This window comes from Balaenoptera musculus, chromosome 6 (genome assembly GCF_009873245.2).
Source record: "Balaenoptera musculus isolate JJ_BM4_2016_0621 chromosome 6, mBalMus1.pri.v3, whole genome shotgun sequence".
Classification (NCBI taxonomy): domain Eukaryota; kingdom Metazoa; phylum Chordata; class Mammalia; order Artiodactyla; family Balaenopteridae; genus Balaenoptera; species Balaenoptera musculus.
In genome coordinates, this window is record NC_045790.1 from 94,726,168 (window position 1) to 95,014,525 (window position 288,358).

At 39.4% G+C, this 288,358-nt stretch overlaps 2 protein-coding genes across 9 annotated transcripts; both read right to left on the reverse strand.

Annotated features, from left to right (window-relative positions):
- Positions 1–20,195: 20,195 nt before the first annotated feature.
- SUSD1 (sushi domain containing 1) lies at positions 20,196–162,546 on the reverse strand. Of its 3 annotated transcripts, XM_036856665.1 has the most exons (17): positions 161,401–162,545; positions 150,100–150,213; positions 147,279–147,434; positions 136,055–136,207; positions 135,227–135,406; positions 120,051–120,230; positions 110,258–110,355; positions 109,450–109,636; positions 101,918–102,027; positions 98,614–98,806; positions 73,340–73,431; positions 71,987–72,173; positions 61,470–61,566; positions 57,315–57,573; positions 50,211–50,250; positions 37,875–37,968; positions 32,977–37,550 (listed from the first exon to the last, which is right to left on the reverse strand). In XM_036856665.1, coding segments are annotated over exons 1-17 (2,247 nt in total). In that variant the 5' UTR covers positions 161,507–162,545; the 3' UTR covers positions 32,977–37,549. The 3 variants fall into 3 exon arrangements, 2 of the variants coding, with proteins under 2 accessions (XP_036712561.1, XP_036712560.1); XR_005020433.1 differs by lacking the exon at positions 50,211–50,250; XM_036856666.1 differs by lacking the exons at positions 32,977–37,550; positions 37,875–37,968; positions 50,211–50,250 and adding an exon at positions 20,196–20,250 and having other exon boundaries at positions 161,401–162,546.
- A 27,561-nt stretch (positions 162,547–190,107) lies between these two features.
- Positions 190,108–287,042, reverse strand: PTBP3 (polypyrimidine tract binding protein 3). 6 transcript variants are annotated; one of them, XM_036854634.1, is made up of 15 exons: positions 286,660–286,791; positions 283,740–283,773; positions 254,563–254,638; positions 239,158–239,327; positions 236,614–236,760; positions 229,599–229,763; positions 221,575–221,685; positions 219,914–220,082; positions 205,486–205,563; positions 202,902–203,047; positions 202,646–202,679; positions 199,903–199,995; positions 198,685–198,901; positions 195,503–195,580; positions 190,108–195,351 (listed from the first exon to the last, which is right to left on the reverse strand). In XM_036854634.1, exons 1-15 carry the CDS (start codon positions 286,665–286,667, stop codon positions 195,219–195,221), a joined length of 1,659 nt encoding a protein of 552 aa, XP_036710529.1. In that variant the 5' UTR covers positions 286,668–286,791; the 3' UTR covers positions 190,108–195,218. The 6 variants fall into 6 exon arrangements, with proteins under 6 accessions (XP_036710529.1, XP_036710528.1, XP_036710531.1 ...); XM_036854633.1 differs by having other exon boundaries at positions 254,554–254,638; XM_036854636.1 differs by lacking the exon at positions 283,740–283,773 and having other exon boundaries at positions 254,554–254,638; positions 286,660–287,042.
- Between the last annotated feature and the right edge of the window lie 1,316 nt (positions 287,043–288,358).

Below are 288,358 nucleotides of genomic sequence, written 5' to 3' on the forward strand. Positions count from 1 at the left end.
TATAGGGCTTGTTGTGAAAATTAAATAAAATACACTGTGCAAAGTGCTCAATAATCATGGACTAATATTGTATTCTTCTTTCAACCACATTGCATTATGCTTTCAAACTGACTTTCACTACCTTTGTGGCTAGAACTGACTTTTTTCTAATGATAGTGTTTCGTGTTTCAACATTCCTGCCCGTTAATCAGTCTCTTTTTCCAGTAAACAAAACAAGGATATGTGCTCAATCACAGTTATCTCAATGGGGAGAAATAACTTTGGAGCCCCCATCTTTGCTCGGGTCCATGTCATCACAGAGCCTGTGCTATAATGAGAGTTTGTAGGTTGCACAGGAATGTCACCAGAAGTGCTCTTGGCAGGCTGCCAGGCAGTAATAGCCAGAAGATGGGGGCAGCCATATTCAGGGAGTGCAGGTCCAGCCCAGCAGAATCCGGGACAGTGTGGGGAAAACAAAACAGTCATGCTCATCATTACCGCTACTTCACCTACACATGGGGACACCCAAAAGCGTTTGACTTCTCTCTCTACCTCTTATGGTTGAAACTAATTTTCCCCCCTCTGGGTTTTTTAAGTATCAACTAAGGGATTGGAATACATTCTTTACCTGGAAGAATATGTAAGTTTGAAACAGAAACTTTTTATGTAGTCTTTTTAATTTCTCTGTATATAGAGACTATGGTTTTGGGGCCACCTCCATCTGCTAGATAGGGGATGCTTTGAAGGTGTAAGTGGAACCCAGAGTAAGAAGGAAATTTTGTGGTTAAACTTTACTTTTTATTAGTAGAATAAATTTTAATATTTTATATAAAGATCCTAATTTTTATAACATCCTCAAAGATGTTAGGGCAAATTATATTTTCCAAAAATGGCTGCACCAATGTATATCTCAACATACATGCTCTGATTATAGAAATTTGCAAATAACAAGTTTCAGCCAAAAGATACTGATTGCATCCCAGTAACTATTGACCTTTGAGTCATGACCCAAATTTCAGACCTTAACACTAAAAGTCATGTTATATCCTATTCTGCAATAGCATGATGCTAAAAGCCCAAGAGGTAAGAGTTAAATTTCCAGGGTTTGATTCTTGGTTTACCACTAATTGTATGACCTTGGATGAGTGACTTGACCTTTCTGTGCCTCCATTTCTTTATTTGTAAAATGGGAATAATAATCATTCTTAATTCATAGAGTTGTTGCTAGTGAGTAAATACATGTAAATAAAAAACTTAGAATAGTTCTGAAAATATATCATATGCTTAATATATGATACCTGATATTATTATTCTGGGTGTTCTAATTTACGTGGCTGACATAGAAAGAAGGAAAGGAGGAAACAGAGAAATATTGTACCAATATGCAAGTACCAAGCTGACGTTCTTCATTGCTCTGCTGGGCATTTCTTGGGCAACCATGTTGTAATATGTTATGGCAGGACTGAGGCTGCCCTTGGAGGGACGTGGCCTGACCCGCATACCTTCTGGAAGCTGAGGTTTGGGATATATGTGGGTCGAGGGGAAGATGGAGAGGAGAGATAAGGACACTGTGAGGAAAGCTAACTTGAAGGAGAGAAAGGACCAAATTCAGGATATTAGCTGCACCAGAGACAAAGCACGTATTTTATCATTTCTCCCAAGCCTAGACCCCACCACTCTCAGTCGTGGTTCAAGAGGGGCAAGGCCTGCAGAGTAACTTGTGTCAATGGGGACCCAGGCTGAGGATGCTGGGCCAGGAGTGAGCTTTGGAAGAGAAGAGGGAAAAGGCAGAATGTCCTTCAGAATCTTGCAGCCTCCCTGCTTCCCTCACTGAGGGAGAGGCAGGGGCTGCCTCCCTGCTGTGTCCACCTGAATCCCACATTCTCAGTGACTTATCCCATCCTGTTCACTCTGAGCACCACAGCATGGAGACAGTGTCATGGTCAAAGACTTCATCTGGATTTAGTGCTAAAACTGAAACACTTGAGAGGGGGGTTGGAGAAGGGAAAGAAATAGAATTTATTGAGTGCCTACTAAAAGTCAGGAAAAGAGCTAGGTCCTTTTCCATTATTTCATGCAGCCCTCAAAAAGGATTCCGAAAAGGTATACGTATCCCCATGTTCATAGCAGCACAAGACATGGAAGCAACCTAAACGTCCATCGACAGATGAATGGATAAAGAAGATGCGGTACATGTATACAATGGAATACTACTCAGCCATAAAAAAGAATGAAATGATGCCATTTGCAACAACATGGATGGACCTAGAGATTATCATACTAAGTGAAGTAAGTCAGACAGATAAAGACAAATACCATATGATATCACTTATACGTGGAGTCTAAAATATGACAGAAATGAATCTATCTACAAAACAGAAACAGACTCACAGACACAGAGAACAGACTTGTGGTTGCCAAGGGGGAGAGAGGTGGGGGAGGGAAGGACTGGGAGTTTGGGATTAGCGGATGCAAACTATTATATAGAGAATGGACAAACAACAAGATCCTACTGTATACCACAGGGAACTATATTCAATATCCTCTGATAAACCATAATGGAAAAGAATATGAAAAAGAATGTATATATAATATATATATGTATAACTGAATCACTTTGCTGTTCAGCAGAAATTAACCCAACATGGTAAATCAACTATACTTCAATAAAAGAAATTTTAAAAATAAATAAATAGAAAGGATTCTGAGTTCAATATTTTTATTTATTTCCAGGTAAAGTGGGAAACTGAGGTTTAGTATTAGAATTGGAATTTGAATCCAGCACCAGTCCCAAGGCTCACAATCTTCCAAGTACACCATATTGATTCCCCCAGTGAAAAATATTAATGTCAATCTCTATAAATCCAATCACACTCCTAACTGCAGGCTAGAAAAAGGAGAGAAAAGAGGACAGTAGATGCCAAAGCAGGACTTGAGATTCACAATAACAGGATGTGCTGAGCACAGCAGAGTTATCTGGTTAGTGTACCCGGCAGTCACCTGCTCTCCTCCTGATTGTTTACAAGTCAGGAAATGAAGAGGGGATGGCAAGTATGAGGGGGAAATTGACAAGCAAGCAAGCTCTATAAGTTTCACTGAGCAGTGACGGTTCTCTCACATTTTGTTAGCAGAGTAGAGAAAAGTCAAGGTCACAGCCAAGACGAGTGTGTAGGCCATGTCTTCCGGTCTACACAGCCTGTAGGCACAGTAAGAGATATGCCATGATGGAAGCTGGCTCAGCAACCTTAGGCAGAACCACTGGGGCACCAGCAGCTCCCTCCCCCAGCCAATTCCTCATTTTCTGACTCAGGGACTCCAATAGGCTCACAGGCTCAGAAGGATTTAATAGATTCTGGAGGTAGATATACTTGGTTCAAATCTTGGGTCCACTGTGTCCCTTCATAGAGTTGTTGTGAGAAATACAATAAGACAGTATCAGTAAAGGACCAGCACAGGACAGTGTTCACTCACTTCACTTGTCAAGGGTATAATTCTAGACTTCTCCAAATGGTTACAGAGTCCTGCCAGCTCTTAAGGCCTTAAAAAGTTCAAACCAGCTTCCTTCCCCAACCTCAGATCAGGCTACCAGAATGCTCTCCACTGAACCATCAGATGTGACTTCATCATAGTCACAGAAATATAGACTTGAAAAAAAAAGTGTATCTTTCAACTTTAGACCTGTATTCTACTGTCACACTACACACCTGTGGTTCACTGTGAATTAATATGGTTAGAAATCCCCTAGCTGTCTTATAGAATAGCACATTCTGTACGCTATCTTAGGGCAAGTTGTCATTTTCAATCGTTTTGGTGGGAAGAATCAGTTCCAGTGTACAGTTCCTTACCTACTTGTCACAGCTGTGCTTGAATTCATCCCTGGTCTAGGTGGTTTGGTTCAGCTACAGTGGTTCTTCTTCTGGGGTCAATCCAAAATATATATTTTTTCTACTGTTAGTGACATTTAGTACATTCATACTGTTGTGCAACCATCACCATTGTCTAGTGGTAGAACACTTTTATCAACCCAAAAGGAAATCTCATACCCATTATGCCATCTCTCCCTGTCTCCCCTCCCCCTACACCCTGGCAGTCACTAATTTGCTTTCTGTCTCTACAGAATAGGATTTGCCTATTCTGGATATTTCATAGAAATGGAATCATACAGATAATATATCTTTAAGAGCTAAGGTCAACCCATCTGACTGAGAGCCCCCAGGCCAATCAAGGGTCCCCAGGCTCACCGGCCCCATCACAGTCTAGCCCACCTTGACTGCCCCCAGTGAGTGACTTTCTCAGGTGAGGAAAGATATTTCACTGGGTTGCTTCTTCACTGGTTCTATGGATTGAAACCCCAGTTTCTCTCTTCTCTGGGCCTCTCCTGACCCAACCTGACCTTCCACATCAAAGCCAACAGCTCCGATACTGCAGTGGGGCTGTTCTGCTGTAAGATGTGAGCTCTCTCATGGTATTTAAAGCCAAAGAAGTAGATGCAATTTCTTGAGAAATGAGTATAGGATGAGAAGAGGGTCTAAGACAGAACCCTGAGGAACTCCAACCAAAGAAACTGGATGGAGTAGTTGTTGATAAAGGAGACTAAGAAAAAATGGTCAGAGAAGTAAGAGAAAAATCCAGGACTGTGAGATGTCACAGAGGCCAAAGGAAAGCATGTTTCAAGGAGACGAAAGGGGTCAACAGAGATCAAATCAGCTGAGGACTGAATAAGCCAGCTTCACAAGAGCAGTTCTAATAGATGCCTCAGCTAGAAACCAGATCGCTGTGGGCTGCAGGTGGAACAGAGGTGAGGAGGTGGAGACAGCAAGGGTAATCAATATTCTCGAGAAGTCTGGCCGTAATGGAGAGAAGAGAAAGTGAGTTGCAGCTAAAGGGGGAGCATGGGGTCTAAGGAGGGTTGTTTCAGGGCTTTTGCTTGGTTTGGGGGCATGAAAGAAAGAGCATGTTTTCATGTTGATGGGAGTCTCCCAGAGAAGAGAAATTTAAGATGCAGTAGACAGGATAACCACATATTATGGCCCCTCAGAAGGCAAAGGACAGAGCCAGGACACAGAGCCTCCAAGAGTGGATGTGTCCCAGCCGTGAGAGTCTGGAGAGAAGACCCAGACACACAGTCTGTCAAACAGACCTAGAAGCAGGAAGACCCCTGGCCGTGACTATGGGGGAGCAGAAAACAGCAGGTGGAAGGCTCCTCCCAGGACTGGCCTGTCTTCCCATCAAAAGGACTTCCAAATGTGGTCTTAGACAAGTAATTGGTGCAGAGCCAGTCTGGTTACTGTCAACCACCCCCTCAGGGACTCTCTCACAGCTGTCCTACAGGCAGACAAAGCCCCTCTGTGAGAGGCTCGAATTGTGTAAAGAGATAGTGAAGAGTGGAAAAGATGGATTAGAGAAAAAGCCAGAAAGCAGGATTCCTGTCTCCCAAACTTGGATTCCCACCCCGTCTGACAGAGGGGACATCCCTCCAATGGAGTGGGCTCACAGAAGTGGACCATCTAAGCCTACAAAGGAGGCGATCAAAGGAAGTGTGTTGTCGAATCCAAGTTCATGTGCCCGACGCACAGTAAGGCCAAACAAACCTAGAGTCAGAGTTTGGAGCAGAGAAAAGTTTATTGCAGGTGCCAAGCAAGGAAAACCGGTGGCTCATGCTCAAAAAAAGCCTGAACTCTCCAATAGTTTTTGGGGAAGAGTTTTTATAGGCAAAATTTGGGGGGAGGTCTGCAGGCTGTGTGACCTTCCTCTGATTGGTTGGTGGGGAGGTAACAGAGTGGTGTTCCAATAATGTCAATCATCAGCCTTCTGGTTCCAGCCAGTCTGGGGTCCACGTGCTTGTGCTCAGCCTAAAGTGACCATCCTTCACTTGGGTGGGGGCCTTAGTTCTTACAGAAGAACTCAGAGATTTGTATCAGATTGTTACGTATATAGACCCCTTGAGGAGGAAATGGGACCCTGCTTCATGCTGCACTATTGTTTTTCTGTTTTGTTTTTTTTGTTTGTTTTTAAATAACATCTTTATTGGAGAATAATTGCTTTACATGGTGTGTTAGTTTCTGCTGTATAACAAAGTGAATCAGCTATACATATACATATATCCCCATATCCCCTCCTTCTTGTGTCTCCCTCCTACCCTCCCTATCCCACCCCTCTAGGTGGTCACAGAGCACCGAGCTGATCTCCCCGTGCGATGCAGCTGCTTCCCACTAGCTATCTATTTTACATTTGGTAGTGTACATATGTCAATGCCACGCTCTCACTTTGTCCCAGCTTACCCTTCCCCTTCCCCATGTCCTCAAGTCCATTCTCTACGTCTGTGTCTTTATTCCTGTCCTGCCCCTAGGTTCATCAGAACCTTTTTTTTTTTTAAGATTCCATATATATGTGTTAGCATACGGTTTTTGTTTTTCTGACTTACTTCACTCTGTATGACAGACTCTAGGTCCATCCACCTCACTACAAATAACTCAATTTTGTTTCTTTTTATGGCTGAGTAATATTCCATTGTATATATGTGCCACATCTTCTTTATCCATTCATCTGTCGATGGACACTTAGGTTGCTTCCATGTCCTGGCTATTGTAAATAGTGCCAACAAACACATGAAAGGATTCTCAACACCGCTAATTATTAGAGAAATGCAAATCAAAACCACAAAGAGGTATCACCTCACACCAGTCAGCATGGCCATCATCAAAATATCTACAAACAATAAATGCTGGAGAGGGTGTGGAGAAAAGGGAACCCTCTTGCACTGCTGGTAGGAATGTAAATTGATACAGCCGCTATGGAGAACAGTATGGAGGTTCCTTAAAAAACTAAAAATAGAACTACCATATGATCCAGCAATTGCACTATTGTTTCCTGACTGCCTTTCCTCTGTTTCTGCATTCCCTCACTCCTCTAATTAGTAGCTGTTTGAATCTGCCCTTTGGAACTCAGGGACAGTCTAGGAGGCTGAAAGCCTTTTCCCTACAAATAAGAAACGGGGGACACAGAAAGACTTTTGGACCCAGGAGGACCCTGAGGGGTCCTGCTCGATTTCAATCCTCCCCCTTTTTTGATACTCCTCAATCTTGAGGGGAACAGGTGTTGGACAAGAAAGGTAATAACTTTTTGGATAGAGAGGTTCTCATAAACTCAGCAGAGGATCTCGGTTTTAGGGGGGCTCGGGTTTAAATGCACAGAGCATGTTTCGCAGGAGGAAGTACATACAATATCTCAGTTATTTAAAATAAATAAATCTGGAGGATTTTGAATCATGAATTATCCTGTCTCTGAAGGATGTACATCCTGAGATTTGTTTGGCCTCTCCAAGAGAGTTGGCTCCATTCCTAACGAGATTACACAAAAGCCAGGGCCAAGCAGGAGCAGAGAGGGAATAATTGTTACATCTCCTCTGGTAAAGTCACCTTATCAGCTGTGGCCCTGGTGACTGGATGCCTGAGGCTGGAGCATTCAGAAAGGGTTGAGGGATGGCTGCAAATCTGCCCGTAGCATCTGCTGAAGCATTTGTCAGCTCTGCTCATCCGCCTCTGCTGGGAGCCCCTCCAGGCCTCCTTCTTACCCTGGCATTTACAGTCCCACCTGGTCCAGTTCAAACTCTCCCCTCCTCTCCTGTTGGGTGGTCCCACCACAGCTATGATCATGTGGTGGTGATGCAACTGTGAGGACCAAGGTGGGGGTCAAAGGGAATGCTGCTGGTTCTCAGGACTGGTCACAACCCTCAGGAGAAAGAGGAAATGCTGGGGCAAAGTGCTCGTTTCCAAAGCCAGGGTCTCATCTTGCCCCCAGTGTGACTGCCACAAACAGAGTTTCAGCAATTTTTGGGGCCTCCTGTGCTCTAGGCTCTGGGTTGGACTGCAAAGGGTACTGGGGCAACTGATTCCTAAAAAGCACTTTCAAGGCACTATCTCATTTAATTCTTACATCTCTAGGCACAGAGAGCATTAATGGAAGTTTTCAGATGATGAAACTGAGGCCTGTAGATGTTAATGATATGTTCGTGGTCATACAGCTAGTTTTGGAACCAGAATTTGAACTTGGTTGAGCCAGTTCTTGCCCAGGATGGCTTAGCAGGCGTAGACTCAGTTCCTGAACTGAGGAAACTCACAAGAAATGTATACAAATTACCAGAATGTGATCATGTGTATCAGAGTCCAATGAGGATTTACGGGATGGAGAAATCACAACAAAACTTTAATTTGGGAGAAATGGTCCAGCTGTCTGAGGAAAAGCAATCAGGATATTTGAAAGTATGTTTGTTCTGAAAAATGTTTTTAGGTGGACCTGCAAGCTGAATAAACAAAGTTAGACTTCCAGGGATGGAGAGGAAGGTGAACAGTTAAGTTACGATCTGATGGTAGGATTTGGATGTGCAGAGATGGAAGAGACCTATGAGTGTTACTTCCAAAACAGGATCTGTGAAACAAAAGCCAGGAAGGCCTATGAGATAAGAATGAATTTATAACACAAACCTGAACGTGCAAGAAAGATCATATTGTTTATCTACTTTACATAAAATTACTGTAGGGGTGACACTGAGCCCTATTGCATTCAGCTGTCGGGAAATTAAATTTCAGAGATTGAGAAGGTTCTCTTCCCTCCCCGCCTCCCAGTCCCATCCCCACTCCCAGAGCTAATGACCAGGAGTCATGATGTGAAGCAAAACATTCAGGAACATCTCTGGGCATAGGTGTGCCTCAGGGGCCAGCAACTTTTTCTGTAAAGGACCAGAGAGAAAATATTTCAGGTTTTGCAGGCCAGACAGGACTGTGTCACAACTACTCAACTTTGCCACTGTTGATTGAAAAGAGCCAGAGACAATAGGTAAATGAATGAGCTTTGTTGTGTTCCAATAAGACTTTAATTATGGACACTGAAATTTGAATTTCATATCGTTTTTATATGTCATAATATTCTTCTTTTAATAGTTTTCAAATATTTAAAAATATAAAAAATGTTGTTAGCTTATAGGTCATACAAAAACATGGCGGGCCAACTTTGACCTATGGTGCAACCCCTTCTCTACATGGTTTCCACCAAGATGCCTGTAGACCAAGCTTACACAGATCGTTAAAGTTGGGTGACCCAGTTGCCCCATGGAAATCTTTGCCAGGGCCGAGAGCCTTGGTAGCCAGAGTCCGGAAGACCTTCCTATACTTAACATGGAAATGTCATCTTCCTGGGGTTCTGTGGAGGACGGGCCACAGAGCCCATTACTTACAAAAACTGCAGACATCCATTTCTTCCCTTGGGGAAAAATCTTTGCTTTTTCACAGCCAGGAACTGTATCCTTCAAGCCATTCTACGGCTCCCTTCCCTAGCATTGTATGCTCAATCCTTCAGGACAAAGGAGAAAGTCAGAAAGGGAGGTGGCCTGCAGACAGCTTCTTCTTTAGGCCCTGCGGCAAGGGAGCACAGAGACTTGGTTACCTGCTGGAATGTTGAGTAAGGTACAAAGGAAACAAAGACGAATACCTAAATAAATGATTCTGTCTAGGCCCAGAGCTTTCTAGCCCAGGAGCAAGTTCAGGCCTCTACATTCCAAGCTTAAAAGATCAGGCTGTCCCTCCAGACCTCAGTGGGTACTGGTCTTGGGTGCCCTCAGAAAACCTCTGAAGGGAGGTCAGGATCCTGGTGATAAAGAGGAGAAGTATGTGATTTGGACTTCCCCAGGACACCAGACTCCACTGAAGATGACTCAAGGTCTTGGCTTGGAAGCAACTTAGCAATTACTTTGAACCAGCCACTGGTCCTACCAGCCGCCCACTTCAGGAAGTCTTAGGATATCTGTGGTACAAAGAACAAACACCATCCGATTTCCACTTTCCCCGCAAAAGTTTTTGTTTCTACTTTGGGTGAATTGCTTAAGGTCTGTGGGACTTTAGTCGTAATTCCAAGAAGGAGAGGTCACATGCCACTTTGGTTCTGAAATTGTCTCCAATCCCCCAGCCTAAAGTCGCCTCTTCCCTCCCGATTTCAAAGCACACATGTGTCCATGTCATCGTCATCCCCTTGGCCTATCTCAGACCCCTGTGGTAGCAGAACTGGCTTCAAGCATGGTTCCTGCAGCCACCTGCTCCCCAGTAAGACATCCAGACTTACTGGAAAAGAATGTTCTGTACACAAGGCAATTTGAGATAGGAAAAGTCATCCTCGGAGGGTAGGGATCCGGTAGACATCCAAGCCCAGGAAATGCAAGCAGTTTGCTGGGAAATCACTCTTGTAAAGAGTCCACAGGAGGCAGGGGTCTACTGCCCAGACTTGAATGTCATTGTGTCAAGTGCAAACCATCATCCAGGTTGATTTCTCGCTCCTTATCTGTACACCCATCAACCTTTGACGATAAGCTCATTTTTTATGCTCACATACATCAAACAGGAAGGACTCAACCAGGCCTTATTAAATGGACGAATTAATGAAACTCACTCTCAGGAGCTGAGCCAATATTTGCCTAATTTCCCCCACAGCTCTAGAGAAAGGACATTTTATAATATAGCCCTATTATAGAGCTGTATAAATTCCCCTGGCTTTACTTTTTTTTTTTTAACTTGACAAAATGATTCTTAAGTTCAAGATGGTTGCCACACAACTGCTTTCAAGACAGGAAGAGGCAGAAAGAAGAGGCAACAGCCCTCTTTGAACCCTTTATCAGTAAAATAAAAGCTTTCCCAGAAACTCCCCTCGTAGACCTCACTTCAGCCTAATTGGCTAGAACTGTATCCTCTGTCCAACTGGGGCGACAAAGGAGGTTGGGGGTGGAGGCCTTAAGTGTTCACTTCTCCAGCCTCTAACGAAGAGGCGATGGAGGATTTGGATGGGGATAGGAGGAGTCAACATGAAATTCTGCCACAAATCGCTAAACAATTTTGAAAAATTAAAGCACCGAAGGGGAAACTAGCTCTGTTGTCTACTAAAATATGTTATAAAACCACAGGAATAAAATAAGTGGTACATACAAGATTTAACAGAAATACATAGAAAAGAAGGCATTAGCCCAGATCTTAGTATATGTAACAATTCAATATATGATTGTTTTATTAAAAATTTTGTCACCCCCTGAGCTGGATGATGAAATATGCTTGATGCTGAGCAAACTTTTGAGACTGAATCGGCCATAGCTATCGTTGGAGGGAAAAGTAACCCAGAAGAGGAGAACTCACCATCTACTGCACTGATAGGCTAGACCCCCTCCTCCCTTTGAAACTGACAAAGCGTGAGAAGGGGATGCTGGCACTAGCATCCAGGTGATGTTTGAAGATCCCAGAGTCTACGGCTTCTATCTCCCCTGCAACGAGGTTGAGTTTTCCAAGAAAATTGAAGTGGGAACTAAGAACAGTGGGGACTTCAGAGGAAGTAGGAAGAAGAGCTAAAGAGAGTTTAAGGAAAAGAGGGCTCTGAGTGGAGAACTTTCTTTCTGAAGGTAGTAAGGACTTGCCCCTTAAGTTATGCTAGAGAAATGAGTCACCTGAAGAAAGTCTCAGTTACTGCTCCTGAGTAAAAGAGTAAATTTACTCTTCATTAATAGATCTGTGAGTATCCCATTACAGGCCAGCATGTGTTTGGTCCGTGCGAAAACTCTGAGCAGAAAATTCTAGGCGAAGAGAGAGCAACCATTATTATGCCACTTTGTCAAGCTCTGGTAGAAATGATCTTTAAAGTTCATCAATCCCCTTATCAATCCCCTTTTATGGATGATGATGATAAAAATAATAATAGCAGCTAACATTTCATGAGCATTTAGTATGTGCCAGCATTATGGATTATGTAATTTAATCCTCAAAACCACCCCATGGAATTCAGAATTCTGCTGTTGCCAGCCTTTTTTTTTTTTTTTTTTCCAGATTAGGAAGCTGAATGTGTTAAGTTAATCACCCAAGACCACCCAGCTAGTAAGTGATGAACTCAGGGTGCAAACCTTGGTGGAGAGACCCCAGACCTCATGCTCCTAACCCTCATTCTGCTTCCTTTGACAGAACCGCAGCTGGCAGTGAGAGATGAGATTGACAGCAGTAGAGATGGTTCCCCCTGGAATGAGAGATCATGAGGCCAAATATCCTAATTCCCTGCCTCCTTCCATCTCATAGGTTAATACAAAACACCCACTTGTATAAAAACAAGGTCCACTGCTGCATTCAGGATCCATCCAGATTTACAGTGTTTCAAGTGCTCTGGCAAGAACAGGGAGGAGCAGATGTTTTCTAAATTCCTCATATTCAATAAGGAAAGCACATTTCCCTCCTTAAACCCCATCGTTGACAAACAGGGAATTATAGCTTAATGACTGCTTCCAAAAATCTTAGAGGAAACCATAAGCAGAATTTAAAATGTGATCTATGACACCCAAAACCTAAAAGTGACACAGAATAGTAAAATGATAGACAAAGAAATCGGAAGCAAATGCAAACTAAATGCAAGTGGAGACTATAGTTTTTTTTTTTTAATTTATTTATTTTATTTGTTTATCTTTGGCTGTGTTGGGTCTTCAGTGCTGCGCGCGGGCTTTCTCTAGTTGCGGTGAGCGGGGGCTACTCTTCGTTGCGGTGCGTGGGCTTCTCACTGCGGTGGCTTCTCTTGTTGCAGAGCACGATCTCTAGGCACGCGGGCTTCAGTAGTTGTAGCTCACGGGCTCTAGAGTGCAGGCTCAGTACTTGTGACGCACGGGCTTAGTTGCTCCGCGGTATGTGGGATCTTCCCGGAACTGGGATCGAATCCGTGTCCCCTGCATTGGCAGGTGGATTCTTAACCACTGTGCCACCAGGAAAACATGACAAAAATATAATAAAAAGTAGTTATTATTTTAGATAAAGTAGAATTCAGAAAAAATAATCAAATTGTAAAAAGGTACATAATTTATAATAATTTATAATTAATATTTAGTAGTCATTATCTTTTATGTATCAAATAACATGACATCAGCAAGTATAAAATAAAAATTGCAGGAAACTTTTACTTAAAAAGTTTTTAAAGTATTTCTACTTAAATGACAAATGTGACAAATTTGTCTACTTAAATGTGACAAATCAAGCCTGCAATAACAGAAAAAGAAGCAAGGAAAGGAGGAACTGAATTATAAACAATAAGATGAAGATCAATTCAGAAGAGTATGTTGTCTGTAAGATTTGTTTCAGGGCCCTCTGACATTTAGCACAATTGAAGCTGCAGCAAAGATCCTTGTACGTATATAAATACTTACATACCAGTGTCCTTATTTCTTGGAGGTGGATTCCCAAATGTGAGATTTCAAAGCCAAAGATAAATATGTTTTTAGTTGTAATAGATAAAGCTGGATTCCATTCCTAAAGATTGCAGCAACTCACGTTCCTACCATATCATTGGTGCTTTAATGTTTTGCCAATCTAAGTGAAAAATGATATCTCATAATTGCCTTAATTTGTATTACTCTGCCTTCCACATTTATTGGTCATTTGCATTTGTTTTTCTATAAATTTCCTGTTCATGTCCTTACCCACTTAAAATTTGGCTTCTTGGAGTATTTTTCTATTAATTTGTAGGAGCTCTCTGTATATTAGGGCATTACATCTCTATTATATGTATTACTAATATTTTTTCCAACCTGTCATTTGTGACTTTGATTTTGACTTTGGTTTTGGTGTTTTTCAGTATATGAAACAAAATTTTTAATGTAGCCAAGCACATCTGTGTTTTCTTTTATAAATTCTGGGCTTTCTGATTTGCTTAAGAATTCTCCCCTTTTCTAAGTTCATGTATGAGGTCTTCAAATTTTCTTCTTTTTTTTCACATTTAAAGCTTATATAAATCAGAGATATACTTACCGTATGTGATGTGTCAGGAAGAGGTCCAATTTCATTTTCCTCATGATGCACAGCCAGTAAATAAATAGATGGGCGCTTTTCTCACTTAATTAATTAATTAATTGATTTTTAATAAATTTATTTATTTTATGTATTTATTTTTGGCTGCATTGGGTCTCCGTTGCTGTGCGCGGGTTTTCTCTAGTTGCGGTGAGCATGGGCTACTCTTTGTTGCTGTGCACGGACTTCTCACTGCAGTGGCTTCTCTTGTTGCGGAGCATGGGCTCTAGGCGCACGGGCTTCAGTAGTTGTGGCTCGCGGCCTCAGTAGTTGTGGCTTGCAGGCTCTCGAGTGCAGGCTCAGTAGTTGTGGTGCACAGGCTTAGTTGCCCTGCGGCACGTGGGATCTTCCCGGACCAGGGCTCGAACCCGTGTCCCCTGCATTGGCAGGCAGATTCTTAACCACTGCGCCACCAGGGAAGCCCCCACTTAATTTAAAGGCCACCTTTGTCCTATGTTAATTACTCACAAGTACTCAAGGTTATTTCTGGACTCAATTATGCTTCTAGGATCTATGTATAGATTCTAATGTCGAGTACATATTGTTTTTATTACCATTGCTTCAGAGAATTTTAAATGGTGTTAAATAACAGGTTAGGCAAAATGAAGAGTGAGAAGCTACTGGATTTGGATTTTGGTCCCAAAACCATTGATCACCTTTGTGAGTGCAGTTTCCACGGAGATATGGAGATTGAAGTTAGCTATGGTGGTGTCCAGGAAAGAATGGAAAGTATAGATAGTACTCTTGAAGAATTTAGCAGTGGGAGGATGGAAGAAGGTGGTATGGTGGGTTGAGTGGAAAGCAGGAAAAAGGAAAATGTTTTAAAGCCCAGGGAAGATTTGTACGTTTGTGGCCCAGAATAAAGGAATCAGTGGAAAGAGCCTAACGGATGACTGAGGATCCACATCTACCAAAGAGTTATAAACATCCCTAAACTTCTTCCCAAAAGAACTAAAATAATGTGATTATCAGAAAATGGTGTTACTTAGTTTCAGGCTCCGTATAATGTGTATTGCCATTAAGGTTTGCCATGTCTCAATTCAACATTAAGCCCTACATTAAAAGAATAAATGAATGAATGAATGAATACATAAATACAATAAAATAAAATCAGCTATATCCTCCCTATTGGTGGAAACAATGACAAAGTTAAGTACGATTCTGAGGACCAACACTGGGGGAGGAAGCTGTTGGGAGGAGGCATCACAGGGACTCTGCTTCCTGATAACCAAGGTAGTAAGAATGGTTTTACCTAACATTTGCCTGTTCCCTTTTATTCTGTTCCAAACAGGATTAAACCTGCACCCTGGGGCTCTGGGCAGTGGTTTCCAAACTCAGCTGCACAGTAGAGTTACCTGAGGTCCTTAAAAAAAAAAATCTCAATGCCCAGGTGGCACTCCAGACCGATTAAATCAGAGTCACGTGAGACTTGTGTCAGTATTTTTTTAAAGCTTCCCAGATGACTCCAATGTGCACGAAAGCTTGTGAACCACTGATCTGGGGCCTTGGAATCAGCTGACAATGTAATGTTGTTTTCTGAAACTGGGACATGTGAGCTTTGGCAAGGTATAGTGTGAAGAAATATTAGAGACAGATGACCAAGACTGTGTCATGGGACAGAACATAGTCTCTGCAAGCCAGTTTACTTAGAATGTCCTTCAAAGAAAATGCTATTGATACTTTGAATGGGGGTGTTTTCCAAGGGGGGTTTAACATGAGCAGGAGTCAGAGTGTTTGCATAATGGGGTGCTTTGGTCACTGTGCAGGAAAAAAAAAAGTTTTAAATATCACAGGAAATGAAAGAGAAGCTACTTCTGATATGGAGTTGAATGTGAGAATTTAATTACCAAGAACAAGAAAGGAGTCATTCATTTTGTAGTTTCCTAGGAAGCAAACTCATTTATTTTTCAACTCACCCAGCAGCTAGCATGTTGTTTAAAACAGCTGCCAAGAGGCATTTAAAAATTAACTGTACAACAAATTGTTTTGACACACAAGCACCTAGAAAAAACACATGTTCACACCCACCTTAAAATCAGAGTTTCCAAAACTAAAATCATATTTACTGGGAAACAAAATGAGTCATACTGAAATTTGAAAAAACAGAGCACTAAGGTGTCACGCTGACAGCTGAGAAGCTAAAAGAAATATTTGCTAGTGTTTGAATGTTATTTCCAGGGGTCAGTCTTTTTGTGATCTCTTAACTAGAGAACAGGAAATTGAGTTTCTCACCCAGAGAATCCTCTAATAATGAGAGATTTTTGCTTTTACGTAATTGTGTGTACACAAAGAATTTCCAAGCTTAAGATTTTTTTTTTTTTAAATTTTGGCCGCACCCGAGGCATGCAGGATCTTAGTCGCCTGACCAGGGATGGAACCCATGCCCCCTGCAGTGGAAGCGCCGAGTCTTAACCACTGGACTGCCAGGGAAGTCCCCAGGCTTAAAAATTTGCAGTACAAAGATCTGGGTTAGAATTCCAACTCTGCTAGGTACTGGTAGGTGACCTTGGATAATGATTTAACTGCTTCTAAACCTCAGTTTTATCATCTTTAAAGTAGGGATAATGATAATTATGACGATGATACTTAGATACCCACAGCATATGTTGTTCACAAAATGCATAACTCCACGCCTAGCACAAGATAAGCATTTAATAGATGGTGATCATCCCTCTAGCCTTATCCTATTTATAAACTAAGAGACCCAGAGAAATGCCCTTATCTGTCACTATCTGTTATGTAAAGCTCATATAGACACAGATGAAATGTTTTGGCTTTAATAAAATACACGTGGTGGGGCCACTGGGGTAGACAGGGCAGGGGGCTGGAGTTGCCAGTTGCCTGTCCTTCTCTTTTTTTTTAAATTTTTTAAAAATTCATTTATTTATTGGTTGCATTTGGTCTTGGTTGCTGCGTGTGGGCTTTCTCTAGTTGCTGTGAGCAGGGGCTATTCTTCCTTGCGGTGCGCGGGTTTCTCATTGCGGTGGCTTCTCTTGTTGCGGAACACGGGCTCTAGGCATGCAGGCTTCAGTAGTTGTGGCACGTGGGCTCAGTAGTTGTGGCTCACGGGCTCTAGAGCGCATGCTCAGTAGTTGTGGTGCATGGGCTTCAGTAGTTGTGGCGCACAGGTTTCAGTAGCTGTGGCTCACGGGCTTAGTTGCTCTGCGGCATGTGGGATCTTCCCAGACCAGGGATCGAACCCATGTCCCTGCACTGGCAGGCAGATTTTTAACCACTGCACCACCAGGGAAGTCCCTGCCTGTCCTTTTTTTTTTTTTTTTTTTTTTTAATAAATTTATTTATTTTATTTTTATTTTTATTTTTGGCTGCGTTGGGTCTTCGTTGCTGTGCGTGGGCTTTCTCTAGTTGTGGCGAGTGGGGGCTACTCTTCATTGCGGTGTGCAGGCTTCTCATTGCAGTGGCTTCTCTTGTTGTGGAGCAGGGGCTCTAGGCACACTAACTCAGTAGTTGTGGCTCGCGGGCTCTAGAGCACAGGCTCAGTAGCTGTGGTGCACGGGCTTAGTTGCTCTGCGACATGTGGGATCTTCCCAGACCAGGGCTCGAACCTGTGTCCCCTGCATTGGCAGGCAATTCTTTACCACTGCTCCGCCAGGGAAGTCCCCTGCCTGTCCTTTTAATGGAAATTTAAAAAAATATTTGTAGGAAATATTTACTAAACTAATCCCAAGACTCCAGTCCCTTGGGTATTCTGGGATTTGGGGCCAAGCGCAGTCAGGTGCTCTCACGTGAGTAGACGGAGCAGCGAACTGGGCTCTGCCTTGGGGCTCATGGTCTGATATGAGAAATAACTCAGGTAAATTAATAAATAGGGTGATTTCAGGAAAAAAAAGACCTGTGGTTTCATTTAGACATGCAGTATTCTGAATCTTCACTCTGATTCCTCAGCTGGGACTACTCTCCTTCTGAAGTCCTGCTCCTCTGTCTTGGTTACCCTAGTGCCCTATATCCAGTGAAAAACTAAAAATACACTGAGTATAAACTATTGGTTTATTTTAAAATTTTCCAGATTCCCTTGGAGACATACCATCTCCCATCAGCATATCAGCTCATGCTTGCTTTCTCCTTAATCTCTGCTGCCACCACCATTTCCATAATCCAAACTCCTTTAAACCTCAAATGCCCCATCTTCAGTGCCACCAGGTACTGCCTTTTGGGACATTCATTATTTCAGTACTATTTTCACAGTCTTTCCTTCTGCCCCAGATTCCTCCATCAATTCATGGCTTTTCTAATAGTTTTTCACACTCCCAAATATGGGGACCCTCATCTTTACTTCATTTTATTATTTTTTTAATTTAATTTTCATTTTATATTGGAGTATAGTAGATTTACAACTTTATGTTAGATTCAGGTGTACAGCAAAGTGATTCAGTTATACCTAGGGCTTTATAAACACCTAAATCTCAAATTTTTCAAATATTGCTTCTCCTCCATTCTCTTTATTCTCTCTTCTGAAATTCTGATTATATGTATTTCAGACCTTCACATTCCACCTCCGTATCTCAATCCCTCTTTACATTTTACACATCCTTTTCTGTCTGTGCTTTAGATCTGTCTTCCTGGTTTGCTAATTTTCTCTTCAGCTGTATTTAATATTCTGTTTAACCCATCTACTAAGAAAGGTTTTTCTAAAAATATTTGTGTTACACCGCTAAAAATTATATTTGATTAAAAAAAATTTTTTTTTCAGCTGCTAAAAAAGCCATATGGGGGCTTCCCTGGTGGTGCAGTGGTTAAGAATCTGCCTGCCAATGCAAGGAACACAGGTTCGAGCCCTGGCCCGGGAAAACCCACATGCCACGGAGCAAGCCTGTGCGCCACAACTACCGAGCCTGCGCTCTAGATCCCATGCGCCACAACTACCGAGCCTGCGCTCTAGATCCCATGCGCCACAACTACCGAGCCTGAGCTCTAGAGCCCGTGCGTCACAACTACTGAGCCTGCGAGCCACAACTACCGAAGCCCGCGCGCCTAGAGCCCGTGCTCCGCAACAAGAGAAGCCACCACAATGAGAAGCCCACGCACCACAACGAAGAGTTGCCCCCACTCGCAGCAACCAGAGACAAGCCCGCATGCAGCAACGAAGACCCAATGGAGCCAAACATAAAATAAATTTATTTAAAAAAAAAAATGATGGCAGAAGTACATGTTAACCCCAAACCCTACGCCAACACAAGCAGGAACGAAAATGAACCAAAAGCAAGGAAAAGTATTAATACTTTAAGTAGGCTGTAGCTGGGAAAGGCCTCAACACTATACACCCTGAAGAACGCAGCCTTTATAATGCCGTTTGGAACAAACTGATTTGCATGACCTGACAGCAGTTTCTAGCTTGTGACCACAGTGCGGTGTTACTGACTGTAACTGGAGTCAGTTCTGAAGGTTCCCACCAGTATGAGTCCTGAGGGCATGGACTAGCTGCTGGAAGAATAAGAAACACTCCCACTGGGGCCCATTGACCCATCATTGATTGCTAAGGGACCCAGTGTTGCAAGAGATACTTGCCTGCCAAGCACATCATTTTTTCTCTGTCATCATTTCCTATCAGATTGGGGCAGTGTCTAGAGGCAAGGACTACTTCACAATCCCAGAGAACATTGAATAATCCTATGCTGACACATTTGGAAAACTAGATGGGAAGAGATGCATAATTACTATCTATCTACATAGCTGAAGTAGCATATTTTAAATGTCCTCGGCCAGAGAAAGAAGGAATTCTTGCCAATTAACAAATACCAATGTACTGCTGCTTTGAATAGGTAACGCAGGAGAGAAAACTAGAGATATCAAAATTGATTTTTAAAAAGTTCTCAAATAAAGTATTGGGTTGGCTAAAAGGTTCCTTCGGTTTTTTCTGTAAAATGGTCTAACAGCACTTAGTTGTCTTTAACTTCATTCGAAACAATTTTGTTAGATTGTATGTGACAGCTGTCATATCAGCGTGCATTTAAAAAAAGACATCGGAATTGGTGAATTTTTGTGTAGCCATTTTAATATTGAAGATGGAAGAAAAAAAGCAACATTCTTGGCATATTATGCTTTATTATTTCAAGAAAGGTAAAAACACAACCAAAACGCAAAAAAAGATTTGTGCAGTGTATGGAGAAGGTGCTGTGACTGATCAAATATGTCAAAAGTGGTTTGCGAAGTTTCGTGCTGGAGATTTCTCACTGGATGATGCTCCACGGTAGGGTAGACCAGTTGAAGTTGATAGCGATCAAATGAGATATTAATTGAGAACAATCAACATTATACCATGCGGGAGATAGCCGACATCCTCAAAATATCCAAATCAAGCGATGAAAACCATTTGCACCAGCTTGGTTATGTTCATCGCTTTGATGTTTGGGTGCCACATAAGCTAAGAGAAACAAACCTTCTTGACCTTATTTCCACATGCGATTCTCTACTGAAACGTAACAAAAATGTTCCATTTTAAAACAAATTGTGATGGGCAAAGAAAAGTGGATACTGTACAATAATGTGGAACAGAAGAGATCATGGGGCAAGAGAAATCAACCACCACCAGCCACACCAAAGGCCAGTCTTCATCCAAAGAAGGTGATGTTGTGTATATGGTGGGATTGGAAGGGAGTCCTCTATTATGAGCTCCTTCCGGAAAACCAAATGATTAATTCCAACAAGTACTGTTCGCAACTGAAAGCAGCACTTGACGAAAAGCGTCCGGAATTAGTCAACAGAAAACACATAGTCTTCCATCAGGATAATGCAAGACCCCATGTTTCTTTGATGACCAGGCAAAAACTGTTACAGCTTGGCTTGGAAGTTCTGATTCACATGCTGTATTCACCAGACATTGCACCTTCGGATTTCCATTTATTTTGGTCTTTACAAAATTCTCTTAATGGAAAAAATTTCAATTCCGTGGAAGACTGTAAAAGGCACGTGGAAGAGTTCTTTGCTCAAAAAGATAAAAAGTTTTGGGAAGATGGAATTATGAAGTTGCCTGAAAAATGGCAGAAGGTAGTGGAACAAAACGGTGAATACATTCAATAAAGTTCTTGGTGAAAATGAAAAATGTGTCTTTTATTTTTACTTAAAAACCAAAGGCATTTTTTTGCCAACCCAATATTAACAAATAGAATCTGGGAGCAGATTTAAATAATAATTTACCATGACTATGACTGTGTATTACAAGAATGCAAAGGTGGCTAAATGCTTGAAAATTTGTATTAATGTTGACCAAAGGGGGAAAATCATATAATCCCATGGTAGATTTCAATAAAACATTCATAAAATTTAATGTCCATTCTTGATAAATGTTCTTTGTAAAATGGGATTAGGTGAATAATTTCCTTACTATCAAAACATATCTTATACCAAAAGCCAATATCAAGCTTAGCAATTAAGCACTTATAATTTCTATAATATGACATTGCTTTTATGTGATAGACATTGCAATTAGACAAAAGAACAAAATAAGAGGTTTAACTATTGGAATGAAGAAGACAAAATTATCATCATTTGCAGATAATAGAAAGCATAAGATTCAGCAGAAAATTACTGAAAATTAAAAGAGTAAAAGAGAGTTGAGAAAGTTTTGATGATATAATATTAATATTCAAAAATCAAAAGTCTTATAATGTATAAGAAATATAACCCAAATTTAATCCATTTTAAAAGTACAAAACATAAAATTATACAAATAAATTTGAATTATGTGAAAAAAAGAGAAAATTACCAAGAAATAGAAGATAATATATGACTAAGTGAAAAGGCATCCCCTGTGAGTGCACAGAAATATTCTCATATAAATTCTTCCAAAATAATCGAGAAAATCCCTTTTCTGGTCAAAATCCCAACATGATATTTACAGAAAGAAGCATATTTCAAAGTATTGTATGAAAAAAATGTGGTATCTCAAATCAATGGTGATTGGGAAAAGATAATCACATAAATAATTGTGCTATTTTAACTGCAGTGAATAGTGTGAAAGAAAAATACAGGTTGGTGTGAAATGTTTTAAATAAAATGTGGGTTCTTGTTTCATTCATTACACAAAATAAATTCCAAATACAGCAAATGTTTTAAAGTAAAAACCAAAATTACATAAGAACTAGGAGAGAGACTGGACAAATATTTTTATAATCGTGGGTGGAAAGTCTATCTGAACATGTCATGACAGCCGGTGATCACAAACAAAAGATTAATAACCTCAACTATGTAACAGTGAAAACTTTCCAATGGCAAAAACAGACAAGAGCCCTATAAATAAAGTTGAAAGACAAAGGACAAATGTGGGAAAATATGTGCAATACAAATGACAGACAACTTGCTGCTACTCTGGTATGAAAAGAGTTGTGTAGTCATTGAGAAAACATCATTATTCCTCCCAAGGGAAAAAGTATCGGTTCTTTAGCTGATAGAATTTTTCTCCTGTCTCTACTGACCTGTTCCCACAGACTCTGAAGATGAAGGAAGAGGGATGACCAATGGCAGTTCCTATCACTCACTCCTGCCAGGATTGTTCCAGCGCCCTTCACACACACACACACACACACACACACACACACACACACACACCATGTGAACATACCATACACACATACACCACACAATACACACATGTGCACATACAACAGACAACACACACATGCAGCCATGTACCATACACACACCCCACATGAACATACCACATACACACGCACCACACAATACACACATGTGCACACACAACACATATGCACACATGTACCATACACACCCCATGTGAACATACCATACACACATGCATCACACAATAACACATGTGTGCACACACAACAGGCAACATAAATATGCACACATGTACAATACACACACACTCATGCCCTTTGGGCAATTTATTGAGGAATCACAACTGCCTGTTTGTGGTGTGTACCTTCCAGGAATACTGTTCAGCTGTTTCTAAGCTTTGCATTCTTTCTGGATCCAGACATTGCCCTGGGATGTGGTCGTGGACGGGACATGTCCTGTCTGCCCCAGAGTGGATTCAGTGCCTAGAGGAACACCGCAGCCTATTTCCCAATTCCAGTCACTGGAAAGGCTTTCCTCCCTCTGCAGAAGGGCTCTGCTTTTGTGAAACGAAGCCAGAATGAACAGTGAGCTGAAGCCCAGTCCTCCTCAGGTTCTGCCATTAGGTGGTCTTAGTCCCCGATGGTTTTAGGAAACCCCCTTCCCTTCCCAGGTTTGGCAAGGTCTTCACGGGGGACTTGGGGAAGGGGGCCTCCAATCATGAGTGACTGCAGAGGAAGCCAACATGGACCATAAACTGTCATATGACAACTTGTCCAGCCACGATGACAGAAATTCCCCAGAATGTATCTAATCGAGGGACAAGGTCCCTGTGGCAACAGTCACCTGTGGAGGTCACTTGTGGAGGTCCACATGACTTCAGTTCTGTGGAGGCCCAATACTGCTGGAATCCCCCTTTGAAGATTGCCGTCAGAGCCTGAAGCACATTTTTTGCGGGTGTTCTGAGTCCATAAGTGAAATGTTTTTCAGATTGTATTCAATTTTTGGAAATAGGTAAAAGCCATTTGCCACATGTTCTAGTGTTTTTGTTTTTGTTTTTTGGCCATGCCAGTGGCATGCGGGATCCCGACCAGAGATTGAACCCATGCCCCCTGGACCGCCAGGGAAATCCCCCCACATGTTCTAGCTTGTAAAAGAAATGTCCATAGAGAACGGATTTGTGGTTGCCAAGGGGGAGGGAGGGTGGAGGAGGGATGGAGTGGGAAGTTGGGGTTAGCAGATGCAAATTATTTTATATATACAATGGTAAACAACTAGGTCCTACTGTATAGCACAAGGAACTATATTCAACATACTGTGATGAACCTTAATGGAAAAGAATATTAAAAACGGATGTATAAGGCTTCCCTGGTGGCTCAGTGGTTAAGAATCCGCCTGCCAATGCAGGGGACACGGGTTCGAGCCCTGGTCCGGGAAGATCCCACATGCCGCGGAGCAACTAAGCCCATGCGCTACAACTACTGAGCCTGTGCTCTAGAGCCCGCGTGCCACAATTACTGAGCCCGCGAGCCACAACTACTGAAGCCCGCGCACCTAGAGCCCGTGCTCCGCAACAATAAAAGCCACTGCAATGAGAAGCCCGCGCACCGCAACGAAGAGTAGCCCCAGCTCGCTGCAACTAGAGAAAGCCCCCGCGCAGCAACGGAGACCCAACACAGCCAAAAATAAATAAAGTAAATTAATTTTTTTTAAAAAAAGAATGTATTTTTTAAAAAAAGAATGTATATGTAACTGAATCACTTTGCTGTACAGTAGAAATTAACACAACATTGCAAATCAACTATACTACAATAAAAAAAATTAAAGAAATGTCCAACTGGTTAAGTTTTAATGATACATGTTTTATATGCATATATAATGTTTTCACCATATGTAGAGAAACAGAGACAGAAAACCGTGAGGTAATAAAACTGCTTGATGTTCTTTGGTAGCTCATAAACAAATTCTGAAGGCAATTCCCAAAGGGGATTTCTAAAGATTTTTCAAACACTAATAGCATCACTGGAATAAGTGTTTATTTAGTTTTTCAAAGTACTTCGAAGAAGTATATTTAAATGAATATCTAGTATGTTTGGGGGAAAAAAGTCTCATTAGAGTCACAAATTGTGTAGCAGATGTTCTCTTCTTTCTAAACGTTATTTTCAAAGGCTTAATAAGCATATCTTCCCCTTCTTATATGTACCTCCCTGCATCCCTCCAGCACCCAGCCAATCCAATGCACCATCAACTCCTTCATTTTTACTTTGGTAATGTCTCTCTTACGTTGGTCCATCCCTCTATTGTGATCTTTAATGTCTCTTCGTGAAATTTCCTGCCTTTGTTCATATTCTTATACCCCTCCCCCCTTCCATTACTGGAATTTCCCTCCTAGTCTTCTCTGCCTGGTAAAACCCTCCTAATCCTTCAAGGTCCAGCTCAAACTCTACCTGAGTAACCTTTGCTACCCCCTTCCCTCTTCCTCTTCTTTGCACCCCTTCCCTCTTGTCTTTCTGCTTGCCATTCTGCTTGTAGTGTAGAAACTCCATCACTGAAGGCATTCAGTAAAATATTTGCTGGGTGTTGTGAAATGAAGGTTGGACTGATGTCTCAATCAGAGGGGAAATTCAGGGTCAAATGAAAGCAGATGACGTCAGCTTCTTTCAGCTGGGCAAGAGTCCAGTCTGCTCACAATGAATGCTAAACTAACAGGACGGGACTAGATTTCACACTTCCAGTCTCATTTCTTTGAAAGAGTACTGGGAAGTTTCCTGGCTATACTCCAGATAGAGGACACACATCAAATCCTCCTTAGGGTTTAAGAAACATGCCTCAGACAGATATGATCCATTGGAAGCTATCAATTAGAGAAGAGTAGTATTAGGCAAGAAAAGAAAAAAGCGTTACCTGGGAATAGAAAGGTCGAAGACACAGGCTGTGTGAGCTAGGATGGAAATCACACCTAGCCTTTGGACAGTGAACATTTTGATCAGCTGTCTGATGTCCACCTGGCTTCCTACTCCCATGTTATGTTCTTCATTTCTTGCTTCATTTTTGCTGGTGCAAGAAAAATTAAAATATAGGTGTGACTTCCAGAGAAAAATAACAGCAGAACTTGTGAATTGTCTGATCATTCTTTTCCCCTTGCAGGAGGATCTTACAGTTTTTGTTATTGATGTGTAAGACTATTATATAGTAAGCCTATTAACTCATTTTTTTAATTGATTTTAAACAGCTTTTATTCTTTTTTTAAACTAATTTTTATTGGAGTATGGTTGCTTTACAATATTGTGTTAGTTTCTACTGTACAGCAAAGTGAATCAGCTATACGTATACATATATCCCCTCTTTGTTGGATTTCCTTCCCATTTAGGTCACCACAGAGCACTGAGTAGAATTCCCTGAGCTATACAGTAGGTTCTCATTAGTTATCTGTTTTATACATAGCATCAATAGTGTATATATGTCAATCCCAATCTCCCAATTCATCCCACCTGCCCCTTTCCCCCTTAGTATTCATATGTTTGTCCTCTACGTCTGTGTCTCTATTTCTGCTTTGCAAATAAGATCACCTACACCATTTTTCTAGATTCCACATATATGTGATAATATACGATATTTGTTTTTATCTTTCTGACTTACTTCACTATATATGACAATCTCTACGCCCATCTACGTCTCTACAAATAACCCAGTTTCGTTCCTTTTTATGGCTGAGGAATATTCCATTGTATATAGGTACCACATGTTCTTTATCCATTCGTCTGTTGATAGACATTTAGGTTGCTTTCATGTCCTGGCTATTGTTAATAGTGCTGCAATGAATACTGGGGTGCATGTGTCTTTTTGAATTATGTTTTTCTCTGGGTATACGCCCAGTAGTGGGATTGCTGGGTCATATGGTAGTTCTATTTTTAGTTTTTTAAGGAACCTCCATACTGTTCTCCATAGTGGCTGTATCAACTTACATTCCCACCAACAGTGCAAGAGGTTTCCCTTCGTTGTTAATCATATTTATTGCAAACAAGTGTTCCCCAAATGGTTAGACATTGATTCCCACACTTCCCTAATAATCTACCATTCCCCACTAATTTGAAATCACTACCAAGCTCTATACTTAGCAGGAAGGACCACCAATAATGCACTTTGCCAAATGACAGGCTCAAAAGGTGGGCTCGAGGGTGGACCCAGAGCAACTCCAAGCCAAATGGACAGTGACATTCCGCAAACTGGTAGTTAAAAACCAAAAAGCCTGTGGTGATTCAGCAAGCTTACTCCTGAGAATAATAATAATAATAAAATCTATGTACTTTTGTCTTAGAGTACGTGGCATAAGTATTGAGTTCAGAGCATTTCCAAAACACAGTATAACTCAGGCTAACTTAAGCTATGATTTCTTTCATTGGGTGTCAAATCCCATCCCTGTGTGCTATGGATTTTTTTTTAAAGCTTTCTTTTCACTGTAAGTATTCATTATAAGTCTTATAAACATAGATTTAAATGATTCTAGTGGCCTATCACCACCCTCAGAGTGGGGTTCCTGGGGAATCTCTTCAGAATTAGATAGGAATTCACTAAGATCAGAGAATTTTGGAGCTTCTCGGTTGAAATGCTTAAAAGTTCAGCATAGCTACGCAGCCTCTCCTTCAGGCTCAAGTCTCAGGCTCTCATTCCACTCAGAAAGCATCGGTTCAAAATATGTGGTTTTCCCTGTTGCTCAGTTCTAACAATTTCTTTTTCTTTCAGTTTACCAGAATGCAGCATGGTGGTTGATGAAGCAAACAATTACCCAAAGCAGGAGTCATATAGCAAAAAAAAGGTATGCAAAGCAGGAGTCATATAGCAAAAGAAGGTATGCAAAGCAGGAGTCACATAGCAAAATAAGGTATGCAAAGCAGGAGTCATATAGCAAAAAAAGGTATGCAAAGCAGGCGTCATATAGCTAAAAAAGGTAAGTCAGTTTGGAAACTTTATCAGAGTTTCCAAAAATGCAGGCTAATACACAGCAGCAGACTAGAAGTAGTCCAAACAATTTATTCTTGGGAAACTGGTGAAGGCCCAGGAATTAAGGGCAACGACCTGGGTGACAAAGCTGACGAAAGCTGGATGGACAATAAAGGGCCAGTTGGCAACTCGCTTGCAGGCAGAGGCTGAGGATGATGAGCTGGCCAGCCAACCGTGGAAAGCTATGAGTGCAATACAATCGATACAGACCACAGTCCCAGGTCAAGTGTAGAATAAACACAAGTATCCCTCCAATGCACATAGGCAGCCCTCCGAGACACACAGGTAACTCCCCAAGTCTGTTGGGCACTGTGTGTCCCTCCAGGAAAGCAGACCGCCTCCTGCCGTCCAGAAGTAGGTCTCTGTTTCTTCTATCTCATCCAGTGACAAGCCTTGGTCTTTCCATGCCTGGCTCACAGTGAAACTCACGTGCCCTCCCAGCTGTATCTCCAGTGTAGGTTCCAGTTCTGTTCTAGCTCCACCCCGATTTGAGTGATCTCTTCACAGAGGTCTGCAGGGGTCTGCAGCAGCAGCCTGCATGGTGAGGGAGAGGAAGTCAGAGGAGTGGCTGCAGAGAGGAGGGGAAGTGGGGGAAAGGGGCTGACACCAGAGGTGTGTTACAGCTGGACACTGAGATGCAGTCTCACGAGGTCAGTATGGGGGCTGGTCCTTTTACCTTTGCGGAGTTCCTTCAGCTTCCATCTAATCCAGTGAGCTGTTCCAGATGCACAAACTCAGATTGATATTCAGACCAGATAGCTATGTGTTAATTTTCTACAAGAAATCCAGTAAAGATGCTCATGAATGCTGATCACAGGCAGTCAGGTCAGACTCAGCTGTTTTGCGTCCTTGGCGGCAAGCTGCAGACAGGCTGGAGTCTTTGAGTCTGGCAGCCCCGTGCACCATCGCCCTTACAGGGCCACACACAGTATGGACGTGTATAATCTCTGCCCAGGACCAAGACACTGTCTTCCTTGTTCGGTGCAAGAGATGCACTGCCCAGCTGCTGCCCCTTCCTAGGTCTTGTGATAACAATTCCCCTTTCCTGGGCTCTGCCCCTCTTTGGCCAGAAAGCAGCATGGCGGAAAGCCTCATGGTTGTCCCTGACCATCCCAGCACAGCAAAGCGTCAGTGTCTGCATCATCTGGTGTTCATCTCTGTGAGATCTCAATTCACAGTGATCATCCCAAGACAACCCAAATTCCCTCTGGTTCTTGGAGCTGAGCCCTCTTTCAGGTTCTAAGGTTCACTCTTCACTGGAAGGCCCCTTGGACAGAAGGAATCACAGCTTGTGGCAAGAGCTGTACGTGCTTTGCCCTTTGTCTCAGCCATTCTCGGCTGCACACAGCTACTGCCAAGTTCTTGGTTATGGAGGGTCTTGGGGCTGGGAAGGACCTTTGTGCTCTCCAGCGCTGGTCCCTGGAGCTCTCACCACCCTCTGAAAGCCTTGAACCTGGTCAATGTTGCCTTACCCTGCCCAGCCCACCAAGACGCAGGATGGCCCTTTACAGGGACTATAGGACAACTAACCCTACAGGCCATACACTAGGCTCACTAGAGTTTGGCGGAAATAGACTTTTGCAGGCCAAGTTCACAAATCCTGAATCCTGCTAACCCAAAGGCTAGGAGATGGGACACATGCCCATGGACCCAGGGAAATGGTGTTCTTTCCCTTCCCCAAATCTCTGTGCCTTGCTCAAGGGAACGCAACCAGTCCAAGGGGAGATGGCAGTCTTCCAGACCCAGTTACCTTCCTGAAACCTCTGGCCATTGGTCACTTCCACCCCTGGCAGCCTTGGTACCTCTCCATAGAGAAAATAGAAGTATTCCTAGGCTTTTGCTATAAAGTTAAGTAGCCCTGTCAGAAGAACCTAGGAAAAATTGTGGTAGAATTTAAAGTCTATAACTGATTTTTTCTTTAGTAACTTATGGTAAGCAAAATTCTATGAGATGACCCTCATAATCTCTGCCACTTGGTGTCCACAGCCTGTGTAATTTTTTCCCCTTGAGTGTGACTTAGTTCTAACCAACAGAATATGGAAAAAGTGAAGGGCTTTTGCAGATGTAATTAAGGTTCCAAATTAGTTGCTTTTTGGTTAATTAAAGGTAGATTATCCTGGGTGGGCCTGACTTAGTCAGATGAAAGCCCTTTAAAAGAGGAACTGGGCCCTCCCTGTACTCAGAGATTGTCCTTGCTGACTTGATGAATTGGGCAGTCTGTTTAGGAAACCCACCTGGCAAACAACTGCAAATGGCCCTCTAGGAACTATGACTGGCATCTAGGACCCGAGGACAGATTCCAGCTGACAGCCAGCAAAAAGTTGGGACCTTCAGCCATACGACCACAAGGAAATGGATTCTGCCAACAATATGAATAAGCATGGAAGGGGTATCTTCCCCTGTCAAGCCTCTTGATGAAGATGCAACCTAGCCAACACCTTCCTTGCAGACTTGTGATACGCTGAGCAGAGAAACCAACTAAACCAAACCTGGATTCCTGACCCATAAAAACTGGAGGATAATAAATGTGTAGTAGTTTAAGCCATTACGTTTGTGGTAAGTTGTTACACAGCAATAAAAAAATAAAAAAGCATATATAGTCTTTGCTGTAATTCTCTCTCAAATATTTCATCTTCTAGTTTCTAGTTGTCCCCCAAAATCACATTACCAAAGATTCATAAAAAAATTTTAAGAAATCTGAATCAGCACTGTGAAACAAGGAAGAATGCATTCAACATTCAGAAACTTTGGGAAATTTTCAGAAGTTTTTCAAAAATATAAAGTTTAAGTTAACAGCTGGCAACAGAATTCTTAAGGAGGAAACTATTCTTGTTTAAAAAATTACTTTGGTAAAGTACTTTGGTTAAAAAAAGGAAAGACATAGATGAGTTGTTCTGCATTTCAGGAATTTAGGGGATTTGATAAAGAATGAAGATGGGAAGGGATGGGAAAGGAAGGAAACTTCGAAGAACAAAGATAACTAACATCCTCTTTTAATTATTTGTGTATCTAAAATATAATACTCTCTTGTTATAGGCAGAAAAATGGTCACCAAAAATGTCCACGCACTAATCTCAGAGCCTGTGGATAAGTTATCTTCCATGGTAAAAGGAACTTTGTAAATGTGATTAAGTTAAGGATCTTGAGATGGGAGATTATCCTGGATTATCCAGGGAGGCCCGCTGTAATCTCCTATAAATGAAATGGGGGCAGGGGTGGACGGGAGAGTCAGAGTCAGAGAGAGATTCAAAGATGCCACACTGTTGGCTTTGAAGATGGAGGAAAGGCCACAGTCAAGAAATATAGGCAGCCTCTAAAAGCTAGAAGCAGCAAACAAATGGATTCTCCCTCAAGCTTCCAGAAGGAACACAGCTCAGCCAACACTTTGACTTTAGCCCAGTGAGACTCATGGCAGACTTCTGACTTCCAGAACTGTAAAATAATAAATTTGTGTGGTTGAAAGCCACCAAGTGTGTGGCAATTTGTTACAGCATCAGTAGGAAACTAATACACTCTCCATTCACGTTACCTAAATGCCCCAAGTCCTTAGTGAAACTTTGGGTGGAAATCATGAAAAGGAGCTGAGTTCCACAGGTGAGTCGATGCAGGGGGGAACAGGGACCCCACATAGGAGGATGAGATGATCCATCAGCTAAATTAATTCATAGGAAGCAGAAAGTAGGCCCTAGAGTTGATCATGGGAATATGACACATCCACCTTTACCCCCTCATGGAATTTTCAGAAATCTTAAAAGACAGCACTGGATGCCCCACCAATTTTGTGATGGAAAATTAAACCAAACTTATCCAAATCTAAGTGTCTTGGGTTTAGAAGGAGACTAAGCAGTACCCATCATATTTTTATTGACACATGTGTAATAGGATATTAAATGGAACACTTTCTTTTCCTTATGAAATTTTATTTTTATGTTTTTGAATAGTAATATACTTACATGTTTAAAAACAAAACAAAATAAGAAGATAAACACTTAAAAGACTCACTCTCACCCTGTCCACCTTCACCCCATTCTTCCTTGCTCCATTTGTAACCATTTACATCAATTCATTGCTATCATTCCTGTGTTTATGTAAAATTGAATAAATATTCTCATTCCCCCTCTTTCTTACATAAGAGATAGCGTATGATATACACTATTCTCCATCTTGTTTTCCTCATTAAAACAATACAGCTTAAAGATCTCCCCATATCAATGCGTAGAGTCCTTCCTCGTTCCTTTTTTACAACTCAGGGTATTACATTGTGTACACAGAAGTATCATAGTTCATGTAACTAGTTTCCTCCTGAGAGGCATTTGGGTTGTTTCTAAGCTTTTGTTATTATAAGCCACGTCATAATGAATAACCTTGCTCATGTGTCATTGGGAACATGTGCAGATGAATCCATGGGAGAGGTCCCAGAGGTGGGATTGCTGGGTTAAAGACAAAGGCAATGTAAATATTGCCGGATTTCCTTCCATAAAGGTTGTACCATTCTGTACTCTCACTAACAACGTTTGAGTTCCTATTTCCCCACAGCCTCAAAAGAGACTGTGTTGTTAAATCTCTGGCTTTCTCATTGACGGGTGAGAAATGATACCTCACTAACTTGCACTTTTCTTAAAAGTAAGGTTGAGCATCTTTTCTTACGTTTGGGAACCATTTACATTTCTTTTTCTGTGAACTGTATTTTCCTATCATTTGGCCTCAAATTGGACCCTTTTTGTTTCAACCAAAGTTCAAAAAAATTGAAAATAATAGGTTGCAAACACTCCCATATTCTAAAAGAAGGCTTTCCAAATGGTCTTGTGACCCTTAGTCCAATACCCAGGCTATAAAGGGGTTTAAAATTGAAAAGGCCAAAAGAAAGTAGTTCTTTAGGGAAAGCTGTTGGCATTCTCTGCATTTTCTATCCCCCACCATGACGGTAGGAGGTAAGGGGACCTTCCTCAGTGCAAGTCAGGAAAGAGGAGCTTCAAGGGGACCTCCACTCAGAGACTTTGTGTCCCCTAAAACTTCAGAGGACACAGAGGTCTGGTACCTGACTCCAAGGATAAGAAACCCAAGGATCAAGAAGCTGAGGCTGTCAGGCCAGCATCAGGGCAAAAAAGTGGGAACCACATTGGAATGTAGTAGAAGCTACACTTCCACTGATGGAGGCCAAAGGGTCTAATGGGTAAGAAAACTAAAGTCTGTGGCTGGAGTGATCTGTGATGGTGGGGCAATCCCTCATTTGGCATGGCAAGGGTCTGTGAGTTTCTGTGAGTCAAGTAGATACCCAGGAAAGTAACTGAGCTGGAGGAGCCATCTTTTTTTTTTTTTTTTTTTTTTTTTAGGAGGAGCCATCTTGATGTGACTTTTCCCAAAAAAGGCAGATTGCCAGGGCAAGAGAACTCTAACAGTGCCAGCAGTAAGAGGCTGTGGGATGCACTTTCAGGGGCAGGATCAGAGGTAGTGACATAAGAGTTCAGGATAACAAGATGTAAAATATCTAGACACACACAACCAAAAATAAGTATGAATAATCTTGTAAGTTGAAAATTAGAACACGCTAGACAGGAACACACACAAACATTAAATGGAGACACATATTGTGTTCTGGGATAAGAGCACTCTTTATTTAATATATCCCCAAGAAAAATATGAAGATTTTGGGGGGAACTTGACCAAATAATTCTTTAGTTTACATATAATAAATATGTATACATGAATAAATATATAATAAAACCTGAGAATACTCTGAGAATTAACAGAAAAAGGGTGGTAACTTCTTTTACTTCATACTAAAAAAAAAACCCCTATTTTAAACTTATAGCAGGTGGTATTGGCACAGAAATAAATCAGCAGAACAAAAGAGAAAGTTCAGAAACAGACTCTAGTATATGATTCAGTATACGAGTCAAATCACGAGGGGAAAAAAATAACAGTCAAGGAATATTCATAGAACAACTGGCTAAACCATTTAGCAAGAATAAAAAAAGACCCCTCCCGACCTCACTCCTTATACTAAAATGTTTCAGATGGATTAAAGATTTAAATGTTTTTTTTAACTGCTGAATTATAGTTATTACCTTGAGATTGGAAGGTCCTCCTAAGCATGGTACCAAAGGCAAAATACATAAGGAAAAAGACTGATACATTTGACTACACAAATTTAAAGTTTTTGTGTGGCAATGCATGACACAAACAGGTCAAAAGGGAAATAATAAAGTAGAAAATTTGTTTACAACACATGTGACAGCTAAAAGTGAAAATTACTATAATACAAAGAACTTTTTCAAATCAATATAAGACAAGCCAACTACTGAGAAAAAAGGCACATCACCACAACAGAATTACAAATGACCAATCAACATGCAAATTAGTCAGAGAAATGCAAACAAAACATTGAAAGGTCATTTTTCACCTACCAGATTAATCAAGATTAAGAATATCAACGATGCCCAGGTATGTTGAGGCTTCCTGCTGGTGAGAGCATAAACTGGTATAAACTTTCTGAGATTCCTCTGACAATATGTAGTAAATCTACAATATATAGTTTTCATTCCAACAACTTCAAGTCTAGGAATTTAGCATAACTGATAACTGAATACAATTATACAGACATATATAAGAATAGTAAACATCTGGAAACACTCTAAATGCACAATACTCAACAGAGTATTAGTTAAATAAATTATGGTACCAACTTTTAATGCCATCATGATTGACATGAAAAATGTGTCCAATGCATGTTACAAACCACATGCCTAGTTTGACCCCATTTTGGTAACCTTGAGTTATGCCAAAAAAGTATGGATATGGATACACACACGCACACACACAGAGACACACACACACATCACCAGAATGGCTCATTCATTCTCTCTCTTTCTGAAACAATGGATGTACACTTTTTAAGATTGATTTGCCTCACTGCATCACCTGCCCACAAATGGACACAGAAAAATCCACACCCACTTTCCTCTCCAAAATCAGGCACTTGAGATTAACCAACGATGGCTGTGGAAGGCAAATGGTCCTTAAAACACCATTTGATTGACGTCTACTACCCACTGGTTTTCTCTCTGATGAAGGGAATGGAAAAATTAAAGGGTTAGGAAATCGGAATATGAGATTAGCAAAAAAAGGGAGCCTTGAGAATTCTTTTATACCTCCTTTAAAATCAATTTAAATGCTAACTTTATTCCAATCCACTATGGAATTTCAAGGTAATGACTTTTGCTCTGGTCTTAATCTTAAGGGCCCAGCTGCAATTTTAGGTCTGGAGTCATGGATGGACTATTACCTATTTCCCCTAGTTAACCTCCATCTATTTTGGTTGCCTGTGGCTCCTTCTAGAAGTGATGGGGGAAGGTATATCACAGTGAAAAGATAAGTATAAAAAGACACAGTTGCTATAATAGTAAAAGTAACAATTGAAGTTACGTCTCTGTCTGAACCCATCTCTCCACTCTAAAATGGGAAAATGATAACTCCTAACCTTCCCACCGCACAGAACTGCTGTGAGGATGGAATGAAAGAACATGTATAAACAAAAACTATGGTGGAGATAAATAAAAACTATGGGCACAAAAAAAAAAAAAAAAAAAAAAAGAATTCAGCCAGGGAACAATCTGCTCCATATCTGGGCAACCCTCAGTTTTGATTCCTAGTCTAGAAGGGAGCTCAAGACTGGATCTTGGCACTCGCCTCTACACACTGTCCCCAAGACAGTTAATAAGGAAAAGATCCTTCTTCCATCACTATCTGAGGATCTAGCTTTATTTAGTGGCACTCATAACCCAATTCTGAATGCTACCTGATCAGTCCTTCAACAGAAGGACCCTGCATGCTTCTAGGAAGACCCACTATTGGTCTCCTGAGATGCTCTCCCCGCCTTAACCAGGAATCCACTGGGGAAAAAAAGGGACGGTATTGTGGTTAAGCTACCAGGAGAATTCAGAGAACTTAAGGCTGCCTTCATGTGCATGAGAAAATGATCAGAAAAGAACTGCAGGAAAATGGTGCATCGTTCTTGCAAATGCTCAGCACCTACTTCTGTTAAGTATTAACACTGAGCAACTCTGTGCTATAGTTTGGAACATTTAGAGGAAGGGACAAAATCTATGTTTTTGTTATTTCAGTATTCTTTCATGAACTGCTTTTACATTTCTGCACTGTACCCAGAAGTACATTTTACTTCATATTTAGTCAGTTTTCTTAACCAGAAACTTTTGATACCAAGCAAATAGGACTTCTTCCTTTCAATGACAATTATGCTAAGTTCCCATGTGGACAAATGTAGCTTCTTTGGCAGTTAATTCTAGAACTTGAAATTAGGGGGACTACAGAAACATATGGTATTTACAGAACTGGTAAAAAATAATAATGAGGGGGAGAAACTCAGATTCTCTCTTTGGTTAGAGGAGGCTTGGAGGAAAATCCTTACTCATCAGAGACCCTACCTCATACTAATCAAATAATTTGTAAAGATTCCAAATATAATTCAAGAGCTGTGAAAACTGTATGAGTTTGAATTGTTGCACATAAAAATTAAAAGTCGGAAGCTATTTGTATTAGTCTATTGAGAGTTCTACTCTACAGTTCACCTGAATGAGAGCAGAAAATGTTCTACATGTTGGTCCTAAGTTGTAGACTGAGATGGCACCTCAGAGGACAAAGGACAATTATTCCTAATACTGCCCAGTACTGGCTGGGGCCAGGGCTGACAGCTGGCCTTGAAAACTCAAGCATCAGGGTATCACTTCCCTCTCTCTGACTCTTCCCAGTTGAGAGGATATGCTTTGGGCCAGATCTTCCTGGGGGAGCAGCTTCATAGAGAGTTGCCACCTGTTCCTATCATTGCTCATGTCTCCTCATCTGCCTACAAGCCCAGGCTGCTCAGATGTGTCCCTCACCGGTGCCCAGTGAGCCGGTGGAGAACACACCAGCCCACCATGTGGGAAAGATTGTCCCTTTTCCTCAGGACTGTGGTGTTGCCCAATTCTAGGACCACGTTCATATATGCTGCACCCCGAGTTGGGCAATATCACTGCCCCCCCACCTCTCCCCATGCTTTCTATGCCCTAGGCCTGGAGAGGAGGGAGAAGGCGGAGGAGGACACCACCGTCACTTAGAGAAGCCACAAGCCTCCATCCTTCTTCTCCCTTCGTTTCTTGCTGAGCCTTGGAGTTACACTGTTGATTAGGGAGGAAAGTTCAAGAACACTGATTCGGGCTTTAAAAGTCAAATTGAATCCACTCCATCTGTAAATTCAGCATATTGACAGTAGGTCCGGGACATGTTTCATGATAAAGTAACACTCATAGTTACTGACGCTGTAGATAAAAGGGACGATCATGTCGCCCGCATTGTTCCCCTCCCCACACAGGACTCTGGCCGTGGGCTTCATAGTGTTGCAACCCATTGTTACCACACCACCCCCAAGTCTAAAAGGAGGCACAGAGCATTTTTAGGAAATGTTCAGTGAAAAAAAATTTGCCAAGGCTGTTATAAACATTCATGTGAAAGAGAACTGTCTAAGTTAACAGAATATTTTTACTGGAATGAAGACTTATGGCTTTTGAATACATATAAGACAAAAGGAACTGTATCAAAGCAACACTGCCTAACAGATATTGCAGGGAACTTACTGGAGTGGCCAGGCTAGCACACTTTCTAATTAGTGTGTCAACCAATTGTCGGAAAAGGGCTTCTAAAGTGTTTGCCGTGTTTGCCTGTCAGTGATCTCTAGCCTTTACAATGACCTCCTTCATAAAGTCAAATTCTAGCCGACACTTAAGTCTATCTCATTACTTACTGTAAAAGAATGGATTCTGAATTAATGACAGAGATGCTATAAAGGAAGAGGCAGACAGTCTCTTGCATTCAGTGCCTAGAGGAGCTGACTCTCCGGCGTCACTCAGAGGAGAACACAGGCCCAGCCCATGTGACCTGTAGCCTGTGGTCAATATTACATTGTACATCAAGGTTCTCAAGTTCAGAGACACAGAACTGGTCGTGCAGCAGGGAAGACATCAACAATTCCCGAGTGTCCTCCTTTTGGGGGATTCCAAAGAGATAGTCACCGTCTTGAATCCAGGAATGGGATTGCAGGCCCACGCACACACAGGGCCTCTGTGCAGACACCTGAGAAGCTGTCATAACATCTGCCCCAGCAGCAGTGCATCCTCTTCACGCAGCATCGGCAATCTAGACACGGCGGAGGAAAAGAGAGTTCACTGACACTTAGGTTTTCCTGCGGTGCATCCCTGTGTGCACGGGAAGCGGTACAGGAGATGAGCCACCACTCTGTGAGTGGTCAGGGCGCCATCACTGACCCTGCTCTCTTCCTGGGACTGGAGGGCACGCCCCTCCCTCCTGAGGTGCAGAGTTACCCACGCCTTTCACCTGCTGAGCCTGGGACAACCTCCCGCACTCCCCCTCTGACCCTCCTCAATCCCAGCTGTTCTTCCTGACTCCAGCCCCACCCTCCCTCCATTCCACTCATTCCTCAAAACTGACAGTCGCACATACCACACTGCTGAGAAGGAGAGGAATGCGAGGACAATCACCACAGCCAGGGAGCCTAGCCCGACGCCTACCATCTGCTGCAGCGTGAGCGATGAATCTGCGGGACAGAACCACACGCTGAACCCGCAGAGCACAGAATCACGGCCCTCCCCGGAGGTGCACACCCACCTGTGCTCGCTCTGTTTTAACCAGAGGTTGGCCCCATTTAACAAACCATCCCAAGAATGCCCAGAGTTCCTCTGTGCCCCCTCAGTTGGCCCTGAGAACAGGGCATCAGGAAAAACCGTTCCTCGGCATTTTTGAAAAGGAAGCGTAAAACCGGGCCACATTCAAGTTACAAGGGATAAAAGCTGATCTTGTTGGGCACACACATACAGCATCCTGTGTTGTGTGTGTTGGTCCTCTCTCAAGTCAATTACACTTGATCGATTTTTACCGGCAGTTTTCCTTTGCGTCGAGGAAGATGTCATTCTGACGTCATTTGGACTTTTGCTCCAAAAATGATAGCTCCAGTGATCAAATATAGCAAAAAGGGACTTCCCTGGTGCTCCAGTGGTAAAGAATCTGCCTTGCAATGCAGGGGACGCGGGTTTGATCCCTGGACAGGGAACTAAGATACCACATGCTGTGGGGCAGCTAAGCCTGCGCGCCAAAACTACTAAGGTTGCTCGTCTCCACTAGAGCCTGCATGCCGCAAACTACAGAGCCCATGCGCTCTGGAGCCTGTGCGCCACAACTAGAGAAGAGAAAACCCGCCGCCACAAATAGAGAGAAGCCCGAACACCACAATGAAGAGTCCGCGTGCCACGATGAAAGATCCCTCACGCCTCAACAAAGATCCCGTGTGCTGCAACTAAGACCCAATGCAGCCAAAAAAAAAATAATAAAAATATTAATAAAATAAATAAATAAATCTTTAAAAGAAAAACAAATATAGCAAACAAATCCTTTCTGTTGGGTAGAGTCATCTGTCATTTCCCCTACAGGAAGCAAGGGTAGTACCTCCCTGCTCTGTTCAGCAGGTTGCCGTGAAGATAAAATAAGAAAACTGATGTAAAAGCTCTTTGAAAGACATTCGTATGTTCTATTCAGAGGTGCATCGCATGTCAAATCCAGGGAGATCCCTGGCTGTTAACTGAAAAAAACACACATTTGAGTTGTACATTTGGGACAAGTGACTAAGTCAGGGCATCATGTTCTAAACTAAAGATCTCATTTTAACTTGCAAACACTTACTTAGCACTTACTATGTGCCAGACACTGTTCTAAAGCCTCTCCTAACCACCCACTGGGTACCATAATAATAGCACCAGGTATTATTACACTGGGTACTATTATTATTCCCATTTTATAGATGATGAATCCAGACATGGAGTGGTTAAGAAACTTGCCCAAGGTCACCCAGCTAGTAAATGACAGAGCCAGGATTCAAACCCAAGCTGCCTGGCTCCAGGGTCTTTGCTTTTGACCACAGCACCATGCTTTCCCAGTGCAGATCTGAATCCAGCTCTTTCTGCAGCAGAGTGGGTCATGTTCTCCCCCAGAAGTCAGGGGTGTTGGCCCAGATCTTTCCTCCACAGGCTGATGATTATGGGGCCTCAGGCTGTGGTTGCTCAAATTCCTCTTTGGAAGAACAAAAATCTGTACAATGGTGCCACCAGCCATTGAGAAGATCTTGGGGGGCTGACTTTGCATGTATAGAATTAAAAATAAAAATACCACCAAGTCATGGAATAAGTTTAAGGGAGTGCAACCAATTCCAATTTTTTCCAGATGATTTGTTGCAGTTGTCATTGTTGGAATATCAAATTACAGTCATCCCTTGGTATCCATGGGGGGTTGGTTCCAGGGCCCCCCTTGGATACCAAAATCCTCAGATGCTCGAGTCCCTGACATAAAATGGTGTAGTATTTTCTTATAACCTACTGTATACTTTAAATTGTCTCTAGATTATTTATAATACCTAATACAACATAAATGCTATGTATATAGCTGTAAATACAACATATTCAATAAATGCTAGGTAAATAGTTGCCAGTGTGTGGCAAATTCAAATTTTGCTTTTTGGAACTTTTTGGAATTATTTTTTCTGAACATTTTCAATCCACGGTTGGTTGAATCCATGAATGTGGAACCCGCAGATATGGAGGGCCAACTGTATTTCATTTGTCTGTACCCTCCTTTTACCGATGCACCAGGCATATGCTTAGTGCTCCTCCTGGGTAATCCAACACTGCCACTGAAGAGCTGAAAACAGCAAAAGCAAACATCTGTTACCGTAAGGGGAGAGGGGCTTAAGAGGAAAAATAGCCCCTGGACTTGAGACCCTCAAAATATAGATGACTTATTTCCCTGGCAGTGAATGTAGCACATTTGAGAACAGTTCAAGCTACTTAACTTTTTCATCATCAATTCTGTGCTGTCTAATACAGTAGCCGCTAGCCACAATGTGGTTATCTAAATCTAAATTAATTTAAATTAAATTAGATTTAAAATTCAGTTTCTCAGTCATACTATTTTAAGTGTACATTTCAAGTGCCCAGTAGCCACAGGTGGTGAGTGGCTACCATACTGGACAACACAGCTTTAAAATCTTTCCATCACTGCAGAGAGTTCTACCGATCGGCACTGCTCAGATCTCTACAACTAGGTTGACAGCAGTTTGATTCTACTGGAGACTCTACAGGGGAGCTGGCACCAGCAAAAGCAGCCATGGAACATATCTTTTGCTAAAGAGCCTGGTAAATCATTACCTCAGAAAATGTTGTCAAGAGACTTTCTAGAGGGACTTCCCTGGTGGCTCAGTGGTTAAGAATCCGCCTGCCAATGCAAGGGACACGGGTTCGATCCCTGGTCCAGGAAGATCCCACATGCCACAAAGCAACTAAGTCCATGTGCCACAACTACTGAGGCTGCGCTCTAGAGCCCATGAGCCACAACTACTGAGCTTGTGTGCCACAACTGCTGAAGCCCATGCGCCTAGAGCCCATGCTCCGCAACAAGAGAAGCCACCGCAATGAGAAGCCTGCGCACCACAACGAAGAGTAGCCCCTGCTCGCCACAACTACAGAAAGCCCATGTGCAGCAACGAAGACCCAACGCAACCAAAAATAAATAAATAAATAAAATTGATTCTTTAAAAAAAAAAGAGAGAGACTTTCTAGAAAAACATGGCATGTATTGTTTGGCTACTTTTGGTATTCAGAAGAAAAAAGCTTTGACATTTTTAAGAAGCCATATTATAAAACAGGAGGAGGAGTTCTGGTTAAATTAGAAATTAATAAAGAAAAAAAATTAAAGGAGTGACTTGAATTACTAGATATTAAAACAGCACAGTATCAGCAGAGGAATGAATACATTGGAACAAAATAGAAAGCCCAGAAACAACCCCAAGTATATAAAAGAATTTCAAAGCTTGAATCCTGGAGTCAGGTTGGCCAAGTCTATATTTGTACACCACCACTCCCCACTTGTGTGACTTTGGGCAAGTTATTCAGCCATTCTGTGCCTCAGTTTCCCCACAGAGGGATGATTTAATAACATGGGAATCATAACCATAATACCCACCTTATGAGGTTATTGTGATAAATAAATGTTATGACATGTTAGAACTGTGCCTGGTACACAGTAAGTAATTGGCAAATCTTAGCTATTATTAATTACTATTGTCGTTTTTTTGTTACTATTTCAAATCATTGGGGAAATGATACATTATTCATAACTAGTGTTGAGAAAATAGGCTAACCATTTAGAATAAAGTGATTTTGATCACTAGAGTTTACACTCTATACCAACACAAAATCTAGATGGATTAAAGACTTAAACTGAAATTTTAAAGAATTGGAACAAAATGTAAGTGAATACTTATCTAACATTAAAGCAGGCAAGAATTTTCTAAGCATATTTATTAATGCAGGAACCTTAAAATAAGAGAATGAGAGATTTGACCATATTAAAAAGCATACACTTCTGTATATCAAAAACGACTATAAGTAAGCTTAAAGGGAAAACGGAAAACTGGGTAAAATGATGAGAATAATTAATAAGCAGGGAGTTAACATATAGAGTGTTACAAATTAATAAGGAAAAAGGCAAGTACCTCAATAGCAAGATAAACAAATTCTATCAAAAGGTAAATCATGTATAAAACATGATTACAGATGATTGATAAACCTTTGATCAACTGTTCTCTCTTACAAGTAAAAATGCAAATTAAAACACTGAGAAGCCATTTTTGTGTACTAAATTCCCTAGGGTTTTTTTGTTTTTTGTTTTTAAGAGAAACTACAGTATTGGAGATGGTGGAAAGAATCTGGTGCTTTCCTCCACTGTTCGTTTCATGCAGTCTACCCAGTATTCCTCCCAACGTTGATCATCTACATCATCTCTATATTTTGTCCTGTATAGTTTCATCCTCTATAGATTTTTTTTTTCCTCTATAGATTTTGAGTCATTGATTCATGATGATGGTGAGCTGAAGATGACTGTGGACACTGACCCATGTTCTGTACCTGCCTGGATTTGACATCAACTCATTAATAAGCAACATTTGCATAGTCATCTCGCCATTTCTAAGCTCACACCCAGCTCTCATTTCCCCACACTGTCTACCGGGCATTGTTAAGTGTTGGCTGAAGTCAAAATCCATTGTGCTTGCCACAGTTCCCTGACCATTTAGTGACTCTGTGCCAGAAGAAAGAAGAGCAGTTTCATCCAATCTGCTCATAGCTCCCATACTGACTGCTGGGAACTACGGCTTCTTCTCCCAGGTGGACACAGAGCCATCTCTTAAAGACCATGCCTGGCCTTGACTTCAAGTTATCATGCACACTTTGCAAAATCTACCTCCCTTTCACAAAGTTCCATGCCCTTTGCTCATCCTCTGTCTTCCCACTTTTCACTTCTTCGTCAAGATTCCTCAAAATTACTTGCAGTGGTTTATCCATCTCATTTGCAAATTGTATGAGCCTGCTAGAATTTAGTGCTTCATCCATGGCAGAAGACTTTAATGTATGGAGAGCAGTTAGCTCTTCTCTAGTTTTCAAATATCAAAGAGGACATCTTTCACCCTTAGCAGGAAGCCCAACTATTCCTTACTCTTGAGGTATGTACTGGGAAGTCATCTTTATTCATTCTGTATAACATGACTTGGGTTGTAGCTCCAGGCACAATTCTTGCTGGTAGAACAGTTCCTGGTTATATGTCTTTTTTTCTACATTATATATGTACTCTGTGAACATGAGTCAATCCAATCATGGTATAACCACATGCTTCTTTAGGGATTTCCCACATTAATTCCTTACTGAGAAAATGTATAACTGGCCAATGTGAATTACATTTTTCAGAGTTTTGCCATCCCCTGGTTACCTTCCCTTCCATGGTCTCATGCCATGAAACCATACTTATTTTTCTTCTCAGTCACTTGTAGAATATTCTTTTAGAAACCCAAGTGAGTGAACCATGTGTTATATCCCAGATTCTCTGTGATTCATTCTTAAAGCGAGTAAATCCATTAGGCTTAAACTCCACCAGTCTCTGTAGGGTGGCTCCCCAAAGAGGTATAGTGCTAAGGAGGAGTGATAGGGATTCCCTGGGCTTATCTTGAACCTTTTCACTAATGGAAATATCACAGGTGTTGAAGAGCCAGTTAGAAAGGCCCTATTCCTACTCTCAGACTTCGTGACATCTTGAGGACTTCCTATGGCTGTGGACATTTTTTCATGAATTTACACCAGCAGGGTCATTTCCTGAAAGCAACAATTCTGTTCTCCAAAAGGCACAAATAATTAGCACTGTGACTTCTATTTAGTATGTTAAATTTCTCTCTGTTATTCTAGGGTTCCCTTGCTTGAATCCCCTGCAGAGTAGGAGATGGCAAAGGAGATCAAAGTAGAAAACTAATTTAGAGATAAGTAAAGCCTGATGAGTCAACAACATTATTGAATTCATTCTCTATTGCAGCTTAACAAATTACCATAAACTTAGCGTAGCAGCCATTTATTAACTCATAGTTCCATGGGTCAGAAGTTCAGGCACACTGTGACTGGGTCCTCAGCTCAGGGTCTTACAAGGCTGAAATAAAGATGTTGAGAGGGCTGCATTTCCCTCTGGAGGCTGTGGGGAAGAATATGCTTCCAAGCTCATGCAGGTTGTGGGCTAAATTCAGTTCCTTGCAGTTGTAGGACTGAGGTCCCCATATTCTTACGGGCCGTCAGCCAGGGGCCACTCAGCTCCTACAGGCTGCCCGCATCCCTGCCACGTGGTCCCCTCCATCTTCAAAGCCAGCAGGAGAAACCTTTATGTCAAATCCATCTCTCCCTTGGAATCTCCAATTTCCCCTGTCTTTGACTTCTAGACACAGATTTAAAGGGCTAATGTGATTAGGTCAGGTCCATCCGGATAATCTCCCTATTTGGGACTTTAATTACATCTTCAAATCCTTTCACAGCAACAACTAGAATGGCCTTTGAATGAATAACTGAGAGAAAGTGGGTGTACCCCAAGGACCAGGAATTTGTGAGGCCATATTAGAATTCTTCCTACCACTATTATGAAGGTTTAAAATGAGTGTGACTTCCTAACATCATATACAAAAATAAACTCAAAATGGATTAAAGGCCTAAATGTAAGGCCAGACACTATAAAACTCTAAGAGGAAAACACAGGAGGAACACTCTTTGACATAAATCACAGCAAGATCCACCTCCTAGAGAAATGAAAATAAAAATAAAAATAAACAAATGGGACCTAATGAAACTTAAAGTCTTTTGCACAGCAAAGAAAACCATAAACAAGATGAAAAGACAACGCTCTGAATGGCAGAAAATATTTGCAAATGAAGCAACTGACAAAGGACTAATCTCCAAAATATACAAGCAGCTCATGCAGCTCAATATCAAAAAAACAAACAACCCAATCCAAAAATGGGCAGAAGACCTAAATAGACATTTCTCCAAAGAAGATATACAGATTGCCAACAAACACATGAAAGGATGCTCAACATCACTAATCATTAGAGAAATGCAAATCAAAACTACAAAGAGGTAGCACCTCACACCAGTCAGAATGGCCATCATCAAAAAATCTACAAACAATAAATGCTGGAGAGGGTGTGGAGAAAAGGGAACCCTCTTGCACTGTTGGTAGGAATGTAAATTGATACAGTCACTATGGAGAACAGTATGGAGGTTCCTTAAAAAACTAAAAATAGAACTACCATATGACCCAGCAATCCCACTACTGGGCATATACCCTGAGGAAACCATAATTCAAAAAGAGTCATGTACCACAATGTTCATTGCAGCTCTATCTACAATAGCCAGGACATGGAAGCAACCTAAGTGTCCATGGACAGATGAATGGATAAAGAAGATGTGGCACATATATACAATGGAGTATTACTCAGCCATAAAAAGAAATGAAATTGAGTTATTTGTAGTGAGGTGGATGGACTTAGAGTATGTCATACAGAGTGAAGTAAGTCAGAAAGAGAAAAACAAATACCATATGCTAACACATATATATGGTATCTAAAAAAAAAAAAAAAAAAAGGATCTGAAGAACCTAGGTGCAGGACATGAATAAAGACGCAGACGTAGAGAATGGACTTGAGGACACGGGGAGGGGGAAGGGTAAGGTGGGACAAAGTGAGAGAGTAGCATTGACATATATACACTACCAAATGTAAAATAGCTAGCTAGTGGGAAGCAGCCACATAGCACAGGGAGATCAGCTCGGTGCTTGTGACCACCTAGAGTGCTGGGATAAGGAGGGTGGGAGGGAGACACAAGAGGGAGGGGATATGGGGATATATGTACACATATACCTGATTCACTTTGTTATACAGCAGAAACTAACACAACATTGTAAAGCAATTATACTCCAATAAAGATGTTAAAAAAATAAAATAAAATAAAATGAGTGTGAGTGTATATGTGTATACATGCATGCACATAGCATATTCATAGATAATGTCCACACTAGGCTTATACCTTGATGTTAATCTTCTCTGGCTTATTTGATAAGTATTGCACCCACTATGCTTCTTTTCTCACCAGACTGTACTGCTGGTTCCCCAGTAATCATTCAACTCAATTCAATAAATTCTGATTGAGCACCTACTGTGTGCCAGCACTGCTCCAGCACTTCAAATGCTCTCTCTCAAGGGTATGAAATCTAGTAAGAAAACACAAGTATACCAGTGACTCGAAAATATGGCAGAATGGCTAAAGAGAGGGAGGGAGAGAGATCCTGCCCTGTTGAGGAAATTTTAAAAAGTGTCAAGGAGGAGACGGCATTTGAATTTAATCTTGAAGAACAGGAGGGGTTGTAATAAACAGAAATTACAGGAAGGTTATAGGGCAATCCAGGTGGAAGTAAGTACATAATCGTATGAGCAAGACATTAAGGAGAGAAAGCAAGGGCCATATCCAGAGAAGAGCTGGCACATCGGTTTGAATGGAGAGGAATGAGAGATTCAATCAGACTGGTACATTGGTGTCAGAAAAAGAAAAAGAAATACTGGAGAACTGTGGAGGGAACATGTCAGGTGGTAGTGTAGGCTTGAGTGAAGAGGGAAACCTGAACACTGTGATGGGAGATGAGAAAGAGGCTTGGCCAGTCATCCAAAGGCCTCTGCTCAGGGAGTGAACACAGAAATGACAATCAGAGAGGTCTGCCCAAGTGCAAAATGTGGGCTAAATGAGAAAGAGGAGTAGTCACTAATGACTCAGAGCTTTCATGCCTATGACTAAAGGATGTTCCCTGGTTACAGTTTATCATCATCTCACATATATCAAATGACCTTGCTCTGTGACTCAAGAAAGCACAGAATCATAGTACTTTGTGGCTGGAAGGGATCGCAGAGATCTTGGAGGAAGGCAACAGAGAACCAGCCAAGTTAAATATAATTTCCAAGACACTCAGCTGATTAGTAGCAGGATTCGGGCAAAGAAGCCCAGGCCTCTGCATTTCCCATCAAACTGACTGCTGGCTCCCTGGTAGTCATCACAAAGCTCTTTTAGGGGCAATGTGCAAAAGGTAAACAGCATAATTCATCAGAGGGCAAAGGCAAGAATGGGGCTGTTGCTTGGCACGAGTGAACTGAAACAATTTGAGGACTTATTTGGATCCTAGTTCTCTCCAAATTACTTTCTGAAATGGCAGTCTCCAAAATTTTTGCAAAAAGAGACTGCCAGGTGAGCACACAACCCATTCTGTATGTAGATGTATATCTGCTAGAGCTGCCTTCAAAATTTCAACATAACTGGGTTTTCTATTATCTCAGCTCTTTCCAGTAGCTTGAATTTAAAGGTTCAGACTCTCTTTCAACATGAGGGGAAAAAAGCACTGCCAAAAGCCACTTAGATATTTCCAAAGCAAAATCCTTCCTGTTAACTTAATCACAGTAGAATGACTGTAGCCAGCTCTTTGGCCATTTCTTCTACCCAGTTTGAGTTTGTTAATCACACTGAACAGCTGCTGAAAGCAGCGGATTCTGGAAGCTATTGTATCTGTGCCTGTCCATGATGCTTGCACATCTCCATTCTTCTGGTAAAAGCACCTCTTTTCCTGTAGGAAGTCCATCCCACCCTTAAAGCTTCAGGGAGTGGATTGGCAGAAAAATTTCCAAATGTTGGAATGTGTGATTGTTTCTTGTGGCCATCATTCAATTCTAAGAAAGGGGGCTTAGTCTACCTGCACGCAGAAATGTAACAGCGCACATCTTTGTTAAGAGAGGCCCTCACTCATGGACATATATACACTACCAAATGTAAAATAGCTAGCTAGTGGGAAGCAGCCACATAGCACAGGGAGATCAGCTCGGTGCTTTGTGACCACCTAGAGGGGTGGGATAGCGAGGGTGGGAGGGAGACGCAAGAGGGAGGAGATATGGGGATATATGTATATGTATAGCTGATTCACTTTGTTATAAAGCAGAAACTAATACAACAATGTAAAGCAATTATACTCCAATAAAGATGTTAAAAATATATATATAGAAAATGCAAAAAAAAAAAAAAGGCCCTCACTTATGATGCTAAGTGAAATAAGTCAGACAGAGAAAGACAAATACGGAATGATCTCACTTATACATGGAATCTAAAAAAGCTGAATTCATAGAAATAGAGAACAGAACGGTGGTTGCCAGGGGCTAGGGGGTGGGGGAAATGGGGAGCTGATGGTCAAAGGGTACAAACTTCCAGTTGTAAGATAATTAAGTTCTGGGACATATTCTAACGTTACAGCATGTTGACTGTAGTTAACAGTACTGTATTGTACACTTGAAAGATGTTAGGAGAGTAGATCTTAAATATTCACACATACATATACACAAATTATATATATAAATATATACATATATATAAAAATTACATATATATATGGTGATTATGTGAGGTAATGGAGGTATTAACTAACATTACTGCGGTAATCATTTTGCAATAAGTACGTGAATCAAATCATCACATTGTACACCTTAAACTCACACAACGTTATATGTAAATTATTTTCTCAAGAAAATTGAAAAAAGAGAGCCCCTTGCTGCCTGGCAATCTGCCATCCAAGATGGCTGACAGTCAGGTACTGTGTCTTGCCCAGTTGAAAATCCATGCCCCTTACCCTTGTTGAAGTTGGTGTGAGTAGAGATAAAGACATGGGAAATGAGATTAGGGGATAAGCAGAAAACCGAAGGAAGCTTATTTCTCCAGGTTCCTCCCAAACATTTCCTGCTAGGTACCCTCTACAGACAGGGTAACAAATCCCCCAATTGTAAGGCACCATCCACTGGAACCCTCCTGGAAGCACCCCAGCCTATTGTTTTATGATGCTCTGAGGTGAGGGACAGGATGTAAGGAGTTAAACTGATACTCTGGGCTAAGAGCAGAATTCCTCAGGCTGTTGCTAGGATTCATGAACCACAAGGAAAAGTTCCAGACTCAAAAGGTCATAAACTTGACAAGATTTCTGGTATTAGCTACAAACTAATGGAATTCTTATGAATCAAATCCAGTGGCTGGCTGCCTGCTGGTTTAAAGAAATGTACTGCCAGGGAAATCCCAGCCTGGCAAACAAGGACCTGCGATTGCTCAATCCCTAAGGCAACTCCGCCACCCAGATAGCTGCCCCCATGAAGCAGAAGGTTTAAGTTGTAGGCACTCAGTGGGGCTCCTTCTCTCTGCATCTCTTAGGGAAGGCTCTGGAGGAAAGGGACAAGGCTGTTCTCCCATCAGGCAGAGCCCGAGGCAGCCAAACTAACTGACCAAGTGACCCATTCTGCTGCCAGGGCAGGAGATGCTTGCTTTTCCTGTCCAGCAGGATGTGGTCCTTGTTATGGGTCCCCTGGCCACTGCACGGTTCTTTATCTTTTCTTCCTTTCTAAATGAACGTACTTATTGTGATTATCCACCTTTCCCTTTCATATTATATACTGTGGTTTGAGAATGGTTACGTTTGCCATTTAATCATAGATTGCTAAGAGATCATGAGAAGCACATCTAGATTAATCAGATCAAGAGGGACGGATCATCCCCAGGAACCCTGGTCTTGGAGCTGAATTCAGTAAGAGACCCACCTTTGAGCTGTCTTCTACTTGGGTTCCATTTTTGGTTGTATGGAGGATAATTTCACTTTCTTAATGGAGGGTGTTTTTCTAAATAGTGTACGTGTATGTGTGTGCACATGCTAAGTAGCCAAATGGTTGAAAGTAGTGGACTGCTTGTGGCTCTTTGTTTTGGTCTGCCAACATGGTTTTCTGTGTCTCTTCCTGATGGGGATCATGTCCCCCTCTCAATGCAACCCTGCTGAGGTTGCTGATCACATTGATCTGCCCCCAACCAGCCATACCAGTAAGCCCCAAACCAAGGTAGGCTAATCATACTACCTTATCTCCTCTTAATAATGATTCATCCAATGGATAGTCACTTAGCTAGGAGAAGAGACTCCCTGAATTGAAAAACTGCCTGTTCCCACTGAAGTGGCTAAGCTGGGGCAGCTGGTCCGTCCCCCCCCCCCAACCCACCACCACATAACTTATAGTAGAAGAAAATGAGGCCAACTCACACTTAGAGAGGAGATAGAGACAGATAGAAAGGGACAGTCCTACTTATGGTGTTGAGTCCCAAGTCCCAGTTTCTGGAGGCCTGGTGATGCCACTCTGGTTCTAATTCCGTAAGTTCCCACCCCCCATCCTTTTCAGCTATGGCTTTTTGTAGGCTAGTCTGAGATGCATTTTTGTCACCTGTGACAATTTAAAAAGAAATCTTATTAACATACACTTGATGCTGCAGAGTGGACAGAGGAGAAATAAGGAGAGCAGTCTTAGGCAGAAAATGGTTTTACCTTTTACCTGAGCCCAAACTGCACAGGAGCTTCGTCTCACCTATAAAGGAAAACACAGCAACACATATAATTGGGTGGCATGTGATATCAGTTTAAATAACACACTTTAGCCCTACAAGTTGCAGGGTTTTATCTCTTATTTTGGACCACACGATCTTTAAAATCTCTTCTAGCTCTAACACCTTACAATTTAGACTTATGATCACCAAGTGTTCAAAGGGACTGGCGTGGGCAGCAGAGACAGAAGTGACCCTAGGAATGGATAACCCTAAAGCTTTCCAATGGATCTCAGGAAGCACATGCTATGAGGAAAGAGCAGGGATGGTGGTAAGTTCCATTCCCCTTGCCAGCTCTCAGCAACTGGCACTGACTGCCTAGAGAACTACAGTATGTTGAAAAGGATTCTGGGGTCACATCCAGGTTCAGCAAGAAGTAGTGATGCATGTTATGTGCAAGGCTATGAGACAGCCTGGTATATATGAATACTTCACTTCTCTAGATGATATTTACCAGGCAACCTCAGTTACCCAAAACATAGCCAAGAACCAGGAAGAAAGCTAAAGGAACATGTAAGAAAGCTCATCCATGGTAGAAGCAACCCACAAACTCATTGGAATGAAATACCTTCTCTTCTTCTCCCCTGCTGATATTATAGGCATATTTGTCTGTTAGGGATGCTCGGATTACTGTTGATCTATGATAAAAGTCAGCAAAAAATTCCCCAGAGGAAACCAAATAGTAGAGGTTAGAGAAAGATCCTTTCAACTTCATTAAGTAATTCTCTTTCAAGTGACAACCTTAGTCATTCTGGGTTAATTTTATTAAAAATTGAAAAACTATATTTACACTGATAATTTCTGGGAAAAGCTTAAAATGGCCACAAGGTTTTGAATGTGACTAAATTTTGACTTGATGCTTAGTGCATCAAGTGCATTTAATAAAAGATAATATGCAATTCCTATACACTAATGATAAAAAATCTGAACGAGAAATTAAGGAAACACTCCCATTTACCACTGCAACAAAAAGAATAAAATACCTAGGACTAAACCTCCCTAAGGAGACAAAAGACCTGTATGCAGAAAACTACAAGACACTGATGAAAGAAATTAAAGATGATACAAACAGATAGAGAGATATACCATGTTCTTGGATTGGAAGAATCAACACTGTGAAAATGACTATACTACCCAAAGCAATCTACAGATTCAATGCAATCCCCATCAAACTACCAATGGCATTTTTCACAGAACTAGAACAAAAAATTTCACAATTTGTATGGAAATACAAAAAACCCCCGAATAGCCAAAGCAATCTTGAAAAAGAAAAACGGAGCTGGAGGAATCAGGCTCCCTGACTTTAGACTATACTACAAAGCTACAATAATCAAGACAGTATGGTACTGGCACAAAAACAGAAATATAGATCAATGGAACAGGATAGAAAGCCCAGAGATAAACCCATGCACATATGGTCACCTTATTTTTGATAAAGGAGGCAAGAATATACAATGGAGAAAAGACAGCCTCTTCAATAAGTGGTGCTGGGAAAACTGGACAGCTACATGTAAGAGAATGAAATTAGAACACTTCCTAACACCATACACAAAAATAAACTCAAAATGGATTAAAGACCTAAATGTAAGGTCAGACACTATAAGACTCTTAGAGGAAAACATAGGCAGAACACTCTACAACATAAATCACAGCAAGATCCTTTTTGACCCACCTCCTAGAGAAATGGAAATAAAAACAAAAGTAAACAAATGGGACCTAATGAAACTTAAAAGCTTTTGCACAGCAAGAGAAAACATAAACAAGATGAAAAGACAACCCTCAGAATGGGAGAAAATATTTGCAAATGAAACAACTGACAAAGGATTAATCTCCAAAATATACAAGCAGCTCATGCAGCTCAATATCAAAAAAACAAACAACCCGATCCAAAAATGGGCAGAAGACCTAGATAGACATTTCTCCAAAGAAGATATACAGATTGCCAACAAACACATGAAAGGATGCTCAACATCACTAATCATTAGAGAAATGCAAATCAAAACTACAATGAGGTATCACCTCACACCAGTTAGAATGGCCACCATCAAAAAAGCTACAAACAATAAATGCTGCAGAGGGTGTAGAGAAAAGGGAACCCTCTTGCACTGTTGGTGGGAATGTAAATTGATACAGCCACTATGGGAACAGTATGGAGGTTCCTTAAAAAACTAAAAATAGAACTACCAATCCCACTACTGGGCATACACCCTGAGAAAACCATAATTCAAAAAGAGTCATGTACCACAATGTTCATTGCAGCTCTGTTTACAATAGCCAGGACATGGAAGCAACCTAAGTGTCCATCGACAGATGAATGGATAAAGAAGATGTGGCACATATATACAATGGAATATTACTCAGCCATAAAAAGAAACGAAATTGAGTTATTTGTAGTGAGGTGGATGGATCTGTCATACAGAGTGAAGTAAGTCAGAAAGAGAAAAACAAATACCGTATGCTAACACATATATATGGAATCTAAAAAAAAAAAAAAAGGTTCTGAAGAACATAGGTGCAGGACATGAATAAAGACGCAGACATAGAGAATGGACTTGAGGACACGGGGAGGGGGAAGGGTAAGCTGCGACAAAGTGAGAGAGTGGCATGGACATATATACACTACCAAATGTAAAATAGAGGTAGTGGGAAGCAGCCACATAGCACAGGGAGATCAGCTCGGTGCTTTGTGACCACCTAGAGGGGTGGAATAGGGAGGGTGGGATGGATATGCAAGAAGGAGGAGATATGGGGATATATGTATATGTATAATTGATTCACTTTGTTATAAACCAGAAACTAACACAACATTGTAAAGCAATTATACTCCAATAAAGATGTTAATTAAATAATTAATTAATTAAAATAAAAGATATATACAAGAGTAACCAGTGAAGGGTATAGTTCAAGACACTGAGGAAGAAAAAGGACCTCAAACAGCAAGGCAGTTACTAGGGAACTGAGTGTATTAAAAGAGAGAAATTGAAATGGCCAGGTGAAGAAGGGAGTTCACTAAAATGGAGTGCCTTGATCAGATGTGCATTTTATAAAACACATGATGGCAGTAGTATGGAGCAAGGAGATAGGTAGAATAAGAGACAAGAAAATGAGTTAGAAAATTGATGTTCAGACAAGAGATGTCAAAAGCTAAACAGTGGTAATGAAAGAGAGGAAAGGATGATCTTAAATGGCATTAATGTGATAGAATTGACACAATTTAATGATGGACTGCACAAGAAGATAAGAAAAAAGGGAGGAGACAAGAATTATTCCTAGATTTCTGTCTTGACAACTTGGAACATGGTAATGATGTTTATTGGGACAGATACACAGAAGGAAAAACAAAAAGGGGAACTGGAAAACTCACACTTCCTGATTTACAAAGCTACAGTAATCAAAACGGTGTGGTATTAAGAACCTAGTATATAGCACAGGGAACTCTACTCAATACTCTGTAATGACCTATATGGGAAAAGAACCTAAAAAAGGGTGGATATATGTATATGTGTAACTGATTCACTTTGCTGTACAGCAGAAACTAACACAACATTGTAAATCAACTATACTCCAATAAAAATTAATAATAATAAAAAAAAAACCAGTGTGGTACTGGCCTAAAGACAGACATATAAACCAATGGAATAGTATAGAGAGCCCAGAAATAAACTCTTGCATATATATCAAATGACTTTTTTTTTTGGCTGCGCCCCACAGCACACGGGATCTTAGTTCCCCGACCAGGGATTGAACCCATGCCCCCTGCAGTGGAAGCGTGGAGTCCTAATTACTGGACCGCCAAGGAATTCCCTCAAATGACTTTTGACAAGAGTCCCTAGACCATTCAATGGGCAAAGGAAATCTTCAACAAATGGTGCTGGGAAAACCGGATAACCACATGCAAAAGAATGAAGTAGGACCATTACCTAACACCGTATACAAAAATTAATTCAAAAATGGATCAAGCCTAAATATACGACTTAAAACTCTTAGAAGAAAACACAAAGGAAAAGCTTCGGGAAATTACATTTGGCAATGATTTCTTAGATATGACACCAAAAGCACAGGCGACAAAAGAAAAAATAGGCAAATTGGATTTCATCAAAATTAAGAACTTTTGTGCATCAAAGGACACTAGCAACATAGTAAAAAGGCAACTCACATAATGGAAAAAAATATTTGTAAATCACATATCCAGAATATATAGCAAGCTCCTAAAACTCAACAACAAAGAAATAAATCACTTCAAAGATGGGCAAAGGACTTGAATAACCATTTCTCCAAAGAAGATACACAAATTGTCAAAAGTACTTGAAAACATGCTCAACATCATAAATCATTATGGAAATGCAAACCAAAACCACAATGAGAAGCCACCTCACATCCATTAGGAAGGCCATCATTAAAACAGAAAACAGCAAGTGTTGGGGAGGATGTGGAGAAAATGGAACGCTTGTGCACTGTCGGTGGGAGTGTAAAATGGTGCAGTGGCTATGGAAAACTGTATGGGGGTCTTCAAAAAGAATTAAAAAATAAAATTACCAAACGATCCAACAATTCCACTTGAGGGTGTATATCCAAAAGAAGTGAAAGCAGAGACTCAAAGAGATATTTGAACACCCATGGTCACAGCAGCATTATTTGCAATAGCCAAAAGATGGAAGCAACCCAAGTGTCCATCTACAGATCATGGATAAACAAAATGTTTATCCATACATACAATGGAATATTATTCAGCCTTAAAAAGAAAGGAAATTCTGAAACATGCTACAGCATGAGTGACCCTTGAAGACATTATGCTAAATGAAATAAGACAATCACAAAAAGATAAATACTGCATGATTCTACTTATACAAGGTAACTAGTCAAATTCATAGAGACAGAAAGTAAAAGGGTAGTTGCCAGGAGTTGGGGAAGAAGAGGAGGAATGGGGAGTTGTTTAATGGGTACAGAGTTTCAGTCTTGCAAGATGAAAAGTTCTGAAGATTGGTTTCTTAACAGTGTAAGTGTACTTGACACCACCAAATTTAGTTTAAAAATTGTTAAGATGGTAAATTTTATGTGTATTTTACCACAATTAAAAATAAATATTAAAAATAATCACTGCTAAATGTCTGAGTATTAGATGGTGATCGTTGCATTACCACCATCTTGTAAATATATTAAAAACCACCGAATTGTACACTTTAGAATTATATGGATCGCATCTCAGTAAAGCTGTTTTAGAAAGAAAAATAAATAAATAAATCACTACTGATTTTAATATGACTGCAACACTAATATATTTGAAACCCACAGGGGAAGTAAAAGCAATTCAAATATGTGAGTCCAAATATAAATTATTTCAAAGAACAAGCACGTGTTCTGCTTAGCTGTATGAAAAAGAGGCATCAATGACATCACAGGAAAGTTCCCTATAAACTAGAATTCTTATCGTAACCTCCCACTTCATTCCCTCTGTGTCCCAAATTGATATTGATTCACATTGAAGCCCTAACCCCCAATGTGATGTTATTTGGAGGTAGGGCCTTTGGAATGTAATTAGGTTTAGATGAGGTCATGAGGGTAGGGCCCACATGATGGGATCAGGGTCCATAAGATGAGGAAGACTGATCAGAGCTCACTCAGTCCCCACCACATGAGGACACAGCAAGAAGGCAGCTGTCTGCAAGCCAGGAAGAGGGTCCTCCCCGGGGAACCAAAGCAGCCTGCACCTTAACCTTGGACTTCCCCGTCTCCAGAACTATGAGAAATAAATGTCTGTTGTTTAAGCCACGCAGTCTATGGTATTTTGAAATGGCAGCCCAAGATAACTAATACACCCTCCCAGACCAAAGTCTCAATCTGAGACAGCAGCTCTCTGAGCAATCTCTAAGTTGCACACATATGGTACTGCCAGTGTTGTCTATGGCTAGAAACACCAAGTCAGGATCTCCGGGTAATTTTCCAGCAAGGAGGCCTTGTCTAAGTCATAAACACCTTTGGAACAAATTCAGGGCAATATATTCTGGACTTTAGTCTTCCAATTCTTAATCCCTACATAACTGCCACAAAACACCACCAGAACTTTTTGCTACTTGGACATATTCTTAGTTTTATATCAAGCATGATAATGGCGCATTTGACTTGTGTCCTATACAGAATTTAATTGCATGTTTCAGTTTTAAATATGTGATGAACCTTACATGCAAGATGGCTCAAATTCATCAGTCGAGAGATGTTTCTATTAATATTAATATATTTTTTCTAGTTTCCATTACCAACCAATATGAATTGATACCAAACCTTGAGTCCTCCTAGGGCAACCATCACAATGTTTCTGCCAGATCTTCCACCCCTGACTGACCCATCCAGCTCTTGCTATTCTGCTTGTCCAGCTCATTATATTTATTCATTCTTTTTTCTTTTTTGGCCGCACCGCATGGTAGATGGGATCTCAGTTCCCTGACCAGGGATCAAACCCACGCTCCCCTGCATTGGAAGCACGGAGTCTTAACCACTGGACCACCAGGGAAGTCCCCATCTATTCATTCTGTAATGAATATATCGTTTTATGTCTCAAGAAAGAACCAGCACTGGAAAAACATAGCCTTTCTAAGGATGGAGAGAGGAGAGTGAGGTTTACGCAATAGCCAAGGAAATAACGGAAGCAGAAAATAGAGCCAGAAAATAGTGCTGAGCTTAATCTGCCCCTCCTGCTGGCTTCCTGGAGAATGAAGAGAGGCAGCAGTCTGGCAGGAGTACAGGGAAGTGACAGAAAGATCTAGATGCTCCTCTCCAACTCAGGCTTCAGCAGTGCAATAGGATGAGGGCATTCGTGAAGCTTAAGAACCCAAACTAGTTCAGTCCAAACAGGTCCCCCAGCAAGTTCAGAATATCAACCTCCAAAAAGGTTTCACCTGCCCATCCTTTATAAAGTGAAAAGATTCAACACGTTCTTATTGTTCTTACAAGCAGTGTTCATCTCAAATATTGGGAAAACAAATGTTCAAATATTTAAATTTCACATGAAGAGGAAAATATAGAATTCACAAGAGTTTTTAAAGAAATATACCTTATTCCATTCACTTGTGATTCGTAATATAATGCAGTAATCATTCCCTATTTTCAAGGGTGCATTATAATATTTCCCATAGTACAGCCTGTCTCCAATAGATATCTCCATGGCATCATCGGGAACATCCTTGGCCAGCAGTTCTGCCGTCACATATCCATCAGCACCAGAAGCATTGCTAAAGAATGAGGTAGCCTCTTCAGAATCACAAACAAATGTGCTTTGGAGGGCCAGGGGAAGCACTAACACCTGATATGAACTGGAATAGAAAAGAAAATGTCTATCAGATCCTTGCTTGGGGGATTCGTTCATTCATTTATTCGTATTTGTTGAGCACCTGCTATGAGATCAACACTTTTCTAGACACTGGAGATGCAACACTTCATAAAAGTCCTCGCCCGTGTGGGATTTATGGTCTGACAGATCCCACAGTCATGGAACTCCAGTTGGAACCAACAGTGTTAATGCCAGATGACACTGGGTGAGGGATCTCTCCAAGTTCTGGCTGCAGATGGCTATCCGGTAAATCCTCTTTAGCTGGGAGAAGTTGCTGCACGTATAACTGCCCGGAGCGTATGTGTCTTAAAGTTGATCTAATCAGTGTTTTTCACATGGGCAAATAAAGCCCAGCTGTGGAAAGAGTTTAGCAGTCACATGGAGGCCAAATGCCTACAAGAGTTAATGCACTAAGTCTGCAAAAAGGCTCCACGCAATCACATGGGGTACCTAAAACGGAACTCGTGTGATTTACATTCCCTCCAGTTCACGTACTGATACCAAAGTTCCTGTGAAATGAACGAGAAGCATGGAGTACAGATCACCATGAGTTCATCTAGTCTGACAATATCCTGAAAGAGCCGGAAAGGGAAAATCTCATATGTTCCCTAGATGTGGACAAAGAAACACGCTAGCAATCAGGTGTCATTTTTGTCATGTGTTTTAGTATTATTTATCCCACCAAATAGAAAATCTGTCAGTGAAAGGAAGTGTAAGAACAAAAACACTCTGAGAATGAATCACGCCTTTCTTTTTATTCACATCTATTCGGGACTCATCTTCTGCCTCTAGTATAGTAGGTGTTGGGATGTCTGCTTTTTCTATCAGGCTTGATAGCAGGGATTTGAATGATTTACTCTTTTTTTTTTTTTTTAAGTTCATAGGTGTGCTTTTTTTTTTTTTAACATCTTTATTGGAGTACAATTGCTTTACAATGGTGTGTTAGTTTCTGCTTTATAACAAAGTGAATCAGCTATACATATACATATATCCCCATATCTCCTCCCTCTTGTGTCTCCCTCCCACCCTCCTTATCCCAGCACTCTAGGTGGTCACAAAGCACCGAGCTGATCTCCCTGTGCTATGTGGCTGCTTCCCACTAGCTATCTATTTTACATTTGGTAGTGTATATATGTCCATGCCACTGTCTTCGTCCCAGCTTACCCTTCCCCTTCCCCATGTCCTCAAGTCCATTCTCTACGTCTGCGTCTTTATTGAATGATTTACTCTTGTATCCTTGCAAACCCTTGCACAGTTCTTTGGCTGTGACTGATTCCTCACTAATGTTTCTTGAGTTGAAATTTCAGTAAAGAAGAAAAACATGCATCAGCACCAAATACGATTAGGGTAATTTCCAAAACTCATTAGCACACATAATTCTATTTTACCAATAAGTATACGCTTCCTGCTCCACATTCGTAATGCCCCATCTCCTGCTTCCTAAGAGCTCATGAGTTACTAGGTTAAGAAAAGGGAGTCCTCCCCAACAGCAGGTGTTGGATTTGGAAACTATCCACCAACCAGGCTCCCCAAATTCCTAGGTGTCCTCAGGCCCCTGATTTCCACAAAGTTTCTGGGTTCACTTTCAGCATAGGGCTTTCTACAAAAGGGACAAAGTAAAGCCTGCAGGGCAATGAGTTGTCACTGCCATCACCAGTAAACATTTACTAAGCCTCCACTGCCAACAACGGAACACTTATAACAACAAACTTTCCTGGGGACTTGAAGACATCCCTATGAATCATGGCCGCAGGTAAGAAAGTAAATAGGCAGCAGACTCCATGCTGTCCGTAAGCACATCTTCAAGTCCCTCTCATCTTTCCAGGTAGGTGGTAATATTCAAGTGCAAGTTCAAGGCTCACCTGAACTCTTTTGGTTCTGAACGTTGCCCAGTAGAGGCACCATTCATGACGCGTAAAGCAGTCTCCCCAATTAGCATGATCATAATCACCCAAGTTGTTTGATAGTTGTACAAATTCCCAGCCCCCATCCCAGACCTACTGAATCAAAATCTCCAGTAGAGTCTGGGAATTCATACAGCTGATAAAGCACCCCAGGTACACTGGTAATCTGGCAAGTGTGGGAGACACTAGCATTAAGACAGCCCAGCCACAGGCTGCCTCATCCACCCAAGATCACCAAGCTAAGGAAGGGAGGTGTGGCCCCAGAGCCCCTGCTCCACCATGTGCCCAAGGCACTGTCCCCTGACAATGTACAAGGCAGACTCCGGCCTGTCACACACTGGCAGTGCTGTTACCCCCAGCTCAAACCAGGTAGTCGGGCCAAGAAAACTCCCCAATTGCCTGCTGGTAATTAGCCCCGATGACGTTGGGGAAGCAGTTGTGGCTGTTTAGAGCATGACTGCTCTAGAAGGACTTCTCCCCTCTTTCTCACCACCACCCTCCCTTGAATGACTCACAGCTCTCCACTTCCTGTTTTGGAGGCACTGGCCGGCACAGAGCCACAGGATAGACTGTCATTTGGCTTTTCTTTCTGCCTTACATAATCATCTGGTCTAAATATCACGTACGTCTTGCAAATTCTCTCAGGCAGTGAGATCACAACTTCTGTTCTCCTTATAGCAACAGAATTACAATGCCTTCCAGTAACTTGTCAGGAATCAAGAAACAGAACAACTTAGGCCATATCCATGCCTGGAAAGACTTTCGAGCACTTACTGAACTCAAACTAATAGACACAAAAAGCTCAAGTTTCATTACAAATGGACACACATAATATCGATAGACTTTCCTTTTTATAGTTTTGTGATACCTCACGAATTTTACCTTGATTGTACAGCAGGGTCATAGACTGAAGGGTCAGGAGAGACATAGGCAGTGTAAGTTAGGTCAAGGAAACAGGTTGTTGCCATCTCCTTGATTTGTTACTGTCAGTAAGTTACTCATCTCTCTAGGCAAACCTCAATTTTCCTCTCTAAAAAGGGAATACTTCTGCTTTCCTAATCCTGCCATGACCTTTGTAAATAAAAAGCTTAATTGCACACAAGGTAGTCCAGCAACTGAGGTCAATTAATTCCATCCTAATACCACCTGGAGTCCCAGAAGCAGTTGTTAACAATGCAGTGTCTTGCTCATATCTCAATACAAGAATGAATTAGAATTATCCAAATGACTCTTCCAGAAATCACTACACACATGGGAGTAGGGGAGGGAGAGGGATGGACTGGGAGTTTGGGGTTGGTAGATGCAAACTATTACTTTAGAATGGATAAACAACAAACTCTTAATGTATAGCTCAGGGAACTATATTCAATATCCTGTGATAAACCATAATGGAAAAGAATATTTAAAAAAAGAATGTCTATATGTGTATAACTGAGTCACTCTGCTATACAGCAGAGATTGTAACAACATAGTAAATCAACTATACTTCAATAAATAAATAAATAAATAAATAAATAAATAAATAAATAAAAAAGAAAGCACTACACACCCCCCAAGGTCATCCTTAAATAAAGGAAAATATATTCTGTCTTTGGTAAATGAAATGATGCTTCTGATCCACCATCACTAAAGGATGTACCTGGAGGCGTGAGTGCCAAGTGATAGCCTGACATGTCACTGGCACCCAACCAGTGCTCATCTAATGACCAAAGGAACGGATTTAATTTCTCGAGCTCAGCTGCCCAAATGCTTGTCTCTGGTCCTTTACAAGTCTCTCTGTTCATTAGGGAGGGTGCTAGTTGGAATTAAAGGCCCAGTCTGTACCCAAGGAAACAAAAAATGAGGCACTGACTGCACTGACTCAACTACTCCAGTGCAGCCACCTAAAGAGAAGTCTCGTCCTCACTCAAACCAAAGTTTTCAAAACACTCCATGGAGATCACTGGGCAGCCATGGAAAAGAGGCCTCTACTGACCTGATGGGTCCATTTTTCTCCTTGGCTTTCCTCAGTCTCAGGCGTGGTAAAGGCCCTCCGTGCACAGTGAAAAAGTCTACTTCCGGAAGGGGAGGCTCTGAAAACATGTTGAAAAGAAGAAGGGGGGTATGATCAGAACGAGCAGAAGCATGAAAAAAGTGGTCCTCATGGGGCATCAAGAGGAAAGTTTTCATGTAAGAAGAGATGAGCAAACTCAGACACATGCTCTGATGTGGATGAATCTTGAACACATTAGGCTAAATGAAATAAGCCAGACACAGAAGGACAACTATTGCATGATTCCACTTACGTGAAATATCTGGAACAGGTAAATCCATAGAGACAGAAATAGATTAGAGGTTGCCAAGGGTTGAGGGGGTGTGTAGGAAATGGGGAGTTATTGTTTAATGGTCAACAGAGTTTCTGTCTGGGGTGATGAAAACATTTTAGAAATAGATAATGGTGATGGTTTACAACATTGCGAATGTACTTAATGCCAATAAATTGTGTCCTGAAAAATAATTAAAATGGTACATTTTATGTTGTATATATTTTATTACAATTAAAAAAAAACGATGCCCCAGCACTGACAGACGGTGGATGCTGTGGGCATTTCAATTAACTTGGCAAATAGGTTCTTATTTGGTGGGGAGACCAGCTTATCAGACTTCTAGATCCTTTAGGAACAGTTTATTTATTATTATTATTATTATTATTATATATATATTTTTTGGCTGCGCCGTGCAGCTTGTGGGATCTTAGTTCCCCCACCAGGGATCGAACCTGTGCCCTCGGCAGTGAAAGCACGGAGTCCTAACCGCTGGACCACCGGGGAATTCCCTAGAATTCTAGATCCTTTATAATCACACAGCTGTCTGTCCTTATCTTGCTCTCCCCAGCAACCAGATTTCCCAAATAGATATTCCACAGGGAGGAGAATGTTGGTTGATTGGTTGACACCAGCGTTCTAGCATCTAACTGGGAGTTATATTCATGGTATAAATGTACCAGCTGCCACTCTGCCTTGTGAGTAACACAGCTTACATGTGTTGGGCACACAACACATACATAGATGTGTCCTGTATATGCCTCATCTCATTTAATCTTCTCCACAGTGCTATCAAGTGGATGAGATTTATAAAGGGAGGGAGGAAGAGAGAAAGAGAAAGAATAAAATATGACCCCCCCCCCCGAAATTCCTCTGAATCCTGCCACAGTGAAATTAGGACTAAGAGGCCAAAATAGACACTCAAGACTCTATTTACCCAATTAGAAAATAGCTTTGGGGCGAAAATTCTCAATTCAAATTATAATAAATAAAAACTTAGACCTTCCTAGATAATTTTTAAAGCTCTACTGAATATGTTATTCATACACTGCCTTTCAACAAATATTTATTAGCCACCTCTATGCACCTCTATGTGAGGCTGGGAGAAACAACTATGGAAGACGGTTTCTGCTTTCCAGGAGCTCAGAGTCTAATAGTGGAGAAAGTCTTATAAACAGGCAGTGCTTGGAACTACGATAAAGTTCCACGAGAGGGTGGTGGGAGTGCAGAGGAAGAACACCAAGGGCAGGGGGGTGAGCCTATCAAATACAGAAACAGACATACGCAGGGGCAGTAGGTGAGAGAGAGTGTGGGCAGAGACAGAACTGCAGGAGTTCAGTGTGCCCGAAAGGTTGAGTCCCAGCTGGGTAGAAGCGGGCAGTAAAGTGAGACGTGTGAGTATAGGTCAGATCTGAGGTCCTAGAAATAATGAGAAGCCATCTAACGATTCTTAGCAGATGTGTATTTTAGAAATACAATTTGGACCGCCTGTTGGAGGATGAATTGGAAAAGAGCAAAAGCACAGATTCTCCAAAATCTAGGTAAGAAGTGCCTGAGGTCTGAAGCGAGTGATGGCACTCGGAAGGGAGAAGAGGGGGCAGATGGAGGAGACACGTGGGGCAGAGACGGAACAGAAGATGGTGGAAGATAAGGAAGGGGAAGGAATCTGGGCTTTGGTTTTGGCCACGGAGTCAGTGGTGACGTCATTCATCAAGGTCTGCAGGGAAGGTTCAGATGCAGCTCACTTCTAGACCTGTTAAGTTTGAAGTGCTTGTGAAATCGTCCAGCAGGCAGTTAGAAATGTGGGTCTAGAGCTTAGGAGCAAACTGTGATGGTGATATGGAGTCAGTCATCAATAGAAGAGGCTATGGCTGCCCAGGGGGAAGGTATAAACGCATCTGAGAAGAGATGAGGGCCTAGGGCGACCACCAGGAAACCCAGGCATCTAAGACCAGGTGGACGAGTGAGAGTCCCCTATAGCTCTTATTAAACAGTGCTAAGTCTAGAATTTCTTCCAAAGTCACCCAGATACGCCACACAAATTATGTTTTCCATAAATCCGTGGGTTTGTTAGGGAACAATCCCCCACCTACAGTTAAGACCTCACACTACGGTGTTGAAGGTCTATGCTGTTTCCAAGAGGTGTCCAGAAAGAGATTCCATAACTGACACCCCTGAGGAAGACAACGGCCAGCTTCCTGCAGCGGTAATGGGGAGAGGGGAAAATGCAGTTTAAAAACCCCCACCAGGTTTCCCAGGGAAATGTGAGCATTTGAGTACAGTAAGTCCCCTGCATACAAACAAGTTCCGCTCCAAGAGTGAGTCTGTAAGTCCAATTTGTTCGTAAGTCCAACAAAGTTAGCCTAGGTACCCAACTAACACAATCGGCTATATAGTACTGTACTGTAATAGGTTTATAATACTTTTCACACAAATAATACATAAAAAACAAAGAAACCAAAAATAAAGAAAACATTTTTAATCTTACAGTACAGTACCTTGAAAAGTTCAGTAGTACAGTACAACAGCTGGCATACAGGGGCTGGCATTGAGTGAACAGGTAAGAAGAGTTGCTGACTGGAGGAGGGAGAGGAGGTGGGAGATGGCAGAGCTGAAGGATTGTCAGCAATAGGAGATGGAGGGCAAGCTGCAATTTTACTCACACCTGACGTTGATGGCACAGGTTCTGGTTCCTTGCTGGATTCAATTCTATTTACCCTCTTGAAAAAACGATCCAGTGATATCTGGGTATTAGCTCTTTTTTTTTCATCATAGATGACATTATAGCACTGGATTGAATCCTGAACGGCTGTTGCAACCTTCGTGTACCATTCTACGTGCAGGTGCTGTGCCTCAAAAACTAACAGTGCCTCCTCACATAAAGGAAATCCCCTTGCCATTTCCTGTGTTTTGAATCTCTTCAGTTCTTCAGTTACTTCTTCTTCCTCTTGTCTCTCTTCATCCTTTCTCTGGGCCTCCAATTCCTGGCGCTTCTTAGCAGTACCAGCTACATCACCGCGGCTTTTATTCTTGCTTCTGGTCATCCTGGGCTTGAAATAAAGATACCGTACTACTGTACTCTATACAGTTCTGTACAGTAAAGTACACAAAAGCACAACCACTTGTAGAGGATGCACGCATGTGACAATGTACGCCAGACACGTGAACTAACTTACATGATTGGACGTGCGAACGCACGTTCTCATCCTTGAAAGCTCACAACTTGAAGGTTCATATGTAGGGGACTTACTGTATCTCTGCACTCAGCCATTCAGGCTATCAATGAAATGCCCTTTCATTCATGATGTTTTGTCATCACGGTAAAGTAAGTGGTTTTTATCACGCATTTCCTGTTTTCAGCCCAGAGGCAGATTAACTGTTTACTCTTTTCTGTGTGAGAACTCTCCTTAGGCTCAAGTTATTCCTCTGTTTGCTCTTCTCTGAGATTAATAACTCCAGGTCCTCTAATCTCTTGGCTAACCTTTTAAAACCACCAGGTTTCTCACCCACCCCAGGAACAGCAGAACGAAGTGCTCGCCCAGCTTGGCGAAGGCGGGCCCACAGCGGGGGCAGGAAGGCCATCGCCTGCTTGTTCTGTGCCCCGCTGCCCCTTTTCAGCCCCAGCGTCATTCTTGCCATTCTAAATGTGCCACTGCCATGCAGCTGATTCCATCAACACGTGACTTCTAGGCTGCTTTCTGCTCTGCCTGCTCAAGGCCTTCCCCACCTTGAAAACAGTCTGCCTTTTCTCTCGAATGTGAAAGCCTGGACTTCATCAGGCTGGTTCTTCGCCACATTTTTGAGCTTAAATAACCTTAACTTCCAGCCATATTTTCCAAGGTGCTGTTTCCCATCCCCCAAACTGCTGTCTATGGCAGATCTGCTCTCCTTTCCATCGGCTTCATTACTGATTTAAACCAAATCAGACCCAAGGCAAGAAGTGGGTCGTGTCTAGGCTGGAGTTCTTTCACCCTGAGTATGTGAGATGAGGGGACATACTCATTACTACCCTTAGGTGTCAACAGTATCCATTCTCTACTAGAAGCAAGTGACAAAGGAAATTATGGAGGCTACCATCTGAGAAAACTTTGAAGAGTCAGGAAAAAAGCAATGAAGCAGGACTTGTCCTACAAAATATTAAATATACTATAAATTTACAATAACTGAAATAGGAAAGTACAAGCACAGGATAGGCAAAGCAATGGAAGAAGCTAGACAATCGAGAAAGAGACCCAAATAAATAAATGAGAATATAGTGTGTGGCCTGGACAGTCATTCCAAAGGTGATGGGGAAACTGGCTTATCATCTGGGGGAAAAAAATTACCATGTAAATTTAGCCTTATACACGCATTTAAACAAATTCCAAATGGGTCTAACCTTCAATGTGAAAAGCAAAACCATTAAGAAGCATTTGAAAATAGTAGAGAATAAAAATTATTGATCTGATTTTCAGGGTGGGGAAGGCTTTTCTTGGCATGACCAGAGGCAGAAACTATAAAAGAATCAATAGAATTGATTACATGAAAACTTAAAATGTCTAAATGTCAAAAAGAATATTGACAAGAAAATTAAAGAGTAAATAACCTGGGGGTGTAATACGTATAACAAAAGATTAAAACCATTAATGTAAGCAAACTATTAAAATCAATGAGAGGAAGGAGGTAACAGAAGTGCAAATGTGTTAAAATTCCTCTAAAACCCATTAAAATGAACCAAAAAAAAAAGTAAAAGAAAATTTTATCTGCACTAAATCTAAACAAAGGTCGCAACCTTATGCTATAAACTTCAAGTAAATGCAAGGAACTAATACATATAAATAAATGTATAAAAATAAAGACACCCAATGGTTCTTTTCTAATCCTCAGCATCTCCCCAACTGGACCACGGCCCCCACTCAAGGCATGATAAATTGAAATTGATGGCAATAGAGCAAATGGAGCTTACACCATAAGTCATCAGATATCACAAGGTGAGCTGCATCTCCCCCATCAATAAGGTTATGAGACTTGGCTTCCCAGGAAGAAGGAACAATCTTCTTTTTATCTTTATCTCCCCTTCAGCACTTGGCACCGGTCTTTGTACATAACCAATCAATAGGTATTCACTGAATTAAGTTGTTAAGTTGCAGCATACCCTTCCCCCACTTCTATAACACACAGAAACCCCGGTTTTTAGGCTTCTGATGTAAAGAAACTTTCCCATCCATATTTTGTAAAAAGCTAGCGTTAATATAGGAACATAACACATCCAGCCCATTTTCCTCTGTGGTGTACCATCTTGTCTCAGTGGGGCCTCAGCAGGGATGCAGATGCTTTCAGTGAGAAGAGTGGGGAGATATCCATCCCCATATAGCCATTTCCTTGAGAGGCTAGGTTTTGATTTGAAGCTGGAAAGTAGTTGGGAGATTTCTGGGGATGAGAGGAACAGGTGGCCCATGGAGGTATAGAAGGACATGTGTGCCTCCCTCCTGGCCTGACTTAACATTAGGTCCTCAGATGTCAAAGAACCTGTGTCCGTGAAAGACTTTGAGAGAGCCTGGACGAAGAAAAACAGTTGGGATGAAGGCCAACTCCTCTCCTAACCTCCGGGGCAGTTCCTACCCACTCGGAGCCAGGGGAAACAGCAGGAATAAGCGTGGTACCCTGGAACCAGCCTGAGGAGACAAAGTCCTCACTGAGGACACAGGAGTGCACAGTCCTTGGATGGTTTGTGGAAGAGAAGCTCACAGCAGAAGAACGTCAAGACACCTGGTCCTGCACGGTCCTTCCTGAGGACACTTAACAGTAAGAGAGGAGGGGTCAGAGGAGGGGGCAGTGGTCCCCAGCCCTGTAGGGGGAATTAGAGCTATCCTGACTGGACCTCTCTGTTAGAGGGATAGCCTGAGAACACTTGGGATATACCTGTGTTTTCAGTGGCTTTCCTGAACATCTGAAAAAGTACATTGTTTTTCTTATTACGAATGCAGGTAGAGATGGGAAAGTTCCCGTGTACATTGCCAGCCTTGGTATTGAAGGTGGACTTGGGAAGGAATGATTTCCTTTACATATTCGTTTCCCTTTTCTCTTCCAGCATTCTTGGTTCCATAATAAACATTCAACCTCAAATGATCACCACATTGTGTGGAATAAGTGGTTTATCTTTACATTCCTGCAGGCACTTGCTTTCTCTCTCTCTCTCTTTCTCTCCCTCCCTCCACTTCCTCCTCTCTGGTTCTCTCCCTCTCTCTATGAGAAAATTTTGCCTACAAGCTTTTTGACTTGGCTAGAAAATAGCATAACCAGTGTGGGGCAGCTCTTCTGACCCTTTGGGTCTACATCAAGAATGAAAGTTTGTTCTTACATAAGGGAGTATAAATGGTGGCACTATTCTGATGAATTCCCATCAATGGGCTGCCTGCGGAAGCACGTGGGCCATGAGTCAAAAGCACTGTGATAGCCTCTCCATCTTACCACCTTTCTCACCAGCACCCTCTTCCATTGCCACTACAACACTTGCCTCTGTCCTTCAACATTCCAAAAGCTTTCACTCTCCTCTGAGGTCAGCAATATATTTAAAGCACTCGTTTTCATCCTGTTCCCATCAGTAAGATTTAGCTTAATGTAAGACACTCAGAAGGGAAATTCCATTCACTTTTCTTCTGGGAAATCAGCTGCTGCGTATTCCACGTCCAAACCCCTTGCCTCACATTTCGGGTAAAATTCAAAAGTTCACAATTTTGCTGAAACAAAGCCACATCTTAGGCAAAAAGGCATACCTCTTCACATCAATATATGGTTCTCTTATTAAAGAGAGGGCTTGGGGTTTGTTCTTATTTTATTTGTTTAGTTACTCTTTCATAAGATCTTAACAACTTGAATTTTCACACTTTTTAAAAATTGCTAATTCTTTAAAGTAGACTGAAAAACATGCAGTCGTGGTTTCAGTGAACTTAAACAGCTCCACAGTGTCCCCTGGTGGCCATGAACACAGACACAGGGTGCTTGAGCTACGGGGCAATACTTAGCGTACAGAACAAGGTAGAAATAAGTGTCTCATCGAGATGAAACTCCCTCTCCCCAACTCAAAAAATATGAAATGCTAATGTGAATCAGCAACGCAAACCATCCAAACATGAGAAGGACCAAAGAGTAGGAGACTGAATAGCTATCCATTTTGATGTCACCATGGGAAAAAATGCCCAAATTGAACATCTCTTTCCAGCCCCAAAGCTGGTGAATTCTTTTTGGTCTAAAGCCTTTATTAACTATCCAGGCATTTCTTCAATGCCAATACCACCCGCTGGCCATTTGGGGGTTAGCCCTCGTATGCATTCATTACAAAAATATTCTTTTGTTGTGCTATCATTGTCCTTACGTGTGCTCACACTGTCCTTATGTGTTGGGTATTCAATGTAGAGCACACAGACAAAAACCTCTGTCTTCAAAGAGTTCCTATTTTCGTAGGGGAAAATAAACAAGTAAATTTTAAAATACAAGTCCTGAAAACGAGTTCTATGAAGAAATTCAAGCAGAGGAAATGGATAGAGTGATGGGGTGGCAATGGGAGATGATTTTTGAAAGGATGGGCAGGGAGAGGCTCTCTAGGTAATGGCACTTGAGCAGAAACCCGAGTGATTTATAAAGAAGCCATGTGGAGAGAGTGTCCCACGAAGATTAAGCAGCAAATGGAAATACCTGATTGCAAGAACAAGTTTGACCTGTTTGAGAAATAGCAAGGAAGGATGCTGCTCCTTCGTGAGAAAGGGAGAGGGCAGAGGGAGATGAGGTCAATGAGGTAGGCAGGAGCCAGACTCCATGTTCCATGGTAAGGAACGTGGATTCCGTTAGAACACTAATGCAAACTCATAGGACCGTTTTGAGCTGGGGATGACATGTTCTTATATGCATTTTTAAATTAATTTTTATTGGAGTATAGTTGATTTACAATGTTGTGTTAGTTTCAGTTGTACAGCAAAGTGAATCAGTTATACATATACATACGTCCACTCTTTTTTAGATTCTTTTCCCATATAGGTCATTAGAGTATTGAGTAGAGTTCCCTGTGCTATATAGTAGGTCCTTATTAGTTATCTATTTTATATATAGTAGTGTGTATATGTCAATCCCAATCTCCCAATTTATCCCTCCCTTCCTTTCCCCCTGGTAACCATGAGTTTGTTTTTTACATCTGTGACTCTGTTTTGTTAATAAGTGCATTTGTACCATTTTTTTAGATTCCTCATATAAGCAATATCATGATATTTGTCTTTCTCCGTCTGACTTAATTCATTCAGTATGACACTTTGAGTGATGTTTTTAAAGTTATGGTGAAGATTAAGACTTAGGGCAGCAGGTGATAGGCAACTGTGAAAACAGGGAGAAGAGTTAGAATGCTATTGCAGGAGTCCAAGCAAGAAGTTGCTGGCTTGGATTAGGTTGCTAGTGGTAAAGGCAAAGGCGGGGAGAAGTGGTTGGATTCAGAATGTTTATTTCAGAAACAAGCCAGCTTGTTGATGGACTAGAAATGGTGGGAGAGATAGAATCAATTATGATTCCTTTTTGGCCTGAGCAGTTGGTGAAAAGGAATGCCAATAACTGAGATAGAGAAGCCTGGGTGGAAGTGGATTTGGGGGTGAGGGAAGAGGTGAGAAATCAAAAGTTCTACTGGGTTTGCCTATTAGATGTTCAATAGGATATGTTTAGGAGACAGGTGGATACATGAGTCTGGAGCTCAGAGGAGAGATTGGGACTAGGATACATATTTGGGAATGCTCAGCACATAGGTAATGTTTATAGCCATGAAACTGGTAGAGATCGCCTAGGCAAAAAGAGTAAATAATGAAGAAAAAGGAATAGAAGAAAGCGAGGGGCGGGGCATCAATAAAAGTATTCGGTTGGCCAAAAAGTTCATTTGGGTTCTTTGGAAGCTCTTATGGCAAAACCCGAACGATATTTTTGGCCAACCCAATAGATGGACCCAGTGAAAAAAAACTGAGAAGGAGCAGCCAGCAAGGTAGAAGGATCCAAAAGCCAAGAGAAAAGGTGTTTCAAGGATGGACTGCCAAATGCTGTAGAGAAAATCATGTAAGAACAAAATCGGGCAGTGGGTTTTGCAAGATGGAGACACTTCCAGTAAAGCATTGAGGACAAGTGCCTCTGGCCTGGAACCAGTTACAGAAAGAAGAGGAGGTAAGGATGTGGAGCCTACACAACATTCTTTCAAGGAGTTTTACTGTAACGAGGGGCTGAGAGAAGGCAGACTAGCTGGAGGGAATATGGGATCAAAAGAAGTGTGCTTATCTTTTCTATGTTTTCATTTAAAAATGAGATATTACAACATGCTTGTGCAGGGTTGGGACTAATTCTTTACTGGAGGGAATTGAGGATGAGGCAAGAAGGGATGACGGGGTTGAGGGAGGATTCGCCTTAGGAGTGGGGACAAGAGAGAAGATAAAATATAGGTTCTGCATGAAGGCAACAATGGGAGATTTGGGAGTGGAAAGTCCTCACTTGATTACTTCTTTTTTTTTTTTTTAATTTTATTTATTTATTTATTTATTTTTATACAGCAGGTTCTTATTAGTTATCTATTTTATACATATTAGTGTATATATGTCAATCTCAGTCTCCCAATTCATCCCACCACCACCCCCTCACCTGATTACTTCTAATTCCTCAGTGAAGTAAGAAACAAGAAGCTAATAGTCTGAATATTAGCTCAGAGTGTGTGTGTTGGGGGATGGAGTGAGCATCACAGATTTGAGGAGACATGAGAAAATGAGTGAAAAGTGAATTTTCTAGGGGACTAGAGTGGGACTGCCAGTCATTTTTCCCTGAGAGTAACCTACTCTTAAGGTACTTGTAACAGAATAACAATTAAATATGTTATCGAGAAAGAAAGAGTAATAGGAAAAATTCTTTTTAAGTATGAAATATTTTAAATATCCAGAAGGAATTTAACCAACACTCATGTACACACTACCCAGATTTCTTCAATGCTCCTATTTTGTTTCAGGTACCTTTTTAAGAAATAAAACATTGCAGTTCAGGCTGCAGTCCCCTTAGTTCCCCTCTCCAATTTCACGTCCTTCTTCCTCTTTCTCTTAAAGCTCATTATATAAAGATAGAAAGTAATAGTGTGCCTCTTTATTTGAGCCTATACAGCTCTGCGGCGACTTCGTTCATCCAAATGCTGTTATTCAAGATTTACCTGCTATCTGCGTTGTCAGGGAGATGACCGCAGGAAGTTCAGAAGACAAAGCCTGGACGCTGACACTGTAGTTGGTACCTGGCCTCAGGTCCAAACAAGTCTCAGGAGCCTGGCTGCTGGCAGTGATATTAAAGACCATTTCCTGGGCAAATTCCTTCTGATACCATCTCTGGCCCCAAATGTGGAACTAAAACAGAAAAGTTCACCAGGTGAATTGCTAGCTTGAAAGGCTCTGAATGCCTGGATACCTACCCTTTCTCTCACACTCTCTTACTCTTGACTCTAAAGTTCCTTCAGAAAGTGAAATACGGCAGGAAGCAAATATTAGAGTTGTAATACCGTAAATATTGTAATTACAATATTATCAGTATCATAAACATATTTTTAAATCAAAATGCACGAAAACTCGAGGCCCCAACACCGACAACTTTCTCTTTCTTGTTCGCACACATATAACGGCACATGCCCAATGTGAAAGTCTGTTGGCAAAACCACAGGAGCAAGACCAAAGAACAATTTCCTAGAGAGAAAATTAAGAATCTGAACTAAGGCTTCTCCCAGAGCAGAACGTGCATTAGGATAGGGGTCCCCAATCCCCGGACCGCAGGCCGGTACCAGTCCACGGCCTGTGAGGAGCCAGGCCACACAGCACGAGGGGAGCGGTGGACCGAGCGAAGCTTTGTCTGCTTTACCATCGCTCGCATTACCGCCTGACCCATCCCCCCACCCCCTAGCGGTAGAAAAATTGTCTTCCACGAAACCGGTCCCTGGTGCCGAAAAGACTGGGGACTGCTGCATTAGAGTAATCCTAGTCGGTTTGGTAAAACCTGGGGAGAGTTTTTCTCCTCTGCCCACCCCCTTCTGACATTCCCTACACTTTACTGTAACATCCCAGCACCTGGGCCAATAGATGCACTTTTCTTCCTACTTAATTGCTTCTAGTTGCAGCTCATCCCATGGTCTTTACCTTTGTTACTCACAACCACATCTAGCTTTAGAAGTTCCCCTTGACTCTCCAGGCAACACATTCAGACCCTGATCAGAGGCACTGGTGTGGAGAGACACACCCATGCAAGAGCCACTGGCTTCCTTCCATGACACTGCCTGAACATCAGCTCTGCATCAGGCTATGTTGCACCAAGAACCTCTCATGATTTTCTCATCAATCCCCAAGGTCTCTGTCTTCAAATATGCAGCAGAAGTGCCCACTTTCTTGTTTCTTACTGCAATTGTCACTACAAATCTTCCACTGATAAGGGCAGCTATATAAGTAGTTTTTTTGGTTTGTTGATATTTTTTGAACCTCCCACACAAGACAAACACCTATAAACAGAGTAACTTTCAGTAACTTACTAAATACATCTCCTCTATATCAGCTGTCTTCATACTTCTCCATCTCAAGCAGGTTTCATTAAATATTGAAATGTTCCTGATGGTCTGTTTTACTGCAAGGGGAAAAGAATGAGAAATCAACTTACACCTTATACCAAAATACTACCTTTTAATGGAACAATATTCCAAGGATAAGCGTTTACAGAGGATGACTTCAGCAGTATTTTAATTTAGAAATCAGTGGTAGCAGTCCAAGAAACACCATTTTTATATTTATGTAAAAACACAGTCCTGATGAAAGATTTAAGATCAAAAGATACCCAGTCAGAGAATCCTTCTTAAAAAATTATTTAAGTCGATTCACTGCAAATTCCCTTGGTTTACTAAGCGAAAACAGCGACTCATTGTCCTGGCCTTGGACAACCTCATTTAGACAAACAAGCATCAGTTTGAAATTCTGAGCTGAGAGTAACATTTCGGCAGAGAACTGAGAATTACTCCTTGAGGAAATGAAAAAGTCTACCTCAAGCAGTCAGGCTTTTCATGATGAAAAGGGGGGAGTGGTCCCTCTCGGTTTGGGCTTCCTCACCTCTTATGATCAAAGAAGCATTCATTGGTCTCTGCTCAATTTCATGGTAATGAATCCAAAAGACAGTTCAGTACTGGTACCATATAATACAGAGGCACATCCCCCAAGCTTTTTAAAATAAAGACTAGTTATTCAAACAACACTGTAATTCAACTGTACTTCAATAAAAAAATAAATTTTTAAAAAGACTGGTTATTCAAAGCTCTGGTATCAAAGGTTATTTCCTTCAATGATGATCCCTGTCCTTAAACTGAAAATAATACATCAGACTTGCTAAGAAGTTTCATAGGAACACTGTGATGATTAATAAGTGATAAAGACAACTCCCAAAGCACGTGAAAAAAAGGAAAATCTCATGGGAGCCAAACCTTTATTGTGTAAGCCCCTGGACCAACAGGTTCCTATGAATGAAGCCTAGTTGATAGATGTGACCCCTCTTTATGGATGGGGCAGCTTTGCCCAGAGAAAACCTGTTCCACAGGTCACAAGCTATTCTTCAAATGTTGTAAGACAGAGTAAGGAATAAAGTATGGATGATTCAGGATAAAGCAACCTTTAAGGAAGGTAAGGAAGATGGTTAGAGATAAGTAGTAGTGGCCCAAGGAAACTAACATTTATGAAACTTTCAAAAAGCATATAACTTCAATAGTATTTAAACAGTTCCAGACTATACAAAAAGGTAGAAAGTTTCCCAATTCACTCAGTATGACTGGATAATCCACAATGCCCAAGGTGTACAAGGATGGCACAACCAATTACTAAACACACTATGCTAAATTCACGTATTAATATAAATACAAAAATAAAATATTAACAAATAGAAGTCAGCAGTACATTCAAAGAACAATACACTATAAACAAGGGAGATTTACTCCAGGAATACGGAGATGATCATTACTAGGAAAGCTATGAATAGATTGAAAGAGAAAAACCATATGGTCACTTTTATAATCATAATGGTTAATACATCTAATGTACATTCCTGCCTAAAAATCTTAGTAAACTAGGATTTAATTTGATAAAAACTCCTTGATTTAAAAGAATGTTTATTAGAAACCACAATACTCAGTGGTAAAACAATTTCTAATAAAGTTAAGAACAATCCAAGGATGCATGGTTTCACAGCTATTATTTAGCATTAGTCAGGAGATTCTAGACAATGCAGAACGAGGCAAGGAAAAAAATGAGCTATAAATACCAGAAAGAAAGGGAACAAATTATGCAACTGACAGTAAATTAAAAAAACAACTGAAAAACAAATATGCAATTGTTTGAAAACAACAGAAAAATAATAGGAATTTGGCAAAATGCACCCAAAGACAAGAACATAGAAAAACTAATCGTTTTCTACATATCTGTAAGCACAAGCATGGTAGGCTGAATAATGGTCCCTTCAAAGATGTTCACATCCTAGTCCCTGGAATCTGTAACCATGTTACCTTACATGGCATAAAGACTTTGCAAATGTGATTACAATAGGGAGATTATCCTGGATTATCCAGATGACAAGGGTCTTTAAAAGAGGGAGACAAGAAGATCAGGGCCAGAGAGAACTTAAGGTTGAACTGATGAGCTTTAAAGATGGAGGATGGGGCCACAAGCCAAGGAATGTAGGCAGGGTCTAGAAACTGGAAAGGGCAAGGAAATATATCCTCCCTTTGAGACCCCACAATGAACACAGGCCTGCTGACGCAAATAAACTAAAACCACAAATAAAATATAATAGAAAAATTAAAAGATTTCTATTCACAAGAGAAGAAACCATGAACAAACTTCAAATACCTAGCAATAAATGTAACTAGAAATGTCCAAGACTTACAAGAAGATTTTTTTCCCCCAGAAGGACATAAAATAAAACAATAAAGAGAAAATGCCACATCCTTGAATGGAAAGATTGAAAAGTGAAAAGATATCAATTCTCCACCAATTAATCTTTAAGTGGAATATACTTCCAATGGTGATTCCAATGGACCTTCTTGGAACGTGATAAGTTTACACATTATTCAGTGAATAGAAAGTTCTCACCATGTGCCAGGCATGCTTTGGGGCTAAGGATAAAGTGGTGAGAAAACAAAGTCCCTGCACCTAATGGAATTCATTCTAGTGAGAAAGGCAGAAAATAAACAAGTGAAAAAATAAATTTTAAAAATATAGGGCTTCCCTGGTGGCGCAGTGGTTAAGAATCCGCCTGCAAATGCAGGGGACACGGGTTCGAGCCCTGGTCTGGGAAGATCCAACATATGCCGTGGAGCAACTAAGCCCGTGCACCACAACTACTGAGCCTGTGCTCTAGAGCCCACGAGCCACAACTACTGAAGCCCACATGCCACAACTACTGAAGCCCGTGCAAGGCAACAAGAGAAGACAGCGCAATGAGAAGCCCGTGCACTGAAACAAAGAGTAGCCCTGCTCGCCGCAATCAGAGAAAGCCCACGCACAGCAATGAAGACGCAACACGGCCAAAAATAAACAAATAAAATAAATAAATTTATTTTTTTAAAGAATATATATATATATAATTTTGTGCACTGGTAAAGACTATGAAAAGCGTCATACAAGAATAGAAAGGATGGTTATGGAAGGTCCTCTGTGGAGGTGATATGTGAGCAGAGACCTGAAGGATGAGTGAGTGAGCATCAAGAGTGGAGGAAGAGGGGTCAGACAGAGGGGGCTCCAAGGTCAAAACCCCACATGCAGGAATCAGCTTGGCATGCTCAATGAACAAAAAAACAATTACTGCTAAATTTTGGGGGGAAGAGTAATGAGAATAACAAGAAAAAAATTGAAATAAAAATATTGAAACAGGACAAAACCAGGTTTCAGTAACTACTATAAAGTTATGACAGTATTTCTCAACCTTTTTTCATTATAGCCCTACACGGAGCCTTTTTAAACATTTTTTCCCTAATCTCTCACACTTTATAAAATGTTAATACCACAGGTATGTATATGTTTCTTATTTACTATATGTTTATCTATGATTCATATATATAAATATATATATATATATATATATTTTTTTTTTAGTGTTAATTTCCTGGGGTTTTTTGTTTTTTTTGTTTTTTTGGCTGTGTTGGGTCTTCATCACTGTGCCCAGGCTTTCTCTAGTTGCGGCGAGGGGGGGCTACTCTCAGTTGCGGTGCGCGGTCTTCACATTGTGGTGGTGTCTCTTGTAGCGGAGCACGGGCTCTAGGCATGCAGGCTTCAGTAGTTGTGGTTCGCCGGCTCTAGAGCACAGGCTCAGTAGTTGTGGCGCACGGGCTTAGTTGCTCCACAGCACGTGGGATCTTCCTGGACCAGGGCTCGAACCCGTGTCCCCTGCATTGGCAGGCGGATTCTTAACCACTGAGCCACCAGGGAAGTCCTATGATTCATATATTAAAAGAATAATATTTTTCCACCCCTCGAGAAGGAATTTTTGCCCGTTTAGCTGATTTTGCCAGGGGGTGAATTGAGAATGCTAGAGTAAATTGCTAGTTTGTTGCTAGCAAAGGAATAAACAAAGAGGTCAATGGAGCAGAGCAGAACTCAGAAACGAATCTATCTATGCATCGGAATTTGTATAAGATAGGGGTGGACTTTCAAATCAGTGGGAAATAAACTGAGTTGGGATATAGTTATCCATAGAAATAAACTAATATTAGATCCCCACCTTGACATACAGGCAAAAATGATTGCAACTGTAATAAATTTTTAGTTAAAAAATATAATAGAAAAGAAAATAGAAAAACAGTTCTATAATCTTGGTTAGGAAAGAAATAATAAGAAAACTAGGAAAAATTTTTTTTAATTTGACTAAATAAAATCTTAAATTTTCTTTATGGCAAACGATTCAACAACCTAAGTTTGAAAGACAAGCAACAAAGTGTGAAAAAAAATTGTAACATATTTGAAAAAGTTGATGGCCCTGATACCTAAAGAACACTTACCATGAAGAAAAATACCACCAACAACACAGGAAAAGGAGCAATAAATAGAAAAAGTGATTCATAGGAAAACTGTAATAGGACAATCAATAAGCAAAGAGGTACAAATTAAACCAAAATAAAATATGCTTTTCACTTATTAGGCCCTCAAACATTAAAAAACTGGAATATCCTGCATTGGTGAAGATGTTGGAAAACAGGTGTGTGTGTAAATTGATACAGTCTTTGTGGAGAGGAATTTATGAGGCTCTTTATCTTGGTAATTCCACTCTTAAGACTTAATTCTACGGAAATATCCTGCCCAATTATGCAAAGATACAGCACATTTCATCAAACCTAAGATACCATTCTTGTAAGATGCACTATTATTTTGTTTTATTAAGAAAGAAAAAATACTGCCAAGTAAATTCTGTCATGATTATATTCTTGTCTCAGAATTATTTTATACTGGTTCAAAGAGTTTTTTTCAGACCTATAGAAACATTAAAATTTTATAATATATAATAAAAGAAAAATCAAAAAAGTGATTGAGACACTCCTAAAATTTCTCCATATTCAGTATGTAACAATTATCAATCACTTTTCAATTAAGAGATATCAGTGTATATTTCCACAACCTATGTTCTATCCTGAGTCTTGGTGAAGCAGTATTTCTTTTAAATGTTCTATTTTCTTTTTCTTGCAAGCCATTCTGATGCTGACACCTGCTTTTATACATTGCTGATCTATTTCCATGGTTTTCTACCTACACAATAACTTTTTGTTTCAATGTCAAATCATTGGAAAAGTTCTGAAAAAGTTTTAGTAAGCAAAATGTTAATATGTCACTAATGTCCATAACTAAATAAAAGTAGCAACACTGCAAGTAGCTATGACCAATTTGATACATACATGAGTAATGACAATTATGTTCATGGCAGCCACCTGACTGTAAGAATTCATAGATATTAGAATGTGAAAAAATGTGCCTCTGAGTACCAGCAAAACATAATATATGTAAGTATATTAAAAGTAGTATTGTCTATAACAACAAAAATTTGAAGGGGAAAAAAAAACCCTAAATATCCTTCCATAGTGGACAAGTTAATAAATTAGTGAACCTCCACAGTGGAATACTATGCTTCCCTCAGAGAAGGAGATGGCACTATAGGAACTGATACAGAAGTATGTCCACAGAATATTGTAAAGCCAAAAATGTTTTAAATAAAATAAAAAAGCAAGATGAAAAATGGTACATATATGATTGTTTTTTCTTAAAGGACACACACACACACACACATGCAAATATACATGAACATGTAATGTTACAATAATGGTGGGTCTGCAATTCCTTCTGCTCACAGAAACATCGCACTGGTTAAGTTCAATTCCATCTTGGTCAGAGAGGGACTCTCACTCTAGGTCCCCTTCTCTCCATCCAAGGGTTCACAGTTTGAACCACAGGCAGGTTGAACCCATGCTGAGCTCACTGGGGAGAAAAGGATCCCCAGTAAGAATACAGCTCATCCTGAGTCCCTTCCTACCCCACTCTCTGATCCTTTGCTATGGAAAGTAAGTACATGCCCCTCATTCAAATATTCCTCCTTTGCTCCATTTTCAGTGGTCACTCTGCCTTCTCTCTCTCCTTTCCCCACCCACAGAGCTTCTAAGCTAGAAGCCTGAAGTTGAGAAACCAGACCTGCAAGAATGCCTCAGAGAAGAGAAAATTTGGCTCTTAGTTCATCAGATTTTTTTGAAACTTTGTTTCTGTTTCATTAATGTGGGCAAGCAACTCTGGGCAAAATCAGTCATTACTGTATTTCCTCAGGGCTCCCATAGTCCCCTGCAAATACCTCAAACTACATTTTATGCATTGTAATATTATGTATGTATTATTATGCATGTGTGTATCATGAGAGACCATGTCTTGTTCATCTTTGTACTCCTAGTGTCCAGGACAGTGGCGGGCACAGCATTCCTGGTTGTTTAAATGTAAACAATCAGCAATAAGGGGAAAGCTAAGCAACTGATATCATATTAACCAAATAGAATACAGGTACTCTGAATAAGACATGGTCTTAATATGTATTTAATCTAGGAGTTACACCCTATATCAATATAACAAAAATATGAGAGTATATAATAAATGTCATAAGGTAAACTTAAGTAACAGTTAACATTTGATAGATGCTTATTGTGTATCAGGTACTGTGCTGGTTCTCCATATGCATTAACCCATTTAGTCTCACAACAAATTCATGACATTATTCCCATTTTTACAGTTAAGGCAGCTTAGACACATAGAGGTTAAACAACTTGCCCAAAGGCACAGAGATGGTAAATAGCAGAACTGAGATTTGAATTTAGATAACCTGACCCCAGAGTAACTGTGCCAAACTCCTACCAATATTTCTTCCTGAAAGAGAGTATGGGAATTTAGAAAGAAGAAAACTTACCTTCAGTTGAGGGGATCATGAAAGAAGGGAATATAGAAACTGAAGAAAAGAAGAGGGGAGTGGGTTCCAGGTAGAAGAAATGGCATGAGCAGAGAGATGGAGGGGGAAAGTTAGCACTTAAGAGTTTATTACAGATTAGACTTCCAACTAGTTCAAGGATAACGGTGGCCCCTTAAATCCAAATCTCTCCACACATTCTCCAAAATATTCTTCAGATCAACTGGAAAAGCAAATAAAGCAACATAAAACCAATGCTGTCATCACCACTGGAAGACAGAGAATACTACAAACTTTAAATTACCCTTTAATGGAAAAATAAATACCAAATTCCAGCAAAGCTTTCTCTCAGTCTCCCACAAGTCATTCTAGAGACTGAGAGGGCTCTAGAAGAGCCCTGTGAAAGAGAAGAGGGAACAAAGGGCCCAATCGTGAGTTAGAGTCACTCCCAGAAAGAGAAATTCCACCTTAAGTATGAAAATACTGAAAAAGAGACCTGGTATATCAGAGTATTGACTACAAGCAAAGGATGAAAAGTCTGTGAGACTTCTATGAGACCTCTGGGAGGGAGCTGTGAAGGAGGAAAAGTTTCCACACACTAGGGAGCCCCTTCACTGCCAGGGGCGGGGGGTAGGGGGAGAGGGAAGCTTTGGAGCCACAAAGGAGAGTGCAGGTAGTAGTATGAGAAAGGCGTCGCTTCTGGGAAAGAAGAGGATAAAAAGGAAGGAATAGATGTTCTTTGGAAACTAAGTGCTGACAGGAAAAACAAGTGCAGGGGAAAGACAAGATCCTACAAGTCAAAAGAGAACCCAAAATAGAAGAATACAGAATTCATTCCCACTCTCACCAAAAAAACAAAAACAAAAATATCCTTTAAAAGAAACTGCCCTTCATTCAGTGACAGAAGAAGGCACTCTCTTAACCTAGAAATCTTCTTGACCCTCACAAATGACCAATTCTGTCTGTGGAATTAATAAACAAAGGAGTGTTCATTTAAAACCAGAAACAGAAAACTATAATCAAAACATTTCTGCTTGTGAAAAACTACACTTTAAAAAACAACACAAAATGGGGGGGGGGGGGAACCTGTAAGACAATAAACAAATAAATATCCTCAAACAAGCCTTTTGGAATACAAAGAAAACACCTTGAATTAGAAATTCAAACATAAGAACAGAATGAACAAAAAGCAGGAAGGAAATGAAACACAAGTGACTGAATTCAGGAAAAAAGCAAAGGAAGAGACAAAATCACATCAGAAATAAAGACTAAATTTCATGGTTCCCAAAGAAGGATAGATTAGAATATAAATGTATTGAACAAATACAAGAAAACCACCAAAAAGAATAAAAATGAGATTAAAAAGGAAGTAAAAAGGGTCAAAAATAAAGTGGTTGACATGGAATATAGGCAAAGATCCAACATATGTATAATTAAATTCTCTAAAGAAGAAAAACATGGAAATAGAATATTTAAAACTATAATCCAAGATAGCCTTACAAAAATAAAAAGACCTGAATATAAATACTGGAAGGACCCACCAGATACCTGAGAAAACTCACCCAGAACAATCAGCACTAAGATTTAGCTAAGTAAAACTATTAGACTTCAAAGATAAAGAAAAACTCCTCAGCATCTCCACTCAAAGAAATAAACAATTAAGATCCAAAGGCAAAAGAATTAGGCTGCACCAGACTTCTCAAAAGCTACATAAAAAAGCAACAAAAGAAGTTATTTTAAGGAAATTCAAACAAAGAAAGTGTAAATCAAGATTTTTATATCCAGCTATGCTATCTTTCAAGTATCAAGACCATACAGAAACAGTTTTAAACATCTAAGAACTCAGGGAATACTGTACTCTTGAGGAATCTACTAGAAAATGAGCTTCATCCAAGAGGTAACTGAAGAAACTTCAGTAAAAAGACTGATGGTGAGCATCTGATATATTAAACTGTAAATCTAAGACTAAAATAAAGGTGGGGCAAGATGGAAGGATAAAATATAAACAGTATATGTTCTGATAAAGTAGAAATAAGGCAACTGAAAAATTGAGAGGAGAAGGAATAAAGAAAAAGGGAAATAGAATAGACTAGTTTGAATGTTATATAGGCAATACATGGAAGTTACAGTATGCCATTTAAAAACTTACAAACCAGGAGAAGATGTTCAAGATGGCAGAGGAGTAAGACATGGAGATCACCTTCCTCCCCATAAATACAACAAAAATACATCTACATGTGGAACAACTCCTTCAGAACACCTACTGAATGCTGGCAGAAGACCTCAGACTTCCCAAAAGGCAAGAAAAGCCCCACGTACCTGGGTAGGGCAAAAGAAAAAACACAGACAAAAGAATAGGGATGGGACCCCTACCTCTGGGAAGGAGCTGTGAAGGAGGAAATGTTTCCACACACTAGGGAGCCCCTTCACTGGTGGGGAGGGGGGGTGGGGGGGGAGGGAAGCTTTGGAGCCACGAAGGAGAGTGCAGCAACAGGAGTGCAGAGGGCAAAGTGAAGAGATTCCCACACAGAGGATCGGTGTCGCCCAGCACTCACCAACCTGAGAGGCTTGTCTGCTCACCAGCCAGGGCGGGTGGGGGCTGGGAGCTGAGGCTCGGGCTTCAGAGGTCAGACCCCAGGGAGAGGGCTGGGGTTGGCTGCGTGAACACAGCCTGAAGGGAGCTAGTGAGCCACAGCTAGCCGGGAGGGAGTCCAGGAAAAAGTCTAGACCTGCCAGAGTGGCAAGAGACCATTGTTTCAGGGTGTGCGAAGAGAAGGGATTCCTTCCCAGAGTGCCCACAGAAGGCAGAGCACTGTCTAAACGAGCTCCAGAGACAGGCATGAGCCACAGACATCAGCTTGGACCCCAGAGATGGCATGAACTGCTAAGGCTGCTGTCGCCGCCACCAAGAATCCTGAGTGCAAGTGCAGGTCACTACCCACCCCACCCCCCCAGGATCCTGTGCAGCACGCCACTGCCAGGGTCCCGTGACCCAGGGACAATTTCCCCGGGAGAACACACGGCATGCCTCAGACTGTTGCAACATCACGCTGGCCTCTGCCACCTCAGGCTCACCCCACATTCCAATTATGACTACCATACCCCTCCCTCCCCCTGGCCTGAGTGAGCAAGAGAGCCCTAATCAGCTGCTGCTTTAACCCCCTCCTGTCTGAGTGGGTAACAGACTCCTGAGGGTGGCCTACATGCAGATGTGGGGCCAAAACCAAAGCTGAACCCCAGGAGCTGTGCGAACAAAGAAGAGAAAGGGAAATTTCTCTGTGCAGCCTCAGGAGCAGCAGATTAAATCCCCACAATCAACTTGATAAATCCTGCATCTGAAAAATACCTGAATAGACAATGAATGTTCCCAAAATTGAGGTGGTGGACATTGGGAGCAACTGTAGACTTGGGGTTTGCTTTCTGCATCTAATTTGTTTCTGGTTTTATGTTTATCTTAGTTTAGTATTTAGTACTTATTGGTGGATTTGTTTATTGGTTTGGTTGCTCTCTTCCTTTTTATATATATGTATATTTTTTAATCCTTTTTCTCTTTTTCTGAGTGTGTATGTGTATGCTTCTTTGTGTGATTTTGTCTGTATAGCTTTGCTTTTACCATTTGTCCTAGAGTTCTGTCTGTTTGTTTTTTTCTTCCTTTTCTTCTGAGCCATGGGGCTGGCAGGGTCTTGGTGCTCTGGCCAGGTGTCGGGCCTGAGCCTCCAAGGTGGGAGGGCTGAGTCCAGGATATTGGACCACAAGAAACCTCCCCACCCCATGTACTATCAATCAGCAAGAGCTCTGCCAGAGATCTTCATCTCAGCACTAAGACCCAGCCCCACCCAAAGGCCAGCAAGCTCCAGTGCTGGATACCCCATGCCAAACAACTAGCAAGACAGGAACACAACCCCACACATTAGCAGAGAGGCTGCCTAAAGTCATACTGAGTTCAAAGACACTCCAAAACACACCACCGGACGCAGCCCTGCCCACCAGAAGGACAAGATCCAGCCCCACCCAACAGAACACAGGCACCAGCCCCCTCCACCAGGAAGCCTGCACAAGCCACTGAACCAACCTCACCCACTGGGGGCAGACAACAAAAATAATGGGAACTACAAACCTGCAGCCTGCAAAAAGGAGAACCCAAACACAGTAAGTTAAACAAAATGAGAAAACGGAGAAATATGCAGCCGATGAAGGAGCAAGGTAAAAACCAACCAGACCAAACAAATGAAGAGGAAATAGGCAGTCTACTTGCAAAAGAATTTAGAGTAATGATAGTAAAGATGATCCAAAATCTTGGAAACAGAATGGAGAAAATACAAGAAACGTTTAAAAAGGACCTAGAAGAACTAAAGAGCAAACAAACAATGATGAACAACACAATAAATGAAATTTAAAATACTCTAGAAGGAATGAATAGCAGAATAACTGAGGCAGAAGAATGGATAAGTGACCTGGAAGATAAAATAGTGGAAAAAAACTGCTGCAGAGCAGAATAAAGAAAAAAGAATGAAAAGAATTGAGGACAGTCTCAGAGACCTCTGGGACAATATTAAATGGACCAACATTTGAATTATAGGGGTCCAAGAAGAAAAAGAGAAAAAGAAAGGGTCTGAGAAAATATTTGAAGAGACTGTAGTTGAAAACTTCCCTAACATGGGAAAGGAAATAGTCAATCAAGTCCAGGAAGCACAGAAAGTCCCATACAGGATAAATCCAAGGAGAAGCACACCAAGACACAAATTTATCAAACTATCAAAAATTAAATTCAAAGAAAAAATATTAAAAGCAGCAAGGGAAAAGCAACAAATTATATACAAGGGAAACCCCATAATGTTAACAGCTGATCTTTCAGCAGAAACTCTGTAAGCCAGAAGGGAGTGGCAGGACATATTTAAAGTGATGAAAGGGAAAAACCTACAACCAAGATTACTCTACCCAGCAAGGATCTCATTCAGATTTGACAGAGAAATTAAAACCTTTACAGACAAGCAAAAGTTAAGAGAATTCAGTATCACCAAACCATTTACAACAAATGTTAAAGGAACTTCCCTAGGTAGGAAACACAAGAGAAAGAAAAGACCTACAATAACAAACCCAAAACAATTAAGAAAACGTTGGTAGGAACATACATATCAATAATTACCTTAAATGTAAATAGATTAAATGCTGCAACCAAAAGACACAGACTGGCTAAATGGATACTAAAACAAGACCTGTATATATGTTGTCTACAAGAGACCCACTTCAGACCTAGGGACACACACAGACTGAAAGTGAGGGGATGGAAAAAGATATTCCATGCAAATGGAAATCAGAAGAAAGCTGGAGTAGCAATACTCATATCAGACACAATGAACTTTAAAATAAAGACTATTACAAGAGACAAAGAAGGACACTACATAATGATCAAGGGATCAATCCAAGAAGACAATATAACAATGGTAAATATTTATGCACCCAACACAGGAGCACCTCAATACATAAGGCAAATGCTAACAGCCATAAAAGGGGAAATCAACAGTAACAAAATAATAGTAGGGGACTTTATAACACCCCACTTTCACTAATGGACAGAGCACCCAAAATGAAAATAAATAAGGAAACACAAGCTTTAAAAGACACAGTAGACCAGATAGACTTAATTGATATTTTTGGACATTCCATCTAAAAACAACAGAATACACTTTCTTCTCAAGTGCTCACGGAACATTCTCCAGGATAGATCATATCTTGGGTAACAAATCAAGCCTTGTTAAATTTAAGAAAATTGAAATTGTATCAAGTATCTTTTCCACCCACAACACTATGAGACTAGATATCAATTACATGAAAAAAACTGTAAAAAATACAAACACATGGAGGCTAAACAATACGCTACTCAATAACCAAGATATCACTGAAGAAATCGAAGAGGAAATAAAAAAATACCTAGAAACAAATGACAATGAAAACACGACGACCCACAACCCTACCTCAAGAAACAAGAGAAATCTCAAATAAACAACCTAAACTTACACCTAAAGCAATTATAGAAAGAAGAAAAACAACAACAAAAAAACCCCCAAGTTAGCAGAAGGAAAGAAATTATAAAGATCAGATCAGAAATAAATGAAAAAGAAATGAAGGAAACAATACCAAAGATCAATAAAACTAAAAGCAAGTTCTTTGAGAAGATAAACAAAATTGATAAACCATTAGCCAGACTCATCACAAAAAAACAGGAGACGACTCAAATCAACAGAATTAGAAATGAAAAAGAAGTAACAACTGACACTACAGAAATACAAAGGATCATGAGAGACTACTACAATCAACCCTATGCCAATAAAATGGACAATTCGGAGGAAATTGACAAATTCTTAGAAAAGTACAATCTTCCAAGATGGAACCAGGAAGAAATAGACAATATGAACAGACCAATCACAAGCACTGAAATTGAAACTGTGATTAAAAATCTTCCAATAAACAAAAGTCCAGGACCAGATGGCTTCACAGGTGAATTCTATCAAAGATTTAGAGAAGAGCTAACACCTATATTTCTCAAACTCTTCCAAAATATAGCAGACGGAGGAACACTCCCAAACACATTCTACAAGGCCACCATCACCCTGATACCAAAACCAAACAAAGATGTCACAAAAAAAGAAAACTACAGACCAATATCGCTGATGAACATAGATGCAAAAATCCTCAACAAAATACTAGCAAACAGAATTCAACAGCACATTAAAAGGATCATACACCATGATCAAGTGGGGTTATCCCAGGAATGCAAGGATTCTCCAATATATGCAAATCAATCAATGTGATAAACCACATTAACAAACTGAAGGATTAAAAACTATATAATAATCTCAATAGATGCAGAAAAAGCTTTTGACAAAATTCAACACCCATTTATGATAAAAAATCTCCAGAAAGTGGACATAAGGGAACCTACCTCAGCATAATAAAGGCCAAATATGACCATCCCACAGCAAACATCATTCTCAATGATGAAAAACTGAAACACTTCCTCTAAGATCAGGAAGAAGACAAGGTTGCCCAATCTCACCGCTATTATTCAACATAGTTTTGAAAGTTTTAGCCACAGCAATCAGAGAAGAAAAAGAAATAAAAGGAATCCAAATTGGAAAAGATGAAGTAAAACTGTCACTGTTTGCAGATGACATGATACTATACATAGAGAATCCTAAACATGTTACCAGAAAACTACTAGAGCTAATCAATGAATTTGGTAAAGTAGCAGGATACAAAATTAATGCACAGAAATCTCTTGCATTCCTATACACTAACGATGAAAACTCTGAAAGAGAAATTAAGGAAACACTCCCATTTACCATTGCAACAAAAAGAATAAAATACCTAGGAATAAACCTACCTGAGGAGACAAAAGACCTGTATGCAGAAAACCATAAGACACTGATGAAAGAAATTAAAGACGATACAAACAGATGGAGAGATATACCATGTTCTTGGATTGGAAGACTCAACTGTGAAAATGACTATACTACCCAAAGCAGTCTACAGATTGAATGCAATCCCTATCAAGCTACCAATGGCATTTTTCACAGAACCAGAACAAAAAATTTTACAATTTGTATGGAGAAACAAAAGACCCCGAATAGCCCATCTTGAGAAAAAAAAACGGAGCTAGAGGAATCAGACTCCCTGACTTCAGACTATACTACAAAGCTATAGTAATCAAGACAATATGGTACTGGCACAAAAACAGAAATATAGATCAATGGAACAGGATAGAAAGCCCAGAGATAAACCCATGCACCTATGGTCACCTAATCTATGACAAAGGAGGCAAGGATATACAATGGAGAAAAGACAGCCTCTTCAATAAGTGGTGCTGGGAAAATTGGACAGGTACATGTAAAAGTATGAAATTAGAACACTCCCTGACACCATGCACAAAAATAAACTCAAAATGGGTTAAAGACCTAAATGTAAGACTGGACACTATAAAACTCTTAGAGGAAAACAGAGGAAGAACACTCTTTGACATAAATCACAGCAAGATCTTTTTTGACCCACCTCCTAGAGTAATGGAAATAAAAACAAAAATAAACAAATGGGACCTAATGAAACTTAAAAGCTTTTGCACAGCAAAGGAAACTATAAACAAGACAAAAAGACAACCCTCAGAATGGGAGAAAATATTTGCAAACAAATCAACGGACAAAGGATTTATCTCCAAAATATATTATCAGCTCATGCAGTTCAATATCAAAAAAACAAACAACCCGATCAAAAATTGGGCAGAAGACCTAAATAGACATTTCTCCAAAGAACACATACAGATGGCCAAGAGGCACATGAAAAGCTGCTCAACATCACTAATTATTAGAGAAATGCAAATCAAAACCACAATGAGGTATCACCTCACACTGGTTAGAATGGGCATCATCAGAAAATCTACAAACAATAAATTCTGGAGAGGGTGCGGGGAAGAGGGAACCCTCTTGCACTGTTGGTGGGAACGTAAATTGATACAGCCACTATGGAGAACAGTACGGAGGTTCCGTAAAAAACTAAAAATAGAATTACCATATGACCCAGCAATCCCACTACTGGGCATATACCCTGAGAAAACCATAATTCAAAAAGACACATGCACCCCAATGTTCACTGCAGCACTATTTACAACAGCTAGGTCATGGAAGCAACCTAAATGTCCATTGACAGACGAATGGATAAAGAAGATGTGGTACATATATACAATGGAATATTACTCAGCCATAAAAAGGAACGAAATTGGGTCATTTGTAGAGACATGGATGGACCTAGAGACTGTCACACAGAGTGAAGTAAGTCAGAAAGAGAAAAACAAATATCGTATATTAACACGTATATGTGGAATCTAGAGAAATGGTACAGATGAACTGGTTTGCAAGGCAGAAATAGAGACACAGATGTAGAGAACAAACGTATGGACCCAAGGGGGGAAAGCGGGGTGGGGGTTGTGGTGGTGGTGGGATGAACTGGGAGAGTGGGATTGACATATATACACTAATATGTATAAAATAGATAACTAATAGGAAGCTGCTGTATAGCACAGGGAACTGCACTTCGCTGTACAGTAGAAACTAACACAACATTGCAAAACAACTATACCCCAATAAAGATTTTTTTGAAAAAGAAATTATATCAAATTAAAAAGTCACGGGGCTTCCCTGGTGGCGCAGTGGTTGAGAATCTGCCTGCCAATGCAGGGGACACGGGTTTGAGCCCTGGTCTGGGAAGATCCCACATACCGCGGAGCAACTAGGCCCGTGAGCCACAACTACTGAGCCTGCGCGTCTGGAGCCTGTACTCTGCAGCAAGAGAGGCCGCGATAGTGAGAGGCCTGCGCACCGCGATGAAGAGTGGCCCCCGCTCGCCGCAACTAGAGAAAGCCCTCGCACAGAAACGAAGACCCAACGCAGCCAGAAATAAATAAATAAACAAATAAAATTAATCACACCTGCAAAGTCCCTTTTAAAAAAAAAATTAAAAAGTCACAAGGAAATGAAATGAAAAAGAACATCTTGTAGTTAGCTTTCCTTCTCATTGTATTACTGGATAGAGTAGACTCAGAAGCAAGCGGTCTTTGATTTCAGCCGAGAAGATAGTCTTGGAGCCTCTTTGTCTGTACACATGATTAGAATATCGTGGCCCTGAAAGGAATGAGATGAACCCATTGCTTCTAGAGCCATTTAAAACCCATTTAGTGATGGGCTCCAATTCCAAATAACTTATTCATCTTTATATACCCCATGGGTATGGTTCTACCTAGCTGGATCTTACAATGTCATTATCTTATCTTATAAAGAACAACCGTTTACTCTTCCCAGTTTTGGCATGTTACAGATGATTGGATATTCCATACAAAATATATGCCAATTTCTGGCTTGGCCAACTGCAAGTATGAGTTTCTCAGGCTGATGGTTTATAAGAGAAGCAGGCTGCCTTCAGACATAACTTTTCCACTACAGAATACTGTTACAATATTTATCATTTTGTGGGAAAATATCAGAAACAATGTTTAAATATTTAGTCTTTATTATCTTTTGTTTGGACTTCGATTCTGTGAACAGGAATCAGTTATGCGGAAAGTTTTATAAGGTCCCTGTAGATCTCAAATTATGCATGCTGTTAGAAAACCTGCCATCATAAGCCACCTCATCAGTTAGGCGTTCTACCAGGGAATAGAGGAAAAAAGTGGTCTGTCCCTTCTTTAGATTTTTTTTTAATTTACCAACACTATTTTAGAAGTAACTAAATGCATGCAGTCCTCTGCTAAAGAGAACAGAAAAACCAGTATTCTCTTGATCATAAATGATATGGTTTTAAAACCTCTAATTAGGAGCAACCTAAATAGACAGTTGGTTTTGCAGGGTAAATATCGTTGGAAAGAATGGCTACAAGTCAACTATTTTGAAAGCAAAGTTACTATTTTTATAACCCCTCTATAGCTCTATAAATAGTGGTATCATTTTATTATCCTTTAGTTGTCCTTGATGTACATTTCAATTTGTCTTAGAAGGATATAACATAGTTTAAAGTTGGGAGTTGGACTGTTATTTTGTTGAAATTTTTCTTAAGACAAGTTTGGTATCTAGTTACAACTACCATGAGATTTTCAAGCTAAAAGTATGTGGTCACATTATATGGAGAGGAAATGGGATTCAACCATGGAGAAGCAGATTCATACAATTCCCTTAGCTCAGCTCCCTAGTCTCGGCTCCACCTACTAACCGAGGTGGCCAGCCTTCTTTTCAGGCACAGATTCTTGTTATTCAACTGGCAACACAGACCAACTGCTCCCTTGGTACGGATGGAAGAGGATTGTCTGAAGCACAATGGCCCCATCATTTATCAAATCTGAGTTGAGAGAAACAATATTTAGGAAACATTGCCCGAAAAACATGGACTCCAGTCATTCCTCCAAATAATCTAAAATAACCTAATCCTACCCCTGAATCAAGCCAGGTCAGCAGAGCACAGGCATTTCTAAGGAATCTTTCCTTGTCCACCCCACAATGAATTGTGCTTTCCTCAAATATAATGAGCCATGTTGAGGGATGATGTAAGAAACAGCATCATAAAATCCTCATAAAATGCTGCTCATACATGGAACTATTTATGAAACCCCCCAGAATCAGAAATTCCTATCTGATCGTGGTGTTGAAAATAATTGTACTTCTCCCAAAAAACACTGCTTTGTTGTAACCTTATGGATAATATAATGGCTCCCTTTCTGACTGGATGGGTTGAAAACTTAAACCTAAACGTGTGAGCCACTAATGAACAAGTAAATAGGTTATAAGGATACGAACTATTCTTAGCTTTATCTGACATCTTTTTTTATGTCCCTGACTTTGTTTTCATTCTTCTTTAGGTTACCTATTTAACTTATTTTCTTTTATTATATATACCTATGCAGGTCACTTAAAGTCCTTCCTAGAAAAAAGATGGGATATAAATTTAAAATTTTGTTTAAAAAAATTCTATATTTAATATTAATGTAATATCACAAAGGAAAAGATCAATAGATTGGACTGCTTAGAAATCTAAAAACATTACATGTCAAAAACACCATAAAGAGAATTAAAAGAAATGATAAAACAGGAGAAATATTTGACACAAATATTAAACTCTTACTATATGAATAAGTTGTATATATCAATAAGAACACAAAATTGAATAGATAAATAAAATAATGATGGTAAATAGATCAGTCAAGAAATTTGGATGTTGAAATAAATGAATTTGAAGGAACTTAAAATTGCTTTCTTAACATAGACTCCTAGAACTAGAATGGACCTTTCCTGATCAACCCTCTAACATTACAGAGGTCATGTGTGTTCAAGGCTGCTATTTACCTGTCTTCCCATTTTTATAAAGGAAAGGAGAATTTTGGCCTCTCTCCACTCCCTACTCACTAATCCTCAAGGAATGAACAGTAAATATGTAATCTGACAGGTAAGAAGGAGACTACTATTCCTTGGGTCACATTTCCTAGAGGATGGAGTTCATACATTACAGGTCACTGCCCAAAAAAGATGCAGATTTTTGCTCTCTGGGACCTGCCTGCGCTTAGGCACAAGGGGCATGTGTATCTCCAGTCTCCAAGAGGTAAGTAACCGGTCTTTGCCCACTCCCTCTCCTCAGATCTTCAGCCTAAGTCTGCGTGGGTAAGGCAGGCAAGGTCCCCGTGAAGATCCAACTGCCCATACTTCCATGGGGAGAGGCAGTAGAAAACCCCATTTGGCCATTTCTAAGCCTCATTCTCCAATGTAACTTTTAGTACTAGAAACTGTGTTAGGGGTAGTTCCTGGGAACTTGCTCAGGCAATAAAGCTGATATTTCCCTTCTCATTTGTCAGCCTGCAGGAAGGAGGGGTAAGATTCAGTCTCTCTCCCCTGCAACATGTGAATACACTGACTGGGACTCTGAGTTTATATAAAGAGAGGAGCCGCCACCGGGGAGCAAAGCACCATCAGGGAAGATGGAGGCTCTCGGTCTCTATAGCTGGAACTGCAAGAATAGATGAGGTAGATATTTGATTACCAGGAAAACTTCACAAATCAGGCAAAACACACAGGTTTCTTAGGCATGAGCACTTGGAATTATTTTGGTTATCACTTTTTTTTTTTTTTTTTGGTCTTTCTCTTTATCGGGTCTTTTCTTTCAAGTGAGGGCTTTAAATTGCCCAGAAGTAGATAAGGTCTATGTGGTTAGAGCAGTGCTGCTCAAATTATGGTCTGGCAGCATCAGCAAGGCCTGGGACTTGCTAGAAATGAAAATCTGGGGTCTTCACTCCAGGCCTGCTGAATCTGAACCTCTAGCATGGAGCCCAAGGACCTGTGCTTTAATAAGCTCTCCAGTTGATTCTTTGTTCGCTAACGTTTGAGAAGCACAAAGAGAGCATTAGTGGAAGATTTTGATAGATTTTAGAAAGCATTTGGGGGAGCCTGACATTAGCAGACAACAGGAGATTAGCTGCCCAAAACTCTGTCCCTCTTTATCTTGTTCAGAAGAAAGAGATCTGAGAAAGACTGAATCCATGGTTGGTCTACAGGTTCAGGAGTCACCCCAACACCACAGGCTCTCAAATTGCTCTGGATTGTTTTACAGAGCCCCAGACTGGGGATTCTACACCAGGGATTCTTCTTGGGTGGAGAGGATAAAATCCAGTGGGATTTTACAAACTCAAGTGCTGGGAAGGAGTCATAAAAGGTGTAGGCCTAGAACCCTCTGAGATTTGCCCAGCCTCTGAAAAAGAAATGAAATCAGTTTACAAAACAGGTTTTGATCTTGCAAATGGGACAAGATTAGGAGAGAATGGAATAAAGTGAAGGAAAGCACACCAAGGAGGAGAAGAAAATTTGAAATCATATTAGCCCAGCTAGAAAACTATGACAAGGAAAAGGAGCTATATCTAAACGTAACTGTTCTAAAGAGATTAGAAAAGTAGAAATATTTACTAAGTCAGGGAAATGGCTGAAAATCATCAAAGAGAAGAATAAAGGGACTATTTTGGAGAACAAACTAAAATGACCCCCCTAAAAGGGTACCCAGAGTCAGGTATTATTCTATCAAAAAGGATCCTCTTACAGTTTTAAATAGGGAACCCAGAGTAGGCATTAATGGAGAACTCTTTAATAACTGGAGTTGTGGTGCTATGTAGTTACAGAAAATGTGGACATATTTAAAAAGAGAAATACTAGAAGGATCATTGTAGAATTCTTCAGGTATCATTAAATGAATTCCAAGGTGGCATTGTCCTTACAGATGAAAGAGAGGGTATAGCCCAGGCTATAAGGAAGCCTGCCTGGGAAATGCAAGGATTTAGAACTTGAAAAGAAGGAACAGAAAAGCAGAGAAATGTTAAGGAGGATCCAGGGAGCATGACCCTTGATCAGGGCTGAGGTTATAGGCTGAACTGAATAAAAATAAATACCTCCTAATAAAAGGGAAAGGTGGGCAGAATTTACCTGAACACTGGGTGAACGTGGCACCATTCTTGCTCTATAGAGACCTCACAGGCAGAATCGAAAGTAATATGTTAGGAGAACAAAAATGTAAGTATGAAAACAAAAAGCAAATATAGAGAAGGAAAGTCCTAAGACCGAGCAAATGTATTAGCCAGGCCTGGGGAGGAAGAAGGAACAGAAACAGCTGGCATGGAAGGTTGAAAGCTTACTACTCAGCTGGCCTGCCGGAGCAGTAGGAATACTTAGAAGGACCTGGAACACTGGACGATTATCTCTCCCGATGCAGAAAAGGAAATGGTGGCAGGAAAGAATGCTTCAGTTCCCATCAAAGAAGCACAGGCAGTTAAAGTCTCAGAAATTCAGTTCTAAGGAAAGGTGGGGCTTGGGTGAAAAACCACTAAAAAACTAAGGGACTTCCTAGACCTCATTAGACCAGTGAAAACACAGGTTCCAGAAACTCAACAGCAGCTCAAGGATTAGCTGAGGGTAATACTCCAGGGAAGACAAGGGAAACCTCCTAACCAGGAAGCAGGACTCAGAAGCAAGGCATTCAATAATAGGAAGCCACGTTGCTCAGAATTAAAACAATACTTAGGATCTTTCTGGGGATAGAGAAATTCCGAGAAAACAGCAGGAAACTGGGAGTGTGAAGGAGGCAGGCATGCAAGACAATGCACTTCTTTTTTTTTTTTTTTTTTAGTGAAATATGAGTTTATTGCAGTACTTTTCTCCTCATTTGGCATGTTCCCTCCTTCTTTTTTGTTGTTGTGGTATAATTAATTTACAATGTTGTGTCAGTTTCAAGTGTACGATTCAGGTATACAATTTTACATATATATCTATTCTTTTTCAGATTCTTTCCCATTATAGGTTATTACAAGATATTGAGTATAGTTCCCTGTGCTATACAGTAGGTCCTTGTTGTTTACCTACCTTATATACAGTAGTGTGTATAGGTTAATCCCAAACTCCTAATTTATCTCTCCCCCTGCCCTCCCGCTATCCACCCCCCAGCAACCATAAGTTTGTTTTCCATGTCTGTGAGTCCATTTCTGTTTAAGACAGTGCATTTCACTTGAAGAGTTTCCTACTATAAATATGGGATGTCCTGCTCACAAAGAAAGGAGGCTCTTTCACTACACAGATCAAGATCTTCAGCAATGGTGGAGGGTAGGTAGAAAAAGGGCTCAAAGGAGACATGAAAATAAAAGGTTCTAAATACTTGGGATAGACACCAAGAAAGACCTGGAACCACCATTGGCAAAGTTCCAAAATTTTCAAAAAGCATAAATTTCTTTCCCCCACAACAGATGGGAAGCCTGGTGTCAGACTGAATCCAATAACCTCAAGAGAAGAGATTTCCCAAATTAAGTTGAAATTCACAGGGGGTGGACTTCAGACAGCTGAGTAACCTATAGAGGCTGTCACATCACATGCTACATTATATGCACTACTGATAATCTGGGGTCCACATTACAAAGGATGAGGTAACGATAGTCTCACTTTCTGAACTTGACACCATGGCCCCCTCGTTATACTCAAGCTAGAGACCTCATCTCCCACCACTTTCTCCAGCTCACTCTGCTCCAGCCACGCTGGCTCCCTTGATGTTCCCAGAACATGCCAAGGACATGCCTGTCATTTGGTGTTCCCCCCCACTTCCTTCAGACCTGTGCTTACGTGTCTCTTTATAATAGAGGCCTTCCCTGACCATCAATTGCCACTCCCTTTGCCAAGCTTTATTCTTCATCTTACCACTTAGCCCCACCTAACATCTGATGTATTTCCTTACTTGTTTATCTGTCTCCTCTCCAACCTCCTGACTCCAACCCCATGACAACTGAGTCTGTTTTATTGCTGCTACATTGTCAGCTATCAGAACCTGCCTGACACACAGTAGATAAGAAATGAACATTTATTAAACGAATGCATTTACACACCCATTACATTTGAAGTTTTTGCTCACGGTCCAAGGTTGAAAAAAGCAAGGTGGGTCTAGACTGACTTACGCACTAGGTTCTAGGAACAAAATTTTCCTTTTTTTCTTTTTAAGCACTAAATATTTAGTAAAAAGCAGTAGATGTACTGATTAAAAATGAGGGCCCTGGAGCCAGAATGCCTGTATTCAAATCCCAGTTGTACATCTCACTAAGTGTGTGATCTTGGGCAAGTTGCTTACCTTCTCTGTGCCTCATGATCTTTAATCTGTAAAACGGGAATAAAATAATGCCGTCCTCAAAAGGTTGGGTAGGTTTGGGTTGACCGAAGGATAGCACTTTGAAAAATGCCTGGACATCTTCAGTGCTCAATAAACAAAGCTAGTATTGTCATCATCATTATTATGTACTAGGAACCGTTCTAAACATTTTAGTTGCATTACGTCACGTACGAATCACTCAGAAGGTAACTGAGGCCCAGGTGCAAGAAGAACGTATCTAAGCCATTGGCTTTTCTTTTTTAATTGAGATGAAATTCACACAACATAAAATTAACCACTTTAAAGTATACAATTCAGTGATACTTAGTACATTCACAGTGTTGTATAACTATCACATAACTTTGCTTTTCTAAGTTTTGTATCTCTGGGACTCATGCTGAGAAATGGGACAATGAAACTTGGAATAAGATTAATTCAACTTTGGAGGTACCTAAGAAGTAACATCTACTACAAAAAAAAAGATTTATAGGATGTAACAGCTAGAACACACTCTCTGTCTCAGGGAGGCCACTCTAACAGAGGCTTAGTAGAGAAGGCACTGGGGAGGAAAGAACCTGGGACTTGAGTGCCTTTACACGTTAATTTACCAGGAAAGGTGGGTGTTATTTTTAGACTTTAATTTCTCTGAGGATTTAAAAATTGGAGGAAATGCATATTCAAATTGTGAGCATTATTCTGTAGCCAGAAATGTATGTGGGGGCTAGGTTTATGCTGTCAGGAGGTCTTCATTGTGCAACCTCTGCTGATAAAAGGCACAATCTGAGATGAAAAATACAATAAAGAGTGAATTTTCAGCCTCCGGTACTGCATGGCCCTCATTTGTGTCTACTGCATTTCAGAGCCTTCCAAGTACAAAGACCAATGTGCCCACTACTGACCCATAAAGATCAGTTGGTGAACAGGATAAAGGCCTCAGGAAGGTAGGAGCGAGACCTATCTTATTCTACTATTTTCTTTCAATGGTTGCCCATAAATTTGTCCGTTAAACCCAACTGATGGGCTTCCCTGGTGGCGCAGTGGTTGAGAATCTGCCTGCTAATGCAGGGGACACGGGTTCGAGCCCTGGTCTGGGAAGATCCCACATGCCACGGAGCAGCTGGGCCCGTGAGCCACAACTGCTGAGCCTGCGCGTCTGGAGCCTGTGCCCCGCAACGGGAGGGGCCGCGATAGTGAAAGGCCCGCGCACCGCGATGAAGAGCGGTCCCCGCACCGCGATGAAAGAGTGGCCCCCGCTTGCCGCAACTAGAGAAAGCCCTCGCACGAACCGAAGACCCAGCACAGCCAAAAATAAATAAATAAATAAATAAATAAAGTAGCTATAAAAAAAAAAAAAAAAAAAAAAAAAAAAAACCCAACTGATGAGGGACTTCCCTGGTGGCACAATGGTTAAGACGCCGCGTTCCCAATGCAGGGGGCCCAGGTTCCATCCCTGGTCAGGGAGCTAGATCCCACATGCATGTGGCAACTAAGGAGCACGCGAGCCACAACTAAGACCCAGCACAACCAAATAAATAAATAAATATTTTTTTAAAAAAAGCAACCCAACTGATGAAAGAACAAAAGAAATGGTAGAGACTTCTGCATCCCTCTCCGCTAGGGAGGGCTGTGGAGTTGACACAGCCGCCTCTATTTGGCTTCCTTGCAAGCAACAGGAGAAGGAGCCTGACCTGCTTTAGGCCACTGTTCTCTGTGTCGGGTTAATGTGCTCGTACAGCGCCGTCAGGAGGCCTCCTTGTCCTACCCATGTCCAACACACTGCAGCTCACGTTTCTGATCTCCTGGAAGTTAGTTCTAGTTGCCCATAATGACTGCCCTTAGGGTTCAGCTGTCTTAAATTTGAGGTGAGAGATAGGAAGCCTTACAGTATTCGCAATCCATCACTCCTAGGAATTCCTGAGTAAAGCAGTCCACTCCTGGTCTGTACCGTCTCTGAGCCAGAACCCAAGTGGGAAAGGGGAGAGGTGGTAAGATTCAGGGACCCTGTGCCCCAGAAAACATTGGTAGTTTGTTAGAACTAGAACCCAGGTCTCTTGACTCTGAGACTATCATTCTTTATGCTGCCCCATGTTGTACAGTTCAATACACATATTTAACTTGTTGTCTTGAGATACCAAACAGAAAGACATCTACACCCACCTGCTGGTGCGGTTGTTATTGTTATTTGCACTGAGTGCTGCTCGGGAGATCCCAGGAGGGTGACATTCACTGTGTACTCAGTTGCTGGATACAGATCTAAACACACCACTGCGGTTTGTTCCCTCGTTGTGAAGTTAAATGATGTTGCGTGATAAAAATTATGCAGATACCGCCTTTGACCTAGAACTTTAAACTGTCGTGAGATTAAAAGAAAGCGATGCATTAAATTCATTTGGCTTGCAGATGTCTAGACTACAAGCAAAATGGAAAGAAAGCAGGAAGGTTCCTTCTACTTGTCCTCACCCACACAGAATTATTTTTAATACAATAGCAGGCTAAACTGGACGAGAACTTTACAAAGCTACCCTACGTACCCTATTCAACCTCCCTCTCAACCAGCTATAAGACTAAGCTTAAAATGCATAACTACATCTCAGATGGACGAAATGTCAGGCTATTCTAAAGTAACCCCTTGAGCCTTCCCAGGTGAAGGAGACTGTACTGGAGTTACTGGGCAAAATTCTTTTCATTTCTTTTCATTCATAAGGAATCCATAGACAAGCCTCATGGAACAGACTTTTTACACTGTATGAGGACTACCCCAAATTATGCATTCAAAGCAACTGAGTCACGGTACTTCACTGGAGCCTTCCTATTAGAGTTCTGGAAAACAGTTTTTGGTCCACAGAGTCATCACACACACTGGTAACCCAATAATGCTCTAACCACTGCCAACTCAAGATGTATGTATAATACAGGGATTTATAAGAGAAAAAAAAAAAAAACATGTGAAGTTCCCAGAAGCAATACGATCAGCTCTTGATCAATCAATGTGTTTTAGCTGGATGTACATGTTTTTAGTGTTTCCTTTGATGCTTGTGTCATTGGCTATTCCACCCTCTACCCTTCCTCATCACTGTCATTCTTCCACAGACATCCAAAACCCTGGCTCATTTGGGAGATTCCTCTCTCCCCCAATTCCTAGCATTCTCTTGGGTAACATAAAGGTCCTTATAGGTAAGCCATCAAAACCTGGCCTCAGAGTTGCTTGAGTTCAGGGCTGTGAAGTTCCTCCACTCCGCTTCAGCTACCCACATCCACTGCCACGTCCTCGACTGTCATCCTCGGAGCTGCTCCACCAACATCTCACAATTCCTTGTTCTTCTGGACCACTCATTCCCACTCAGTCTGTCTCTCTCAGGAAATCCCCCAAGATTTCCTCACTCAAGATTTTCTACCAATATTTTAACACCCCCATCCTCATCTTCCCACCTATCTTGGATACCATTGTCTACCATCACTTCCACCATTCTCTTTGCCTGATACCCTCAACACCCTTGCTGCTTTGTTCTCAATTTCACCCATTCTTGAAAACTCAAAGCCCTGGGCCAATCCAGATGTTTGACTTCACCACTTCTGCATTCAGACTGCTGCCCTCTGCTGGAGAAAAACCTCACAACTATGGAGGCTGCATTTCTATACAAAGTCAGTCTCATCCTAAACTACATGTAGTTCAGTCTATAAACAAAAAATTACTTTCTAGTTAACAAACTTTGGATCACACTGTCTGTACAATTTTGTAAGATAGTCCTTTTACTTAACAACATATTAGAAAGTTTTTCTCTATCATTAATTCATTCTGTAAATAGACAGACTGCCTATTATTTGCCAGCCAGAGTATACAGTGTTGGTTATACAATAGTAAATAGATACAGGTCCTAACCTCAAGAAACTCACAGGTAAGTATCTAGGCAAATAAAATACCCAGGGATAAGTGTTATAATACATGAAGCTGGAGGAGTACCCAGGAGGGACACCTGACCCTCCTCTTTGGGGATCAGGGAAGGCTTCCTCATCTTAATTGTGCACTGAAAGAGAAATTAGCATTAACCAGGTGAGTTGGGGATGTGAAAAGTAAGGGTAGGAAAAACAATTCAGAGCAGGGACAGCGTTTGGGGGAGGAGGTCAATGAAGGCCTCCCACCAGGGAGATGACTGAGCTGAGTCATTGAACTCTTTAATCATTTTAGTGTAGGACATGAAGTGAGAATCATTTATCTTCTTAACCAAGTAGTTAACCAGTTGTCCCAGAACCATTTATTTCTGTACCCATTCGAAAAATCATCTTTGTTTTATATTAAGTTATTTGGGTACCTGAATATATTTCTAGGTCCAGTGTTCTTTCCAATATTAAAATTTGAATATTTCACTCACCTGCTTAAAATCCTTCAGTGCCTCCATATAGACATAAAAAATAAGATCCAAGCTTAAAAGTACAGGGTACAGGGATGATCACTATCCAGATTTTTGCCTCATCTCCTCCTACTCCTCCTTGCTTTCTCTGTTCCCCAAGAAAGCCACATTCTCAATTATCCAATAAGCTATTCGACTTGCCCACACTGCCCTTCTTCACCTCATCCAACATCTTTTATCTGGTTAATTCCTACTTACTGTTTATGACTCTGCAATGTTTTTGCTTCTTGTTAAAAAAATTGTACCTGGACATGGGGATTTCCCTGGTGGGCCAGTGGTTAAGACTCTGCGCTCCCAATGCAGGGGGACCAGGTTTGATCCCTGGTCAGGGAACTAGATCCTGCATGCTGCAACTAAGACTCAGCGCAGCCAAATAAATATATTTTTTTAAAAATTGTACCTGGACATATATACACATACATACAGTCTCCTATTCCATTTATTTACTCTTTATCAAAGCTCTCATTACACCATATTGTAGTTGTCTGTTTACTTGTATGTTTATATTAGTTCAAATAGAATTTCCAGGTCCTAATACATGATATTCTTTTGGTAAATGGTTAATGAATTAATTCTAATTTAATACTTACTTAGTCTACTCTCTGCCAGATGATTTGCTAGGCACTAAAAATGATACAAAAGTAATAAATTTCAGTTCTTGCCTGAATATACTTATAATTTTACTTGAGATTTGTGATGTTTATAAATTCAAGTTAAGTGAGGACCAAGAGCCCTGCAATAAGTTTCTTAAAAACCCACATCCATGTGTGAATTTGATGACAAAATAAGCTGCAACTATAAATGAACCAAAATAAAATATAATACATGTGAAATACCAGACAGAGAAAATGATAGCAAATCACCCAATAGTGTCTTCCTTCAATTTAGTCCCTCACTTGCAGCCATCTCACATTCATCTCTAGAAACAAAAATCAAACAATCTAGAAGTTCATTCCATTAGTGTTTTTAAATACTCTGGATCCCCACTTGGAGAGCACCCAAATTTTTAAGTGACACAATTCATTAACGAATAGCATAAGAGATCTTCTTACTTGGTACATTCGTTCTGATCCAACTTTCCTAGAATGCCTGTTCAATTTCAAACAAGCTTCATTATGTATTGAAATATTGAAAATCCTGTCATCTTCTAAGAGATCATCACCTAAAAGATAAGAGAGAACACAGGGAAAGGTTGTATCTTCTTAGCAAAACATACCATGGCCAAGGACAGCTGAAACTCTGAGAGCCAACAGAGTGTTTAACAGCAGAAGCATCAAATCTGGCTTCAAGTCCTAGCTCTACAACTTCTTAATTGCATGACCTTAGCTAAGTCACCTAACCCCTCTGAACCTCAGTTTCCTTATTTGTGGAATCAAGTAATCAGGTTTGCTTTTCTTATATCATAGGCTGTTGAATCAAATGAAATAATGCATATTTTAAAACTGTTGTAAACTAACAAGGCTGTGAGATTTTTAGAGAGTTAATTCTATCACTTGGATGGCCCATAAGTAAAATGTCATGAAGGTAAGTATATCAATAGCCAGAAAGTCTGAGAATAAGGAAAAAGCTGAATAAAAGTCAAAGGTCAGGGATTAGAACTCTCAGAGCAGGTGTTTCCAACCTAGAAGATGACCAGAAAGTAGATGACCAGGCAAGATGTTTATTCTCACAGCAGACAGTATTTCAAGAGCTACTCAGATGAGGCAATGAAATAATCAGAGAGCTGATATATTTGCATCGCTATATAGAAAAAAAGTCATTTCATGCCTCCTGCAGCCTAATTCATTCCTTCGATGTTCTATTTCCTTAATGCAGGAAACGAAAAAAAAGAAGAAGAAGAAGAAATCTGTTACTAATGAATTAAAGAACCCACAGAGAGTCTAGTAGTACCATGGTTAATTTTCAAGGAAAAGCAAATTTCCTAACAAACAGGTCTGTACATTTTCTACAAATGAGAAAAAGTTAAATGTCTACAGAGAGAAGCTTTTTATTACTATAAGATAGTTATATTTCTCCCACGGGAGTCTTTGCTACCTAAGAAGTAATAATGATAACAATAAATTATTCTACTCAAAATTGGAATTGTCCACAGCATTTTAAATATCACTGACATAGGCAGCACCAGGCAATTAGCTGTGGGAGAAAATATTCTTGGTTAGCTCTAACTGGAAAATGTAAAATATGGTTATGAGAGAGAATTTGAAGACCTATCACAATGTGCTCTCTGTTATCTTCATAGCTTTCATTTTCAAGATTTCATAAGGACACCAGAAACAAAAATTTCCCCATGTACGCACATGATTTTGAGGTATACCAAATATATGTACGTGAGAAATACCACATATAGTATATGTCTGTACACAAACAGAGCATAAAGCAGAAGTATTGTCTGCAGAGTTCCCATCTCAATACGATTTTCCCACCTATAGCCATTATAGTCTGAAAACAAAGGCATCTGGCTCCGGAACTTCCCACCTCCAACCCTGACAGAAGTGACTGAGAATAGTGGAAATGGGTCAAAATTTGCATCTGGGTTGGAAAGAAGGATTGACTGCCATCCATAAGGCAGAAACATGAAGATATTTTTGCTTAGCACAATGTGGAAGAGACTAGGTAAAGAAAGATGCTGAGAGCTCTATGCAACATGCCTTCCAAGCAAAGGAGCAGGGTTCCAAAATCTCAAAGGAAGGAATAGGGGAGGACTGGTGCCCATAGAGGTAGGGGCTGGAAGAAAGGATAGGCCACAGGACTGCTCCAGCTGGAGCCATTTAGCCTGGGGGTTCCCAATCCTAAATGCACATCAACCTCACCCAGACATGGCAGATCTAAAGTAAAGCTTGGACATCTGTGGGGTTTTTTGTTTTGTTTTTTTTACTTCACCAGGCAATTCTGATAGGCACCCAGGGTTATATACTCTGCTATCACTATTTCTACTTCTAATAATAATAATAATAATAGCCTTTCCTTAGCACAATGGAGATCAGTAACAGGGAAGGACTTCTAAGGGGAGGCCTAGGGACCTGGAGGTTCCACCTGACAGACAGCCTGGGTCGGCAAAAGGAGAGACTTGGTTCCTTCCTGCCTCTGTAGGCTATGGCACCATAATGAAGCCAGGTAATGCTGAGCTGGCCCAAGAGCTACAGCTTCACCACTCAAGATAGCAAAGTGCTCAGAAATAAAACTCAGGGCAGTAGGTTTTCTCACAGCTGCTCTCCAAAGGATACTGGATCATCCAACCAGCAGGAAATCCTTCAAGATGAGATCTGAGATAAGCATACTAATATTATCCAATAAAAAGTAAGATCAAAGGGAATGCCATCCATTTTATTATGAGGGAAATATCAAACCTAAATAAAACTTTTATCTTCCAAGGATAAATAATATAGAAAGGAGGGGGGGGAAAGCCTATGAAATGATTTTACAAAGAAGAAGAGGGAGATCGCGCCTAGAAGGCAAAGAATGAACACTGTTGAAAAAAATAGTGAGCAAAATAATGGTAAAATTCAGCAACATCTGTTCCGTACTTTCAGTAAAAAAAATTTAAAGATGATTCAAACAGATTAAGGATGAGATGGTAAGAGAATGTGATAGCAGAGAGGAAGCTGGTTGAGAGAGGCAGAAATAAAAAGGGAACTAGAAGAGACAAAAAACAAAAAGAAATGAAAGTGCAACAACAGAATTTAAAGTGCATCAGAAATGTCAATGCAGGGACTTCCCTGGTGGTGCAGTGGTTAAGAATCCGCCTGCCAATGCAGGGGACACAGGTTCGAGCCCTGGTCCGGGAAGATCCCACATGCCATGGAGCAACTAAGCCCCTGTGTACCACAACTACTGAGCCTGAGCTCTAGAGACCGTGAGCCACAACTACTGAGCCCGCGTGCCACAACTACTGAAGCCCACGCACCTAGAGCCCATGCTCCGCAACAAGAGAAGCCACCGCAATGAGAAGCCCACGCACCACAACAAAGAGTAGCCCCCACTTGCCGCAACTAGAGAAAGCCTGTGTCAAGCAATGAAGACCCAACACAGCCAAAAAATTAATTAACTAATTAATTAATTAATCTTTTAAAAAAAGAAATAGTGCATATATGAATAAATGCATATAGAGAACAAACTTGCTACATACTCACAGAAGGCAAAGGAAAAAGGCATGGATATAAAAAAAGAGAAAATAGAAGACCAATGCAGACAGACAAGGAATTCCACATAGGAGTATTTGAAGAGCAAAAACAAACAAACAAAAACAATAATCAGAGATTTAATGAAAGAAAATATTCCTAATGTGTAGATAGATTGAAATTTGAAGATCCAAAAACTCACACGGTACTAGGAAAACTTTGCAAAAAACATTAACATGTATATAACCCATGACTGAAATTTCATGAAAGAAAGGACTCATGTCTCATTCACTATTGAATTCCTGATGCCTAAAACAATGTCAAACACATAGTAAGTGGTCAAAACATTTACCATGTGCATGAGTAAATGATTAAAGTCTTGAACTTCACACGTAAAGAAAGCTTCTATGATATCCAGGCTGAAAAATCAGATTGTCTACATAGGATTTTTTTTTTTAATCACACCTTCAAATTCCTCTTTCAAAACTTTAAATTCCTAAAGCCAATGTGAAATGCCACCAGAATTCTGACAACAAAGGTTTTGGCCCAAGAATTTTATCTTCAATCAAGTTCCTATTCACTTGTGAAGACAACAAAAGGATGTTCTCAGATAATCCTGGGCTCAGAAAGTATCCCATTCCTCAGTAAGAAGATAGAAATCACTGTGCAGAGAGAGAAATAAAAATACAGAGAAAGATAGAGATGTTTTGGTATGAAAGAACTGGCAGTAAACACTGAAACTATTAAAACATATACCTATTTAAATAATTGTTATGAATATTGCTATAAGTTAATATAAAAATGAATCCTTTAAAGATGTAGTACATGTTAAAAATAATTAAAAATAAGAAGCTGGCAATAAAATGCTGTATTAAACCAATAACATAAGGGAAGCAAAAGGGGAAGGAATAAAAGGAAGTAAAGAATGCTAACTTCCTTATCTTACTGGGGGAGAAGTTAACATTATTTCAGTCAACACAGGCAATAAGAGAAATACACATTCAAATAGGATTTTTTTATTTTTGTTTTTTAATGTGTAATGCAGAATAAAAGCAAAATCTATACTGTTTGAATCACTGAAAAAAGAAAATCCGTGCAGCAAAAAGAGAAAACAATGGACATAGCAACATAGCATAAAAAAGAGAAAAAATTAAGATGACAGAAGAAAGGAAAACCATATCACAAACAACACTAATGTAAATTGCTTAACTACTACTTTTCTCAAAACGGTTTGCAACATATGCTGTCTCCTAGAGTACATCTGTAGCAATGTTATCCAGATAGCTTTTAAGAAGAACAAAAGGGGGGCAAAGGCATATCATGCAAATAGAGCACAAAGAAATCAAGAAAATCAGGGAAAAAAAAAATTAAATAGGCTAAAGTGAGCCACTTCTTAATAGTGGAAGTAAGAATCTACAATTAAGATATCAATCACGAACATAAATATCATAACATCAAAATGTGTGAAACAAAACAATTAGAATTTCTAAGAGAAACTGAGAAGAATGGCAATCCAAGTAAGCAAAAAACAGTAACAACAACAAAAACAGAAGTCCTGAAAAACCTTACTACTAGAGTTGATTTAAGACTAGATCTTACCTTACAAGCAAACACTCTACCTATTATCACAAAACTTTGCCAAATAGTAAGCCCCAAGAAAATGTTGATAAATTCCCCACAAAGAATACTAAAATGTAAAAAAAAAAAACTAGAAATCAACACCAAAGTGTAAATGTTAAAAATATTTTAAACCTACCACTTGATAACACACATAATTAATCCTTCAATCAATGGGGAAATCAAAATAGCAAGTAGGGACTTCCCTGGTGGCGCAGTGGTTAAGAATCTGCCTGCCAATGCAGGGGACACAGGTTCAAGCCCTGGTCCAGGAAGATCCCACATGCTGCAGAGCAACTAAGCCCCTGTGTGCCACAACTACTGAGCCCGTGTGCCACAACTACTAAAGCCCACGCGCCTAGAGTCCATGCTCCACAATAAGAGAAGCCACCACAATGAGAAGACTGCGCACTGCAACGAAGAGTAGCCCCTGCTCGCCACAACTAGAGAAAGTCCACACGCAGCAACAAAGACCCAATGCAGCCAAAAAAATAAATAAATATATAAATAAAAAATAGCAAGTATATAATGCTTTGAAAGTAAAAATAAAGAGAACATATATTAACACCCTCATAAATAATTCTTCGATCAAGGGAAAATCAGAATAGCAATTATACCATATCTTGAAAGTAAAGATAAACAGAACATGTATAAATGCCTAAGGAATTCTGCCAAAGCTCAAATCCGGAAGGGAGGAAGAAGCACTGAAGGCTTTTATTATCAAACAGAAAATAATGGAAATAAGTTGAACTATGCATTCAACTCAAGAATTTAGTAATAGAACAATATAACGAAGTTAAGAGAATCAGGAAGAAGGAAAAAATAAAAAAAATAATAATAAGGGGAGAAATTAATAAGACAGAGAAAGAAAAACAATTAAAAAACCCAAGAGATTACTCTTTGGGGAAAACAACAGTAATAAAACAGACAACCCAAGCGAAGCAGATCAAGTGTTAAAAATAGAGAAACACAAAACTACAAATCGAAATAACCTGGGGTTATATAATCTGTAACCCCAGAGGAGTTGTAAACAAATATTCCATGTGACATTCTGCCAATATATCTGCCAATATATTTAAAATCACAGCTAAACGGACGTTTCTTAGGAAAGTACAAATTATAAAAATTAACTCAAGAAAATGTAAGAAATATAAACAGACCCCCAAAAGCATAGAAGAAACTGACAAAGTTATCAAAGAATCATCTCCCAAAGGGGTGAAACTTAAATAATATTATGAGCAATGTGTCCAACTTTAAGGGAAGGGGATAATTCTAAAGTGATATAAACTTTTCCAAGGTATAAAAAATATGGAAAACTTCCCAATTCATTTAAAGAGAACTAGCATAACGCTAATAATGAAATCAGATGGCTAAATGTGCAGGATATAGAGGAGGGAATGACAGATCTTCACAAGAGTGCATAAGGAAACAGCAAAGACAAAATTTGAGTAGATATGGAGTAAATGTAGAAACGTACCTTGTTCCCAGTTGGAATAATTCAATATAAATCCCAATTCTCACTAGATTAATTTGCAAATTTAATCCAACTCCACTTAACATTTCAGACAGAGGAAGGAGGTCTGGAGACATTAAAAAACTCAGCCATGGTCACCCAACTCTTAAGCGGCAGAGTTAAGATGCAAATCCAGGTATGTCTGACCCAAAAGGCCATGCTTTTCTCAGTGGAAATTAACTTGAAGAGGTTGAAGAGGATATTAGTAAAAACAGCTGACACTGAACAGCAAGCTGTCATTCTGACTGAACAGAGATAGATGAGTTTGGAGTCCTGGGATGCTCTTTTAAAGAAGACATATTCCTAATAAATCCACAGTAGTTTATTTTTAACTTTGAACAACTTTCTCTAGTTACTATATTAATTTGACAGTATCTTTCCCTACCTAGTATTTACTTAGAAATAAATCATTTTGTTTTATTTATATACAAGTACCCTGAGACCTATTTTGTATAATTTCATAGTTGGCTTGATATTGTTAAGACTGGCAGACTTCAATTATTTCTGCAACATCCATGTTACTTCCCAGTTCCTCGTGGCAGCAACACCTAAAGGTTGAGTTTTCTTAATTAGGACATCAAATAGCTAGTTGAGAACTACCTCAACTCATCCAAAATAATAAATGTCACCAATGGCTTTTCAAGGTTTGCTTATTAGGAGTTTAATTAGTCCTGACACCCCACAACCAGAATTATGGAAAAAAAAAAACTTACTGTAATTGTCATGATGATATAAAAATCCATGTGATAACTATGTGCCTTGGGGTTTATTATGACTTCTTGAAGCTCCTTCTTGTCCACTCCTCTTTTCACCCCGCATCCACCCTCCTGCATCCTAGGGCTGCCTCCCCGTCTCCACCTGCCCACGCTCAACTCGGTTCCCCACCCCCAATCAGTCCTAGGGTCAGTTCCCATCCTGGAGCACAGCTCCTGGGTCAGCCTCCCTGGCTCCACCTTTCCCATAGGCAAGAGTGAATGCCTTTTGAGTTTCCTACCAAAGATAAACCATGTGGCTACCCTCTATTGCCTTGGATAACTGAAATGGACTGCATCATCACCTACTGTTCTCCTCTTTTAAATGCCTTATTACCTTCCACGTCAACCAGAGGACGCAGCTGAGAATCAATACATCAGTGACCATTCAGCTTGGCATCAATAGGATAGGAATCTCTCCTACCAGACCCGCTCTGGTTCTGAGCCTTAGAGCAATTAATCCCCCGGCTACAAATCTCAGAAAGCAACCGTGAACTCTGCTAACCAGTAGATTCTGAAGCACATTTCCCCACATCCTGTGCTTAGCATTTTCTAGGAGGAAATGAGACTTCACCTCCACCTACCAGCTGTCTGGAACCCAATGATGGCTGGCACAGAGCGTCTGGGAGAGGCAGTAGAAATGTGCATGGTGTAGTTGGTGCCCTGGTACAGATCTAGGCACACTTCCGGGGTCCTGTTGTCTGTGGTCAAATTAACTGTCTCCTCATGAACTGTTTCCACGGGGTCCAACCGTTGTCCTTTTATGTATATCTTTGTGAGGGGAAAAGACAAGAGAACCCACCATGACTCCAGTTAAAACAAACAAGAGAGATTTTTGTGGTGCTGGAACCTACTCTCTTACTACTCCCTTTAATACTGCACTGCTCACCCCAGGGGAGATAAATAGGGCAAACCTCTGCTATCAGGTATCTGATGATGAAATCTGATCAGCCCAGTAATCCGTAAATGCTGAGAAGCGACATAAAATGAGGGGTATCTCCAGGGAGTGCTATCCTGCACTCAAATGACCAGCGATCAATGGAGGCAACACAACCTGAGACCCACTCGCTGCAAACTGTCACCGAGGCAGCAGATGCTTCTAGGCTTGTTCTGGGGGAGTGAAATACAAGAGCTTGCAAACAAGCGATAATGATGATGCCAAATATAAATACATCCCACACACATACACGCTGGAGGATGACAAATATACTAAACACAAAATGTAAAATAAAATAATCCGGATATCTTAAAAATTCTGTTCACTTGTTTAAAGAACTATGGGATTGGAAAGCTATTAGATTGAGAAGCACTTCGGGAAGCAAGTCCCTCCTACTCTTATTCCCATGGTAAGCATTTCTGCCCTAGCAGGAAAAAGGAGCTCACTTTACTTACCACATATACGATCTTGGAGTTTATTCTTCCTGGGTTTATTTGCCACCTCACACAAGTGTTGTTAAACACTGACACGTCATTAATTTCTATAATTATTTCTAAAATAGAAAAAGAGAGAGTCCTCTCACAAAATGCATCAATGAGCTTTGGAAAAACCCTAATGGCCACCACATTAGAGGGCATGACTTAGTTTATCTGCCCAGCTGGTCTCTCTGATGATCACCATTCATGCTCTGATTCAGAAACCGAATCAGCAATTCAAGCTACCCCAGGCCAATCACCCAATTTAACTTCACCATGAGTGAGCTTGGCCCATTACCTGATTTGGAGGAAAAGGAAAGATTCCTGCTTAAGTATGGTTGAGAACTCCAACCTGTGATTGGTCTGACAGGCCACTGGATGCCACTGGTGTTCCACTCCTGTGGGATAGAAAGCGGCCCAGAGCTGAGCCCTGAATCCTCCCTGCAGCTGCACAGGTAAGATCAGCTTCCGGCTTCCTCATCCCACCCAGCTGATGGAGAGTTATTTCCAGGTCACTGCTGTTCCCAAGAGGGAAATGACACGCATCACCACATGGGACCATTCCTCAGGAGCAACCCGTTGGGGTAAACTAAATAAATTCTCCACAAGGTCCCTGGATACTTCCAGGGCTCCTTTAACTGAAGCTATTTAATCCTGACTTACTAGGAAGCCACTAATTTCTTCAAGTTGTTCTGCTTTTTTTATATATTCTGTGTGTATTTCATGTAATATATTTGGCAATATGGGAAACAGTATTAGGGCCTCGGTTCCTGAGGTAACACAGTTTCCAATGAACCTAGTGAACCACCTAGGAAGTTGTCCAGATGGGAAGGGGGCAAGGATCTAGCTTTTTATCCATTTAATAAATTACTTGCAGATAAGTAAAACTATTTTTACTTGCAGTTGACATACTCTTGTCTATAAAGAATCCTAAGGAATTCACATACACACACACACACACACACACACACAAAGCTAAGAAAGGAGTTCAGCCAGGTTGCAGGATACAAGGTCAATGTACAAAAATCAATTGCATTTCTGTCCATGAGCAAGGAACATTCCAAAAAGGAAACTAAAAAAAAGAAAATTTCACTTACACCAACATCAAAAGGAATAAAATTCCCTGCGGGTAGAAGTTACCAAACCAACACCTCTGGAGAAGGGAATCATCATCTCACCCACAGGAATGTTCCTCAGCCCAAATTCAAGCTTCCCCATTGAATCAGACATCCCTTGTGGATGTTCTAGAACCTCTCAGCTTCTCCTGTTCCTTGTTCCAGCCCTGCATGGGCTTTGATACCATGACCGTGTCTTGTCTCCCATGCTGGGGCTTCCCTGCTGCATACCCTAGCACATGCAACCTGGAAGTGGTGGGGGGAATTAACACCTCCTGGGGGACAGGAGGTACTAGATAAGTCTGCCCCTTATCTTTCTTCCCCTTGAAGGGCAGACCTACAAAGACCTCTCAGGGCGCTGTCGCACTGATGGAGCAATACTTGCACTCAGTGAAGACCATTGCAACAAGGCCTCCTTACACTGGCTCTGCTTCCTTCCCTGCTCTACTCACCTTAGCCCTCACTCCTGCTTCCTGGGATAGCATTCCCTATTGTGAAAAAACTATAAGCCCTCTGCCTCAGGCCCTGCTTTCTGGGAAACCCAAGGTAAGACTCCCATCAAGAAGGGTGAGAAAGATAAGTCTCCGCGCCAGAAGATGTCTCTCTTCATCTCAGCTCCCATCCTTCCCTTCTAGTAAATCTCTTCTCAGCCTCCAAGTGGGAAAGGGAGCCTGCACCTCAGGCACCTGTAGGGTTGACTAATTTCTCCTCTACTCAGAACCAATACTATCTTTAGACAGACCCTAGTCTACTGCTCTCTTTGCCTATGGAAGATTTTATATCTTTACTAAATCATCCCTTCAGCAGCATTGCCGAGGTTCTCTGTTACACATTACCTGGTCTTGGGTAAGCCCAGGTCAGCTGACTATAAGTGGGAATAAATGGAGGCAGAGAGAGGAAAACAGGCAAACTTCTGGAGAGACACCAGAGGATCACCTATGGCTGTCTAAAGCACTCCTGGGTCTCTACATCAATGTTTCTCCCTGGAGCACAGATAATTTGAAATCAAAGAAATACTCCAGGTGTGGACATGGGTATCCTGATAGATGCAAAGACCTATCCATTCACCTCCTTGGGTAGCATAATGTTGATGTTGGCACCAGTCTTTTATCAGCTTGAACAAGCCCCAAATATTCCTGGCCCTTTCCCTCTCCACTGACCTTCAAAGCCCTAGAGTTCTAGACTCCTCTGCTCATTCCCACATCCCTCTGATACTCACCCTCTGGTCCAGAAGGAAAAGGAAACATCCCACCCCTCACCTTCTCTCTGAGTTGCCAGTAAAGCACATTTCCTTCCCACTCGGGACCTCTTTGCCACCCAAGCAGAGATTAGAAAGGAAACATGAAAGTTTTCTTTCTTGTTCTTCCTTTTTGCTCATTCACTATGACAACTGCAAATAACATCTCAAAAATGCTATCTGCCTCCAGGCTGTGCCATGCTCTCTGCACAGAGGGACCCAGATCTGATTATAGGGATGTCAGATATTTCATCCCAAGGAGTAGTATAACAAAATCCGGTTGCTTTTCCCTCCAGGTGTCTACGAATCAGCTGGAAAAGACTTCTTTATAAATGTACCAGCTATTAAACATCCATATCCATGCTGCCCCTTTAAAAGAGATGACTTGGGAGACTATGGCTTAATTCTAATAGTACCGAAAACTGAAAACATTTCTGGAAGTTCTCTTTGGAACTGACTCCAGGGCACTTGACCCTTAACTGAACGATTATCGAATGCCAAGCATCCTCCCATGCCAGGCACTGGGCTGTGACAATGATCAGAACAGAAGTCCTTCCCTCAGGAACATGGCTTCTAATGGAGGGAGCAAACATATAAGCAGAAAAATTACAACTTGATAAATATCAGAACAAAGTTGCACACAAGTACCACAGGGTATAGAGAAAGAAGCCATCAACTCTCACTGGAAGACCTGGGGAAGCTGGCTTCGTGGGGGGCATGACCTTCAGGACTGAATGGCTGAAGAGTGAGGAAGACAGAAGACAGAACAGCAGGTCCAATGCCTGCAAGTGTAAAGGGTGTGGCAGATTCAGAGTGGTGACAGAGACGTGTAACGTGCTGGGGAGGAGGAAAGAGGGGAAGCGAGGTTGCAGAGAGAGGAAGGGATCAGACTTGGGAAGACCTGCTCGCTAGACTAAGCACAGACTTACTCCGACGAGACTTGGAGAGCTAAAAGCCGGAAGATGATGGGGACCTCTTTTCTTAGAAAGATAACTCTGGTGTGTTTTGAAGGAGACACTGGAGGTCACAAGGAAAGAATGTGATACCCTTTACTCAGTGATTACAATACATCAAACACTGATACATAGGTCTTTATAGATTTGATCACACTTTCCCAGCAGTCATAGGAGGCAATCATAAAATCAATAATGAGTGAACATTTATTAAGTTGTTACTATGGACCAGATAGCATGTACAGTACTTTAAATGTATCATTCATCTAATCTTCAAAATAACACCATGAATTTGACATTATCGTGTCCATTTTACAGACCTAAGGCTTAGAGAAGTTAAGTAACCTTCCAAAGGTCACACAGCTAGTAAGCAATGAAGTCAGGATTCAAAACTAGACCTGCCAGACTCCAAAGCCCAGAGCCTTTGCACTGAAGTAGTTATTCAGCAAAAAGGTAAAAAGATGAAATCAGGGCACTGTATTTAAAACCGTGAGCGATTCTGAAGGAGAAGCAATAGGAGGCAAGAGATAAGGAGTCTAGGCTGACTGCCAGTCTCTGAGCCTGAGAGTCTGAATGGATTGCCTTCTACTGTACTCATAAGAAATATAGGAGGAAGCAGACTGGGTTTGTGAGAAAGAGACGAACGAATTGTGTTTAGAACATGCTAAGTCTGAGTTAATCTACCTGGGTGAAAAAAACAGTCTTGAAGGTCATCAATGGGTAGATGGTAGTTGAAGCCCTGGGTGCAGGTGACATGCCCAGGTAGGGCATGGAGAGCAGGTGGCGTGATGGCAGGGCACTGGGACACATGGAAACCAAAGGGGAAACTAGAGGAGAAAGAGGAATGCAGAAGGAGGTCGGAGGCTGGCTGGGAGAGTGTGATGCCTCGGGAGTCAAGGAAAGAGAAGATCTGAAGGAGTGTCTGCTTCCTCGAACGTTATCTCCCTTCCTTCCCACCAATGCCCCCAACCTCCTCGCTCCCACCCAAGAAGGGCCTGGAGCAGAACATAAGCACTGGGGGCTCGACCTCTTGCTCTTCTCTCATATGGCTCTTTCTTCCCCAGTGGAGGGCATGTGGTGCCATGATCAGATCTGAGGTCTGACTCTGGACAGAGGCAGGCAGAGCAGGTCTCTGCCTTGTGCAGCTGTAGGACATTTAGGCTTCTCTGGCCTAAACAAAGTAGGCCCCCACAGCATCCAGCTGAACTCTGCATTGGACTTTGGGGACAAAAGCCTCCGTGGGTTATAAAGTACCTTTGCTTTGCTTTAGATTCTGCATGTGGCGCATGGGTGCGTGCGCGTGTGTGTGTGTATAAATGTACATATATAAAGTTATGTATTTTAGTATTCTATTAGCATCCAGTATTTCTCTGTGGTACTCATCATGTTTGTAACTAAATAATTTTGTAATTAGTTATTAAATGTCTATCTCTCTTGAATGTAAGCTCTATGACAGCAAAGACAAGATCTATCTATCTCTCCATCCCCAGAAACTAATACAGTTGGTTGGACATAGATATTTTTAAAATATTTATCATTTGGTTGACTGGTTGAATAGATGGATAAATGTATGGATAGCTTATCAACAATGCTAAATGTTGTGGAAAGGTTAAGAGGAAGGAGGATTGACACTAGAACATGAATTTGACAGGTGGTCATCAGTGACCTTGAGAGAGAGCTACAGTGAAGTGGGGTGTTGGATGCCTGATTCTCCTTCAGGAAGCTCAGAAGAGAAGAGGGTGGGCGGGGACAGATACAGTAAGCACAGACTACTCTCTCAGAAGTCCCATTGCGGCCAGCGCCTAGTCTAGTGCACTCTCTTGGTTTCCAATTTTATATCCATTTTCTCTACTTTTGAAAACAGTAAAAGGTCCTACAGAATAAATTCAAGAGACCTTAACAGAATGTCAAGCTCAATGTCATTTCTCGTATCTGATTTCAAAAGTGATATGACCAGTCTTCTAATATGACTCATAAACTACCTCCAAAGGCAATTCCCAAATAGATTACAAAACCAACACATTTTGATAATAGCAGCATCACTGAAATGAGGGTATGGCTTCCCAAGGTGACAACGTTGAATAAATGCATGTTTGGCTATAAGAGTTTTGCTATGCTTCCTTTCTTCTTTTTAAGTCATTAGGGTCACATAAAATAGGTAGAAGCAGCATGGCTTAAAGTAGTGCTTTTCTAAAATGCATTATACACTTTAGGATGATTTTTTGGTGGCACATGAATACATTTTTATATGTCTGCTTTGTATTGGTTTTTGTGTATATTTGAAAAAACCCAGGTGTTCATCAAACTCATGATATCACATGTATTACTGTGTCCTTGATCAATAAATTTAAATTAAAATTTTAAGTTTTAAACATAAGTTGTTTTAAGAAACTTATTAAATTAAAAAATACTTCTGTTCTGGCAAACATTGTCAGGGTGGTCTACAAATAATTCAAGCTTAGGAAAGTGGCAGGAGACAGATCGTGGGCTTTCCAGGTTTAAAGGCCTGAGTTCAAATCCTGTCTCTGCACTTTACTAGTCATTGAAAGACCCTGTGAAAGTTGCATAAATTTCATGAGTCTCAGATTACTCATCTATGAAATGAAAATATCAACACTTCACAGGGTTTTTCTGAGAACAAAATGAAATCAAGCATCAAGGCTCCTAGCAGAGCCGTGGGTGTTTAAGTTGGTGCACAATCAATGGTAGCTATAATGCTTGACGGTCTAAACATTATGCACATATTCAAACAAATCCCAGCCATGTGGCTATCTGCATAAATGTGCCCATTTATTCCGGCTGACCTTTCTCTTCTATCTGAAATATGTCTAGCTGCGAGTGAGCACTCACTGGGCTGAAGAGGAGGATCAACAACAAAACAGAAGGGGCAGGAGCTAACAGGAGGCCTGGAGGCATTTGGACTCAGTCCCGGAGTCGGGTGAGGGGGCCCAGAAAGGATCCCAGCAGTCAGTCTGTGTTTCCATAGAGATGTTGCTCTTTAGAGAGCCTGGAGTGAGTGAGCGTCAACTTCATAATTATTAACTCAGATTCTAAACGTAAAAAGCCAAATGACCTGTGCAGAATGAAAGCCAGGGACAGTCTTATCAAGAATGAATCAGTCCCTTTGATCTTGAGGTAAACCAACTCACTGAACATCAAGCTTCCACCTGGGGTTTTTCCAGACACTAAAGTAATTGCCTAATTCTCAGCTGTCTGGAGTTTCCAGTCTAAACTGGCCTTAAAAAAAAATTAAAAAGTCCCACCGCCTTGCCGGAGTTCACACTCCATTAAAAACATATACAGATCTAACTGAATCACTTTGCTGTACAGCAGAAATTAACACAACATTGTAAATCAACTATACTTCAATAAAATTAAATATATATATATGTGTGTGTGTGTGTGTATATATATATATATACACACACACACAGATCCATCCTATTAATCCAAAGAAATAGGGACTCCAAAAATATTTTTAACTAACAACCACTCACGTAAAGTGAAGATAAGTTATTCTACCCAACTTAGAACGAAACACTCATGTATAAAAAGATGGGTAAACAGAATGAAAACAAAGGACAAGGGTAGAAGGCATTCACAGGTTAGGCAGAAACATAAAAGAAGATGGGGAAAAAACCCAAAAGTGCACATTGAAGGAGGTAAATACAAAATACACAGAGAGCTTTGGGACAGAAGGGGAGGTGTGAAGAAATAGGTGAAAAACAGGAAAAAGAAGGAAGGGAGGGCAGCTGAGCAAGAGCCATGGTAATCAGCATCTCTCACTACAGTTCCAGAAGCCTCTCGTACCTACCCACCCAGCGATCACGTGCACTGTGCCATGAATTAATCAGCATGTAAATCGCCCCCTTTATCTGAGGAAATTGAATTTAGCTGCCAATCTTGATTGAGGGCATAGAGGCCTCCTCACAGAAAGATCACAGCCCTCAGGGAGAAAGCCTTTTCTCTCCTTAAATCAAAGCTTGCATAAACCCATGGAAACAGCTGCAGCTGGAGCCACAGACTTTGTGAACGGTGGCAGGCTGAGGTTGGTAATTATAATTAGCAGTTACATAACATGTTTGTTCTTCAAAGTGCTCTATAAGCATCAGCTAATTAATAGCTTACTATGCCCCATGCAGATCCACTGGTTTTTCATGGAGTGACTAATCCTGGTACCCCCACTGAATTCTGAATGGTGGAGGCACAGCAGCTTGAACAATGAAGCAAATGGCTGAGGGTCCAGAAGCTATGCCCAGCTCTCTGACCAAGTGACTCCATAGGTAGCTCTGGGCCAAGACCACCTCCCCAGATGTTGAATTCAGCAACCCACGAGGCAGCTGCCTCACTTCCTCCAAATAACTCTTAGAGGTGCTGCTGGAGGTGCAATAATAGTTTGGAATGACTATCAGTCTGGTTCAAAATGGCATTAGCTCTTCTCAATGTCCCCAAGTATGAAGACTGGGACTCTGGAGTCCTTGGCGTTAGTTACAGGTTTGCCCTTGCTTCTCTGTGCAAGTTGGGCAAGTCAATGGGACCTAAGAGAAGGCCAAACTCGATCTCTGGGTTCTCATCCGTGTCTGCCCTTCCTTGTTACTATGATTGCAATCTCTAGCCTACAGCCTGCTGCAGTTGTGGTGGAGATAACTGAATGTGGGAAATGCATGGCACAGGCAGGGCCTCAGCAGCAGAGCTGAGTTCTTCATCTACTCCAGGGGTGCTTTACCCAAGGCCTTCAGAGGTCCATGATTTTGTAAAATATTATATGTATATCCGTATGTGCATTTCTTTGGAGAAAAGTCTATTTACCCTATTGCCCTGTAAATTCCAAGAAGGTAGTGTCCAGCAAAGTACCTCACACATAGTGTATGCTAAATAAACATCTACTGAACAAATTGATAGATTTCATCAAATTCCTAACCCCAAAATGGTCATGAACCATTCCTCTATGGACAAATAATCACCAGCAGTCCGCATATTGTATTTGCTCTGGTTAGACTTTCCTATGGAAAACTTTGATTGGCAACACCCAAGACATTCTTCCATAATTCTGCTACAAAATCAAGCCAGAGACCTAGACCAAAGCTACCTTGAGATTTCACTCTTCAGAGATCTGTCTTCAGAGCCAAGCAAGTTAACAGCTTGAAATAAATTCCCAGAGCCATTCAAGACCAGGTGACAACCATTTGTCACACCCACGGCCAACCACCACAAACCTAAGAATCATTGCCTTTTCCCATCTTATTTCTTGGAGGCCGAGGTGTGAAATAAAGCATGTGGAAGTCTACGCTTCTGACTCATGAGAAGATCCTCTTCAAGCAAGGTTAATCATTTCAGTAAAAGACCTAACATGTGCACCATGGTTTAAACTTCAAAATGCTCCCCATAGATTATCTCATTTGATTCCCTCTCAACAACTATTTGAGGTAGGAAAAGCAGGTTTTATTTTCTCCCTTTTATAGATGAGGAAACTGAGGCTCTGAGAGAATAATGCCTTACCTAATGACACACAGCTAACACATGGCACTGCTAGAATGTGAACTGAAGTCTCAAAACTCCTTTTCACTGGTAATTTCATTTGGGGGTATATATCCAAAAGAATTGAAAGCAAGGTCTCAAAGAGATATCTGTATACCCGTGCTCACAGCAGCATTATTCACAATAAGCAAAAGGTGGAAGCAACACAACTGTCCATCAGTGGACGAATTGATAAGCATAATGTTTATATATATACTACAAAATATTATTCAGCCAGAAAAAAGAAGGAAATCCCACCATTGGCAGCAACATGAATGAACCTGTAGTACATTATGTTAAGTGAAATAAACCAGTCACAGAAGGATAAATACTACCTGATTCTGCTTACATGAGGTCAATTAGTCAAACTCATAGAAACAGAAAGCAGAATGGTGGTACCAGAAGCTGTGGGAAGGGGGAAGTAGGGAGTTACTGTTTAACCGGTGTAGAGTTTCAGTTTTTCAACATGAAAAAGTTCTGGAGATTGGTTGCGCAACGTGAATACACTTAACACTGAAAAAATCGTTAAGATGGTAGATTTTATGTTGTTCATATTTTACCACGATTAAAAATAAACATTAAAAACCTCGATATACATTACACCACCTTCTCTCTGAAAAGTTGTCAACATGTGCTTAATTAGGACTTTTAAGTATTCCCCCCTGAGAAAATGGTTCATGGAGAAAAATATCTCAGGCAACCAAGCAGAAGAGACAGGAATCACTGTGATTTAAGGTGGGTTTCAAAAGACTAGATACATAAAATTTCCTATCCAACTTATTTTCCCAATCCACCCTCTAAATCTTCAGGGTTTAGCTGACAAACCTAAAGCCAGGTGCCTGCCCAGGTAAATGGCACAGCCAGGGCAATACACAGGGTAAGCAATCGAAGGTTTTAGGTTCTGCTGTTTGCTTCCACGAGACAGGAGCCCCACAGAATGGAGTCTGTACCTGTGCATGACGAAGTACTTGTTCTCCAGATCCCTTTCTCTGTGCAAACAGAAGTGATCTTTCCTCCAGGGCTCTCAAAGCCCTCTTGACAGACATAGTGAGCCACACCGCCCAGGCTGGAGCTGTGATTCCCCACCAGGACCGCGTGCTGCACTTCCGGAGGGCGGCCACAGTCGATCTCTGCAATGGGAAGTAGCACAGCACTTGTTATGACCCATGACTTCTACCCCATAATTCACCTTTTAGAAATAAATATTTAGTAATGATAGAGTCCAGTCATATGGGAGAAGAGAAAACACTAACCCCATCAAATAATCCAGTTGCAGGTATTTAAAATAAGATTGTTCAGAAGTAAGGAAAACAGAGATCTCTGAGTTTAATAAAATTTATAAACATGCATGTATAGAAAATATTCCAATTATGAGATTATTTATACTATAGAGAATTCCTTGGTCAATGAAATAATCCATCTCAGGGTTATTTTACATATTAAGATTTTCTGGTATCTTTTAGTATGTATCTTCAGATCATTAACTCCTGAGTAGATAATAATGCAAATGTAGTTTTGTTGTTTTTTTTTTTTGCTAACTGAAGAGTAAATGAAATATATACAAAATCTCTGAACTTTTTAAAGCAAATTAATGGGGAAAGTATTTATAGCCTAAACATTCAATATATATGCACCTTTCAAAGAAAAAAAATCAGTTGCATAGAGGGAGACAAACCTGGAATTATAAAATTGACATGAAATTTCTTCTCTGCAACTCTGACTACCAGAAGACACTGGAATATTTACAGAAAACAATCTGAAGGACAAAGATTATGACATTACCATTTTAGACCCAGCCAAACTCTACTTCATATAAGAATAAAAGAGTCATTTTCAGATATTTACAATTTTTAAAAAATCTATACGTGTATCTTTTCTGGAAAAAAAATTAAAAATAACCTCAGACCAACAAAAAAAAATCAATCAGAATAAATGCCCTAAGAAAGGAGAAGGACAGGGCTTTAGAAGAAACACTAGTGAGCAATGAAATAAGCAGGATGTACAGGTAAGTCTCCATAATCATTTAAGTGTGACTGTAGAGCTGGATAGAACTAGCAGTAAAGGATTCTAGAACTAAAAGCTGAACAATGTGAAAAAATTAATAATTTGCAAATTAAATTCCAAACTATTTCAATAAAATCTGAGCAGTGAGGTGAAGAGAAGAAATAAAACATGCTAAATATCCCATACAGCAGTGGGGAGCTCATAGACACAATTTTCTTCAAGAAAATGTAATAAATATAAAATATAAAGTAAAGTAGTGATAATAATTGCAAATGTAATCCAGTTATACCTAAGTGCAGAAAGAAAAATACATAACTTTTGGCCTTCATTCTGATTTTTAGTTTTCTCCCCCATCTGCAGAAAGCCAAGAAAATTAAGCACTCTTGATATCCAGACTTTTAAAACATGAGTCCATTTATGGAGATAAAGCATACAAAAACAGAGAAAATGTTATGATCTGCTCCCAACTCCCCATTAACCATTCATGGCATTAGAAATATGTGGCTTCTCTTAAATGAGCTTCTGATACAGAATTGGTGGATTTACTGTAATTGTACTCTTCTCCAACCCCTTATGGATGTTTGGTCTGTTCTAGAACCCCAGAATTACTTCCCTGAGGGAGGCCTCTCGGAGCAGGGTTTCACCTGCTGTCATTGGAGTTATCATAAGACTCTCAATATAACAGCTCAACCCACCTGACCAGTCATTTGGCTCTGAGATTTTTCAAAAAAGAGTTAGGCTCTGGTCAGTGCAGATGCAAATCCTGAGCAGTTATGGGACCAGAATGAGGTGGTCATTAAATAAATCCTGCAACCCTATCTATCTCTCAAGTCCCATGTTTGCTCATAGGAATTTGTTCCCTTCTCATACATGTTGACCAGATACAAGACAAGACCCCTTGGCCCTCAGAATGTTTTCGCAACATCAAACCTTTAGACATGTTTACTGGCCCAAAACATTCCAAGACATGAGTATATTTGTGTGTACATGAGCAACCAACCGAACAGGTGGTTAATGTTTCCTAAGACTGCCCAGTGATTGTTGACATCAAAAACATCTAGTTTAAGCCAGGGTTCAGTTAGAGCAGGAAATTAGAGGGATCATCAGTGAATAGATTGAGGGTATAGGTTTATGTAGGTCTATGGACCTTGAAGCTGGAATTCTAAACAGCATATTGGAGAGATATGGGAGGGAACCTGGTGACAGATAGTCGGATTAGGGGAGAAGCATAGATACTAAAGGAATAAGAGTACAGAAGATAACTAAATTGGCTTCTATATTGGACATCACCAAGAATAATGGAAGGCATGGTGGCTTTAGCTGGGACGACAAGATTTTTTTTTTGGCTGTGTTGGGTCTTCGTTGCTGCACGCAGGCTTTCTCTAGTTGCAGTGAGCAGGCTCTAGAGTATAGGCTCAGTAGTCGTGGCGCATGGGCTTAGTTGCTCCCCGGCATGTGGGATCTTCAGGGACCAGGGATCGAACCCGTGTCCCCTGCATTGGCAGGCGGATTCTTAACCACTGCACCACCAGGGAAGTCCCAAGATTTTTTAAAATTAATATTAACTTGGGGGTAGATAAGAAATCAATAGCCTGTTCTCTAGGGACTCAGGTAGATGTCCAGTGGTAGGCAATCTGGACCCAACTCTGTGAGTTCCCATCACAGAGCTATTCGAGTTGGACAGTCCCTTGGCAGGAGATATTTAGAGAGGATTCCGGCGTGGCTTGGATTAAACACATGGTTCTAAACAATAGCTATACAATCTGAATCACCTGGGGAGCTTCTGAAAAATCACCCATGCTGGAGTCTCACACACACATCCCCACCCTCACCCAGAGATAACTCTTCTGAATGAGTAGTAATGAGTTGGGTTCTTGGCATCCACTTTTCTACAAAGCTGCAAATTTGATTTGTATGCACACCCGCAGCTGAGAATCTAAATTAAATATTGGTATGAATAGCTATCATTTAGCATCATATGCATCCCGATAGGGCCCCAAGTATATATCATTACTTCTTACAGTAACCCTCCATGGTAGAGATTATTTCCCCCATTTTACAGGTAAAATGGCTCAACATGGTTAAATAAAACATGCAAAGTCGCATAGGTAGTCATGTGATGGCTAGAAGCAGAATCCACATCCTACAGATTCCTTCTCCTACACCCACTGCCTCTCAAGAGCAGCTCCATCTCTGAAAACCTACAGTATATGCCCCCTTTCTATCCCCTTCCACCTTGCTCATCCTCTCTCTCCTCGAGATACACTCTATCTCCCTCAGACCTAGCAAAATCCTTCCCAGTGATGAATCTGCTCCATGACTAATGGAGGGATCCCTTCTTCCTCTGAACTTTCGTGGCCTATGTTCATTTGTTCATTCATTCATATATTTACTGAGCACCTAGTACATGCCAGACACTATGCTAGTCACTATAGCAGAGAACAAAATGGAAAAGATCACTGCCCTCGCAGAACTTAGGGAGAGAATAATTAGACAAAAAAATAAATCAACAAGGTAATTGCAGATTGTAGTGAATGTTATGTAGGAGGAAAGATAACGTGATAGGATAGGAAAGACTTTTTAAATAGAGTGGTCAGGAATGGTTCAAGCTCTCTGAGGAGGTAACATCAGAGTTGGGACCTGAAGGATGAGAATGAACCAGTCATGTCCAGGACCAGAGGAAGAACATTTCAATCAAATGAAATAGCCAATGCAAAGACCCTGAGGCGAGAAAGCTCTTGATATGCTCCAGAAAGGGAAATGCAACCTGTTGGCTGGAGCACAGTTAGCAAGAGGGAGAGTGGCATGAGATGAAGGTGCAGAGAAGAGCAGAGCCAGGTCACAGAGGGCCTTGTAAGCCTTAGGAAAGAGCCTGGGTGTTAGTTAAAAGCAGTGGAATGCCATTGGAGGATTTTAAGCGAGGGAATGAAATAATCTGACTTAGATTTTGAAAAGACCATTTTGACTGTTGGGTGGATAAGGGATGGGAGAACAGGAGTAAAAGGAGAGGTTGGTTAGTGTCTAGAGCAGTAGCCCAGCAGAAAGAGAGATGAGGTCTTGGATGCACTTGAGAGGTGATGGCGGAGATGGAAAGAAGTGGATGGATTCGAGATGCATCCTGGAAGCAGAACAAGGTTCTTGGTGATAGACTGGATGTGAGAGTGAGAGAAGAAGTAGAATCAAGAATACTTATCTATCCTATTCATCTGACCTTTATTTCCTCCTTGAGGATTTTGTGGGTTTTTTTTTTTTTTTTTTTTTTTTTTTTTATAGAACAGATTTTTTTTTTAACACTATTTTTATTTATTTATTTTATTCATTTATGGCTGTATTGGGTCTTCGTTTCTGTGTGAGGGCTTTCTCTAGTTGTGGCAAGTGGGGGCCACTCTTCATTGCAGTGCACGGGGCCTCTCATTATCACGGCCTCTCTTGTTGTGGAGCACAGGCTCCAGACGTGCAGGCTCAGTTATTGTGGCTCACGGGCCCAGTTGCTCCGCGGCATGTGGGATCTTCCCAGACCAGGGCTCGAACCCGTGTCCCCTGCATTGGCAGGCAGACTCTCAACCACTGCGCCACCAGGGAAGCCCTGTGGGTTTGTTTTAATGACTATGTCTTCCCAAATATACGGACAGTTCCTAAAGGGCAGAATCTTTATCTTATAATCTCTTGCTTCCCCACAATGCCTACTTACAATAGTAGTTTTTACATGGTAAATTATAAATAGTTGTTCACTGGTAGCTTGCTACTACTTTATCATTGTTCAAGATGCAATATGTGTTACTTCGATATGATCACAACCCCTGAGGAAGGAAACACACATCAGTAAATTGTAAGTATAAATAACAAGACAGGAACACATTATCTCTATATTTTTTATCCAAAAGAGGTAACTCATAGCTACCAGACACCAAGTAGATGAAAGCTGAGAAAAAGACCCACAAAAACTAATACGTATCAGTCTTGTACCAGTTAATTCTGGGAAAGCTGTTTAAACTGCAATAATTTTAATCATAATAGCATGCATCAAAATCCTACTAAACACAAGGTAGTCTATTAGATATACACTATCTTATTTATTTCTCACAGAAAACCCTACTGCAAGGTAGATGGGTTTTCTCATGTAGTTTATAGATACAAAAATGGAGGTCCTAAGAGTCTGTCACATTCAAAAATTACACCACTACTAAAAGACAGAGCCTCGGGACTTCCCTGGTGGCGGAGTGGTTAGGAATCCACTTGGCAATGCAGGGGACACAGGTTCGAGCCCTGGTCCAGGAAGATCTCACATGCCGCAGAGCAAATAAGCTCGTCTGCCGCAACTACTGAGCCTGCGGTCTAGAGCCTGCAAGCCACAACTACTGAGCCCATGTGCCACAACTACGGAAGCCCACGTGCCTAGAGCCCATGCTCTGCAACAAGAGAAGCCACCACAATGAGAAGCCTGCACACTGCAACGAAGAGTAGCCCGCGCTCGCCACAACTAGAGAAAGCCTGTGCGCAGCAACAAAGACCCAATGCAACCCAAAAAAAAAAAAAAAAAAAAGGCAGAGCCAGTATTCAAACCATGGTTTTTGTGACCCCAAAGTCCAGGTCCATTATATCTGGGCAGCTTCACACTGAAGGGGTCCACTCTAGGCTCTGACTGGGACTGATCTTATAGTTCAGCTAAAACCTCAGAAGAAAAGGTTGCATGAAAAAGCATTTAAATCAGTCTGGAAGGGTCCTATGACAACTCCCTCTGTCCCAATTTTGTCTCCGAGAACTTTCCCAGAGAAGAGAGCTGCTGGAAATGGACTTCCCCTGCCACTGTATTTGCCCTGAAGCCTTCTTGGTACTGATGTTTAACCCTATGATATGGGGGTCTGGCCCAGGTTTTGCCTGGAACATAAGCCCATCACAGATATTCCCACCATGCGTAAGAGAGATGGCAGCCACTGCCACTTCTACTCAAACCAAATGGTACCCAAGAAAGCAGGTGATCCCTATTAAGACATATTCAAAAATCAATCCAACAGAGACTGCAAGAGGTAATAAAAATATCACTATCACAAGGAAAGAAGCCATTTAAAAACAGTTAACATCCAAAGGAAAGAAAAAAAAAATAAGCAGCACAAATTTTGTATTGCATATGCATAGGGGTGTTCATTAAAGCACACGTTTCTCTGGCTAATTACATTATTAACAACGTTTGGATCTGCATCAGGAATACAGTCAACTAATTATGAACATGGCTGGGAATTTTTCCTTAGTATCCTATTATCTGTGATTTTATTCAAATAAGCAACTTCAAAATAGGTCTGTCTCCCTGGGGGGAAATGTGTTGTGCCAGTTTCAAGGACCACATTGATACTGTAACTCTGTTTCATATCTTGAAGGTAAAAATGTTTATCCTCACTGCTAGTTTTAAAATTCTACCCAAGAAAATATTCCAGAAGGAAATCTGTTTGATGAAAGGTATAGGCAATTTATGGTGTCTAATCAACAACTGACTGTATCACCAATGACTGCTATTTATTACACATATCAGCACAATAATGTGATTGATGACAGAAATAACAGAGTAAAATAAGGCTTAATCTAAGACTGTTTTAGAGACCAAAAACTACCAAGCTGAGAAAGAAAAAATAATGACCAATAATGTCTACAAATTGAGACAGACATTTTGCCAAATGCTGGGGGAATAAATGATTGACCTATTCCACCTATTGATATTGACCAAAGGGAAGAAAAAAAGATCTTCCCAGAAAAATAAACTACTAGATGAAAAACTCCAGTAAAAGGGCAGATACAAGTACGAAAATGGAAGAAAATCACATTAAAGCCAGTGTGCATCTTTACCCAACAATAATAGGAAGAAGTCTCTATTGTGCCTTAGGATCAGATCAGAAGGTTTATGTAACACCTGGAATTTAGTGCAACACGGTAGGTGGTAAAGGCCACAGTCTAGGCAGATGAATACCAGAGTCTACACTACATTCATGTTCTAGATCGGATAATTCAGCATTTATACCTATACTTTCTTCATTTGTAAAAATGTTCTCTTCCCCTCTTAACAGTAAGCTCTTTGTGGGCTGTGTCTATATTCTATATCTTTAGAATATCCCCTGTAGTCATGTGAGTTATTAGGAACATTAATTTTGGTGAAGTTTATATGTAAGAAATATGGCCTAAGGAATAAGGCTGAAAGCGTAACCTTATGACAAAGTTTCACGCACTTAATGGCATGTTCTGAGTTGGCCAAATTTAGTTAGACCTTCAATCCAGGATCACTTGGGCATTAAATGACGTACATCACTGATGTTGGCGTTGGAATCTAACATTGTAATATGTGGCTACTTGAATTTAGACAATGTTATCACAGTCATCAAAAGGAAATGGGAGGGTTATAGCATTCCCTGAAGCACATTTTCAAAAGTGTCGATAGCTTATTAACAGTTGTAACTAAGCCCCTTAGTAACAAAAAGTGTACTTGCCCTTAAGACAGTAGAAAGAAAAAAATTACTTTTTGATGGATTTTTTTATTCTAAAGTTTCCCATGAACTTTAACCTCAACTAATAATACATTTCCTTCAGATCGTATTCATAGATCATTTGGAGGAAAAAGAAAATTTTCCATTTCACATTAAAACACTTACTGTCAACAAATAGTGTCTAATATGGAAACAGCTAGAATCTGAACACTTCAGAAACTGCAGAGGAGGTGATAGGGTAGGTAAAAGAGTGAGTGCTGGAAGAAAAAAACAAGAGTTTATCAGCATGTCTCTTAAAAAGATCTTCCATTCATAGAGGTGAAATGGTTTTTGATGCTTTGAGCTGCATAGGAATCTTTCTTTTTAAAAAAAAATAACATTAAAACTCTTCATTTTAATGTTCTAGCTGTAAATAGAGTATTTGAATCAAAAACCAATAAACAGGGCTTTCCTGGTGGCACAGTGGTTAAGAATCTGCCTGCCAATGCAGGAGACACGGGTTCGATCCCTGGTCTGGGAAGATCACACATGCCGCAGAGCAACTAAGCCCGTGCGCCACAACTACTGAGCCTGCGCTCTAAAGCCCACGAACCACAACTACTGAAGCCCATGTGCCACAACTACTGAAACCCACGCGCCTAGTGCCCGTGCTCCACAACAAAGAGGAGCCACCACAATGAGAAGCCCGTGCACCGCAACGAAAAGTAGCCCCCGCTCGCCGCAACTAGAGAAAGCCCACGTGCAGCAATGAAGACCCAATGCAGCCAAAAATAAATAAATAAATAAATAAATAAAATTAAAAATGGATTTCTATTTAAAAAATAAATAAATAAGGCAAAGTGAAAGCTAAAAAATTTTAGACCTTCCCACTTAGGGAAGTTTCAGAAAGACCTTGAATTTTCGTTAGAAACATTACCTGCCACTCCGCACTAGATTATGACTCTCTTATTATGATGGCAAACATTTATCCAGCAGCTACTCCGCATCAAGCACAATGCCAAGTGCTTTTTATCATTATGTCATTAAATCTTCATAATAACTTTATAGGGTGACAACAATTTTCTCCCCTTCTACAGAAGGAAACTTGAGTTTACAGAAGTTTAGAGGTGGTGATGGAACCAGTAAGCAGCTCAGCCAAAACTCACACAAGACTTTCTGATTCTAAAGCTCATGTTTCATCACCCTGAGTCTTATAACCAATGTCATCATTCATTTTGCACACTCAAGTGGCTCCAACCATTTGTAAGTGACATGTTTAATGGCATTTACTTGGCAAAAGGGTCACACAAGAGATTTGTTGCATGCAGCAGGTCAAGACAGTTTTTAAAGACCAGTATGTGGTGAGGTACCAGAAAATCGATTTCAAAGGAGAAAACTCCCATCACCTGGAACACAGATGCTAAACACAAGGTGAGTGTGCTGCTAGGCCAACCTCCCTCACCCAGGTGGATATCAGGAGCCAATCACAGCACTCTTCCCTGCTAAGCACGGATGTGGTCCCAGAACCCTCAGACACTACTAAAAATTCAGAGGCAGCAGTACAGTGAACCTTGTCTGCCACTCCTCCTCTGAATGCACTCATTTGCATTCCAACTTTTGTCAAAGCCTTTTCAAACCCTCCCCAACTATGCAGAGAGGAGATTTGGCTCCACTAAGAAAATCTTGAAAGATGAAGAGCTGACTCAGCAACAACAAATATCCTTCTGGATGGAGCTTTTCATCATTGCCTCCCACCTCCAGGGCTCACTAAGGCTACTTCTATATGGAATTTGCCTTCTGGAAAAGTGCTTTGGGTTCTCAACTTGATACATAAGCTAGTGACATAAGGTAAGCCACTTCCTTGCTCTGGTTCTTAATGGGAATAATACCCATTATTGGTCGTAAATTGAATATTTGTGAAATGGGAAATAATGCCAACCTATTAATCACCTCAGAAGGCATTTTTAAAGAGCAAATAACACAATGTTTATGGAAAACCTTGTAAACCTTCAAGTGCTGGTCACCTCTAGAGAATCAGGCTCTGCTATGAGTGGACTTAAGAAACCACGTCCCACCCTTGTTAACCAACTCAAAGAAGAAACTCTGCCTCTGAAATCAATCCACAGGGTTGGGCCATCCATCCTGCAAGGGCCACATGCGTGGATATGGGGAAACCAAGAGTCAGCCCCAGGGCCTTGTTTTTGGTTTATCACAGCATAGAAATGTCATGCCAGGTGAGAAGCAAGCATGAAGGTGCAGAAGACAGAGTAAGAAGGTGTGGAATCAGGACAGGACATGAAGCTTGAGGGGGGAAACAAAAGAGGAAGCCAGGGTTTCAGCAAGGCTCAGCCACAGGACAAGCTGGGACGCAGTCCGGAAGCCAATTCCACTATGTCTGCCATCATCTGGGCCACCTTTTGGGGGTGATTCACGGTGCTTCTACAGGCCTTAGGTATGCCAGGCACTGTGCCAGGTGCTGAAGAGATGATACTGAAGAAAACTACATGGTCACTGAGCTCCCAGATTTACAGCCCAGTAGGGCAGACTGATAAAAACCATGAAAATAATGATAAATAATATACTGACGTGTTGTGTACTAAGCAAGAGAATGTCAGAGATGACATTTCAGCTGAAACTTGAAAGATGAGAAGGAGCTTCCTGTGCAGAAAGCAGGTAGCCTCCCTCAACAGACGAATGAATAAATAAAATGTGGTGTACACATACAGTAGAAAATTCTTCAGCCTGAAAAAGGAATGATATTCTTCAAAAGGTACAAACTCCCACTCATAAGATAAATGAGTACTAGGGAAGAAATGTACAACATGACATATGAAAATTGTTGAGAGTAAATCCCAAGAGTTCTCATCAAAAGGAAAAAAATATCATTTTTTTATTTCTTTAATGTTGTATCTATATGAGATGATGAATGCTCACTAAACTCACTGTCATAATCATTTCATGATGTATGTGAGTCAAATCATTATGCTGCACACCTTAAACTTACACAGCGCTGTGTGTCAATTATATCTCAATAAAATTGAAAGGAAAAAAAAGGAATGAAGTTCTGATACATGCTATAACATGGATGAAACTTGAAAATATTATGCTCAGTCAAATACGCCAGATATAAAAAAGACAAGTATTGTATGAGTCCACATATATGAGGTACCTACAATACAAATTCACAGAGACAGAAAGTAGAACAGAGGTTACCAGGGGCTAGAGGGAGGAGGGAATGGGGAGTTCTTGTTTAAAGGGTACAGAGTTTCTGTTTTGAGATGATGAAAATGTTCTGGAAATGGACAGCAGTGTTAATTGCACAACATTGTGAATGCACTTAATACCATGGAATTGTACACTTAAACATGGTTAAAATGGTAAACTTTCTATTATGTGTATTTTACCACAATAACAATTTTTAAAACAGGTTGGCAATTATTTCAAGTAGAGAGAAAAGGCCCTGAAGCTGATAAGAGATTGACATACTGGTTGGGAGAGAATGATGGGAGACGTAACCTGTATAAAAGCCAAAAAGGACAAACCCCTGTTGGCTCCAAAATCCATGGTTAGGAGTTTGGATTTTATTCTAAGTGCAGTGGCCATTTCACTGTTTTTAGAAAGGTTTTAAGAAGAAGAAGTAAGCGTGGAAGCGGATTCTTAAAGGGACTATTCAGTGCCAGACACACTGCTGGTGAGAATTCCCAGCCCGAAGGGAAGATAAGGCCCCAAAAAGGATGGGAAGAAAATCTGGAAGACAGATAGTCCCGGAACCCTCAACTGGTCTGCCTACACTGCAAACCATTCATCACTGGACCCTTCCATGGGAGGCAAACTACCAAAGGGAAGAACACAAATGCCACCCCTTCCATGAACCACCCAATCTCCCCACCTGAACTCTCTTAGTCTTTACCCATTCTTCTCACATGATACTTAGGAGTTCACCCTTATAGAATAGTTCATGGTGTACCTGTCTTTACTCTGCTCCCAGACTCCAGACTTACCTAGTCACAGGATCTAACAAGTATGCCAGACTCTGGATTTGTTGCTAATGATAACACAGTTAAAGTGATTCCCTCACCTTGCTCCTGGCTTAGTTGAATTATAAAAACTCAAATTCTTTAAGCTGTCACTTACAACTGGCACCTTCTCTGAAAATCAAAAAAATAATAATAATAAGGGACTTCCCTGGTGGCGCAGTAGTTAAGAATTCTGCCAATGCAGGGGACACAGGTTCGATCCCTGGTCCGGGAAGATCCCGCAGAGCAGCTAAGCCCGTGTGCCACAACTACTGAGTCTGCGCTCTAGAGCCCGCAAGCCACAACTACTGAGCCCGTGTGCCGCAACTACCAAAGCCTGCCACCTAGAGCCCGTGCTCCGCAACAAGAGAAGCCACCGCAATGAGAAGCCCGCGCACCGCAACGAAGAGTAGCCCCCACTCGCCGCAACTAGAGAAAGCCCGTGCACAGCAACGAGGACCCAACACAGCCAAAAATAAATAAATTAAAAAAATAAAATGTTCAGCAGAAAATGTTTTAAAAAGTAATAATAATAGCAAAATAACAGGAAACGCAAGCTAGAGATTGTGTCTTTTCCAGAGAGTGGATGGAAATGTGTGATGGATGTTTCCACAAATTCCTACCCATTTTGGAAGATTTCATCCTCACTTCCAACATCCACTTCTGAGGCCTGCTCAGGTGGGGAACTTGTGTCGCAATGCCCCTCCCCCAAGGCAGCAGCAGAGCCTCCAGGGACACGGTAATTGGGAGAAGGCAAACAACAGGAGCCGCCAGCTGTACCTTCTCTGGTGGGGAAGTCCGTTATCGGACACACACGCTGCCGTCTGGAACGCACGGCTGCTCCTTTCAAAAGTACCTGTTCCTCAGCATCCAAGTTCACAGTTTGCTCGTGTTTTTTAGTGGAATTCCCAATTCCTGTGGCTTCATAACGCTGAGCTAAAAATACAGTGCCGGCTGGCACATAGCCCAGATTCTGGAGCCCCAGAGAAGAATGAGGGATAAATAAGAAGGGCTGTGCTTAGAGAGAAGCAGGCACAGCCAGGAGAAGCCGGTGGCCATGTGGTGAAACGGGGGAGGAAGAGGGGGGAGGGTGTCAGCAGGCGAAGGGAACAGTTATTACAGGAGGGAAAAAAGAAGTGAAGACCTGCTAAATGACAGTTCTTTGGGAAATGGAACAAGCACTCTCCTCTAAATTAACTTTCTACATTCTCAGTACAATAATCCGGATGACTACTGATTTTCAAAGTAATACAAATTGTCTTATATGGAGTTTCTTATATAAATCTCTAGGGGGTTCTTTGAAATGCATTATGGCACATTTTAATCTAAGTTCTGTATTTTAATTGATCCATGGAAAGATAATGTTAGAACTCAATTGTACGTTTAGAATTTCTTAACCCCCAGGATGATAATTATCAGAATGTGTTTAAAGCCTGAATTGCAAATCAGAATATCAAAAGGATTAACTTAGCCAAGTGCATCACTGAGGTTTCTTAGCTACGCAATAAACTCACTGAAAACTTTTATTTTTTCTTTTTTCCAAAATGGAAACAACTTTGTTACTTTTTCTAATACATTAAAAAAAATTCCTTCAATACAGAAAGTATATAAAATATAAAAATCATCCAGGACTTCCCTGGTGGTGCAGTGGTTAAGAATCCGCCTGCCAATGCAGGGGACATGGGTTCAAGCCCTGGTCAAGGAAGATTCCCACATGCCGCAGAGCAACTGGGCCCGTGCGCCACAACTACTGACTGCGCTCTAGACCCCTCGAGCTACAACTGCTGAGCCCGCCGTGCCACAACTACTGAAGCCTGGGTGCCTAGAGCTGGTGCATAGAGCCGCACAGCAATGAAGGCCCCACGCAGCCAAAAGTAAAAAACAAATAAATAAATTTATTAAAAAAAAAAAAATCATCCAGGATCCCTCCCAGTGGAAACTACCATGGTTAATGTTTTGATATATAGCTTTCTAAACTTTTTCATAAACATACATGTACATATGAAACATTTTCATGTACATTTACATGTACATTTTTCAAAGTTAAGATCATGTTATTCATACAGTTTGTAACTCAGTAGTATACTGTTAATACTTACCTATGTCAATAAAGATTCTTCCCAACATAATTTTTATTGGCTACAAAATATCCACTTTATGTACATGCTATGATTTATTTAACCAATTTCCTTATCAACAGACATTTGAAATTGTTTCCAGTATTTCACTATTATAAAATAACTCTATCTACAGAAAATCAAAAACGTGAGTGCCTAACACTTCTCTCTACAAATAAATTTGAAAATAAACTTGAAATAGATGATTTTTCTTAGAATATGTAAATTACCAAAATGGATATCAACAAGAATAGGAAACTTAAACAGGACCAGTAAGTATTAAATTTTTTTTTAACTATCCCAATGACTGCCTCTCCCTAAGTGCCACATCCAGATGGTTTTCTAGGTGAAATCTTTAAAAATCCTATTTATAGTATTCCAGAGAATAGAGAAAGAAGGAAATGTTTTCACATTCTTTTCTCAAAATTTAGAATAACCTTAATACCAAAACCAACAAAGATGGCATAGAAAAGGAAAATAGACCAATCTAACTTATGAATATCAATGCAAGACTTCTAAGTAAAATTTAGCAAATATAATCCCGATTAAAAGAAAAAAAACACCAAAGACACAGAAGAATCCATTCCAGCAACTAGTATTGATCAGGAAATATAAGCCAGTATATAACTGGTTAAAAGGAGAAAAAATATATATGATCACCTTAATACATGCCTAAAAGACGTGATAAAATAACTCATTTCTGATTTTTTTTTAAATCCCAGTAAAATGGGAATAGATGAAGGTTTCCTCAATATTATGTACATATAGTCAAAAACTGGTGAAATGATGAAGAGAGAGAAAGCCAAAAGTAGAAAAAAACCAAAAGCCAACATCATCACAAAAATGGAAGCAGTATACCAGAGTGATTAAGCACACAATCTCAGAAACTAGAATTCTAAGTTCAAATTTCAGCTCCATCACTAGTTGGATAACCTCAGACAAATTACTGAACTTCTCCATGCCTCAGTTTTCCCATCTGTAAAATGTGATAATAATAGCACACACTCACAGGGATATTATAATTGAATGAGTCTATATATATATATATATATGTATATATATATATATATATATACATATATATATATATATATATGCTTAGAACAGCACTTGGCTCACAGCACTCTCTCAGTGTACATAAGAATATAAGTAGACGTATGTAACATCAAAAAGCCAAGATCATGAATGAATAATGAAACACTCAAACCACTCCCATGAGAGTCAGGAATAAGAAAAGAATATTCAAAGTCAATACTACTACTAAATTTTTGTTCTGAAAACACAAGCTAAGTGGTCAGTCAAGAGAAAAATATAACTTTTATAAACATAGAAAAACAAAAGATGGAATTATCATTATTTGCAGATGATAAAATATTATTCCTGTAAATATCAAGAGAATCAACTGAAAACCTATTAGAAACAATAGGAATTTATTGAATTTATTTAATTCATTCAGTACCCCAAAGAGAGATTTAGAGAGAAATACGAAAACAATCTCAAGACGGTATAAGCTGGGAAGCTGGACCTTTGGAAAACTCACCTTGGCAATTTAATTTTGGGGATTCCCATGTGCCCAAGGCTGTGCAGCTTGAAACTGTATCTTCTGGGCCACTGAAGAATCCTTCTTTGCAAGCATAACGAACCTGGCTGCCAAGCCTAGAGGTATAATTTCCTATGATATAGCCATCTGGGACCTCAGGAGCGGTGCCACAGTCTATTTCTGAAAACAAATTAACGTCAAACTCATTACTATATGAATGTGAATTTTCAAAATTCATAATCTCTCTCCACCTCTACCCCATGCCCTCTCCCCTCACCTATACACACCCGAGCCATATTTTAAATAGGCTGGTTCATTTCCACATGACTTCTGGGCATGTTTCCAATGAGTGTCTCTATTCATTCTCCTGGCCTTCCACAGGTAATAGCATCTATACATGCACAAAACTGAAAGGATTTGGCAATCAACCCTCACTAATTCATACTAACTAAAGAGGAGGAGCCTAGCCCAACAAAGTAAAACACCTGAATTGCACAATACCTTAAGATATATAGGCCTTTATAACTTCCCTGGTCACTTTTGAGATGGTGGCTCTTACCAGATCAGCTCTGTTTACTATCTAACATAATAGTTAATATCTGAATATCTATTAACTACTCAAAATCCCCGAAGCATACTAATTTTAGCTTTTTTAATATAGCCCCTTCTATCTTGACTGTTATTTTATTTCATAGGTTATACATGTACAAAGGAACAGATCCAACACACATCCCCAACACAGACCCACAGACTTAGGCTCAGAGCAGGAGAAAGTCACCACCAACAGACTCTCACCTTCGGATGCTGCATTCTATGGCAAAAACCCACCTGTGCACGAAGTGGCATCTCTGGTCGGATGGAAAGGCTCAGGCCCACCCTTTGGCAAGTATCCATCCATACAGTAGCAATCAAAGCTCCCACGAGTGTTCACGCACCGTCCTCCATGCCTGCACCGGCCGGAAACCTCACACTCATCTATGTCTTGAGACCCATCCCGAATATAACAAGGGACAGAAAAAGAAAAAAAGTGGGGGGACATTGTGACAGCCACTTCTCACATTCCCAATCTACACTTATAAGTGAATGCATTTGTTTGTAATTGTATCATGAATTTTATTTCACTCCTTAAGAGTTCTTCTCCTGTATCCTTCACATCATAGGCACAAAGAGGTGCTCAATAAATATTTGTCAATGTATTCTGAAAATTTATAAAAACCAACAAGTATCACCAACTCACTAACAACCCAACAAAATGAACCAAAAAAGTATGCTAAAAAAACTCAATTACTATAAAATAAGGATAGCCTCAACCTCATACTAAAATATCTGAAGCAGAACTCCGAATACAAAACAATTTAGACCAGAGTGAAAATGCTTTCCAGCTCATGAGCATAGGACGATGCAGCAAGATAAAGAAGATAACTCAGAAGGTCTCGCTAATTTTAACCAAGATTAGAAGGGCTTAAAACAGCCTTCAAGAAGGATAAGACATGCTCCTTAGCCGACTTTTCCCCTTGACTGAAGATTGCCGTTGGTAGCAGTTCCAGGAGTAAAAACCACACAATAATTCAGAGGCTGAAAAAGAAATCTCTCTGCCAGTTAGCAGTCTTTTCCCCCCAGACCTGGCTAAGTGAACAAAATTTAAAACTTTAGAAACTCCATCAGAGCCACACACACACACACCAATTTCATTTAGAGAAAGAAAAGTACCTTAAGTAAAAGGGGACTTTTTCCAGGACATTTGCAAGAACCATTGGGGGGCAGAGGACAGGGGGGCATCGTGAATGAAGAAGCCGGTTGTTCCCAGACTCTGGGATTTTCAAAGCCCAGTCACTTGGAAGGACTGATATAAGGTGGCCAATATTCTATTTTGCCAGTGAAGCCTTTTTTTTTAAAAAACTAGCACTATGATTTCATTTAAAAAAAGAATATTTTAACAACCCCCCCCCCCCCCAAAAAAGGAAGAATATAATCTCAAACCCTTTTAAATTGTTTTAGTGTGATTTTATTAAAATCCACTACAATTCTTTATATTGGTTTGTTTGTTTTTTGGTTTGGACTAAGAAACACCTCATCGCTTCCTGATTGTTGTCTGGGAACCAGTAATTCATTCAGTTGCTGGAGGAGACCCAAGTTACCAATTTCTGATCAACCTACATCTTTAGGGCAGCAACTTTGGGAACTCTGTGGGAGATCAGCTCCAGAGATAGCTGTCAACAATTCCTCTCCTTGCTTTCCTTGCATGCTTCTGTCTTCTTCCCGGCCCCATCAAGAATGCAATCCATTTCCCCTCCCCTTGAGCTGGTCTTGAGACTTGCTTTGGCCAATAGAACTCGGCGGAAGTAACACAGTGCCTGCTCTGGACCCAGCCTGAGAAGACGGCTGGTAGCTTCCTTTTTCCCTCATTATTTATTTATTTACTTACTTACTTTTAAGATTTTTTTTTTTATGTGGACCACTTTTAAAGTCTTTATTGAATTTGTTGCAATATCGCTTCTGTTTTATGTTTTGGTATTTTGGGCGTGAGGCATGTGGGATCTTAGCTTCCTGACCAGGGATTGAACCTGCACCCCCTACATTGGAAGGCAAAGTCTTAATCACTGGACCATCAGGGAAGTCCCCCTCTTTCCCTCTTTTAGAATCCAGTGTCCATGATGAAGAAAATCCGTGCTTGGGAGAGAGTGCACTCAGAGAGGCCCTAAAGATGAGATGACATGTGAAGACAGAGGCCACATGGAGGAGAACTAAAGTGGCCTGGTGAACAGCCAGCATCAAGGCCAGAGCCATGTGTGAGAGAGGCCGTCTTTTTTTGCCTGTACCGGGCGGCATGCTGGATCTTAGTTCCCCGACCAGGGATCGAACCCTTGCCCCCTGCAGGGGAAGCGCAGAGTCTTAACCACTGGGCTGCCAGGGAAGACCTGAGAGAGGCCTTCTTTCATCTGCCAGCGCAGCCCAGCCTCGCCCAGCCACCAGCTGACTATGTCTACACATTACAAAACCACCGAGCCATGGAATTGTGACAAATTATAAATTGTTGTTTTAAACCGCTAAATTTGGGGTAGTGGTGAGGTGGGAGGAGTGGGGTTATGCAGTAAGAAATAACCAAGACACTCTTGACATACGAAGAGACTGTGAAGCCCAAACAAGGTTAAGAGGATACTGTATTAATGAAAAAGAGGGGAGGTTCTGAGAAAACACTGAAGTCTTGGAAATTAAAAACAAAATATGAATGCCAAAAATAAAAACTCAATGGAGGCATTGAATAATAGGTTGGTCACTGCTAGACAATAAATTCACAAATTTCAACCTGAGGAGTTCTCCAAAAAACATAGAAATATTAATTATATAAGATAGAAACTATGGGACAAAAAAATGATATGAGGACAGACCCAAAATATTCAATATCTATTTAAAAGGAATTACAGAAGAGAATGGAGTAATCAAGAGAAAAATCTCTCAGCTTATGTATTCAAATCCAAATAGCCTTTTAAGGTGACAGGCATGAATGTTGAAAAATGAGTCATTCTGAATCTCATGGAAAAAGAGAAAAATCTATCAACCTCCTGAGAGAAAGGAATGGTAATTTATGAGGAAAAGAGAACCAATCTGACCCAGGACTTCTTGTCTGAAACACTAAATGCTAGATAGCACTGGAGTAATATTTACAGAGTTCTAAGGAAAAGAGAGCAAAACATCGTGCTATATTTAAGCAAAGGAATGACATTTTAGAACATGAGTGATCTCAAGAACTACACTACTGACATTTCCTTTCTGAAAAAGATTTTGAGAAAATACTCGAGCCAGTGAAAAACATCAGAATAAATAATGTCAAGAAAGGGGAAGACATCATAAAACACAACAAAGAGTGGTAAGAAATGAAACCAGTAAAACAAACAATTGTTGATAACAGAATCATGGAGGTTTGGGTAATTGTTAAGAAAGGATTCTTAAAAGTAATATAAAATAAAATCAATCTCAATCTAGTACAAACTTTAGAAATGATCTCAACACTGCAGGATCTAACATGTGTTCCTAGATTGGACCCATCATTTTAGCTTATCAAGATTTTTTTATTCCACTGAGGAATTTGTAAAATGCGTTTATGTATATACCTTTTAACACAGAAGCCATATTCCAGCCTGCCCACCTGCCTCAGACTCCTCAAAGATAGTGAGTGGGAAAAATGAATTTTTCAGTAGACTGCTAAAAATAAGGGGTCCAAGTATTGTAAGGCAAAGATGCAGTGGTATGGAAAAGACTTGGAGTTTCTAGATACTGATTAGCTCCGTATGAGTCACTATAGGTATTAATCAGTTTGCTTTGTGTACAAATCATTCAACAGCCTAATAACAATAATTGTTATAATGATTGTTAATAACAATAACTCCTGCATGTCATCTTGCACATGCCAAGCACTGTTCTAAACACTTCATTATTTATTACTGATTATTTTCCATCTTATTTAATCCTCACAATAACTCTGGGAGGTTGATGCTTGCTATTATTATCCCCATTTTACAGACGAAGTAACTGAAGCATAGAATGGTTAACTGGACTGAAGTCACACAGGCTAAGCAATGCAAAAGCCAGGATCAGAAGCCAGACATCTGGCTTCTCAGACCTTATTCTTAACTACTATGCCACACCTTTTCTCCGTTTACAGTCTAATTGTACCATCATCCAATCAACAATTCTCTATCTTGTCCACAGAGATTGTCAAAGATATCAATTGCCTTAAGGATGTCTAGATGTATCTACCCTGTATCACTGAGATGAGTATGACACGATTTTGACTTTTAATCCCCTGCTACCTCCTAATGCTCACAAACCAGCCCTTTTCTAAACTTCTAGAGGGACTTCCCTGGTGGTCCAGTGGTGAAGAATCCACCTTCCAATGCAGAGGACGCGGGTTCGATCCCTGGTCGGGGAACTAGGATCCCACATGCCGCGGGGCAACTAAGCCCATGTGCCACAACTACTGAGCTCACATGCCTCAGCGAGAGAGCCTGTGTGCCGCAAACTACAGAGCCCACGCGCTATGGGCCACAGTTGTGAACCTGCGGGCCACAACTAGAGAAGAGAAAACCCGCACACCGCAACTGGAGAGAAGCCTGCGCACTGCAACAAAAGATCCCAAATGCCTCAACAAAGATCCTGCCTGCCGCAACTAAGACCTGACACAGCCAAAAATAAATTAAATAAATAAATAAACTTCTAGAATCTTGGCTGGATAAATATGTTAAATTCATCAGAACAGCTTCTCCACGTAGTGGTAGATTCCATGGGGTGTCCAAGGTTACAACATGTTTGCTTGTGAAGAAAAAAATGTTCTGAGCAACCTTATTAACATACTTAACTAATCAAGGGAGAAAATTCCCTATGGCCCATTCTATATATAGGATTATTTAATTTTACCCACAGCCAGAACAACTCCTTGGTAGAAAGTAGCAAAACCGAGCAGGACACTCTGACCTCGTGCCAGGGCCCTGGTGTTCTATATTTAAAGTCTTTTCATGGATTTGAACGTCAAACAGACCCAGGTTTGAGAACTGATTCTGCTACTTACTAGTTGTACTAATACCTGTTCCTTGACCTTTCCAAATCACTTCTGTAAAATGAAGTTAATTATAGTAGGTCTTTTTGCAGAGATTAAATAAAACATGTGGAAAGCACTTAGCACAGTGCCTGGCTGAACTTTGATCCTCAATACATGTTAGCTAATAAATGAGTGGACCTCGCCTCTCTACTGACTCAGTTCTCCCTGGAGCACAAGCCACTCCTTCATAACCCTGACCCTGACCATGAGCAATGAGCATGCACATGCATACACTCACTGTCACGGGATTCTTGGCTGGAATCAGGGGAGTGGCCACATGGCTTGTTGCACTAGATCTAAATGCTCTAAGACAGAGGCCACCTTCCCTCCTCAAATGCCAAGTTCAGCTCAGAAACCTACATCTTAAGAAGCCACATTAGAGGAACACAAACACCCATTTAAAATCAGAACTGTTAAATTCATATCATTTATTGATATTATCCAGTGTTGGCAAGGATGTGAAGAAATGAAGACCTTCATGAAATGATTAGTGAGAGAGTATTGGTATGAACTTTCTGGAATACAGTCTGGCACTATGTATCAAAATGTAAAATGTGTAGGTATCCCTTTGACATAGAAATTATTTTTCGGAATTTATAAAAAGGAGATAATTACTTGTAAGAATGTAAGTACAAAAATGTTCATTAGAGCATTTCTTGTAATGGCAAAAAACAGAAAAACAATCACAATAGGGGAAAAAATAATGAGTTAAGTAACATGGTACAGCCATGTAATAAATTCCATTCAGGGACTTCCCTGGTGGCTCAGTGCTTAAGAATCCGCCTGCCAATGCAGGGGACACGGGTTCTATCCCTGGTCCTGGAAGATCCCACATGCCGCGGAGCAACTAAGCCCGTGCGCCACAACTACTGAGCCTGCACTCTAGAGCCCGCGAGCCACAACTACTGAGCCCACGTGCTGCAACTACTGAAGCCAACGTGCCTAGAGCCCATGCTCTGCAACAAGAGAAGCCACCGCAATCAGAAGCCCACGCACTGAAACAAAGAGTAGCCCCTGCTCACCACAACTAGAGAAAGCCCGCGCACAGCAATGAAGACGCAACACAGCCAAAAAAAAAAAAAACGAGTTGTTGACTCTGGGTTAATATTAGGTAATTTTTTTTTCTTTCTCCTTTATATGTGTCCATAATTGCTTGACTTTTCTACATAAGTATTTTTTTAATAAATGGACAAAATAAAGCTATATTCCTTCTCTGGGGGAAAATAATGACTTATTCTTCTGTCTCCTTTTGGCAAGAACAATTTTGGATCATTATAATCAGAAGTAAATGATGGAAAGTGCGGAGGAGGGATAAATTAGGAGTTTGGGATTATCATATATACACTACTGCATATAAAATAGATAACCAGCAAGGACTTACTGTACAGCACAGGGAACTATACTCAATATTTTGTAATAACCTATAAGGGAAAAGAATATATATATATAAAGTTATATATACACACATATATATATAACTGAATCACTTTGCTGTACACCTGAAACTAACACAACATTGTAAATCAACTATACTTCAATTTTAAAAAAAAGAAGTAAATGACCCATTCACCCAGACTCTCTTCCAGAGCTTCATCCTAGGGTAACAGCTCCATCCTTTTTTGACACATAACTTTTGCAAAAGCAGTAGCTGAATAAGTGGAAAACCATTTTCAAACCATATTCTTGGGGACTTCCCTGGTGGTCCAGGGGGTAAGACACCGGGTTCCCAATGCAGGGGTCCCAGGTTCGATCCCTGGTCGGTAGATCCCACATGCCGCAGCTAAAGATGCCACGTGCCGTGCAACTAAGACCTGGCACAGCCAAAATAAATAAATAAATATTTTTTTTAAAAAAAACCATATTCATGCTCAGAGATGCGTTGGCCATGAGCAAAGAGCCTGAACTTAAAGGGCTAAGCATTTCCTTCACAATCTTGCTAATATTGATAGTTTGCTTAGGAAAGCCTACTTTACAGATAGTTCAAAAATAAACTTAAGCCCAGCTCCTGTCCCTATTACTCCTCCCAAAACTTTAATAGAGTAAAAAAGAACCCTGTGTTTATATTTTACTATACTCGACAGGGCCTTTGGAAAGAACCTGGGTTATCTATATCCTGGGGCTTGAGCAAGTAAGAGGCAAGAGTAAAGGGTGGGAGATGTTAACCTGTAGGGGGAGCTCAGGCATGGCCCCATCACTCCCCAAGAGTGACAATGGTGCCTTAGTCAAGGCCTCTGGCATTTGGGGGGGATGGAGCTTTGTTTTAACCATCTTTTGATTGAGAATCTTTGGCCTCTCCTTCCAAGGCACTGGGGCAGTAGCAGGGGTCTGAGGCCATCACCCACCACAGTTGGAGACCTAAGCAGGAGGCAGGGGGTTCCACAGGGAGTAAGGCAAGGAGCTAGTGGCTATGAGCACTGCTCTGGGCAGTGGCAAGCAACACGTCCCCAGTGTGATTTTTCCCTTGGATTTATCCTTCCTTGCTTCTTCTTTCTTCCAGAGTGGTAAAACATGACTCTAGGAATAAATCCAGCTAAAACAAAGGACGGGGATTTGGGCAGCAAAGTTCTGTTGGAGGCAGCACTGGGAGAAATCTCAGGATGGCTGCAAGGCTAGTGAGCGCAGCCCACGTCGAGCAAGCAGCATCTCGATGGGGCTGAGCATTTGTGTCTGAGACCACAGCAGGCTGCTCCGGGACCCGAAACAACAGGGCACCTGAGAAGCTTGTGGGCAAAGGCTCACATGGAAAACAAGGCTCCTGACCTGGGAGAGACACCAACAGACTACACTGGTCTCAGTTGTGGTAGTGATTTACGTGTAGGAATGAAGGTGTTTACTTCACCATGGGCAGACCTATGGGATACAGGTTTGGGGCAGCAGGTTCCAGGAAATGACGAATGGCAAAGCAAAGCATTCACTCCCTCCAGGTTCTTTCCCCCACACACACACCCAACCCCCATTTTCCTCATTTCTCAGCCAAAGCTGAAGTGCTGTTACATTTCTCTAGAAGAAATGGCATTAGGCCCTTATACTGCAGGAAGTGAGCTTATGAAAAAGAATGTTGCTGTTGTCAATAGAGTCAAGATGGATTCCCAAGAGCTGAGGAATTCAAAGGCACAGAAAGAGTATTTTGCAGTTTTCAGCAGACCCTGAACACTGGGGTCTACGCCTATTTGGCACACACACCAGGGCCATGCCTATTTGGAGTCATGCTGGTGGGGAGATGACAGCCCTGAGCCTTATTTTCACATCAGTCTCATATCTCTCCGCTCACTCTTTTTTTTTTAATTTATTTATTTGGGCTGCACCGGGTCTTAGTTGCGGCATGCAGGATCTTAATTGCGGTGTGCGGGCTTCTCAGTTGCAGCATGCATGTGGGATCTAGTTCCCCGACCAGGGACCGAACCAGGGCCCCCTGCATTGGGAGCACGGATTCCAACCCACTGGACCACCAGGGAAGTCCGTCTCCACTTACTCTTGACCCACTCAAGTCAAAAGGCAGGGAAAAGGCAAGAGTAAAGTGTGGGAGATGATAAACTGCAGGAGGAACCCAGGCATGGCCCCATCACTCCCAAAGAGGGACAATGGCACCTTTGTCAAGGCCTCTGGCATTTTGGAATGCCCTCACACCACAAGTACCACAGAGCTTCTTCCTCTGGATTATGGCTCATAGCAAAGTTTCCATGATTGCCAGGAGTCATTCCGGGGGCAGCCTGGGGGCCAGAATATCTGCAGGTTCTCCAGCACTAGAACCCCTGCAACTCATTCCTCATCTATACGCAGTGACATCCAGAGGCCTACTGCAACAAGCACCTGAACTTGACTTGAATTCTGCAGAGTACAATAAACACCAGGTTCCAGGATTTCTCAGAATTCAAGAACTAGGATTCACAATCTTCTGGTTCCAGGCAAGCACTGGATAACTGCTGATACCCCAAAACTTGCTAAGCTTCTGCCCCACCTAAAGACACTGATGGGCTTCCCTGGTGGTGCAGTGGTTGAGAATCTGCCTGTCAGTGCAGGGGACACGGGTTCGAGCCCTGGTCTGGGAAGATCCCACATGCCGCGGAGCAACTAGGCCCGTGAGCCACAACTACTGAGCCTGCGCGTCTGGAGCCTGTGCTCTGCAACAAAAGAGGCCACGATAGTGACAGGCCTGCGCACCGTGATGAAGAGTGGCCCCCGCTTGCCACAACTAGAGAAAGCCCTCACACAGAGACGAAGACCCAATACAGCCAAAAATAAATAAATAATTAATTAAAAGAGAGTGAGGAAAACTTACCTCTTCATACTCTTAAAATAAATAAATAAATAAATAAAGACACTGATGTTTCTGTGGCAACTGTGATTATGGAAGAAACTCAGTGTCATCAGGAAAAGTCATCAATCAGCTTTTACAAAGTGATAAATGGGGACCTCAAAAAAAAAAAAGGTCATGGGAATAACTGCCAATGGATATGGGACTTCTTTTTGGTGTTGAGATGTTCTAAAATTAGATAGTGGAGATTATTGCACAACTTTGTGAATTATACCGAAAACAACTGAATTGTACCCTTCAAAAGGGTAGATTTTATGGTTTGTGAACTATATCTCAATTTTTTTTTTTTAAAGGGGAAGGTCACTAAATAATTACAAGGAGTAGAATAAATAGAAGCAGAGCCTAGATCAGGATTTTATTCCAGGAAGATTGGTTCTTCCTAGGCTGACATCTATTTGGATCTTGCATAAAATATTTCTTTCTTCTTCTTCTTCTTCTTCCTACCTTTTTAAAAACAGAAAGCATTCTTGGAAACTATACTGATATATACAGTTATAAAAGTTTTTCCTGTCAAACTCCCACAGCCTTGAAAACACAATTTCAGGTATCACGTCCTCCAATCTCTCACCCACTTCCAACGTAAGTGCCCCCACAGATTCTGGATTCTGGAAAGCACCCTTTGCTTACCTATGACTAACACTTTATACGAAATTAGCTGTCTGCCGTCACCTCCCACTAGCATAGCCTTGGCACATAGGAAATGCATGAAAAATGTAAATATATTGAATGAACTGAACACCAGATCATCGTCTTGTAAGGGTTGTTCTGGTTTTTTTTTAATATTTATTTCTTTATTTGGCCGCACCAGGTCTTAGTTGTGGCACACGGGATCTCCGTTGCCCTGAGCAGGATCTTCCTTGCGGCATGTGGGCTCTTAACTGCAGCATGCGGGATCTAGTTCCCTGACCGGGAATCGAACCGGGCCCCCTGAGCTGGGAGCACAGAGTGTTAACCGCTGGACCACCAGTCCCGAGGTTTTTTTTTTTTAATTAGTATCATTTTTTTTTTTAAGGCACCTAATTTAATTCTGCAACACTGCACTTCTACAATCATGTAACAAGTAATTTGCTACCTAAAACAACAAGATATTGTAAAATGTTTTCTTTGAGGGAATGTGTTCATTCATGCCAAGAACAAATCAAATGTTCCCTTTGAGGGATTTTTACCTTGGTACAGGTCAAGAGGGAGAATGAATCAGAGCATCAAAACCTGTGGTTCCTGGTGGGTACAAAGATAAAAAATGCTCTCCTCTCTTTTTTTCTCCCCCAAACCTTTAAATATCACAAAGCTTTTAAGGACAGTCATTAAGACTATGCAAAGCCATCTTAGAACCAGGAGTTTTTTCCTGCCTTTCCTCTTCATTACTGTTCAAAGATTTTCTTAGAAAACCTAAGAGCTATATTATCATGACGGGCTGTAAACAGAGTTCAGATAATACAGGAGCTACTGAAAATTAGGAGGGTTTTGCCCACCCCTTGTATTTGACCAACATATGCCCAAAATCTGACCTTCAAAGCTACTTAGGTCCTAAAAACTCGACTTATTCACTCCTCACTCAACTTATTCCTCCAGGAGACAAGCCCACATCTCTAACAGGTTCAGCATGCTGCTGCATCACAGGGCCCACCCCCTGGGCAGTGTGCACAGAGCTGGCGGGTACCAGAGTCACTTCAAGGAAACTGCAGATGGCACACCAACTCGGAGAGCTCCCCCTTGTTGTTTGTTATAAAACTTTTCAAACACACAGAACAAGAAAAAGAATATTACAGTCTCCCCTAGTCCCACCCCTACCCCCAAGATTCAACAATCGTTCACATTTTGCCATTTAAAGTACCTTACAGATAAAATAACACTAGATACTTCATAATAACACCCCTAGGTACTTCAGCATGCAGCTCCCAAAATAAGAATATTATCCTAAATACCCCAGTACAGTTATTCCCTCTAACAAAGGGAACAATAATTCCCTAATACTAACTAATACTTAGTCCGAGTCCAAATTTCCCTCATAGACAAAGGAGAGTCCCTCCCTTAAATCACACTGTGTCCTGTCCCCACCCTCGCCCTCTTCCACATCCCAGGTACCAGGCACCGTCCTGCCATCACCATGTTGCCATCACTGCAGCCCCCTTCCCGAGTACCTGTGCAAAAGGTGCCGTCATTGGGGATGAACGTCTTGTTGTTGTTTGTGGCTCGATATCCTTCTAGGCAAATGCAATAAAAGCCTCCGAGTGTATTGTGACAAGATGTGTGGTTCCCACAGACCACAGTGGCTCCGAACTGGCACTCGTTTTTATCTGTTGATACATTGAGACAACGCACAGAAAGGGCTGTCAATCCATAGCACGATCAACCACCCAGACTGTTCTCCTGTGTTATGGACTTGAGAATCAATATTCTGTGACAACAGCAGAAAGATCTATTTCCCCAGCCTCTTCTCCTCTCACTATGCTTCTCAGACTGCAGGACACGGGCCCCTCGTAGTCTCGCACCAGGTGTATTACAAAACCACAAGAGAAACCCAACATCTCAATCTGATAGTCCATCTTATTTGAAGCTTGGGAGAAGGGAATGCTTTTTGAACTTCTCCACACTTAAAAAGATCTTGTCATAGGCCTGGGGAGACAAATCCAACAGAATCCCACTTTTCCAGCCCAACCATTCTCTTGCTTTTTTTTTTTTAACGAAAACCAGAGTAGGATGATTTTACATCCAATGATTAACTGGAAAATTTGTTACTTCTGAGTTACCAGGAGACACAATGGAATTAGTGCTCAAGCCTCATCCAGGGGCAGGGCTAATATTGAGGCAGGAGCAGCTCCTGCTAACCGTCAGCGATCCATATAAATAATGTAAATCACCCAGTGAGGAGGGGCTGGAACATGGGATGCTTGATGAGACCACAGAACCTGCCCCGAGCATTTCTAATTCAACAATTTGACATCAATGTAAAATGAAAGTAAACCTCCCTCCCATCTCTGTCCTCCAGCCCAGGGGTCAGCAAACTTTTTCTGTCGAAGGCCAGTCATAGGTCTCCAATTGCAACTGCTCATCCATACTTTGGAGCACAAAAGCAGTCCCAGACAATCGGTAAACAAATTAGCAATGAAAAACAGGCGGCAGTTGAAGTCTGGCCCCCAAGCTCCAGTTTGCTGACTCTGCCCTAGCCTCTACCATCAGAGGAAACTCCTGTGACCAATTTCTTTTGCATCCTTTGAGAGCTGATCTAACCAGCTAGTTTTTTGGCGGGGGGGGATAACATCAACTTATGAACTGGAGTTTTCTTGTCTGTTATTTAGTGTTTTATTCCACTACTGGTTCCCTCAAAGCAGTTCAGTCACCTCCCACAATTGCACTCCATTCTTGCTAACTCAAGAGCCAACCCCCCTGCCCCCCGCCAGCCCCACTCAAAATCTGGTGGGGGGTTTTTTTTTCATTTTTCTTATATTATCTTTTTTAAAATTTAATTAAACCTGGAACACTATTCATCATTAAAACCGTCTGTGGTAAGATCTGCATGAGAGCTCAGACTAGCAGAACAGACCCTCAAGGCATTGCCAGGCCAAGTGTCCAATCAGTCCAGCTTACTGAGCAGGGCACGGGGGTTTCAGATACATGTCCACCTGTGCATAAGATGGAATATTCCTGTCCTTTGCTATTGTTTCTGAGGCATATCTCCCCTGCAGACTTCATCAGAAGGGACATCTGTGTTTGTATGGGATTCTAGAATTCTTAGGTCCCTAGACGTAATACCATGTTATAGCACCTCTGGCACACCTATGATCTTACCTGTAACCTACGGCATGGTCTCATCAGGCCAAGTACTGGGATATGCAGTGTCTAGTGTTTGGGAGCAAGTACCACATAAATTAATAAAGCCCCCTCCACCCATTCAGAGAAGTTTCTATTGTTCAGAAGTCAAAGAATAATCAAGATTGCAGTGAGCTTTCATGAAAGGAGGACTTCAGTAGGGGAGGGAGTAGAAAAGGCTTGTCCGTGCTCCCCAATCCCAAATTCATTTCCAAGCACCTGCTTGTAAGCAGTGGGGGAAGAATCTTATGGGCAGAATTCTAAAGAGAGAAGGGTCAAGAAGGCCCAACTCCAGCCTGCAGGAACGGGCAATGGTGTGTGATTGTGAAAATGTGTACCTGTGAAGTAGAAGATGACTTTTTTAACTCAGGACTTAATTGCCATTTTTCTTTAGGGAGGAAAGACAAAACAAAACAAAAACAAAGATACCACAACAAGGCCGTATATACTGTCAATCCACAGCTACAAGGCAAAACTATCCATATTTTTACTGCAGGTAACATGGTTGCTGGGAGGAAACTGTGATTATCTTAACATTCACTACTACAAAGTTACTATGAAACTCTCCCTCTCTCTGAATGGGGTTTGAACCTGGGTATTGTCTGACTCTCATGGCATGGTGAATGCTATGAGACAAAAAATTATCCCAGATGTTTCTAGCCTAAAGGTATCTGTATTTCTTTAAGTCATCCAAGACCCTAAAGGGTCACAACTACAAAAAATTTGGAGGATGGATTCTGGTAGACATGAGACTCAAAGCAACAGTATTTCACCAATCAGCCAAAAAGTTGGCAACTGTGTTTTGTTTTTCCCCATGGTACTAAATAGTTTCCTATCAAAACAACTAGAGAAATTAAAAAATGCAATACTCACTCGAGTTAAGTTAAACAGATTTCAAATCTGTGTTAGGTCAGAGAGTTTCCAGAGATTCAAGTTCAATGACCTCTAACATGAGGGATAATTCCTTGGAAACGCTAGAGAAAGGATACATCTCAACACTAAAACAAAGACTTATTATAATTGACAAAACTTCTTGTAATAAAAACACATGAACAAAATAATGTTTTCCTCCCAAGGACATCAACTCTTTAACTCTAGAGAATCTTGTTTCTTGACTCAACTTTTCAACTTAACCCAGGATTCAGAACTTACCAATACACTGAGTCCTCCCATTGCCCACAAATCCGTATTTGCAAACACACATCTTCTTCCCTCCTCTTTGCAAGCAGGTAGCATGTTCATGGCAAGTGGCACAGACATCTAAAGCTGAATCATAAATTATATATATCAGGAAAAGAACATTTCAATCACCTACTCTAGGTGAGTCACATTTTGGGTAACAAACAGTTAAAATGGAGAACCAAAATTTGAATACCAAAATTATGAAGGGTAGACCTTATCCCATCCTTAGAAACCTGCAATGGCTACCCATTGCCCATGGAGTAAAGTGCAAATCCCTCTACCTGGCAATCAATGCTCTTATCCGTCTAACCCCAGACTAACTCCTGCAGCCTCACTGCTCCCAAACCCAAATACACACAGTGTTCTCCAGGCAAGAGGCCAACTACTCTTTTCCATACATACATGCTAGCCACTGTCTTTTGTCATGTCATAGTCACGATGTTCCCTTCGTCTAGAAGCCTATCTTTCCTTCTCTGTCCAACTAGCACCTATTCTTATTTCAAGACCCAGTTTAATCATCACACTCTCCCTGAGGTCTTCCACATTCCTCCATTCTTGAGGAAAATTAAATCTTCCTCTGTGCTCCCCTAACACTTGTACATTTCCATATCAACCATATTAATTTCTCAGTATATTCTATTCCACCTCTGTCTTCCCAGCTTGCTATTATGAACAAGCTTCTCAAGGACAGGGATTATGTCATTTGCCCATACATCATTATGGCATGGTATAAACATTCAGTGTATTTTTATTGACCAACTGGATAAAGGAAACTGCAGTCCTACTGCCTACAACTTAAAAAGCAAATGGAAGGGAGAAGAACTCATCTATTGCCCTATCCATTTTCCTTTTAGGGAAACAGTGGTGAATGTGTTTAAAATGTCAGTGAGATAACAGCCAGCTCCCAGCAGGATGACCAGATCCCAATTATTTAGATAAGCAGCAAAAATGTTTGGGGTTAAAATTCCTGAAACATTCAAATCTACCAGATGGTGATACATGGCCCAAGATCAAACAAGAATTTCTACCCGAGGCTATGTGGGATACTGTGTTGCACTCCCAGTGTCTGTAATATCAGGAGTGGCCTAGTAAGGAGAACATATCAGCATGGAATTTCATCTTAGTCTTGGCCCCATTACCACCCAGGTAATAAAGACTTAGCTCTCCGGCCGCTCTAGGCATGAAACCAACTGAGAAAGGGATATATATAAAATCTCTTAACCACGCTTGCTTTTTTTTTTTTAAACAAAATATAACACAAAAATGAGACAAGCCATGCTTATCACTAATACTAAATTAACCATAGGATATTTACAAAATTTATTATATCCCAGACCATAAAGAAAAATGCAACAAGTTTCAAAAAAGTAGAAATTATAGAGGTCATACTGACTACCATGTAATAATGTAATAAAACTACAAAATAAAACATAAGACTTGCATTCCCAAAAGAAAACCTACTTGGAAACTACAGAACACTCTCCTAAATAATTCTTGGGGCAAAGAGGATATCAACATTGAAATGTTTAACACCGGACATAAAAGCTTATCTACACCAGAAAATCTGAGTTTGACATGTTTTTATATTTTAAAAGAGAGAAAGAAAAGCAGGTAGCTGGGGGGATGGGGGAAACTAAAATTTTAATACAAGAAGCTTGAAAAAAAGGAAAAAACAAAATAGGGGTTTATGAGGGGGGTGGTTAGGACTCAGTAAAGATTAAAAAGATGTTAAAGAATTAGAAAATATATTCAAATTCATTGGAAAAACAAAAAACTTTTGCCAAAGTCAGTGCATCATAAAGACCAGTAGTCAAAACTCAAGACCAGTGAAGGAAAAAAGGGTATATACAAACATACAACATTAGGAATAAGAAAGAGCTTGTAACAAAAAATACATAACAATTTCTTTTAAATTACAAATTAAAGACTTCCAGTTAAACACAGCAGATTTAATACACTTGCAACCCTCACCCAAAAATTTAAAAATGAAATCAAGGACCAGAAAGGTACAAACCCTGGGAGAGAAGATGACAGCAGACAAGGATGTTGACAATATTTCAGAAGATGAAAGAGATGGACATATGGGAACTGCCTGAGAGGAAGAAGTAAAAGCCAAGGAAGGAAGGAAGGAAGGAAGGGAGGGAGGGAGGGAGGGGAAATTAAAATAAAATTTAAAACGTAAATAAAAGCCAACTTGAAAGGCTCAGGAATGGAGTCACTTAGCACCCCAGAAGGCAAGCATAAAGGGTAGGGGCTGAGAGTTAAGGAACAAGTTGAAAATATGGAGGAGTAGTTAGATGCTCAGATCCCCTAACTCACCCTGGCATAAGATGGAGTTTTACAACCTGGAGAAAACAGACCAGGAAGGCTCCTGATTATAGGGGCAACAGACAGAGCTGAAGGGAGAATGGGTCCCCATACTAAATGTCCACCAATATGGGGTAAATCTATTTAACCATTTTAACATTTTAATACACAACATTTTAAAACAGTACCATAAGGACACTGTCAATCCATAATCACATGCAACCAAAATCCTGGAAATACCTTCTAAATAATGGGTCCTGGGTCACCTCCACAAACCCAGCTGTGGTCAACCATATAATGATGAACACTCACCCCAGCGTGTGTGGGTAGTACAATAATAGATATAAACACTAAACTTTTTTTTTTGAAGTATAGTTGATTTACAGTATTATGTTAGTTTCAGGTGTACAGCAAAGTGATTCGGTTATACATATATATGTATGTATCTGTATTGTTTTTTTCTATTGATACAAACACTATACTAATGAAATAAACAATAAAATGATGTTTGATTTTTTTCCTATATGGAATATTTATCTTTATAAAGATGGCAGCATTTTTATATCCATCCAGTTCCAGAAACTTACATTAGATAGAAAATGATTACTTAATGTAACTGTTGAGAGAATCTAATAAACACGAAATACTAAGAAGCAAAGTAGTACCACCCACAGGCTCTGATCTTGTTAAAGCACAGGCTCTGATTGAGTTGGTCTGGGGTGAGACCCTATATTTTGCATTTCTAACAAGCTGCCATGTGGACTACATTTTGAGTAGCAGGGATTCAAGGGCCCCTGAAGTCCTTTCCCTCTAATGTTCTGACACTTCATTCTTAGGGTACCTGTTTTAATGATCCATTAGGAATAATTTAGCATAAGTGTAGCCCCAAGGACAGTACCTGTCATGTTTGGCTCAATAAATGTTTGTTTCCCATACTGGCGAAAAAGACAAGATGTGTGCCAGTCTACCAAAGGCTTCCCAGACCACCCGCAGAAGAGAAAGTGGTTTCCAGAGGTAGAGGGACCTCAGCTGAAGCTTCCTGTTCAGCCATGACTAGCCCAGTCTGCAGGGCCTAGTAGGGAGGTCCTCTGAGTTCTAATTGCTTGAGGGACAAAGTTGTCTTCTGGGAAAAAAAAAGTGGGTGGGTAGGAAGCACAACCTCAATACAAGGAAAAGGGGCTTCCCTGGTGGCGCAGTGGTTGAGAATCTGCCTGATAATGCAGGGCACACGGGTTCGTGCCCTGGTCCGGGAAGATCCCACATGCTGCGGAGCAACTAGGCCCGTGAGCCCCAACTACTGAGCCTGTGCGTCTAGAGCTTGTGCTCCGCAACAAGAGAGGCCGCGACAGTGAGAGGCCCGTGCACCGCGATGTAGAGTGGCCCCCGCTTGCCACAACTAGAGAAAGCCCTTGCACAGAAACGAAGACCCAACACAGCCAAAAATAAATAAATAAATAAATAATAAATTAAAAAAAAAAAATGCAAGGAAAGGCAGGGGCTGGGGTGGGGTTGGGGGCTGCTTCTGACCACGCAATAGTGTCCATTGGTCCAAAGCTCAGTTAAGAATCACTGGAGGGCTTCCCTGGTGGCGCAGTGGTTGAGAGTCTGCCTGCCGATGCAGGGGACATGGGTTCGAGCCCTGGTCTGGGAAGATCCCACATGCCGTGGAGCAACTAAGCCCGTGCGCCACAACTACTGAGCCTGCGCGTCTGGAGCTGTGCTCCGCAACGAGAGGCCGCGACAGTGAGAGGCCCGCGCACCGCGATGAAGAGTGGCCCCCGCTCGCCACAACTGGAGAAAGCCCTCACACAGAAACGAAGAACCAACACAGCCAAAAATAAATAAATAAATAAATAAATAAATAAAGACTCGCTGGAGAAGAGCATAAATGTATACAACTAGTCTACAAAGCAATTTTGCAACAATGTTAAATTTTGCAGACATTGATTACATATTTATTCCTTTCTAGTTTATAGTTTTTTACTGCTACATAATGAATTACTCCAAAACTTAGCAACTTAAAACGACAATAAACATCTGTTGTCTCTCTCTCTCTCTCTCTCTCTCTCTCTCTCTCTCTCACACACACACACACACACACACACACACACAAACACACAGACTCACTGGAGACAGAGTAACCAATTCAACCCAGTTTTAATACTGAAAGTCCCCTGTCCCAGGAAACCCCTCAGTTCGGTGCAAACCAAGACAGCTGATCATCCTACTTCGAGATCTTGTTAAAACAGAATCCCCAGACAGTTTGATTCAGTAGGTGTGGGTGGGGCCTGGAAATCTGCATTTCTAAGAAGCTCCCAGATGCACCACAGTACCAGCAACACTGAAAGTCTCCCTCAATCTCAAGGACTTGCATCAGAATCCTGGGGGAAGAAAAGGTAATACCGAAGACATCTTTCACCAAGTCTAGACTGAGGCACGGCATAGCTATGGGACCAACATGACAGAGAGAATAACCCAATGGGGAAGAATTTTCCAGGCCTGTGTCAAGACCACTGTGCCTTCCTTATAACCTGGGGGTGGGAACTGTGTCAGGCAGCAGCTTCACATCCATGTCAAGGATGACTTGACTTCTGTCTTCAGCAGATTCTGCTCAGGAGAGCAGAGAGATAGCTGCCACACAGTAACTGAGGGGACTACTACAGGGGCGAGGGATCCCCCTCTTCCCCTTGCCCTAGGGATGCCTAGAATTACTGGCAGAGAAACAGGAGAGTGCGGACTCCAAAAATCTAGGAGGAAAAGCCTGACAAGTACTCTTTGTTACTATTATTGTGTCCCCCAGCTGAGGGTTGCCACCCTAGATTCACTTCCCTTCTCTACCCTGTAGTGACTAAGCCAGCTAAAACCACATCCAACAATGAGAGGACCAGATAGGTTTTGGTGTCTCAACCTCGGTTGGAGTCTTCTCTCTTGCTCCCTAATTATGTGATCGGAGGCAAATGAAACTGTCAGAGCTCTGGTTTTAATCTGTAAGACGGAGATCGTGTTGCGAAGATTAAATGAGAAATATAAATGCTGTATGAGCTCAAAGCACTAGACAAAGAGCTAATTTACATGAACATTTATGTCTCTTTCCATAGATATTGTTATTGTTGTTAGAAGCAAGTCATGCATGATGCAGTGCCTGGTAGGAGACACACTGGTTCAGAGCAGGGTTGAGAGAGAGAGATCACTTGGGCTACAATCCTAGCTTGGCCACTTGCTAGCTGGGTAATCCTTGATAATCTCTGTGCCTCAGTTTCCTGTAAATCTGTAATATGAGGATGATAATAAACCTACCTCATATGGTTGTTTTGAGGATTAAAGAGTAAATGAGTTAATACGCACAAAGCAATTAGAATGTGAGACATTATTAATACAACCACTCAACAACTCTTTGTTAATGAGTAAATGAAGGTACTGACAGCTAGCCAGCTCCCAATTATACTAATGAAGAGAGTGATGGAGAGCTGCATTGATGCAAAAACCCAAAGCAACATCGCTGTGTGGACAGATGCCCCACTATGCATGGGGCTGATATTCTGGGAACCATAATACCTTCATTTCCATGATCACTCCCTGCTTCCTCCACATCCTCCCAGCCTTCTGGGTCATACCTGACTCAGAAGTTGGAAATTCAGCTTCCTCACCCTTTCAGCCCTGCCCCCACCCCGCACACCACGTAAACCTCGACATCCGTCCGGATGGAGTGGAGGCTGCCAGCCTGAGACTGCTCCTCTCGCTCTGCATTTCAATACTCAAGCAACAAGTTACATGCACTCTTGAAATAACAGCAGCTGAACTGTGAGAAAACAGTGAAGAGATTTTGTCCACTGTCAAGGGAAGAAGGAAGTGTTAAAAGCACAAATAGAGTGCTTGAATTCAAATCTTAATCTCATCCCAGGCCATTCACGGTCAGACCAAACAAGCCCACTGCACAACCTTCCTGAGATCCTGTCTCTCAAACTCGTGGAGACATGTGGAAACAGATCCAATGACCTGAGGAAATAAGCAAAGGGGCACAAAGCTCAGGAAGAGAAAGTATTCCCAAGTCTTCTGCAATACTATGGAAAATTGCATTGCTTGTAAGAGACGGCATCGAATTCCAGAGACAGAAGGAACCTGAGAGACCTCCTCTCCAACATCCCTCACAGAAAAGAACAAAAACAAAAACATAGCCTGTGCTTTAAAAATCCACCAAAGGACTTCCCTGGTGGTCCAGTGGTAAAGAACCCGCCTTCCAATGCAGGGGACGCGGGTTCCATCCCTGGTCGGGGAACTAAGATCCCACATGCAGTGGGGCAACTAAGCCTGTGCCACAACTACTGAGCCTGCACGCCACAACTAGAGAGAAGCCCACGCGCCACAACGAGGAGCCTGCACCACAACGAAAGATCCCGCATGCCGCAACTGACACGATGTATCCACAAAGAAAATAAATAAATATATATAAAATATTTTTAAAATAAAATAAAAATCTGCCAAGACAGAGAGCACTCTACTCTTTCAAGCAGTATAATCCTTGTGGGGCAGTGGGACCCATCATCCAGCCCCCTTCTCCTCCCCAACCCAGGGCTGCCATCCCCCATCAGGAACCCAGAACCTTTCCTTGTGTAAAACGGTTATCAGCCCGCAGCTGCTTTTGCTCTTTTGCCCTCTTCTGACCATTTTCCTGTTTGACCAAGACCAACTTGCAGAGGGGGTCCCACACCTGGCCTCCAGACTAGGAACCAACCCATGCCGAGTAGCCCAGTGTCCATGCTTTTGAGCTCTGAGCAAAGCAGCCACACCCTAGGTTTATGTCCTGAATGTCACACGTGAACAGGCTGCCTCACATCCTCGAGCAAGCTGAATACCTGTTTCTTTAAGATCCATGCAATTCAACCCCCCTGTCTCCTCTGCAGAGCTAAGGCCAATAGGCCTCTTGCCACCTTTGGCTGCAGAGACCTAGGAGCCCATTTTAGGATTTGACCAGAAGCTGAGGATGTGCCCAGGGCCAAGTCCTTGGAGGGGGAACACAGGCCATGGCGGGGATCGTCTTCACTGGCTCTAATCCTGCTCCAGTACTTTGAGCAACTGTAAGTCACTCCAAAACCACGCACCCGCTCCGTTTCCCCTATTTCCTCCTCTTCCTCACTCTGAACAGGGAGTACGCTGCTGTGATTCATGATGACGGAGTGAAGACCAAGCCTGCAGAACGCACGATTCAGGAAGTCAGGTGCACTTTACACAGTAACAACTTCCCCAACCCTCTCCACCATCGCTCCCCAAGCCTCTCAAGGCCTCTGCCCGCCCTCTGCCCACAGTCTGGCCTTCCCAAACCCCAGCCACTCCCAGACTCAGAGCAATGCCAGGAAAAGTTTAAGAAACAGGACTGACTGGTTCCAGCCCTCCTGGCCCATTCCTAACCTCTCTGTTCCCCTAGGGCTTGGCACCGTGCCCGCCCACCAACACCCTCCTGCTCTACCAACTATCACTTCACACTTCCCTCACACTCAGGCCACCTGACTTTGGCTCCTCCACTCTCTCCTCCCTGAAAACGTCTTGGATAACAATTAAATGTAATTCAGCAATGTTACCGTGAGAGACTGAATATACAAATGGACAACCCCAGACCACACATAAAAATAGAACTCTGACCCACAATCTGCAGCCATCGGTCTAGGAAGTCAAACCACAACCTCTGTAGCAATAAGTCCTAAGTGGTCAGGATTTAATCAATATTGGACAGCTTCCATAATTTTTGCCCACGCTTCAAACTTAGGACCAATCAGAGAAAGCCAAATACACTCCCCTAACCAATCACACGAGATACCTGCTGTCAGAGAGAAGCTATCTCCAGCTTCCTCATGGCAACATCCTCCAACCAACCCAGGCATACCTGAAACCTTCCTTTCTGTTCCACTGTAAAGTTTTTACACTCCCCGGCCTGCCTGTGAGTCTCTGACAAATGTAAATGATGATCGCTGACTCTTTTGCTAGAGCAAGCTCTGAATGAACAGCCTTTGCCTGTTCTCATTTGAGTGGTCTTCGTTTACTTCCATACCAGATTCCTAATACAAGCCACAGTCCCTACTCACAAGGAGCTCTTAGTCTAGTAAACAATTACATTGCAATATGGTGTAAGTGTATAGAGCAAGGGTACCTTATAAATATGTATGTATATAAGTAAGTGTGTAGTGGCCCATGTAATTCGGTACAGAGGGGCTTCCAGGAGGGAGGACAATTGGGCTGCTTTTGAAAAATGAACAGCACTAAGTAGCTAGCTGTGGGGGAAGGGAAGAGTTGTTCTCCATTCTTTCCCTTCCCTCCCCTCTCCCTATCGAACTTTCCCACTTGTAGACCAACTTTGCTTTTTGACCTGCTCCAATAAATATCTCCTTTATTTTTCCATTTTCAGTTTCTCCCTCTACCCAATAATTCCCCTCATTCGTGCCAGAGTCTGCTTTACCACTGCCCCCAGCAAAAAAATTTCTTGCACTGACCTGGCCAGCCCAACTGAATGCTATCTTCTCTTTCCTTCTATCTTCTTTAAAGAATACCTACTCTGCAGCCAAAGGCCTGCACTCACTTGAGCCCTCTGCATCTGGCTCTCACCTTCACTGCTCTGCTAGCTCTGGCTTCCACTGACAGAGTCACCACATCCAAAGCCTGGTTCTCAGTCTCCACTCACTTGGCTCCCCTTCCCCTGGTTTCCTTGATGCTCTACTAGCCCGGTCTTCCTCCGATCTATGTGGCCACTGCTCTTTCTCCTCCATGTGCATCTACCATCTGAACTTAGTCTTTCCAGGAATCTGTCCTTGGTCCTCTTACTCTTATCAACCTCAAGGCTTCAAGTGACCATCGAGTCTCCATCATTTGCACACACTTACTGTCCACAGTCTCAACTCCCTGCTGGTTTCATCTCTCCAAAAGAGAGGATTCAGGATCTCCAAAACAACTAGGCATCTTTCTTCCAAAATCTTTTTTTCTCCTCCCATAGACCCACATACCTAAGTCACCCAGTCCTAAACCCTTAGTGTTCCATCTTCCCTCTTCTGTTCCCTTGCACCTTAACATCTGTCATTAAGTCTTTCCAGTTCCCTTTCCACCTTATCACCTACATGCAGTCCTCATCTCCCGCTGTCATGACTGTGGGGCCAGTCTTCTGGCCTCAGAACTTCTAGAACAGATATTACAACTTCCTCAATGGCTCTAAGCATCCAGTCAGTTCCCACATTGACCACTGCAAGGAAACCTGCCCTTAATCAAACCAGGTTCTACATGGTTGTAAATGATGGGAAAATGCCTGCGTAAGGAGAGGAGGCTCAACCAGGCAACCCCGGCTTCCATTTCCCAAAATTCACCCCACAGCCATTAAGCAGTTGCAGATGGATGGCCTTAGCTAGTTACTTTGTTCAACCATCTCAGGCCAGCAAGCCAATGGGACCCCAGTGGACAGTTTCCTAGGCTACAGTCTTAACACAAAGATTCTGAAATAGGCTCCAAGCATCTGCAAGCTTTTATGCACACTGCCGTGGGAGACCAAGTTAGAGAAGGAAGCTAGAAAGCCCACCAGAGCATCTGATGTATTAAAATGGCCACTCCAGAAGGTTCGGCTGTCAAGAAAAACACCGTCCAGTGATGGTAAAAGTCCCAAGGTAAAGAGAATTGAGGGGAACAGGAGTCTGAGCCACAAAGTCCCCTCATACCTCCTTACATAGAATTTGCCATCCACTACAGGAGTGTTTCATTTTATGAGGGAAGCTGGAAGCTTTTCTTATACCAGTTTTTATATCACTCCCTGTACTAAAAGCTGCAGTGATTTCCAATGGCTACTCACTGCCCAGGAACAACTAAGTCTAAATGCCTTGGTCTGCCAATCACAACACTCTGCCTTCTGGTTAAATCCAATCTGCTTTTCTGCCCCTATTTCCCACGCACCTCCTACACACCAGTCAAACTGAAACACAGCCCCCATGCTTTCGTGCCTTCGTGTGGTTCCTCACCTTGTCCCCTCCACCTGGAATTCATTCATTCTACACATATTTGTGGAGAGCTAACCGTGCCCTCTGCTATGAGTTGGGATGCCTTTTCCTCCTCTTCCCATATCCAAATATTACCAATCGTTGTTGGCCCAGTTCAAAGGTCACCTCATCCATGAGGCCACCAGATTCCCTTGGTCAGAAATGGTCTTTCCCTCCTCTGACCATCCACCTCTTCAGAGCACTGATGGCGTTCTGCCTTTATTACAGTTATTTGAGTAAATGCCACCTCCCCTCCATGTCTGAATCCTCTGCGTAACTCGTACCACGTTCAACACCGCGTTCTGCAAGGGGAATAAAAACTACTCCAACTGCCTAGAAATGGCTTATTTGCTTGTCTGTCTTCTGCAGAATATGAGCTCAGTGAGGACCAGCACAGGACCTCACATCCTTCACAGGGAAACTATTCAAGGACCATTCATCTGTTGAATGAATGGCTTAATGATTGCTTTATTCCCATAAACTTCCTTACACTTCTTCCTCACCGTATTAGCATCTGGTTCTTCATCAAAGGGAAAAAATTAAAAGGTAGAAAGACAACTGCTCCGGGTCAAGAATTCGTCGCGGAAAAGCCACAGCCGGGCCGGAAGCGTGACAGTGCAGGCGGAACGCCCTTCCACGCCCTCGCGCGCCGGGCGCGGCTCTCCTGGGGGGCCCCCCTCGCTCGCGCCCGGTACCCACTCGCGCCAGGTCCCCCGGGGGCGCGGGCAGGGCCGCTGCGCACTTGTCTTCCGCAGCCCCGGACCGGGCCGGAGGCGGGGAAGCCCGCCCGGGAGGCCCTCCCGCTTCTCGGAGCCCCGCCCTCCGATCCCCCACCTGCGCCCTGCTACCGGGCTCCGCGCCAGCCCGGCCCAGGGGCGGGGGAGCGTCCGGGGCGCGCCCGGCGTCGTCCGGGCCGCCGCTCCCCGCTCCCGCGCCGCGCCTGCTCCCCGCCTGCACTCACCGTCCGCGCCCGGCGCCCGGGGCACGCCGAGGGCCAGGCTGAGCAGCGGCAGGAGCGGCAGCAGGCGCCCAGGCGGGAAGCCGGCGCCCCGGGGCCCTCGGGCCATGCCGCCGCCGCCGCCGCCGCCTCCCTCCCGGCGCGCCCGCGACTCCTCCTGCGGCCCCAAGGCGCCGAGATAAGGCGGCGGGCGCCCCGGGGAGGGGGCCGGGCGGGCCGCTTCCGGCGCCAAGCTAGAGAGCTGAGGGCTCCGCGGGGTCCCGGGGAGCGGCGGCGGCGGCGGCGGCGCGCGGGCCCTTCCTCCCCGCCAGGCCCGCGCGCCGCGGCAGACGCTCGTTCAGCCACTCGCGGCTTCACCTGGCCGTGCCACCTGCTGCGCGCCGGGCACGCGGGGGGCCCGGGGACACGCTGCGGGTCCGGCTTAGTGACACAGCTGAACGTAGAGTCCCGGACTGTGCCAGAAGGAAACGTCTCCCGTGCTCTAAGCGTGTGGAACGATCGCGGGATCCAAGGCGGTCGGGAGCTCAGGGAGGCACCCCCGGGGTGGCAAAGGAAGAGGGGTGAGGGGCAGAAGGAGCGGGGATCTTCCAGGAGCTGAAAGCGAGCCGGGTGAGGTGGCTGGAGCTCCAAGGGCGAGAAGCCGCCGGCCCAGGCCACCTAGGGGCGACAGGCTAGACCAGGCGACAAGACCGTCTGGGGCGCGAGAGCTGGCAGGACTTCCTCCTGCTCCGACGACACTCAGCTTGGGGCGTCAGGGAGGCTTCAGGAAGAAGTAAGCGAAGACCTGAGAGTGAGAAGAGCGCGGGAGAGGAATCTAAGCGGTGAGAGGCGTGGGCAAAGAGACAGACTAGAGTGTATTCTAGCAATGGCGAGCAGGACCGCCTCAGATTGGAACGGAAGGCTGGAGAGCGGCAGTGAGCTGCGGAAATAAGGAAGACTTCATAAACCAAGTCAAGGAGGTTGCTCAGAAGCTGTCACGGGGTTTTCAGCAGCGCGACCTCATCAGGAAAGGCTCCCAGGGTCGGCTCTGTGGGATTGGGATTGGGTCTGAGGAGGCAGGGAGACTGCCTGCAGCTGCTTCAGGGTTCCAGACAAGAGAGGACACGTCCAGGAGCAGGGCATTGACAATGAGTGTGGAGAGAAGTGGCAAATGACAGTGGTATTGGGTGGAATCCACTGGATTTTATGGCCAGTGGACTGTGGTGGACAAGGAAAGAGAAATTACAGATGTCACCGAAACTTTTGGTTTGGGCAACTGGGTTGATGGCGGCAGGAGTCACTGAGACAGAAACACAAAGGGAATTGTGGCAAGTTAGGGTAGAGAGGCTGCAGGGGGAGAAAAAATAAGTTCCAGGTTGAAGGCTTTCAGCTCGGGATGTCTGTAGGGCTCCCCAAGAGCAGAGCCCCCCCACTCCTTCACCCATATCCTCACTTGCTTTCTCTCTGTGCCTTGAGCCCACTCTAACCCTAACCACCCATGCACACGCCCATATAAGGGCTCAACTTGTTGTGCAGCCTTAAAAAGAAGTCGTTAAAAATACACTTCCTAGGCCCTTTTGCAGCAGGCTTTCTTGCTAATTATTTTTTGCTCAGCAAAGATAAGAGCCTGCTTTGGGGAGTAGGAGATGGACAGTGCAAGTACTGCAAACTATCTCCTATTATTTAGACAGTATCTTTGTTAAGCTCCGCTCTCCATGAACTTTGAAATCATGTCACTGTTTCAACAAAAATACATTCAAGACATTTTTAAGCCAACCTATACCTCTCCTTCTCTGCCATGCTCCCCTGAAAAATAAATAAGTTTAAATACATTTGTGTATATATGTGTATAAGTTTGTTTTTTTTTTAATTGGTGATGTCAGGGAAAAATATCCAAAACTTGGAAATGGGCAAAAGAGATTACTGGGTGTCTTTTCAGTGGGGTGCTGGGTGCTGTGTAGTAGCCCTTCTGGAGATTGATTCTAGAGGGTTGTGCACCTTTGATGGACTTTCTATTGACTAGGCTATTTATAACTCTGTAGGGGTAAAGTTAACTTGCAGAAAGTTGATGATAATGCAAAAGATTCTTGTCCATAGCAATGCAAGTTAATTTTTCCAGTAGAGATATGGGTGATTTCTGCCAGATAAAAAATAAGATAAACCTAATTAGATTTTGTCTTATATGACATAAATCAGTTACCCAGTTTTGCATCTATTAGCAAATTAATTTCTGAAATATATCTAATATATATACATATATGTTCTTCAAATTTTCCTTTAAACCTTATTATCTTACTAGTTCTCCTTTAAAGTCAACATCTTGCTGAGTCCCTCATGAATTGGTTAAATAAAATCTTAGATAAGTTTTCTTTTTTTTTTTTCTTTTTTTTTTTAAGTTTTCATTTTATGTTTGCATGAACCATGTTTTTTAAATTTAAAAAATTTTAAAATACGTTATACTCATATTCTACATTAGATTGTGTGACTTTCATCAGTTCTTTTTATTGGCTCATTTTTTGCTTTCAAACAAATATTTTTTTGCAAAAAAAAAAAACTACATCCTACCCAATGGTGAGTTCATGGAATCACAGAATGAAAAATTATCTCCTCATCAGTATTTGTCACTAGAATTAAAAGAGAATATTGAACCAGTGTTAAATTTGGAGCAATGAGATTATTGCCGAGAAAATATTGAGCTTAAGAAAAATGTTCTTCTTTTAAGAGAGCACGGCCAATACACAAATATCTTCTAAAAGAGAATTTAGAGAGAGCTCTTTTTTTCCATGATATCAAGATTTTAATGACTTCATCTAAGAAAAAATTGACTTTTGGTTTCAAGATGGCATCATAAACCCTGAAAGATCTCTCTCCCCTGCTTCCCAAATCCCAGTAAAATGGCCAGAGATACACACATACACCCAATTAAGTATGCAGAAGTGCTTTCAAACAGGAGCGAATGCCATCAGTGAACCAGATAGCTTTGAGAATTGCATTGGATTAGATTTGCCACGTGGCCTCCACAAAAATGTCCACTAAAAGAGATGGGAGGTAGGGTAAAAAAAAAAAAAACTAAAATACATGTAATTTAAAATTGTTTTAAATTATATGCACACTTCAAGTTACTATTTGTACTTATCAACACAATGTTCAGATTTTTAGGGGTTTTTTGTTTTGTTTTGTTTTGTTTTCTTGGCTGCGCTGTGCGGTATGCGGGATCTTGGTTCCCCCACCAGGGATCAAACCTGCACACCCTGCAGTGGAAGCACAGACTCTTAACCACTGGACTGCCAGGGAAGGCCCTGTGCAGGTTTTATAATATTTTCAGATTTACTCCAGAACCACTATGTAGGAATTGTTGGGAAAAAAAATGCATTTTATTTTCCTCATCTGTGTACATATTGTTCACTACAATCTGCTTCTTCAGGCTTCGGGCCACCAAATTGCCAGTTTCCTGACTCTCCAGAAAAATTACCATTTTCCACACTTAAAAAAATAACTTCTAACTTTTTAAAAAGTTTTTTTATAGTAATTTACTCATCAGTGAGCCTTCATGTGATTAGACAAAATATTTAAAACCTACCTAAAATATTGAGATTACTGACCAATATCGTGGAAGTGATCTTAAAGGACATCAAGCAGGTATACATAATCCAGAGAGCTTCCCAATTTGTTCCTGTTTCCCATCATCAAAGGTTAAGAAATATTGAAGTCCATCTTAATGCGTCTTGCTACACAATCAAAACATTCAGTGACAACAAAGAACACCCATGCTCACAACAGCATTATTCACAAGAGCCAGAGGGTGGAAACAACCCAAATATCCATCAAAGGATGAATGGATAAACAAAATGTGGTAGAGCCATACAATGGAATATTATTCAGCCTTTAAAAGGAAGTAAATTCTGACACATGCTATACTGTGGATGAACCTTGAGGGCATTACGCTGAGTGAAATAAGCCAGTTAAAAAAGGACAAGTACTGGAAATTCCCTGGCAGTCCAGGGTTTAGGACTCCGCCCTCTCACTGCTTAGGGTCCTGGGTTCTATCCCTGGTCAGGGAACCAAAATCCCACAAGCCTCATGGCCAAAAAAAAAAAAAATAGGATAAGTACTGTAAGTGTCCACTTATGTGAGTTACTTAGAGTAGTCAAATTCATAGAGACAGAAAGTAGAAGCGTGGTTGCCAGGGGCTTGGGGGAGAGGGGAATGGGAAGTTGATGTTTAATGAGTAGAGAGTTTCAATTTTGCAAGATGAAAAAATTCTGTGGGTGGGTCGTGCCGATGGTTGCAAAACAAGGTGAATGTATGCCGCTGAACTGTACATTTAAACATGATTTAAATGATTTTAAAAATCAATGAGAAAAAAATGTAAGTACCAATTTTTATTTCAGGCAGGCACTAACATGTAGGGCTCCCCAAATCAATTTTGGATCCTGGGAAATCAGAATTATAGGAAAGGTCCCTTGGAAAGCCCCATCCCCCAACCCCCGAGACACAAATGGATGGGATTCCTAGAGATCCCTGAATGGGCTATGAGGCAGCCAGGGGTGTGGGGAGGAGGAGGGCAGGAAAATAGAAAATGAACACTGGCCTAGTATCTCTAGCGTTTTTCCCCAGGCAGCCCTTCAGTGTGTCTGCTTACAATGTAAAGTTTGGGGTTTGCCTGGTGTGTTCTCATCTGGATAAAATATAAAGCCAGAAGGAGAAGAGGGACAGGTAGGCTGGATACCATATACCCTGGAACTTTCCTGGAAAAGTCCCTTGCTTGGTCATCACACTCCTGACCAGAAATGACGTACTGCTTTTCCCAGAGGTTGGCTTGGGCATACTACTAGCGGGCTTGCAAATTGTAAATAAACTGCTTATCTGTGGGTATTCCGGGAATGGTTTGAATGTCTAATTTTAATGAGTTGGATATACTCCGGTGTTGAACTTATTGCCTGAAGTTTGCATTACCAGGAATGATTTAAATGTTTGAAGCCTTTGAATGATGTTGGTTGAAAAATAGTTTGAAACAGATAAAAGTCAGTCCCTCTGTAACACCACACTCCACGCTCACACACATTTGTCACACACATCTATCCCTAGCTGACGTGACATCTGAGAACACCGCAAGGCCGCCTGAAATGGGCCACATTGACCCTTACAGAATGGAGTCATCCTCTCAAGCAGATTTGTCCGATTGATAACAGGGACCTGTCTCTATGGAGAAATGCCCTGCTGATGACTGTCTAGAAGTCAAGTACTGGTAGACTTACCATTCTTAAAGCCACCATCACTGTGTTTTTTGTTTGTTTGTTTGTTTTAATTTTTTTTTATTTTTGGCTGTCTTGGGCCTTTGTTGCTGTGCGTGGTCTTTCTCTAGTTGTAGCGAGTGGGGGCTACTCTTCGTTGCGGTGTGCGGGCTTCTCATTGGCTTCTCTTGTTGTGGAGCACGGGCTCTAGGCACGTGGGCTTCAGTAGTTGTGGCACGTGGGCTCTAGAGCGCAGGCTCAGTAGTTGTGGCACACGGGCTTAGTTGCTCTGCGGCATGTGAGATCTTCCCTGACCAGGGCTCGAACCCGTGTCCCCTGTATTGGCAGGTGGATTCTTAACCACTGCGCCACCAGGGAAGCCCCAGACTTATCATTCTTAAAAGCTCAATGACTCTCAGACACTTTGTTGCCATGTGAGAAACAGCAGGATTATTCTGCCTTCCTCAGCATGCCTCTCCCTCCTCCAGAACACACACACAAACCAAACACCCTACCTGGAGTTAGTTTGTGGAGCGTGGGTTACAAGCAGACTATCGGCTGCTGTACATGGCTGTGCTAGAAGCTGTGCTGTCTGACGTGTCACCCATCCAGGACACCAGTGTTCTCAGAAAAGCAAAGCAAACATGGGTGGGAAGTGATGGCTCAGTAGAGCAGGCCCTCCCTCCTCATTTTGCACTGGCAAGGGCGCTCTGACGGGACTCAGACATCCTGTGATCCCACCAGCAGAAGCTGGAGGGGCGGAAGATTTGGATTTGGAAGCAAACTTCAGGCACTCCAATTGAAGTTCAGGGAGCAGCTGGCATAGAATTCAACCATCCTCCCCCTGATCTCAGGAGGCAGGGGCAACACCAAGCGAGACTGGGGCTCTGTCACCCAATTCTCTCCCTCTCTCTCCCTCTCTCTCCCTCTCTCTCTCTCTCTCTCTCTCTCTCTCTCTCTCTCTCTCTCTCTCTCTCACACACACACACACACACACACACACACACACACACACACAGTCACCTGCCTCACTTGAGGAAGCCTCAGCTGTTGGTCTGTTTGTTCCACAAACCCCAAAAGGAAGCCTGCTGACAGCCCATTTCCGGACCTAGAATCAGCCTGAGGACCCTTGCAGCCACCCACAGGCCTGAGGAGAAGTGGGGCGCCTCTAACCATGACTGACACAATTGCTGAGGAAGCCCACAGCAGCTGTGAAGGCTGATGGAGCTAGACTTTGCTTGATAAATACCAGCCAACAGTGAAGACTCATATGACTGACCTTGGTAAATAGTGCAATCTTCAAATTAGAAATAGTGTATTCAATTATTTTGCAATGGACTTAGCTGCAGGTTTTACTGGTTTCTTTACTAACTGCTGGTTTTTGTGCCCTACGTCTTCCTGTTTCACCCTCTTCCTCCTCCCCCTCCTTCTCTTCGCACTCCTACTCCCCCTTCATGCTCCCCTTCTTTTGCCTTCTCCCCCTCCCCCTCCTCTTCCTCCTCCCCTTCCTCCCCTTCCTCCTCTTCCTCCCCCTCCTCCTTCTTCTTCATCTTCTGGTACATTGTATCTCTTTCAGAAACTATTCCAGGATGATAAACTTTCAGAACCCTTGCATGTCCAAATATATCTTGACTTTGCTCTCATCATTTACTTAAAGATTAACTGAGTTGAGAATTCTGAATTCAAAATAATTAAATGATAGGGTCATGGTGTCTAGAATCTGGATTCAGAATAATTTTTCCTCAGAATTTTGTCTTCTGTATTAGTATTACAGATGAGAACCACAGGCTAATTTGATTACCAATTCCTTCCAGGTGATGTGTCTCCCATGACACTCAACCTAAGCTTTGGAGATTTTCTGTCTATCCTTGGAATTCAGAAATTTCATCAGGATGTAGTTTTTCATCATTCTTGCCCAGCACTCATTGGGCCCTTTCAATTTGTAGATTTGAGCCTTTCTTCAGCAGAGACATTTTTTCTTTAATTCTTTGATTGTTTAGTTCTCTCAGTTCTTTCTATTTATCTCTTCTGGAATGTATGGTAGGCAATTTCTAAAAGCTTGCCTGTAGCCTCCATGGCTCAGTATTTATCTTATTCTCATCATCTTCTTTGCCTTTATTCACTGAATATGGGAGACTACTCTAACACAATCTTCCTGTTCACTAATTTGATCTTCATTCATACCTATTCTGCTCTTCAGTCCATCTGTTGAAATTTTTTTTTAATTTCATCAATCATGACTTTAATTTCCAAGAACTTTCTTTTTATAGAATGCTTTTATTTCTGTAAATGTGATAACTTCTTGACTTCCTCTGAGTATACCAACTGTCATATTTTAAAGTTCTTTTCTTTCTTGATTAACTCTTTCATCAGGAGGTTGTTCATTTATTTGTAGCATTGGATGACACTTCTGCTGGTTTTCCTCATTTGTTTCATGATTTTCAATTGCCCGTTATTTTTTTACATGAGAGTCTCATCTGTTTAGAATTAGTAGTTTGGATATATTTTCCCAGGCCAGGTGAGAATCCCTGCTTTCTTAGGAGTAAATGGAGATTTGGTTACAGTGGTCCTAGCTCTAATGATTTTGAGGGTGGGAGGGGGAAAGTGCACAATGGCTACTCTCTCTGACTCCAGGGCCTTCTATGGAAGACTCATGTATCATAAATCTCATCTTATTTGATAAGCAATAAGCTTTACTCAAAATTTTCACTTGGGGAAAAAATCCAGGACCCACCACTTCTAAGGCAGAAAATGGGTGCAGATGTTTGCAGCTCATGAATTAATTACCAGTTCACCATCATACCAGTTCCTTCTCCCTGTCCCTGCTGTCTCTGAACTTGAGGTTATTCTGGTGTTCTAATTAGAAAGTTCACTTTTTTGAAGAGCCTCTTTCTGCTTTCATGGGTTGGAGGTGCATTGGCTCTTTCATGGTTTTATTAATCTGACATCTGCTTTATATCTTCCACAAATCATCTCTATTTTGGTGCTCTGATAATACCCTGCCTGGATTTCCAGTACCACTTTTAAGTGATTCTTTCTTTTTAATTTCTGTTTTTTAAAACGGAGGTATAATTTACATACAGTGAAATACACAAATATTAAGTATACATTTCTACTTCCAAAATCGTGGGGCTTCCCTGGTGGTGCAGTGGTTGAGAATCCGCCTGCCAATGCAGGGGACACGGGTTCGAGCCCTGGTCTGGGAAGATCCCACATGCCACGGAGCAACTGGGCCCGTGAGCCACAACTACTGAGCCTGCACGTCTGGAGCCTGTGCTCCGCAACAAGAGAGGCCGCGATAGTGAGAAGCCCGCGCACCGCGATGAAGAGTGGCCCCCGCTTGCCACAACTAGAGAAAGCCCTCGCACAGAAACGAAGACCCAACACAGCCAAAAATTAATTAATTAATTAATTAATTAAAAAAAAAACAAAAAACAAAGTCGCCCTATAAGTCACTTGCAACATTTAATTGTCTATCCTTCCCATTAGACTGTAAGTTGCTCAAGGCCACGTGAGTGCTGTATTAACCAGCTATCCCTGTATCTGGCAAAACTCCTGGTACCTGGTAAGCATTCTACATATTTGAGGAAGGAAGGAAAGATTGGAGTCAGTCACTGTCTGTCCTAGGTTGCCAGTGGATATTAATATTTGGTTCAGCTGTGCATCCTTGGAAGTAGCCAATGTAGACAATCTTCAGATTAGTCATCTCCCTACATGTCTCATTTCCTGTCCTTTCAAGGACTTGGTGGCTCCTAGATGATCTATCCCCAGGTGACTGTCTCCTAGACTCTGATGACACCCCACATTGTTCTGACTTGTTTGCACAGTGGTGTTTAAAATGGATATGACTGAGAAACTTTGAATCTGTGCCAAAGTGGGTAATGGAAAATGAAGCACGTATTAGCCAGTTCAAAAGATTTCTTATGCTTTGATTTTCTCTGGCAGGTTTGTGGAATAAACCTTAAGCACTCACGGGTAATTTTTAAATCAAATTATTCTTTCTCATCATGGTAGCTACTTCTTAAATATAATTTGCCAATAACAGGCACAATATTAGGCTGACAGGCCACAAACCTTAGATGCTCGCCTAAAACACAGGTGCCACGCATCATCGAAATCAAGCCACCTGCACCTGCTCAAACCGACTAGCTCTCCATATTACCAGCTCACCAGCTGCTGTCAAAATTCCTCTTTCCTGGGTCCCTCTGCTTCATTTCCCTGCTGTGTGCTACTTAGGAGACTTTTGGTTCACATGACTTCATATGATGCAAAATGTTGAAAGCAAAACTGGAATTTATTGGCTCCCATAACCTAAGAGGTTCACTGACAGATGTGACTTGACCAAACACAAACAGTGCCCCTGGAATCCAGTTTCTTCTTCTTAGCTCTGCTTGCTCTGTTCTTCAGGTTTTCCCCTCATGACTACATGATGGCTGCCGCAAAGCAGTTCTTACATACTCTCAGCTTCAAATCCAGGGGAGAGAGAAAGCTCTTTCCCAGAAGTGACACAAAAGCCTGAAGCCTATTTCTCCCTGGGGACAGGTGCCTATAGTAAACCAAACACACCATAGTCCTGGACAGGATCAATAATTAACCTAGAGCTACCAGGGCTCAGCCTGAGTGTGGGGTCAGCCTCACCCAAACCCCAAGGACTGAGCTGGGAAGGAGGGGTTCACGATGGAAACACAGGGTAATGTTTCATCAGAAGGGTAAATGGTGCCAGGCAGCAAAAACAATAGGTGTGACTGTAAGTTGTGAGCACGCTGGCTGTTCAGAATCCCTCCCTTCTCAACTTAACTGATATGCCTTTTCACAAATCAAAGCTTATTTGAGCTGGACTCCCTCTCCATGTGGCATTCTAGGACGTGTCTTTGAGTGTCATCATTCTGGGTAACTACTTTTTGTTTTACTGTTGTTGTTGTTGTTGTTTTAAGTCTTTATTGAATTAGTTACAATATTGCTTCTGTTTTTTATGTTTTGGTTTTTTGGCCATGAGGCATGTGGGAATCTTAGCTCCCTGACCAGGGATTGAACTCACACCCACCCCGCATTGGAAGGCGAAGTCTTAACCACCGGACCGCCAGGAAAGTCCCTGTTGTTGTTGTTTTAAGCTACATCTACCTAAAGAGTTATTTATGCCCCAAACTGAGCACTATACTTGAGGAATAGTCTGACCAGTGTCGAATCAAGTGGATCTTTTCCCACAGGTCCTAATAGTAAACCCTTGTAACAGACTCACATCTTGTATAACTCAAGTGTACGACCTTAAATGCCTACCCATTACATTTTACACTGTTGCATACAGTCCATTGCACTTACCTCTGGTCTTTTAGAACATGATGACTCCAGAATACACTAGAAATGGCTTTCTGGAGACCAGCTCTCCACCTCACCCAGAAGTAATGAGCCTGAAGTCACCTCAGGCTGACTCCCAGGACCTGTTTAGAGTGGCCTAAAAGGGGAGGTTCCAGGCAAGGAGGCTCCTTGTCTTCCTTAAACCACATACTACATTTGTAGCCTCCACCAAGATGTAGGAAGGACTATGGCTTCTAGATCAACCTAGTTTCTAAGAAGCATTTGTCTGGCTTAAACAAAGGCCTATGATGCCTCAGATAAGGGGCCTTCCAGCTGCCCAGATCAAGAAAGATATCATTAAGGAGGAAGCCTTCAAACTAGACCCTAAAAGATGGGTAGATTTTCAACAGATGAAAACAGGGACCCAAAGGAGAACACAAGACAGACAGAAGAGGGCTTTTCTCTGAAAAAAACCCAAAAAACCAAAAAATAACTGCAAAGAAATTTCCTAAGGGTTGGAGATATCTGGTTTGCCACAGATACTCGGAGAAGAGAGTCAGAAATTGAAAGGAAAATCCTGCTAATGTCCAGCCCTAAGCCTACGGTGCTCTCAAAGGCCTTCCCCAGGAAGTGTCTCCAAACCAGGATGCTCTTAAATTGTAGCAAGAAGAGTGCCACCCTGAACCCCACTTTTCAGAGGGCCCTGCCAATTACAGCCATATTCTTAAGATTTACTTTTATTAATGCACAAAATAGCACTTTCTGGTTCATCATCTGATTATGAAAGTCATATGGGTGAATTATGGAACTTTTTCTTTTTTTTCCTTTGAGGAATAAACAGTCTTCATTAGGCTCAGACCAGGAATCTGAAAGTCTTGAGGACGTCTGCGTATTTGTCAGTTTTCTTCTCCACGTTCTTTTCAGCCTGTTTCCGTAGCCTCGTGAGCTGTCCTTCCTTCCTGTAACCGACCTTGGCCTTCTCCTTCCTCTTCTCCTCCAGGGGCTGCTGCCACTGCCAACGCCGCGAGCCAGGCACCCCAGGGAGGCACACTTTCACACAAGCTTCACGCGCATGGCCTTGAGGGCGGCAGGAACCACGCTTTGATTTTTCTGGCCATAGGGCAGTGGGGTCCCATCAAACACCTTGAGGGCTCAGGGCGGCTTGGCATCACTTGGTTTTGGGGAAAGCCTTCCATGCACCATCCAAAAGGTGCAGCAAGGGATTCGGGAGCTGAGGCGGCTGCACGTTAGTTAGCGTTCATCAGCTTGCAGAGGAAGGTCAGGAATCTTACCTTGCTTCTGTAGAAATTGCCAGAAATGTCGGTGCCCTCACAGGGCATGTCCACCACCTCCCAGCCCTGCAGTACTTGCTTGACCTCGATGGGCGACCACCTGCTCAGGGAGACGGCTGGGGCCATTAGCACCAGGACCTGACCCTCTGCCACCTTGGGCAGCCGCCTGGGAGAGTGAAATATTTTAATACAGAAAAATTATAAAGAAGAAAAGAAAGACAGGAAAAACCTCAACATTAATTTATTAAAAATCGCTCAGGCTTTTCCTCTTAGCATTGTCATAAGCAACCTGTAACTCTAAACATCCACCCCCATGATCAACCCCACCCAGACTCAGGAAATGTTTCTCCACATCTCTTGCCCCACATTCTTTTTTTTTTTTAATTTATTTTTGGCTGCGTTGGGTCTTCGTTGCTGAGCACGGGCTTTGTCTAGTTGTGGCGAGCGGAGGCTACTCTGTTGTGGTGCGCGGGCTTCTCATTGCGGTGGCCCCTCTTGTTGCAGAGCAGGGGCTCTAGGCGCACGGGCTTCAGTAGTTGTGGCTCGTGGGCTCTAGAGCATAGGCTTCAGTAGTTGTGGCGCACGGGCTTAGTTGCTCCGCGGCGTGTGGGATCTTCCCGGACCAGGGATGGAACCCGTGTTCCCTGCATTGGCAGGCGGATTCTTAACCACTGCATCACTTGGGAAATCCCTGCCCCACATTCTTGAAACAAGAGGTGTCAGCTTCCAAATACCCAGAAATACCCAGAAAGTTTCTCATTATATCACTCCTGACCTCAGAGGTAGATACTTCAAAGGGTAGGGAGGATTGAGAACTGAAGCTACATAAAGGAGAGAGAAGACAGATTAATTAACTTATTAAATCCCTTCTCTGTGATAGTACGGATGTAACAGATTCTTTCATGATGAAATATCATTTTCCAGTAGTGCTGAGTGTCTACTATCTGTTTTTCTTTCTTTCTTTTTTTTTGTCAATCAACTCAGTTATTTGACTTCGTCTGTTGGGGGATGGGGTGGGATGGGATCAAGGCTGTAGCTTCGGCCACGCCCACTGGAGTGGGGAGGGGGCCTGTCAGGCTGCTGTTGGAGCCTTGCCCTCAGGAAAGCCTCGCAAGTGCACTGTCACGCTCATCTCCCCCGGCCTGGGAGCCAGACCCCAGGGAGAGATCTTTCCCCCTACTACCCACTCTAGAGTCCTGTGCCACACACTGGTGCTGCCCCTCACCCAGACCCGACACCAGCAGGCCTGAGCAGGGCAGGAGAGTAAGGAAACAGTGGTGACAAGAATGGCCTGGCGGTGGTTGTGACCCTCCAACAGCCCTCTCTGCCCAGCCCCTGCCTGAGGCCAGACTTGGATCCAAGAAGCGACTGCTGCTTCCCCAGCTGTGCGGGCAGGTGTCTGGGGAGGGAGGCCAGCTCTGTGGTCCCAGCTCCCCCTCAACATGGGTGACAGTGGGCACAGGCTGTTTCAGCCACCAGGTCCCTTGGCCCTATTGAAAAATAAAGTGACTTGGACTTCCCTGGTGGCGCACTGGTTAAGAATCCGCCTGCCAATGCAGGGGACACGGGTTCGATCCCTGGTCCAGGAAGATCCCACACACCGCGGAGCAACTAAACCCGTGCGCCACAACTACTGAGCCTGTGCTCTAGAGCCCGCGAGCCACAACTACTGAGCCTGCATGCTGCAACTACGGAAGCCGTGCACATAGAGCCCATGCTCCACAACAAGAGGAGCCACCCCAATGAGAAGCCTGTGCACCCCAACGAAGAGTAGCCCCCGCTCGCCGCAACTAGAGAAAGCCCGCAAGCAGCAACGAAGACCAAAGCAGCCACAAATAAAAACAAATAAATTTTAAAAAAAAGAAAAAGAAAGTGACTTACAAAAATATATACATTTTAATCCCACATAAATTACTGCCAATAGACACAAAGTGGCAGCTGGAGGTGCGTGCACTCAGCAGGGGGACAGAGGAGGTAATAATTTAGGGGGGAGGATATCTTCACGTTATACCTAATCCATGGCTCTAGAGGTACTCACAAATTTGCACAGTTTTTGCAACCATGACAGTTGAGTACTTTGCAACCTTAACAATTCATATGGGGCTTCCCTGGTGGCACAGTGGTTAAGAATCCGCTTGCCAATGCAGGGGACACGGATTCGAGCCCTGATCCGGGAAATTCCCACATGCCGTGGAGCAACTAAGCCCGTGCACCACAACTACTGAGCCTGCGCTCTAGAGCCCGCGAGCCACAACTACTGAGCCCATGTGCCACAACTACTGAAGCCCACGCACCTAGAGCCCATGCTCCGCAACAAGAGGAGCCACCGCAATGAGAAGCCTGCGCACCCCAATGAAGGGTAGCCCCCGCTTGCCGCAACTAGAGAAAGCCCGCGCGCAGCAACAAAGACCCAGCGCAGCCAAAAATAAAAAAATTAATTAAATTTAAAAAAAAACAATTCATATGACTTTTAAATTTGTAAATATATTGGTCTACATCTAATGCATATGATGCATGATCCCAGTTCTTTACTGTTGGCAGCTAAATGAGTATTAAAGGCTAGAACTGTGAATAGTTTTAAGTTTATAGATTTATTTTTTAGATTTTATAGACTTAATCAAATCTTTACAAAATTAAATTAAAAGTCAGCTTTATTTAAATGATTTTGACTTCAAATGTTGATATTAACCCATCATAATGTGTATTTTACTCTTCATTTTAACAGAGGATTTTGACTATTTTAGAAGACAACTTTTTTTTTTTTGGCTGTGCCTTGTAGCATGTGGGATCTTAGTTCCCTGACTAAGGATACAAACCAAGCCGCCTGCAGTGGAAGTGCGGAGTCCTAACCACTGGACCCTCAGGGAAGTCCCTAGAAAACAACTTCTTAAATTGTAAATACTAAAATAATTTGAATTTTTTATTTTGATTTACTGTTTTTGATAAAATATATTCAAAATTTGTACCCTGTGAACACAATTACATTGTATTTTTTAAAAATAAATTTATTTATTTATTTGGCTGCATTGGGTCTTCATTGCTGTGCACAGGCTTTCTCTAGTTGTGGCGAGTGGGGGCTACTCTTTGTTGCGGTGCGCGGGCTTCTCATTGTGGTGGCTTCTCTTGTTGCGGAGCATGGGCTCTAGGTGCACAGGCTTCAGTAGTTGTGGCACGTGGGCTCAGTAGTTGTGGCTCACGGGCTCTAGAGAGCAGGCTCAGTAGTTGTGGCGCACAGGCCTAGTTGCTCTGTGGCATGTGGGATCTTCCTGGACCAGGGCTCGAACCCATGTCCCCTGCATTGGCAGGCGGATTCTTAACCACTGCACCACCAGGGAACTCCTACATTGTATTTTTAATGCTGCAGAATTAAATAGATCCCACCATCTGTTTTTGTTTTGTAAATAAAGTTTTATTGGCACACAGCTACGCTCGTCATCTACAGGTTGTCTATGGCTGCTTTCCTGATACAGTGGCAGAGCTGAGTAATTTTCACAGAAACCGTATGGCCCACAAAAACCTAAAATTTTTACTATCTGGTCCTCCATAGAAAAAGTTTGCCAACTTCTGCTTTGGATGTTTACTGTCATAACAGTACAAATTATGTGAAAATCTTTAGTATGTCAACATAATTTTGCTGAAATGAATAGAAAAATATTTTTATGGGGTACATATACAAATCTTATAAATTGTGTATGTCTTTATTTGATTACTCATCCAAACATCACTCACTGGCTACTCAACAGAACACCCAGATATGTGCAGTAATAATTAAATTCTGTCACCTTAACAGTCTGCCAACTTTCAGCCATATAAAAGTCAGAGCTGTTCCCATATTTTTCAATTTTGTAGGAAGATGTATTATTCAATATGAGATATGTGTACTCTTGCCCCAGACTCTGCAAATACAGCATCGGGCCTGCCAGCGGCTGCTCTGAAACCTGCCTGTGTTCTGGGGCACTGGGGGCTGGGCCTGGATGCTGAAGCCTGGGAGATGGACCCTGTGCCTTTGATGGTAGTTCGTATGGAGGGTGCAGGGTTGGGTGGCTGCCAGGACATTTGGACAGACACAGCACCTTCTGTGTCTCCTCTCCCCTTCTGCAACAGACCAGGTGGGACCAGCTTTGACCCTAGAAGCCCATGTAAGCTTCCAGGCCAGGTGTGTGGGAGGCTTGGCCCTGGGAAGAACTCCTGAGGGACTGTCAGGGCAGAGACGGCTCTCCCGCCCACACCCGCAGCCCTGCGTTTCTTCCAACAGCTGTGGCCTTCTGGCCACTGTCCAGGCTCTGAACTTATGTGCCAGCAAGAGCCGTTGCGGCCTGTGGCGACGGTGCAGCTAAAAATGTCAGGCTGGTGCTCAGGGCCCATCCATCCTGGGAGTGGCAACCGTTTACAAAATGTCGGCAAATCTTTTCTTCACTGATGCCCAGATTTAGCAAATAAAAATACAGGATACCCAGTTAAATTTGAATTTCAGATCAACAACAAATACTGTTTCAGTACGAGTATGACGCATGCAATAATAATGCATAAAATGATATAAATATCTCATGAACAATATTGCATAATATGATATGAGTATGTCCCATGTGTCACTTCTCAGACAAGCAGTGGGGCATTTAAGAACCAGGGCCTTGGGACTTCCCTGGTGGTCCAGTGGTTAAGACTCTGCGCTTCCAATGCAGGGGGCGTGGATTCGATCCCTCATCGGGGAACTAAGATCCCACATGCTGTGTGTGCTGGCCAAAAAAAAAACAAACGATGAAGAACCAGGGCTTTTAAGGATCATTGATTTTTCCCTGCTGAGGAGACTTTGGAGGCCATGTTTTAGATGGTATAACTACAACATGGAGGATGGTTGCCTTGTTCATAGAGATGAACTTTTATTTATCGTTGGAAGCTGTGAATTTTTAGGGTTTATCTGTTATCACAGCATCACCTACACTCTCTTGACTATTACATCATTCAAGACCCTGCCTAGACTTCACTCTGGCTCCTTTCCCTTCCATTGTGCTCTGCTGGTGTTTTATAAATACTTTCTTACAGTGCTTAATAAATGCCTGCTTAGTTATTTCTCTCCCTCTAACCGGGGCAAGGAGCCTTGTCTTATTCGACCTTGTGACCCCAGGACCTCACATAGTAAGTACTTTACCGTGTACTGAATGAATGGCCAATAATTTCCCGAGTTTGGAGCCAGAAGGTATGTTCATATTCGTCTTGGTTTCACCAAGGACGATACCTCTCCAGGTTTTATCTCTGTTGTTCCTTAAATAAAGGATCACCTCCCTTTAAAGGTCTGCAATCTTGGGAAATCGAATTACTTGTAGCTGCGTTATTTACATAGTGGCTGGTAATCTCTTCTGAGCAAGAGATGGTGGGTAATGACATTCACTCTTAGTCACAAATTAAAAGAGAAACATGACAATGACCTTTCCACTGTGAGAGTAAAGGTCACCTGGCATTCAGAAGCCCTAATTGCAAGGCTGTGTTTGCATTCTAATCATCTATACTTCCTGGGGATGTCATTGCTACTGGTGCAGAAAGTGTGGGTCCATAGTCTACTTAGAAGAAAGAAGGAATTATTATTTCCCTAAATGTTTACTCTCTTTAGATCAGTGATTATCAACCAGGGGGTGGGAAGGGAGCATGTCAGACTCTCAGAATGGGGGGAAACATAGAAAATATTTTTATTTTTAAAAAACTCACTTCCTAATACAAAATACAGAGATTCAAGTGTGACACTTTAGGGTGACAGGCCCGTGGAGAACATGGAATGAGAAAGCATTCAGAACAAGCTGCGGGACCAAGATGGCGCTCAGCAAACATCTATCTATACTGCATGTTTGGTACCATCTGTGCAAACACAAAGTCAGTATTCTCTGTTTGAAGGGGAGCGTAGGTTTTTATTTTAAAGCAAGTTCTGATTTTGAGTCCTTCCCATGCACAAGAGAGGGAGCTTTGATGAGTGTAGGAAGATGAAGAAGCAGAGACCATTCTGTTTGGAAGTTTGGCTGTGAAGGGGAAGATGAGATGTAGAATGGTAGGCAAAGGAGCATCGGGGGTTTTATTTCCTTGTTTTAAGGTTGGAGAGAGTTGAGAATGTTTAAAAGGCTGACAGGAAAATCCAGTGAAGCAGATGAGATGGAAGAAGCAGGAGAGACGAGCCAATGGATACAGATAATGGATGGTGGATAGAGTGAGATCTCTGGGGAGGTAGGAGGGGATGAGAACCTGGTCACAGGAGGGAAAGAGGAAAAAAGGGACAAACGATGGGTGTGGCTGCAGTAAGTTTTAGAGTCGCTGGCAGGTTGCCATCAAGGCAATCAGGGGGTGGATAGAAAACGACTGGTTTATTGGCCTTTTTTGTGACTATCTGAATGACGGTGCCAAATTTGTACAAATTTCTTCAGTTCCATACTGAAGTTTGTGGGTGGCCAAAGAAATATTCACTTGGCTAAATTTAGAAACTATTACCCTACTTTAGGGCGAGGCTAACTTTTGCAAAATTTTCGAAAAAGCCTAACTTTGCAGTTGAGCTTGTTTTGCTTGGAATATAGAATTGAAGCCCTGAAGACATTGAATCTGAATTATAAAGGGTCAAACACCAAACTTGCTTGTTCCTGTAAGCATTTATAACAAAAATCCATTTCTAGATTCAAGTTGATATCGAAATGTCTTTTCATTTTCTCATCTTGATGATGTTCTAAAGGACAAGGATTTTGAGATTGGCTTCCAAGAAAAACAAATTCCAACCCCCTCCAGTCCAGCTGCAGGATAAATTCAGGATAACTTTTCCTCATGTCAGGGGTAGACCCAAATTTCCTTTGGGAAACTCCGGGGGAAAACTCTTCCTTCCTGATATTCAGTCTTTGCCAGGAAAATTCTCAAGAAGGGTTGAAATGAACACAAGTTTGAGTCAGTTACATAAGAGAACATTTAGAAAAGCATACTGGAGAATTTAGGGCTAAAGTAGTTCCCAGTTTATCACAGAGAAGAGAAGCGATTTGTGTGCTGTTTTATCATTTCCAACACTGTACACTTGCTAAGCTGATTTGTGCACCTCTGGCTACGCAAACCAAGCAGGCGCAGACTTGACTTAGAAAATGCTTTGTCTTCCACACTGCATAAGATGCAACGCTTTTATGGGGAGCTGTACTGTACACTCAGTGCTCACATTGATAACCACCTTAATAAGGTTAAAAAACATGGATTTTTTAAAAAGACCAATATACATTTGTTCTCAAAAATTACTATTGCTTTATTTGTTTTTAGCTATGATGGTTACATTATTATAAACTTTCTAATAACCCTAAAGGGGAGCATGAGATTTGCATGTTTATCAAAGGAGGATAAAGAAGAGTTGAGAAAAACTGCTGTAAATGGAAAAAATAATGCTGAAAAAAGACACTGGTAGAGGGATAAGGAATAGCTGTCTGCAGAGGCTCCACCTTGTTGACAGCACCCTGTTCAATTCAAATTTCTGGCTTAGTTGGAGGGTGTGGATCATTTCCTTACAGGAAGATGAAGGTCAATCATGTGATCGAGGACCTGGTTGAACAAATGACTGTTCAATAATAGATAGCTTTTGAAAAAAAAAAAAAAAAGATAGATTTTAGATAACATTTAATATGTTCAGGCACTGTTCTAAGTACTTTATGTATAGTAACTCATTTATTCCTCACAATAATTTTATAAGAAAAGTATTATTATCATCCCCATTTTATAGAAAGGCAACCAAAACGTCAAGTGTAATGGACTGAATCGTGTCCCCCCAAATTCATAGGTTGAAGCCCTAACTTCCAATGTGACTATATTTGGAGATAAGCCTTTAGGAGGTAATTAAGGTTAAATGAGGTCATAAGAATGGGGCCCTAATCCAATATGACTGGTGTCCTTAGAAGAGGAAGAGGCACCAGGGATGCATGAGCACAGAGGAAAGGCCATGTGAGGACACTGCAAGAAAATGGCCATCTGCAAGCAAGGGGAGAGGCCTCCGAAGAAACAAAATTTGCTGAAAACTTGGTATTGGACTTCCAGCCTCCAGAACTATAAGGAAATAAATTTCTGTTGTTTAAACCACCCAGTCTGTTGTATTTTGTTATGGCAGCCTTAGCAAATTAATATACCAAGAAACTAAGAAATTCGCCCAGGATCTTTGCACAGCTCTTCTGAACCCAGACAGTCTGGATTCAGAAATCATGCTCTTGACCTTCTGTCTTCATCCAGTGAGTTAAAGCAGCACTGTCCAATAGAAATATAACTATAGGCCACAAATTTGAACCTCATATGTAATTTATAACATTCTAGCAGTCACATTTTAAAAGACAGATGAAATTAATTTCAATAATATATTTTATTTAACACAATATGCCAAAGTATTATTTCAGCATGTAATAAATATGAAACATTATTAATAAAATACTTAACGTTCTTTCTTTTGTACCAAGTCTTCAAATCCAGGGTCTATTTTCTACTTACAGCACTTCTCAGTCTGGACTAGCCGCATTTCAAGTGCTCAGTAAGCCACACGTGACTAGTGGCTGCCATACTGACAACACAAGTTAAAGCACTTTCATGGTTCTCCACTGTGTGCAAGATAAAGTCAAGTCTCCTTAAGTGGACAGGTAAAGTCTGTCCTAATGTAGCCAGGGCAAAAGTGACAGGCCCCAGTATTCTCAACGTGCCCCATCTGAGAACAAGCCTCCACTCCATGATTAGGGGCTGGGTGGAAGAACAAAGCCCCCACCTCTTGACCACACTCGGGACTTAGTCTCAGCAACACATGGCTGCGGGTGAGATGAGAAAAGCTGTTGTTCTGCAGCTCCCAGGAAGAAAATCCTCCGCGTGCCGGGAGATGTTCTTGGCTGCAGCTGTCTACCTGGGAGCTGGGACCGGGGAGAGAGGAAGCCATCTTGGTTCAAATACCATAGACTCTGACCTTTCTTACTAAGTTTTTTTTTAAATTTATTTATTCATTTATTTATTTATGGCTGCGTTGGGTCTTCGTTTCTGTGCGAGGGCTTTCTCTAGTTGCGGCAAGCGGGGGCCACTCTTCATCGCGGTGCGCGGGCCTCTCACTATCGCGGCCTCTCTTGTTGCGGGGCACGGGCTCCAGACGCGCAGGCTCAGTAGTTGTGACTCACGGGCCCAGTTCCTCCGCGGCATGTGGGATCCTCCCAGACCAGGGCCCGAACCCGTGTGCCCTGCATTGGCAGGCGGATTCTCAACCACTGCGCCACCAGGGAAGCCCACTAAGTTTTTGTAGATGTTCTTGAATACATGTTTCTTTGTGTGCTGTTTATCTTTAGGACCATTTCCAGAGTCCTTAAACCATTTTGTTTTTTTTTTAATTTTCACCAATATTACTGGGGAGCAGGTCAGCGGAGCCCCTCGTGCTGTCATGCCAGAAGCCAATCTTTAGAACTGCGTCTCTTAAGGTCCATGGCTGGCAAAGTTGTTCAAGGAGACTCAGGATAAATGACAATATGTATTAGATTCTGAGTGATGACTTTATTCATGCAAGAAAAATAAAACTTTGAAATAATACCAAATGATGATTAGGTGACTAACAATCCTATAATGTTAGAGGTTAACTTGTAGAAAACTGTTAAGGATGTTTTGTTTTGTTTTTAAGTATCTGGAAGAGAAGAGAACCTCAAATGTTATATGGTTTAATTGCTGCAGAAGATTAACTGGTTTTATATTTAAATTAGAAATCTCATTTCAGAATTCCTTTCCCTACTAATTATATGAAACCTAGTTCTTCTAATTCTTTTCTATCCAGCTCTGTCATTCTGCCATCTCCTTCATTAATGAGTTAAATAAAACGTAAACTCATGCTATCTTTGGTATAAGACTTATGTTTTTAACAATTTAAGAATTTTGCTTTTCAAACATCTGCAATGTCAATTCTCTTTTTCCTGCACAAAGAGCACAGGCCCCAGTCAATGAGATTAAAGAATAGGCAGCTTTTCTCAGAGTCTTGCTGCTAAGGTCCTGAAGATTCTTAGCAGTGCCATGAGCTCCTCAGGGAAAAATGTGTGCTATCGGCTGAACTGTGTCCCCTCAAAATTCTTCTGTTGAAGTCCTAGCCCCCAGTTCCTCAGAATGTGACTGTATTTGGAGATAGAGCCTTTAAAGAGGTAACTGAGGTAAAATGAGGTCACATGGGTGGGCCCTAATCCAGTATGACTGGTGTCCTTATAAGAGATTAGGACACACACAGAGAAGAAAGCAAACCTGCCGACAACTTTGATCTCAGACATCTAACTTCCAGAACTTTGAGGAAATAAATTTCTGCTGTTTAAGCCACCCAGTTTGTGGTACTTTGTAATGGCAGCTCTAGCATATGAATACATTATGCAAGGGAATATTTTGGCTTCCTTCGGATTGACCATATCTGGGAAATCTATGCTTTTAGCGGTCATGATGGAACAAGTTATGGCTACCCTGAAAATGGATAGTTCAGAGGCAATAGTTCCAGTAAGGGTAGAAATCTGTGAATACATACACTTTGTTGGAGTTTGTCACCAAATTCCCAAAGCCCTAAAGTGGAGGTGGAGAGTAGGTGTTTTTGCAGGTTGAGGCAGGGCCCCCATCTCCTGTATTCACTCAGCTCCCTGTGTATTTCAATGACCAGCCGGCAGCTTGGTTTAGACAAAGTATTGGTCTATAATAACCAGTTTTCTGTCTACAAAGTCACCAGAAGCACCAAGGTTCTATCTATAATGGTCTCAGTAGTTTTACTTCACGGGTGAAGGATGGGGACTGCCAAGGGAAAAAAATGGGAGGCTGCTTCCACCAGAAGCTCCTACCAGCTGTAAGGAAATGCAAACCTTTATTTATTCAACAGATAATCTACTGTATACTGGTCTCTGCAGGGGTGCTTTAAGGAGAGACTATGCTTGCTTAGTGAATAGGGGTTATCATTAGAACCCTGTAATCTCTTTTATCTTTCTGCCTTTGTGAGAATTTATAGATTAGTCTAGAAGTGAGCTGCCTTTGTCACATGCCAAGCACACTATTTAATAGTTGTTTCTGTAGCTCTAAGAACTATGTTTTTGAAAAAAACAAAAAACTGGAAGCATGGTCTGAAAATACAGAGACTCTATGCCTGTTCTGGAAAATCTGGGACTGAGAGCCACCGCACCATATTCAGAGATGTTTAGAAACACTAGTTGTCAATGAATCAGGTAAATTCTTTAGAATTAGTTTGTAAGCTAGTATCATGCTGCAGGAAATGACATACCAGTGCTTTACACACTTGATGGCATGGTTAGAATAACTTTTACTACTTTGGACCCTCTAGTGAACATATTTGTCTATCAAATCAGCCTACACAAAGGCAGTACAGGAATAAAAGGTATGGGAGAGAGAGAATCATTGGGACAATCCTAAACTTTTTTTTTTTTCAAGTAAGTTTTTATTCCTACCTAGTTTTATTTCACTCTCAAGCCCATATTTATTGTTTTTGTCATAAGGGATAGATATGCAGTGGAAATCCTTAGGATAAACAAGGCAATCAAAGCAGACAGCTATGATTAACACACCAAAAGTCTTTTGCAGAAGAACCACAACATATCAATAAATCCAAAGACAGCATTTAAAACAAAAATTAATGAACTAAAAAATAAACTTACTTGGGGGATCAAAACAACTGAAAAGCAGGTTCTTAAAAATTATTCTGGCAAGATGACTGCAGAAAAAAAAAAGGCACAGCAGAAAAAACCAGCAATTAAAAATGGCTATAATTACCAATTAGGCATTAAATTTTTTTTTTAAGAAGGATATTTATTTATTTATGGCTGTGTTGGGTCTTCGTTGCTGCAAGCAGGCTTTCTCTAGTTGCACTGATTGGGGCCACACTTCATTGCAGTGCGCGGGCTTCTCACTGCAGTGGCTTCTCTTGTTTCGGAGCATGGGCTCTAGGCACGCGGGCTTCAGTAGTTGTGGCTCGTGGGCTCTACAGCACAGGCTCAGTAGTTGTGGCGCGTGGGCTTAGTTGCTCTGCGGCATATGGGATCTGCCTGGACCAGGGCTCGAACCTGTGTCCCCTGCACTGGCAGGCGGATTCTTAACCACTGAGCCACCAGGGAAGTCCCAAGGCAGAAAATTTTAAATATTATATACAACTTTTTACCAGTTTGAAAACTACTGTGTAAAATGAATTAAGTCAATAATTTTCCAAATAGAAGGACAGAATGAGTACGGTTATAGAAGATAAAACACTGAATATGAATGCATAATTTAGGTGACAGGAACATGAGTTTCATTGTGCTAATCTTTCTACTTTTAAAAATGTTTGAAATTTTCCATAAAAACACAAGTTTAAAAAAACCAAGGTAAACAAATTTTTGGAGCATGATAGGAAACAAAGTAATTATTTCAAAAACAGGCAAGTGAAAGAATCAAGCATTTATCTTGTCTTTCCTATAGAGATTGTACCTCAGAGTAACCAAATAGTTGATATTGGGAAGTTTCTCTTATTACATAGAAGTAATCCAAATAAATCACACAAAAAGACAGAACTTTGCCATTTTGCAATCCCTAAATATTAATTGACCTATGCAATGATCAGCAATGGCTACTACCATCACGAGAAAAGACACATTATGTAAGTGCCCAGTGCCATCTATGAAATATTCTTGCCAAAAAAAAAGAGGGAGGCAGGCAGGAGGTAAGGAAAGCAGCAGCTCCCAATTTACAGAAAATTTGAGGTGGGGAGACCTATTAAAGAAATAATATCATGGGGACATAATCAGCGAAATCCAGATCGTTAGAATTTCCACAAAACAAATAGTTCAATTTCTTCAACAAATAAGTTGCAAGGGGAAAAAAGGATGGAAAGGAAAGCTATATATTAAAAGATTGTATCAACAATTGCAATGTATGGATTTATAAATACTGAAATATTTAGAGATGAAATTATATGAAGACTAGGATTTGTTTCAAAATAATCCAGGGAGTGGATGAAGAGTAGATGAAACAAGATTTGCCACTAGTTGCAGTTGCGTATTGGGAACACGGGGCTCCATCCTACTATACTAACTAGTATATATTTAATAATCTTAATAACAAGAAGTTCTGCTAAGCCTTTTGTATAAAGTCTCCTCGTAGGATGCCAGAGAGCTAGGTAGGTTTTTCTGGCTTTTCTTGATGAAAATGCATAAGGGGTTAGATATCAAACAACCTACCAGATCAGGCTTGTATTTGCAAAAACAAAACTAAAATGTATTAATGAAATCTTTTCTGAAGCTAGTGGGGTGTAAAACCACTCAAAATGGTAAAATTTACTTGAAAACACGGTGTGTGATTTTTGTTTTGTCAGAGAAACATTTTTCCCATAGGTATGCCGTGGTCAGAGAAATGCAATATACAGATATGCGGGAGAGTGCCATGATGAAACTCAGTGCATGGTATCTTGAGTACTTTATAACATGGCCTTACTTACTGAGTAGAATAATCAGCTGATTTAAGAAGCTAGGAGAATGGTTTACAGTTCCTTGCTCAATTACAATCATTTTTCAAAACCCTTTTAATTGAAGTATAATACACAGATAAATGCACAAATCCTAAGTGTACAAGCTCAATGAATTATCAGAAAGTAAACACTCCTGGGTAACTGGTACAAAGGTTAAGAAATAAAACATTAACCACAAACCAGAAACCTCTCCTCAAGCCCTCAATTACCTCCTTCCCAAAGGTAACCACTACCCTATTTCTGAACTTGATGTAAATAGAATTATACATTACACATTCTTCTGTGTATGGCTTCCTTTGTTCAACATCACATCTGTGAGATTCTTCCCTGTAGATTTTATGTAGCTTTATTGTGTTCACTTGTATCAAGTATTCCACTATAAAAATACATCCTTATGAAATTTCTTTCTCTCTCATAGTGCCTGTTGCCCTAACGTGTACTTTGTCTAACATTTATATAACTAATACCGGCTTTCATTTGGCTAAAGACAATCTCTTAACAGGTTAGAATTTGACACTTGTTTTCTGTAGGATCAAGGACTTAGATAATTCCATAATTTTAGGCATAGAACAAGGATATAGGTGCTTACTTAACTGAACTGTGGGTAATTTATTCCAACAAAACCAATGAGTTTTTCCTGTTACCCTATGTCCTTAGAACAAACATAGGAATGAAAGAAAATAGATAAAGGGATCTTCATGGAACATTAGACTCATTAACTTTTCCTACGCAATTATACTTTTTTATAATAGCAGAGGTAGGAGTTCTACATCCGAACCCAATGATTACAAATGCAGTAATTCCAAGAAAACTGTTATAGAATTTTATAAGTTCAACATAAATTGTTTTGATAGAAACATATAGTGAAGAATTTCCATTGGAAGTAGACAATAGAAAAAAATTCATTGATGTAGGATCACACAAACAGTAAACAAAGTGGGTTTAATACTCTTAACTATTCCTAACATAGCATCCAGTTTAATTACCTACAAATGTTGGGCATTAAAAATTGGGTACAGCTTGTTTGACAGTACCCTCTTTGATTATTTCTGCAACTGTTCTTCAAGTAATGGCATATGTCTTAGAAATGATCATTGCTCTGAAATGACATTTCTTAGAGATAATCATTGCAGGGTATGTGTTCCTACATATTCATAATTAGCTGTAGGATAGCTTTAGCCATGTGTATTCTGATTAGAATGGCCTAGAGAGAGGCCTCATGATCCATTTGGGGGGCTTTCCATTGAAAGCAAGAGTTCAAGACTATTTGATTTATGGATTTAGGCTGACATTTCCACTAGATTACACAGTTCTAAAAGGTAAATCACCATATCCCTAACTTTTCATTATCTTTCCCAGCACAAAGCTCAGTTCTGGTACAATCAGTACTTGGTGAGCTGAAGGAATAATTTTCACTAAACAGTGTTAAGGGCTGAATTACCTCCTGTCAAAATTCTTCGTCCCAGTATCTCAGAATGTAACTGTATTTGGAGATAGAGCCTTTAAAGAGGTAATTGAGGTAAAATGAGATCAGATGGGTGGGCCCTAATCCAATATGAATGGTGTCCTTATAAAAAGAGATTAGGACACAGACACATACAGAAGAAAGATCATGTGAAGGTACTGGGAGAAGATGGCCATCTACAAGTCAAGGAAAGAGGTCTCAGAAGAAATCAACCCTGATCTTGGACTTCTAACCTCTGCAACTGTAAGAAAACACATTTCTGTTGTTTAAGGTGCCCAGTCTGTGGCACTTTATTATGTCAGCCCTAGCAAACTAATACATATACTGTAGTAACTACCTTTTTTAAGAGTTAGCTTTCTCAAATTTGCAACTTGAAATTACACTTTTAAAGTTTTCAGAAGTAGGTAGGCATTTTTACTCTTCAGCAGAAAAAAACACCCCCAGCACTTAGGCAATGCCTTTAAATTGGTTTTGGCAGTTCTCAGAAGAGTATATAAACGCCCCAACCCCATGTACAGACCTTCAAGAACACGACCCTCACAGCACTTGGCAGGACAGAACTGCAACACCAGGGTGCGATGGAGAGTACTGGATAATGTTAAGGAGACCTGGGCTCTAGTCCAGACTCTGCCATTAAGTGGCATGTGGCCTTGGGCAAGTCACTTCCTTCTCTGAGCCGCTTATCTTTAAAAGGTGGAAATTGAACTAGGTAGCCTCTTAGATCCATTTATGCTCAAAACTTTGTGACTGTTAATGATGGTTACAAGCCTCTGCTGTGTAAATAAGCATTTCATGGTCAAGCAAGTTTATAAAAACCTATTTGGCCATAGGGTTATTTTCTTTTCCTGATAAAAATGCCTCTAGATCTTAAAAAAAAAAAATTGATCTAGTTACGTTCACGGAGACAATAGATTTTGGATGAGCCAGCAAAGATCAGCAGTAGTTACCTAGTTTTCTATTCCATTAAAAATAAATCCCACCCCCCGCCCCAAGAAAAAATTCCCACCTGTAAAAAGATCCTAGAATAGGGACTTCCCTGGTGGTCCAGTGGTTAAGAAACCATCTTCCAATGCAGGGGACATGGGTTTGATCCCTGGTCAGGGAAGTAAGATCCCACATGCTGTGGGGCAACTAAGCCTGCGTGCCACAACTACTGAGCCCGTGTGCTCTAGAGCCCGTGCACCACAACTAGAGAGAAGCCCATGTGCCGCAACTAGAGAAGCCTGCACGCAGCAACAAAGAGCCCACGAACCACAAGGTAAGATTCCACGTGCGGCAACTAAGACCCTACGCAAATAAATAAACATTAAAAAAAAAAGATCCTAGAATAAAAGATTAAAATAAATGACTGCTTAGACTCCTACAATCCAATAACGCTTCAAAGAACCTAGGAATAAAACATTTGCCTATGAAAAAGCAATATACAGGCAGCTGGTAACTGTGTTACCCTTTAATCAAAAAAACCACAAACTTGGTTTGAGGTCACACCTCAAAATGTCTCAAAATTTATGTATACTCCTCCCCTAGGGAAGTCAAAAACTGAACTGGAAAAAATGTTCCAACTCTTCTTTGGCATTGCACATATACTGTGTGTGTGTGTGTGTGTGTGTGTGTGAGAGAGAGAGAGAGAGAGAGATGCACAGAGAGAGCGAAAGACAGCACTCATGCAAATGTGCCAACATGTACTTGTACAAAGGGGGCGTGCCACTGAAGAAGCTGTCTGTAGGACGGTTAGAAAAGCATTCTGTTTCTCAAAATGAGAACTGTTCCTTAACTAAAAGAGAGGTGATTAGTAGACTTAAGGTTTTTCAGTTTTTAAAGTGGTATGAATATGTGCTTGCTATGCTCTCACTATAACAAGTTTAGATGGATGGCTATGACAAAGAAAATATGACATCATTAGAATTACAGGTAAGACAAGGGGAAACCCAAAGTACAGACAAGAACACAGAAATATTTTTAAGAGAGTACAGATGTCATGACATTTATTAAAAGGCATGCTACAATGCTATACTTGTTAGGAAAGAGATTAGAGATATCAAGTAATAGTCAGCAAATATACAAACTGAACAAAAATGGAATATATTGTAGTGTACAGAAGCTTGAATTAACCATGCACTACGCACTTAGAAAATATGTTTTTTAATATTTTATCTTCTCTTCGCATTTATAACATAATTCACTTCAATAATCACAGAATCCTTTTCTTCCAATGCCACAAACTGTGTTACAAATGAAAGCTGGTACTGCTGCTTATCAAAATATACAAGACAATTGATGTTTTATATAAAACCACTTTATATGTTAACTTGTTCCCAAAAACCGTTTTTTTTTTTCTTTTTCTTTTTTGGCCTGGTTTTAAAAAATGTTGTTACAAATATTTACAGCATTTTCTTCTGTTAGATGAACATTCTTATAAACTGAAAAAGGGAATTTTATGAACAGACCACATAAAACACGAGACAATGTCAGAGGCTCCTAGCTGTGCTATTTTTTTTTTTTCTTAAATACAGTACTGAAAATGCCCATAAAACCCATGTTGTCCTAATCCATTCTGTTCACATTTAAACTCCCATTTTCTCTAAGTAGTCTATTCGCCGATAGGAAATAGAAAGTAAAGGCCGCTTTGCACTGGATCTTCTTTCAGAAAGGAGCTTGGGAAAAGAAATGCTTAACAGAAAGGAGTCAAAACCAAAACAGTCAGTCTTTGGTCAGAGCAATGAGGTGACATTTTGATGCAAAACTTTGCTTGGTCAGCAATCTTTATAATTAGTACTTTTTGGATGTGGGATGAATTTTTTAAAGATCTGGGTAACAATGGTAAGGGGGAAAGAAGGCTAGAGTATGATTTTTTTTAATGACATCAAAAATAGCTATTTAAATATTTGTTATTACAACTACTACATAGATTAAAGAACTAAAAATAATGTAACAACAACAACAAGAAAAATCTGTTTACAGTGCTGATTTAAGCTTGCCATGAGCAGCTTTCAATCATGACTATTATCACCATGGTCACTGGACCAGAAAAATATCCCTGTTCTCTGGAACATATGCCTCAGGTTACAGAAACTAAGATGACTACCACAAAGATTAAGAGCAGCTCTGTTCTTGGACCTGCTCAATGCTATATAATGAATATTATGTGATGAAGGCAAAAAGTGTAACTGAGACTTCATTTTACAGTTACAACTGTTTGCTTGAACGGATGGTGTGTGGGACAACATTCTTTTAAAACTATAGTATGTATTTCCTGAAAACCAGAATACTGATACTACCTTAGTCTCAAATAGGAAGAAAAGATCAATTAAGACTACTGAAGAAGGCACATAACCTTTGGTCCTGTTTTGTTTTTCTCCCTCTATAAAACCCCCAAAACTAACATTTTAGTAATTTTCTATTTTTTAAATCATTCACAACTAGCTGTTAAAATTTGCTCTGAAAAAAGACTGCAAATAGTCTTGTAGACAATAACACAGCTCTTAAAAGACAGCTGAGTTATATTTTCTTCAAAGAAAAAGTTCTGTGCAATCTAAATTGTATTTCTTTTAGCAGAATAGTAGAATATTTTAAGTCTGGCAGTTTTATTCTTGTTAACAACAGATCAAGACAAAGGAAAAGTTAAGAAAAATGCTTTTACGCATAGTCATGCTGTCTTTTTGGTTTTAAAAATAGCAGTACACACTAGGTTTTCTAAGAGATAGGCTGATAGTTTGGCAAACAGGGCTTTTAAGTGACTCACTGGGGGGGAAAACACATACTTTTGAGCTTGTCATCTTTTGTCCAAAAATACTTAGTGGAAACAGAAGAGGAATTACATGTTAATATAAATGTATAACCTTTGCTGCCTAATGACACGGAAGCTTTTAAAAGTTTATATAAAACTGATCAGAGACATTCATGAGAGTTACTTTTAATCAACTGAAGCAGAACCTATAATCACCATCCTAGGTGGAGCCAAAAAAAGGCATTGCTTCCATAAGGAATAAGCAGGCAAAAATTGTGCCTCTAAAAACTGTGAGATTTGCAACTTTCAGCAAAATCATAAACATGACTACAAATTAACATTACAATATTTAGCCTTAAACAACAAATTTATGGCATTCTGCAGGAGCTATTAGGTAGGTAATTCTGATACTCTCTTGTAAGTTATCAAATTATTAAGGTTATTTTTCTAGTTGTATCTCACAGGAAACAATTTACTGCTATGCAAGTTATTTAAATCTCAAAGTAGAACTTTTTGGCATAAATTGCTACTGTTAAACGTGTACTGCTATTTTTTAATGAAGTCCTGAATATACATATTTTGTGTCAAAGTCAGACACCTCCAAAAATAAGACAATACTCCTTAAAATTAAGTAAATAAACTTAAAAATAGGATACTATGACAGCTCAACAGCAAAATAAACATCGCTCAGAAGATATCAACTAAATGCATGCCAAAACGAAAAATACAAAGATCTAGTTTTTCCACTGCCCTGATATTTTTAAATCTTTTTACAGAAACTATACCAACACAAATACTGTAGACCTCTATAATTCAAAGAGCAAATAGCCCAATATGGACAACATCCATGTGCTACAGCTAATTTTAGACACAAATTGATGGTTGCAAACACACTATTTTAAACAAGAATATCTCACCTTTTCCAAATCTTAATTTGATTAATGTTCTTTGTCAATAAATTAAGATGTATGTAATGTGCATATGTATGTACGACACTAGAAAAGTGTATGTATATACACTTATCTATACACACACACACATACGTGCGCACAAATCCCTAAAAAGGATTCAAATGTTCTCTCTCAAATATAAAGGCCATTCCCTACTTCAAAATTACATTCAATACCATTGTGATCTCCCTTCTGCTACACTTCTGCTACACTTACACTGACTGTTATAGGAATCATGAATTAAAACTACACAATAATTCCTAACTAAAAAAAAACCAATTTAACATGCCACTGAAAATTATAATAGTGCCTGTATGGAAGGAAAAAAATGAAGCAATTTGGGGAGATTTCTTAAAGAAATTGTTTTTTCCCCTCCCTCTTACTCAGTGTTTTGGTAAAAATATATTTCATAAGTGAAAAAATAAAAATTAGATAAATGATTACACCTATCAGCTAATATTAAAACTGATCCATTTGAAAGATCTCAATATAGTGTCCTCCTTTGTATTCTACCAACTAATTGTTGCTCAGCGTTGAGTGAATTCTGCTTTTTAACAATTATCTTTTGTAGTCTCCAATTTTTTATAAAATTTCTTCCTGTGTTCAAATTAATGGCTGGAATATAGCAAAGAAATTGAAATATTCTTTTAAAAGGTGAGATGAGCCACTCTGAGAATCTGAAAAGTGTAAAATGGGTGGACAAAAATGACCCTTTTAACAAATTCTGCTTTAAAAAAATCCGATCAAGCACTGAAGGAATAATTAACAAAAGCAAAGTATCTAACTAAAAAGAAACAATTTTACATTATACAATCACTGAAGCAACATTAACATGTACTCTCACATTCAACTAAAAAGAGGGACAGAGTATGAGAAAGAATCCACCTTCTCATACTCCATATATGTGGGCACTCAGTAATGAAGTTACATTAACAAAGAAAAGCAAGTTCTCACTTGAGTATACGACAAAAACCAAGTACTCCTGAGACAAATTCTAATGCGTGATAAAGATCAGACAAGATCCAGAACTGAGACTGCATGTTATAGCCCCAAATTGGTATGCTATAACTGGCAATGACCACTATTGGTCACAATATGAAGAGGCCTACAGGTGTGCACTGAGTTATTCCCAAAACCGTTTAACCCTTCCTCACCCCATCTCTACACCAAAGCACCAAAAAATTTGAATAGAAACTATTAGTTATTGAAAATCACTTAAAATTGCAATGAAAAAAACTTTAAAATCCTTACCAAAACAGGGAAAGAAAAAACAAATGCTCACCAAGCCCACAATATAGCTTTCAAGATACTTAGATAAAAGTCTAACCTATTATATCATAAGCACATAATAAGGCACATAATAGGAAATTAAGTAAATACACAGTAATTCTGAATAAGTATTAGAGATTATAGTGGTACAAAAAACCCTTGAGATTGATTTTTTTCTAAAAGAAGACTTTACCAAAAATAACTTTTAAAAAATCTGTCAAACCATATGATAGACCTGAATATTTTCCTTAAGACTGTAAACTTTTTTCTGAAAACAACTATAAAAAAGTAGTTTATAAGTAGGATTATTTTTCTTTTTAAATTTTCCAAGATCATATATTATTAGGCAAGTGTCATTTTGAAATTTAAAACATGATTTTTCCTAATAAAATTATTAATTATTCTGACATCTTAATAGATCCTGGTTGAATTCTACTTAATTTCCCTGGAGATAGTTGAGACACTTCATTCTCCAAAATAGTCTTAAAAAGTTAAAGATATGCAAAGGAGTGTCTTACAGTGGAAAAAAAAAATTGAAAGAAAACACGCAGATTTATAAATTTACTTCCAATACAACCCAATTTGTTTATGTATAGTAAGTATCAGTATATGCCAAATAACTGATGTAACTTATAAGGGAACACAGTTTCCTAGAGGAGTCAAACTTCTGAATCATACAGTTAAAAACTTGGTTGTAGGTAATTTAAATTACTTATGTCAAGTAATTTTAAAAGTCTGTATGTTTAAATTTTTCAAACTACAAAGGAGTTTAGAAATGTTGTATAAGGCTGATCTGGACCCAAACGAAAAGAAAGACTGTCCTCTTGAAATCCAATTTAATAAAGGGAATTGAATTATTGAAAAATTTTTTTTTCCTGATTCTTTTTTCCTGAAGATTATTTTCATTTTAGAAACTATGGTACAAAGGAAAAACACGCCTCTGATGACGTATTGGCAGAGGGGAGAAAGGGAAAAGAGAACATCGTATGATTTTTTTGAATATACTTGAATATCAAACTCAGGAAGAGTTAATTTTGTGAAAGAGGCAGAATTGGTCTTGAGCTGCTTCAGTCTATGTCTGAAGGTTTTACTGAAATTATGGTCCAGTCTTAGGAGAAAAATTCACAGAAAAGTTAGATTGTAGATTTTGAGAAGGAAACTCTGAGGTGGTGATTTTCTCCAAGGTCATGGTTATGAAGTTCAATGAGAGCCTGGATTGCTTCTTCCACAGATCCCAACTGAATGAGTGCCATTTTGCGATCTTTCCTGAAAATGGTAGAAGAAATAGAAAAAGCATATAGAATTAATTTTGCCTACAAACCTCTTCCGCAGCCCTAGAAGACTTCATTAAACTACCTTAAACATTTGCAGATCATATTAAATAATGTTAATATATTTCTTAAAAGCATGGACTTACTGAAAGAATTTAAAAGCCTTCACTGAACATCCGGCTTCTGTGAAAAGGTTCTTCAGATCATCTACTGTAACAGAGGGCCTGTGAAAACATTACAGAGAGAGTCAACTATCTTATCCCTAATTTTCAAATGATGCAAAGATTAACTCCTGAAATCATCAAGTCTCCAGAATATTTCACATTTCAAAGAGCATAAAGCCACGCAATGAAGACATGATTTGCAAGTGCCCTGAAAGATGTTCAAGGTTGATGCATACATGTTCTCAAACGATGGAATTTTGTCTCAGATCTTTTGCACAGGACATGGGCAGTATATAAAGAACAAGAAAATCTTTCTATATTTATTCTTTCAATGGGATTATTACCCACAATTAACTCTAGTACTTCCAAAGATACTTCCCTAGCTCTGACTTGTCTTCTATGGTCCAGCGTTTTCCACTACTAGGCCAGTAGATTTTCAATTACTTTCAGGGTAATTATGAACATGTGTATGTGGTAACCAGGTTCTAAGATAGCCCCCAACTACTCTTGCCTCCTAGTATTCACACTTTTGGTACTCCCCTCCCATATCTAATAAGGATGTCCTCTGTAACCCTCAGGGTATTGTAGAAATGACACATGTGACTTCTGAGGCTGAGAGACACTGAGATTTCCACCTTGCCCTCTCTTGAATCACTAGCTTTGGAAGAAACCAGCTGCTATTTCACGTGGACAATCAAGCAGCCCTATGGAGAGCTCCTTGTGGCAAGGAACTGAGGCCTCCTGTCAACAACTAAGCATACGGTGAGCCACTTTGGAAGTGGATTCTCTAGCCCCAGTTAAGCCTTCAGATGCAACCTTATGAGAGATTCAGCCAAAACCACCCAGCTAAGCCACTTCTGGATTCCTGACTTACAGTAACAATTTGAGATAATGAACATCTACTATTGTGTTAAGCTGTTAAGTTTTGGGGTGATCTATTACGCAGTAGTAGATAACTAATACAGTGGTCTATCACATGAGAGTCAACTGACTAAAAGTAGACCCTTCCTCATCTCACAACTCCCAGCAAGGATGGTGTTATAGAACAATAATTGGCTCTGCAAGGAGACAGATATAAGTTCACATTCTATTTTTCATTCACCTGGTATGTAACTCTTGAGTAAGTTACTTAATCTGAGCCTCTCACTTTCATTGTTAAAATGAAACTAACGACCTTTACTCCAAATGCTATTATGGATAAATTGCTAGAGACAGAATGTAGAATAGTGGTTACCAGGGACTGGGGGTAGAGAGAAACAAGGAGACATTGTTTAATGGGTACAGAGCTTCAGTTTGAGATGATGACAAGGATCTGCAGATGGATATAAGTGATGGTTGCACACTATGAATGTACTTAATGTGAATGTACACTCAAAAACGGTTAAAATGGTAAAACTTAGGTTATGTATTTAACCACAATTTTAAAAGAAGGTTATTAAGGAGATTAAATGAGGTAACACACGTAAAACACCACCACGGTGCCCAGACTTGGCAGATGGTTAAAAAAAGTATTAACATCCTTTCTCTCTTCTACCTACATGTCCGATGCAGGTTGCAACTTGAGACCAGCTCCTGGATAAATGTATTTAAGAGGGAGCCTGCTTTAGTATTTAAATATGTTGCCTCTCTCCCTGACTCTGCAGTGATGAGGTGCTAAATTTCTAGATTTTTTTCTCAAGTGACTCTTCCAGTTGCCTGGCTGGCATGAGGTTTGAGCCATTGCCCAATTCGGATTCAAGGTTTCTCCATATAGCCTAATTGGAGACTAGCTAGGAGCCTGGGCATTCAACAGCATTTTGAATAATTATTTTCTCTTCCTATTCAAATCCCATTCTCATTCTCAGAAATATTCCAGAACTGTACCCTTCTCCATTCCCTCAGTCTTTAACTTTTCACACACGTGCTCACACACAACTATACCCCACAGCTTTTACCCTTCCTTCCCAAAGCTTATCCCTCTTCATGTATTAGATTAAGTTATATAAAATTGCCACCTTGGCACTTCCCTGGTGGCGCAGTGGTTAAGAATCCGCCTGCCAATGCAGGGGACACAGGTTCGAGCCCTGGTCTGGGAAGATCCCACATGCCGCGGAGCAACTAAGCCCATGCACCACAACTACTGGGCCCGCGCTCCGTAACAAACAGAAGCCACTGCAATGAGAAGCCGGCACACCACAACAAAGAGTAGCCCCTGCTCGCCACAACTAGAGAAAGCCCGTGCACAGCAACGAAGACCCAACACAGCCAAAAAGTAACTAACTAAATTTATTTATTAAAAAAAAAAAAAGTTAAAACTGCCCCCTTTGTAGGTCAAGGATTTCAAGAATTAAAACTGGGGTTGCCAGGTGCTTTCTATAAAGGGCCATACAGTAAATTTCTTAGGCTTTGATGGCCATACAGCCTCTGTTGTAACTATTCAGCTTTGTTGTTATAGCTCAAAAGCAGCTATAGCTAACACATAAATGAATAAATATGGTTGTGTTCCATAAAACTTTATTTATGGAAGGTGAAATTTTAATTTTATGTAATTGTCTCAAATCACAAAAAATTTTTCTTTTGTTTTTCCCTAACCACTTGAAAATGTAAAAACCAATCTTAGCTCATGGGCCTTACAAAAACAGATGGATTTGGCCCCTAGGCTATAGTTTGTCGATCTCTAAGTTAGATGATGACTAAAGAACAAGTCTGCTACAACACTGGTTAAATACAGAGTGGTTACAAGAAAATTTTTAGCTTTTACATATATATATGGCTTTGCAGCTTGTAGGTAAAAATAGAGAATTCAGTTTTACCAAATTCTTAGATACATAAATTATTTGATTTTGCTATGCTGGTCACTAAAGGGTCTTTACTTACACAAAAGGATGACTAAGTATACACCAATGGAATATTTCTGCACAGATTTTTGCCATTCTATAACTGAAAGGTAACTTAGTTGCTAATTCTCTGTTTGGAAAGAAAAATTTAAAACATTGCTATCTTTCACTTTCATAGTGTATGGTTAGATATAAACTTCTTAAGGCATGATGGCAAATAAATCATCTTACGAGAAATTAGTGAATAGGACAACTGCTACGTTAGAATAATTTCAGTTTTTACCTCCCCAAACCATATACTGTAGATTATTAATCATCTAAATGAATAGTAACTAATTAGATACATACGGGATGTTGGAAAGATGCAGAGTAGCTGATGGTGGAAAAATATTCTGGAAGTTTTTAGAGCCAGGCTTTTTAAAGCGATGCAAAGGACTATTGCTAAAATCCTTAGTCAGACCTTGGTCTTCTTGTCCCTCTCGAGGAAGCTGAACTGCTTGATGTTTGGACAGTGTAGCACGAAGCACTTTCCCATAAAGTCTCTGACCACTCAGATGGTTCATTGCTGGTGCATAAGAAGAAAATAAGGAAAGTCTGGGTATTAAGATAGAGTCTCTGTAAAACTGTCTATCATAATTCTTTTTATTTAGTCATTTAAAATTATACTGTCAATTTGAGGGCTTAAATGGCTTTAAATTTAAAAACTCTTATATACGAAAATGTATTACATGACTCTGTTTTTCTGTAATGAAAGAAAAGCAATATAACAAAAAGTAACTATTTTCCTAGCAGAGTGCTAGGAAGTTCCAGAATGCCTGAAACATACCACATGCTCAGGAAATGATTATTGAATAAATTAGCTTAATCTCAAGTAAATTTTATTTTTTTAACATCTTTATTGGAGTATTAACTGCTTTACAATGGTAATGTTAGTTTCTGCTGTCTAACAAAGTGAATCAGCTATACATATACACATATCCCCATATCTCTTTCTTCTTGCATCTCCCTCCCTCCCACCCTCCCTATCCCACCCCTCTAGGTGGTCACAAAGCACCGAGCTGATCTCCCTGTGCTATGTGGCTGCTTCCCACTAGCTATCTATTTTTAATCTCAAGTAAAGCTTTTTTTAATAAAAAATCTGAGTAGTAATATTTCAACAGCCACTATAATAATAAACGGCCAGATTGCAGAATGACACTTTCTTGCACCATCAGTATGAGGTATTCCCAAACGGTTATGCCATGCAACAGTTCTAGAAAACTTAATTTGAAAGGAGAATAAACAAGCAAACAAACAAATAAAATGAAAGAAAACAAGTCATGTTTATTAGTTTAAAGCTAATGGAAAAACCCTAGAGTCAAAGCTCTAAACATCAACAATATATTCAAATAGATAAATGAACTTCAAAGAATAATAAATATTTTAAAATCTTAAAATATAAGCAGATCCAAATAATGGAGATATTAACATAAGGAGGTACTCTTCCTACTAGCCATAAGTTTATTTTATAGGAAAATTCACATACAAAAGGGGCAGGTTATCATTATTATTATTAATCATTAGTACCTAGCTGAGCTTGATTTGCATCTGCCATCTGAACCAATGCATTTTCTTTCTTATTAAACATTATCTTCACTCGATGTACATCACCATATACTCCTAATTAAAAAGACAAAACAAAACAATGTTTTAATGCTGATTGTGTAATGTTCAATTAACTTTACTAATATATTTAAAGAAAGCTTCTTTTCTCATACTATATGCTTTCCCTGGGCAATTTCATACATAGGCTCCCAAATTTGTATCTCTTCTATGTTCCAGATTTATTAATCCAGTATCCCCTTTCACCTGGATGTCCCACCTGCTCTTTCCTGCACCCTCCTGTGTTCACTAACTCTGTTGATAAACAGTACCATCATGCACATATTTGCTCCAGTCAGACATCTGGGAGTCATCTTTTGACTTACCCCTTTCCTTAGACACTTACATCCAGTCAACTACCAGCACTCATTGATTCTATGGCTTAAATATCTCTCACATTTGTCCACTTCTTCCCATCCTCACTACCATCAAATCTATTATCACCATTTCACATCTGGACTATCATCATAGCCTCCTAACTGATCTCATTACATCCATTTTTTCTATGCTAGTGTTCCCCAAAGTGGGTCCCACATCCCCAAAAGCAAGCAAAATGATTCACTGGGGTCTGGGAGGAAAATAAACTTTTACTTATCCTGATTTGTTTATATAAACCAGTATGAAAAACTACATTTTACTAATTTTCAACATATAGAAGAAATTATACACAGAAGTTTCTACAATATGAAGGGCATTCTCTCATTTTTTAAAATTTAATGTATTAAAATATATTGCAATTTATGTGGAACAGGGTATCACCAATATCATAAGAATAAGATCTTTAAACAGTAGTATCATTACCATACTTTGTAATAGGATGAGAGAATGACTATGACAATCTTCAAGGCACACAAAGGAGTATTGGTTATCTTGTGGGCAAGCCCCTAAGAGCAACTAAACTTACGAGATGAATGGTAGTTTTAAAATTAAAAAAAAAAAAAAAAGACAAGTATTCCAAATTTGCTGTCCTTTTCAGAAATGACAAGTGGCTGAAATAGATACTCCGTAAAAAATAACACACAATTTGTTCTTCAACCTGAGGGTGATATTTTTCTAAAGGAGTGAGAAATTAACTACTTTTGGAAAGAAATGTGCTCTGGCTATTAAAGAGACATATGAAAATTTAGCATTAATAAATGATTTTGTTAAGGAAAATTACATAAATGTGTCATGAATAAAAACTTTTATAGTAACTGCAAATGAGTATAAAGCTTCTCCGTGGGGTGATAGAGATGTTCTAAAATTGGACTGTGGTAATGGCTGCACAACTCTGTAAATTTGCTAAAAATCACTGAGTTGTACATCTGAAGTCAGAGAATTGTAATGGCTGTAAATTATAACTCAAAAACGCTGTTAAAAAAACCTATTACCCACTCAAAAAATTTGAAACAATTTTCCATCCTCTTAAAAATTCTTCCACATGAAGAGTACTAGTGAGTTTTAACCCTCTTATGCTAATGTAACAGTTTTCAAGATCAACTAATTTAACAAGAGGAAAAATGGAACTTTTCTAGGTAAAGTACAACAAAATTTAGTGGATTAGACTGAAAAATTAGTATCATAATTATTTAGTACAGCAACAATGAAACACTTCCATTCAAATCGCCTATCTTTTTTTTTTTTTTGGCCGTGCCCACGCAGCTTGCGGGATTCTCAGTTCCCAGACCAGGGACTGAACTCAGGACCTGGCAGTGAAAGCACTGAGTCCTAACCACTGGACTGCCAGAGAATTCCCTCGCATATCTTTATGAGGTATCTTTTTCATTTATGACAACCATTAAGATCAAGTACTAAAATAAAGTGAATTTAGAATCAGTTCTTGGGATACTGAATCAAAATGAAAAAGGTTTTTGAAAATAATGAAGCATATTAAATCATACTTCTCACTAAATGTTAATAGATTTTTATTTTAAAAAGTGTCATAAGAAAAATCTTTAAAATATTAAATATCACTTCATTGCTCTTATATTTCTGTTTGTACATATTATGCTAAAGAGTGTAGTAAAAGATGGATGAAATTTATGAATAATTAATCATATATAGATTAGGAGTACATGCTAAATATTTTTTTTAACTGAGAGAGGCACACTATTGGAAAGTTAGGGGATTATTTTTAAAATCAACATCTCATTATGACTCTCTCCTGTTTAAAACTAGTCAATGGATTCCCACTGTTCTTAAGTTAAAAACGAAGCTCTTTAATATAGCTTACAAAACTCTTAATGACCTTGCCCCTATCCATCTGCCCAGCTTCAACATGTCTCTCCCTTACACTCTCCATTGAGCTTCCTTCATTTCTATGTTCCACGAGTTCTGTCTCTCACTGCTACTATCTGTGAAAGGACATTTGCCCTCCCTTTCTGCCTGGCTAATGTGTCCTCATTTTTCACAAGTCAGCTTAACTATCATTTCTACTGGTACATCATCTTTGATTCCCTCAGCTAGGTTAGGTCTCCCAGCTGTATGTTCCTATTACAATCTCTATTTCCCTTTTTATAAAACTTTGTTCTAACTGTAATCACTTAATAAGTCTTCCTTGCTATTCTATCCTCAGTGTCAAACACACTAGTAGGCACATAGCAGTAATAAATATTACTGAATGATGCAATATGCTCAATTCACATCATAGATGATATAAAAAACAGCAAAAAAAAAAAAAATTACTTACCAAATAGGATAAAAAGTCCATGTGGTGTAATAAGCTGTTTGAAAAGGATAACACAAAATATCAGTGTCTAAGTAAAAATTTTAAGTAAGTTTACTTGTTCAAAGCACTGACTTTTTACATGCTGCTTCTATATATACTAGTGATGAATTTTAATAAAAATTCTTAAAATAAACATTTTCATTGAATTTAACTCTAGGTCAGAAGCTACAATACCTCCTCCTGAAAGACTTTTTACATATAATACTTTTCAACTCACATCAGGATTAAGATTGGTGACAAGTAGAACAGAATTTCCCGGTATACCACCAGCCCCAGGAATGGCCATCCTTCCAGTGACAGCAGAGGAGGTGATTGTGAGAGGACCAAGAGCTCCGGGACCTAGTCCAGCTGGGACTGACAGACCTTTTCAAAACATCAAAAGCATTTCATATTCTAGTTATCTGGAGAATTACAACACTTAATACAACTTAAGTAAATAAATGAAGACAAAAGCAAAAATAGAGAAGAAAATGTTTCAAAGCTACCATAAGGATAACAAAGGTCAGTTTTCTCCCCTCCAGAGTCTGTCTGGAAGTAGAGCTCTTTATTCACTGATACTATCATACTTAGTACTTTATTATTTATACAGTGCTTTGCAGAGCAACCAAATTCCCTGGTCTTAAAAGCCATTAGGTTTTTCAAAGGGTCTATAACTACAAGTACTCCTTCTATTTCTTGAAATAAATATATTCCAGCACATTTCTCTGAAGTAGATGTTATTTTCATATTGACTTCTACCATAAAACCAGACACATATTTTTGTAAAAAGTCCTTCAGCAGAAGTCACATATATGCATGCTAGGTAGTAATGCATGTTCTAAAATTGGACTGTGGTAATGGCTGCACAACTCTGTAAATTTATTAAAAATCACTGAGTTGTATATCTAAAACAGGTGAATTGTATACATACATTCTGCATGGGGAAAAAACATTTTGTAACCTTGTAAAACATTATTACCATCAAGAACAAATTTATAGAATTCAATATTCTTTTGCAGCAAGAATTTTCAGAGCTCTCTACTCCCCCAGATATTTCAGAACTACTGCAAGTTCTACAATACTGGAATATTGACACTATATACTATACCTAAAACACTACACTTCCTCAGAAGGTCCCACTATTTGTATTCTCAGCTTAAAAATTATCTAAGATAAAATCTCTAGTTGATATAAAATGAACCAGTTCTTTAATTTATTGATTCTTTAAGCTCAAAATTCCTTATAATAGACAGAGTCTGGCCAGTTTATCACAAATTATGTAATTAAATTGCAATATAGTTTACAATCATACTATTCTGCTTGACAATCTAAGGAAAGTTATTACTACCATCATCTTGCTGAATTTTAAAACTGTACAGATCACCTTCTTAGGGTGGATGCTTTTCCATGAAATCTATACTCAGTAGTCTTTTGCATGACCTCTTCCCATGCCCCTGCAACTTTTGAATAACTTCCTTAAGACTATTTTATACCGCCAACACTACACCTTAGCTACACTGTAGGGTATATACATGTGTGTATGTGTATATGTACATCCCCCTGCTACACCTTAAAAGTCTTATCAACTCAGGAGCCCTCTTTACACATTTTTTCTCTTTCTTAACATCTACTACACTACAGTGTTTTATACATACAGTGTGTAGAAAGAAATAACTAAAATGAGGGAAACCATATATCACTACCTCCAAATGTATAAAAATTAAACTTTTGGGAGCTTCAAACACATAAAAACAATGTATAATGCCTTCATTTTAATGAGATAGGTAGAATTACTCACTTAATTAAACATACGTTAAGATGTCTTAAAACCACCAAAAACCTAAAACTTAAATGAACCTCAACCTTTTAAATCACTCTTTTCTTTTTAGTTAACTTCATCCTCTCCAGTTAAGAGAGTAGTTAAAATTCCCAGAATTAGAAAGGTAGGATACAAAGATTATTGCCAGAAAGCAACTATGTTGCAATTTAAAACAGTTATATTCATAAATCAGCTGGAAGCTGTAAAAAGGTACTGTGTAGACTAGGCTTAACACTAAGCCACTCTTCTTTCTAATCACCAACCTCAAGTGTATTCGTTAAGCACCAGCAATAAAACCATAAAGTATTTTTTTCTCCTCCGTGTAAGCTATGATCAAATTCATTTTGTTTACTATTTGGAAAAGAGTCAGAGAGTCATTATCAAAGTATTAACCGATTGCTATCTCTTAATTATTTCTATTACTTAAAGAAAAAAAATATTTTTTTTCTGAAATAAAACAGCATGCATACCCTCTACGGTAATCTTCTAAACCCATTAATCAAAAAAACAAAAAAAGAGGATTTACAAATAAGTTTAACAGTAAATGTTTATTAATTCAAATGTTTGCTGACTGCATACTATGTATTAAATGCCATCAAAGGCATTTAAGGACACAAAGATAAATAAGACACAAGTCTGTTTAACATGTAATTGATAAGCTTATAAGCAAGCAGTTCATATATTTTGTGTAATAACCAAAAAAAGGCAAATCAGAGATTATTTAATATAGTCAACCTATAGTTATCTGTGCCAATGGCAAGTGTAAATGATGCAGAATATACAAGGGAATTTTGGAGTTGAGAATGGAACCAGAGAGAATTATTTATAAACACAAGGAAGCTGTGCATCATATATTGTACATGAGCCACTTCCATGATTGAAACACCTAATGCTTTTATTATAAATCCTTCAAATATGGTAATATTTTTCATTTTGATAAGTTCCTGGAAAATATAGACCATCATTAAGAAATCATTTCAAATTCAACTTTAGAGTTAGTCACCTGTAGCTTGAGGAAATCCAATGGCTGGGGCAAATCCAGCAGCCCCTGCATATGGTGAGGAAATTATTCCTGGTGCACCTAACGGGGAAGAGAAGCTAAAATAAATATACTACCTTCTATAAATGTGGTTATCATAGCAATATAAAATGGTTATATGAAGGTGTATTACTGATAAAGAGATTCTGTTACAGAGTAAAGATTTGTTCAACAGGTGATCCTTAATGGTAAGTAAAGAGCCTCTGCCACTTTCAGAAACTAACCCCTTTCAACTGGGTTCAAGGTTCAAGAGTACAGCTAAATATTATTAATTTTGAGTTATTAGTTTGCTACTTAGTTTTAGTTTATTTAGTTTTGTTATTTAAGTTGATATTCTTTTCCTTATTTAGAGCATTGTTTCTATGCAAAAATCATCAAATACTTATTAAATTGTACTGTACCTGGGGGGTACTGTGCTGACAAAAAGAAATATGAAATAAAAATCCTTGCCTTTGAGAGGCTTTACAAACTAAAAGTATGAATTACAGGAGATTCACATGCTGAGGATCTAGGGGTTTAAATACAAATATACTGCAAGTGGTCTAAGAAGAAGGGATTGCAAAGGATCACTATGATTGTTTGAAGGTCTCTCAGGGGGTAAAACTTGAGCTGGACATTCAGTAAGTGAAAAGCAGTGCTTAGTGTGCACTAGATGCTAAACAAAGGCTGGTATTCCCTCTCCTTTTAGAAGCCTGGCGACTGTGAACCATCAATAAAAACAAGAGTTAGTTCCAATGGAGGACTCAGTACTAGTAGGAAAACAATTTGGTTTGGGACAAGTTAAGGTTGAGGTGATAGTAAGACACTCAAATGGGAATGCCACAAGTGGAAATGAGGGGGCAAACGCAGAATTTCTAACTATTACAAGACACAGATTTGTAAATCATCTATATAGAAATAAATGTGAAAGCCATATGAATGAGAGCTCCGCTAAAAAGGGCACAAGGCAAGAAATGAAGAAAGCTAAAAATAGAACCTGGGAGTATTAGTACACTTAAGTGGTAGAGGAAGGAAGAGGAACATTCTAAGGAAAAGAGAAAAAGAGAACAACCTTAGAAAGCAAAACAAAACAGTGAATTATAATGAATTATAGTCCCTCAGGATCTAGAGACATAGAGTTTTAGGGGAGGGGGCCTTCCATAAAAGTCAAAGAGAGTGAGAAATGTAAAAGGTAAACAATAGTTTTAGAGCAACAGTGAGAAGCTACACTGTAAGAGTCAAAGGGAAGGTTTTGGGGTTTTTTACCCTAATGATAGGCTGATATGCATATTTATAGGAAGAAGTATGTAGGCTACATTTTCCAGAGGAGTTAAAAGATCATATAAGTTTATTCTCTTCATTAAAGATAATTATTTAACAGAATTTATTAAATATGTAGCTGTGATTAAAATAATTCAAGAAAATAGTCATTGAGAGACTTCAGGGACAGAGCTAGCAGAGAGAACCAACAATAAATGAAGACACAGAAAATGAGAATAACTGACAGAATAAGTGATGAAATAAGAAGGGAAACATATATTTATTGAAAGCACATTAGGAGGCAAGCATTCTTCTAGTGCTGAGGAAGCAATGAATAAAGCAGACAAAAATCTCTGCCCTTGCTAAACTTACATTCAAGTAGGCTCAAGATCATAGGTAAAATGAAAACAGAAACAGACTCACAGACTTAGAGAATGAACTTATGGTTACCAGTGGGGAAGGGTTGGGGGGAGGGATAATTAGTGAATTTGGGATTGACATGTACACACTGCTATATTTAAAATGGATAACCAACATGGACCTATTGTATAGCACAGGGAACTCTGCTCAGTATTATGTAACAACCTAAATAGGGAAAAGAATTTGAAAAAGAATAGATACATGTATATGTATAACTGAATCACTTTGCTGTACACTGGAAACTAACAAAACATTGTTAATTAACTATACTCCAATATAAAATAAAAAGTTAAAAAAAAAGATGATAGGTAAAATGATTCACTTTCATAACAGAAATAACTATATTTAAGGCATAAAGGAAGACTTATCAGAGAGGCTTCAGTACAGGTATGAGTTATCGTGAAAATTTACACTAGAAAATTAAATATAGGAAGAGATATGGTAGGGCTTCCCTGGTGGCGCAATGGTTAAGAATCCACCTGCCAATGCAGGGGACACGGGTTCGAGCCCTGGTCCAGGAAGATCTCACATGCTGCGGAGCAACTAAGCCCATGTGCCGCAACTACTGAGCCTGCGCTCTAGAGCCTCCAAGCCACAACTACTGAAGCCCAAGCACCTAGAGCTCGTGCTCCGCAACAAGAGAAGTCACCGCAATGAGAAGCCCACGGACTGCAATGAAGAGTAGCCTCTGCTCGCCGCAACTAGAGAAAGCCCGCGCACAGCAACAAAGACCCAGCGCAGCCATAAATAAATAAATAAATTTAAAAATGTATTTAAAAAAAATAAGAAGAGATATGGTAGATTGTATTACTGTTGCCAAGTATTCACTTGACCCTTCCATGTAACTCTGGTCAGTCATGTGACTTGCAGTGTCTCCTGTGGGAGGAGCATACATTTCTATGCAACACCCACTGCACTCAGTCATGTGATAGGAACACACGGACAGACAGGACATAAACTGCCTCTATGCAGAAGCTTTAAGAGGCATTATGGGTTTACACCAGCTCTCTTATTTTTTTACTCTCTGCCACAAGAATGCCATGTCTCAAATGTAGTGACACCTTCAGCCTGGACCCTCCATCAAAAAGACATGTGAAGGAAGTTTGCAAAAGCTGATTCGCAGCTGTTTAAGTGTCAGTCGTGTGAGAGGAATAAATGTTAATTGCTGTAAACCACTGAGATTTCTGGGAAGGGCAAGGGACGTACTTTTAAAACAAAGAGACTAATACAAATGGCTATGGGGTGGGGGGTATGAGGCAGAAAACTTGTAGTAGGTTTTAGAGAAATGAGGAAAATTCTTGAGATAACACTCACTGAACATTAAATAGCAAAAAATGAAAGAATTGGCAAACAATTACCAGGGCCAAATTTTAAATAATTGTTTCCAAGTAAAATATGATTAACAAGAACATTTGTTAATACTCGACAAAAGAATCATTTGTAAAGTTTCTGTAAATCTACATTCCTCAAATAAGCAGAAACAGAAACATTTTAGCAAAGTAACCAGTTAGGCAATGGTTTACACAAACTTTTAAGAAAAAGGTTTAAGATTTGCATAACTAAGAATACATATTTTACATTTGGAAAAGGTACTACCACAACAGCAATTAAGGTAATACAAATGAAGAGATAACATTTTTACCTATGAAATCAGTTTATCAGTGTTATTTATAATAGGAAAGTCCTAAAGAAACAAGCTTAATGTCTAAGTTGAAGAATTATTATATAAATTATGAGTCACTAGACAAAATACAGAGCCATTTAAAATATTGCAAAGAGTATGTACTATGTAAAAAAAGCACAATTATTTTGTTTTTCAAAAATGTTGGTACAGTAGCAGACTAAATAATACAGACCAACCTTACTGTAGATATGCCCAAAGGAAGAGTAAAAAGATCTTAAAAAAAAAAAAAAATCTAAGAGCTAACAAAATGATTAGGAATAAACCAGGCCAAAAACCAAACTCTGTGAAACAGCTAGGTTTTATCAGCCTCATGTGTAATAGACAAGATACAAACCCCAGGGTCAGCCCAAGGAAGGAAGTCAACAGGGGACCTCCATGGCATTAATCTAGAAGTGTAAGCCTAAAATAACCCATCCCATTACCTACTCCTCCTACCTTCAGAAGATTGCAAGGAAAGTTGCCTTGGTGTCTAACAGAGAAGAGACAAAAAAGTTCCTGAAAAGTTAAAAAAGCAAGCTTTCATGCAAATTTGCAGCCCAAATTCACATTTCTTAGGAGTTCAAGGGAAGATTAATAAAATTATAGATTTGGATTGAAATGGTCCCAAACACAGATCCTTTACTGAGGCAGACAAGTAAATTCTTTCTGGAGGAACATACCATCTTGATACTAAGCCTCAAAGAACTCTCACAATTCCCCAAGTAAAATGAGAAACTCAAAAAGAAAAAAAGAAAGTAGAAAAAGAAATACCTAATTGCAGAAAAATAATTGCAAAGATTTCAGATATTGGAATTATCAGATTTGATTTGATTTGATTTTAAATAGTATGTTTGAAGAAATAAAAGCCATGCTGAAAAATATCTGTAGGGAAGATACTTAAAAAAAAAAAAAAGAACCAAGTATCAATAAAATTTCTAGAAATAAAAAGCACAATTATTGAAATCTAAAATTATCAGACAAATTTAACAACAGATTAGACAAAGGTGAAGAGACCATTAGTAAAATGAAAGTCCCTAAGGAATTATTTAGGATGCAGCTCAGAGAGAGAAAGAAATAGAAAATATGAAAGTTTGAGATACTCAGAGTAAGAGAGTAGAACAGGTCTAATCAAAATTCCAGAAAGTAAGAAAAGAAACAGAGTGAAGGAGAAATATATGAGAAGATCATTTCTAGAACCAGTAAAAGACAACAATCCACCAAATCAAGAAGCTTTTTGAGCTCCAGGTAGAAAAAATAAATCCTTAAACAGACACATCATACTGAAACTACAGACATCAAAGATGAAAAAAAAAAAAAAAATCGAAAGAATAGCCAGAGAGAAAACAGCGGTAATTAGGTTGACAGCTGACCTTCCAAAAGCAACAATGAAAACCAGACTATTGTGTACTGATTTCTCTAATACACTGGAAAAAAAAAACAAAAAACCTGTCAACCTAGAACTCTATATATCTTTTAAAACTGACAACAAAATAAAGACATTTCTGAGGAAATGAACACTTCAAACATGTTAACACAGACCTTCCCCTTAAGTGAATACTAAAGGATATCCTTCCGGCAGAAGGTAAGCAATCCCAGATGGCATATCTGAGTTGCAAGAAGAAATGAAAGGCCTTAAGAGAGTTATATATGGCTTAATCTAAATGAACATTGATTTTATAAAATAATACTAACAAATTGAAATGTTAAAATCTAAAAAGTTTTAAACATAATAATATCTTGAGTTAGGAGGAGATAAGAGAAGGTAAAAGGAGTTAAAGTGTCCTAAAGTTCTTGTATTATATAAGGAAAAGATTATAGGTATCGATTAACTCTATATTTTGGTAAAATAAGTATGAAAGTTAAAAATCCTAGATGAAAATACAAAACAGTGTTAAACTTCGAAAACAGTAGTGGGAAAAACCAAATAATAAACATTAATTCAACAAATATTTTTTGGGTCTATTCTGTGTCAGAAACAAATATCAGCAAACTAAGTAGAGAAGAAAAGAAACTACCTTGGTGAAGCTTATTTTGACTGATGAAAACATAATTAAACAATAAACACAGTAAATAAGTTAACTGCATACGTAAGAAGGTGATAAATACTACTAAAAAAACAGAACAGGAAGAAATCAGGAGTACTGAGGGAAGGCTGGTCAGGGTAGGTCAAAGAAGGCAGCAGGAGCAAAATCTGAGGGTATCTGGGAGAAAAGCCCTCCAGGAAGAGGGAATAACTAGTGGAACAATCTGGAGGTGGGAACATACCTAACATGTTTTAGAGGGATGTCAGTTTGGTGGGCAAAAGGAGCAAGGGGAGAACATCAAAGGAGATATGTCAAAAGAGTAAAATTGGAGTGGATGGTATAGGGCTTGCAATCCAATGTAAGGATGTGGGCATTTACTCTGAAAGAAATGGGAACCTTTCAGCATTAGACTGAAATGATATGACTTATTTTTCTTTTCTAATTTACATACAATAAACTGTACAAGTACAAAAGGCAACTGATCTGCTTTCTGTCACTAAAGATTAGTTTGCATTTTATAGAATTATATATAAACAGAATCATATACCAGGTGTTCTTTTTTATATGGCTTCTTTCATTCATAATAATGTTTTGTCTGGCTTCTTTCATTCAACATAATCCTGTTGTCCTTAACAATTTATTCCTTTTTATTGCTGAATAGTATTTCATCGCATCGATAAACTACATTTTGTTTATCCATTCACCTGTTAATAGAATATTTCCAGATTTTGGCCATTACAAATAGAATTGCTATGAACGTTTGCATACAGGTATTTGTGTAGACACTAACTTTTTCACTTCTCTTGGGTAAATGACTAGGTCATATTGTAGGTGCACATTTAACTTAAGTAACTGGCAAACTCTTTACCAAAGAGTTTCCTAAATTTTACATTGCCATCAACACAGTATGCTGGTAAAAGATGCTCCACATCCTTGGTACAGGAAACTTTTTAACTCTAGCTGTTCTAATGGGTATGTAATATCATCTTACAGTAATTTAATTTCCATTTCCCTGATGACTAGAGATGTTGAGCACCTTTTCATGTGTTTACTGACATTTATATACCATCTTTTGTAAAATATCTTGTCAAATCTTTTGGCCATTTTTTTTTTTTTTTTTTTAATGACATTGTGTTTGAACATCGGTAGACAAGGATTTAAACTTCTGATCTATTATTTATCAGCAGGGTACACTTTGTTTTTTGTTTTTTTTTCATGGATTTAATTAATTAATTTATTGATTTATTTTTGGCTGTGTTGGGTCTTCGTTTCTGTGCGAGGGTTTCCTCTAGTTGTGGCAAGCGGGGGCCACTCTTCATCGCGATGCACGGGCCTCTCACTATCGCGGCCTCTCTTGTTGCGGAGCACAGGCTCCAGACGCGCAGGCTCAGTAATTGTGGCTCACGGGCCCAGCTGCTCCGCGGCATGTGGGATCCTCCCAGACCAGTGCTCGAACCCGTGTCCCCTGCATTAGCAGGCAGAGTCTCAACCACTGCACCACCAGGGAAGCCCTTGGCCATTTTTTAATAGTTTGTTTTCTTATTACTGAGCTATAAGAGTTCTTTATATAACTTAATATAACGAATTTGTCTTATATATATGTGTTGCAAATATTTTCTTCAAGTCTATAGCTTACCTTTTGGTTTTCTTGATGGTACCTTTCAATCAGTGAAATTTTTAAATGTTGATGTATGTACAATATATAAATTATTTCCTTTTATGGTTTGTGCTTTTTGTGTTTTACCTAAGAAACTTTTGCATATCCCAAGGTTACAAAGATTTTCTAAGTTTTTTTTTTTTTTAATATAAGATTTATTTGTATGTTTTGTTTTGGCCGTGCCACACAGCATGGCATGTGGGATCTTAGTTCCCTGAACAGGGATCGAACCCACGCCCCCTGCAGTGGAAGCTCGCAGTCTTAACCAGTGGACCGCCAGGGAAGTCCCCTCTCCTATGTTTTATTCCAGGAGTTTTATAGGTTTAAGTTTTACATATAGGTCTAAGATCCATTTCAAGTCAATGTGTCAGTATGGTGTGAGATACGGATCAATGTTTATTCTTTTTCCAATATGGATATCCACCTGTCCAAAAACTACTTGTTGAAAGATTTTCCTTTCCCTATTGAATTTTTACACTGGCAATTTTGCTCAAAATCAACTCACTACATACATGGGGGTCGATTTCTAGACTCTATATGCTGTTCCATTAATTTTATATATCTAACCTTTCAACACTATCAAACTGGTTTGACTACTGCAGCTTTATATTAAGCCTTGCATTTATTTCCTTTCACTATTTTAGATACTTTTCCATTTCTATGTAAATTTTAGAAGTTCAGTGCATCTTACTAAAGTAAGAGAAAAATTAGAGTAGTTAGAGAAAGAAATAAGAGTTTATCAAGGTTGCTGAATATGAAATCAAGAAACAACAACACTGCATTTGTATATTAGCAACAGTTTAAAAACCAAATAACAGTGATGGCTAAAACTTACAGGGCACCATTCTAAGCTCTTTACATATATTAGCACATTTAATACTCATCACAACTCTTACCTGTTAAGTACTATTATTATGTTCATTTCACATATAAAGAGACAAAAGTACAGAGCAGTTAAGCAATTTGCCCAAAGTTACACGGATCATAAAGATTGGTCTAGAATTAGAATCTAAAAAGTATGGCTCTTAGGAATAATTCTAACAAAACATATGCAAACCTTTATGGGGAAAAGTCACCAAACTTTACTCAAAGACACTAAAGAATATACAAATGAATGGAGATATGTACAATATTCAAAGACTGGAAGACTCTATTGTAAAGATGTCAATTATCTTCTAAGTGATTTATAAAGTCAATATAATCCAATCAAAACCCTAATAGTGCTTTTTTCCCCCTTTGAGGACCTGAAAAGCTGATCCTAAAATTCCTAAGTGTAAATGGTCAAGAATTGCCAAGATACTCTTGAAGAATAAGTAAAGAGACTTAACACTATCAGATATTGAGACTTGTGGTAATGACAAAAAGAAAGACAAATAAATAGACCAATGGAACCATGCTCAGAAAACTACTCATGCATATATTAACCTCAAGTTAATGGTATGTGTTAATTCTGAAACTACTTTTTGTGTATTATAGGATTGAGCAAATAAGTATATATGTTGAGGCTAATGGAAACTAGATTTCTCATTCTTGAAGAAGGGAATCACCAATATGAAAAAAAGGGTGCTGAACTGGAATTGGAGTTATCAGTTAAAACTTGTGGTTTTTTTTAAACACAAACACACACACGCACACACACAGAGAAATATATTTATGAAGTACACATACACATATATCCTAGTCATGTCCATTTAAAGTTCCTAGAAGCAGTGACACCCTATTAGCAATAAACACATATAATGCCTTGATACTGATTTCCAAATACTATTTCCTACTAAAAGGAACCAGGGCTCACTGGAGTAATGGCTGACTGCAGTGTTATGGCAGGGAAAGTAAAGAAGATCTGAAATCTCTTCTGCCAGAAAGTAAGGAAGTGTTCAAACAATGATGAAGATATGTCAAAAGGCCACAGAAGCTAGTGTGAAAGGGCTCCCACTGGCCAAATCTGGGAGAGTTTGAACATAAAATGAAAAATGATACTATGAAATTAATACCCATAGAATAAAATAAGAACCTACAAGTTCATACTAACATGAAAAAATAAATACAATGAATAGTAAATAAGCCACAGAGAGCTAATGTACTGTATAATGAATACAGACAACAATATTATACTAAAACTGTGTAATGTGATAAATATCACTACAACTGAATATTACAATATATAAATACATCAAAGTAGCACATTATAAACCTTAAATTCACACGAATTTATGTAATAAAAATGAATGAATGGGGCTTCCCTGGTGGCGCAGTGGTTGAGAATCTGCCTGCTAATGCAGGGGACACGGGTTCGAGCCCTGGTTTGGGAAGATCCCACATGCCACGGAGTGGCTGGGCCCGTGAGCCACAACTACTGAGCCTGCGCGTCTGGAGCCTGTGCCCCGCAACGGGAGGGGCCGCGATAGTGAAAGGCCCACGCACCGCGATGAAGAGCGGTCCCCGCACCGCGATGAAGAGTGGCCCCCGCTTGCCGCAACTGGAGAAAGCCCTCGCACGAACCGAAGACCCAACACAGCCAAAAATAAATAAATAAATAAATAAAGTAGCTATAAAACGCAGCTTTCTTTAAAAAAAAAAAAAAATGAATGAATGAATGAATGGAGTGGTGGTAAGAAAAAAGTTCTTTATAATAAAATCTCAGCTAATAAATGAGAAGGAATGACAGAATTAGCAAATCACCAATATAGCAACAACTACCAGGGTAACAACTAATTTAAGCAATGGATGTTAAAACTAAAGGGTGAAAAGTCATAAGAAGCAGGCTATTTTTATAGTCTCAACATACCCTCCTTACAAGGATATGTTAATTACAAAGAGAAAAACAGTAACTTTACAGGGAAGAAACTTGGCAGAAACCACCTTAAGTGATCAAGGTTAATATCACCAGGAATAGGATAAACTGGCAATATGTGTCTCCTGATGTAATGAAATGAGAAAGACACAACATTATTTCAGCCAAAAAACCAGACACGCATGTTGGGAGAAATTCTATTATATACCCAACCCTGAACTCTTCTAAAATTTAAAGGTCATAAAAGACAAAGAATGAGGAAATGTTCCAAATTAAAGGACTCCCAAGAGACATGACAAATAAATTAACCTGATACTGAGAAAAATTTTCGTATGAAGAACATTATTTTCACAACTGGCAAAAATTTTAAAAGGTCTATGGATTAGATAATAGTATTGTGTGAATGTTAATGTCCTGATTTTGATAATGGTATTTAGGTAAGAATGTCTTTGTTCCTGGAAAATATACAGTGAGTATTTAAAAGGGACACCATGCCTGCAACTTATTCTCCAATGATTCAGAGGAAAAAAACAACACCACCACACACACACTCACACACACATATAAACAGATGATAAAGTAAATGTGGCATGATGTTAATAACTGGGGAATCTGAAGGATATTAGGGAATTCTCTGAACTATTCTTGCAACTTAAAGTATTTCAATAAAAAGTTACTAAAATACTATCAACTTTAAAATATAAGTATTTATAATGTCAAAGTAATAAAGGATTTCTTAAACATGACACAAAAACACAAATATAAAGGAAATGGCAAATAAATTTGACTACATAAAAATACCATGGAGAGAATGAACCAATAAGCCAAAACTGAGAGAAATTATTTGCAACACATAATACCAACAAAGGACTAGTGTCTAGGATATATAAAGAATTCCCACAAATAAACAAGAAAAGACAAGAAACCAAACACAAAAACAGGCAAAAGTATTAACAGAAAATTCATAAAGGAGAATGGCCAATAAATAAATTAAAGTAAGTTCAACCTCACTGGTAATCAAGAAAATTTCACAGCAGCACTGTTCATAATAGCCTCAAACTAAAACAACCCAAATGTCTATCAACAGTAGAATAGATAAACAAACTGTGGTATATTCATACAATGGGAATCTATACACTTGACAGTATTGACAATGAATAAGCGATAGCCACATATGTGAACATGGATGAATCACAAAAGAAAATTATCTTGGAGCAGGGAGAGTGGGAACACAATAAATGAGAGGGGTACAAACAGTGCTTCTTCAGTATGTGTGAACATTTTATTTCTTAATCTGGGTAGTAATTACATGGGTATTTAAAACTGTATTCACGTGTTTTACAAGCTTTTCTATAGGTATAATATATATCTCTAAAAAGAGGGACAGAATGCTCACAACTTAGCCCTAAGACCTTTAAACGGTAATCTTTAAAAGAAAGAAAAGAAAGAACAGCCAGTGAGGTAAGGAAAAAAGTCATGGAAGTGTGGTGTTTCTGAAGCCAAGAGAAAAAAAAGAGGGAATAGTGAACTGTTCAAATATTTGTGAGAGGCAGAGTAAACTTTCACACAACACATAAAAAAGTACTGTTCTCTGTTTGATGAATTATTTATCTTAGAATGTAGACACTACTCTGCAACGACAAAGGATTTATTAATACAATAAAAAAAGGATGGTAACATTCTGATTATTTTATATTCAGAAACCCAAATTTTTAATTGTATTTTTAAAATGTCCTCCTCCCACAATGCAGAACATTAATTATACCAACAGTATGTATTCAATTACTGAAATATGTGCAGTTCTGCATTTGATAGCTAAGTTTTGGCCAACTTGAGTGATAGCCCCAATTTCTATCATTTGTTATTAAAATGGTAATAACAAAGACCTTTGGCTCTCCCAAATTGTACATATGAGTAGGGGCTAATAACAAATACAGTCGTCCCTCAGTATCCACAAGGGATTGGTTCCAGCACACTCCCCAACCCCCCACCCTGTAGACACCAAAATCCAAGGATGCTCAAGTCCCTTATATAAAATTGTATAGTATTTGCATATAATCTCTGCACATACTCCTGCATACTTTGAATCATCTCTAGATTGCTTGTAATACCTAGTATGTTGTAAATGCTATGTAAATAGGTGTAAATACACTGTAATGCTATGTAAAACAGTTGCTGGTACAAGGTAAATTCAAGTTTTGCTTTTTGGAACATTATGGAATTTTTTTCCCCCAAATATTTTTGATCTGCAGTTGGTTGAATCCACAGATTCCAAACCTGTAGATATGGAAGCCCAACTGTATAAAACACAAAAATTTGTTCAGACTAAAACAGAAACTTTAACAATTTAGGAACATGAACTGAACAATCCACTTGACTTTTTCAGTTATAAACAACAAAAAGCTTTTACACTAAATTTACCATCTGTTTTCTAGAAAATTTTGGACAACAATTTGGCTAAGGATTCTTTTTTCTCACCTATAAAATGAAGATAAACTAAATATCACTTAAAGTCTCAACTAATATTTTATGGTGTCATCTCGGAAAGAAAAATCAATCACAAAGGGTAATAAAATTAAAATACTTTATCTAAATAATAAACCACACTTTGAGAGTTGCAAAACCAAAAAGTATATTAACCTAATGATATATCCAAGTAGGCTCTCCACTACTTTTCCCTTTACATAAAGGTTTATTTTAAAAGTTTAAATTATTGAGAACGAATTTTAAATAAAAGAAGGAAGCTCTCCAAAGCAACATTTGCATGAGTAATGCAGAAGACTACTTTTATTAGTGCAAAAATGCAACTTCACACAAACTCAGGGTAAAGATGAAAAGTTCTGATGTTTAAAAAACAAAAACAAAAAATTGTAAATCCTCTTCTTTGAATAAAGAAAGAACATACTACTAATTTAGGTCCTTGTTTTAAAGTATCACTACTTAAAAAAGGAAAAGTATTTCTCTCAAGACCACTTACACCAATATTTTGCTGGTTATATTGGGCTGGCCAAAAGGTTCGCTCGGTTTTTTCTGTAAGATGCCTTTAGTAGCACTTAGTTGTCTTAACTTCATTTGAAACAGTTTTGTTAGATTGTATTGTGACAGCTGTCAGACCAGCGTGCATTTTTAAAAAAACTTATCAAAATTGGTGAATTTTTGGGTAGCCATTTTAATATTGAAGATGGAAGAAAAAAAGCAACATTTTCAGCATATTATACTTTATTATTTCAAGAAAGGTAAAAATGCAACTGAAACACACAAAAAGATCTGTGCAGTGTGTGGAGAAGGTGTTGTGACTGATCAAACATGTCAAAAGTGGTTTGCAAAGTTTCATGCTGGAGATTTCTTGCTAGACGATGCTCCACAGTTGGGTAGACCAGTTGAGTTGATAGCGATCAAATTGAGACATTAATTGAGTACAATCAACGTTATACCATGTGGGAGACAGCCGACATACTCAAAATATCCAAATCAAGCACTGAAAATCATTTGCACCAGCTTGGTTACGTTCATCGCTTTGATGTTAGGGTTCCACATAAGCGAAAAAAAACCTTCTTGAGTGTATTTCCGCATGTGATTCTCTACTTAAACGTAATGAAAACGTTTTGTTTTCAAAAAAAATTGTGACAGACAATGAAAAGTGGATATTGTACAATAATGTGAAACAGAAGAGATTGTGGGGCAAGCGAAATGAACCACCACCAACCACACCAAAGGCTGGTCTTCATCCAAAAAAGGGGATGTTGTGTATATGGTGGGATTGGAAGGGAGTCCTCTATTTTAATTAGCTCCTTCAGGAAAACCAAATGATTAATTCTAACAAGTACTGCTCCCAATTAGACCAACTGAAAGCAGCACTCAACAAAAAGCGTCCAGAATTAGTCAATAGAAAATGTGTAATCTTCCATCAGGATAACATAAGACCACATGTTTCTTTGAGGACCAGACAAAAACTGTTACAGCTTGGCTGGGAAGTTCTGATTCACCCGCTGTATTCACCAGACATTGCACCTTCGGATTTCCATTTATTTCAGTCTTTACAAAATTCTCCTAATGGAAAAAATTTTCATTTCCGGGAAGACTGTAAAAGGCACCTGGAACAGTTCTTTGCTCAAAAAGATAAAAAGTTGTGGGAAGATAGAATTATGAAGTTGCCTGAAAAATGGCAGAAGGTAGTGGAACAAAAGGGTGAATATGTTGTTCAATAAAGTTCTTGGTGAAAATGAAAAATGTGTCTTTTATTTGTACTTAGAAACCAAAGGAACTTTTTGGCCAACCCTATAAATCAACTTATTTAAACCAGTGGTAATATATAAGACTATTAATTTCAAGCAAATGGTTGTATGGTTTATAAAGAACGAGTAATGTTAATGTTAGAAAATAAATTCAATTTCAGGTATCCACTTGTTTTTGCCAACTAATAGAATCTACTAATATTAAGATTCATTAATGAACACATTTTTGTTCCATGATTCTCGCTTTTCTTTAGAAATCCTGAGAGAATCCAAGAAGAAACCACCTGACATATATGGATTAATAAATGAAACTTTTAACTTCAGAAAGCTTGTTCTGTGACCCAAAATAGAACTACTCACCAAAAGCCATAGGGGGTTCAAGGGATGGCTGGCCATCACCAGTAGGAAGGTCTAAGCGAGTGAAGTCTCTGCTTTTGTCATTATTATATTTCACATTAAGGCTGGTAAGCTTGGAGAAGTCAATACGCAGAGTGCAGCATGCATTATAGATATTCTGGCCATCCAGAGCCTAAAGCATGTAAGAAAGGGACTGATGTTTTGCAAGATAATAACAATAATAAATCAAGTAGCCTCTACTTTGACAGAGTGGCAATCAGGCATAAAGCAAAGAGGGCTAAACTAAAAGCCAAAGACCTGTGTTTACTTTTACCTCTGTCACTAACTGTGTGCCTAAGAGAGAAAATGAAAATCTCTATTTCTCAGTTTTTTCATCTGTAAAGTAAGGACAATAATCCCTATCTTGTCTATGATAAGAGCAAATGGAAGAGGAGAAATGTACAAGCTTAGAAAACTATTATACGTTATTGTACATTGTACTATTATTATGATTATTTTTTAAATGTTTAAAGATATTTAAATTTTACATTTCATCTTAATTCGTTTTAGTGTAATTTATATAGGTTAAGATGAAATAAAGCCTTTGTAAATGGTACCTGTCAGAACCACAATATGTGAAATATTATCTACTACTTATTGATTTTCTTGTAAGTTTATTTTCTTTGAGTAATAAACTTGAGGGAAGTTTTGAGTCAGATCAGATACAAGACCAAAAATCAGCAATCCCTCCTTTGAAAATAATAAAGACTTACCAAAGGGATATTTATAGCCACTTATGACTTCCACAAACACTTCAATTTATAAAAATAGATACCAGAAACCAAAACATAAAAAATATCAATAAAACAAAAACATACAAATATACAAAAACCCCTGACTTATCATAATAGTTATTGACCAGTATGCCATCATAAAGGTACAAAATAATATATGTGGGTAGAGGGTACAGCACATATAAATGTTATTCCTAATCAAGAGCTAGACACTTTGTGATACACAAAAGTACTATAAACCTTAGTCCCTATCTTTGGAAAAAAATTAGAAATAATTCAGATACCAATACAAGATAGAATTAGAGTTAGGGATAGATCTCAATAGGAGATGGGTCAAATGTAACCAAACTGAATGTGAAGTTTTACATCCTGTCAAAAGTCAAGCACTCATGTACTAACAAGAAGACAATATGAATTGAAGGCAGCATATTTCCTAAGATTTAATGTCTTTAGCAATTTAGAGCTCAATGAGATTCAACAGTGAATATAGTTGCAAAAATACTGAAATCAATCAATCTTTGGCTCACTTAATAGAAGTAAATGAGGCACTAGGGTAAAGATAATCCTACTTTATTAGTCAGATTATATCAGGAGTACTGTGCTCAACTCTAGACTTTAAATATGACAAACAGAAATGACTCCCAGAAATCTGAGAAATGATAGGTGATTTGAAACCATTTCATATGAAGAAAGAAGTAATTTTTAGACTGTAAGAAGAGCATATGGAACAGTACTTTTAAAAATGGTAAATTTTAGTATGTATATTTTATTACAATTTTCAAAAAAAAAACACATGGTAAACTACAGCAAAGGAGAAGACATGATGGCTTTCTTTGGTATCACTGAAGTGACTGATTAACAATTGAAAAATGAAAAAAAGATCATAATTACCATTTTGGCATAATGTGCATTCAATGGGTCAGCATACTGAAGCAAGGCTTGAAACTGATTATTCTTTGTAAAGGTGATAATCTTTAAGACTGTGCCAAATTTAGAAAATATCTGGAAAAAAGTTCACATTAGGTTAAATTTAAGGAAAAAAATTTGCTAACATATCTTTATAAATACAACTTGATTCATGAATCCCAGTTTTAAATGAAAATAATTTCCTCTATTAAAACTACTGGTACCAAAATTACTTAAATCAAGCCTAAGATGTCCATGTTTCAACACTCATGCATGGCTTAAAACAGTGCCTGACACATAACAGGCACTAAATATTTAACCTATTTTATAGCATGTCATAAATGGCACAATACTGAATCAGGAGGTTACAACAGGAATTAATTAATGCTGTGCGATGTTGGTGTTACAAAGCATATACCTGGAAGTGGAAGAGTCATACAGATAAACTATTTCAGCCTGAGAATCAGCATCTACTTCTTGAAATTTTTATAGACAGGAAAACTATAAAATATTCAACAAAATGAACAACAAAATGTTCAATGCTCTATTAATTCATCAAATACTCATAGAGCACTGTTCTAAGCTCTAGAAACTCAGCAGTGAACAAAACAGTAACAAGAGTCTCAATATGGGCTCATCAATTTTAAACAATAGTACCATACTAATGTTAATAATAGGGGAAACTGTGTATGTCTGTGGCGGTAAGGAGGTATATATATTCTGCTCAAGATTTTTGTGAACTAAAAATGCTCTAAAGAATTCTAGTAGAAAACAAAATGTGAAACAGGAAAAAAAAACCTAAAAAAGGCAGAAAGAGAAGGGGGAAGAAACAACAAACAAGTAGGAAACAGTTACCAACCTGGCAGATATAAGTCCAACTATATAAAAAATCACTTTAAATGTGAATGTTCTAAATATGCTAATTAAAATACATACTTGTCAGAGTGGGCTTTTTAAAAAGCACAAACAAAACTCACCTCCAGGTTATTCATGAGAAACCCACTTTAAATATAAAGACTCAAGCTAAAGGGAGAGAAAGATACACCATGCTAACATTAATTTTTAAGAAAAGCTGGTACAGCTATAGTAATTTTAGACAAAGCTGACTTTTGAAGAAAAATTATCAGGGATAAAGAGGGAGGGTATATAATAATAATAGGGGTCATTTATCCAAGAAGACATAACAACCCTTAATATGTATGTGCTTAATGAAAAAGAATCAAAATACTTAAGAAAAAAAGCTGCTGGACTATAAAAACACTATTGTAGCTGGAGACTTTAACACCGCTCTATCACTAATTGACAGATCCAGAAGTCAGAAAATCAGTAAGGATAGAGCTGAACTGAATAGCATCATCAATCAACTGGATCTAACTGACATTTATAGAACAGTGCACCCAATAACAGAATACACATTCTGAATTTTGCATGAAACATTGACCAAGATAGACACATTCTGAGCCATAAAACACACTTTAACAAATATAAAATAATAGAAATCATACAGTGTATATTCTCAAACAATTATAGATTTAAACTAAAAATCAATAACAGAAAAAAAATACCTGGAAAATCCTCAAAGAAAGAAACGAGTCTCTGCTCTCATAAGGAAAGACAGACGATAAACAAATAAGCCAATAAATAGCAATGTCTGGTCATAAAAAAGTGTTTTGTTTTAAAAATAAAAGGGAAAGGGATGAGAGTGAACTGGAATCCAAGTTGGGAAGGTGCAAGGGTGCTCAAGGAAGGTGTCTCTAAAGAGTCTTTAGAGAAGTGGAATAAACAGAGTTGGGGGACGGTTTCCTGACAGACCCCTGGTTACCAATGCTCTTACAACACTTGTTATACTTCCCCACCACAAGTTCAGGGCCAGAGTTACTACAATGCATTTTGCTTTCCTCTGACATCCCATTTTAAATCTGGATTTTAATGAGCCAGAAACTTGCCCTTCTGCTTCTAAGGATAAAAACGTTAATTTAAAAATTTAAAACTTTTAATAAAATGTACTTAATTTCATTATGGTCATATTTCAGGGTTTAGAACTTTGAGACCTTAACCCCTCATTATAACTGTATTTTGAAAAACACTAGGAAATTTTTTGTTTTGTTCTTTTAATGAAAACTTTGGTCTTATAACAGGTTATTTCCTCAGTACACCCTCATGTCCTAGATACTATTCTTAAAGTTTATAGAAGAATACCAAATTTACTTTCTTCTCAGCTGTCAAAGATTTTATGTTGTATCTTTCTTTAAGATATAGGTATAAGCATTCTTGGGAAAAGGTATTATGTTTTCTTAATTTCCATCCTTGGTGATACTATGGTGTTACATGCATGCACACACATCAATCTATATATTGTAAGTGCATCAATTGAGGTTTGGTTTTTTTTTTCACCTTATAAAGTATAACAGACTTAATTAAAAATGTGTATGTAAAAAAAATGTGTATGTATATATATAAAAGGAGATATAATAACTGCCTAACCTCCCTCCTTCATACTGCAGACACAAGTAGTGTTCTAAAGTACAAGTCAGATTATACTTTTCCCTGCTTAAATTCCTCACTATCTCCCCATTATCTACATGGTAAAATCCAAGCTCTTTGGTATAACATACACAATCTCTCCCTGGTGTACCTCTCCAACCTCATTTCCTGACACTTTTTATACCACACTATTTACATCAACAATAGGGAATTGTCTATAGTAGTTCTCCAGATACACTAAGTGGTTTCAGACTTCCATGCCTATACATGTGGCTTTTCCCTTTTCCTGTAACTCTTTACGTAATATCTAGTAAATTTTCATTTATCTTTTCAAAACTCAGCTCAGGGAATAATGCCACCAGAAAATTCTTAGCCTCACCCAAATCTCAATAGAGTTCATTCTCTAGTACCAAATATTAATATCCCGTCTTGGCTTCATACAAATATTTATCTAGCTGTTTTATTTACGTTGGTCTATACATTTGTTTATATATGTCTCCTTTAATTAGACTGAAAGCTCCTTGAAGGTATATACCTTGTCTTAATCATTTCTCTATCATTGAGTACAATTCCTGGCATATAAGAGGCACAGAGTAAATGCTTATTATTAATTGATAACAAATTATACTCTGAGACCTGACTGAAAAATTATGGCAATATGCAATTTTAAAAATGATAAACATTTTTAATGTAAAATATCTTGTTAATGAAGTAACAAGAGCATATAATTTGCTCTAAAATTTGGGATTTTATACTGTATTATGCTATAGAACCTAGTTAATTGCCACTTAACCTTCAGATTTTGTTAACAGTTCGATTCCTTTCCCTCATTTAACTGGAACAACAACCTGAAGCATATCCTCCCTGACAGACGTGTTTGGCTGTGTAATTTTCATCTGAATGTGCCAAGAGAATATGAATGAACTCAACTGGCTAACCATGGATAGCTCTCTAGAGCCCCCTGGATTGTATTTACTGAAAGAGTAGCTGCAAAGATCAATCAATAAAAAAACTTTTTTTTTTTTTAATTTATTTTTGGCTGCATTGGGTCTTCGTTGCTGTGCGCGGGCTTTCTCTAGTTGCAGTGAGCAGGGGCTACTCTTTGTTGCGGTGCGCAGGCTTCTCGTTGTGGTGGCTTCTCTTGTTGCGGAGCACGGGCTCTAGGCACGTGGGCTTCAGTAGCTGTGGCACGCGGGCTCAGTAGTTGTGCCTCGCGGGCTCTAGAGCGCAGGCTCAGTAGTTGTGGTGCACGGGCTTAGTTGCTCCGCGGCATGTGGGATCTTCCTGGCCCAGGGCCCGAACCCATGTCCCTTGCACTGGCAGGCGGATTCTTAACGACTGTGCCATCAGGGAAGTCCCCAATCTGATACTTTTTGAATAAAGTAAGTGAGCACCAACATTGGGGAATTCAGGAATGCCTGAAGTGTGGTTTTTAACAACTTTTTATAATTATCAAAATACTCATTTTTAAATAGATTTGGTCTCAAAAGATCAATGTTTAGGAAAGTTTAATATATATTTTTATAGATTACAAGGTCTTTGACTATTTCCTAATATATTTACTTTGCTGTCATAAACATAAGAAACACATAGACTCAACTCTTGACATTTCTTGTGCATTTTAATCTTTTCAGACTTTAAAATGGGACTAATAAAATACTAAAGATCAAATTCTGATAAAATTAATCTTCAGGGTAATGTTTATAAAGAGGGCTTGCCAGAAACTGAAAATGTTCACCAGTATTCACTTGTAAAAAAAGAATTATTTATATTAGAGCTTTTTAAAATAGCAAGCACATTGGCCACAATTTGTTTATAATAGTTTTTGTACCTACTCCTTCAGTGCACAAAGAAATTTTTTAGAATGCTGGGTTGAGTTTATGTAATGGAACAGTTGATGAATGCCTTCTTTATCTACAAATACTCTCTAAGTGATGCCATCCAATCCAATGGCCTTAATTATCACTCATATGCAAATGATTACCAATTCTCCAGCGTGAATTCTTATGCCCAATCCAGACTTATTTCCCAACTGTCTCTTCAACATCTCCCACTTGGATGTCTAACAGGTATCTCAAATTTAACATGTCCAAAACACACTCTTGATTCCTCCCCTTCCTCCCACCCCTGCCCTAAATCTTTTTCGCCCTCAGTCTTTACTATCTTAGTATAAGATAGCTCTATTTTACCAGAGGCTCACATCCACAATCTGGAAGGCATTCTTGATTACTCTCTTTCTCTCCATAACCCACATCTACTAAACCCATCAGCAAATCATTCCAAATATATACTTAATCACCATGTGCAGTGCCCACGTTCCCACCTGGGTCACCACCATCTCTCATCTGGACTATGATAAGAGCCTCCACTTATGCCTACAGTTTATTCTTAACATAGCAACAAGAACATTAAACCTATCATCTCCCTCCTCTACTCAAAATCCTCCATGGCTTCCTATTTCACTCAGTGTAAAGATTATAAAGGCTTTGCATCATCTAGTCTTAACACCTTCTCTGAGCCTATCATTTATGGCTTTCCTATTTTTTACACTCCAATGATATAGTCTTTTTTCTGATATTTGAACACATTAAGCACACTTCCATTTTAGGGACTTTGCACTTGCTGTTCTTTCTGACTGGATCATTGTTCTACCGTATATACACATAACTTACACCCTCACATCCTTCAAGCTTCTGTTCAAATGTCATCATACTGTAAACACTTCCTTTAACCTACCTCATTTGAAATAGCACCACTCCCATCTCAGTCATTATTAATCGCCTCACCATGAGCTAAAGGAAAAACACTAGCTTCCATAGATGTTAGAGAGCAGTTTAGCTAATGTCAACTCTACTTGCTAATTAATTATAACATGTGCAACCAACTCCACACTTCCATGTATTTTCCAATCACAATATTTATCACATTTTATGCTATTACTTATGAAATTACATCTTACCCACAAGACCACAAGAGCAAGGATCAGTTTCTTACAATGCAATTTACTAGCATCTGATAAGTACAGCTAACATTTCTTGAGCACTTACTATGTAACAGGCACTGTTCTAAGTGCTTTAAATGCATTAACCCACGTGATCCACACAATGAAGGTATAAAATAGATACCATCTTCATCCCCATTATATAAATAAGAAAAAGACACAGAGGGAGTAAGTTACTTGTCCAAGGTTATAGAGGTAGTAACTGGTAGAGCTAGGATTCAAACCAGCTCCAGATACTGTATCCTTAATCATTATGCTATACTACATTTTAGTTGGCTAATGGAATAGAGTGTCGGGGGAGAGGGCTTAATTAATGTAATTAGAGAAAGACTCTCTGAGGAGGTGAATTTGAGCTGCAAATGGAATGATGTAGATTCAGCTAAGTGGCTATCTCGGTAAAGAGTGTTCCAGGCCTACGAAATAGAAAAGAGAAATGGACAAGGACAGAAATAAGAGGGGGGGAGGGGGAGAGGGTCAAAGGGCCAGAAAAGCTAGGGTGCTAAATAAGCAGAAGAGTTAGGAAGTGAGGTTAAAGAGATGGGGAGAGGTCTGCATATGGGGCCTTAAGTGCCTTGCTAAGAAGTTTTGGTGTTTTCCAACAGCAATGTGAAGAAGGATTAAACAGGAGAGTGCCATAACTAAAGGGCTGAGAGTCCTATCCCCATGGTTACTATTGAAGACTCTCAGTTACCTCTCTTCACCTGAAGGACCCATGATCTTTTAGGAGAGAAACAAGGTTTGTTACTGGTCTGAGGGAAATGATAAATGGAATGGCAAGACAGGACCACACAACCTTGACTAAATTCACTGCTGACTGATGGCAATGTTGAGCCACAGGTGCAATAACATCTTTTGTAAAGCAGTAGAAGTTAGCAGTAGCTACAGTGCCACAGTAGCAAAAGCAAACAAAAAATGCTGATGGATCACAGAGGGTTCAATGCCACTTTGTGGGATAAACAGTAGAAAAGAACAAAGAAACCAATCACTTAAGTAACTGCTGAACACTTTAAGGAAACAACGGTGGCTACGGATACCACTGCTAAAACCCTCCATGGGACATGCTTCACAAATGCACATATTTAGAAAATGGTACTCAGGAAACTATCACAGGGAATAAAGTAGGCATAATAAATGGTATATTTTGATATTTACATGCATAGCACATGAACCATATTAGGAAATATATCTGAGTTCTATCACCAATTGGTACAATGACTGTGGGAAAAATAACAACTTCTAAGGTCCCCAGCACCCTTATTTGTAAAATGTGAGAAGAGGATAGGATACATTTCAATTCTTAAATACACATGCACACACACACCCCTATGACTCTTCATTCAGTAGTACAAATCCAAAGGTTTGGAAAGCAGTTAAATGAGTCTAGACTGGCCTGAGATCATGCTGTTTAATATATAATGAGATATAAATATGAAAATAGGGACTTCCCTGCTGGCACCGTGGTTAAGAATCCACCTGCCAATGCAGGGGACACAGGTTCGATCCCTGGTCCGGGAATATCCCACAAGCCACAACGAGCAACTAAGCCTGTGCGCCACAACTACTGAGCCTGCGCTCTAAAACCCACAAGCCACAACTACTGAAGCCCGTGCGCCTAGAGCCCGTGCTCCGCAACAAGAGAAGCAACTGCAATGAGAAGCCCACGCACCACAACGAAGAGTAGCCCCCCACTCGCCGCAACTAGAGAAAGCCTGCACGCAGCAACGAAGACCCAACACAGCCATAAATAAATAAATAAATATGAAAATAAGCATATAATATGTTTTAGTGTTTTAAAATAATTTTTATACTTAGTTTGTCAAGTATAATGAAATGGAATACTGGAGTTGACATTAGGGGACTTGAGTTCTAACTGGTTCTTCAATTACTCTTTACAATATTCAACTCACCAAGTATCTGAGCCTCAGTTTTATTCAATACAAAATTATGTAACTAGGTGATCGATCTTCCAGTTCTTAAATTCTATATCTTCACAGTAGGCCATGATGTGGTACACTGCCTCTTATCAAGACAGTTTAGACATAGTAATGGGTAGTCTATGAAAGCTATGTTGAGAATCAGTCAGTATTTAACATGATACTTCCTTATTTAAGTTACTCATATTTTTCTTTCAGAGTTTTTAAAATAAAAATACTCAAGTGTAGGGAGGAGTCAATAGAAATAGATTAGTTGTTTTCTATATTGATGTTACTTTCTGAGGAACAACTACTACTGGTGCTTTTTATAGGAGTCTGTGCTTTGTTCATTTTCAACCTTAGGTATAAAAAAATTGAATTCTTACATACCTTTTTAAATCAAGTATTTAAGTTAGAAAATGGAGGCTTTCAAAAAACTATCTCTAATTGATACTATTTCTTGCATGAAACAGGATGCTGAAGATTTTTTTTTTTATTATTTAAACAAATACATTAACCAAAATCAACAACCTGAAAAACTAAAGACATAAAACATCCAAAGTTACAGAGGTCATATTTGACTCTGCTTTCATACAAATGTTCCTCCTTACCTGATGAAGAACTTCCAGGGTAACAGGATAAAAGAGGTTTTCAATAATTATTCGGAGCACAGGGCTCTGCCCAGGTAGGACTGTGCCTTCATTAGCAGGAGCTCCAGGAAGGGCCAGACTTCCTGACTGGACAGCACTGACAGCCTGCAGTGCAGCTTGGGCTCTCTATTTAAACAATCCAAAATGAGAACTTGTGGTTACACAGAAGCATTATATAATCCTTAATATTAGTTGATGTAAAGTAATATGAAGTAATAGAGTTAAATAAAAATATACATATCTACTTTCTCTGGATGCATATATCCTAAAGAGCATTACTTCTGTGACATTCCTGTCAAAGCTACATACACTGAATCTAATCACAAGGAAACATCAGACAAACTCAAATTGAGGGACAACCTAAAAGATAAGTAGGCCCATAATTTTCGAAAGTGTCAAGGTTATGAAAGTTAAAAAAAACCTGTAACTGTTTCAGATAAAAGGATACTAGAAGATGTGATTTCTAAATGGAACATGTGATTATGAATAATGCTTATTTTGCTGGAATAAACATTATTGGGACAACTGGAAAAACTTGAACGGGGACTGAGGATTGGAGGGAAGTAATGCATCAAATGTTAATTTCCTGATTTTGACCACTGTTTTCTGGTTGTGTAGAAGAATATTCTTCTTTGAAGGAAATGCACACTAAAAGTTTGGCCAATGAACACAGACCAGATTAACAATTTATTCCCAAATGCCTCAAGGAATCAACAGTTCTTTGTATATATCTGTAACTCTTTTTAAATTTTGTGACTGTCTCAAAATTTAAAACAATTATTTAAAAAATAAGGTAGGTGAAAGAGGAGAAAATTGAGGAGAAAAAAAGCACGGTTAATGATTATTGAAATTAAATGCAAGTTTTCATCAGTCTTTTGTTCCGTACTTATAATTTCCTAAGAATGGTGATAATTAGTAAAATGCGCCACAAAATGAAAAAATCCTACCACTTTAATGCACATTCTTTCATTTCTACATATTGTACTCACTTGCAATTTTAAAGAACATAGTACTTTGTCACAGTACTTTGTTTTTTATATGAACATTTGTTTTGTTTTCATGACTTTAATTTTTAATTTACTATTTATTATACCACCTTTCTAATGTGAGATGAGTAGCTTTCCAACATTTTGCTATGAAAAATAACATTAAAATAAGTATCTTTCTGGAAAAGTGGCAGTCTTTTACTTTCTGTATGCTTAAGAGTTGAACAACTTCCACTTTTATATACATTTTTTTTTTTACCTTTTAACAGCATTTTTATGTCATATACAGACTTTTATGTATCAAGTAAAACACAAACTACCAAATGCTGTTTCCAAATCATCTTTGAGAACAATATTATGAATTATTTGAATATTTTATATCATTAGCTTTCAAAACTATGTTCTCGTAAAGCCAAGTGTGTGGAATACTGAGCATCCTAATTCTGCTTCAGACATGGCAGTTTACCTATTTTATACTGGGCTCCCCAATAAGATTTTATTTGGAAAAAAGGGTTGTACTGCTTTCAAATTTGAAAACTGGCTCACATTTCCACTTTGAGCCTTTAAATAGGCAATGATGATGTTGGGAGGTCATTCAAAAAAGACTCAGAGGGCTTCCCTGGTGGCATAGTGGTTGAGAGTCTGCCTGCCAATGCAGGGGACACGGGTTCGAGCCCTGGTCTGGGAAGATCCCACATGCCGCAGAACAACTAGGCCCGTGAGCCACAATTACTGAGCCTGCACGTCTGGAGCCTGTGCTCCGCAACAAGAGAGGCCGCGATAGTGAGAGGCCCGCGCACCGCGATGAAGAGTGGCCTCCACTTGCCGCAACTAGAGAAAGCCCTCGCACAGAAATGAAGACCCAACACAGCCATAAATAAATAAAAATAAATAAATAAATAAATAAACAAATAAATAAAATTAAAAAAAAAAAAAAAGACTCAGAATTAACACAGGGATTAGAGTTAGCAGAAAAGAACATTAAAGTAGTTATTATAACTGTATTGCGTGCACACACACACAGAAAAAAGAAAGTTTAAGTAGAGACATGGAAGACCAACAATGCTGTCCAACAGAATTTCCTGTGATAATGGAAATGTTCAACATCTACAGTATGCAATATGACAGTACTAACCACAAGTGGCTAGTGAGCACTCCAAATGTACCTAGTGCAGCTGAGGAACTGAATTTTTTATTTTTTAATTTATTTAAATTTAGCCACATTTAGCTAGCAGCTACCATACTGGACATCACAACTTTATAGTGTCTAGGAAAAATCATCATAGTGAGGCTCTCAATGGAATAATGGTCCCTTTTCTTCTTGTATCAGGATGATTAAATCTTATCAAAACTAAGCCTGCATAACTGAAAGTAAACTTAACCTCACTAACTTTTTTACGGCCGCGCTGCGTGGCTTGTGGGATCTTAGTTCGCCGACCAGGGATCAAACCTAGGCCCTCAGCAGTGAAAGTGCAGAGTCCTAACCACTGGACCGTCAGGGAATTCCCAACCTCACTGACTTTACTTCATTACCCATCAATCATTCTATCAATCCTTTTTATTAAACAATTCTATATATATGCTTACTGCTGCTATATTACTGTTATTGTTGCTACTGTTGTTGTTTCTCTTCCTTCACTCTTTCCTCTTTGGCACAGAAGATACCACAGTGGAGAAACATGAGAAGCCATGGTATATATTGTCCTAATCATTCTAGAGTTGTCAATATACTTTGCATTAGTACTTCACAGAGCATTGAGTACAAAAGTCTCTGCATAGCAGGCATGCAAAAAAATTCTTTTGACAATAAAAATCTGAGAAAAAGATTTATTTAATAAGTAACTCTATAGTTTCAATTTTTAATTAGGCAAAAATATTTAAGTAAAAAAAAATGAAAGTGGAGGCATACTTTCCACTGAGGACAACAGAAAAGTGAGGGGGAAAAAAAGAAATGTCTTCTTAATATGAAGAGATATTTCAGATACACAGAAGACATATTTTCTGTGTATCTGATACTAAACATTATGAGGCAGCAGAATTCTTATTATGGGATAGTTTTAAATGTTTCAGCAACAAACCCTCCGGAATGGTTACATTAACTAGTAGTAAAGGAAATAGCAGTAGTATGATGGAAAAATCAACAAATATTTTATTGAGGTGGGGGAGGTATATATACTTCATGTAAAATTTAAACATGCCTGGATAATGTGAAGAAGACATTTCTAAAATTGAGATGGAAATGAATATACAACAAAATTCACAGATCTTAAGTGTTCATTCAGTTGGATGATTTTTGGGGAAATTTTTTAAGGGAAAATCCTTCCATGGTCATCTCTTTGCAAATTTATAAACTTCCACCCACAAGGTCAAGAAAAACTGTCTATACAAAAATGACTCCTATTAATACAACCACTCCTCAAATGCTGTACCTCAAAATAGGATCTAAATTTTTTAGCTATAATTTTAGCTTAAACCAAGGGACAAAGATACTTGATATTCACCTGACCCTCTGCCAAGTATGTCCATAAGCTGGAAAAGAAGTTATGTGCATGTTTTGGGATATCTTGCTATTCAAAGAGAAGAGAATGAAACAGTAATTTATCAGTTTCTGAGGGCTGTCTGAATAAAAAAACATCTGGTACATTTTATATATGCAAACAGGACCTTCAATTTTGACTTCAGCTTTGGTGTAGGACTCTGAATAAAAGAAAAATATTATTTTATCAAACACCAATGCAAAAAATGGACAAAAGTAACAAAATGGAAAGGGTATTGGGAAGAAATCAAGGCTATCTAAGAATAAACTAGGTCATTTGGGCTGGCTTTGGTTGCCAAGCAACTGGGATTTCTCACTGTTTCCCTTTGGAATAATCCAGTCTTTAAGAGTTTTATTAAATTGTTTATTTCGTCTTCAAGACTTTAACATATTTAGGAATAACATTAATGAGAAAACTGCATGACTTACATGAAGGAGAATTAAAAATTCTTCTGAAAGATAGGAAATAAAATATAACTTCCTCCTCAAAAGGATCAGTTAGCAATACAGACATGTTAATTATCTACAAGTAAATCTATAAAATCAACCCAATTCTAACTGTGTCTTTTGGGGTTAGGAGTTATCAAAATAATTCTAATATATCCTGAGAAATAAATAAAACATATTATCCATTTAATTTCTAAAAAGAGAGGGTAAAGAATAGGGCCTTGCCCTACAACATATTAAGCCTTAGGGACACGGAATTAGGAATGGAACAGAACAGAATCCAAAAGGTAGTCCAGATTAGACATGGACTGCATACCATGTGAGCCACACACACATGAAGGTAGATGGGGGTCACGCAAGCAGAATGTGTAGTCGTGTCTAACAAGTGTATATATGCGTGTTGTTAAGTATGCATAGTCTGTGTATGGAAAACTAGACCATGACAAAAGACAAGTTTCACAAGAGTGGATTTTTTTTGATGTGGATCATTTTTTAAAAAGTCTTCATTGAATTTGTTACAATAGTGCTTCTGTTTTATGTTTTTTGGCACGAGGCATGTGGGATCTCAGCTCCCCGACCAGGGATTGAACCCACACCCTTTGCATTAGAAGGCAAAGTCTTAACCACTGGACTGCCAGGGAAGTCCCATGAGTGGATAATATTGATAAATGGGTTGTTCAACTACAACAAAAGAGAAACTGGTCACTGGGAGTAAGAGAAAGACCAAAGTCTCACTCTCCACCCACAAAATATTCTTAACAAAACAGATTTAAACACTACAAATAAAAACCAAAACATGAAAGTATAAGAAAACATAGGTAAAAAAAATGTTTTTAATCTTGCTATACTGGGTTTTATGAGTATGGCACCCATGTCAGAGACCATAATACAACTTCAGAGATTTGACTATTATATAAAAATATTTTTAAATTGCATTAGCAGACAAAATTCGAGACAGAAAGTATATAGAGTGGTGGCTGCCAGGGTCGGGGTAGGGGAAATGAGGAGTAAGTGTATAACAGGTATTGGGAAGATGAAAAAGTTCTGGAGATGGGTGGTGGTGATGGGTTGCACAATGAAAATGTACTTAATGCCACTGAGCCATACACTTAAAAATGGTTAAAGTGGTAAATTTTACGTTATATATATTTTACCACAATTGAAAAAATGGGGGAAAAACTGCATTAACAGAAATCACTATAAATACTTCACAAGTTATTAAATAAAAGAGAGCAAACAATAAGATACAATTTGTTAACTAGCATATTAACACAGATGGACAGGAAAACTGCTTGCTCATATATTATCAGTGGCACCCTAAATCAGCAAATAAGCTTTAGAGAAAGCAATCATGCAACATATATTGAAACATAAAACATGCATAGGCTTAGTCCCAGCAATTTTGTTGCCAGGAACATAAATAAGATAATGCTGCATGTGTGCCAAGATATGTAAGAATGCTGCTATAGTACTATTTGTAAGAGCATAACATAGCAAACAATCTCAATCTAACAACAAGAAACTGGATAGCACAGGACAGGGATATCAGCTCGGTGCTCTGTGACCACCTAGAGGGGTGGGATAGGAGGGTGGGAGGGAGACGCAAGAGGGAGGGGATATGGGGATATGTGTATACATATATCTGATTCACTTTGTTATACAGCAGAAACTAACACAACATTGTAAAGCAATTATACTCCAATAAAGATGTTAAACTAAAAAAAGAAAAGAAACGGGATAAATTATGGCTGCCCTTTTGAAGAGAGTATTATGCAGTCATTTAAAAATTATGAAGTAAAAAAAATAAAATAAAAAGTATGAAGTAATTCTGTATTTGTTGTCATGAAACAACATCCCTGACATATTGTAGAGAAAAAATAGTTTTCAGTAGTTTTCAAACTATTAGGATTCCATTGGTATAAAATTATATACATAGACAATAACCTGAATAGAGAAGGGGTACACAGTGAAATGTTAGCAAAATGTTAGTTAATTAGTTATATCTGGGTAACTGGATTGTTTTGTTTATTTTTTATTTTTCTGGATTGTTTGAATGTTTTACCATGAGCATGTATCCTATTTACAAGGCAATTTTTCATTAAAAAAAATTATACTATTTAAAAATATCTAACATTTCATTTACTCTTAAGTTTAGATAGTTTATTATAGGCCATTAATATCTCTTGGATAAGTTAAGGATTGTGTGCAGGAAATGTCACTGTTTTTAAAAATGTGGAAAACTATAAATTCAGCAGCTTGCATTATAATGACTTTCAACACAGAGTCAAAGAGCTGAAGGAGTTCTTTTGCCTAGAGCAAGAGTATCACGGCCAAATTGCTCTCAACATAATTTAAAAAACCTCTTTCTTAAGATGTACTTGCTTTGTGGATAAATTTTTCCTACCCTGAAGTTACTTCAAATTACTATTTTAGCTACTTAAAAATCAACCTGGAGAGACACAGAAGTTTGAACATGAATTATATCAAAATAAAAACTGGAAAATGAGGTAAGAAATGTTCATATTCTATATTCCACATTCATCTTGGAGAGTCAAAAATCATTTAATGAACATATCTATACAAATTCTTATTAACATCTTAAGTTCAGTTACTTAACATCACAATAGAAGCATCACTCAACCTCTCAATGCCTTTGTTACATATTCTGTAAAAAGAAAAGGAATGACTTCTACAGTTCCTTTCAGATCTGAGATTTTTAAGAGAGACATAACAATGTATGTTTTTTTCCACTCATGAAAACAGTTTCAAGGGAAAACTAAATATCTGCCATTTCTAACACCATATCTTCAAACTTACTTCCAAATGGCAGTGCTTTCTTATTCTTAAGTCTTTGGGTAAGAATTTACATAAACAATCTTTACCAGTAGAGCATTCTAAGATGAAGAAAAACACATGATTATTTTTCCTCTGAAAAATAGAAAATTAAATTTAAGTTATTATATCATGTGTTCTTATAACTATTTTTAGAAATGCCTTTAATACTTACAGCTTGATTAGGTAGATTGTCAGTCTTAAGTTCTCTGTGATTGGAATACTGAATAAAAACAGGCTGGCTTCGAAGGTGAGGAGTAACAGGAGTGTAATAATTCACCATAGTAACAGCAGCTTCCTCAGAAGCCATTTCTAAGAAAGCCTGCAATAAACACAAGAAAGTAAAGTGAAAGCTCATGTTTTTGAAAGGCAGCTAAGAACTACTTTGTCATTCCAGCTTGCTCTAAACTCGTGTATTGTCAAGAGAAATCACATTGCCCCCAAGGGGATGAAAAGACTTGTTTCAAAGTGTATTATTGACAGTAATTGAACACATATTTGAAAAAAGTTGGGTTCAATAAACGATTTGGGATTGGGAAATTGCCAGTTGATTAAATGATTTTATGTGGTTTTTGGTTTTCTTCTTGTTTCTTCTAAAATCTAGAAATAATTAAAAAGGCAAAAATAAACGTGTGCATCACTACTATAAATAGATGCTTTCAGTTTCTTCCTAAAAAATTCTCAAACAGAGATGAGGCATAATGATTTGCTCTTCTTTACCTTTTTATAAAACAGCCATTTATGAATACAATTAGAGCATTCAGGTGCAAAGGCTCAATTGTACAAATTAGGGAAATGTGAGAACTTTCTACATTAAGTCAATATTGCTTTGGGTCATTCAAGTGACCTTTTTTGGATATTGGTAATCACTGTACTAATATTAGCTATTTGAAGACTAACACAAGAAGAACTGAGATGGAAAATGCTCCTTGGTATTTATGCCTTATTCTGTATAAAGCTTCTCCTAGCTGTCAGGACTCCAATTAACTTATGACAGGAATAGGAAACTTACAGACCTTTAAGGTGGCAGGTTTTATCACCCTATCTTAATGGTTAAGAAGATAAAATATAGACATCTACTAAGTATTCTGAGCCCTCAGAACTACCTATAAGAACATCTCAAATTTAAAATGCAGGAAGAACCCCTGATCCAAATCACTATCTTCGAGGAATAAAACAGACTTCGAGTCATTTATACTATCTAAAAGGTACAGATGTCCACGACACACTTTAAAGTTGCTATCCAATTGTATCAATAATACACTTTTTCTAATATTTCTAAGAGAAGTGGATAAAAATGATCAAGGTAACAAAAATAGCTATGGCAATATTTCCTAACTATCTGGTTTTTAATCATCTTTTCAACAAAGAATTTGTAAACTGTATTCTAATAATATTCATTATATCGGGAGAGTCTCTTCCTGCAAACTCCTTTCTAAATGTTTCTAAACTCCTGCAATGTGTCTAACATCAGTCACACAAAGGAAAAGCTGAACAATGTCTTTGGAATATGATTCTTATCACAGGAATTTTTTCCTAAATGTATATACAACCTAAAAATTCAAAAAATTCATATGTAAAAATAAATTTTCCCACATGGAGTCCAGTAAAAGAATTATTTATGTTTTCCCAAAGCATCCAAAGGGATCAATTTTCATAATGTAGGGTGGAGAGAAAACCGAAAGTCACTACCCACAGAAAGGCTGGTGAAAATAACCCCTACTCTGTCCTCAACACTCCACCTACAAGAACCATGGGAAAGATTATGCTTACAAGTACTACTAGTGACTCACATCAGAATCTCCTGCTGAAGTAATTACTAACAAGATATTTTCTAAACAGGATTTATGATCAAAAGACAAGCAATTAACATAACAGTTAATTAGCACTACAGATAAATATAAACCTAGAACCAACTGCAGAAACAAAGGAAAGTGTGACATTGCCTGCTGCCTCTCAGAGCTATTTGACATAAAACATAGGATACACTACACGAAACACGATAATGTACATAACACATGGCAGTTAGACATTTCACAGCCATTAGACACGGTCATGTTGGCCCTTTCAAACCGTGCAAACCATACTATTCTCAATAGTGGCATCTGTGATAAAAAGATCCAAGTGCATGCACTATCTCCAAAAGATGTAAGAAAAATGTGTAAACACAAGGGCTGAATACTAAGACATATTATTTAACTTCTCCAGTTCTTAATAACCTCATCTGCATTAAACAGGGATGTTAAATAGTTTACTAAAGATAGAGGAGTCTGAATCAGACATCATTATCCAATCTCTGATGGTAATCAATCCAATCTCTTCTGATAATCACAGGATATTTTCATAAACCATTTTGTAATTAAGAATATAAAATATGTTTGTTAACAAGTCAATGAATAAGAGATAATCCTGTTTCCTATATTAACATTTTTGTTTGTTGCTTCCTGTCATTAAAAAGTTCTATTTTAAAAACTATTTAAATAGAATGAAATTTAGGGGGAAAAAAAAATGTTCAAGAAAATAAAAATCTTTTTTTTTTTTTTGGCCACACCTTGCGGCTTGTGAGATCTTAGTTCCCCCACCAGGGATTGAACCGGCACCCCTGGCAGTGAAAGTATGGAGTCCTTACCACTGGACTGCCAGGTAATTCCCCTAAAAATCATTTTATCACTAACACCCAGAGATAATAACTGTGGGTCAATCTTTAAAACTTACATACCTGGCTTTTTCCTTTCAACATCAAAAGATTAGTTACTTTGCCAAATGGTAGACCTAATGATATGACCTCTGCTTCGGTGACATCACTTGGAATTTTGCGAAGATGGAGAACACGGGAAGGCGAACAGGGAGGTCTATCTCCTTTAAATTTCTTGTTGTCATTCCCATTAGCTAAAAAATATAAGATTTTTTAAAAAATTACTGAAACTAATTTGGGTTGACATATTACATTAACCATATCATCACATTTGACATTTGATATTCCAAGAGTTTCAGGTTTTGAAATTCAGGAACTACAGGGCTGATGGGAGAAGAGTAGAAGACAGTGGAAAACAAAACCATCCACCTTTCAATGAATGGGTTGATTTTTCACTGCAGGTATTATATTTTTTTTAAATTGAACTCTGATTTTTAACTTCAAGGAAAAGTGCTGGGTAAATGAATTACATATTTAGAGGTATCAAAACCTCTAAATAGTCAACTATTTGTTGTGAATAGAGAACAATATTTATAATATCTTTAATGTATTTTTAAAGGTATTTTTCTAATTTGTCCTATTACTAATTAAACAAATAAGAATAATAACTTTTAGGAAAGACAGTAATAAAAATTTTATATTTATCACACCCTACGAGGATTTGGATTTGAGACGCATGTTTATGAAAATAAGTTTATTTCTTAGGCATCATATAATTTTTACCAATCTATTTTTTAAAGTGCTTTTAGAAGCTAAATTGTGGTTTCCTAGGATAATCTTATTCCTTATGATACAGGCAGTTCTTAATATAAGCATCATCACCTTTCTGGAAATGCAAATTTTTAGCCCCACCTCAGACCTACTGAATCAGAAACATCCCAGCAACTGTGTTTTAACAAGCTCTCCAGATGATTCTGAAGCAACCTAAAGTTTGAGAACCACTGCTGTAAAATTAAGAAATCCATTATGCCAGTTTACAGCCAAATTTTATTTAAAGCCTATGTTTTAACAGTGACAATAACTAGAACTGACAAGCCGGTAATGAGTACTCAAATTTATGTACATAAGATTCAGAAATGTTTTTCTCCCAGAAATAACACCAAGTAAGACTGAATGCAAATTATCTGAAAGCCAAAAGTTTCATTACAGTGTTGTTTTTTTAATACTAAAATACTTAGCAGTATTAGGAGGAAAATATAATCTTTCCAAACACCTAAGATTATCATTTTTCTAAACACTAATGGAACTTTACAATCAGGTGTGTGATCCTAAATAAACAAATTTCATGAGGACCACATAAAAATTATATGGCAGTATTGTGTACCCATAGCTGTGGCACAGAACTCAACTTGCTTACAGGTAAATAGGTTGACTTAATACCAAAACCAGCACTTGCTCCCAAATTCTCTATGTTCATGAATGCAGGCAACATCCTACCTGGACCCAAATACCATCAATTCCTAGAGGTCCTTACAGGTCTGTGCCTGTATATAACAAATGCCTAGGAGAGTGTGGAAAATAATTGGCAAATATTTGTTGGAAATTAATCTGGGAGGCAAGAGGTTCCTTCTCCTTTCTCATTAATCATCATGAAATATTGATTTTTCCCTCCAAAATGACTGATTCCATTTTCATCTCCACTCTCAATGTCACCTCACCTATGATCTTGGCCCCTTCTACTCTTCCCTTCCTCTAGTTTCACCCCTCCCCCACTTCCACTCAGATCCAACATCATATCAATCTAAACAGATGTATCATGTCTTTATCCTGCTCTAAAAACCCTGACAGAATTCCAGCTACCTAAAATGTCCATTAGTTTCTAGTTTTCACGCTGCTTTCATTTACACTGCTTCACTGGAGTTAACAAAAATATACTAAGTTAAATATTATTAATTTTAACAGATGAAGAGACAGAGGTTCAGAGATTAAATAATTTTTGTACACAGCTAACAAGTGATAAAAGCATTATTCAAACTTAAGTTTAAAGGTAATTTTCTTAACCACAAAAATCTCAAAGTGTCTTACCATTCGCAGAAAAAAGTAAGCAACCTGACAGTGACAATAAATTTTCAGAGTATGTGCAGGTTTATGAGGATTATAATGATAATACTGTCACTAGATTAAATGCCAAATATCACCTCCTGGACAGGAGTGAAAGCCAAGCATGAAGTGCCTTTCTGCACCCTCCCTCCCTGTAAGCCTAGATGGCTAGACAACAATACCACCACCTTGTGCGTTCTTAAGCAGCACAAAGTGTTAAAGACTAGAAAAACATACTAAAGGCCAAAGGCTTTTGTAAATTTACCCAGAATATTCCAAAATGAATGAATGAACATTAAGAAGGTTGTTTCTTTAACTGAGGTGTTCATAATCTCCGTAAAACTATGTGTGAGAAAAAATGAATACCTACACAAGCTATTTGAGCTTGCACTGAACTATCAAATAAAGACCTATGGTGACAAATTTTTATCAAGAATTATGCAAATATATCACCATTTTAGGCTGTTAATTGTTCTGCATTATAAAAGTGCCTGCGCTATGTTCAGAGTATGGGCTATGAAATCAGACATCTTGTTCTGACATAACTGAGCCTGAGATTCTTCTCGGATAAAATGAGTATAATAACAGTATTTGGAAAATGTAGTATGAGTATTTAGAAAATTAAATATGATAACATTTAAATGCTAGGTGCAATGCCTAGTACAAAGTGATCAATAATCTATGTCTTCATTTTCTTAGGAGGGCTTATTTTACCTGGAAAGTATGTTCTTTCTACTTTTTTGGTGCTAAAATAATGATTGTGGACAACAGTGGATTTTTTCTCTTGATGTTCTTACTTTGCAAAATTGACACTGCTCAAAATTAATTGAAAATTTTATTATTCTGTGTAATCTAAAAGCCTAAGAACTACTCATCTAGATGACCCAAAAAAGGTTATATCTAAAGACTTGATAAATATAACAATCTAAAAATGAAAAATGCATATAAGCAATTATATGGAATTATAATTTAATAAAAGAGGAAACAAGAAAATTGCAATGCACTGAATACATAACTTTGACAAATTATTCCCTGTACAAAAGGATACACCACAGACTTTACCAAAATTGTATTATGAAAATAAGCATTCAAAATACTTAGCTTGCATAAATCTTGTATTTTTTGAATATAATGAAAAGTCCTGAATGGCTACTACATATTAATTATGTTCCAAAGGGATAAGTGGAAGAGGCTTTTTAAAAATTCATATATTCCCATCTCAAAACTGAAGGGATCTACCAAGAAAACTATCCTAGAAATATGGATCTTTTTAAAAATTCAACTTTATTAGGGTATTCTTTAGGTATAGTAAAATCCACCTGCATTTTAAATGCAGAGTATGACAACCTTTGACAAATAACCCATATGGCCACAAAAAACCATTGAACCCGGACTTTTTCATTATCAATTTGATTTTTAAAACAAGTACAGGGCTATTTAGGTTTTCTATTTCTTTTGCACCTGTGTTTTTCAAGGAATTGGTCCACTTCATCTAAACTGTCAAACTTATTGGCTTAAAATTGTTCACAATATTCACTTGATATCTATCTTAGCCTGCTCAGGACACCATAACAAAATACGATAGACAGAGTGGCTTAAACAATACAAATTTACTTTTTCACAGTTCTGGAGACTAGAAGTCCAAAATCAAGGGTCAGCATGGTCACTTTCTAGTGAGGATTCTTCCTGGCTTATAGACAGCCACCTTTTCACATGGTCCTCACATGGCAGGGGTGGAGGGAAAAAGCAAGCTCTTTGGCATCTCTTCTTATAAAGACATTAATCCCAGTGAGGGCCCCACTCCAAAGGCCCCATCTCCAAATATCATCACACTGGGGGTTAGGGCTTAAACATATGAATTTTGGGGGTACACAAACATTCAGTCCATAACAATATCTTTTTAATGTCTACAGGATAGTTCTTGATATTGGTAATTTCTGTCTTTTTTTTAATAAACCTACCTAGAGGTTTATTAATTTTATTGATCTATTAAAAAAACAGCTATTGGTTTCATTAATCCTCATTTTCTATGTCATTAACTTTTGTTTTCATATTTAATATTTTCTTTTCTATTTACTTGGGGTTTAATTTGCTCTTCTTATGCTACACTTAGAAGCTTAGATCATTCATTGTAGACTTTTTTCTAATAAAATATTTAAAGCTGTAAATTTCCTTCTAAGAACAGCTCTAGCTGAACCCTACAAACTTTAGTAAGTTGTGTTTTCATATTAATTCACTTCAAAATATCTTCTAATTTCCTTTGTGACTTCTTATGTGACCCATGGATTAAGTGTTACTTTCTTTTTCCAAGCAACTGGAGATTTTTTTCTCACATATTTGAGGATCATTTCTTAAAACTGCTAATACAATTCTAATGCATAATTTTAATGCATTCATATTTACTGAGACTCAAGGACCCAGCATACAGTTTTTACCTTGCTGACCATTTCATGTGAACTTGAAAAGAATATGTATACTGATGGTGTGCGGGAGACTGTTCCATATGTCAATGAGGTCAAGCTGGTTGATAGTATTGAAAACTTCTATATTAGGTGATCTACAAACTTCTTCTAAAGGGTCACATAAATATTTTAGACTTTGTGGGCCACACAGGCTCTGAACCAACTATTCATCTCTGCAGTTGTAACATGAAAGCAGCCACAGATGACATCTTGCAGAAAAACCTGAACGAACTTTTTGGCCAAGCCAATAAATAAGTATGACTGTGTTCAAATAAAGTTTTATATATAGACAGTGAAATTTAATTTCATATAAGTTTCATGTATCAGAAAATTTTCATGTATCAGAAAATATTCTTTGTGCTTTTCACCATTTAAAATGTAAAAATCAGGACTTCCCTGGTGGTCCAGAGGCTAAGACTCCGCACTCCCAATGTAGGGGGCCTGGGTTTGATCCCTGGTCAGGGAACTATATCCCACATGCTGCAACTAAGAGTTCGCGTGCTGCAATTAAAGATCCCGTGTGCTGCAACAAAGATCCTGCATGCCGCAACAAAGACCAGGCAGAGCGAAATACATACATACATAAATAAATACATAAATAAATGTTTTTTTTAAACAAAAATGTAAAAATCAATCTTAGCTCATGGGCAATACAAAAATGGGCAATGGAATGGATCTGGCGCACAGGGCAGAGTTTGCTAATGCCTGCTCTGGATCCTTATTGATTTTTATCTACTACACTATCAATTATTGAGAGAGGAGTGTTGAAATCTCCAGCTGTAATTGTGGATTTGTCTATTTCTCTGTTTAGTTCTATTAGTTTTACTTTATGTATTCTGAAGCTCTGTAATTAAGTGAATATATATATTTATCAAGAAATATAAATAAATGGAATACAAAGTAATAAATGATAAATAAAATGGAATATAAAAAATAATCTAAAGAAAGCCAGGAAACAAAGGAAAAACAGAACAAAATATACGGGACAAATAGGAAATAAATAGCAAGATGGAAGACTTAGGGGGGTGCGGATACAATCCCTGGCTGGGGAACTAAGATCCTGCATACCGCACGGCCAAAAAAAAAAAAAAAAAAAAAAGACTTAAACCCAACTACATCAATAATTATAATTATATTAAGTGAAACTGGCATAAAGATTCCAATTGAAAGGCAGAGATTATGGTCTGGATAAAAGCAAAACAATTATAAGGTGTGAATAAGAAACCCATTTAAAATATAAAATCCAGGTTAAAAGTAAAAGGATGAAAAAACATAAATATGTAAACCCTAATCACAAGAAAGCTGGAGTGGCTGTACTAATATCAGACAAAGTAGACTTCAGGAAAAGGAATATCACCAGGGATAAAGAGAGACATTTCATAATGATAAAGGGATCAATTTATCAAGAAAACATAATATGTCACACATAAAACATGCACATAAATGGCAGATAATCTCTGCTTTTTAATTATAATCTTTACTTTTTTTGTTTACTTTTTTTTAAGTGACTGCTCTGGGGTTAAATTGACAATTCATATCTTTAACTTACCCCAGTCTACCTTAAAATATTATAACACCTAGGTATTATGTAAGAACTTTTCAAAGTATATGTCTATTTCCCTTATCATATCCTTTGTGTTACTATCATATATTATACTTTTCACATATGCTATAACTCCCCAAATATATTAATATTATCTTGCTTTAAATAGTCAATTACCTTTTTTTCTTTTTGTATCTTATTTTATTCACTTATTGTGTCTTATGGAGCTTTCCATAGAGAGCATTCTATACTTTTTTTTCAAATAATTTTTTACTGTGGTATAATACACATAACATAAAATTCGCTATCTTAACTATTTTTAAACGTAGAATTCAGTGGTGTTAAACACATTCACAATGTGTAACTATCACCACCATCTATCTCCATAGCACTTTTCACCTTGTAAAACAGAAACTCTATACCCATTAAAAAGTAGTTCCCTATTCCTCCCTTCTTCCAGCCCCTAGCAACCACCATTCTATTCTGTCTACTCTAAGTATTCTTTCTTATTTCCTTTCGTGCATATCATATAGCTATTTTCTTTGTGGTTACCATGGGGATTACATTTAACATCCTAAAGTTATAACACTTTAATTTGAATTTAGACCAGCTTAACTTCAATAACATATAAAAACTCTGCTCCTTTACAGCTCTGTCCCCACCCCTTTCCGTTATTATCACAAAATTACATCTTTATACAATGTGTGCCCGGAAACACAAACTAACAATTCTTTTGACTAATGCATGAGTCTCCTAAATTATTTAGAAAACAAAACGTGGAGTTACAAACCAAGTCACTTGGTAGCTTTTATATTAATAATTTTTAAAAAATGTATTAGCCCCTTAAATCTGCAGAAAACAAAAAGTAGATAACAAACCATTGTTAGAATAATATTGGCTTTTATAAGGGCCTTCACTGAGATCTTTATTTCTTCATATGGCTTTGAGCTACTGTCTGGTGTCCTTTCATTTCACCCTAAAGGACTCCTTTGAATATTTCTTGCAGGGCAGATCTAGTGGTAATAAAATCCTTCAGTTTTTGCTCATCTGGGAATTTCTCTCTCACTTTTGAAAGAAAAATTTACCAAACATAGGATACTTGGTTGACAGTTTTATTCTTTTAGCACTTTGAATATATTGGCCCACTGACTTCTGTCCAAAGTTCCCAAAGAGAAATCTGGTCATATTCTTATTGAGGATCCCCTGTATGTGATAAGTTGATTCTCTCTTGATACTTTCAGGATTCTCTCTGTCTGACTTTTCAAAGTTTGATTATAAAGCTGTCTCAGTGTGGGTCTCATTGAATTCATCTTACTTGGAGTTCATTAAGCTTCTTGGATGTTTATATTCATGTTTTTCATCAAATTTGGGAATGTGGTAACTCTGGAAATCAGATTCTTCCCCTTTCTAAGGGTTTTCTCATTTGTGTTATTGTTTTTATTGTTTCTGATTGTTTTAGACTGTGTTTACGCCAAGGATCAGCTTGAGGTGTAAATTTAAGTTCTTCTCAGGTGTCTTCTGAGCCTTTTCCTGGGCATGCACTATCACATTCTAATTTTCCCTGTAGATGCAGCTGTTTTTTAATGTCCTAGTCTTCAATATTTGGCTCCCAAAAGGGGAAAAAAAGGGAAAATGAAGGGGAGGAGGGTGTGGAAAGCACCAGCCCTTTATATGCTCTGGAAGTCACATATATTGGGAGTGGGGCGTGCTGGCTTGTAACAATAGGGGGAGATGCAAGAACAATGACTGCCTACCTCTTTGTCTGTACCTGCATGATCAGAAGAAGCAATCAGCAATCAGAGCACAGACCCCTTGAAGTTGAAGGACAAGGTCCTTTTTGCCTACCCTGGCTCCTATTTGTAAGCTGCTCTGGAACCACACAGTTGCCTGCCATGTGACTGAGGGTGAGGGATGGGTAGCTGCTACTGCGCCAAGAGCTAAAATTGACCAAAATTAACCACAATTTACCTTCCAAGTCTTCCCCTGGAACTTGCAAGCCTTCAAAAGACTCCAGAGTTCCAAATTAGCTATAGACAGATTCTGCCAGTACAATTGTTGTCTAGGTAGAAAGACAGACTCCTGGTGCTTCTTACTCTACCATCTTCCCAGAATCCCTCAATTATCTTTTAAATTAACCAAAAAAATGAGAAAGAAAAGTCACATATCCACATATTTACCACTTTGTGTAGACCCAAGTTTCCACCTGGTATCATTTTCCTCAAGTCTGAGGAATTTCCTTTTCCATTTCATAAAATGTAAGTCTGTTACTAACAAATGCTCTCAGCTCTTGTGTGCCTCAAAGAAGGCTTTATTTTAACTTTATTTTTGAAAAATATTTTAACTGGATATAGAATTTCAGTTTCATTGTATTTATCTTCAGTCCTTAAAAATGTTGCTCCATTGTCTTCTGGTTTGCACAGTTTCAGGCAAGCACTCTCTCATTACTCTTATCTTTGTTTCTCTGAATAAATGTGACTTTTTTCCTCTGGCTACTTTTAAGATTTGTTCTGCATTCCTGGTTTTCAGCAATTTGATTATGAGGAGATTTGGTGTGGTTTTCACTGTGTTTATCCTGCCTGTGGTTCACCGAACTTCTTGGATATGTGGCTTTACAGTTTCCACCATATCTGGAGTATTTTCAGTCATTATTTCTTCAGATATATTTGTTTCCCCACCCCCAACTTTTTTTCTGGAACTTCAATTATACATATGTTTAGACCACTTAATTTTGTTCTACAGGTTATTAAGGCTCTGTTCATTTCTTTTTCAGTCTTTTTTTTTTTTTTTTTTTGGTCTATGTGCTTTAGTTTCTATTGCTGTCTTTAAATTCACTGATCATTTCTTTTACAGAATATTAGTGCTGTTACAGCCATGCCATTTTTTTTTTTAGATATTATAATTTTATCTCTAGAAGTTCTATTTGATTTTTAGCTTTCATTTTCTCCCTGTTATGTTGATATTTTCCTTTAAATCCTTTCACATACTTTAATAACTGTTCCAAAGTACAAATCTGCTAACTTCATCATCTGTTATTTTCTAGGTGTGTTTCTGTTGACTGATTTTTCTCCTAGCTATGGGTTGCAATTTTTGATTGAATGCTCAACATTGTGAGCACTGGAATTGTTTTATTCCTTTAAAGTGCCAGTCTCCTTTCTGGAAAAAAGTTAAGTTACTTTAAGATCAGGTAATTGTTTTGGAGCTTGTTTTTAAGTCTTGTTAGGGTGGGTTTAGAATAGCCTTTATGCTAGAGCTGATATACCACCCCTACTGGTAAGGCATGTGTGGCTTAATATTCACCAATAGATTCAAGGGCAGGTTTCTGGAGCACTTTTCTCACAGATGGAAGCTAGAACTCCTACAGGCAGCAAGATGAAAGAGGAAAAAAACATGCAGAGATGCCCCAGAAGTAACACTTCCACTTACATCTCGTTAGACAGCACTTAAAATCACATGACCACACCTAGCTATAAGGAAGACTGGAAAAGCAGTCATTTAATCTGGGTGGCAATGTGCCCAGATAAAAATTAGAGCTCTGTTGCTAAAGAAAATAGAAAGTATTGGGGTACCCAACAAACAACCTCTGCCATAATTCCTAAGATTAAATTTAGGAGGAAAAGCATATGATTTATGTAGAAAAGTATAAAACATTTTCATAGTTACCAAAGGATATAAAATAAGACCTAAAACCATGGACTCACATGCCATATTCCCAGATGGAAAAATAATTATACAAAAAGATCAACATTTCAGAATCCCTAAGATCTTGTGGGGAAAGAATGGGGAATGAGGGGCTGTTTTAGAACTACACAAAATAATTTAAAGTTCATATGTCCATTATAGGCTAAGAGACATTCTTAAGGAATATTAATATCTAAGCAGAACGACCAGTTTGCCTGGGACAGTCACAATTTGGCATCATTGTTCTAGCAACCTGTACAGTTTAACATCTTCTCTTTTGAAAAAAAATTATTAACAGTTGCATTGAAATAAGCTAGAATAGGCTTAGTAGATCCAATTGATTTTTTTAACTTCCAGTTTTTGCCATGGCCTCCTCTAGTAGTTTATAAACCACATGTACAGTGATTAAATCTGAATATTAACCAATGTTAACCAGTGAGACGGAATCTCTTCATGACTTTTTCACAGACAACACACAGAGTCTTTGATTTAAAAAGGAAAGAAGGGAAGAAGGGAGGGAGGGAGGGAGGGAGGGAGGGAGGAAGGGAGGAAGGGAGGAAGGGAGGGAGGGAGGGAGGGAGGGAGGGAGGGAGGGAGGGAGGGAGGGAGGAAGGAAGGAAGGAAGGAAGGAAGAAAAAAGAAAAGAAATGCAGTGGCAGTGGGGACTTCCCTGGTGGCACAGTGGTTAAGAATCTGCCTGCCAATGCAGGGGACATGGGTTTGAGCCCTAGTCTGGGAAGATCCCACATGCCGCAGAGCAGCTAAGCCCATGAGCCACAACTACTGGGCCTGCACTCTAGAGCCCGCAGGCCACAACTACTGAGCCCGCGCGCCACAACTACTGAAGCCCACATGCCCTAAAGCCCGTGCGCGGCAACTACTGAGCCCGCATGCTGCAATTACTGAAGCTTGTGTGCCTAGAGCCCGTGCTCTGCAACAAGAGAAGCCCCTGCAATGAGAAGCCCACACACCGCAATGAAGAGTAGCCTCTGCTTGCCACAGCTAGAGGAAACCCGCATGCAGCAACAAAGACCCAACATAGCCAAAGAAAAAAAAAAAAAAGAAAACAATTTGAAAAGAAATTTTTAAAAATTTTTTAAAACTTTAAAAAAATTTTTAAAAAAGGAGAAGAAATGCAGTGGGACACAAGTAGCTAAGGATAGCTCCTAACTCCTTCCATCAGTATTCAACCTGCTACCTATGCTATTCATTTGGCTGCCAGGCTGCCAGTCTGTGGAAAATGTGGGAATTACAGGCCAGTTGCACATGAAATACAATTCTGTTTATAATCATTCCATTTTATATCTTATAGTAAATCCATAAATCTGTAATTCTGAATTAATTTGCAAAGTTTCTTCTCCATGTGTAAACAATAAAGTGTCAGGTGTTAATATGTTGACACCACTAACAGAACTTTGCAAACAGTTAAATTATATCAGTTTTATCATCATCTGCTAACATTAGAAAATCAGTTATTACCCAATAATGGTATAATATTAAATACTTTCAATGGAATAAAAGGAAAGTTTTTGGGAAGTCATTCTATCAAAAGTGAAATGTGTGACACTAATGGAAATTCAGTTTAAAAAACTCAGCTAAAAATAAAACTTCTTTGGGGTAATAATACAAATATAAATTTTGGTGCAGCAAGATGTCATGGCAAAAACAGTGTTCTGACAGTCCCATGAAGTAGACATGTATCTGCAATCGATTTGGTGCACACATAACTTGTTACCAAACAAGCAATATTCTACAGATAGAAAGAAAAATTATAGTCGTCAAATTTTACAAATATTTTAAAATCCACATTTAGATTAACTGAACTACAAAAATTTTGTGATGAAGACTATACTGAATACAAAAAAGATCTTTCAACACAATACATGGCTTTCTTTTAGCTATGCATTATCAATGTGATTTTTTAAATTATTTGTGTCTTTGAAGAACTACTTAAGTAACTTACAAAGGGATTTAACTTGTTTATAAATGAACCCTAAAAACTTTCTGACACAATTTGTTTAAAATCAATTAGAAATATTTATTCAAAGAAGTCAAGGAATGGAGTACCAAAATCTTTAGTTTTTGAAGCTTTTAGAGAATTGCAAATACTGAATCAAATATTACAGAAGTATTTTTAATGTATAGGTGACCTAAAAAAAGAAAAGTTTTTAGGTATCAACAGGCAAACCCTTCAGCAGGCCATCCCCTCATAAAAGGCAAACTAAAATTAGAAATTTTCCACGTATCACAGGTATTTAACAAGGAAGTCTTATCTCTGTTCATGGATTTGAATGTAAATGTCTGGATCTTTAATTCTCTCTTCCCTTCTGGTAGGAATCCCCAAAGCAATAAATTAACATGTACATTAGGACATGTTACGTGCTGGTGATACCCTAGCAAGTCTAGCAGAGCAAACACAAAACTTCCCTGAAGATTCTCACAGAAGAAAAAAATAATTCAGCTAAAGATTACCTCACAACCAAAAATTATGAATCAAGGAAAAATAATATACCATAAGCAAATACTAGCAGACACAAAACCCAGTAATATTAGCACCCCCAAGAACTCCATAATTGTAAAATCTGAGACTATAAAAATTTTGTTTTAAATAATTAAAAAATTAGGGGAAAAAAGCAATAGAAACCATAAGAAAAGAACACGATACCGTTTTTCTAAATAACAACAAAACTAGATCTTTAAAAATGAATCAAAACAGAGAAAAATGAAAAATATATGCCTTGAAATCAATTACTCAATAGAAGGATTAAACAGCATATTAGACAAAGCTGAACAAATAATGAGTGAATCAGAAAACCATTTCAAGGAAATTATCCAAAATACAGGACCTTAATGAGAAAAAGGTGACAGTAAATGTAAGAGGTTAAAACAATTGCAGGACTAAATGAGGTGGTCCTATACATGTCTAACTAGAGTTCCAAAAGGAAACAATTCTTTGGAAAGTAGGGTCACTCCTAGACAGAATAAATGAAAGTAAGTCTGCAGCAATGGTCTTCAACCCTGGCTGCACCTTACATGTATCACCTAAGAAACTTTAGAAACAAATTAAAAACAGTGCCTAGGTCCCCCTTCCCCCTCCTGTAATTTTGGAATCGGTGTGGAGTAGGTCAAGTTATCTGTATTTTCTTCAAAGCTTCCCAAGCTATTTTAGTGAACATCCAGGGTTGAGAACTAGTGATCCACACCTAGACACAGCTAGAGAAACCACAGAACAAAATTAAAGAGAAAAATGTTAAAACAACTACAGAGAACTAATACTATCTACAAAATAATAAGCTAGACTGACAAAAGACTTCTCAACAACAGATGCCAAAAGAATAATAAAACAGTACCTTCAAAGTACTGAGAGAAAATAACTGTCAACCTGGAATTCTAAATAGCTAACTACCACTCAATAGTAATATCAAAAAAGACATTTTTAGTCAGTCTAAGAGGTTACCATTTATAGAGTTTTGCTGAAATAGTTACTAAAGAGGATGTGCTTTAAGAAGAAAAACACTGAACCTAGAATGAATGGGATACAAGAAGAAATTGAAAACATAAAAGCAAAACACAGCAGACTACTGATGCCAGCTAAACTCACAGCTCATACTTCTTTTCCTAAGTAATCAATCAACCAGGATGTCAGTCTTTCTGGTCATCCATCCCAGTAGTTTGTAAACATGACCAAACAAACTGACCTCAGTTTTAAAAATAAGAACAAGGGCTTCCCTGGTGGCACAGTGGTTAAGAATCCTCCTGCCAATGCACGGGACACGGGTTCGAGCCCTGATCCAGGAAGATCCCACACGCTGCGGAGCAACTAAGCCCGTGCGCCACAACTACTGAGCCTGCGCTCTGGAGCCCGTGAGCTACAACTACTGAGCCTGAGTGCCACAACTGCTGAAGCCCACGTGTCTAGAGCCCGTACTCTGCAGCAGGAGAGGCCACCACAATGAGAAGCCCGTGCACCGCAACTAACCCCGCTCGCTGCAACTAGAGAAACCCACGCACAGCAACGAAGACCCAATGCACCCAAAAATAAATTAAAAAATAAATAAATTTATAAAAAAAGAACAAACACATGGGTCCCACCCTAGATGTACTGTTAACTCTAGGAGTAAGGGCCGAAATTTTCTTAAAAGCCTACCAGATCAAGAGGATAATCAGATTTAGGAACTTCAGATTTCTAGCATTTCCTTCATTCAGCAGGTTCTCTTAAAGTGTGGTTCCTCAAATGGCAGCATCATCATTACCTGCGAACTTGTGGAAATGCAAATTCTCAGGACCCGCTCCAGATCTACTGAATTAGAAATTCTGAGGATGGACTCTGCAACTGTGCTTTAACAAGCCCTCCGGGTGATTCTGACGCCAGGTCAATTTTGAGAAAGCCGCTTTAATCTCCTGCTCTAAGTACCCTGGTCACACTTCCACATGAACAAACCCCCTGCTGCTGTCCTGACTATAAAATCCTTCCATTTAGTCTTCTAGAGCAATGTACCATGGCTGACCAATTCCCAAACATTCTTAGTCTCTTCACTGGATTTTCTTTACATCTTTTGTCTTAACTGAACCTCCTGGTTCACTTCTCTTATAGGGTCTTCACATAAAGGCTGTTCACTCTCCCAAACATCATGTAACTCAGGGTCTGGAAAGTGAGGTCTACTCATTCCCTAACTCCCTATAACACCAAAACATCTGGATAAAAATCTCACCTTTTCTGAGACTCTCCACTCTCATGGCTTCAGTTGTTAAGTGTATATGATATTGACTTCCAAATTTCTCTTTATGATGTTGAGACCGGAACCCACTACCTATCTCACACTTCCATCTGGATATCCCCAGAGGAACCTCAAATCAATATATAAAAATCTGAGGACTTCCCTGGCGGTCCAGTGGTTAAGACTCTGTGCTTCCAATGCAGGGGGTGCGGGTTCGATCCCTGGTCGGGGAACTAAGATCCCACATGCCATGTGGCCAAAAAAAACTGAACCTGCCATATTGTCCAACCCTGTTCTTCCTGTACTTTCTAATATAAATGAAGGCACCACAATTCAGCTATCCAATTATCTAATTCTAAACCTACAAATCATCAATGGAATTCCTTATTCAAACATTCGATTAATCACCAATTACCATCAATTATTTCACCTTCTGTTAAGTTCTCTAATTCTCTCCATCACAACTACTACTGCTATAGTACAAATTCTCCCCCCTTACCAGGATTTCCTATACAGCAATAGCCTCCTAACTGCTCACTCTCTCTCAAGTACTGCACTCCTCCAATTCATTTTACAGTCCTTAAATTTCAAGAACATTTATTTTTAAAATCATGTGAACTTATAGTTTTAATACTTCTACTCTAAATCCATCATCATTCAACACAAGTTTTTAAATCTAGCTCTTTTACTCAATAGTTCTAGATCACCAACTTACTGATAATTTTATCACAACTATGTAACAAAGAATGTCAGTCAAAAAAGGAATTATCTAATCAAATCCAAATTAATGCTTAAAATTTAAGAGTGCTGTAACTAGTAATTTCATCTATATGAACTTCACTGCCACAAATTTTAGTTTTTGTTATAAATAATAGCACTGCATGTTTATAAGATGAGCAAAATAAGAACATTGTGAAAAAAAAATTTTTGAAACCCAGAGAAAGACAACATCTCAGATTTTGAAAAAATGAAAACTCACCATACACACCTGCAGAACGAGTGGAATTGTTCATGGTAAAAGGTCCGTTAACGACATCGGAAGAAAGAAGCTCATCAGATCCCCGCTGAAAAGCAAGAGCAATATTCTGTTAATAAAACAAGTCTTGGATAATGGTCCACATTTACTACTAAAAATATTAAAAGCTAATATTACTTAATCTGAATATCAAGGCACTTAAGGGGAAGTCCTCAAGAATCATAAAATCTAAAGGTTGGAAGTGAACTTAATAGTAAACAAAAATTATTGAACATCCACATGACTGTTAGTTATAAAAAAGAGAACTGCCATCACATAATTGGGGGCATAATCCCACAACCCTTTTGAATCAAACTCAATTCTCCGAGATGTTACAACTGAAGTATCAAAACCATATTTAGGGGTTGAATCCTGACATTGTTTTTGTAGTATATTTTTAAGGATATTTAGTATATTTTAAATACATTTTGGTATATTAAGTATGTTAAGTTTTGTAGTATATATATATTTTTATAAAGGACTGATGACTTTTTTTTTTTGGCTGCGTTGGGCCTTCGCTGCTGCGCGTGGGCTTCCTCTAGTTGCGGTGTGGGGACTACTCTTCACTTCAGTGCGCAGGCTTCTCACTGTGGTGGCTTCTCTTGTTGCGGAGCATGGGCTCTAGGCACGGGCTTCAGTAGTTGTGGCTCATGGGCTCTAGAGCACAGGCTCAGTGGTTGTGATGCACGGGCTTAGCTGCTCCACAGCATGTGGGATCTTCCCAGACTAGGGCTCGAACTCATGTCCCCTGCATTGGCAGGTGGATTCTTAACCACTGAGTCACCAGGTAAGTCCTGTAGTATATTTTTAAGTATTTGCGTGCAAATAATTTGTGTAGCACTCCCTGACTTTTTCATAGATGTGTATTTTTAAAAGTTGAACACAAAGATGCAATTTATTTCAATATTGGTCAAATCCTTTAAGTAAGTGATTTTTTCATTCATTAATCCTTAAAATGATCTTTAATGTGTACTATTTCTTAAACAACTACTGTTTAAGTAATTTAGACTTTTTTTCAGGTAAGAGTTTTGACCAATTCCAGAGTTGAACTGTCAAAGCTGAAAGACAAGTCAGTCTAGCCTTTTCATTGTAAAACCATAAGGTCTTTTACCAAGATTAAAACGTTTATACCTAGGAAGTACAATAAACACCGTGTATAAATTTAAAAACAACCTATTTCAAATGGTAGTTTGTTCAGCTCTCGGTCAATTTTTTTTTGGCGGTGCCATGCGGCTTGTAACATCTTAGCTCCCCAATCCAGGGTCAAACCCCAGGCCCCCGCAGTGGAAGCATGGAGTCCTAACCACTGGACCACCAGAGAATTCCCAAGCTCGGTCAACTTTTAAGAACAAATATTTCAGTCTACTAGATGATAAAACCTAATCCCCAAACTATCCTACAAAAGTTATAACATCAACAGTGCTCCGACAGATATTTAATGTTTAGGAGTAAGGACCACTCCTGCAGGGAACAACCTCAGCCTTTGCTGAAGAAAAGCAAACCACCAGTGTGTTTGCATAATATAAATACAATTATTTAAACAATTCCTGTATTAAACATCCAGAAATTACTCCCTTTGGTCTTTCACCCGTAAGTTTATAGAGACAGTTTGGAATAAGAGAAAGGAACTAAGTGAGCACGTGAGATGAAATAAAATTGAAAATCTCAAATTCCAGAAAGACTTGGATTATGACCTCACTAAAAGCAAAGGTCTTCCTGAGAATATGTGAAATACAGGTAATATGTGAAATACAGATATTGGCAGACAAAGACAGACTTTGTATAGCTGCCTGCCAGTGGATACGGAAAGGTGAATTTTTGCAGTTTTAAATGTAGTAAAAATTTAAACATGCCCAACATGTTTTTATATATGAGGAATTTGATAAACTATGTGTTACTAATAGATATATTTTCGACACATATGAGTGTAGTGTCAATATCAAGTATCAATTTTCTACATGTAAATTGAATTAATTTGGTCTTAGAAACCACTTAGAGGGACTTCCCTGGTAGCGAAGTGGTTAAGAATCCGCCTGCCAATGCAGGGGACATGGGTTCGATCCCTGGTCCGGGAAGATCCCACATGCTGAGGAGCAACTAAGCCTGTGCGCCACAACTACTGAAGCCCGTGTGCCTAGAGCCCGTGCTCCGCAACAAGAGAAGCCACTACACCACAACGAAGAGTAGCCCCCGCTCACCACAACTAGAGAAAGCCTGCACGCAGCAACAAAGACCCAACGCAGCAAGGAAGGAAGGAAGGAAGGAAGGAAGGAAGGAAGGAAGGAAGGACGGACAAACTTAGAGATCACTTGAGCTCTTTTCTAGACTTGCAGGAGTATGTTAAAATGTCAACTAAATATTAATTCTAGGTGGACTGCAGATTGAAACGTAAAAGACAAAACAATAAAGACTCTAGGAGATAACAGAAAAAAGCATCTTCATAATCTTGTGGTAGGGAAAGATTTCTTAAACAAGAAACACAACTATTTAAAATAACTGATAAACTACACAAAAATGAAGTTATAATTTTTATTTACAATATATACAAATATTGAATCATTATGTTGTAGATCTGAAACATAATGTTATTTATCAATTATATCTCAATTTTTAAAAAAAGAATTTTATTAACAAAAGACGTCATTAGGAGATTAAAAAGGCAAGTCATAGAATGGGAGAAAATACTGCAGTACATATAACCAACAAAGATTGTATACCCAGAACTTACTAAGAAAAAGAAGAAAGGCTGGCGCGGGGGTACCCCACTAGGAATTGATGTGAAAAAAATCAAGGTAACAGAAAATGACAAGAGAGTTGAACAGGCACCTCACAAGTAAAGTGGTATACTTTATTACTGTTCCAGAGTATTTGTGTCCTTCTTTTCCTGTGAAAGAACCATTCATCCCCATCTATGGCCATGTGACTTGCAATGCCTCTGAGTGGAGGATACCTCCCTGACCCACTGACCTTGAGCACAGTTTTGTGCTATGCTTTGGCCTATGGAGTATGTATGGACATGACCTACATGACCTAAATCCAAGCAGAACTTTTGAAAGAATTAGTTTCTGCCGTTTTTCTTCCTTTTCCCCTCTGAAACAAGAGGAGCATATCCCAAATAGAAGCTGCTCTTTCAGCCTGATTCCCAGAATAAAAACACAACTGTATAGTTCCATAATAGCCACCAACTTTGTAAGTACACAAGAAATGTTTTTCTAAACCATATCTAAATGACTAATACCACACCCAATAAACGTATGAAAAGATGCTCAACCTCAATGGTCATCGGGGAATGCAAATTAAAACCACAATGAAATATAAACAGATTAAAAGGGCTGACAATATCAAGTTTTGATAAGAATGTGAAGTGAGAGAACTGTTATATGTTGCTAGTGGGAGTGTAAATTGGTACAATTGATTCAATATTCTAAAGTTGAATATATAAATATCCTAGGATCTCTTTTATTCTATTCCTATGCATACACTCAAGAGATTGCCTGCTATGTGCACCTATACATATGAGAATGTTCTCAGCAGCCTTATTTCTAGTAACCAAACTGGAAACAATCAAATGTCATCAACTATAGAATGAACAAATCTTTGTAAATTCATTCAATGATTTACAGCAACGAGAATCAACTACTGCTCTACACAATAACATACAAAAATCTCACATTAAGAAACCCATCACAAAATAATACATACTACATTGTTGCATTTATATAGAGTTCAAAAAGTAGTCAAAACTAAATTATATATCTAAACTATGTACCTACTTGCAAAAGATGAAAATTGGACCCCTTTCTCACACCATATGCAAAAATTAACTCAAGAAGGGTGTATACATAAATGTAAAACTATAAAACTCTTAAAAGGAAACATAAAAGTAAATCTTTGCGGCTTTGGGTTAGGAAATGGTTCCTTGGTAACAAAAGCACAAGTGACAAAAGAAAAAAAATAGATTAATAAAAATAAATAAATTGAACTTCATAAAAAATAAAAACTTTTGTACTTCAAAGGACACCATCAAGAAAATGAAAAGACAAGCCAGAAAATGGGAGAAAATATTTGCAAATCTATTATCTGACGAGGGACTGGTACCCAGAACGTAATCTCTTATAACTCAATAATAAAAAGACAAAATAATGCAATTTAAAAATAGGCAAAGGATCTGAACAGACATTTCTCCAAGAAAGTATACAGACAATAAGCACATGAAAAGATGCACAACATCGTGAGTCACTAAGGAAATGCAAATCAAAACCACTTCAAATAAAAATTAAGAGCATGACATCACCACATACTTATCAGAACAGTTAAAATAAAAAATAGTGACAATGCCAAATGAAGGTGAGGGATGTGGAAGAAACTGGATGTCTCATACACTGTTGAAAGGAACGTAAAATGGTACAGCCACTCTGAAAAGTTTAGTGGTTTCTTAAAAAACTAAACATAAAGAGCAATCTCAAAAGATCACATGCTCAACACAAAAACTCACATGTTCTATGATTTCATTTATATAACTCTCTCAAAATAACAAAATTATAAAGATGGAAAACCGACTAGTAGTTGCCAGGGGGCAGAGAAGCTTGGGAGAGATAGTATGATTATAAAAGGGTACCATGAGGGAGATCTTTGCGGTGATGGATTAGTTCTGTGGTGAGAATTACATGAACCTACACATGCAATAAAATGAAACAAAACTATACACAGGCATTGTATCAATGTCAATGCCCTTATTTTTTGTTGTTGTTTCCTTTAAATAAATTTTTTAAATTTTATTTATTATTATTTTTTTAAACATCTTTATTGGAGTATAACTGCTTTACAATGGTATTAGTTTCTGCTGTATAACAAAGTGAAACAGCTATACATATACATATATCCCCATATCTCTTCCCTCTTGCATCTCCCTCCCACCCTCCCTATCCCACCCTGTTATTGTTTTGGTTTTTTTTCCCCAGAAAGAGCATCTTTACTAAACAACAGGAAACAAAACGTGCCAGGAATCTAACCAAACACACAAAGCAGTGGGTGCGACTCCTCATAGGAAAGAATGACCCCCAATGGAACATAAATAGATCCCCTCGAAGTACATATATTTCGCATGAGTATGTACATCCATATGCAATATATTAAAAGAAATTTGGTTTCTATCACGAGAAGTTACTCAGCAATAATAAATCAACATCTCACCTGAGGCCGGGAAGTGAGGGCGCTGCAGCCACATTATAAACCGAGGCGCACCTCACGCCCGCACACGCCTCCCCTCTGTGCGTAGAAAAGTGAGCCAGGGAAGGCAGGTGGCCGTGTGGCCGCGGAGCCTATCCCGCAGAGCCCAGGAGCTGGCTGCAGCAGGGAGGCAAATGCCAGGCTGTGCCTGCCTGGAAGGCCGCGTCGGCTCTGGGGTGAACGGCAGCGCTCAGGACCCCAGCAACAGCACGACAGCGCGCCTGGTTTCCAACTGCGAGCCTGCCTCTGGGGTCCACCCAAGGCCCTCCAGATCTGTGTAGTTTGGCCAGTGGGGGCTTCTCCTAGGATCGAATGGCTTTTGCGAGGCGAGTAGAGTTTCTAGACCCACCAGGGCTCAGCCCACATACACACGTGCACATGCCCACACACACACGTGCTTCAGCGGAGGTCAGCAAGTTGCAAACAAGTATTCTACAGGGGCGTGCTCAAATAGTGCCTGCTTCGGAGTCAGTTTTGTCAACTGCATTCTGAGTTGTCCCCATGCCAAAGTGGATTTGTTCAAAAGATACGAGTTGCTGGAGGCTACAGAGACACAAGATGTGTTACACACCGGGGTGGGGGGGGATGCAACCCTCTCAGGGCTTGGCACAGTGTTTTAGTAACAAAACAAACAGAAGAAATGCACAGGAACCCAATGCCCTTATTTTGATAGTGTAAGTATGTAAGAGGTAACGATTGGGGGAAACTGTGAAAGGTACACAAGACCTCTCTGTAGTACCTTTACAGCTTGCTGTGAATCTCTAATTTTTTCAAAATAAAAAGTTAAAAATAAAACAAAACACAACTATGAAGAGATAACATCATTCTGAGCCAGAGGCTTCCTACTGACTTGAAAGACTTGTTGCCAGCCTAGAATAGTCATTACCATCATCACTGTGTTCAACCCTCAAGAGTGGATAAGAAAAGACTGGTCAAGCTGTCAATTACCACAGCTCATTCTCAGAGCTCATCTCTCACACTCTCCTTCTATACAATGGTGGTCCAGAAGGTGTCCCTTCAAAAACAAGCAACATTCAAAGAACAACCACAGGAGTTCTTTATGGGAATCTATACATAAGGAAAAGGAAGGAATCAAAAGATAACATATAACAGAAAAATGACACAACTTTATGTTATGAGTAAATGGTTCTTTGTAAAATGAAAAAAGTTTTTAGGAAAATATTATAGCCTCTCCTAAACAAAATACAAAGCGATACAACAGCTCAAGGGAGAGACAAATGAGAATTCTACCAAAGGAGTTAAAAGACAGATCTGTGAAAAACAAGAATAAAACAGTGTCACAAAAGTCAGATGTTTCAAAGAGAGAATAAGAGAACCAAAAGTGCAAAACATATTTCCACCCTCCAAAGAAGTTACCTGCTGAGAGGAACCAACTCTTACTCTATAATTTCATTATCAAAAAGCTGGAAAGAACAAATTTTCAGGAAAGCACTTTCTTGGAGTTACACGAGATTACTTAAAAGGCATCTAGAGAAGGTGTTAAACTGTTAACACAGGTCTGCCCCAGACAAGGCTTGCCAGCTAAGAATCCAAAAAGTTGTGGTCTTCTTAATGTACACATGCCATTTCAGTTTCAATATGAGGAGAAATGAGTTACTCATGGTTTTTTCTGTTTCTATCTCATTCAATAAACTCTGTTACCTAATTTCCTAACAAATAAATCTCCAATCAACTATTAAAGTGAAATTATTCCTTGTTGCTTATTGAATCAAGTCTAAATGTATTGTGATGGTGATTAAAAGCTCCTTCTAATCTGGACCTCCTACTCCCAATAACACTCCTGTCTTGTAATTTTCCCCAAATACATCATCTTTATTTCTGCTACTTTTTATGCTATTCTCCTGCCTCAAACACTGTCTCTTCACAACATATCCAGTCCTACCTACTGGTCAGAGATAATTAATACCACATCTGGAAAATTTTTCAACCCCAAAGTGAAGAGATTGAACTGAATTTTGATTGTCTTTCAACATTAAAATGTGCAAGATTCTAGGTTTTAGTACACTTAACATAATATATTCTTCCTATGTATATAACTATCAATATCACACATTTTGTCAAATATGTACACAGTTTTTTCCCAGCTACTTTGAGGTCTATTATTGTGCCTTATACTTCATTATATTCCCCCATGCCCTATAGCATAGTGTCAGGTACAATATAATGGCTCTCTGCCTTGGCTATAGACTAAAATCACATATCCAAGTTTAAAATAAATACTATATACCAGGTCCTACCCCACAGATTCTTAATCAGTAGCTCTGGGCTGAGGTTTGAGCACCTGTATTTCCAAAGCTCTAACGTGTAGCCAACTGAGAACTACTATAAACAGATGCTGTAATGAACACAGAAGCGTAATAGTATAGCAGTTTAAAATGTAGTCTTCTGGAGCAGACCGGATCTAGGTTTGAAAATGCTCCACAAACTTACCTTTATATTATACTACATATTATTTAACCTCTCTAAGGCTCACTTTGTTCACCTGCAAAATGAGGGTCATAATGGTACCCATACTCATAGGTTGCTCCGAGGATTAATATTTCTAATATACACACCTCTCATTAAACAGTGGCAAATAAATACTAATGATTCATTACTCAATCCTCTTCAAAAGCTATATATGCCAATAGTTATATGTATGCAATGTAATTAGTATTGAACAGCAATCTCCTAAATGTGAAAGATATTCTTTCAATAAAGGAAACTTTCTAAAGTTTTAGAAAGAAAAAAACTTTTTGATACTAACAAAAAGGAAATTTCCTTCTGTCAGATGAATTGATAAAAGACTGGATTTTAATAAAATCAAAATGTACAGGATTGCAAAGGAGATTTAATAAAGTCCCATTTATGATTAACCTTTGAGAATGAGGAAGAATAAAGCATGTGGGCATTAGAACTTTTCCTGCAGAACACTGATGATATTTGTTTATAGAGAAAAAGGAGGTCAAATTTTTCACTATAACCATCCTCATTTAAGCATCTTTGCATACTTATCCAATTATCTCAGGAAAAGATCTGTAGATGTTAATTAGCTAGATCATTTTTCATTTTGATAGTTCTGTTTTATCTTAATATGCACTGTACAAAGTTATAATATGAATCTATGTTCCTCTCTGTAATCCTTGATAAGCTTTTGTCACCTTGTTACAGTCTCCATCACAATTATTTTTAATGGATTCTTAAAATCTATAATTGCATACTAACTATTCCCCTATTACTAAATATTAGCATCACTTGTAATTTATTGATACCATAAGTTATGCTGTATTAATTTAGAATATAGCATTTTCCATATTTTATATTCTATCCATAGAATAAATATTAAGAAGTAAAAGAGACAATTTTTTTCTTTTTTTTTAAATTTTATTTATTTATTTATTTATGGCTGTTTTGGGTCTTCGTTTCTGCGCTAGGGCTTTCTCCAGTTGCGGCAAGTGGGGGCCACTCTTCATCGCGGTGCGCGGGCCTCTCACTATCGCGGCCTCTCTTGCTGCGGAGCACAGGCTCCAGACGCGCAGGCTCAGTAATTGTGGCTCACGGGCCCAGCTGCTCCGCGGCATGTGGGATCTTCCCAAACCAGGGCTCGAACCCGTGTCCCCTGCACTGGCAGGCAGATTCTCAACCACTGCGCCACCAGGGAAGCCCAATTTTTTTCTTTTTGAGTGAAGGTAAAAGATGGTAAAACTGCAAGAAATCTCAAATTTCTGCTTAACAGTATACTGTAACTTCAAGTTCCTACTACACTACAAGTGACTAATAAGAAGCATTTTTACTTCTATAGAGGTCTTTCAAATATTGTTAGAGTTGGCACATGACTCTAGCTCTGGACATTTTAATACTACTCAGAGTTTGGCTCACAGTCTGTAGAAGTAAAGAATTTAACCCTGTTCAAAGAGAGGTCTGGCTTTTGCCCTCTCCTTCTGGGAGGTAATCTCTAAACCCCTGTAAGGTCATGCCTGAGAAAGTGTCTTTTTTTTTTTTTAACTCGAGGGGCTTTGGGTCACCAGACAGTCTTAGAGTCAGGGTGGACCACACGCCTGGAGGGGCTGGAGGAGACTTAACTAAGATCAGCCTCAAGAGCAATCAAGTATGCTTACATAAAGGAGCCCCTCAATAAAAATGTAATCACCAAAGCACGGGAAGCATCCCGGTTTGACTCCATGAGTACTGTCACACACTGGTGCTGGGAAAGTAATGTGTCCTGACACCATAGGGAGAAGACAAAGGAAGCTCTGTGTTTGATACTTCCCCAGACTTCTGCCCTATGTGTTCCTTCCCTTGGCTGATTCAAATCTATATCCTTTCCCTGTAATAACCAGTAATGAAGAGTACAAAAGCTTTCAGTGAGTTCTGTAAGTTCTTCTAGCAAATTATGGGACCAGAGGGTGGTTTTGGAAACCCCCAGAACTTACAAATTCTGTCAGAAGTGAGGGGAGTCTTTCGTGGACTGTGTTCCCTAACTTCGCAGTTGGCCTAATTCCTCTCATGGAAAAATGATGAATCAGTAGAGCAAATATAATAAAACTATTCATTTAACAGATTTTTTTTAAAACTTTATTCTTCACCTCTAAATCACCATTTGGATTTCTAACTGTAAAAGAAAAATTTAGTCTAAAAATATGATCAAATAGTCAAACATAGAAAAACTGGAAAAACTAACTTAAATTTATATGGCATACTAAGTAAATTAATGCAACATCTTAACTGTCACATTCAATGTTTCCACACAAAATATAAACTATTATAATAAGGAAATGGTTAACATTAGAGTCTTCAAAATAAAATCATTTAAGTCTGATAATTCTACTAGATCTTTCAATAGTAACAGGAAGAGCTTTCAAAAAGAATATGCCTAAAATAATGCATGAATAACGCAAACCCTATAGTATCCAGTGAAGTGCAAGAATGCCTATTTTTATTTTTATTGCCTTATTACGCAATAAGAAAAATTAAAATATTTGATCCAAAAGTTTCACATCTGGAAATTGTTTCATATCAGAGATGGGGTTTACCATTTAACATACAGAATAAACAACACACATCTCAAATAATTATGATACTTTAAAAAAACTGGTAACTTTTTGACCCTAATAATTTCAGGATATGATAAATGAAAGAGAAAAAAGAGCTTACATTTGAAAATGCAGTCATAAAAAAAATATTCTGATAATCAAAATTTACTGGCTAAGCTTTTCTTCCCCAAGGATTCATTTTCAAATTACAGAAAATAAAGGTTTTTAAATATTATAAAGTTCAAATCCCAAGAGTCATATTACTTTGTAAGCTTTGTAAAAAGTGAGAAAAACACAATCAGTTCTGTTACTTTAAAGATTCCCTTCTTTAAAAAAAAAACAAAACTTTTCTTTCCTAGACATAAATTCTTTCTCCTGAAAACACAACACTGCCTATAAATTACAGACTACTTCAATATAAAACAAAAAGTATTTCTGAAAATTATGCTTAATAGTTATATCCTAAGTGTGTGAAAAGTAATTTTCCATTAGAGTCAAGGAAAAGCAATGCAGACCTAGGTAAAACTGAGTATCTGTCTAGTAGGGGAGGAAAACTTTTGCCTTCTTCCCTTTTAGGTTCTTTGGCTGGTCTAATAATTAAGCTGACATGAGACAGAATAACAGGAGAAAAACAAAATTTAATTTCATATATACAGGAGCTCATAAAGATATGAGACTCCAAGAAGTGACAAAAGCATGCAGTTTTTATACCTTTTAGACAAAGAAACAATTATTTGTGAAGATTTGACAAAACAAAGGGTCTGGGGCTTGGGGTAGCAAATTAATAAAGAAGTAACAAAGTTTGTTTAGTCACCCCTCTCTGCCTTGAATTTCCTATCTCTGGTGATAAGGATGCCTTCTACTCTCCTAGTGTAAGGAGGATACTTTCACATGAGAGATTTATTTCCTGCTTTCAGGGGGACCAAGGAGGGTCAGTGTCCTTCTTGCACCAGCTGTTTCTTTCCTCTTTTTTTTTAAAAATATTTATTTATTTATATATTTATTTGGCTGCGCCGGGTCTTAGTTGCGGCACGTTGGGATCTTTAGTTGCGGCATGCACGATCTTTTACTTGCAGGCATGCAGGATCTTTTAGTTGCGGCATGTGGGATCTAGTTCCCTGACCAGGGATTGAAGCCGGGCCCCCTGCATTGGGAGTCTTAGCCACTGGACCACCAGGGAAGTCCCTGGCTGTTTATTAAGTATCTTTAATTCAAAATAATCAACATGCCAAAGGGGCATATTTTATTCCACCTCACTCTCAAAAGGTCTAACGGCTATGATAAGAGATTATAGTTTAAGAGATAGATGGAAGATAAGCAGAATGAAGACTCAAAAATAAATGATGGGAAGCTCATTTGGATGAGTGACTATAGATGATCAACAGAAGGAAATTGTTAAAAAGTGAAAGAAAAAAAGACTCTGTACCACAGGTAAACAAATTAACATTAAACAAAAAAGCTTTAACAAACCAAATCATGAAGACATCATGGGGTGGGGGTGGAGCATGAACAATACTGGATCAACAGTCTCCTTAGAAACACACAGTAAATTTACATAAGTGCAACAGTTGTTCTGTGGACTTGTTAGCTCTCTGGCTAAGTCAATACACCAGTCAGCTTCACTGCCTCAAGTATCAATTACTGAAGCTCTCTCCTGCTAAAGAATAATTAAATACACTGGGCCAACAAAGCAAAAGAATACTGTAATTAAGCAGCACAAATAAAGTGTTTTATTATCAAATTTGATGGGAAGTGGTTTTATTTAGCATTAAAGTGAGATTATTAATACAATAAAAGGCAATCCACACAACTGAGAAACAGCCAGTAAAATAACATGTAAGGAAGAGTCTGAAAATAAACCATTAACTCATGGTTAAACTTGAGACCATACCTAAAATGCACATGAAATTCAAGAATAAGACATCATTTGTTTTAGTCTATCAAGATACTATGACCATAAAAAAGGAGCTATCAAAAAAAACTTCACAATTTTCCAGATCTTTTTTTTTTTAAATAAAAGAATCTTAAATACTGAAATTAATATTCAAGTCCTACCTTAAAGGTAAGGTAGCTCCCTCTGTAAAATTTCTAGCAAAAGGTCTAGTGACCCTTTGTAAACACTTCACAGAACAGAAAACTCACGTTGATCCTGCTCTGTTACTATGTTTTTCCATAAACAGAAAAACATATTATTATGTAGAGTCTCACCATACTATATACACTTGCTGATGACTCACCTTTATATCCCCCTCTACAGGAGCTAATAATGAAGTGGAATCTGTGTTCAAAACTTTTTTGCTTAAAAAAGAGTAATAATTATAAACACAAGGGAATAAACTGAATATTCAGTAAGGGTTTCAGAGTAATTGTGAGGCAGTACGTGATAACTCCAAGTTTTTTTTTTTTAACATTTAGGTTTTTGTTAACATTCACCTTCACAGCTCCTATTGCTCTAAACACACCCAAACCCCAAAGCCTCACATATGACTTGGAGATCATATCCCCACAAACTCTGTGGCCCCATCAACACTCTCATCTACTAAGTGAGTGAGAACAGTTACCCTAAAAAAAGAATAGTTACCAAATTGTTTGTTTGTGACATTTTCCTTTCCAAAGCTGCCACTGTTGAGATTTTAAGACAATGAGAATAAACAAGGTGGTAAAGATGGGGTAAATTCTTCAAATATACAGCTGTGACAATGTTTACAATCACATTTATGACACAGTTTCAATAAAATGGTTTTTATTGTCTTCATTTTATATGAACATCTTAGCAATAAATAGTAACACTTTTTTTAATGACTAGCAAAATTATTCCTCCAACAGCCTTCTAATTCATGACGTCTAATCAAAATGCCATTCATTTGAATATTTATTTAGTTCCTACTATATAGGCATAGATCATACACATTGACTTCAATATGTAAAAGTGTTTTAGCAATATTCATTCACTCAACAGATCCAACAAATATTTACTGAGCACCAAACTATATGCCAGGGTCTTTAAGCACTGGGGAAAATCCCAGTGAACAGACAAAAATTCCTGCCCTTATCGTGTGGAGTTTACAATCTTGCAGAAGGAAACACATAACAATCAATTTAAGAAAATTGTGTAGTATGTTTTAAAGTCATAATGCTTTTTAAAAAGCAGGATAAGGAGCAACGAGGGGTAAAGAGGAGAACTGCGATTTTTAAGTAGAGTGGTCAAGGAACGATTTAAGAGCAAGTGACATTTAAGTGTAGTCTTAAGGAGGTAAGGAGCAAGCTATATAGGTATCTGAGGGAAGAATGTTGTAGGCCGAGGAAACTGAGATAGAATGCCTTGCATGTTCTAGAAAACAGTGACGAGGCCAACTGTGACTGGAAGAGTGTGAGCAAGGAGAGAAGAAAACTAAAGAGACAAGGAGGGTATGTCATAGCATGTGGTGCCTTGAAAGCCATTCTAAAAAATGTTACTGAGTGAAACGAGGGACAAAGAGTTGTGAACAAAGGAGTGACATGATCTGATTTACTTTTTTAAAATTTATCTTATTTATTTATTTTTGGCTGGGTTGGGTCTTCATTGCTGCGCGCAGGCTATCTCTAGTTGTGGAGAGCAGGGGCTACTCTTTGTTGCAGTGCGCGGGCTTCTCATTGCTGTGGCTTATCTTGTTGCGGAGCACAGGCCCTAGGCACGCAGGCTTCAGTAGTTGCAGCACACGGGCTCAGTAGTTGTGGCGCACGGGCTTAGTTGCTCCGCGGCATATGGGATCTTCCCAGACCAGGGCTCGAACCCGGGCCCCCTGCATTAGCAGGCAGATTCTTAACCACTGTGCCACCAGGGAAGCCCTGATTTACTTTTTTAACCGATCACTCTGGCTGCAGTGTTGAGAATAGTTTGTAATGAAGCAGAGAAAGATGCAGAGACTCCAGTAGGAAGTTAAGGTGATAATCCAGATGAGGGGCAAAGGGAGTGTTACTGGGGAGAGTGGTTGAATTATGAATACACTTAGAAAGGTTTGCTAATAATTAGACATGGAGTGAGAGAAAAAGAAGTCAAAGATGTCCTGGATATCCCAAATAGGCCTAAATGTAAAATATTCTGTCCTATAGTCAGTGAACAGATATTTTAAAGATTTTACTATACGTATTCTCCAATTCTCACAACTCTGCAAAGTAGGTATTATTATCCCTCAAAGAATCAGAGGTTATATTATTCGACGTAGGTCAGAGAGGGTAGGTGGTACAATTAAAATCTAGGTCTGGTTTATTTTTCACCTGACATACCTGTTGCTCTCCAGTCTAATAAACAAATTTCCTCTCAATATCTTATGCCAATCCTTTGATTCATTTATTCCACATCTAGACATTTTATATTAGAACTGTACGTGAAGATATGTACATGTAATCATCCTTTACAAGAACAAAATAAACAAATACAAAGATAGCTAATACTGACTGCTTAATATGTGCCAGGACTGTTCTATGTGCTTTATCAAACATATTTCATGTAATCTAAGAAGGCTTCAAGTGTAAGACTCCATAATTTTATCTAATATCCAGAAAGAAAAAGTGCTGTCAACCAAACTGTAGTACATTATCAACACTAAGATGCACCCTGATGTCAGAAATGTTAATATGGAAAAAAAAAGGGGGGGCCTTAGAATCAATGAACTATCAAATGGTCATAAAATGCTAAGCACTGAGCAATATTATGGTGATCAGTGTTGGTTCAAAATATTACATCTCATACCTCATTCATTAAAAATACTAGTTCTATCCTTTTCCTTTCCACATTTTAAGTTCTAAACCTCTTTCAACTCTCTTTTTTCCCCTCAAGGTTGTAACTAATGGAATATTAGTGTTTAACTTTGAAACCACAGGCACTATTGAACTGCTTGTGAAAAAAATCTCTGTAAGACAAGGATAAAACATCCTCTTCCAATACAGTTGCAGAAAAAGACACAATTCTGGTCATAAAACTGCTTATAAATAAATGTTATTTCTAACAAAGATGTCCTGTGATCACCTGAATTCTGGAAAGTATAGCTATGTCCCATAAAAATGACAAGGTCTGGGTTTTGGTTAGTTGTCATACTTAATAACTTACTGCCCTAATATTATATTGACGCCTATTTTCTGAAACACATATAAACTTACAAATTTTTTTATTAAGCCTATCATTGAAACTTCCCTCTTCTCACACATTCATAAACAAATCCTAACAATTTTTTAGATTCTCATAACACAGAGTTGTAAAGCCTATTAACATTTTGTGAATGAGAAAAATAAGGCATAAATGAGTTAAGTAGCTTATATAAATTACACTACAAATAAAGAGTTGGGGTCAGGATTCAAACCCAGGCAGGCCAATTTCAGAGTCCATGCTTTTAACTGCTATACTAAACTACTAAAATATTAAACCACCACTATGTTCATAATAAGAGATTAGTTACATGAGTTACAACAGATCCATGCAATGAAATACTAGACGGTTACTAAAATGATAAAGGACCAGACTTATCAACCTGATATAAACTCACAAGATATTGTTCATTTTGAAAGCCATATAAATTAGTTATAACATGTATTATGTTTCCATTTTTGTAAAGCAAATTAATAATAAATATGCACATATACTGTGAGCATATATGAAAAGGTCTAAAAGCAAACTCACCTAAATTTTAGCAGGAATTATTATTTCTAGCTTTTACCTTCTCCTTTACACTTGTCGCATTTAAACATTAATTAATCAAAGGGAAATGGGCTATTTTCATTTTGAAAGAAAAATGAACTTTAAAAATTTTGCCAACATTTGTTTTAAGCTCCATACCTGGGTCTTTCAATCAAATATATTTCATGGGAATTTTTGGTCAATTCTACGGAACATATTTATCATTGCAAAAATGTTTAAAAATTTTTTTAATTTAAAATTCCTTCTTGCACCATTTAATGATCTGAAGGCACCTCTGAATTTTATAATAGCCACACTGTATGAACATAGGCTAGTTTTCATGTTACTTTAGTTGAGAAAGAGCAGACTGAATGGCTATGAGTCTCAATGGATGGAATTCCAACGCATCACAAAAACAGTGTTGTGGGACTTCCCTGGTGGCGCAGTGGTTAAGAATCCGCCTGCCAATGCAGGGGACCCGGGTTCGAGCCCTGGTCCGGGAAGATCCCACATGCCGCGGAGCAACTAAGCCTGTGAGCCACAACTACTGAGTCTGCGCTCTAGAGCCCACGAGCCACACCTACTGAGCCTGCGTGCCACAGCTACTGAAGCCTGCGCGCCTAGAGCCCGTGCTCCGCAACAATAGAAGCCACTGCAATGAGAAGCCCGTGCACTGCAATGAAGAGTAACCCCCACTCACCGCATCTAGAGAAAGCCCGTGCGCAGCAACAAAGACCCAACCCAGCCTAAAATTAATTAATTAATTAATAAACAAAACAAAACAGGGTTGTACTCCAATCTCCTCTTCACCTTAGTGAAACTACAAGTATATTTCACTGCTTTAGCAGACTGTAAGCTATGCTTCCATCTCTAACACAGTGGTATACTATTTTTATCCCAGAACAAACCAACGTCCAAAAATAATGGAGCTTATTAACCAAATACTATCTGGAATATTAGTTTTCCTAAAACCAACTGACACCAAGGGGTAAAAAACAGAGCATTGGTTTTGGAAACAAACCTTTGTTTGAATCCAGCCCCTGTCACTAGGGTATTAGGTTTGACCTAAGGTATCATGTTACAGTTAACACCACAGGTTTTTTTCTTCTGTAAAATTAGTCTAATATTATAATAGATATGCAAAGTCTCCTTTTAAAATGACCTCTTATATACTGATACCCAGCAGGATAGGGATAAAATGCATTTTTTTAATCTGGGAGAGGGAGGCAAAAGCAGTACTGGTGAACAGAATGTTGATGTTCTGCCTACTTATCCTATCAATAATTAAGAGAGATCTTGAAATCTATGACTAGTTATGGATGTGGCTATTTCTTCTTTCACCAGAACTGCTATACAACTCACAACTCCTCAGGACTCACAGGAGTCCTCTCTTGAATGAAGATTTCCTATGTTTTGGAGAAAAAAAAGTGCAGAACAGTGCATAGAAATATGCTGTCTTTTATATTAGAAGAGGAAGAAAAAATATGTACAGTTGCCTGTATTTGCATTAAAAAGGTACTAGAAGGGTAAAGAAAAAACTAATAAAATTGTTATCTTTGGGGAAAACACAAGAAGGGGGACAACAATGTGAATGAGAGATCTCCCTATACACACAGTTGAATTTATTTTTTGGTGAATTACTTCTGTCCTTTTAACTTTTATTCATGAATTTAATTTTTATTTTTATCAAATACGTGTACTGTAACAAATTTTACAAAATAGTCTATATGATAAAAGCAAATCTCTCCACCCAAACAGAATCTTTAAACAGTTCTTATTCTAATGGTTGCCACCACAACATTAGATAATATGCTTATACCACTACTTTTAAGTTATCAACTTTAAAAATAAACTGGCTGACCTCTAATATGAAAACTTAGTTTACCTCTTATAATTCCTTTTTCTGTTCTCTCAATGTTTGAAATATATGCTCTTAATTTTAATTCTTGTGTAAGTATCTTTGAACTTTAAATACTACACGTGTATCTTTACTGCTTGTTTTGTCAATTTGACATTACCTCTTGATTCTCCAAAAGAGAGCTTTTGGGGCTAGTAATCTGTTCCCTCCCTCCCTCCCTCCCTCCCTCCCTCTGCCAGCTTCATTTTTACTTTTATTGGTATGCTTGTTACATTCTGCCCTGCAACAATAGCATTCTGGGCTTTGTCCATTCCTGTCCTGTCCAAAGGTTGACTCAAAGTTGAAAATCAATACACAGCATTTACACTTTTATTACAATATAAATATTGTTCGAGGAAACATAATCCTGGAACACTTCACTTTTTACTCTATGCATCTAATGTCACAACCTTAGAACCACTTGAAAAAGACTATTCTTAGAATCAAGATCAAATGGATTCTTTATTATACTCTACCAATTTCTTAACATCATGCTACATTCTAATTTGGTTCATAATTAGACATTTTTATTTATTCATTCATTCATTTTTGCTTTCCGTGACATTTTTAAACTGTCTTTATTTTCCTCACACTATTATCCTTTATTATATCATCATATTTTCCCCAAACTCTTCATGGCACCACTCATTCTATGTAGTCCTCATTTTTCTTCCTAAGATCTCCCTCCTAAAACCCTCTTTTCTCCTGCTTCAATCTAGAATGACTGCTCTCTAGGACTTCTGAACAGCTATTAACTTAAGTCTTCTTTTCACTTTTCATCTGGGTTGGCTCAACTTTTTCCTGAACTTCTGTCTTCCTTGTCCTTAGTTCACATTATTATTTTGCTGGAGTACAACCTTAAACAACTACCTAAATGATGGTAAACACCAAGGAAAACTTTCTGGGTCCATGCATGTCAGAAAATTCTATCCTCATAATTAATCATTTGATAGCAAAGAATTCTGGGTTAAAAATTTTTTTTCCTAAGAAAATTAGGAAAAGATTCACCATTTTCATCTAGCATATAGTAGGGCTGGTAAGATGCCAGTCTGACATTCATTTCTTTGAAGTTGACTTGTTTTCTGCCCCCACCTCCCCGGAAGCTTTCTGAATCATCTCTTCATCGGTGGAACTCTAAAATTTCACAATAACATATCTAGGTGATAGTCCTTTGTACTCACTGTACTAGGTAATAAATAGGTGGGTCTGAAGCCTGAAACTAGAATGAGTTGGTCTGAAGCCTGAAGCTACCACCGTCCTTTGTACTTCCTGTACTAAGTAATAAATAGGTTGGTCTGAAGCCTGAAGCTAACATGAATTGCTAACTCCCATCTCCAAAATCAACCATGGAGGAGCTGTAGAAGCTGAAGGGATATGTGGATTTCAGGAACCAAAATAATGAGAGAAAAACCTTGATGAAATGTCAGGGAAAAAGATAAATCAACAGTTGAATTGAAATTTTAATACATTTCTCTTAGAAAGTAATAGACCAAACATAAAAAATATGACCAGAAAAAAAAAATACAATCAATAACTTGAACTAATAGATACACTGAATGCAGAACCAGACATCCAGCTAAGAATAAACATTTATAAAAACAGACATTGTATCAGGTTGGCAAACTTTATACGTAAAGGGCCAAATAGTAAGGGATTTTAAACTTGGTGGGCCATACAGTCTCTGTCATAACTCACAAAAGCAGTCACAGACAATGTGAAAATGAATGAGCATGGCTGTGTTCCGATAAAACTTTAATTACAGACACTGAGATTTGAATCTCATCTATTTTTCATCTGTTACAAAGTATTAATCGTTGGATTTCTTTCAAGCATTTAGAAGTATAAAGACCATTTTAGATTGCAGGATGTATAAAAACAGATGGCAGTGAGCCCTATTTAGCCCTTGGGCCATAGTTTGCCAACTCCCATATTAGTTCATAAAAGAAGTCTCAATATGTTCCAAAGGAATATACTGAACATACTATGTTCTCTGCAATAAAATTAGAAACAAAATTAAAAAGAGTGGCTAATGTTTGGGAACTAAACTTTTAAAGCCACTAAATAATTCTGGAGTTAAAAAGGAAACTTCGAAAAGATACATGCACCCCAATGTTCCTAGCAACACTATTTACAAGAGCCAAGATGTGGAAGCAACCTAAATGTCCATCACAGATGAATGGATAAAGAAGTTGTGATATATACACATAGGAATATTACTCAACCATAAAAAAGAATGAAATAATGCCATTTGCAGTAACATGGATGGACCTAGGGATTATCATACTAAAACGAAGTCAGAAAAAGACAAATATCATATGATATCACTTACATGTGGAATCTAAAAAATGATACAAATGAACTAATTTAAGAAACAGAAACAGACTCACAGACATAGAAAACAAACTTATGGTTACCAAAGGGGAAAGAGGAGGGAGGCATAAATTAGGAGTTTGGGATTGGCAGATACAAATTACTATATATAAAACAGATAAACAAAAGGCCCTACTGTAGAGCACAGGGAACTATATTCAGTATCTGTAATAAACTATAATGGAAAAGAATCTGAAAAAGAGAATATATATACATATATATAAATAAACATATATATGTAACTGAATCACTTTGCTGTATACCAGAAACTAACACAACATTGTAACTCAACTATACTTCAAAAATAAATAAATAAATAAAGGAAATTTTTAAAGAATCATAAGTAAAATATAAAAATACTTAGATATAATAAAAATGAAAACACAAATCTAAAACTTGTGGGATCCAGCTTTAGTACTTTAAGATAAGTTTATAGTTGTAAATACATTTATGAGAAAACAGATTTTAAAATATATGAGTTAATTATTAACTCAAAAAAGAAAAAAAATAAAGCAAAAGAGCAAATCCAAATCCTAAAATTACTGTGAGAGGAATAAAAAACCTGAATTGACCATAAGAATTAAAGATAGTGAAGTAGGGCTTCCCTGGGGGCGCAGTGGTTGAGAATCTGCCTGCTAATGCAGGGGACACGGGTTCAAGCCCTGGTCTGGGAAGATCCCACATGCCGTGGAGCAACTAGGCCCGTGAGCCACAATTACTGAGCCTGCGGGTCTGGAGCCTGTGCTCCGCAACAGGAGAGGCCACAATAGTGAGAGGTCCGCGCACCGTGATGAAGAGTGGCCCCCACTTGCTGCAACTAGAGAAAGCCCTCACACAGAAACGGAGACCTAACACAGCCATAAATACATAAATAAAAATTAAAAAAAAAGATAGTGAAGTAATAGACAACGACATCCCTATCCCCCACTACCAACCCAGGTCCAGATGACTTTGCAGGTGAGATCAACTAAACTTTGAAGAAAAAAGTTGTTCCACAAAACAGCAAAAGAATGAAAGTTAATCAGTTCATTTTAAGCAGCTAGTGAATGAAATCTTGATTCCAAAAATAAAATTAGAAAATCACCTCTTTGCAACTATCATTATAATAACGAATTAAGGCAAGAAGCATCACATAGATGCTAAAACTAGTAGGTTAAAATTTGAGAATTAAAATAATATTAGCATGGCCTTAAAGTACTACTCCACAAAATACTTACTAGTTGCAAAGAGAAAAACAGTAAATTTACAACAGAAAACCTGGCAAATACAGCTTTAACCAAGTGATCAAAGTTAACATTACAAGTTATAGGACAAATCAGCATCCTCTGCCTTCTGATAAAATACACTGAGAATATAACATGACTTCTGTGGTATTCCTGCAAAAATACATAACCTAGATTTACTTATAAGAAACAGATAAACTCAAAGTAAGGGATATCCTACATAATAACATGCCTATATTCTTTTAAAACGTCAATATCATGAATCAAAAAGACTGAGGAAACATTTTAGATTAACTTCCAGATTTTGATAATTATGCTACAGTAATGTAAAATGTCTTTATTTTTAGGCAATACACTCTAAAGTATTTAGGGGTTAAAGAATAAAGTAAAGTAATGTATCAATGAAGTTTCAAGGAATCTCCTTGACAAGCTATTAATTACGAAGGGAAAATTAGTAACTTAATATAGTGGAGAAGCTGGGCTGACAATCATGCTAACCAAATGATGATTCAGAAAGTGAAAAAAAGAATATAGAGAGATATATGTATATCTACAGAAAGTAACATACACATATGTATAAAGAAAAAGAGAGAAACACCATAAATGAATAATAAAACAAATGGGGCAAATGTGAATTACCTGGGTAATGGTTATATAAGTTTTTATACTATTCTACAAACTTTCTGTAAGTTTGTACTAAAGTTTTAAAAAACTAAGATATCAATGAAATTCACCACATTAGTATACTATGAAAAAACAAAATCTTTAAAAAGGAAAAATCAAAGTATGTGTAAATTATGGTAAGCTATTAGAGAGAGAGAGAGAATGTGGTCATATAAAAAAGTCATATGCACAGTGATTTACAACCAAAAAAGTATTTGCACTTACATGATCTTACTTGGACATGAATAAGCTATTTTATTATTCATTTTTCAGTATTTATTCACTACTTTGAGTTAGGTAGTTGTATTAGTTATGAATGGATGCATAACAAATTACCCCAAAATCTAGCAACTTATAAAAACAAGTATTTTTAAACTCAATTTCTGAGAGTCAGGAACCTGGGCATGGCTTAGTTAGGTCCTCTGGCCCAAAGTCTCTCACAGGCTGCAATCATCTCAAGGCTCAATAGAGGAAATGGAGGTCCCACTTCCAAGCTCACTCAAGTGGTTGCTGGCAGGATTCATTCTGTAAATGGGCCTCTCCATAAGGTAGCTCACTTTTATCAGAGTAAACAAAGAGAAAGCAAGAGAAGCCAGTCCTTTGGAACCTAATCCTTCAAGTAGATTTAAGCCTACCATCTTGCTATTTGTTATCTCTTTGGCTCATCCATCCTTTAACCTATCTTAAACACAGACAGATTAAAAGAAAAGGAAAAGGAACAGAAAAAAGATATACCCCACAACTACTAATCATAAGAAAATTGGAATGACTAGAATGACTACATCTATCACACAAAGTAGATTTCAGGACAGGAACTATTACTAGATAAAGATATATATTACAAATGATTTTTTTAAAGGTTAATTCATCAAGAAAATATAACATTCCTAAATGTGAATGCATCTAATAACTGAGCTTTAAAATATATAAAGCAAAAACTGACAGAACTACAAAAAGAAATTAAAAAAACACAACTACAGATGGAAATTCCAATATTCTTCTCCTCTTTCAGTAATTAACAGAATAGAAAGAAAATCAGGAAAGTTAGAGAGGACTTGAAACTTCAACCAGTTTATTCTATTGACATTTATAAGGCACTACACCCAACAAAAATAAACTATACATTTTTTTCAAGTGAACATAGAACATTCATAAAGACAGACTATAGCTTGACATTAAAACAAATCTCAGAAAATGTAAAGAGGTGAAATGGTATACAGCATGTTCTCTAATCAAAGTAGCATTTAAAAAAATAGAAAGGGACTTCCCTGGTGGCAGTGGTTAAGAATCCACCTGCCAATGCAGGGGACATGGGTTCGAGCCCTGATCCGGGAAGATCCCACATGCTGCGGAGCAACTAAGCCCGTGCGCCACAACTACTGAGCCCGCGTGCCACAACTACTGAAGCCCGCACACCTAGAGCCCGTGCTCCGCAACGAGAAGCCACTGCAATGAGAAGCCTGCACACCAGGACGAAGAGTAGCCCCCACTCACCACAACTAGCATAGCAACGAAGACCCAACGCAGCCATAAATAAATTAATTAATTAAATAAATTTCAATAAAAATAAAAATTAAAAAATTAAAAATAGAAAGAAATCCCAAGATTTGGCTTTGAAAACCCCCAAATATTTAGAAATTAAATCACGCTTATAAATAATCATAGGTAAAAAGAGAAATCACACTAAGAGTAGAAAATACTTTGAACTGAGTGAAAATTAAAATCCAGCACACCAAATTTCGTGTGATGCAATGAAAGAAAAAAATCTGAACAGCACAATACCTATTTTTTAAAACTGACTTCATAATTAAAAACCTTCCTGCAAAGAAAATACACCCACAAATAGCTACACTGATGAATTCTATCAAACATTTAAGGAAAAAATACTACCAGTCTTATACAAACTCTCGTCAACAGACTGGACATGGCTGAAGAAAGAATTATGAGCTTGAAGACATTTCAACAGGAACTTCCCAAACAGAAATGCAAAAAGAAAAAAGAATTAGAAAAAAAAAAGAAAGAAAGAGAAGAAGAGAGAGTGAAGTAGAAAAAAACATTTCAAAGTAATGAATGACCAAGAGCTTTCCATAATCAATGACAGAAACCAAACCACAAACCCAGGATCTCAGAGACCACCAAGTAGAATAATACCAAAAATATGCACTTCAGCAGATCATTCAAACTGCAGAAAACCAAAAACAAAGAGAAAATCTTGAGGAAAAAAAACCTCTTTACCTACAGAGGACTAAGGATAAGAATTACAGAGGTTTCTTTCTCATCAGAAACCATGGAAGCAGGAAGAAAGTAGAGTGGAATATTTAAAGAGTTAATGGAGAAAAAAAAAAAACCACCAACCTAGAATTCTACATGAAAAGCATCCTTCAAAAGTAAAGGAGAAATAAAGACTTCTTCAGACAAAAACCAAGGAAGTGTATTATCAGTAGACCTGCCCTACAAAAAATGTTAAAAGAAGGTCTTTGGGGAGAAGAAAAATTATATAGATCAGAACTCAGATCTACGTAAGGAAAGGAAGACTGTTGGAGAAGGAATAAATGAAGGTATTTTATACTTCTTAATTGATCTAAAAAGCCTGTTTATTTAAAGTAATAATAGTAACAATGTATTGGGTGATTACTGCATATGGTTAAGTAAAATGAAGGATAACAGTGTCCTAGGGACAGGAAGGAGAAATTGGGAATGCTTTGTTTAAGGTACATGCACTATACATGAAGCAGCATAGCATTATTTGAAGGTGGACATAAAATGAGCTGTAAATGTATACTGCAACCATTAAAAAAATTTTTTTAAAGAGGTATAAGATGCTAACAGAGGAAATAAATGGAATCATATAAAATGCTCAATTAAAACCAGAGAAGGCAAAAAAAATGAGAGGGAGAAGATAAAAACAAAGAACAAGCCAATGAATACAAACAGTTATGAACAAGGTACTTATTAACTAAATTAATCATCCCTTGAAATGTGAATGGTAATGGCCTACATACACCAATTAAAAGATTGCTCAGAGTGGATTTAAAGAAAACAACAAAAAACCTAACGATAAAGTTGTCTACAAGAAACCCACTTTAAAAGAATAGGCAAAAAAGTTAACATTCATAAAAGAAGGTAAGTGAATGGTTAATAAGCACATGAAACGGTACACACCACCATCAGTCATCAGGTCAATGGAAATTAAAATATAATGAGATGCTACTAGGCATTCTAGTTATACTCACTAGAATGCCTAACAGTAAAGTGTTGGCAAGGATGTGGGGCAACCTGAACTCGAATACAAAGCGGCTCTAAGTGTAAAGTGGTACATTTTAAAAAATAACCAAGTTAAACATACACATATCCAATTTTACTCCTAAGCATAGTGTACAGTGAAACACACATTTACCCAGAGACATACACAAATGTTTACAGTCGCTTTATTCATAACAGCTCAAATCTGAAAAGAACCCAAATGCCCACCAACATGAGAATGGATTTTTAAATATTGTGATATATTCACACAATGGAATACTCTCGTTAATAAATAAGAAAGAACTACTGATACACAGAACATAGATAAATCTAAAAATCCATTTTGCTGAGTAAAAGCCAGGCATCAAAGAGCTTATGCTGTATATATGGAGTATGAATATTTATTTCACTTATATGAAAATCAAACACGCAAAATTAATCTGTGGTGACAGAAATCAAAAGAGTTGCCTAGACTGGGTCTAGAAAAGGGCAACAGGAAACGGGGATATATTTGTCAAAATTTATTGCACTGTACCCTTAAGACCTGTGCATTTCACTCTGTGTAAGTTACTGCTCAGTTTAAAAAAAAAAAAAAGATTTCTGGCAAATGCCTTTTCTGTAGTTCAAACACAGCAAGCAGTAGGTGCATTTTTTCTGCAAAGGGTCAGAAAGTAAATATTTTAGAATTTGCGGTCATATGGTCCCTGTTATAACCCTTCTGTCATTGTATCGTTAAAGTATCCAGACAATATGGAAACAAATGAGCATGGCTGTGTTTCACTAAAACTATTTACCAAAACAGGTGGCAAGCTGGATTTGGTCCACAGGCTGTAGTCTGCTAACTCCTGGTGGAGCAACAGAAAATCAATCTTCAAAATTAATTTAAATACACTGTAGTGTTTTTTCCTATATAGTGACAGGCATGATAATTATTAGAAGCCAATTATAGTCCTTCCTAAATTTGTAGGTTTTTCTATACTTATCTAATCATTTAAAATAGAAAGGTAAACTAGAAAATGCCTAAAATATATTTAATATGGAAGATCATTTAAAAAAAATCATTTAATGGCCACTATAGTATTCTGAAAAATTATCCAGGAATGTGAGAAATATTTGAGTTTAAGATACACTAGCTAGTAATAATTAAAGTATGAACTAGAAATTTAAAATACACTTAGTTACACACACAAAAGCTATGTTACCCACAATGCTGATGCTTTGATTTATCTGGTATAATAAAGTTCTTGAAACATGCCCAGCATCAATCATCATCACCTGGTTCGTTCTTTATTTAAAAGAATTGAAAATTAAGAACAGCAATTACTTCTCGCTGTTTTTAAAAGCATTTCAGAATACAAAATAACATATGGAAATAAAACAAATATTTTATGAGAAGTACCAAAAGCTAATTTTTTGCCTAATTTAGGCAAGGCTCAAAAACTGATACCCTGCAAAGAACATCCAGGGTATACAACTAGGTATTAGGTATAAATAAATCTCAAATACAGCACAGCCCTAAGTTGCCTGAAAATGTTTATCCATCTTCAAGAAAATTCTCATCTAAAAAAAGAATTTAATTCTCTCTCACCATGGTATATACCTATTAGAAGAAACACTAGCAAAATCAGAAGGCTTGGCTCCAGTATAAGTTTGCCACCTAATTGACTGTGTGAGAATTTGGCATCCATTCATTCATCAAGCATTTCTGAGAGCTTACTATGTGCCAGACACTGGAAACACAGTAGTGAAGGAAATATCAAAAATCCCTGCCCTCATGACATATTCTAGTGAGTCACTTAATCTCTAAAAACAATTCAGTTTTCTTTCACTAAGGTAATGGACTTCATATTTAAGGGTATTTTCAATTCTCTAAAATAAAATCCATATTACTTTCTGCATCCGGGAAAGCAACTGATGGAGCATAACCTGAAATCCACTCTTGCACTGGCTAAAACTATTTCTTGTGTCATTATACTCAGACAGCAAATAAAAGAAAATAAGTGACATTCTTGAAGAATTTATTTAAATTCGCTAATTTTGGCTTATACAATCTAGAGGAAATATGAGCCTTATTGGCCTATTACTTGGTAACTAAACTTCCTTGGATGGGATCCAAGCTTTGAAGCAGAACAATCTTATGAGAATTTTCTTCATATAATGAATAATTTTACAGACATTTCCAGTATTGCCAAGTGAATCAACTAATCAGCTTATCCTTTCTTCAGAGTAGGATCTGATCTTTGTTTCCAAAGTGCTTGCTGCAACACAGGTAGTCAGAGATCCTAACTGCGTATTCAAATCTAGTTCCTGAGCCTTACATTTAAATTTTTCTCTTATCTATCATCAAGATATATTTTTCCCCAAAATAAAACAGGCATGACAGTCCTTCAAGCATAACTCCTCAACTCCCAAATGTAAGTTTTTTAAATGTTTCATGTATTCATTTTTCCCAGATAAACTCTAGAATCACAAATTACATTTCTGGTAAGATCAAAACAACTCTCACTTTAAATATCCCTTCCCTCACAGACCCCTACGGAGACGCCAAAAGGGATCCAAGACATAAGCATACAGTTTCTAATCTATGAGTATCATTCCCAAATGAGAAATTAACATAAGTATCTACCAAAAAGAAAAAGTATATCCCACCAAAAGAGGTTTCTCCATTTACTTACAACTCATAAAATATGTTCGAAGTTTGCCAAAGCAAGCTAACTCCATCCAACTTCAAAAGACAGTATAAGCAGTAGTCCCCAATTATGCTAATCTTGAACATCCTATTGTTAGTCTAAAACTCTGCTATCTTTATGCTTATATTTTAAGATGTTTTAGGAATATGAGCACCACCATCAGATCCAATAAAACCACATGCAGAAGTGTTGAAATTGTTAGCTAGAGATGATGGACAGAAAGCATCAAAACAACTTTACATAAAATACATATAATATACACATGAATTATTTCCATTTTCTACAGTAATATGAACTGTAAGTGGTCTCTAGAACTAGATTCTCAACTCAGCTGCATCAAATACCAAATTGCTAAAAGAAATCTTAAAACTTCCATTTATATTTTAAAAGCCTCATATTGATGAACTCGATTTGTATTTTAGAATCCAGTAAATGAGAAGACTTTGACAAAACTGAAATGACTTATAACTCAGAAGAATCATTACTGTAAAATATTAATTATCCAGCTCTCCCGCTGGTCACCTTTTAGACAGTACCCTCATTGCTGGCAGCGAGGTACAATGAAAAAAAAAGGTCAGGTTTGGAACCAGAAAGACATGGGTTTGAACTCTGGTGCACCACACCTTGAACACAAACTTTCTGAACCTATTTTTTCATCTCTAAAATGGGAATATTAATACCTACCTTGAAGAACTGTTTCAATTATTAGTGAAATATATGTAAAGCATCTTGCATATAATAGGAATTGAAGAAACTTTAGCTGCTATTATTACTTTATTACTCATAAATGCATCCAAGACAAGATAAAAGAAAGGACATGACAGGAAAATAAATCAGAGCCTAGGTTACATGTAACTGCTAAAACAACAAAAGCAAATAAACACCCTGATAGTTAAAGCGAAATTTTGGGCTAAACATTTTGTTCACATTTTATATAAACAAGATAATATTGTAACCACTCTTTATAAACACATAAAATCCAAAATTAGCTACAGGTCTACTTATGTTGGAGCTAAATAAAAATGAAAGATTATTATAATACAATAAAACAGATAATTTTATGAACAGGTGAGATGATTTCACCATTGGAAAAAAATGCCAAAACTAAGATTTAAAAATGCTTATGAAAGGATATTAAAAGATTCCTACCTTTAAACCGACTGCTATAAGATCTGTAACAACACTGTATGGAAAAAGTAAAAAGAGAAAATGGAAAACAAAGTTAGAGAACAAGTTTTAAAAAGACAGAGATAATAAGATAAAGAAAAAAAGAAAAAGCATTATAATAACAAATAATAAAAATAAGAATGTGATGAGTTGTGAAATGTTAATACAAAGAAAAGTGATGGGACAGTCTAGCAACAGCAGAGTGTAAAAGCAAAGCTTTAATAGCAATGTAAGAAACAAATAATAAATTCTCTTTTGGTACGTGTTTATCCATTTACCTCTATTTAACAAACCCAAACCAAAACTTTAAATCACCAAAGTTCATTCTTTTAAATCACTGGTATGAATGATCATATTTAAAGTTTTAAATGAAACAAAACCAGTGAGTGGATTTTACAGAAATAGACGGTAACTTGCAAATTTGCATCTACCACCCAAAGGGCTCACCAAAATATAGCTAAGACAGTCTCTCAGAATTAAGAACACAAACATCAAACTTCAGACATCAAAATTTTCAAAGATTTGCTTTAAAAAAAATTCTACCACATCAAAACTGTGTTTAAGTATCAATTATCTCAGGAGGAAATGAACACACACACACACACACACACACACACACACACACAAAAGACAGTTGGGATTTGAGGTGGAACTAGAAAGATATGTTGACTGGTGGTTTGTTTTTTTAACTATCCAAAATAATGAAAAAGGACCTTTTTCAGGCTATGGAAGAATGTAGAAATTTAAGTAGCCTCCTAAAAGCATAAACTCACTGTGTTCAAAACCATATCCCTTAATACCAAGATGTAAAAACCCCACATAGTTCTGCCAAGCAAAAATCCATCTCTTCCAACTCCCCAAAAAACCATCTTCAATTAAGTTTGTCTCCATATCTCCTAAGAGAAAGCTATAATAAAATTCTATATATTGTTAATAACCTATGTCATCATTACTTAATAAAAGTAAACAAGTTTGTTTAATGATGCAAATTTAACTGTTTTAAACAATAAACATGTAGAGTTAAAAGTTCTTCTTTTGAAACTTAAATTTTGTTTGAAATTTAAATGTGATAACTGACATTTGTGCATAAAAAATTAGATTGTGTAATATGTACTACGATATTGGTCCCGATGCAAAGAGTAAATCATGCTGCTACTTGAACTTCCAAATGAACTTACCTTCCAGTATGTCTTACTGCCCCACATATTTAAACCAATAAACTCATTCTTAGCTTTCAAACCACATTTAGGGTGAAGAGAAAGTTAACTTCTTAAACACTATCTGAAAGAGTAAGTCTGCACTTCACAGTTGCCCAAGAGTTTAACAGTCAAGATACATAAGCCAAGAGTCCTCTTTCTTATCACTATAACTTTTCCAATACAAAAAGCTAGTCTGCTTCCATATCTCAAGTCAAACCACTAGTCAAGACAATTCACTACACATAGTGAAATACTACTTCCACAGCCTTTCTCAACTGAAATATTGGCATAATTATACAAATAATTAAGATAGCAAAATTCTGCACACATGTAAAGTGTAATTGAAAAAGGTGGTGTGAAATGAGTTTTCAACAATGCTCTCAGAGAAGCTTCAATTAAACAATAAAAACAGATTCAATTAAATTTTTAAAATACTTTGGAGAACATCACCACCACAACTGAAATCTAAAATTGCACTTTGTCTAACGTCTGTAACAGTGTGCAACGTACATTCAAATGAGTTAATCCAATATATTATCATATAGGCTTATTATAAAACTAGGATAAACGAAATCTAATGAAGGCAAACATTGTTCGAACATTCCATCGTCTTTACACAGCATAATTACAATCAACTATACGGCAACATGTACGCGGCTTTACTGTTCAAGCAAGTTCCGTATACTCCACAACCAAGAGGTCTACAGAAATCTTGTCATCAAAATCAAGTAAAAGGCCAAACAAAATCTCAAGTGCATAATGAAAATAAATAAGTGGATTTGCAGGCTCTAATAGAGGTGGTTTTTTTTTGGATCTTGATGCACATAGACTACGACCTTCAACTAATTAACCAAGATCCTAATCTAGTTGTTTTCTTAATCATTCAAATATCTGTCTGGTCCCACCCCATAATCCTGGGTCCCCAGAGAAACATTTATATCGGTGATCCTAAATCTCTATTTTGGCCACAGACCTCATTCACTTTTAAAGCGTTTCAAAGCTCTCCGAAAATCGCACTTATGCAATATTTTGCACACATCGCAGGGAATTCACAAGTTTCTTGGGGGGCGGGGGTTTGGTAGGGGCACGCGTCCCTGGTCACCGAGTCCAGACGCCCGGTGTACGGTAATCGTTAACAGAGCTCCCAGCACAAGCCCGGAGACCGCGTGGGACCCCGGCTCCGGGACCGGGTCGCCGTCCAGACGTGTAACCGCGCGTGCCCTCGCCGTCCGCCACTCCGCGGCCACTCGCCTCCCCGCCAGAGGAAGCTCCAGCGCCCGCCCCACCTCCCCGGTAAACAGCAACTCTCCGAGCGGGAGGACGCCCGCCCCGAGCGCCGCCTCCGCCTCCCCCAGCGCCGCGCACCATTTTCTGAGAGGAAGTGTCTGGAGGCCGGGCCGGGCTCCCCTGACTCTCGGGCAGAGGGCGGACCTCGGCACCCGCGGGCTGCACCGGGCTTTCCTCCGCTTCCTTGGGCGAGGGTGTGAAGAAGCGGACATTACGGGGGCGCCGCGAGGGGGAAGGAGAGGCTGCGGCGGACCGCCCCTCCGGGACTCGGGACTCCCCGAGGAGGCGCCCGGAAGCCCCGCCGTCCGGCTCGGCCCGGGCCGCCGGCGCCGCACCCGGCTCCCCCGCTCCGACGCGTCCGACCGAGAGCCGAGAAGAAGCGGGCAAGCGCAGCCCGGTGGCCGCCGAGCACTTACCCATCCATGGCCCACACGGAGGAGCGCACAGTGCGGAGACTGACGGGCCCACCGCGAACGGAGGGAGGAGGCAGCGGCAGCAGGGCGGCTCCGAGTACCGGCAGGCTGTGCTTCTCCGGAGCTCCGGCCGGTCGAAGGTGGAAAGAGAGTGGAAAGCAGGGGCGGAGACCAGGGACGCTCCCGCCACCGCCGTGCCCCTGCCTTCCCCACCCCCCCGAGCGCGTCCCCGCCTCGCCTCACCCCGCCCCTCAGCGTCGACGCCCTCCCTGGGCCCCGCCCACAGCCGCCCTCCGGCTCGGCTCCAGGGCGCCCTCTTCCTGCGGCCGCCCTGAGACTCCGCCTCCGGGTGCCCCGCCCCGGCGCGCGCGCCCCGCCCCCGCCTCCCTCCTGCGCTCACGGGAGCGCGCGCCTTGTGCTTCCCGCTTCGCTGCCCCACCCGCGCTCCCGCGGGCTCCGCCGGCCTTCCGGCTTCTCCGCCCGGGGCGGCCTAGCTTGGACACCTCCCTCTACCGGCGGGAAAAGCGTTGGGGACCCGACTCCGGAGAGTAGGTAGGAGTGTCCCGCGAGGGCCCCAGAACCGCCACGGAATTGCCCCGGGTGGGCAAGGCTGTTGGCGGCTCGGCCCGGAGCAGGGAGGCCCGGCGCGGGCTGTGGTCTTCGGAGCCCCAGGCCTTGCAGCCCCAGGAAGCGCCAGTCACCCGCCCGGTGACCCTCACCGGCTCGATAGGTGTGGTTGGGATGAAGATGAAAGAGGGGAAAGAGACTGCCCCGAACTTGAGAATATTTGCATTTTTATACAGTTTTAGTCTCTGAGTGCTTTTCGACCTCGACTGTCTGGGATCGAATTTATGGGAAATATTCATCTCAGGATATGGAATGACCACTGTATTGCTAGCATTTTATAAAAGTTTCCACATTCTCCCTGTAAAACAACAACAAAAACCTACGAGGCAGTGCTTATTCTCGTTTTTCAGATGAAAATTTAGACATGAATAGAATGATTTGCCTACAGTTTCACACCCGCTAAAGCCCTTTCCTCTTAGTCTGAGCAAAATTATAAGCACATAACTAGTGGCAACTCGCTTTTTTTCCCTTTTATATTGTTTGGTTCCGAAATTGAATGATTTTTCAATTCAGAGATCGCCAAAACGTGAGCCACTAAACGCTGTCCTCCACCAAATTCTTAACCTCCTGAGTAGAAAGAGGGGGCCGCTCCCTCTCATCCTCATTTGAAAAGCCAGTAACGAGAAGCTCAATCATCTATCCTTGCTACTATCCCGCTTTTTAAAAGTGGGTGCTACCTAAAAGATTTAAACTGTCGATTCATCCATCATTCACTTAATATTTATTACTTACTCTGTGCCAAGCACTGCAGGGCTATCCAAGAAAATCAGGTCCCAGCCTTTGCGGTTGCATGGATTTCTCTCTTAGTTTATTTATTATTTATTTATTGGCAAAACAGTTTTCAAACAGCTCAGGTATCTTATTCAGAGAGATCATTTTTTAAATACTGTATCTAACCTAAATCCCACTTTCCAAAAGGTCAAATATATTTTGTTTTGTATGTTAAATCTAAATACTAATTGCAGTTGTAAACATTGCCAACCTACATTGCTAGATGGATATTAAAAATATCAGCAAGATAAGTAGCTGATGTGGTCTTGCTATTGTTGTTTTGGGAATATATTCTGTTGATGAA

Coding starts and splice junctions, on each gene's coding strand:
- SUSD1 (XM_036856665.1), bottom strand. CDS start 161,506: ATGGCCCGAGGGCCCCGGGGCGCCGGCTTCCCGCCTGGGCGCCTGCTG. Junction 110,356..120,050: donor AAGTACTTCGTCATGCACAG/GTACAGACTCCA, acceptor TTTCTATTTTAG/AAATAATTATAGAAATTAAT. Junction 102,028..109,449: donor CATTGGGTTCCAGACAGCTG/GTAGGTGGAGGT, acceptor CTTATCTTTTAG/GTGATGATCTCTTAGAAGAT.
- PTBP3 (XM_036854633.1), bottom strand. Junction 220,083..221,574: donor ATGCACATTATGCCAAAATG/GTAATTATGATC, acceptor TACATGCTTTAG/GCTCTGGATGGCCAGAATAT. Junction 205,564..219,913: donor TGAACCCCCTATGGCTTTTG/GTGAGTAGTTCT, acceptor CTTCCCCGTTAG/GTGCACCAGGAATAATTTCC.